Raw genomic sequence first — 288358 nt, 5'->3', positions numbered from 1 at the left:
CTGAACTCTAGGTCCGACATCGTACTAATGTCCATATTGAGTAGGTCCCTGGAAGATTGTACTACCTCTTGTTCTTTTTGCTGAGGTGATTTTTTTCATCTTGTCATTTTGTCCAGAGAGAAGAGATGAATGAGAGTACAAAATGCTAACAGGTTAACAATGTCCTCAGCAAATATACTCCATACAAATCAGAAAAGACCTGAAACCAGGGGAAAAGAAAGGGAAAGAAAGAAAAAAGAAAGAGAAAAAAAAAAAGAAAATGACAAAAACAAACAAAAACAGAACAAAACAAAAAAAACAGAATATGATCATATATGATCTGGCTAGTGCATAGATCAATGCCACACACTGGATTTTGGGCCTATTTTGGTCTGTTAGAAAAAAGTGCCTCCTAAAATTTTAAAGGAAGAAAGACTTATATATGTACAAAATAAGGGTTGATACAATGAAGGGATGGAAGATGACCATAAAGATGAAAATTATAAAAGATTTTATAAAAGGAATTGATAAGTTGTTTGAAAAAAGAAAGAAAAAGATTTAAAAAAAAAGAAAAGAAAAGAAAAAAGAAAAAGGGAGAGAATGTGATCAGGCAGGAGACTAGAACAAAGCCATACACTAGTGATTTAGGGTATATTTTGATCTGTTAGAAGAAACTGTATCTCAACATTTTAAAAAGAGAACAACTTACATATATATGCCAAAACTAAGGGTAACTACTATGAAGGGATAAAATATGACTCTAAAAATGAAAAATAAAAAATGCTTTTTAAAAAAAGGGATTGATAAGATGTTGGTTGAAAACGGGAAAAAGAAAAATTAAAAAAAAAACAGTTAAAAAATTAACTTTGAAAAACTAATGAATCATGGTAAAAAAGCCATGAATTCTATGTGCAGTTTTCCCCTAGCGCTGGAGTTCTCCCGTTCTCCTTGATCGGTAAACTTGGTCTTGGCTTGCTGGCTGTTCGTGCTGATCTTCTGGGGGGAGGGGCCTGTTGCCATGGTTCCCAAATGTCTTTTCCGGAGGCGGAATTGCCCTGCTCTTGTAGGTCCGGGCTAAGCAAGATGCTCGGGTTTGCTCTCAGGAGCTTTTGTTCCCTGCAAGCTCTCAGTACAGCTTTGGAGGAGCAGGGTGAAAATGGTGGCCTCCCAATCTCCACCCAGAGGACCTGAGAACACGGGGCCCCGCTCCTCAGTGCACCCCCAGAGAAAAGCAGTCACTCTAGTGTACTCAGTCTCCGGCCGCACTCCGTGCTCACCCGGCCTGTGACGGAGCATCTCTATCTCTGGCACCGACCCCGTGTGGAGTCTCTAAACCCAGCAGATCCCCGCGGTGCGCTTCCGCGTCGCTCCTCCCCGGGGAGGAAGGGGAGTCTCCCCGGCTCTGCCGCTTGTTGGGTCCCTGCTGGAGGAGCAGTGGCCCAACTGGGCCGCAGATCACAGTTTATGGCAACCCCGAGCTGAGAGCCCACGCCTCGGCTCCATTTCTGCACCCGGCTTCCCCGCTCCGATACCTGGGAGCTCTCCTGCACTCAGGCACCCCCGGTCTTTCTCTGACCCCGAGGGTTCTGAGACCACACTGTCCCGCGAGGGTTCCACCCCCAGCTTAGCCACTGGATCAACGGCCCTCAGCGGAGCCGACTTCTAAAAGTTCCAATTTTGTGCTCCGCGGCTCTATCACTTGCCAGAAGCGGCCGACGGAGGCCCCCTCCCCCACAGTCTACCTTCCCGTATATCGCTTGTGATTCACTTCTCCAAACATCCTACCTTCCAGTAAGTGGTCGCTTCTCTGTTCAGAGAGTTGTTGCTACTCTCCTCTTTGATCTCCTGTTGAGTTCGTAGGTGTTCAGAATGGTTTGATCCCTATTCAGCTGAATTCCTGGGACCAGACGAAATCCAGGTCTCCTACTCCTCCGCCATCTTGCTCCACCTCCTGTTTGTTTGTTTTCTTCCAGTAATTGACTCCTCCTCCTCCTCCTCCTCCTCCTCCTCTTCCTCCTCTTCTTCTTCTTCTTCTTCTTCTTTTCATTCTCTTGGGATGATGGCCACTCCCAGCTTCATGGAATGATCTCCCTTCCTGCTTTCTTCCTCACTCCTGAGTCCATGTCTGCAGTTCCAGAATGGGCATTACCATCTCGGGCTCTAGCCCTTAGGTCCTGTCTCTGTTCTGATAACCTTACAGCCACCATTGTATCACTTTAAGAACATATTGCAAACTTATTGGAAGTTTATTGCTTTAATTTTAAGTTTCCTTTTCATCTTTGGCTTCTTGGGACCTATGAGATTTTGTGTTTGTTAAAAATGCAAACTTTCTAGGTGTTTACTCTGGGGCCCAACAGTTTATATTAGCTCAATCCATTATGCTGTTGGCTGCTATGGTACTAAACTCCCCTGAATTTCCTCATTTAAGTCTTCTTCCCATGGGTTCCTTCACATTTTAGTTTTTCTTTATGATTTCAGGGTTTCTCAGAATTTAATATTGAAGAGAAAACTACTTTGTGGGTAAGCTACTAGCTCTTCTATACTTGGAGCAGGAACATCTAGTAAAAATATAAGAATTACTGGTCCAATAATGCAGTGTGATATTAAGAAAGTATTTTTTTTTCCTTTTGACATTTCCTTTCCCTGCTCCTCTCTCTCTGACAAATGTAATTGCTAGACCATTTAGCACTCTTTTACCTAAAGAGAAGAGTGATACCAACAAGGAGAAAAGGAGGACTCTCTCTCTAACTCTAGAGTTCCAAAAGGTCCTTTAGGGAAAACAGAGTGCTCACAACCTGGAAAAACATTTGAAAGAAAGCATCATAAATTAGACCAAGGCTTCCGTGCCCCACCATTCAACACAGGACAGGGGTTAGGTGTCCTAAGCTAGGGATGGTAGAGGATGAAGGCTAGTTGGAAGAGAAATTTTTATGATGTGGATAAGAAATTTTGATGATGTGGGTCTCAAGAAGGGAAAGCCCCTACACCTGAGTGCTCAGATGAAGCTTTTGAGAAAGAGCAAAATGCACAGATAGGTTGGTAGGTACTGAGAGTAGAGGAAGATAATGAATCATTCTCAGATAGAGGTGTTTCCACAAAGCCAAGAAAATAGTAGATACAACTGGGCGGACCTAGAAGCCATGCAACTGGAAAAAGGGACATTTCTACAGCATGGATCAAGGACTGAGATCCAGAATGTTCTATAGCTATCTTAGCAGATACCAAAGAGGACAAACGGCACCGACAATGACCACTACTAATTGCCTTATTATTTCATGAGCCTCCCAACTATTATGTCTCTTAAGAAAGAGTTGATCCCGAATTGACTGATATTCATTTCCAGCACCACAAAGGAATGGAGGATAGGAAAAGAAATTAAGTTGAGCTATGCAAATTACAAACAGGTTGTGTTCCTCACATGAACTGAATTTAAACCTGCATGAGAAACAATGCCTTCCTCAATCCAAATGTCCCTTTCAAGTTTGTTTATTTATTTAATTTGAAACATTTCACCCTAAAACACTCAATGTTTTTCCTTTAGTAGCAAAACATGTAATACTCGGTATGTATGTTTTCCAAAGCACTGATTTCAAACTAATATCCTAGGCCAGATTCAAATACCTACATTCTTTTGTTCATCTCACAGTGGGATGTTGGAAACTGCTCAGGCTAGCTCCTAAGAACCAACTGTACACATTTCTTTCCCAACTCCACGTTTACTGATGTCTTCAGGTAGCTCAAAAGTGGCCAGAGTGGGGGTATGTACACCACAGGAAACAGCAAATGCTGTACCTTAGGGCTTCTCCCGAAGGCTGTTGTTAAAATGTTTACCAATACACCACTGATTCTGTGTTTTTAGCACTGGAGCACCATTTTTAAACTTCTCATGTTTCTGCTACAAATGACTTTTTTTTTTTTTTTTTTTTTTGGTTTTTGAGCAGAGAATACCCAGTCACATATGACACCTTTTTTAATGCATTCGAGGACTTCCAGTTTTCTAATTTGGATAAAAGTGATATTTTATGTTTTAAAAACTTAAATTACCAGATTTACAGAATGACTTCAGTGGGGCCGGGATCCAGTTGCCTGGGCGGCCCCCACCCCGCCCCACAGAGAGAACTCAGTCTTGCGTCTTTTGTACGCAGGCAGCTACAACAGAGCCTCGCGAGCAACGGCGGCTCCACCAGCAGCGAATCAATGAGCCAGAGGGGAGATTTTATATTAGCTCCTTCATGGAAAACAGAGTAGAAAGAAATCATGTCATGTAGATGTTCTTTGGGGAGAAAGACTGTTTTAACATTGTTTTTATTCTTTTTTTTAGAGTACTGACCAATGTCAAACATTTAAAGAAATTAGTGATGAGGAAATTAAAGGAAGGAAATGGAATGTTCCGCAAGGGTTGTGTATCACTTATCTAGCCTTCGCAAATTCAGAGATAGCAGATGAAAGACTTGTTCCAGAAGCAAAGGGTGGGAGTTTCTTTTATCAAGTGAAATGAGTATAAGTGAATTAAAAGATCACTCAGAAGCGACTTTGTTTATTATCCAGATCTCCTGTGTTTTATCTTTTACAGAAAATAACAGTTTTGAGAATGCTCTGCCTAATGCCCGGTATGACAAGGAGCACGGCAGTGGCAGAGAGTGAGGCTACAAACAGGAAAACAAAGTTAGGAAAAAAAAAAATAGCCTGAGGGTTGCTAAGGAGGGGAGAAAAAGGGAGGAGGGATAAGGTTTACAGAAAACTGGGCAATTTCCAGACCCCACACAGACTGCCTTCAGCTGTAGGGAAAAAGCCTCAGGATTTCACAGTCCCAGAGATTTAGATGCCATGATATAGAATAATGACTGCTGGCTCAGACACCAACCCAGTTGTCTCCACTCCTAAAGTTTATAACAGTTACTACTACCTTAGCCATGGCTGCCAAAAAATTATAAAAACTGGATATTTCTCTAAGTCACAATCTATTTTCCTTTGCAAAGGGTCCATCTTATAATATTTTCCACTCAGAATGATACTTTCATTCAGTGCTTAAAGCTATTTCATCCTCCAACATTTTTTATCAATCCAATCATACAAAAACCATACCAAAATAGATGTGAATATTTAAATTGAAGTTTTACCACTTTTATGTATTTTATACCTTATTAACTAAGTAATCTACATGATTTTAGAAACTGCCTTTGCCAGACTGAAACAAATATATACTAATTGATATGTGTTGGCTGGAAATATTTTAGTGGAAATACATTAACTTTTTTTTTTTTAGAAAAATACAAAGTGCAGTATTGTAGAAATATGTACATGAGTAAATTGTAGCACAATAGTAAATTGCAGTGCATGGAAAGTTGAGATTTGAGCCACTTTCCTTTAAGAACATATCAAATAATTCAAATGGAACTTTATTAAGTAAGGATTCCTATTACTAGTGATTAAAGAACAAATGCTATTGAGCTGAAGATGAGGGATTCTAAGGCAACGAAGAAGGAGAAAAAAAAAAGTCTCAGGTGGTCAGGTCTCTACCTTGCACTCAATTAAATGCAATAATTATTTCAATTTAAGGATTTTATTCACTCATTCAACAGTTATTCATAGGAACCTAATATGTGTCAGTTACTCTTTTAGGCACTGGAGATACAAGAGGGAAAAATAGACCAAATAATAATAATAATAATAATAAAATAAAAGGATAATACTGGATCATTTCCCTTAGTGTCTGACCAAGTAAGGAGACACTAAGGCCTAAAAGAAAGTAGTAATCCCTGATTGCATTCAGCACAGTGGTATTTTAATATGTGGGGAATACGAAGAAACTAGCTTGACCCTCCTTATCCTTGCTGATTTTCTGGTGGAGACTGTGGCTACCACCAGCTAAGAAAGGTCAGTTTCTGTTTTTTTCTCGATGTACAGAGCAAACCTTTTTTTTTTAAAAGCCCTAAGTGAGGTTTGATGTAGGCATGTCTCTCCTCTTTCCCCAAACCTATGATACTAGTTTGATATGGGCCTAAAAAGAAGTTTTATCAAAACTCTAATACGAAGAGGTTGAGAAATTTTTTCTGCTCTTTAATAGTTCCATTTGAAGACTTCTACTTCTATCATCACCTTGAACTTAGCTTCAACTTTGCCCATAGGTAAAGAATAAGGCATTAATCTTTGAATGCTTTACCCATTTGTATTTTAGACCTGGAATATCGTCAGCTCTTGAATTATCCTTATAGCCTAGGAATTTATCTAATATTTTAAAGTTCATTTTTTTGAAAAATTTTATCCAATTTTTTAAAATTTTATTGTTATGTTAATCACCATACATCACATCATTAGTTTTTGATGTAGTGTTCCATGATTCATTGTTTGCGTATAACATCCAGTGCTCCATTCAATACGTGCCCTCCTTAATACCCATCAGCAGGCTAACCCATCCCCCACCCCCCTCCCGTCTAGAACCCTCAGTTTGTTTCTCAGAGTCCATAGTCTCTCATGGTTCGTCTCCCCCTCCGATTCCCCCCCTTTTATTTTTCCCTTCCTACTATCTTCTTCTTCTTCTTTTTTTTATTTAACATCTAATGTATTATTTGTTTCAGAGGTACAGGTCTGTGATTCAACAGTCTTACACAATACACAGTGCTCACCATAGCACATACCCTCCCCAATTTTAACAAGATAAGACTGATGTCCTGACTGAATTTTATGCCTTGACTATTTTAATGATCAAATTTGTTGCATTTGGAACTTTATAATAAAATTTACTTTCAGAGCTTTAGCCATCCTGGTCTCCTTTTTTGTCCCTCAATTAGGCTATTCTCAGTCCTGGTACAAAGCTGTTCCTTGTGCGGAGAGAATTTCTCCTAAAACCCAGCATGCTTTTTCACCTAGTTAATTCCAATTCATCCATCTCATCAGCTTTCCTTAAGCATCACCATCCCCTTCAGTTTAGATTTGACTCATTTTTTCATATATTCAGAGATAACTTGTATCTTTCCAACACAGCATTTAACAACATATAATTTTTAACTTTTTAATATAGGAACTTGTAGAGAGAATAGTCAATGAATTCCCATGTACCCATCACCTTCAGCTTTAATCATAACAATCCATGGATGCTTTTTTTTTAACCATGTAAATCACTTTTAATATATGTATAGTAATATTTAGCAATTTTAAATTTAAAATCTGATTAATTTTGTCTAATATATTCAGTTCTGTTACTATCACCACAACTGTGATAGGGAACATTCCCATCACCCTAAAATGTTCCTCTATCCCTTTTGACGTCAATCTTCTACCACTGGAGTACTATGGAAGTGATGCTATGTGACTTTTTTTCCTTTCTTTTAAAAATTTGATTTTATTGTGGCTAGAACACCTAACATGAGATCTGTTTTCTTGAAGTTTTACTGTAAAATACAGTATTGTTATCTCTAGCTACATTATTGTACAGCAGATCTCTAGAACTTATTCCTCCTGCTTAACTGAATCTTTATGCATATTAATTAACAGCAACCCATTTCCCTTTTCCCCTAACCCCTGGCAACCACCATTCCATTCTTTGAGTCTGTGAATTTGACTATTTTAGATACTTGGCACAAGTAGAATTTGCCCTTCTATGTCTGGCTTATTTCTTTTCTTTTTAAGATTTTATTTATTTATTTGAGAGAGAGAGAAAGTGCACAAGTGGGGGGAGGCGCAAAGGGACAGGGAGAAGCAGACTACCTGCTGAGCAGGGAGCCTGATGAGGGGCTCGATCCCAGTAAGGATTCTCACGACCTGAACCAAAGGCAGACACTTTTAAATGGCTGAGCCATTCAGGTGCCCCTATGTCTGGCTTATTTCATTTGGCATAATGTCCATAAGGTTCATCCATATTGTTATATATTGCACAATTTCCTTCCTTTTTAAGGCTAACTAATATGCCATTGCATGTATATACCACATTTTTTTTTAATCCATTCGTCTGTCAATGGACATTCAGGTTGTTTCCATATCTTGGCTGTTGTGAGTAGTTTTACAATGAATATGGGAGCACTAATATTTCTCCAAGATCCTTATTTCAATTTTGGATAAATAAAGAAGCTTCTGCTGGCACTCTTTCTCTCTCAGAATGCTCACCTGTGGAACTCAGCTACTTTGTTATAAGAAATACCGGGTGACATGGAGAGACGATGTGTATGTTTTACTGCTAACAGCCCCAACTAAGGTCTCAGCTGATAGCCAACATTGACCACAAGATGTGTGAATAAAAAGTCCTCAGAAAAATCATAGCCCCTGGACTTCAAGTCTCACAAGTGAAACTCCATTTATCATGAGACTGAGATGCCCTCTCCAAATTGATGACTTACAAAACAGTGAGAAATAACGAATAATTTTCTTATTTTAATCCGCTAAAGTGTGAGATGATTGGTTACAAAGCAACGGATACCTGCAATAATTTCCGTGACATTTTCTGGCCATGATGCTGGCCCGAGAAAGGGCTTGGAAGTTGCTTCATCTTGATTTTCCTCCTCTCGGCATGGTCCTCCAAGCCTAGTTCTTCCATTTCGTAGCACAGACTTATCCATGGTTTCTTCTATTACCTCCTTTCAGCCAAAGGGCACAGTGTAGTAATGTGGCTTTCCATCTAGTCTCATCATAATTTTTTACTAAATAGCCAACACCAAATAAATGCAATTTGTTACTAAATAATACTAACACACACATACACACACACACACACACACACACACACACACACGTGATACTACTGTTTCCAAGGCTTCATTTCAATTCTCAAAATATTATTTTGGTACTCAGCAACAAACCTTGATTCTTTCTTTCTTATCCCTTTTCTGCTGTACAAATTTTACTTCTCCTTGATTCAGTGTGGAAGACTAATGGGGATGTGGAGAGAAAGAAAAGCACAACGGTGAATATTTTAAGACATAATCTCACTAAATGTGTGTGTGACATACAAGTATATTTTAGTTTTATAAATGGAGACTAGGGATCCCTTGTAGTAAGTATGTATTTAAAATGTCTATTAACCTCTTCACATCCACTTTCCTGGAGAGCTTCAGCATTAATCCTATGCCAGCTGTGCAAGACCAAAACTAGCGAGTACTCAGTTATGTGCACATGTTATGGAATTCTCCCAAATCAATCAATGTCATTTAACAATGTCCAGTAATGAGGCAGATTAGAGCAAGGAAACATGTTTCCTAGCACCCTTCTTATTTACTGGATTTCTATTTCTCCCAACCTATATTCTTAGTCTTTTTCCAATTTTCTCATTGAACTAATGTAAACCTTCATCCAAAGTATAATAACAAAAACAATGAAAAAGAAATGCAAATTTCCTTGTTCCTGTTATAAGAAGCTGTTGTTCATCCACTAGTCCCAATTCTTACCCCATCCCTAGTACCATTCCTCTTATCAAAAAGCACAAGGACCTTCAACACCTTTTCCTTGTTTATTATATTTTTATTGCAAGACTCATGGATAGAAGTATTGGCAGGACAGGGTAAGTAGAAAGAGAAGCAAATTACTTTTAGTAAAATTTAAGACACACACCTTAAAATTTAAATAATAAAATTATAACTTAAAAAACTCAATAATGCTTGCTCTTCAATTGTTAAAAAGTCATCACTACATCTTGATTTTTCCCTGAAAGTGAAACTTAAGAATATAAATTTTAGAATATAGTTGGTGTAGCCAAATTAATTCTAATTTTATTCAGGTATATCTTTTGTCAAAAAACTGTCAGTCATTCAGATGTTTATAAACTTTATTGCTAGCGAGTGATCACACAATGTTAAAAAGCTATCAAGGTAAACCCTCCAATCTGAGGTACTAAATGCACTTTACAAGAATGGTTGTCTTATCAGGAATTAGATTTTCTTCAAACCAAATTTTGATGTATTAACACACACATATGAGTTTGGTGTCTCACAAATTTTCTCATTTCTCTGGATATCTCTGTGATTGCTCACCTTTTATCTGCTAAAGTTATATGCCATGTGGCTGGATTAAAAAAAAAATGGGCTGAAAGCCTTGGACTTGAGGTAATTTGTTTTCTATAAACTAGGATTCTTATATATAGAACCCAGGAGAAGGGTTAGCTAAAAAAGCCCTTTTAAATCTCTTTCTGCCACATGCCAGAGGAGGACTTTTTTAGGCATCATGAATATGTTTCACAATATACTTAAGGGTTGAAGAAAGTGCAGTCATTCTACTTACAGGAACTTGAAGTTATATGATTTCAAGGTTGCCTGTTCTCTACTACCTCAGGACTGGATAATTCGCCTGGGCTGAATAGTTTAGTTTAAACATTTCTAGTCATTTCTTAGTTTATGGAGGAACATGAAGCTAGGTAAAGTAAACATAACACAACAAGGCAGAAATAAAACCAAAGGTATGAACAATGTATCACTACATCTTTTTTATGTTCTCTTATGTTCTCTTCCCAGGAGTTTTGCAGGGAAATCGGGAATAATTATTGACTGAGATTAAAAAGGAGGGAGCGAGGCTTTAGGTCTTCCACCTTCTTGGACTTTCAATAGATGCCTGAGAGTCTTGGTCAGTCCTCACACTTTGCTCCTTTTGGGAGGACGGTGGGGCCAGGAGGGCTTTCTTTCTAATTATTTATCAATATATTTTAATTCTCCTTTATAGGAAACGATAAATGATTCCCGAGAAAATATTTACAATATCCAAAAGAGGAAAGAAAAAAGATATCCGTAGACCAACTACTCACAGTATTTTGGGACATTATTTTCCTGTGTTCTTTTATAGTTGTGTTTATAGAATATGATCAAAATTACATACTGATTTAAAATTTCATACAAACATAATATACTTATATCTCTATTAAGTGCTGATTTTAAAAATAAATGCATTTCATATAGTTTCATATTTAACTTTTATAAGTATAGTTTGTATCTATGTTTATCTATATATTTGTATTTTATCTGTATATTTTTCTGATTAGAGAAATCATACGAGATCTTTAACAGCTCAGAAATTCAAATATTTCTTCAGAAATAGCAAAATTTTAAAGATTTTTTTTTTTTAATTTGAGACAGAGCATGAGAAAGAGCATGAGCAGGGAGAGAGGCAGATGGAGAGAGGGAGGCAGACTCCCCACTGAGCAGGGAACCCTTTGCAGGGTTTGATCTGAGAACTCTGGGATCATGACCTGAGCCAAAGGCAGATGTTTAACCAACTGAGCCACCCAGGCACCTCAAGCAAAACTTTTAGAAAGTAATTTTTAAAGATACGTACATGATATTTTTCCTAGTTTCTCATTACTAAGGATACATGTATTTGAATTCATATATACATTAAATAATTGATATGAAAGTTTCAGTTCACACACTTTTTTCCCACAACATTATCTAGTTGCTTGTATATTGCATTCTGTTATTTAAAGTTGCACAGGATGCATATGATACATGCTTATTCCTTTATAGTAAAACTCTTTTCTGTTAATATGCCTGAATAATATTCTTATTCCTTCTCAGTAAAAATATTTTGCCAGCATTTATGTTGTTTAGGGCCTTTACACCTTAGTGTTCCTTGAAATATGGTATATCTCTTTGCATAATACATTATTTTTTTGTCAGTGAAGAAAAGATTTTCAGTTGTTTTAAGTTTCCTTTCTTCCCTGTTTTCTGTTCTTCAAGAACATCATTTCCATTCTTTTTTCTTCCAATCTATCAAATCCTGTTTAATTGCTTAATCTACTTAACATTTGCTCTGTATTTTAGATTTCTCAATTAATCTTGCTTTTACACCCAACAGTATTATGTTTTTATTCTATTTCCTTTGTTTTAGATTTAAAAATACCTTTTACTTATTTATTTTCCTTTTCATCTCATCCTATTAACTTCTTCTCTCAGATATTCTCCCCTTACAATTTTTCAAATTCCATAATTGCTAACTTATTAAAGATGTTTTATATAAAACCCTCGTTCTTTTGAACACTCAAAGACTGCTTTTAGCCAATTGATTATATTTTATAGAGTTCTTGGGGTCCATTGGAAATATTAAACCTTTTCCAGAAATTTACTTTGGGCACTAAAATAAATTCGGTGGCAGTGTACTGTAATGGTTTGACAAGAAGACCGGGGTCAGAGAACCATTAGAATCTGAATCATTAGAATCAAATGTTGCTTCCATTACTTACAGCAGTGGAACTTTGGCCAAGTTACCCAATACTCTATGCTCAGCTTCCTCATTGACAGGATGGAGATGATATTCACATAAAGTATATGCCACTACATATATTGTTTACTAAATGTTAGCTAATAATAGTTAGTTACTCTGGCTTTCTAAAAATGTCAGACGTCAATCAAAATGAGTATCAAAATGGATGCCAAATTTTCTGGTTAAGAATGACCTTCCTCTAAGACAGTTTTTTCTGAAACTTAAGACAATATGTTCTCAGTAACTTTATCTGCTTTATAGTTAATGGAGAACTCTCCCAGATTCTGGCATTACTAATATTGTTGTTGTTGTTTTTGACTTTTCCATTTTATTCATAGGTACTTTGAGGGAAAGTTAGTAGAAGCTGCTGTTTCAAACCATAAAACAAACCAAGTCCGTGGATTATTTATTATGATTTCTTCATTCAGGTATGGAATCTTGCAACAATTATCCTGGGCTGTCCAGAGGCTGGGTCTGTCATTCTCCTGGGAGGAAATTATAGCTTTTATTTTTACCAGGTTACCAGAGCAGTGATTCAGTATGAGGCTTTCAATTCTCTCTTGTGGACTGGAAAGGGACTAGCTGGGATCAGCAAGCAACTTGCGTGTACTGAAGGGCCTCTGAACTTTATTATCTAGGTAAATTTGATCAGACCTAAAGAAAGAAATACATTTTACCCAGTACTCACACATACACAAACTAAAACAAAATTTTCCTAAAACTTGATTTACTTTTACCACTTGTGATGCAATTTTTTTTACTATTTAATTCTATTTTATATAAAAATATATCATCACAAGCCATTAAATTGAGTTTATTACTTCTAAAGATTTGTGGCATTCAATTAAAAAATATATATATATTGGATTAGAGCTTAAGGATCTTAGGACTTTCCCCCACTCCATACTGATCCTTTTAAAATCTCCACTGAAAATGACCAAAGATGAAATGTGTATAAATGATGAAGGAGATTAAATCAGGTGTCAATATATGAACAGAAAACAGATGAACTGCAAAACATCTTTTTTCTTCTACTACACCCATTTAAATCTCCCAGAAAAAAAAGACATATATTGTTAATTAAGAATAAAACAATGGTTTGACATATTCCTTACCATGAGAAACAAGCCAAAAACATGATTAAATATAAAAAGTGAAAAATGCCTAACCAAAATATTCAGAAATTTTACTAGTATTTATTGTTCGCAGATTTATTTTCTGCAATTAGATAATAATGTTCTCATAGGCTACAGATCAGAAAAGAAGAAAGATCAACTAAAACAGGTTGGTTTGTTTTATTTAGAGGATGGAGATGTTATTCTCTAACAAAACTTATAGAGGCCTCTGAATTTGTAGACTCGTGTCAATGAAGTTTTTCCAAGCATCTGTTATTTCCCCTTTAATGTAAGAATAAATAATCATCTGGCTTTAAATTATTGGTATCAGATAAAAGTAAAGGAAGAGAATAATCAGATGTGATACCAAACATACCTGTTATCCTGGCTTTTATCTTCTTTTATAGGCAAGCAAATTATTACAGCTGAAAACTGGCATTTACTCTGTGCCATAACATGTCAGACTGATTTGAGATACATATAAAGTTCTAAATTCAACTTTTGATGCGTGAAGGACAACGAAGGCTTATCTTTTATAAGCCAAAAACCCAGACATCTGAATTATTCTAGCTGCTCAGTATTGCACACCAGGATTTACTGTACCTGCCTAATTAGACAGCTAAAAGTACCATAAAGGAATCTTAGAGTGTTTCTAAGTAGTTTATTTAGCAAGCCTTTTCTGGTTGTTTAGCTTTGGGAAGTCTACTGATATAAAAGCAAAGTATCATTTTTCAGGTTTAACGTTGGCTCATAGTCAAAAAGAGAAAGAAAGAGAGAAGTAGAGAAAAGAAATTATTTCTTTGTCAAATTAAGTCATTTTTCAAGGATCCCAGGGGGGAATACACTTACTCGCTTCATATAACAGAGTTTGGTAAGGAGGTTAGGTCAAAAATATTGTTCTGAAACTGAAGTGAGAACTAACAGCTGAGAAATGTATATTTAAATTAGAGGTTCACATGAAGTATCAAAAGTTCAAAGTCTGTCTTTGTTTCCATTTCTATGTGTTTCATACCTATTTAACCGAAAGACAGAAGTAGTTGAATATTTTGAGTATTTGTACACTCAGTGTCAGGACAGGGGATAGTGATTAGAAAAGAATCTCTCACTAGACACTGCCATAAAGTTGGCAGTTACTTGTAATTTGATAGCTCTCTTTTCCTCCTTTCGGTCTATCTGCTTCCAGCACAAGCACAGTCAATCAAATGAGTTTTACAGTTTGTCCTAAAAGCTGTATACTATAGGCAAAGCCTATAGGGTTTTTTTTTTTAATTTTAAAGTTTATATACACTAATGTTCATCCTAGTCAAGGGAATTTTCTTTTGTACTATAAAATCTGACAAGACCATGAGCAATTTTCTATTTAGGTTTTTCCCCCACCCCACACTGAATTCAACTGAATTCCAGAATAAGAAAAATACTTCGTTGTACTTCAATCCTATCAAAATATGTTGAAAAATAAATTGAACCTTTAACATGCATGAATATTTTTAAGGAAATAGGATTAAATTATTTTGAATTTTGTCTCTCACCTGAAAGGAGAAAAAATGTGTATTATAGAAAAAAAATAAGTTGTCTCCCATTTCTTTTTCTCCAATTTGTGGGTCGACTAAACAATATTCAACATTTATGTACACTCAACAATACTCAGAATTTTATTTTTTTAATTTTTAATTTTTATTGTGTTTTTATTTTATTTATTAAATAAAATACTCCAAGATTAAATTTTAAAAGAAGAGGAGGAAGCTTTGTAAACTATTGCCACACACTTCAGGTGCTCTATTTTCTTAAATTAACTAAGGCATTTCTGCAACCTCACTCTTTTTTTTTTTCTTTTTTAGGTAACTTTTTTAGTCCATATAAAAAACTTTTAGTGGTTCCTCAGTGTTTGTTCATCCCTACTCCCATAGTAATAGAGTTTTAGTTGGACACGGTCACCAAACTAAAGGCTACATTTCCCAAGCGTCCTTTGCCACTAGTGTATGGTCGTTCAAATGTAGCGTGCTTCACGTTCTCAAATGTAAACTCTTTAAAGGCTTAAAACAATACCTGCTACATGATAAGCACTATTTACATTTTAGGAAGGGAAAGAATATGAATTTTAAAAAAATACACCATTCCCAGGTCTTGCTCTGAAACAAACAGGCATCACTCCTCAGGTTTCTTACCTTTTTTTCACTAACTTGAAGATGCCAGAACCAGAGCGGTCATGTTGGGCCCCACGTTAGCCTTGGAAATAGATAGACAGAGGCACTTACCAGCCATGGATGCTTCCTTACCCTAAATTGTCAAATGAGAGAAAAATAAATTTCCATCTTGCATAACCTACTGAAATTTGGAATATCTTTGTTATTGGGACTTATCCTATAATCAACTAATATGGATTACTAATAATTTTTAAAGAATTTTTTTCTTAGAAAAAATAAGCTAGTTATTAGTTTTAAAATAGAACGTAGAGATTTGTTTGACATAATCATAGAAAATAGGAAGTATTTATATTATATTTTAGCACACTTAAAAGGTACTTGACATATATTAGTCAAATTTGAGTAGTTATACTAACACATAAGTAGAAAGGTTCTTACTTTCAAATTCATTACTCCACAGAGAAATTTAATAGAGTGGGGTTTATCTTATCTTTTCGGCCTCTGGTAAATATGCATTATGCAGCTGTTATTATATACAGCAGTATAACAAGGCCCCCCCAAAAAGATCCAGTATTACATATAAATTATGTGTGTGTATTCAGAATAGACTTCCAACCAAGTCTCACTCCAATACTTCCCTTTCCTATTCATGTCTAACAAAATCACCAGACTATTTTAACTTTTACCATTATTTTTCAAGATAATTTACTATAATACAAAACTCTAAGACTTCCCTGCATGATTAACTTCACATTTTTTGGCACATTATTCAGAAATTTTCAAAATCAAGTGTCAATCCACTTTTTGTCCTCTTAGTTTATCCTTTCCTCTAAGTAACTCACACTTCACCAAGCAGGTAGAATTAGTCATGATTTTCCTTTTGTTTCCATAGTACAATTGGTTTGCATATATTAGCTCAATAATCATGTTGTTTACTTGCTTATCTGCCTCCTTCAAACTCATTCTATGAGTTTGTCAAAGACAGGTATTTCATACAATTCTCATTTTATACACTCCAGCATTTATTCCAGCATTCTAGTATTGCATTTAATTTCAAAGTTATTTTTTCTATCACCTGACCCCTTTAGAGGTAGGAATGTAGTCCTTTAAAATTCTAAATCAAAAAAGAAGTTTCTTATGTGATTCCTTATGTACATGTATGTGTTTGCATATGTGTGTGTGTGTATGTGCCTTTACATCAGCCATTCAGCCAAAAGATACTTTAAAAAACATCTTACACATATAATATTTTTATGACAAACATCATTATACACAAAAGTACATAGAGTAATACAAAGAATTCCCAAATAACTATCAATCAGCTTTAATATTTTCAGTTTACTTCCAATCTTATTTCATTTCTAAACATAAAATTCTCTCTTCCTGGATTATTTTGAAGTGAATCCCAGGAGTTGCATCTTTTTTATCTGTGGATATTATGCTCTAAAATATAAGACCTCTTCTTAAAAATGTATCCACCATGCCATCACCACAAATAAAAACAATAATTTCTTTATGTCATCAACCATTCAATAGTGTTCAAATTTCCAGTTTAATAATGAATGAAGTAAATATTTTCAAATTGTAATGTATAGATGTCCTGCCCATATCTGTTTTATATTAGTTTCAAGTGTACAATATAGTGATTCAACAATTCCGTACATTACTCAGTACTCATCAAAGAGTACTACAGTACTCTTAATCCCCTTCACCTATTTTACCCATCCCCCCACTTACCTTCCCTCTTATAACCATTAGTTTATTCTCTGTAGTTCAGAGTCTGTTTTTTGGGTTGTCTCTTTTTTTGTTGTTGTTCATTTGTTCTGATTCTTAAATTCCACATATGAGTGAAAGCATATGGTATTTGTCTTTCTCTGGACTGACTTATTTCACTTAAAATTACACCCTGTAGGTCCATCCATGTTGTTGCAAATGGCAAGATTTCATTATTTTTATGGCTGATTAATATTCCATCGTGTGTGTGTGTGTGTGTGTGTGTGTGTGTGTGTACCACATCTTCTTTATCCACTCATCTATCAATGGACACCTGGGCTGCTTCCATAATTTGGCTATTGTAAATAATGCTGCAATAAACATAAGGGTGCATGCATTCTTTTAAATTAGTGTTTCTGTATTGTTTGTGTAAATACCCAGTAGTGTGATTTCTGGATCATAGGGTATTTCTATTTTCAATTTTTTGAGGACCTTCCGTACTGTTTTCCACAATGGCTGCAATAATTTGCATTCCCACCAACAGTGCAAGAGGGTTCCTTTTACTCCACATCCTTGTCAACACTTGTTGTTTCTTGTGGTTTTAATTTTAGCCATTCTGACAGAGGTAGGTTATATCTCATTGTGGTTTTGATTTGCATTTCCCTGATGAGGAGTGATGCTGAGCATCTTTTCATGTGTCTGTTGGCCATCTGTATGTCTTCCTTGGAGAAATGTCTGTTCATGTTTTTTGCCCATTTTTATTTGGATTCTTTGTGTATTTTGGGGGGGTTGGTGTTGAGCTGTTTAAGTTCTTTATATATTTTAGATACTAACCCTTTATCAGATATGTCATTTGCAAATATCTTTTCACATTCAGTAGATTGTCTTTTAGGTTTGTTGATTGTTTCCTTTGCTATGCAAAAGCTTTTTATTTTGATGTAGTCCCAATAGTTTATTTTTGTTTTTGTTTCCCTTGCCTCAGGAGACATATCTAGGAAACTGTTGCTATGGCTGATGTCAGAGAAATTACTGCCTGTGCTCTCTTCTGGGATTTTATGGTTTTAGGTCTTACATTTAGGTCTCTTACCCATATCTTTTTATCTTGCTATATATTTATTTGTCTTTTAGAGTTCCTCACTATCTGGGTTTTGCTATAACAATATAGTGTTCTTCTCTCTATAGTACCTCTGTTATTGGTATTTGGGTCTACTGGTTTGATTAGAATTAGATTTACTTTTTTTCTCATTAGACTATTTCAGGGTGATGTCATTCTTTTATCTAGAGGCACATCATAGCATTGAATGTGCCAGTACAGCATAGGAATATTTTCTTAAAAACAATATTTAGCTATTTGGGTTCTGTTCTTACCTGTAGAACCCTTCTACTATGATTTGAAAGTGCAACATTCAAGGTTCAACAAGTCCAAGGACCCCACTCATCTTCAGGTTTGTTTTTTTAGGCAAGCATATCAATTTTGCCAGGAAAGAGACACAGACTTGAGCTTGGAGAAAAACACCAAATACTCTAACTCACATATATTTAATTATAATACAGTCTTGTAAAAGGAGATTGAACCACAAGTAAATGATTAAAAGAATGTCATAAAGAGAAATATTGTAAGGTTCATAGTAGGTTGTTCAGTCAAGACCCTAAAGCAATGTTGGACATGGTTGGGAAAATTTTTATGTCGAGAAAAAGATGGAGGACAGAGGCAAAGAATTAGTTGACTGTTAAGCTTGATATGAAACAGTAGAACATGGCTCTGTAAAGCTCAAAGAAGTAATACTCTCCCTGACATATTATGTTCCATTCTGGGTAACATATAAAAATATGTTTAGTTAAACATTGAGGATTTTGAGAACATTTAAAAGCAATTAAACATGATGATGAACAGTTTGGAAGACTGTGCCATGCTTAGTTTGAAGAGGTAGCACGTGTGTGTGTGTGTGTGTGTGTGTGTGTGTGTGTCTAGGGGTGTGTGTGGGGTGTTAGATCAAGCGTTAAGGTATCTTACAGCATATATGAGAAGAAAAATGTTTAAAATATTTGAAAAGATATTATTTGGGACTTGTTCTCACTAATTTCAGAAGAAAACCCTAGAACTATTGGAGAGAAACTGTAAATACATGGATTTGGTCTCAATAAAAAAAATTTCATCTGTGGTAAATTAAAATGAGTTAAATTTTGGCAGACTCTTGATAACCTCTTTAGGATTGTTATATATGTGATCTCTGCTTTACATCAAAAAACCACATGATCCTTTAAGGATGCTCTAGAGTGAAATCTAAAGCAATAAATTGTAACTGAAATAAAATAGAAGCCACCCTGGTTGAAACCTTCAGAAACTAAGCTTATTCCCATAGTATATTACTTAGCTAACACATTTTCTACACCTTGTTCTGCCAAATCCTGTCACTAAGGATGTAAAACAAGGAGTGAGATGTCATACGAATAATTCCAGCTTTAAGTAGTCTTTTAATACTAAGATTTTTGTTTATTCTTTTCTTATCATCATCACCATCATCATCATCATCATCATCATCAATAACATTTGCTATCATCCTAAATCTTGAAAATCAGAACTCAACTACAGCAGAGAGTATCAGGTTTCTTGAGAAATAGGAGTTTAGGACAGTTGAAGAGGAATGGAAGCTGCCAGGTCTGCCTGATTTCCCAGTCCATTTGGGATTGTAGAGGCTTTCTGAAGCTGGCTAGGAAAAGTAGGTAAGAAATGTGTAAGAGGAAGACTATCTGGGACACCCTGGCAAAATCCCCTTACTATTATTAGTAGCCTGGACTTGATATTTGGCCCAGCCCAAATTTGGCTTGCGTTTTCAATAAGGATATCCAACTTCTTTTTTTTTTTTTAAGATTTTATTTATTTATTTGACAGAGACAGAGATAGCGAGAGCAGGAACACAAGCAGGGGGAGTGGGAGAGGGAGAGCAGGCTTCCTGCCGAGGAGGGAGCCCGATGTGGGACTCGATCCCAGGACCCTGGGATCATGACCTGAGCTGAAGGCAGACGCTTAATGACTGAGCCACCCAGGCACGCAAGGATATTCAACTTCTTAAGTACCTGGTCTTTTATCCCCTTTTCTTTGGTTGTTTCTGGGCCCCTATATACTAGTTGTTTGATTGCAGGATACCATCTGCCCATCTTGAGCACAATGAACACATGATCTATACAGCACAGCCTCCTCCCTTCAAGGAGCCAACATCTACAGAACATTTTACCTCCTCTCCCACTCCCACTTCCATCCTTTTTCTGGTTTTTCTCAGTTCACCCTGAATTTCCAGAATGCACCAAGGTCTACTTGTTCCAAACCCAGTGGATATAAAGACAAGATTGTTTATTCAAAAGTTATTGTCCATATATCTCTTCCAGGATACACACACACACACACACACACACACACACACACACACACACACACACACTCACACACAGGGGAAAGTGAAAGAGATGAAGTGAGGTGAATGATGCAGCATTACTTTTGACCTTCTGAGTATATGTCAGAATGAAGGGTCATCTGCTTCAGGGTGCTGGTTGCCCATGGGTAACTGAAACTCGGGAAAGCAAAACTGCAAGTAAGTGGGGACTGCTTTATAAGCAAAAGGTGCTTTGGGAAAAATAAAACTTTGGTATCAATTACCTGCAGTTTCCAGGCTTTTCAAAATGCACAAACAAAACCATTTGTACGTAAGTGAACTGACTGTTTTTCTAAAAATGCTTATTCACAAAATTATTCATACTGTGACAGTTATTTCATTATTAATCTACGTATTTGAATAAAACTAAAATAATATAGGTTTGTTTTAAGATGATGATAATAATTGAAACAATGAAAAAGTAATTTTATATCTCAGTTTTCATTAATTTTACTCAAAGAATGTGTGTGTATATGTATATGTGTATATTACAGATTTCTAAGAATATACAATTTTTTAAATAGATTATTTATTTATTTATGATAAATTATCTTAAAAATTGTATATTCTTAGAAATCTGTAATATTGTAAATACACTGGAGTAACAGAGGAATTATACTTTTATTTAATGGAAAGCTCCAGAAAATAAACAACTGAAAATGTGGGGAAATAAAAATATATTTGTACATACATATACATATATACACATAAACATGCACACACATATACATATACATAATTGTACACAGACACAGAGGCAAACAGAGAGAAAGAGAGGAGAGTATGAAAATCTATCAAGACAGAATCTAATCACTAGGACTAAATATGAAAGGTAATTTTTTACATTTGAAAATAATTGGGTGACTTCTCAAGATTGAATTTCTTACAAGCTCAGCTTTAGACAATTAATTTTGAGTTATTTATTAAATAAAGTAACATTTTTTAGTATATTTTATATCGTGAAGATTGTCTAAGACTGTCATTAGTCTTTTATTTAAAAAGAGTTTTAAAAATGTTATAATCTCTGTTTCTTTTTTCATGTCCTCTGTTCTTTCACTTAATCTGTCTAAATAATGTAAATTTCAGTGGTAGATGAAGAGATTCTATTGATTGGAAGTGGCGTGGAAAATATAAATGCTGATCCATAGGTAGATAGAGGATCAACTAGAAATAGAAACAGACACATTTACATGTAATGGGTCATGAACTTAAAAACTATCATTCTCTTTCTTTGTACATCTTTTTCTGCTGATATTTAATATATTATTTATATTTTATAAATGGAAGGAACAAAAGTAGTTTTCTTTTCCTAAGTAGTTTAAGTTAAAATTTGGAATAATACTGATTTCTTCTGCACAAATATACAAAATATTCTGCATTCAGTAACCAGGAAGGTGTTCTTTTAACATCTAGTGATTGCAGGGAGAAAACAAATGAAGGAACAATATACCAATCCTTTTTCCTCCATGGAATCTCAAAGGTCAACCCAGATCAACACTCCTCCTTACACTGCTCTAAATCACCAACCAGGTAATTGTGTGATTCCGGACATGAATTTCTTGCCTCTATCTGTCTGTCCTTTTCAAATAAGCTTTTACTCACCCACTAATTCACTCAGTGTTGTCACCAAACTATGCAACCATCACAACCTAACATGTGGAATAGAATAGGAGGTACATCACTCATTAGGCCATCCTTGCTGCTGGTAGTGCTTTGATTTGGGGACACCAATCATCCACTCTGTTTCCTTTTCTGAGGCTCAAGTTCATACTATTTACATTTAGTGATGGGATTCCTGCCTTTGAAATCTACTTTCTTCTTGAATGACTATGACTTTGGCAGCCTTAAATCTTTACTATTCATTTTTCACTTTAATAATAAGATCTTGAATTCCGGTTGAAAGAACAGAGAATCTTGCTCCTCTAACATTGTCCCTATGTTCCTTTGCCTAGATTTATATAATTGGTGCTCCCCTATTTAGAGGGCTCTAAATCAACTTTCTTAAGTCTTCCCTGACTGTAGAGGGGCAGGTCCTCTACCTGGATATTCTTTTTTTTTTTTTTTTTAAGATTTTATTTATCTATTTGAGAGAGAGAGAATGAGAGATAGAGAGCACGAGAGGGAAGAGGGTCAGAGGGAGAAGCAGACTCCCTGCTGAGCAGGGAGCCCGATGTGGGACTCGATCCCGGGACTCCAGGATCATGACCTGAGCCGAAGGCAGTTGCTTAACCAACTGAGCCACCCAGGTGCCCCTCTACCTGGATATTCTTAATGCTACCTGGACAGTGATCATGACACTGTGAGGAAGAAAAGAATAACCTTTCCCCGCTGTTCACTGTCTTAAATTCATATCAACTGAATTCAAGGAGCTGTCTTAAAAGACTAATAAAAGAAACATAGTACATTTTGCAAAGGTTTACATAAATAGGAACAAAAATGCTACACCTAAATTCAAAGACAAGGGGGATACTGGAGATAATAAAAAGCAAGGAAAGTAATGAATATGAGAACTAGATAGTGGTAGTGAACTCTAAGAGGACAAGAAAAAGAAACCATAATGGAAAAAGTGTCTAACTGAAGTCAAATGACTTGTGAACATTACATATACTCGTCTATTGCTTACACATATATATGACAAATACTCTTTGTCTATATACTTTTTGAGAGAATTGCCTAAAAATCATAGTTATACTCCACTTGAGCATATATTTCAGAGGAGAGAACCTGCCCACTGTTAGCAACCAGCAGCTTTTTCCTTGCAAGCAGCAGGTTTGTCACTGTGCCATATGTTCCCTGCAAATATTACTTTCATTTTCTAGGTAGGCCATGAAGAGAAAAAGAAAAAGATCAGGAAGCTCTAGGGAGAATCCCTCACTGATGGTGATAGCATATGTTACATCGCAAAGGTCTTCTTTAGTTCACTTCATTGTAAATATTACAACAACGTGGCTTTGTCCAATATGGATTCTCTTTTTAGTAACTGAATTGTTTGGAAATGATGAATTAAAATGATACTCTGTAGTAAGTTATATGTAACATCCTTGTACCCTTCAAAGCCCAGGGCTATATATCATATTACCATCTATAAATCTCAGATTTTCATTATGATAAAATAGAAGAGCATAACTTTCTAACTTATAAGGATGTTTCTAAGTTCTATAACTCAGTACTAAGATTTCTTCTGATTAAAGCTCACAGTTTTAATGTTTCTAAGAGTAAGGGCATTTTTCAAGAATTTCAGTTGCCAATGGAACATGTTAAGCATGATTTAATTAATGTAGCATAGACAGTCTCCAAAGCAACCAAACCAGCCATGTCATAATCAATGTGTCTCTCTCATTTTTCATAAGGATGGCAAATTAGTCTCACAAAGATATGCAGTAAGTTAATGCAGAAGTTGCATATTAAAATCATCTGGTTCTCTTAGATAAAATTGAGAACTTGTTAAAGATGTGAGGTCTTTGATAAGTCACTTGAAATTACTTTTACTGTCAGTTTTAAAAAAGAACATGCACTACACTTGTCTGATTTAGGGGGGGAAAAAAAAACAAGTGCTGTGAACTGATCCACCAATACTATAAATATGTTTGGCACCCGTACCAAGTGTAATCCAATAAAGTGTAGTAAAACCAGAAGTTAACATGTAATGAAGAAAATAGAAATGCTCTATTGATTTATAGGGAAAAGTTTGTTCCTTTGAAATGAAATAAAAGCACCTGTTACCAGAAGAGAAGATAGATGCCAAAGGGAATAGTTCTGTTCATAAAGTTTTCTGCTTAGAACTGCAGAATTCAGCTTAGTAAATCAATACTGTATACAATAAAAGAAGAGCCAAGAACTAGTTTTATTGTGAAAATGGTGTTTTAAAGCCTCACTAGACCATCAATTCTGTCACAAGGTTGAAAAAATAAACTGTAGTTTACTATCCAATTGGCCCTTTCTTCCAGAACATATTTTAAATTGGATTCAAACATCATCTCTATGTAATACCCTACTGATGTTGACATTTGGTGTATAAGCCTTTGGTTGCTACTTAAATGTTCACTGTATGCCTCTTTTTTTTTTTTTTTCTTATGTCTCCATTTTTTTCCTTTCTTTCTACTAACCATTTATTGAGCACCAACTATGTTTGACACTCTGATATGTTTTGGGGAAAAATAAACATGGGCTAGGACAACAGCAAAGGAGACCACAGTATTCTTGGTGCACCATGCCCAAGGTAGAGTCTCCATTTCATGAGTAGGATCCGGATAAAAGAAGGGTGCTACCTTTTCTCAACCACTTGGCCAGGACTTAGCCTCAGCAACAGGTAGCTGGGAAAGGATGAGAAATGTTAAAGTCATGCTCCTCCCAGGAAGAAAGCGCTTTGACTGGGAGCTTAAAGGAGAGAGAGCTTGGTGTTCTTGGCCGCAGTCATCTGGAGTAGAGTCTGTGCCTTGCAGAGCTGGGAGTGGGAGGCAGAGAGTGTTCTTGGGTCACATATCACGGTCTCTTGTCTTTCTTATTGAATTTTCTTAGATTTTCTTGAATAGATCTTTCCTCATTTGCTGTTTAAGCCCCATTTCCACAGGCTGCAAGTGGTTTTTAAAATAATTTTCCCCAGTTTCACTGGTATGTCAGTGGACACCCCATGCTGTCTTACTAGAAGTCATTCTCCTATATCATTATTTTAAAATGAAAATTTTTAGTCAATGGGTGAAATAGACAACTTTCAATTTCAAGCAAATAAGACCCTGCTCTCCAGTGTTGCTATCCTATATATCTCAAAGAACTCTGGCTGTAAATGTGACTTCAAAAAACCTTTCCTTCATCTTGTAGGCATTTAGTTTCCTTCAGAAAATTAAATAAATAGAAAGAAAGAGGGAAGGAAGGAAGGAAGGTAGAATGAAGGAAGGAAGGAAAGAAAAAAGAAATCTAAAACTTGCTGAACCACAAATTAGATTTGTACAAGTATTTTGCTAAAGACACCAAGCCGTCTTGGGTAAGTTAATATATAATATGCATATTATGTGTATAATTTTATTATGTATAAAAATAACTTATATAAATAATATTTTTTTAATATTCTGAGCTCTCCGCTTCCCGAAATTTGCTGTGACCTAAGATCCTGACCTCCTACAAGATATTTACGTTAACATTGTCTCTAGGTACCTGGCACCCAGTACAAACTCAATGCATATTTTAATGCATATTTTTAAAAATATTTTAAAAAATAAATGAATCACTCCATTGTGGCTACCACCTTTGAGTAAAATTTAATGGTTTAGTACCATTACACTAGAGAAAAAAATATCTAAAGGCAAAATCAAAGAAGAACTTAATTTTGAGAAGTGAACTTTTTAGAAAAGTTCCTAATCTCAGAAGCACTTAGTTAATGCTAAATAAGAGCCATCAATCTAATTTAACTCTTTTCTACAATATTGCTATTATTGGCCTCCATCTGGACTAATTAATAAAAGCTCTCCTTCCACCAGTTCTGATCACAAGCCAAATTTCATTTTCCCCAATCTGGTTTGATTAAGAAATTTTGTTACTCCATCTGTACAGGCTTATTTTCTAATAAGCCAGCAACAAAATGATTGCTGATTATGCCACTAAAGCTATGTTCTACCTTATCTATTGAGTCTCCATCTTCCCATTCAGAAGGTGTGAAAATGGTTAGAACTGAAGATGTCTCTTCCAGGAAAAAGATCTCTACATAATATATTACAATTTTAGAGGTTTAGAACTAGAAGTGTTCTGTTTGGAAGTAGGTGATAATTCTGAAAAATATCTAGTCAATTAAACATAGAAATTATGAATAATCAATAGCCACAATACTATCAAGTAAATCAATTATGACTTTAAGGTTTTATAAACAAAAACATCATTTTCTGAGGGCATATAACTCTTACTTTACATATGTATTCACAACAATTTATATTTTATAAGGAATTTTCAACAACACAATTTTTTCAGAATGAGGAAGATTTACACTATAGTAACTTATCACAGGAACACAGCATGTGCATGCCATTCTGCTTACAGATCTTTTTCTATAATCTATTCAGACTAAATACTTCTATACTTTTACACTCTTATAACTAGATTGGCCGTACTGTGAATTGCATGACCATCCTGATTATTCCGTTGTCCCAGTGTGATATTAGTGCCTTGTTTGAATATCAACAGAATCAAAGTTGTGACAACAAACTGTCTAACTTTACTTGCAGAAATTACTATCATTGTATTTCCCAAACATGGCCAGAACAACTAAAAGGTAATTAACAAAATCTAGTTTTTATGAATTCAATCATTTGTAGTGTTTTAAACTAAATTAATGGGTAACAATCCAAAATTATTTTGAAAAAAAAACACTATTAATTGATAACATCTCATTGTTTGGAATTCAAACAATTGACCTTTGTCTTATTTGCAAACAAGAAAATCTTTCTCTCAATGATGAAAGAAAGAAATACGTTTAAGAAAAATCACTAATAAAAAGCTTTTATTCCAGTTATGACCATTAAGGGCTTTTATTTTGCTTTTTTTAGCACCAATTTAGGTTGACAACAAAATTGAGAAGAAGGTACACAGATTTCCCATATACCCCCTGTCTCACTTGTGCATAGCCTCCCTCACTGTCAGCAGTCACTCACCAGAATGGTACATAAACCTCCACTGATACATCAGAATCATTCAAAATCCACAGGTTACCTCAGGATTCACTCCTGGGGTTCTACATTGTATAGGTTTGGACAAATGTATAATGACATGTATCCATCAGTGTGATGTTGAAAATGAGTGGTGAGAGTATGCATTCTCACATTGTAGCTGATCTCCGTGAGAAAGAGCTTCAAGTTCCTGACCACTAAGTATGATGTTATCTGTAGGATTTTTTGTAGATGATCTTTTATCAAATTGAGAAAGAAAAGGAAGAAAAAAAAAGGAAAAATATTTTCTCCTTGTGATAAGAACTCTTAGGATTTACTCTCTTAATAACTTTCCTATATATCCTACGGGAGTATTATCTATAGTTATCAATTGAACATTACCTCCCTAGGACTTCTTTATCTTATAACTGGAAGTTTGTACCTTTGGACCACTTTCCTCCAGTTCTCCCTACCGCACCCTCTAGCTCTGGCAACAACAAATCTGATCTCTTTTCTATGAGTTTTGTTTGTTTTGTTTGTTTGTTTAGTTCCACATGTAAGTGCGATTATACAGTATTTGACTTATTTCACCTAATATAATGCTTTCAAGTTCCATCCATGTTGTGGCTCATTTATTTTGTGACTGTATACCACAACTTCTTTATCCGTTTACCTATCAATAGACACAAGTTGTTTCCATGCCTTAGCTATTATAAATAATGCTGAAGCTATCTTTTAGAATTAGTACTTTTGTTTCCTTTGGATATATTCCCAGAAATAGAATTGCTGGATCATATGACAGGATCATATACTGCTTTTCGTAGTGCCTGTACCAATTTACAATCCCACCAACAATGCACAAGGGTTTTCTTTTCTCTACATCCATGCCAGCACTTGTTATCTATTGTCTTTTTGATGAGGGCTATTTTAATAGGCGTGAGCTGATCTCTCATTGCATTTTTACTGGTATTTTCCTAACGAGTAGTGATGCTAAGCATCTCCAGGATAAGTCTCACCTGATCATGGTGAATGATCCTTTTCATGTGCTGCTGAATTTGGTTTCCTAGTATTCTAATTCTGATTCAGTCTTGGTAAATTGTACGTTTACAATTTTTTCCCCCATTTCTTCTAGATTGTCCAGTTTGCTGGCATATAATTGGTCATAGTAACCTCTTACAGTCCTTTGTATTCCTGTGGTATGAGTTGTAATGTCTCTTTTTTCATTTTTAATTTTGTTAATTTGGGTCCTTTCTCTTTTGTCTTTGGCTAGTCTAGCTAAGAGTTTGTCAATTTTGTTTATCTTTTCAAAGAACCAAATACTAGTTTGATTAATCTTTTCTATTTGTCCTTTATTTCATTTATTTCTGCTGTAATCTCTATGATTCCCTCTCTTCTACTAACCATGGTCTTAGTTTGTTCTTCTTTTTCTAGTTCCTCAAGGCATAGGGTTAGGTTGTTCCTTTGGAATCTTTCTCACTTCTTCACGTGTGTATTGCTATGAATTTCCTTAGAGCTGCTCTTGCTGCACTCCATAAGCTCCTGTACGTTGTTTTTCCATTTTTGTTCCTTTCAAGAAACTTTATGTCTCTTAATTTCTTCTTTGATCTATTGGTCATCCAGGAGCATGTTGTTTAATTTCCATGTGTTAGTGAAGTTTTCTGTTTTCTTCTTGTTGATTTCTGGTTTCATGTCATTGTGGTCAGAGAAGATACTTGATTATTTCAAACTTCCTGAATTTGCTAAGACTTGTTTTGTGGCCTAACACACAGTCTATCCTAGAAAATGTTCCATGCACTTGAGAAGAATTTGTATTCTGCTACTGTTGGATGAAATATTCTGTATATGTCTTTGGGACCAGATGGGGTTCAAAGATACTCACTACGATGGATGGGTCTGTGACTTCACCTCTTGTGTGGGCATGGGCAAACTGGGCTATATGGCTGGCAAAACTCCTCATTTGAAGATTTTTTTTTTAAAGATTTTATTTATTTATTCATGAGAGACAGAGAGAGAGAGAGAAGCAGAGGGAGAAGCAAGCTCCCCACTGAGCAGGGAGCCCGATGCGGGACTCGATTCCAGGACCCTGGGATCATGACCTGAGCCGAAGGCAGACACTTAACCATCTGAGCCACCCAGGCGCCCTCATTTGAAGATTTGAATCAGGCAGATCTGCACTCTCCAAGATCCCTACTCAGAGTGTGCTCCCAACTTGATTCGTCAGATGAGCAAAACTTCTGGTTGAGATTACTACTTGGGCACTTGAACTCAGTTTGCCAAGATCTGTGTGTTAGTTGTTGCTAGCTCCTACTCCCTTCTCTGTCGCAGTCAAAGTCCCAGTGGTTAAGCCCTATAGAATCCCCTGTAATCCCTATGGTGTGAGTTCAGACTAGGGGCTCCTGCAAAGTGACCCCAATGCTGGGGCCCTGGTTGCTCCACCTCCCAGTCCTCTTTTTCCACTGGAGGAACAGAGAGGCTCAGGGAAGGCCTGTGTGGTGCCGCACAGGCCTGGGGGAGGAGCAAAGCAGTGAGGTGTAACTGCTTCTCTTCAGCTTCCAATGCTGTCTGTCTTGGTCTCTGTGGTGCAGGGGTGCTTTAGCCTCATCCCCATGTTCTAGGGTTCTCTCAGTGATGTTTTATTCTTGAATAGTTGTTAATTGTTCTTGTGAAGAGGAACAAACTCAGGAATGACCTATTTTGCCATCTTGGTGATGTCCTTCTCTTCCTGAGATTTTATGTAATTCTCTTCAGCTTCTGTTTTGCTGTTTCAGATATTTTCTATAGAATCATTTCTCTTCAGAGGCACTAAGCTCCCTGGTAAACTCACCAGCCCAACACTGTCAGCTATTACCCAGCTGGTACCAAGTACCGAGACGCGTGGACTTTTGACTTTTTCATGCCACTCAAAAGTTTGTTTATGTAAATGTGGGGGGTTAGTGGGTGAAAGTTAGGAAATAATCATAATCATATGCTTTCTGCTTCCACAAGCAGGTCAACTATTGCTTTTATTCATATTTTCTTATACCAGTTAATAAGTGAGAAATCCTACAAGGTAGACTCCTGCTAGAAGCCCCATTGGGAAACTCTGGTTTTGGATTCCCGCTTGACATTTTCATAATGGCACTGAGGAGGCACATAGGAGTCCATTTGCATGGTTCACGTACTTATCCTCATACTGCCCCAGCTTCCTTCCCTTGTCTGCCCCCTTTTCCTTCCCATAATTCCCTTGAACTGGAAGTTTGCATTTTTCATGTTGTTGAAGATCAAAACTGAGTATCAGATACTGAGTTCTCTCTCAGATAGTAGGATTCTATCCCAGCTTTTGATATGTTGAATAAAAGGCAAGCAATATTGAAAAACAATTATCTTCTCAGTGAAACCCGGAAAGCATTTTCATTTTATGGACTCTAGAAAGTTACATTGAGATTCCAAGCTGATCATTGACTTTTTTGCCCCAAGTGAGACCACCGTCTATTTCTCTGAGCAAATAAAATGCTTCTATCAGCCTTGATACTAAGAGATCACAAAGGGATACAAATCAAGGAAGAAAATTAGATATATTTTAATTCCTAAAATATTAACCCCATTATGTCTATTTAAATATAATGTAAAAATTCTAACTACCACTCCCTTTTCTTGCTTATTTTATGAAGTTTATGCATCTAACATCCATAAGAGTTAATGATCTGAGGATCAGGCCCAGACGATAACTACAAAAACATAAATAGTCCAGGGCTGCCTGGGTGGCTCAGTCAAGCGTCTGCCTTCAGCTCAGGTCATGATCCCCGGGTCCTGGGATCGAAGCCCGCATCGGGCTCCCTGCTCCGCGGGAAGCCTGCTTCTCCCTCTCCCGCTCCCCCTGCTTGTGTTCCCTCTCCCGCTGTGTTTCTCTCTGTCAAATAAATAAACAAAATCTTTATTAAAAAAAGCATAAACAGTCCAGATTTCAATCCTTTGCAGACTGGGAAATAAACTAATATTTATTTAGTGTATCTTTCATTTCAGTAAATTTTAGGCATGGTGTAATATGCCTAATGAAATGTTCTCACTAGCATGCAAGAATAGGATCCTTTGAACTTTGTTTTAATTCTTCTTGCTGTATCACTGAGTAACTTCTTATTAATCCAACCATCTTTGTTCCTCCTCTCTCTTAACAACTGGCATGCTCATACTCCCTTCACCTTAAGCAGCTGAAGAAGCCTTTACACAATTCTCCTAACATTTCCCCCTACCTTCTTTTTCTCTCTTTACTGTCTCTTTCCTGACATTGTACACCCATCTTTGACTGGACTGTTTTGTCACGGCATCATTCCCATCATTTTCCACCTGACTTCACTACTTTTTCATGATGTATTCAGTCTCTCTCTGAACTTTCACTGACTTTCATGTCAGAAGAGCTGTGTACGTTGCTGACAGCTCCAACATCTGATCGCTTTTTAGACTCCTGCTGCTGTTTCTGCTAGCTCTTTACCAGGCTCAGGCACTTTGATGAACTGGCTCTTCAACACTGGGTAACAAAGTTACTCGGAGACCTAATAAAGAATACCACGGCACAAGCTCCTTCAAGAGGATAGGGCCAGGGCCTCTGTATTTGTGTGAGTTCTGCAGCTGGCTCTCTCTCTCTCTTTTTTCTTGGAGGTGGGGGTGTGGATTTTTTTTTTTTTTTTATGTTCGGTCAGCCCGCAGCCGGTTCTAAGACACATCAGAATTTGAGAACCATTGCTCTAGTGATTTTTAAAATCACAACTTCTTAGTCTCCAAAAGTATGTGCTTTTTTGACCATTCCACCCTCTCAGAACTGTTTTCCCTTCTTCACTTCTATAGAGGGCTCTCCCAAATCTGACTCTACTTGGGCAGTCTTACCCCCCACACCCCACCCCGTGGGCTCTCAGGAAATATTTGTTGAAATAAACTGTGTAAACAAAACCTTTATGAAAAATCTGGTCTTTAGTCTGCTTTGTGCTAAGTCAGATTTCATTTCCTTTAGAAATTAGCCTGAGGTTATTACTTTTTCAGAATAACGACACAGATTTTGCTTCTCAGTTCTATAAGCAAATCATTTAAAATAAAAATCCAAATACTAGCACAATTCTTTCCCCTTCTAGGCCATGTTCATATTGGAATTTAGAAACAGGAACTTAAATGATGACAAATTTGCCTGAGGAAAGATTGATTTAATATAATTCTATAATGCTTTATTGCTACTTTGCTGGTAACTGGATGGAGAATGCAGCATGCGGCTCTGATTCACAAATTACGTTTCTAATTCAAGGTCATATTCAATCAATGAAATACAGTTTTTAGTTTAAATTTTAGAACATATTGAAATATTTGATAGAAAATTGAGTTTTGGGGGCCTATGGCTCTCTTCCCCTCAGAGGATCCTAACTGAAGCCAAATTCTAATGAAGCTAATAAAAATTTAGTAGATTGACAGTTGATTGCAAGAATACATTTGTTGCCAACTTACTAAAATTAATCTATTCCATATGTAAAAACAGCATATGAGGCTATTCTTCTCTTTGACTCATGTTATTTTAGCTTTAATACCTACCTTAGGATCCAAGTTCTTTTATAAAACTACCTTCCCTGCAATTGCAATTGCTGGTGATAATCCACACATGGATTTTCATGGCTGTGCATGTGTATTTTAGGCCTCCTATATATGTGAGCACACACATATGTATCCATACACACATACTCCCATTAACAGATCACATGCATGTAAGTCTAAATGTAACAAAATTCTATCAGTATTAAGCTGAGACGTTGAAGCCTACATAAATCAAGAGATTCAAAAGTTGGGTTCTCACAGCAATTCAAAACTAACACTGATGTTATGTACTGTGACAGGGTTTTTCCATTACACAATCAGATAGCCCTGTATAATGTGACATAAATATTTGGCAGATCTTCACTCTGCAAACATACATATACTGCGTCATGCTGTATAAACGGCTCTTATAATGTGGATGATACTGAAAATGAAAGTTCTTGGTTCTATATATCATATGTAAATATTTTGCTTATGAGACATGCATTAATTTTGGAGGCATAACAATATAAAGGATTTCCCTTTAAAAGACAGTATTTTGTTTAGCAATGCATGTCTAATGTTAACAAAAAGAACAAACATTGAAAGTTTGATTAATAATCACAAAGGAGAAATGAAGCATACATTTGGTAAATAAAAGGTAAAAAATTTTGCCTTAGGTTATAATCTTATAAAAAGTTAGATACTTAGAAGTACAATGAGCCTAAGGAAAAGATTTTAAATGTGGGGAATGCAAAATGAATATAAAGTTTTAGACAAAAGCTTATTCAGATTCTTCTCCTTTATATATCCTAATGCATATTTGAAATAAATGGCATAAATAATATTTTATTGTTGTTTTATATATATTTTATAATGAAAATACAAATATTCACCAAAAATATAAAATACTCATTGAATGTAACTATTTAAATGTCTTCTAGGTTTTCATCAAATTGCATCAGAAAAAATTGCAGTGAAATACAGTTATTGGCATTTTTGGTTCTTTATGGTCTTAATAGGTCTAAATCAAAGCATAGAAAACTATTCTTAAATTATTAACCCCAACTAAATTTTATTAAATATAATACAAATTGAATATCAAACGATAGATAATACTGGTTTGGATTCTCAGCAAGTAAGAGGCAACTCCTTACTAAGTCATTCTATCTTGTCATACTCTAACCAGTTTGGTCTTTAAACCACTAACTGACTCGATGAATGGCCATTAGGAATTCTCTGTGCCTGGCACTTTGGTAGGCCAGGAGATTCTGGGATGAGTTAAATAGACATGGGCACTTCTCTCTCAGTACTTTTTGTCCAGCAAGGAAGACAGACATTCAAAATGTCACTGCACCTGTTTGAAGACACATTTTTTTTTATCATTCATATTAGAATATATAATAACAGTTAATATTGATTGAAAGTTTATATCCCAAGAATCATATTGAGCATTTTACATGTATTAATTTGTTTATTCCCCACAATGATAATGGGTAGGTAATATTATTCATATGTTATAGAGGAGAAAACTGAGGAACAAAGATTTACTATAAAATGTGTAAGGTCATAAAAATTACCTGGTGTTAATTTACATGAAATACGTAGAAATGAGAATTAATTTGCAGATATCAAAACCATAAAGTTTCAAAAAGAATAATCACTCTAATATTGTTTAACTATTGGAGGCTTTTTGACTACAAAAATTCACACACACACAAAAATTTTTTTAACAAGGGGTTAAATGTTTTCCCTTAGAATGGTCACTAAACTATATAAAATCTAATTGTTTAATGAAAAACAAATTATGCTTTCTACGTTTAAATGTTCAAATTTGTATTTTATAAGAACTAAAAAATACCTTTTACATATTTTTATTTTTTTATACTATGGCCAATAGTATATGATAACCAACCTTCAGACTTATGCTGGTAGATTTAAATTCAAAAATAATAAATTCTGAGGAAATTTTGGCATTTCCTGTTATGGGGCATTAACTGTTAGAAAATATTACACAAGAAAATCATTTTTAAAATGTGACTCAGTTTTCCCCACCTGTCCTTCATGTAGTTCCGATATATAATTACTCCTTGTTATTCAACTCTATTTTTCATTGTAAAAATAATATGATATAGAATGGTAATTTTTTTTCTGGTAGCTGCATTCCATGTAAAGAAAAGTGTAAACTATAAATCAGCATTTCTATTCTTGAAAGCTCTTGGCAACCACCCAAAGGAAATATTGAGAATATTTTGCAGACCTAGTATATAACCAAGTTACCATGAAGCTATGAATAAGATCTTTTTCATGGACAGAAAATTATCTAATATGTATGAAAGAAAAAAATAAAAATAAACAAGACCTTGTCTTAATATATTTCCCTCAGGGGCCTGGTTTCATTTAAGATTGTTGTAAGTAATCTGGAAGAAAGAGCCCTCCATAAAATCTTCGCATCTGTAGAAGGTGCATTCCCAGATAGTTAAATGCACACCAATGCAAAGAAATTATAGAGTTTGATCAAATGAGTAATTTTTGCAGTTATGCTTTGCCTTTTTACATGTCAGTGGGTATTTCTAGCTAGCAAAATTGCTATAAAATGGGATGAAATACGACAAATGATACATATTTTAATATTATGAAATATTACTAAGTAATATTTATTAACCCCTTATGATGTGCAACATGCTATTCTCCGTTATGTTAAGATAAGACAATAGAAAAAATTAAGAGATGTTCTTTAACCTGAAGGAGTATATGTCATAAATAGCAAATACCACTAGTAAAGGGAGGGCCATAACATTGTAATGAGGAATTTTAAAACTGTGATTCGGACCTTTAAGACTTTAAAGAAGATGCCGGGGTTGTTGGGAGAAGTTGGAACATGTAAAGGAAAGGAGAGGATACTATCAGGAACTTAACGAAACTGAATAATCAATTAAATGAAAACTGATTGATTGAAGGTTGGCTCAAAAGTGATAGGTAGAGGGGCGCCTGGGTGGCTCAGTGGTTAAGCATCTGCCTTCGGCTCAAGTCACGATCCGTGTCCTGGGATCGAGCCTCGTATGGAGCTCCCTGCTCAGCGGGAAGCCTGCTTCTCCCTCTCCCGCTCCCCCTGCTTGTGTTCCCTCTCTTGCTGTGTCTCTCTCTGTCAAATAAATAAATAAAATCTTAAAAATTTTTTAAAAAGAAGTGATAGGGGCACCTGGGTGGCTCAGTCGGTTGCGGATCTGCCTTTGGCTTGGGTTATGATCCCAGGGTCCTGGGGTAGAGCCCCGCATCGGGTTCCCTGCTCAGCGGGGGGTCTGCTTCTCCCTCACCCTCTCCCTCTGTGTGCTCTCTCTCTCTCTCTCAAATAAATAAATAATTTTTTTAAAGTGATAGGTATATTTGAAATACTATAGTTGGGTTGTTCGAACGGAACACACAAATAAAGGCGAATGTAGTGAGTGTACTGCTTCTAGTACTAGCGCTGTTATGATTACCGTTACTACAAGTGTAAGTAAATGCTTGCGTAGTCTTCACAGGAACATATTTAGGAAAGAAAGTAACAGGAAAATAATTAGGAGCTTCTTGAATGTCAGGGCTAGTGGGTTTGTGCTTAAATCAATAAAATTGGCCCCAGCTGTTATGGCATGGTGATCAGACAACCGTGAGGTTCACTTTAAAAAAAAGACTGATCTATAAGATTTGAGTAACATAAATTAAAATTGGGGGAAAGTAAGAGAGGAACAAGTTTGGCATTTCTTGCAATAAATAATCAGATATCTCAAAGAAATTGTTGACAGGCACAATACAACAGATTGAAAATGTGTGAGAAGCACTGGAATTAACATCTGCAATATCTGACAGTAAATTAGATGTGGGGCTGAAAAAGCAGAAACAGAATTATTTATTACTCTGAGTTTTCTTGCCCGAGAGGTAGAAAAGACGAGTCAGAGTAGGGCAGATTTTGGAGGAACGGAATTCTTTTAGATTCACTCTTGTAAACTGAAACTTCAATAATGCTCAAAGTCATAGCAGCAGATGGTTCTGTGAGGAGAAGTTAGATCTGGAAAAATGAATGAGGATAAAAATTTTACCAATGCCCAGCTTCAGGGTCTAAGAGAGAAACAGAAGCCAAGTGCTACAGAGAGCAGATGAGTGTTTACAACTGAGCTAAGATAGCTTTTGATTTTTGAAAGAGCAAATTCATTCACCAGAGGAAAAAGTCAATACCAGACAGTAGAAATGATTTACTTTTCCCAAACATTTAGGAGAACCTATGTGCTATAGGCACTTTAAATTTTCAAAAACTCTTTATCGATGAGCTGTCTGTGAAAGACCTTTCCTCAACAACTTGTCATGTCTTTAGAAAACTCATTAAAAAGACCCAAAAAACTGTCGCTAGTTCATCACTTTTTCCCTTTTAATTACTTTCTAATTATACAATAAATAAATGAATAGATGTGGTGTCATATCATTTTAATCAGGAAATATATCAATAAGTATCTTTAATAGATATATTTCTAAGATTAACTTACCCACCAAAATCAAAATAGTCCCTCAATATCATCTTACAGCTATTCTGTTTTTATTTTTCCACAATTATGTAAAAAATACCTTTATATGGTGATATTTTTGAATCAGTATCTCAATAAGGTCTATTTTGCAATTGCTTGGTAGATCTCTAAAATCTATTTTTATAGTAATTTTATTTTATTTTTATTTGTAATCTGCATCATTTGTTCTGGAAATTTTCAACATTCTGCATTTGGCTAAATGTGTCCCCCTGGTATTATTTAATGTTTTTCCATCCCCTGTATTTCCTGCACTTGGGTAGTTAGCTCTACAGTCTTGACCATCTTTAAATCTATTTTCTTTTCTTTTCCTTTTCTTTCCCTTCTCTGCCCCCCTTCCCCTCCCCTCTCTTTCCCTTTTCTCTCTACTGGCAAGGCAATTCCAAAGGCAGTGTTGTATATTTCCCATAGTATTCCCATCAGGAAGAATAGAATGTCTGCCTGATCCACTTCAACTCACTTTTCAAGGCCCAGCCTTCATATTGGTCCTCCAGGGCATTTTCCTGAAGTCTCTCCCACTGGTCTAAACATGCATCAAGAGCTCTTTCTACCAATTAAAACAATTTTGTGTGTGCACATTCTGCTGTCCTTGATTATCAAGTCTTCCATCTTAGTGACCAGTGACCATGCATTCACCACCTTTGTATCTTCAATGTATAATACTAGAAATTACACATCACAGGGCCTGATTGTTTGGGATGACAAAAATGGGTTATAATCCATATGGTGTTCAACACTATCATGCAGTCTGCCAAGCTCATACCCATCACATTAACTAGGCTTATGTGATTTGTTTGCTCTTCACCATCTACCTTGCCAATATCATTTTAGGCTATACTTCCTCTCCCAGGAAGCTCCAGTCACAGTGGCCTCCTATTGGAGGCTCAGGAAACTGAGCGGCCATCAGGGCTGTGATCCTCAACTGAGGCTAATGCTGCTTCTTCCAGCTCACTGATGTTTGGCAGAATTCATTTCCTAGTGCTCGTGGACCAGGTCTCTGTTTTCTTGCTTGCTCTAGACTGTAGGCCACTCTCAGCATCTAGAGGTCTCCCTCTTCACCAGTAGTTCTGAATTTCCCTTTGTGCTTTCTTGCTCAAAGCCAGCAAGAGCTCATCCCTCTTACTTCTGCCACCAGCCAGAGAAAACTCTGCTTTTCAAGCTCAATTGCGTCAAGCCCACCCAAGGCTATTTCTCTATCAGAAGTAAAGAATTTGGAACTTCCATTATGTCTGAAAAATCTCTTCCCAGCAGTGCCCAGATTAGTGCCCAATTGGATAAATAGGAGATGAGAACTTCACAAATATCATCTTAGAATTCTGCCTACCGTGAGCTTGTCAAACAAAACCTTCTCTTGGGGATCTTGTGTCTGTCAAGATCTGGGAGCTCACCTGAGCTCTTTTCATCTTTGGCTCTCCTTCAAGTCCCAGTACTTCTTCAGAGGGGTCCTCCTTGTTTACCTAATCTAAGCAGCTACCCCACTTCAATCTTCCTATCACAACATTCTTTGTTTCCTTCATAACAATAATTGCAATTTCTATTAATTTAATTGACATATTTAGTTGTTTATTGTTTCTCAACCCCATGAGAATATAGGATCCATGGGGCCAAGAAACTTATATACCCTATTATAACTCCCAAGCCCAGCTGAGTGCATGCACCTAACGGGTCCTTATGAATTGTCCTATTATAGCTTATGAAATTTATTGAATGGGGCGCCTGGGTGGCTCAGTCAGTTAAGCGTCTGCCTTCGGCTCAAGTCATGATCCCGGGGTCCTGGGATCGAGTCCCACATCGGGCTCCCTGCTCAGCGGAGAACCTGCTTCTCCCTCTCCCTCTGCCTGCCTGCCGCTCCCCCCGCTTGTGCTCTCTCTCTCTCTATCTCCCTCTCTGTGTGTCAAATAAATAAAATGTTAAAAAAAAAAAGAAATTTATTGAATGAAGGAAGACTATCAGTCTTTGGATGTGTAAAGAAAATTTATGTTCTGAAAAGTAATTGACTGCTACTCACAATGTAAATCCCTTATATCAATGAAATGTAAATTCCTTAAAACTGATTTTCCACTTCTTTTGTTCCAAAAGTACTAAACTTAGCATTAATTTTTATTATTTATATATTTATATATATATTATATATTTTGTTATTTATTAATTAATAAAAGTGAAATAACCATCTCATTGAGGAAGAATAAGAAGGTAAAAAAGAGAAAAGCACTAAGTGGTATTTGTCCTTTTGATAAGCCACCACACATATTAATCTCTTCTGATCACACACATACATACTTTTGAGGCTTTCCTTTGCTTGGAAAAGATGATGCATTAAAACACTGCACTGGAAGTAGATGGGAAATTAGGGAAGAAAGTCATATTTTTCAAAGCTGGTGATATTAACCTATTTCTATTTTCAATCAGAGGCTGGGATTTTCACACAATCTTGTCCTTTAAAAATGCTTGTAGCATATTGCATTTAGCAGAGTAGAGTGTTGGAACTAAGCTCCCCTCTGTGCTTTTTTCGTCTTCTAACCAAAGAAGTGGACAAATTAAGGATTTAGCTTTATTGGTTTACTATGCACTGTTCCATTTGTCTCCTCCCTTTAGAAGACTTAAGTCTAAGTAATTTGCTACCCCTCACAGTGAACTCTAAGATTTATTTTGCTTTATTCATTTTCACATTTATTTAACAAATCATAATTTAATATAACTTAAAGACTGAGGAATAAAGGGCATGTATTTCTGGACCTTTTACTCCTTACTCTTCATCACCAGGTCCCTGGAGCTCACAAGCCCTTTATTTAGTCCTTCCTCTTTTCGGTATGTTTGAAAAGACAGTGATGTTAGCTAAAGCAACTCCTTTGTTTTAGTGCCCAACCCACCCACACTGCTCCAGCTTCATGTATGGCTCTGGCAGCCACTTTCCTTCATAGACAACTTCTCCAGTAGCTTAGAGGACTGGGCTGTGCTTTCCCTCAACCACCTCCATTAATAAGCTATTAATAAACTGCGCTGTTTATAATGAACAGTCTTTATGGATTATTTTGCCCTCTTTGTTTTATTCATGTGTTTGTACCTATGTTAATAACTAAGATTTTAAACCTAACTCTTTCTCTTCTTTCTTCCTTATTTTTAATATTAGTTTTCCCCACTCCCTGGCCTCTTCCTGAAATGAGAAGTTTACATTTACTGTTTGATGTAGATCATTTTTTCTGAGTTTTTCCTAGTTTACATTTCCTTCCTCCAGTGGAATGGAGTAACAAGGGGCTCTAAAAGAGTGAGCAGGGAAATATGAAAAGTGAAGGTTGAAATTTTGCAGAGGTAGTGTTTTTCATAAATCCATAGCTCTCTTTCAATATCTGAAGTTTTATTGTTTTCATTAAGAAGTAATATATACATATCAGATAAAACATACATATTTTAATTATGTGATAATAGTTGTGATAAAATTATCACAGTATATCCATTTATTGATTTCATTTCAAATAAAATATCTTTATGGATTGGTGTTTTAAAAAATAAAAGAAATGCCACATACTTTTTAAAGATTTCCTGGTCATTCAATCATAATGAATGTGACTAAAGATAAAATGAGAACAATTTTTCTCAGTGATGAGAGTAATTTTATATTTAATACTACAGGTTTCAGAAGAATTAACCACAAATTCCTAACTCTCACATAGGTTCCTTACCTCTCAGCTCACCAAAGCTGTAAAAGCAACTTAAATTTTGATGAAGACCATTTTGCAGTGTACAAAATGGTCAAATAATGAATTAATATTTCACATTGACTTTATCGATTGCTTTACTTGGCTCACATAAATAGTAAGACTTCTTCTATTCCCAGGCTTGCACTATATCTATAAAGTGGCTTATGAGACAGAACAAAACAAAATTAACATATAGATGATGGATTATTTGAATTAAAATGGAAAATTCTGGAATGAAGAAAGAGAACCTTTGTAAAAACTAAGCAACCTTCATATCTTATTTAAACTGCAGTAATTTACCAAGTGCAGATTGGGTTCTTACAAAGCTCCAGGCAATTTATAAATGGATTACAATTATACATTGCCTTTTATCAACAAAACAATTCCACTAAAGAGATTCTATAATTATCACCATTTCTCAAAGAATAAAACTGAGGCACAGAGAAGTTAAATAACTTGCCCAAGGTCACCAATCCAGAAAGTAGTAACCCCAGAAATTGAACACAGAAAATTTGACTCAGAAGCCCAAAATCAACCATGATGTTCTGCACACTGCTTCCAGACTATATGTGCCCTCCCCCAAACACACACACACACACACACACACACACACACACACACACACACTCTCTCTCTCTCTCTCTTATTTTTAATAATATGTTTGCCATTATGCTTGTTGCTATATATACATTGTATTTTTTTATCTTGCCAGTAACACTGTAAAATAGGTATTATTTTCATTCCCATTTTATAATTGAGAAAACTAAGATTTAGAGAGGTTAATTTGTTTAGAATCAACAAGTGAATAAATGGCAAAGGCAGGATTTGAACCCAGCATTTTCTGACTCCAGAGCCTAGCTTTTTACTGAGTGCTATTGTCTCATTCCTAACCAAACTCTTAAGGTTGTCCCCAGATATTTTTAAATGAAATTCTGTGCAGGACTCTATCTAGTGATTTCATAAACTGAAATGGCAAAGTATAATTGTATAATTCTAATACATTCTGAATCAGTTTCTTGTGGCTGATATAACAAATTACCATACATGCTCTGTCTTAAAATGACAAACTTTTTATCTTCTCACAATTCTGGAGGCCAGAGGGCCAAAATCAAGGTGTTGGCCTAGCTCTACTCCCTCCAGAAGCTCTGGGAAAACATCACTTCCTTGCCTCTTCTGCTTCTGGTGGCTTCCAGAATTCCTTGATCTATGGCGTCATCAGTCTCCAAGGCCACCATCTTCAAATACCTCTCTGTTCTGTCTTCACATTGCCTACTTCTCTGTGTAGAGTCTCCCTCTTATAAAGATGCATGTGAGTGCATTTAGGGCCCATCTGGATAATCCAGGGTAGTCTCTTCATCTCAAAATTCTAATTTAATCTCATCTGCCAAGATTCTTTTTTTCCATATATAGTAACATTCATAGCATTGCCACCTTACTTTGGACTCCAGGAAAAGAGCAAGCTAACTTCTTTACAAAACTAACCTCAGCACCCTGTACTCCTCATTCCATTTCCTGTGGTTTCATCATAGGACCTTATCCCATCATTATCCCCTTTATGTGTCAATCTCTCATCCCATATTGGCTACTTCCCTAAAGCCTAAAATCATGTGTGAATCTCCTCTGCCATTAAAAACAAAACCAAAAACAAAACCTTCCAAACTTCATTCAAATTTACCTTTCCATCAAGACTCTGCCCATTTCTCTTTTCTTCCATTAACAAATTTCTATTTTTTAAAGCTTTAATTAATTAGAGAGAGAGAGAGAGCAGTGGGGAGGGGCAGAGGCAGAGGGAGAGAAAGTTGTAAGCAGACTCTATACTGAGTGCAGAACCCTACTGGGGGCTCCATCTCATGACCCTGAGATAGCGACCTGAGCCGAAACCAAGAGTTGGATGCTTAATGGACTGTGCCACACAGGCACCCCTTCATCAACAAATTTATTAATTATATCATCATTTAGAATTCTCTGACAATAGCTATCTCTGATACTTCCCCTTTGCTCTTACGATTAAAATTCAAGCTCTTTTTCATGACATTCAAAATTGCTTTAATTCTGATTTCCACACTTGTTCTAGTCTCATCTGCTACTCATTATATACTCCTAAATACAATATGCATATGATTGATTAAATAGGGGTGCTAACTCCTTTACAAATCCCCCCCACCAAGACACCCACCTTTAATATGGATAAGCTCTGTGACTACTTTCACCAGTGCAAAATGATGAAGTAATCTGGTGCCAGTGTTCGGGCTTGTACCTTAATAGACTGGCAGCTTCCATGTCTACCTCTGAGAATTTACTCTCCAGGAGTCTTCTTCATCCACTATCCTGACAACCATGCTTGGAAGCCATGCATATTATGGCTAACAGTCCAAACTGAGCCTATCTTTCCTACCATCTTTGATAAGGCATCGGAAATATGAATGAAGTGACTCTGGTCCTTCTAGACTAGCCCACCTACCAGCTGGATACTATTGAGTGGCTTCAATCAATACCACATGGAGCAGAAGATTTAGCCAGATGATCTATGCTGAAATTTTTGACACACAACATCATGAGATTAAATCAAATTGTTATTGTTTTTAGCCTCTAATTTTTCAGGTAATTTGTTATGCAACAAATTTTTGAAATCTAAAAATATCACTGATTATTTTTTCATCATGGTAAGTGTATTCTTTTATCCCCATCTCCGATTTCTCACCCACCACTTTCTCTGTAGTAACAATCAGTTTGTTCTTTATAGTTGAGAGTCTATTTCTTGGTTTGTCTCTCTCTTTTTTTCCTTTGCACATTTGTTTTGTTTCTTAAATTCCACATATGAGTGAGATCAAATGGTATTTTTATTTCTCTGACTGACTTATTTCATTCAACATTATACTCTCTATTTCCATCCATCTTGTTGCAAATGGCAAGATTTCATTATTTTTCATGGCTGAATAATATTCCGCTATATCTAGATAGATGATAGATAGATAGATAGATGATCGATAGATAGATAGATAGATAGATAGATGATAGATAGATAGATGATAGATAGATAGATGATAGATAGATACATATAGATATATCTCACATCTTCTTTATTCATTCCTCTATTGATGGACACAGTCTGAGTCCATAATTTGATTATTGTAAATAATGCTGCAATAATTATAGGGGTACATGTATCCCTCTGAGTGAATGTTTTGTATTTTGGGGGTGAATCACCCAGTAGTGTGATTCCTGGATTGTAGGGTAGTTTTATTTCTGGTTTTTTGAGAAACTTCCATACTGTTTTCCACAATCACTGCACCAATTTGCATTTCCACCAACAGTGCAAGAGGGTTACTTTTTCTCCACATCCTCACCAACAGTTGTTGTTTCTTGTATTTTTTATTTGAGCCATTTTGATAGACGTGATGTGATATCTCATTGTGGTTTTGATTTGTATTTCCCTGATGATGAGTGATGTTGAGCATCTTTTCATGTGTCTGTTGGCCATTTGTACGTCTTCTTTGGAGAAATGTCTGTTCATGTCTTCTGCCCATTTTTAATTAGATTATTTGTTCTGGGGGTATTGAGTTGTATCAGTTCTTTGTATATTTTGGATACTAGCCCCTCATCAGATATGTCATTTGTAAATATCTTCTCCCATTCTGTAGGTTGCCTTTTAGTTTTGTTGATTGTTTCCTTCACCGTGCAGAAGCTTTTTATTTTGATGTAGTCTCAATAGTTTGTCTCAGGGGACATAGCTAGAAAAATGTTCTACTACTGATATCAGAGAGATTACCGCCCATGCTTTCTTCAAGGATTTTTATAGTTTCAGGTCTCACAATTAAGTCTTCAATCTGTTTTGAGTTTATTTTTGTATATGGTGAAAGAAAATTTCATTCTTTTGCATGTTGCTGTCCAGTTTTCTCAACACCATTTGTTGAAGAGACTGTCTTTTTCCCACTGAATAGTCATTCCTTGTCAAAGATTAATTGACCATATAATTGTGGGTTTATTTTTAGGTTTTCTGTTCTATTCTATTGATCTATGTGTCTATTTTTATGCCACTATGATACTGTTTTAATTACTACACTTTGTAAATAACTTGAAATCTAGAATTGTGATATCTCCAGTTTCATTTTTCTTTTTCAAGATTGCTTCTGCTATTTGAGGTCCTTTATGGTTCTATACAAATTTTAGGATTATTTGTTCTAGTTCTGTGAAAAATGCTACTGGTATTTTGCTAGGGATTGCATTAAATGTGTAGATTGATTTGGGTAATATAGATTTTTAACAGTATTTGTTCTTTCAATCCATGAACATAGAATGTCTTTCCATTTCTTTGCATCACCTTGAATTTCTTTCATCAGTGTTTTATAGTTTTCAGAGTACAGGTCTCTTACCTCTTTGGTTAAGTTTATTCCTAGATATTTTATTGTTTTTGGTGCAATTGTAAATTGTATTGTTTTCTTAATTTCTCTTTCTGCTGCTTCATTATTAGTGTATACAAACACAGTAGATTTTTGTACATTGATTTTGTATCCTACAGCTTAATTGAATTCATTTATAATTTCTAGTAGTTTTTTGGTGGAATTTTCTATATATACTATTATATCATGTTATCTGCAAATAGTGAGAGTTTTACTTCTTCCTTACCAATTCAGATGCCTTTTATTTATTTATGTTGTCTGCTGTGGCTAGGACTTCCAGTACTATGTTGAATGAAAGTGGTGAGAGTGGACATCCTTGTCTTGTTCTTGATCTTGGGGGAAGAGCTGTCATTTTCTCCCCATTGAGTATGATATTGGCTGTAGGTTTTTTATCTAAGGTCTTTATTATGTTGAGATATGTTCCCTGTACACCTACTTTGTAGAGGGTTTTCAATCATGAATGGATGTTGTACTTTGTCAAATGCTTTTTCTACATCTATTAAAATGATCATATGGTTCGTATCCTTTATCTTGTTGAGATGATGTACCATATTGATTGTTTCGCAAATATTAAAGCACTCTTGCATCCCAAGAATAAATCTCACTTGATTGTGGTGTGTGATTTTTTTTAATGTATTGTTGGATTCAGTTTGTTAATATTTTGTTGAGGATTTTTGCATCTATATTCATGAGAGATATTGGCTTGTAGTTCTTTTTTCTTGTTGTGTCTTTATCTGGTTTTGTGGTTTTGAGGTCAGAGTGATACTGACCTCATAGAATGAATTTGGAAGTTTTCCTTCCTCTTGTATTTTTTGGAATAGGTTAAGAATAGGTATTAACTCTTCTTTAAGTGTTTGGTAGAATTCACCTGTGAGCCATCTGGTCCTGGACTTTTGTTTTTCGGAAATATCACTGACTTTTGGACTGTGTGGCAAGGAAAGCTGAATGGGCCTAGAGGAGATTCTTAATAAAATCTGGAAAGGTCTCAGTGAGATTACTGATGAGTACTGGGAGAACAGAGAGGAATTTGTAGTGATGATTAGAGAAAATTATATACTTATTATTTAGTGGCAGAAAAATTGGCAATAATGGGGAAAATAGAAAGGATACCTACTTAACTTTTGGATCTGGCTCTGGAGATTTTCCAAGCAGAAGGTAGAAGATGACAACTTATTTCTCTTAGATGGCTATGAGAAAATATGTAAGACAGACATAAACTAAAAAATAAACTTCTCAGGTGCCTGGGTGGCTCAGTTGGTTAAGCGACTGCTTTTGGCTCAGGTCATGATCCTGAAGTCTCAGGATCGAGTCCCGCATCAGTCTCCCTGCTCAGCAGGGAGTTTGCTTCTCCCTCTGACCCTTCCCCCTCTCATGTGCTCTCTCTCTCTCATTCTCTCTCTCTCAAATAAATAAATAAATAAAAATTTAAAAAATGAACTTCTCAGCTTTAGAACATAATATACAGTAAATATACTCAGCAAGTAAAAACTTGCTGAGTTGGAAAATCAGTCTGTTTCTCACCTACATTCTCTTCCAGGAAAAACAAAATCTCAAAGTAAGAAATGACTTCAGGATAAATATCAAATCCAGCATGAACATGAAAGATGCTTTGCTAAGAAAAATTTGTGGTGGTGTAACACATACCATTTCAGCTAGTCAAAAGCTAAAAGGATTACTTTATTGATCTTCTATTCTAAGACAGAGTGTTTTTGGATCTTAAAATCATCATCTCATAGAACCCTCACACAGGGTCTTTCACAAGATAGAGAAGGGTCTATGTAATCAAGTGGCCTAATGATATTCATTGAAAACCTGTAACATTTTAAAGAGGATTATATCATCAGGACCAATAATAGCTTGAACTGGTGAGGACAGAGATAGTACAAAATGAGAACAGACCTTATGGCCTCCTAGTCTTCCAAGCAGAGAGGGCTATGTGGTCGTGAACATGAACCAAGAAGCATAATTCAGAGGACAGAACTAAGAGCTCATGGGATAGAGCTAAGAGCCAGAAAAAAATTTTCCCAGAAAGCTGGACTCAGCCTTAATCAAGGAACTGGTGACACCTTCCAGGCTGATTCAGAGTTTCTATGAAATAGAGACTGCTATCTGCCTAAGAATGCCCTCCTTTTTGAATAGGAATGTCTATTATGGTTATCCTGTCTCTGTCTTACTATTATGTAGTGGTTTTTTTTGAAAGGAGAGGAGAAGGGGTGTGGAAACTTATCAATTTAGTTCACATGATTTTAGAGTGAGAGGACTCATATTCAAGAGATACCTAAGGAACATCATAACACCTGGATCTACCTTAGGTGATAAGATCCAAAACTTTGAACCAATGTTGTACTGGGATGAAATTTAATGGTCTTGGAGTAGAGAGAATGTATTTTTAGGGGAAGGGGGCCAGAGTATAAATAATATATGACTAAAGGGAGAACTATGGTGGATTAGAGATGGCCAAGCATTCTTTGAAACTTCTCCCACCAATAAGTGGGCATGCTTCTCTTTCCTTTAACTATGGGTGGTCTTGATCACTGCTTTGACCAACAGAATAAGGCAGAAGGGAGGACTGTGTTAATTTTTGTCTCAGTCCTTAAGACACTGAGAGTGTATATTTCCTATCCTTTGAAAGACTTGCTTTTAGATTCTAGTTGTCATGCTGTGAGAAGCCAAAGCCACATGGCAATGCCACATGCAGGCACCACAGCAGCTAGGCTTGAGTTCCCAAATAACAGTCAGAATTAACTGCCAGTTCTGAGTGATATATCTTGGATATTCAGCCCAGTTCAGCCTTCAGATAATTTCATCCCCTGTCACTAATTGACTATAACTGTGACAGACCCCAAGTAAGAACCTACCATCTGTTCCTAGTCAAAACTCAGTGCCATGAGAAATTATTATAAATTCTAGCTTAAGCCACTATGTTTTGGGGAGGTATGTTACACAGCAATAGACAAATGGACAAATGAATTATTTTATTTTGTTTCTATCCAACAATTTCCATAATCTCTTCAGAACTGTGTGTCATTTTGCTAGACCCTTTCTCCCACACATGCAAATTCTCATCACCTTTTCTGCCACCTTGGAATTGGTACATTATTTTTTTCTTGCCTTATGATAAGTAGGTGAATAAACCTCTTCATTATCATTGTTCTAGTCCACTTTAGCTGCTGTAACAAAATACCGCAGACTGGATGACTTATAAACAACAGAAATTTATTTCACACAGTTCTGGAAGCTGGAAATCCATGATCAGGATCTTAGTGTTGTCAGGTAAGGGCCCCAATCTATATCCTCACATTGCAAAAGAAGCTAGGGAACTGTGTGGGGTCTTTTTCATAAGAGCACTGATCCCATTCATGAGGGTAGAGCCACCCCAAGTCCCCACCTCCTAATACCATTGCCTTTGGGGGTTAGGATTTCAACATGAATTTTGGGGGAACACAAATATTCAGACCATAGCAAATATTCTAACATCTTGACATCAAGGAACTAAATTTCTAGCACTCAGCCCAATGCCAGATGCATAGAAAATATTTTAAACTTGTTGAAGAGAAGATGAATATATTAATTAGCTATAGTCTTTATTTAAATCCCTTAGAATCTAGTACATTAAATTTTAAAAGCAAATTTTTGATATTATATTTTATCTTTTTTCTCCAAAATAAGTAAAAACCTTTTAAAGGAGTATGTTGATGTTTTCTACTATGAAATGAGTTCTGAAATAAATTTGTACATTATTGTTTCTGGTAGAAACAAGTGAAAGAGATGAAGAAAACTATTGAGAAATTTACTTGAAAATAAATTCATTTCAATTGTCTCCGTCTATAAAAAATTTCCCCAAAGTTGACAAGCATTGAAAATTGTACCAAACATGTTAATAAATTATTATATTTAAAGTCATATTGTTATTTCAGTTGTACTGCTGTCAGTTTAGGATTTTTAAAAAAATTAAGATTTTAACACTAACTGCTAGCAAAGACTATTTCCATCTTATAATCACAACTTCTGGCTGAATAAACTTCACTTATTCAGAGCTAGTTAGATCGTCTCTTTTATATACTTGGAGAATGTTAGTATAATTTTAGATTAAAAAAAAACTGAGAAAGAAAACCTCAAGTTTGGAGTAAATTATTTATTTTTTATTTATTATAGAGTAATATTCATCCATTCAGTCTGTAATGACATGTGTACTTACAGTTTTCATAAAAGAAAACACACACTAATTCAAAATGTTTCTTTCAGAGCACCTGGGTGGCTCAGCAGGTTAAGCATCTGGCTCTTGGTTTCAGCTCAGGTCATGATCTCATGGGTGGTGAAGTTGAGCCCCTGCCACCCCAGCATCAGGCTCTGCCCTCAGTGGGAAGTCTTAAAGAGTCTCTCCGTCTGCCCCTCCCCCTACTTGCTCTCTCTCTCAAATAAATAAATAAACATTTTTTTTAAAGTGTCATTTCTTTCTTAAAGCCATGCATAAATAGCCATGCATAAATGTGTGGAGAAAACTCAAGTGTTGTTAGGATAACTTCAAACGAGAGACAAAAGTTGTTTTGTTTCTTGGGTATCTTATGATACTTTTCTATTTCACTATTCCTTCAAATGTGGACACAGATTATCTTTATTTTGCAGGGTAACCAACTGCTAGAGTCTCATACCTTTCCATTTGAATGGTAACTCTGTACCATTTCAAGTCAACATTGGGACCAGCGGGAGGAAGGATCTTGTCAGCACTGTGAACTTGAAGTTGGATGAGGGAAAAAGTCTCAAAAGACTCTTTTAAATTTTCTCTTTCCAAAGTTTCGAAAGTTTCTTTACATTTTAACATACTTATATTTAAGGAAAACAATGTTACATGCTGACCTGTAAAGGATAAAATATTCTTCTTTTGACCACCAACAAAGCAATATTAATTTTTGTCTGTTCATTTGTTTGTTTTTTTAACAGATACTAACAAAAAAAAAAGTATGTGGCATTCTCAAAGATGAAGTGTATTTGAACATATACCTAATTATTTTCTCACTGTGACATGTAAAATGCTTAGGCACGTGAAGTGATTTAATAATAATGTGCTGAGAGGTAGTGTTTACAATTTTATACTTCTGACACTTTTGGTAGATATAACTAATTATACTTTGAAATTGTACTCTTCTTATGAAAGTCTAGATTGGCACTTTATTTGTGTACAGAGAATCTAAACTCACTTCCCTAAACTCACTTCCCATGGAGCATATTTCCCTTTTTTCTTTTTCCTCATAAAGTCTTAATATGTTCTCAACATATAATTTTACTTTTCATATTTTTACACATCTTATATACACATATACATTCATTTCTTTGGGGGTAAAGAAATATTATATGTAATATATCTATATATATTACAACCCATAGGAGAAACACTCCCCATTATAATATATAATAATATAATTATATATAATATATATGTAGTATCTCCAAATGGAATAGATGCAATCAAATACTTTCCCAAGCGGTTCTACCAATTTACAACCCACCAGTAATGATGACAAAATTTGGTTACAGCAGTCTTCCTAATTTTAGCAATTCTTCTAGGTATGTAATAGTATCTCATTTTGGTTCTAAGTGGCATTTCTCTAATTATTAATGAAGTCAAACATCTTTTTTCTATATTAATTGCTTAGGTGGATAAATTTGGTGAAAGTCTATTCAAATCTCATCTCTATTTTGCAGTGGATTTTTTTCACCTTTTTTCATTGCTTTGTAGATTATATGAGATTTTTGTTGTTATATGTGTTGCGATTTTCTTAATGCTTTTGAGGTACAGAAATTTTTATCTTTAATGTAATCCATTTTATCAATCTTTTCTTTAATATTAGTGCATTTTGTATTCAGTTTAAGAAATCTTTCCTTACTCAGAGCTCATAAAAATATTCTCCTTTATTAATTTTTAGGGGCTAATTATTGTGCCATCTGCATTTATTTCTATAACCCATTGCAAATGATTTTGAGTACAGTATGAAGGATGTGACCAAAATTTATTTTTCTTGTCTATATCCATTATTCTGGGAATTAATGAAAAGAATTCTTCCCATGGATTTTCAGTACCATTTCTGCCAAAAATCAAGTATCTAAATATGAGTGGCTCAATTTCTAGACTCTATTCTGATCCACTGGTCTATTAATCTCTCATTATACCAAAGGTGCACTATCATAATTCATATAGCTTTATAAGAAGTTATGATACTTCATAATGTTTTACATTTTGCAGGTCCTAAAAGTAGTCTTCTCTAATTTTAACTCTTTGAATTTTTATGCAATTTAGAATTAATTTGTGAGCTCATATATGAACTTGTAGAGATTTTAAGGGGATTGTATAAATTCAGCACAAAATTTTCTGAAATGCTGAGTCTTCCCGTCCCATGAATGTGGTATGTTTTTCCCTTAATTTTTTTTTGTTTTAAATTTCTCTCAGTTATATTGAATTAGTTTTTGTGTAGATATGTTGCACACATTTCATTATATTTATTCCTAGTTATTACGTTCTATATAGAGTACCATCTTTAAAATTTTATTTTCAACTACTGTTTGTTGGGATATGAAAATATATTTTTTTGTATATTGGCCTTTTATCCAAAAATAATATTAACCACATTTATTTATATTATCCTATTTGTAGGCTGTTTAGATTCTAATGTCCCTAGTCATATCTATAAATAATGGCAATTTTATTTCTTTTTTAACCACTCCCTAAACCTTCACTTCTTAGTTTTATATTTTAGAGCTGGCTAGGAATTCCTGCATACTGTTGAATAAGAGAGATGTAGAGTGCATTCTCACTTCATTCCCATTCCTCATTAAGAAAAATTTCATTATTTTACCATTGAGTAAGATTTTTGATGTAATTTTCCTTCATAATATTAGGGAAGTTCGCTTTTATTTCTAGTTTATCAAAAGCTTTATTTCTCTATATAATAATGAAGGAATGTTGAACTGGATAAAATGCTTTCCTAGCATCTACTAGGAAAGTCCCATGATTTTCCTTCTTTATTTTATCAATGCAATGTTTTACCCAGACATCTGTATGTTAAGACGGTTCTACATTCCTAGAATATACTGACCTTTGGATGATATGGTAGATTTTCTAGTCATATTTGGTGGAAAACTTAGTATGAATAGTCCATAAGTGCCAAAAGTAGAATTTCTACATTATACAAATGCAAAGACTTTCTACATTATTGGGTTTTTTTATGTCTGTATTTGAAAATGCCCCTTCAAGAAATTTACTAGGGATGAAAAACTGATTTAGTGTTATCCCCTAACAAATGAAAGAATGAATTAATGGTTGAAAATAATCATAAAACAGGATTAAATGTCCCATAATTTTAAGATAAAATTACAAGTTGTTGGGGCACCTAGGTAGCTCAGTTGCTTAAGCAACTGCCTTTGGCTCAGGTCATGATCCTGGAGTCCCGGGATCGAGTCCCGCATCGGGCTCCCTGCTCAGCGGGGATTCTGCTTCTCCCTCTCCTGCTCCCCCCTTCTCGTGCGCTCTCTCTCTCTCTCATTCTCTCTCTCAAATAAATAAAATCTTTTTAAAAAAATTACAAGTTGTTGATCCGTTGGTGTCTTGCTTATTTTTAGAATTAGTAGTCAACGAATTTTCTTTTGATAATGGATTGAGTCATTCCCAGATCCAAGGTCTTTGAGTTCAACATTCTGTTGATTATTCTGTCAATTCCCATTTCCTCTTTTTATGTTTCAAGGTTTTTTTTAGATCCCACAGTACAATATCTTAATGTAATCTTCATGTAATATTAAAAGAAAGTGCTGTTGTTTCACTCCCTCCCCTTCAGGGTTACAAATTTCCACACAAGTATTTAAATTCATGTTTTTGAGTAATAATTTCACAAATATGCACACTCCCTTTGCTGATATGCTCTGATAAGATGACTATATGCTTAATATGTTCTATTTATGGATCTTATGGCAAGAGAAAAATGAAGGAAATATGGTACACACCAGTTATGCAGTAGCTTCAATATAATCTATGATGGGAAAGGGGCATTTCCTCCTATAATTTTGACTAATGCTAAGAATATTTCCATGCTATTGCAGATAGATAAGAAGAAACAATCCTCAGAGAATGCAAACCTAAGCCAGATCTAATAATACCAAATTTCAGATGGAAATCCTTCAATGAGTCCTGAATTTGATTATCATTGTCATTTCATGCTCCATTCATCTATCTATATTAGCAATAATGAAAAAAATATTTTAAATTATGCCTTTGTAAGGGCAAGATATAATGAGAGTGACAAAATACTCTTTCTGGAATGACAAATCTATTTTCTACAAATATTTAAATACAATTGCTGTACATAAACTCTAAAGGAACTGGTTAATTCCCAAATATTTATGGGTATAAACATTTTTTTCCTGTCCACATTTATTCCTAATTCTCTTCTTTTCTTGGTCATATTCTGATTAGAAATAGTTATTTCTTGTGTTAATATTTTAATACTAATTGCATTCCATTACACTTCTGTACTCAAAATACACCAAGCATATTTTGGTTACTATCTAGAAATATTATTCCTGATTGTTCTTGGTGGTGCCATCTCTTCTGTCTTTCTCTATTTTCTGAGCCTATGAGAGTGCTAGAAATAGGTTTAATATAATGCTTAGTATAATATCACTTCTTATTGGAAGGGCAGTGTCCTGATTGAACTAGATCCTAAAAGGAAGGATCATTGCTCCTTCAGTGATATTTGTAAATTTATTTTCTGCTAATGAAGATAATGAAGCCTGTGGACAATGACTTGAATGACAGTTTAGGAGGCAAGAGGACCATGCAATGAACTCAAGGTTGGAATTATACATCATGTACTGGGTTCCAATTGATACAAAAGAAAAGGATATTGCCATGACATTCTATAATTGTTTTTTTAAAATGTGGTTTGAGTAGAAAAATTGTACATTCATATGTAGATCATTTCCATCATCTGGTTTCAAAGAAAAAGGATAATATGCATACAGTTGTTTCTTTGGAAACATCTCAATTTTAACATCTTGCTAGAACTGTGTAGAACTGTGGAACAATGCCCAGAACCTCAAGCAAACAAAACAAAACAAAACAAAAACAAAAACAAAAACAAAACACAAAATATAATAATAAAAAAAGCCAAGCAACAAAAAACCCTAATTTCATTTTGACGATAATTGTTAGATACTAATATTAGTTCAGGGTTCAACAGTAGTTGGATAAATTATCTAGAATGCTTTTTCCTGGAAAAAAAATTCAAGGTGCATAAAATTTTAAAATATATAATGAACACAGGGTGTGTATTTGTCTCCTAAGCAAATTGTTAGGGTTTAGTATTTTTCATCATAAGTTGATACAGCTTTACCTAGTTGTAAGCTTCAGTTGAAAAAAATTGTCAGGTTTTATTCAACTTTAAAATACAAGTGTTCTTTATTATATGCTGAGAGATAATAGTTTGAAACAGTTATTCCCCACAGTATAATATTTAATCAGCAGGCCTTGATTACTTACTCAATAGGATGCCTTTGAATTGGTTAAATCAAATAACTGTCATGTTGGACAATTCATGGAGGACTAATGAAGTGGATAGAAATTGGAAAAAAGCCAAAATAGACTTTTGAAAAGGAAAAATGATGACCATGAAAATTATATATCATTCAGTTTAGGTGTAAACATCCATCTGTCCCCATTATGTTATAATAATTTATTATTCAAATGCATACTTTAAAGGAAGACTCTCAACGGATAAGCAATTGCTTCAGATTCTGATAAATACCGAAGAAAAAAAGATAAACATTTTAGTCTTGTACAAACCATCTGTGTTTGATTAAACTGAAAAATTGGAGTGAAGAGACTTATAAGAATAAGCTTCTGTTAAATTTTTCCATTTGTAATAAGTAATCAACAGTATCCCAAACAAAAGTGCATTTTATATTTAATTACTTGATACTGGCAATAAACATCAATTAAATGTAAAATTTTAAAATATTTTAACAATATAAAAATTTTTACACACACATAAGACTAAGGGATGCAAATTTATAGGAAATATTTATGCTATTCAAAAAGGAGAATAATTTCTTTATGACAGGAAAAGCCATTTCTGGATTAAATTAGTGAACTCAATAATTCAATTTAGTTTCTCAAAATCAAATTAATGGCTTTAATTTAGCTGACTATTCCATATAACACTATTTTATTTTTATGATTTTATTTTACTTTTTATTTTTAAAGTTTACATTAAAATTAGTGAAATTTTCAGAATGGTCTACAGGGTTTTTGTTTTCTTGTAAACATTTAGAATCTAGATTCTAACACGAGACAGACAATAAATGCCACGAATAAGCAAAATGCATACTGCATTAAGTAATGATAGTGATAAATGCTAAAAAGAAAAGCAGTGTGTGTGTGTGTGTGTGTGTGTGTGTGTGTGTGTAGGTGTAGGGCGTTGGAATTTCGGATTGGGTTGCCAGGGAAGACTTCAGGGAGATTACTCTGAGTAAGGACCTGCAGGATGTGAGAGATCCAGACATGTTGATTTCTTTTTTTCTTTTCTATTTTCTTTTTTTTATATAAAGGCTTATTTAATTTATTATTTTAGAGAAAGAGAGATCGGGGGAGAGGCAGGGGTAAAGAGGAAAGAGAGAATCTCCAGCAGACTCCCCACTAAGCACAGAGCCTGATGCAGAGCTCCATCCCCAGACCCTGACATCATGACATGAGCCGAAATCAAGAGTCGGCCAGTCAACATGACTGAGCCACCCTGGTGCTCCAGTCATGTGGATTTCTTTGGACAGAATATTTCTTTTTTTTTAAGATTTTATTTTATTTTTTTTAATTTATTTGCCAGAGAGAGAGAGAGACAAAGAGACGGAAGCAGGCTCCAAGCTGAGCAAGGAGCCCAATGCAGGACTCAATCCCAGGACCCTGGGATCATGACCTGAGCCGAAGGCAGACACTTAACCATCTGAGCCACCCAGGCACCCAGGACAGAATATTTCAAGCAGAGGAAAAAAGATACTAAAGACTAAGGTGGTGTGTATCTAGAACATGCAAGAAACAGAAAGGGCCCTGTGTATTGAAAATGAGAGAAAGGGCAGAACCAGTGCAGGAAATGAGCTGCTCATGTGGGAATTGGAGTCCATCAGCAGGACTTTGGCTTCCCTTTCCAGTGAGGTGGGAAGCTGATGTTGGGTTTTGAGGAAAGGACTAATAAAATCTGATGTATCTACACAGTTTCTCTCTCTATTTGCCCATTCTATTGAGAAAATATTTAAAGGGGAAGAACGGTAGAAGGGAGACTAATTAAGATGTTATTTTATAATAACAATGTAGGCAATAACATGATGGCAGATTAGATTCAGAAGGCAGTGGAAGAATTAGATGGAAAGGAGTGTTTTCAAGGTAGATGATATGAGTCACTGAGAAGTGTGTCACAAGGTGTTAGAGAAAGAGAGCAGTCAAGAATGATTTCAAGATATTTGAACTAAACAATTGGAAGAACGAAGTTGTCATTTCCTCAGATGGGAAAGACCAATAAAGGTGTATTTAGGAGGGAGGGGACAGTGGGAGCCATATGAAGAGTTAGGTTTGGGCATTTAAATTTAAAGCAGAAAATCTACTGGAAAACAATCACTTCCCATTTCCTCCTCTAGTAATATGTTAGTTCAGGCCAGCATCACCTCTCCATGGATTATTGCAATAATTCCTGATTAATGTTTTTCTTCCATTCTTGCCTCTTACAATGAATTCTTCCAGCTCTCAGTGGTAATTAGTGTGAAAATTATATGCAGTGAGTAGGATCATGTCACTCCTGCTGCCCCAAAACCCTCCCATGTCCTCTAAACTCACTCATCATGAAAGCAGATTTGACCATGGCCTCTTTCCCTTGGCCAAGAACAAACTGATATCCCACCACCCTCTCCCTTCACCCCATGCCCCAGACATTCTAAACCCTGCCTATTGTTCTTCCAACCATTCAACCACATGTCCAAGTCCTTTGTGTTTGCTATTTCCATTGCTTGGAATGTTGTTCACCAAGTACTTCAAGGCTCACTTTCTGAATTTTTTGTCAGGTCTTTGCTCCCATGGAAACTTAACAGAGACACCTTCCCCTGTTGTTGTTGTTGTTGTTGTTGTTGTTTTTTCTTAAAATACCAAGTTCCTCTATCTTTAATTACCCTAATATCTAATTTCTTTAATCTTGCTTATTTTAAAGCATTTAGTAACAAATTTAAAAAATCTTTATTTAACATACTTTTATAGTGTTATTTGGCACCAGGCAGAGTTCTAAGATTTTTACAAATATTTATTCATTTAATTTTCGTAACACCTCAGTGAGTAGCTACTGTTATCTCCCTTCTTACAGGGGAAGTAACAGAGGTACAAAGAGTTTATATAATTTCCCCAAGATGACACATCTAGAAAGTGGTGGAGCCAGGGCTGTCTTTATCTCTATTTATTTACCATATTTCTACCATGATATTATATCTGATTACTTATTTATCCTCTCTCCTCCCTTACTGAAATGCAAGCTCCTTGAGAGGAGGAATTTTGTTTTCTTCATGATTGTGTCTCCAGGGCCAAGAAAAGAGTCCCATACCTAGAAATATTTACAAAATGAGTAGAAATAAAGACACTTTATCACAAGATAATGCATGAGTAATAATCATGCTACTTAGAAGCATGAAAGTTGTTCAGAGACATTCACTGCTTCCATTGAGGTTTCCAAGCCTCCACGACTCTGGGTTAGGAACCACTGAACTGTACAAACACAAACTATTTTATTGCTATGAATATCGTTACTATAATATTCAACAGATTGGACTTCGAAGCATTTAGAATGTCTGCCTTCAATCTAACCCCAGCTCTGATACCTACTAGCTCTGTGACCTTGGGCAAGTTACCTAATTTCCCTTTACTTTCTAAAACTCCATAATTGAAGATAATAATAATAACATCTTAACTTATGAGCCATTGAGAGGAACAGTGGGTTTATGCACATAAAGAATGTGGCAAATAAGAAGCACTCAGTAAATGTTGCTAAGATTATTTTTATTGTTTGGTTGTTTTATTTTAATCTTTTTCAATATTTTATTTATTTATTTGAGAGAGAGAGTGAGCACAAGCAGGGGGGAGGGGCAAAGGAAGAGGGAGAAGTAGACTCCCCACTGAGCAGGGAGCCAGATACAGAGCTCCTCGATCCCAGAACCCCAGGATCATGACCCCCGCTGAAGGCAGATGCTTAACCAACTGAGCCACCCAGGTTCCTCTGTTTGGTTGTTGTTTAAAGAATATAATTTCATTTGCTCAGCTGATGTTTATCTTACTGAAAAAATAATGGCAGTATCCCCCCTCCCTAAATTTGCAGATCATAGTTAACATTCTTTGAACTATTTCTCACTGCCCACCTCACACTGGCTATTCGCCATTACATAATGTAAGTGGGTGTGCACAAATATTTTCTTTTTCATATATTTGGTTATCTACATATCTAAAAATATCCATTGAAATTGAGCTTTAGTTCTCTGTGTTCTCTTGAAAAGTTTCTCTTAGGTGTGAGGAAAGACCAAGATCAAATTTTTAGGATTGGTGTAAAACACCTTAACTTTCTCTGTAGTTATATGCTTACATTCATAGCTATAAATATGTGTGTGTTAAATATGCCAGAAAGAGAGGTGCCTGGGTGGCTCAGTCAGTTAGGTGTCTGACTGTTGATTTTGGCTCAGATCATGGTTTCAAGGCTGTGAGATCAAGCCCCACAATGGGCTCCAGGTTGGGCGTGGAGCCTACTTAAGATTCTCTCTCCCTCTGCCTCTCCCCTCCCTCCCTCTCTCCCCCTCTATAAATAAATAAACAAATAAATAAATAAGCCAGAAGGAACAGTGGTGTAATCTTACTGTATTTATTCAATTTGGTATCTGTCCTTAAATATCCTTTATAGATATCCATATTGGTATAAATTTATGCAGTTCTAATTTCTATTGACTTTTTATGATGTAGAAAACTTCAGCCTATTACTGATCACAAGCAGCATAAAACACATATGAATTCATGTATATGCATGTTATTGATACAGAATTAGGAGACAAGAATGTATATATATATATATATATATATGCATGTATATATCCAACTTGAACATATAATTGGAATTTGGAATCAGATGGGATGATAAACTGAGATATATGCATTGACGGGGGGAAAGACGGAAAATAAGATCAGAGATCTATGACAGGGTTAGTTCCTAAAGGTACGTTTCTACTCTAATATAAATTGACTTCATTCTGAAAGTTAGTATAGGTAACTTTGATTTCATAAACTGGGAAACTTGATCACAGTTTAGTCAATTATTACATATAAATAAAATAAATGTTGCCATTAAGGGAAGAAGATGGTTGGGTTGAATAAAATACAAAATCCAACTACATCAAATGTTTTTATATCACATACACAAAATAACATATATATATATATATGCTGAAAATTAAAGAATGGAAAAAAACCTACAGTGAAAACACTAAAAAAGGCAACAAGGATTGATATATTAATATAAGTCATGCAATAGACTTATAGGTAAAACTCATTGCAAGAGGGCACCTGGGTGACTCAGTCGTTAAGCATCTGCCTCTGGCTCAGTTCATAGTCCTAGGGTCCCGGGATTGAGCCCTGCATCGGGCTCCCTGCTTAGCCAGAAGCCTACTTCTCCCTCTCCCACTCCCCCTGCTTGTGTTTCCTCTCTCGCTGTCTCTCTCTCTCTCTCAAATAAATAAATAAAACCTTTAAAAAAATTCATTGCAAGAAATAAGAGAGATGCTTCATATTGAAAAATGATTCAATAGAAACATAAAAAATCTAAATTTGTATAAACCTAAAAGCATGACTTTAAACCATGCAGAGTAAAATCTGACAAAACTAAAAGAAAAACAGAAATTTGCACAGTAGCAGGAAATTTTGAGATATTTCCAACACTAATAGGTGGAACAAGTAGAAAAATGTAAGTATGGAGAGTACACTATATTTGAACAACATGATTGCAAACTTGAACTAATGGATATATAAAGAACCTCAATCTCCTAAATTGCAATGTGCACATTACTTTCAAGAACACATAAAACATAAACAAAACTATGACCATATGCCAGGTGTAAAGCTTTCAATAAATTTCAAAGTTGAAATCATACAGAAGATTTAATCTGCCAACAATAAAATAAAGCAAGAAATCATTAGCAAAAGGTAACTATAAAATACCATATTTTCTTAAATAAAACAATAAATTTCTAAAGAACTTAGAAGTCAGAGAAGAAATTGTAATTAAGAGTGGAAATTATTCATGAATAATAATAGCACACAAAATGCTACATATCAACACTCTTGTATGTTAAAAGAGAATTATTGCCTTAAATGCATATATTAGGAAAGACAAAAACCCAAAATCAGTTATAAGTTAGAAACAAACAACGTATATCCAAAAAAATAAAAGAAAAGAGATAAAGAAAATAAGAACAGAAGCTAGTAAAGAGAAAACAACATATAATAAATAATCAACAAAGGCAAAATTGTTTTTATGAAAACATTCTACAAATGTTAAACTCCCAAGAAGCTGCTAAAAGAATAAAAGAGAAAGGCACAAATAATGCTATCAGTAATGAATGGGAGGGAACACTACAAATCACCCAGACAATAAAATAATATTTTATCATAGTAATTATTATATTATGTATATATGCATGATATAGTGCATAACAATATTGTGGCTAATCTTATGCAAGTTAATTTGCAAATTTAGATGAAACTGAATACTTCTAAAAACAAAAGTAACCAATATTGACAAAGTGTAAAATGAAAATATGAGCACTTCCACTGAAATAAAAGTATTTGTAGGCATTATTAAAAACTTTTTTTCAAATGACATCTTTTTTATTTTATTTAAATTCAAATAATTAACAAAAAGCTTTTTTTTAAAAAAACTTTTTACAAAGGACACCCAGCGTTTAGATTACTTCCCCAACAATTCCTACTAAAATCTTAAAAAATAAATGCCATTTTTTCACAAATTCTTCCAGAAAATAGAAAAGGAGAGAACACTCACCATTTTTATGAAGCCAGACTTTGATACCAAAATCTGAAATAGATTATTTTTTCAAGTAACATTTACACAGCAACCTATTCATTAATTAGATGCAAACATTTTAGACTAATATATTAAATCAAATCTAGTAAATAATTCTAAAGAATACTATTGTTTTACTCTTCTGAGTTGATTTTCTTTTCTTTTTATTTATTTTTTAAAATATATTATTTATTTATATGAAAGAGAAAGAGAGCATGAACAGGATGTAGGGCAGAGGGAGAGGGACAAGCGGACTCCCCATTGAGCAGGGAGCCTGACGTGGGGCTCCATCCCAGGGCCCTGAGATAATGACCTGAGCCAAAGGCAGACGCTTAACCGACCGAGCTACCCAGGCTCCCCTATTCTGGGTTTATTTTAGAAATGAAAGTTTACTTTAATATTTGAAAAAAACAATTGGGAAATTCATGACATTTACATAACAGAAAACAAAATCATGCGATCACCGAAGATACAGTAAAAGCATTTGATAAATTCAGCAACTGCTCATGATAAAAAAAATTATAAAACAAATTATGCACAGGAACTTCCTTATTATGATAAAGGATGTCACAGGATTTTCCTAGCATCATATTTGGTAAGTTGATTTAAAATGGTATATAGCAAAACATTAAGAATAATGCAGAAAAGAATTTTTAGAAAATTGGAAGGACCCACTCTAATTGATTTTAAAATATATAATAAAGTTATGGTAACTATGACATTGTACTATAAGAATAGACAAATAATTCAACAATATATAAAAAGAGAGCCCAGCCACGGATGTACAGGTACAAGAACAGAATGTGAAATAAATTTGACATGCACAACAGCTGGGAAAAGATGGTCTTTTCGATAAATGGCGCTGGGACTATTGGAAATCTGTGCAGAAGAATCGTGACCGTTACCTCACACCATATACAAAATTAATTTGAGGTAATTAAAGATCTAATCATGATCTTAAAAAATAGTATAGTTCCCAAATGTACTATACAGAAAATGTCTTCATGTTACTAGGGTAGGTTATTTATTATTTTATTTTATATGTTTATTTAAAATGTTTTAAATGTAAGGATATTTAGGTCCCAGTGAGAAAAGATTTATTGAGGAGCGCTTTCAAAAATGAGGAGGGAACCAGCAATTGAGAGCAAATTGCAACAATGCCCCAGAGAAGGAATGAGATGGAAGTTGACAGACACAGGAAAGAAACCATTGTAGAGAATTTAGGAGGTAGTTTGAAACAAGCCTTGAGAACTGATTGAAGATAAGGAGGTGAGGCAGAGGAAGAGATGCATTAAGAATGGTTCCTAGGTCTTGAATGTACATCTGAACAGTAATTTTTAATTGCTGGAAATATTAATAAATAGAATATAGTTATGTCTTGGTATGAATACAGGGAGAGAGCTAGACATACAAATTCAGTAATCCTACATGTTATTTGAAAACTGTTGAAACTGAACTTCAGGTTGAAGTCATGAGAATAGAATTCCTAAACCAGAAATGCCATATAGACTGGACTCGAGGAAACTAAAGAAATGGTACCACTATTGTAGAAAGACATTCCAATTCAGCTTGCAACGTGGGTCTTATCAATAATCAAGTTTCTTTACAGTACAAATAAAAAGAGAACACAAAAAGAGTAAAAATGATTCTTCTTGGAAGCAATCGTGTTTAATTAGCTCTTTATAAGTGGTGTAATAATTGGCCGCATTCAAATTGCTGACAGCTTCACTTTCTCACTTCTTTCTTTTACTCCCTTCTTTTTTCTCTTGCTTCTTTTAAAGGAAGATCAAAGCCTTTATAGCCTTTATAGCTGAGTGAATGCTAATGGTGCATACATTTATTTGAAAAGCTTTAAGCCCTGGAAAATCTGCACATAACATTTTTTATTCCCAAATGTCTGTCCGAAAGTGTATTGGATACTATTAGAGGAATTATCTCTACTTCCCCCCCTCCCCGTCCTTTTAAAAAGAAAACAAGTCTACTTTAACATCTTGGAAATGTTGATTAAAATGAGAGTTACATAACCTTTTCTGACCCTCCACAAAATAGATACTTTGAACCACAGACTTGCCATAGAGTTAATGAGTCTCTTCCTCATGCATATGTACTTCCTTCCACATTGTACACGGGATGGGGAGGGGCCCGAGTCCACCACACAAGCTTGGGAAAATGACTAAACCCTCTTGTTGGTGTATATATAACTCTGACAGGTGGGAGGTGTGGCCGCTGCAGTTTGTGAAGAAAGAATGGAATATTTTCAGTTGAACAGAAATATTTCCCGGATTCTTACAAGAACATAATGCCTTTCCAGTTTCCGTGAAACAGTAAGAATTATTCATGGCAACTTGGCAAGGCTGGCCCAGAGTTCCTTCAGAAAAAGGGGAGCTGATAAATACTAGTGTTGAGACGATGGTTTTAGAGGAATCAGTTTGCTGAAATCCAGGCTGAAATTTATAATGCTTGATTTGGAAATTCATTATGTTGGGATACTTAGCGTTGTTGACTCTTATGCTTAGCCAGATTTCAAGGGAAACTATGTGTACTTGAAACTGCCTGAGACACAGAAAGTCTTAAGTTACTAGTTGCTGTTTCCTGTTACTTCTGTTAATGAAGGGGAAAGGGGGGGGAGAAAGTGGAAGATTTAAAATACCTACAGCACTCAGTGACTTGGGGCAAGCTGTATGAACGTTCCTGGTAATATCTCACATTGTTGGTAACATCCCAGAGTGAAAAATGGCTCCATTGTATTAAATGACACTTTATTAATTAGAAAACACACAAACAAAAGTTATTACGGCTATCCTAAATACTCCAGGAGTTCAAAACCTACAAAAAACTGCCTGAAAATACCTGGCCCCTATCCTATCTAAGAATATGCCGCACAACTTAGCACCTTATACAGTGGAGTATTAAAAACAGAAAAGTAGTTCAACTAAGTCCCCACAGCATTAAACACCAACTACTCCCAAAATCTAATATAATAGGAGGTTCGAGAACACCTGTGCAGGACATGCAAAGGAAGGGAGGAAACTCCTTTAAGGCTCTTGGCTCTTAACACCTTTGCTTTTTAAGACTATAACAGGGGATAAAATAGAGAGGGCAGGAGCAATGAGAATTTGGATGATTTCTTTAGAGTAAGATTATTATACATCTTGAGGGCATCTGGGTGACTCAGTCAGTTAAGCGTCTGCCTTTTGGCTCAGGTAATGATCCTCGGGTCCTAGGATGGAGCCTGTGTTGGGGTCCTGGGATGGAGCCCTGTGTTGGTCTCCCTGCTCAGAGTGGAGCCTGATTCTCCCTCTTCCTCTGCCCCCCCGTTTGTGCTCTCTCTCTCTCTCTCAAATAAATGAATAAAAGTCTTTAAAAAAATTATTGTGCATCTTAGACACCCCCTCCCTCAAACATACACACCACAAACACGTACCCAAAGCTAGTAGACCCCAGGAGATTTCCCTTTGAAAGGAGTGCAGAATTTTGACAATTGTATAGTGCTGAACATGTTATAATAAAAAGAAGTATACTATGCCTTTAGACTGGTAGGGATATTAAAGTCACCAAAGGTATTTTATTATCAGAGAATATCAAGAAAATTCTCTCAGTTGTATTCAAAAAGGCAGGCAAGAGTTAACCCCAAAGAGAATGGCTATGCAGGGGCAATCATTAGAGGAGAAAATAGAACTTCTAATTACACCTGGGGAGACTTACTTATTCGATGTACAGACTATACTATATTTCAAGGGCCAAAATTTGCTTTATAATAAAACTTGAAGAATCTTCCGTATGTTCAAATCTTTTGCATGCCCATTTTCTGGCAAAACTGAATCTAATTCAGAAATTTAAGCAGGAGTGTCTCATCTTCAGTTCTATTCTTGTTGAGCAATGTTTGTTATTTAATATATGAATATCTCTATGGGTCTCTATGGTAACAAAGAAATGTTTTGGCAGTGATTGAAGTGGTTCAGATGATTGAAGGGGTGATAAGAATTATTATTTTTAAAAATTCCAGGCCCCCTGCCAGTATTTTAAAAACCTGTCCCTCTTCAAGCTTAGGATTTTATTTAACTGCAAATTTTTAAAAAGGAAGAACTCCATCAGTGGAGAAGATACTTTGTTATGAGGACAATAGTGAAGCATTTTGCAATATGTTGTCAAAGAATTAAAGTGTTTATTCTTTGTTAAGCTTAAATTGATAACTGATTAATAAAAAGTATAGCTAATTCTTGTTAAGTATTTAAAATGTGTCAAGCTCTGAGCCCTGCTCTCTATATGGATTGTCTCGTTAAACTCACAGCAACAACGCACAGGGGGTCCCTTTACCATCATCATCCTCTTTGCTTAATTGAGGAAACTAGAGAGTAAGAAGTTAGGTGAATTCCTTGAGGTCATACAGAATTAAAAATTTATTTAATCTAACTGTAGTCCCTATGTTTTTTATTATTTTGCTGTTATTCTCTCTCATTTTTCTATGTTCCAAACATAGCTTGGTTGGAGCATCCAGGAATTCTAATAAAATAAATGTGTGCTTGTTCTGTGAGTTTGTGCACATGTGGTGTGTGTTTGTGTGGAGTGTGTGTGTGTGTGTTTCCATAAATCCTACAGTTTTCTACCTATCTAAATTAATCCTTCCTGTCAAGACTCTGTAGGATCACTTTTCTTCCTTATGAGTTTATCCAAAGCAAAAGTAGCCATCTCAAACACCTATCTCTTAAACATGAAGGTTATTACTCATATAGAAAGGCAAAATTATCACAGAGTACCTATATAGTAAGCTCAAGTCCCAGCTAGTGCTGTCTTAGAAAACTTGTGGGTTTTTTTGAGCTCCTTTCTTTCCTTGCCATTGTTGTACAGTTCTTGTCCATCCTCCTGGCCTCTGGAGTCCACTTGAGTACGGCTGCTGAATGGGTCTAATGTCTACATCTGGGTGGCCAAGGCCAGGCTGGATCTGCTATCTGCTTCAAGGCTCCACCTTTTCCTCTGAGATCACAGCCTATAGTGTGGTGCAGGGCACCTTCTATTGGCGAACCCAATAATCTAATCAAAAACATGACTCTTCCATTCCTTCCAGGTCTACCAGCATCCTGTGAAGCACTTTGTACGAATTAGGTAAATGTCATCCTTCCCCTGGCAAGCAAAGCCCTGCATCCTGGCATACCAGAAGTGGGGAAGACAGGTTAGATTCCACTACCAGGGGTCTGTCCTTGTGCAGGAAACAGCTTGCACGAACATATGCAACAGCTACACACGCAGACTAAAGCAGCCACAAAAATGAGAACCTCAAGTCTCAGATGCTTTATATTTCTGGTTAACAACAATATTCAACAGCAATACCTCACAGTTAGAAGAGCCATAAGTGGAAAATATGAAACCGGGCTGGTTGATGGAAATATTTGGGGAAAAAAATGATAGAATTTGCTTCCTCTCATTCCTCCTGCCCATTTCCAGCAAGGGCATTCCATTTTTAGATCTTTTATTCCTCCTCTAGCTTAAGGGTTCCCAACTTTGGCTGGATATCAGAATCACCTGGAGACCTTGGAAAACTATGATTGTCAGGCGCAACTCCAGAGCAGTTAGATCAGAAACTCGAAGGGTAGGACCAGGCATGTAGAGTGTTTTAAGTGTTTCACGTGATTCCAACGAGCAAAGTTAAGAATCTCTGCTGATATGAATAAATGAGCTGTGAGGTAGTGTAAGGATAATCTGCTCCCTTCCTTCAAACCATACCTCACTGTAATGAGTTTGTATGACTTCCATTATTTAAAACGTAAAAGGTTCACTTTATTATTTCAAAAAAAGTTAACTATAGGGTTCAACTGAAGTCCGTTAATTATCTTTCTTCAACAAGAGTATCAAAATGGTTAAATCTAGGATATTGCTAATCAATTAAACAATGTATTTTAGCTATATCATTTTTTTTCTAGAAAGTTCTAGCAGAGGAGGAGCAGATGAATATTACCTGGGTAAAAAGTACAGCTTTTCACAACATGAACATTCCTGAAGAAATTATTAGGCTTAAAACAGGCTTTAAAAACAAAAACAAAAACAAAAACAAAAACCCCTCTAACAATAATAATTACTAAAAAGGAAAAAGAAAGTTTAGCACCAAATCAATAAATAGTTCCCTTTGAGAAATAACTTTTTACTAATTCATAAGTGATAAATCTGCAGAAGATATAATGGTACAAATAACATTGCCATCAGTAGGCCTCAATGCTATCATGGTATATCAGCAAACCACAGTTAACAGAATAAATATTTTTGGCTATAGAGAGGTAGGCTCTCCAAACACAAATTAATCTCCTTAATGGATTTTCCTTACCTTCATGAAAAATGCATTATGGGCTCTTAAGTCACACTCAACACATTGTTAGGGTTTTATATGATGTGGGGTTGGCACAAAGATGATTTTTCTTTCACACTGTGGGTAAAAAAAACAATGAGCTGGGTGGTTTGGAGCCAGACTATTTAATCACTAGGCAAAGGCTGGTTACTAAGAGAAGCTGTATTATTCTTAAGCTCCCTCTTTCTGCAAGAGCCCCTTAAAGTTTGTTGAGAGGTAAAAAGAAATTGTATTAATGAGCTTAACATTTGTGAAATTTTACAAGTATCAAAAAACTTGTCCCAGCTGACCTCTTTATTAATTGTCCTGATTTTTTTAAAAAGCTGAATATCATAGCAAAATTATCCCAACACAACTGCAATTGCTTCTGTTCATGCCCAGCCTTTCGTTTACAATTTTAATTATTTCTAGGTGGCATTTTCAACGCATGCAGTTACTGACATAGATGTAATATGAGGATGCACATTTATTCGGGACAGAATGGCCACATTAACCAGGCCACACGCATTAAGTAACTAAGTTTATACTGCCTCGGACACATCAAGATGGGCAAAGACACTTCATTGCCACGCTCCTTAGAGCGTTAACCGGACACACATCCCCGAGTTGGGTCAGAATCTCGAGAGGGCGGACGGGTGGCACTGGAGACGCGTCAGGCCACGGTTGAGTTTTATGGCGCAATCTGCCTTGTCTTTTTGTTAGTGTTCTCAGCTTCAGTGCATAAAACTCTTTCCAAACTCCTGAGTTTTATTTTCTCTTAAGAAGAGGTCAACAATCAGCCTTCACGTGGTTCAGATTAGCCAACACAGAACAGAGCTGAACCGATGCCCTGGAAGTGAACATAACTTTTCCTGGGAGAAATCACCTGGTGGCAGAACCACAGGTGAGAGCATTGTTACAGCCGTGCAGAACATTCCGCTTTGAAACGGCAGGAGCCACACGAACCCTGCAACTCCAGATAGTTCAATCACCGCAGCTATGGCCTGGCAGTGCTGTGTCTAAGGACCTGGATTTAAAAATCCTTGATAGCCACGTCAAGGATTTATAGGATCCATGAATTTTGAACAATGTGTTGTCCAAACGTATCACACAAACATATCGCATTACCTCGGAATTTGGGGGTGTCAGCCTATGACAGGACGTTATTTCACCACAAAACTGAATGAGGAGGAGGGAAGAGGGCATTTCAACATTTTATGAGCATCAACTGAGTAAGGGAATCAGAACAATCATGTTCCAATTAAAAAGGTAATTTCAATTACTGTTCACCGCTGCGACTAGGGCACTGAGAGTCATCGTTTTAGTGTCATAAAGCCAGAACTCACTTTTTCAATTAACTGTGTGCAGCAACTCACGCATTTTCTGAGAGTTTACCATTGAATTCTTGACTCAAGCAAAATCTAATGTGCGGTAGGGCCTTAATTTCCCAAATTTCACAGTTAATAACTTTTCCAATTCAGAGGCTAAAAGTCTATGCTCCTTTTTATGGTGAACTAAGTTAGTAAAATAAAGCATTTTATCTCACAAACACCAGCCTAATTGTTACTGATTTTGTTTTCCGAATGAATATATGATAATACAGAAACCAAGTAAGCCTTTATTCTTACTCTTGCTCCACTCCAGTCCCTTGTTCTCAGAAGAAGTGACACAAACTAGGCTGTGCAAATTTCTTGTTTGCAAAAAAGGAAAACAATTGTGGCGTCTGGGTGGCTTAGTCAGTTAAGCCTCGGACTCTTGGTTTCCTCGCAGGTCATGATCTCATGGATTGTGAGATGAAGTCCCACCTCGGGTTCCCAGCTCAGCCCAAGTCAGCTTGAAGATTCTCTCTCCCTTTCCCTCTTCCAATCCCCCCTCCCCGCCTTTTCTCAATCTCTGTCTTTTTCTCTCTCTCAAAAAAATGTGTTAATCTTTAAAAAAAAGAAAAGATTAGTTGACCATAGAGTTGAGGGTCCATTTCTGGGCTCTCTATTCTGTTCCATTGATCTATGTGTCTGTTTTTGTGCCAGTACCATACTGTCTTGATGATGACAGCTTTGTAATAGCGCTTGAAGTCTGGAATTGTGATGCCGCCAGCTTTGCTTTTCTTTTTCAACATTCTTCTGGCTATTTGGGGTCTTTTCTGGTTCCATACACATTTTAGGATTATTTGTTCCATTTCTTTGAAAAAAGTTGATGGTATTTTGATAGGGATTGCATTAAATATGTAGACTGCTTTGGGTAGTATAGACATTTTAACAATATTTATTCTTCTAATTCATGAGCACGGAACGTTTTTCCATTTCTTTGTGTCTTCCTCAATTTCTTTCATAAGTGTTCTGTGGTTTTTAGAGTACAGATCCTTTACTTCTTTGGTTAGGTTTATTCCTAGGTATCTTATGGGTTTTGGTGCAATTGTAAATGGGATCAATTCCTTGATTTCTCTCTCTTGTGCTTCATTGTTAGTGTATAGAAATACAACGACTTCTGTACTTGATTTTATATCCTGCCACTTTGCTGAATTCCTGTATGAGTTCTAACAGTTTTGGGGTGGAGTCTTTTGGGTTTTCAACATAGAGTGTCATATCATCTGCAAAGAGTGAGAGTTTGACTTCTTCTTTGCTGATTTGGATGCCTTTTATTTCTTGTTGTTGTCTGATTGCTGAGGCTAGGACTTCCAGTACTATGTTGAATATCAGTGGTGAGAGTGGACATCCCTGTTGTGTTCCTGACTTTGGGGGAAAAGCTCTCAGTGTTTCCCCATTGAGGATGATATTCACTGTGGGTTTTTGTATATGGCTTTTATGATATTGAGGTATGGTCCCTCTATCCCTACACTGCAGAGACTTTTTATCAAGAAAGAAAGAATGAGGGGTGCCTGGGTGGCTCAGTTGTTATGCATCTGCCTTCAGCTTAGGTCATGATCCTGGGGTCCTAGGATCGAGCCCCACACGTCGGGCTCCCTGCTCAGTGGGAAGCCTGCTTCTCCCTCTCCCACTCCCCCTGCTTGTTTTCCCTCTCTCACTGTGTCTCTCTTTGTCAAATAAATAAAATCTTAAAAAAAAAAGAATGAAATCTTGCCATTTGCAATGACGTGGAGGGAACTAGAGGGTATTATGCTAAACAAAATAAGTTAGAGAAAGACAAATGTCATATGATTTCACTCATATGTGGAATTTAAGAAACAAAACACATGAACATAGGGGAAGGGAAGGAAAAATTAAATAAGATGAAACCAGAGAGGGAGACAAACCATAAGAGACTCTTAACTGTAGGAAACAAACTGAGGGTTGATGGAGGGGAGGTGGGTAGGGGGAAGGGGTAACTGGGTGATGGGTGTTAAGGAGGGCACGTGATGTCGTGAGCACTGGGTGTTATATGCAACTGATGAGTCACTAAACTCTATCTCTGAAACTATAAAAAGAAGAAAAGAAAAATTCAACAATTCCTCATGGTGTTAATCCAGACTTTATACAGAAGCCTAAACAACTGAGAAGAGCTGATCTCTGCCTCACTGTCAACCTCTGCTTATGCCACCGCTCATTCTTCAATCTCAGATCCTCAGCTCAATTATGGTCCCAGGAACTTGGGAGTCTATCAGTGGACATATAAAAGGAACTTTGAAAATGTGATAAAATTAAGGTTCTTGAGATGGACTGTTACACTGGATTATCCTGCTGGGCCCGATATAATCACATATACTTCTGGAAGAGGGAGGCACGAGGATCAGAGTTGGAGAGAGATGTAAGGACAGAGGCAGATTTCAGCAAGCAGAGAAGATGGTGTGATGCTGGCTTTGAAGGCGGAGGAAGGGGCCACAAGCCAAGGATAACAAGAGGCCTCCAAATGTGAGGAAAGGCAAGGAAACGAGTTCTCCCTTAGACAGTTTAGGAGGAATTCAGGCCAGCTGACACCTTGATTTTTAGCACAGTGAAACTGATTTTGGACTTCTGAGTTCCAGAAATGTATGCTAATAAGCTGATGCTGTATTGAGCCCCTTACCTGCGTGGTAATTTGTTACAGCAGTAATAGGAAATGAACATAGGCTTGTAGACTTCTTTCATTTTCTAACGAACACAAAACTTCCCTGACTCAGAGATTTGCAATTTCTCTAGATTCTAAGCTGTATCAAGCAGAGTTTCCATCTCTTCTTCATCTTTGTCTCCTGCATAAATAAGGCACGAATAAATATTTGTTAAATAAATGAATGATTGGATGAGAATGTCAGAAGATAGCTTGGAACTGGTTCAGCAGTGTGGTTTTTCTTGTTCCACACAGGACTGATTAATAGAAAAGTGTAAGCAAGGAACTACTATGTACCCAGGATATAGGATTCACTGGACGCTTTCTCGGCTTTTATTCTCCTCACTTTGTTTCCATATGGAATGTTCTTTACTGAATGCATATAGAAAGGGAAATGAAAGCAATGGGAGATGAATCATCTTTCTACAAGATCCTGATGACTATAAACATGAGCCACCCACCCATACTACTAACAATGATATCACCAATGCTGAGCTCTCAAAGGACTGGAGTGGTCATTATTCCATCAGATATAGCTTTGACAAGGAAAATTTTACACAGAGGAATTACTTCATGTTTTTCAGAAATGCTGCAAACTGATCTCAGTTGGTTTTATGACCAACTAACCAACTTGTGTCATGGGTCTTCTCTTACACCTACGCCTATAATCTTATAATGTCTGATAAGTAACTTCCTGTTGCTCAATTAGTTCCATCATACAACATATTGGCCTTCTTTATTAATTTTTCATGCAACATTCTCTGTAGAAAATTTGCTAGCATATGCTATCAGTACCAGAAAGTGATGAATTTGAGCTTGCCTCAGTTTGCAAACCATATTTTAACATATTCAAATATGAATGCCTCTATGAAAATGCATATGCTATTCCTTCCTATTTAATATATTAGGATGAGCCAAGCTTTTGGATCTTGAATATTTCTTATTAAATATCTTGACATATAACTTTCATTTGCCATTAGTTTTTGAACAGTGATGTTAAAGATTCACTTGATTATTTTTAAAAGGTGAATTACACTTTGTGTAAAGAAACAATTTTAGGGTGCCTGGGTGGCTCAGTTGGTTAAGCGACTGCCTTCGGCTCAGGTCATGATCCTGGAGTCCCGGGATCGAGTCTCGCATCGGGCTCCCTGCTCAGCGGGGAGTCTGCCTCTCCCTCTGACCGCCTTCCCTCTCGTGCTCTCTCTCTACCATTCTCTCTCTCTCTCTCTCAATAAATAAATAAAAATCTTTAAAAAAAGAAACAATTTTAATATTTAAATACATTTTTGAATAATGTATGACTGGTGAAGCCATATCATTTTATTTTATGAGTAGTACTTATGCCAGATTTAAAAGCATAGAAGTCTTTTCTTTCACAATTACATATTTCTTCTTTTGGAAGATAATGCCTTTATATCAACTTAAATTTTTATGAAAAAATACTGTTTGTTTTTATCTAGTTTACTAAAGTTATACTATACTATTTCTAATTAACAAACTAAAAGTTAGAACTCATTTTCTTCATGATTATTTATGGACACTGTCATAACATTATTATAAAACTGCAGAACCTCTCTTTACTTGGTTTAGTTTTACAAAAATAAAATTTTTACAGAAATTCCCCATTTAAAAGTAAGATATTGTAATATTTTTAGATATATTCTATTAAAGAGATCATGAATATTTCATATTGATTTTTTTGATAAAGGCAAATGACTATAAAACCACACCACGAAAATAAACAACAAACAACTCAAATCTAGACTTTTCTACCTAAGGAGGGTAATGATAAAGGATAGTGAACTAGTGTTTTCTTTGAGTAGCTTAATGAGAGTCACAGGAGCACAGAGAGCTATTTAACTATTAAAGAAAAAAATCCCCCAAAAGTTATAATGGAAAAACTTTTGCTGAGCTTTCAAAATTAGCAATGGTTATCCCTGGAATACAAAACATTTAATGGATTTTCAGTTCTGTTCTAAACATTTTTCAATGCTCCATCCGTTTTGTGCAAAATGTTAGCTTTCCTTCACCTTTATTTTCTTTTTCCTTAGAAACCCTTGGAACTCTCTGAATTGTTCAGAAGAAGAAAATATTACATCTTCTACAAGAAGTCTAGTTTAGTTGATGCTGCAAAGATTGTAGTAAATGCACAACCATTCATTTAAAAGTTATCTAGTTAAGCTATACAATGGTGGCTGACTCGAATTATATCCATGCCTTGGAAATAAAATGGCAGATTCATTTGCCACTAAATGAAGGGGAAAGAAAGATCAACTGGCATCAGCATTAAAATTGTACCTTTTCCCCCAAGTTTTTAGATATATTTATCTGAGTGGTGGGGGGAGGACATAAGCGGTAGGGGCAGAGGGAGAGGGAGAGAGAATCTGAAGCAGACTCTGTGCTGAGCACAGAGCCTGACTCGGGGCTCGATCTCATGACCCTGAGATCATGACCTGAGCCAAAACCAAGAGTCAGAGGCTTAACCAATTGTGCCACCCAGGTGCCCCAGCCCCCCCAGTTTTTAAAAAGTAGGCAGAGACTGGTTAATCGAAATATTCTGAAGTCACACTTTTGGAGAAGTTTAGTTCCGAGCCTTTTTGAATACCTTGACGTCCCTGATCTTTTATTTTATTTTATTTGGTGCAAAAAAAAAAGGGGGTTTTAATAAAGCATGGGGACAGCCCCCTGGGCAGAAAGAGCTGCCATCCCTGACAGTTTAAATAACAAAATTAACTTGCAAATTTAAATTCCATTTTATGAAACCACAATATCTGCTATCAGATTTTCTGGACCATTGCTGACTGTGCCTGCCCTTCAGTGAGAGTCACAGGAGAAATTTATATCTCAGAGAAAGAAAATTCTGTAATATTGATTCTGTTATTGATTAGAAAATTGAGCAATATGAGAATTAGGAGAAAGCAGAAATGTCTACAGGGAACCTTAAGTCACTTGGTTTGTCTGAGTTAACTGTTAAACTCAGACAAGCCGTTTCTTTTGTTTCAGCTTGAGCTTACTTACTAAATTTAGGAGTTTCAAGCATTATTACTGCATATACAACATAGACAGCTAATTACCCTCTGTTGAATATTTTAATATGTATCTGTAATACAATTTTTAATGATAAAGAATAAATTAAACTTGTATTACAGGAAGAAAGAGAATCTACAAACTGGTGCTTCTTAATTGTTACCAAAGGAAAAGTAACAACAACGCATGAATTCAGAGGGAGTATTAATAATTCAATCAACAGATGGCTAAGTGTACCTCTGAAAAACACAGACCAATTAATTCTCACTTGCTCTCATCTACTGGGAGATAGAAGCAGAATTATGACTTTCTATCTTAAAATATTTACATTACTATGTGCCAAAATATTTTAGTGAAATAATCCGATACAAATAATAAGAGAGTTTAAAGGATTTGCTGCAATTTCTACAACAAATAATATCTTCATTGCAATTTCCTTCCACGAACATTTCACACTATTAAACTTGAAGTTCACAGTTATGCAAGTCTTTGTTTCATGAGCTCCTCTGTATCAGTCAGCTTTCAATAGGCTATGCTACAGTAAGAAATCACCCAATATTTCAGTGGCTCAGAACAAGAAAGGTTTATTTCTCACTCATATCAATGTTCACTGCAGCTCTTCTCCATATGCTCACCATGCCAATATCCAGGTGGAAGGGAGAGCCTCTACTTCACATAAGCTGCTTGTAGATTTGCTCAGAAGTGTCGTATATTACACATTCACCTTTCATTGGCAAACAGAATTTACATGGCCAAGCTTGATGTCAGTAAGATGAGAAATAAAATTTTCCTACAGAGGTAGTCTCTGCAAGAAGATGCAGCAAAAACTTTGTTGATAATCTAATCAATCACATAATTATTTTTCTAAAATCAGTTTGTAAGACTGATTTATAAATGTATGAAACAGTCCTGAAACCAAGTTCTGAGGATTTGCAGAAAGACTTTGAGAACACATGATAGAAAAATGAGGAACTATTACAACTGATTATAAAATATGCTGCCACATATGTACATATTTCTTAATCTGGCTCAAAGTCAAAACAGGCTGATATTATCACTTAAATATCATTCATAAAAGGATGGGTATTTTTATTAGATTGTTCTGCTTTTAGGTCTGATGGAAGACTTACATGGCTACCTCAAAAAGACTGTAGAGAGAATTAGTTCACATTCTATTCTGAATGTTTCATCAGTAACATGGAGAAATGCATCTATAAATATATAAATAAATTTATGTATCATGTATCAATGGGATGAAAAGTTTTGGAAATAAGGTCAATAATATGGCTGCCCATTATTGCACAAAAAGAGATACTGATAAGGAATCTTTATATTGAACCCATATTTTCATCCTAGGAGTGGGCTCCTTTAGAATCATTGGCAATATTTTAAGAACAGCTCACAGTTTACTAAATACCAAAGCTATGTTAGAGCAGAAAGATAGTGCTCCAACTATGAAGTCATCCATAGAGCTTACCTATTCATCACCCCAAGCAATCAAGACTAGCTCCAAGCCAAAGAAGTGGAGTTGGCAACTGGTTGTTGCTTAAGTCAGAACATGACCCCAGAAGCTAACTCCCAGTGCCTGAGAGATGTTTTCTGACTCTTTAAACTCACAAGAAGAGTAAAATTTATTAATGTTTTAACTGATATCCTATCATATACAACAAAATCATCTTACGACCCCGGTAGATCTTGTTCTCCATATTATATCCTATCTCCATCTGCTTTATTTCTTGTCTGAGGATACTAGACCTTAATTATATTCTCTAGTCAAAAACAGCAGGAAAAAAAATACAGTAACTCCACCTCAGAATATCTTCTCCTGGCATTTCAGGACCACATATTATATAACTTGAAAGGTAGAATTCACTAAGAATTATATTGTTCATTTTCGTATTAGCTTCTCTATTCTCAACACCAAAAAATGAAAACAAAAAAGTATTATTCATTATTTTAAAGCAAATTCTAATTAGATTTCTTGAATTATTCTCTTTTCCATTAAGAAGTGATTTATCTAGTCTTCAGAAAGATTTAGAAGAAAGAATGTACACATGCACGGATGGAGTGCTGAAAAGAACGTACCTGTATGGCAATCCTGAACATGTTTGCATTTTGCTTTACAGTCTACATGTGTAGTTTCCCACATTCTGTTTAATAAAATCTCTTTATCTTCGGAAGACAGTCATTCAGAAAACCTGATCAATTTGATATGGTGTCAATATAATTTTAAAAGATCTGAGATGAGACCAAAGTTCGACTTGAGGGTTTGCCCCCAAACCCCAACCCCTAAGAGGTTGTGTTGGGTGCGACAGGGGTTCAGTGGACAGAGTGCAGGGAACACACCTCACACACCTCCAGCCTCCCCAGTCCTCCTATACCATTACTCACACCCGAGACAGAAGCTCCAGCAGGAGAAGCCCTGGCATTTTCTGTTGATGCGTTTTGTATATTGTGCTTCAAATATCATTTGAACCAAGTGTTTTCCTTCTTTCTTCTCCATTGGTGGGCTTTTTAGGTGTGGCTGTAACTACTGAGAAACATCAGTGGACTAAACTGTACCCAGGAGGAAATGAGAACAAAATAAATCAACAAGAGTATGCATGTAATCAAATAGGGGAGAGAGAGAGATGAGCATTCCATTTCAACACTGTAGTAGCATTCTAAAAGTCATAGAAGATAAATGCTGCTTTGTATTTAGAAACCCAGCTTCCACTGATGTTAGTACATGGTGACATTTTAAATTTGTAGACATTGGTCATGAGGACACCCAGGATTTTATGACAACACAGTTCCCTCAATGAGTATGCTCTATAATAAATAAAGTTTTGTTTGTTTCTTTGTTTCTAGGCCACAGTATTTTCACAGGAATATCCTTTCTTCCTTAAAAGGAAGGAGACTATACAATGTAATTCATAGAACTCACAGAAGCAGGAAAAAAAAATTTATAAACAGAAGTCAGCTAATGCTATTTTAGTATTTGATCCCAGTAACCCTGGATAGTGTGGCTTCTGAAGAGGAGTTACTAATGTGGGCTTCACAGCATCATCTAGCATTACTTAAGTGGGAACAAAATCAAAATAAGCACTTTTAAGTATGAAAAATGTGTAACTCTTATTAATTTTTTTCTTTTTGTGACTTGCCTGAAAAACGTTCCTTGTCTTTCTTCCACACATTTCTATTCTTTAGAACCTATTTGTAAAATCTGGAATATTATAAGAGGAAAACCATTTTAGAAAATTAAAATGAACTTTTCTAAGGCATTGTTATTTACCTAATTACTGTAAAGAACTTCAGGAAGACTTTTCAGTCTTCAGAGTGCCACTACCTTGTTTTTATAATGTATTCTTATAGCAATGCTCATTAAAAATCAGCGTTCCTGAGTTTTAAAGATTAAGTTAAAAGCTAAATTTTTAAGTGATGACCATGTTTACATAAAATACCTGAAGGAAAAGACGAAGCATTATAAATGTATGAGTAATTCATTATTTTATATTTTTTTACTCTTTAGGAAAGGTCTTATAAACCATTTTAGACTTTATATTTCAGAGAAGATTCATCTGTAGGGTTTTGTTTTGTTTTGTTTTTAAGATTTACTTATTTATTTGAGAGAGAGAGAGTACATGCAAGTTGGTGGGAGAAGCAGAGGGAGAGGGAGAATCTCAAGCAGACTCCTCACTGAGTGTGGAGCCTGACGTAGGGCTCAATCCCAGGACCCACAAGAGCATGACCTGAGCCAAAATCATGAGTCAGATGCCTAACCAGCTGAGCCACCTGAGCACCCTAGTTTTTGTTTAAGTAGGAATTATGGTATTTCTTTTTGTCCCAATTTTATTCAGATATAATAGACATATAACATTGTCTTAGTTTAAGTTGACAACGTAATAACTTGATACATGTATATATTGTGAAATGACCACCACAGTAAGTTTAATTAATATCCATCACTTCACATATTTACACATTTTTTTCTTGTGTCCAGAACTTTTAAGATCTCCTCTCTTAGCAACTTTCAAATATACACAGTATCTATAACTATAGTCCCATGCTGTACCTTACATCCCCCAGACGCATTTACCTTATAACTGGAAGTTTGTAAGCTTTGACCCCCTTCCCTCATTTCTCCTACCCCCTAGCCCTTGCCTCTGGCAAACACCACTATTCTCTGTTTCCATGCATTCATTTTTTTTTTCAGTTCCACATATAAATGAGATCATGCAGTATTTGTCTTTCTCTGTCTGACTTATTTCACTTGAAGCTTTTGAAGTATTCTATTATTTCGCAATAATAATTGATGAACAATAATCTTATATGCGCAGTTCTTCTTCAGAAGAGCAATGATTCACCCAGAGACCATATGATGATTTATAACTCTCATACTTGAGAAAGATATGAAATTGGCTGCCCTAGAAATCATTATGTTAACTGAACTGGCTTCTCATTTATGCCTCGACTGCAACTTTTCTGGCTGCAAACTACAAGGAAAAACCAACTCAGTTCAATATAAGAGAGACCTTAGATTTACAAAGGTAAAACAATGCATCCACAATGGCTTTCTGAAGAGACTATACTTTTGAAAAGAAATATTTAAAAATTTGAACTCATTACTTCAAGTCTAATCAAGAGTACTAACCATGATATATCACTGTTTCCCATTTGGTATTCTAGATTACAAACCCTTAAGATTGTCCACTTAGACCCTTGTCTTTGGAGGCTCATAATGATATCAGAAAGGTCTTTCAAATTTGTTCGCTTCTTCCGTGGAGTAAAAAGCTTCTACTTTTATACCAAGAATATTAAAAGATTAGTTTGGTATCTTTTCTACTCATTTGAGTAGAGAGGTCGGATCAGATTCTACCAGTCTGACAATAGAAACACCAGCCTCAGGATTAAAATCCTTATGGATGCTCACTAAAATTTCAGAGAAAAATGATCTGCTTCATCCTCATTATAGTCAGAGTTCTGATTATGTGAGAGCACTTTATGTTGTAAGCACTTTACATAAATTAATCCACTTACTCTTCACGCTAGTTTGTGAGTAGGTATAACTATCATCCTTATACACATAGAGGAACAGAAAAGAAGAAGTAATGGCAGAAGCACATTCGTTCAGGATCAGCATCTCAAGCAAAAAGAAATAAGGGAAAAGAGCCAGATATATAAGCCATGTTGTGGGAAAACATGACAAAGGCACACCATGTTAAGAACGTGGGCAAAAGTGAAAGTGTACTAACCAGGAGGAAACCTCGACTAACATGAAAGTGATTGGAATATTTAGTAGTAAAGTTGCCTCTTAACTCAGAGAAACCTGGGTTGAAATTTCAGTTTTACTCTTCATCAGTTACATGACTTTGAACAAAGCCCTAACCCTCCATTTACTCATATGCAAATCAGAGAATAAAATTATGGTAGTTGTGAGATAAATGAAATCAAATAATTAAATTAAATAATGTACATAAGTTGCTTAGCAAGGTTTTTTTTTAAGATTTATTTATTTAAGAGAGAGAGTGTGAACAGGGGAGGGGGAGGGGCAGAGGGAGAGTGTGAGAGAGAATCTCCTGCAGGCTCCCCGCCAAGCACAGAGCCCAAGGCCAGACTGGATTCCATGACCCTTAGATCATGACCTGAGCAGAAACCAAGATCAGATGCTCAACCGACTGAGCCACCCAGACATGACAAATTTTTTTATGATGGACTTCTCTATATATTGCTCTTTATTTTTAGCTTTTTGATGTCATATTTTCTTTACAACTTCTTTCATATGGGTTCCTGATTTCCAGTAATATTCACTATTGGTCAGATTCAAATTCCAACATCATTAGTTTTAGCATGACAATTCCTGGCTCAACGTTTCTAAAATGACTAAAGTTTAATGCCAAAGATGACACTTTGTCATTTCACCCTTTCCACATTTTATCATAATAAACTGGAAGAAAACACTCCAAATGGGTTAATAAGTCTATTTAGAGAGAAGCATTAACTCCACCAGCTATTAACTGTGACTTTGAGCAAGTCTCTTTATCTCCATTATCCTCTTGGTAAAATGTGACAATCATTCTTGATCAACACCACAGGTGTGATATAATGTTCAAATTAGAAAACTCATTGGAAGATTCTTTGAAATCTGAAAAGGCGTATACAAATATGAGATAGTAGGAGAAAGAGAGTGAACTTTGAAATCCAGTTCAAACCCAGCTCAAGTCCTAGCTCTGGCCCTTACCAGCCTGTGGCAATTAGGAATCATTTAACCCTTTGATCCTCAGTATTTAGGACTAAATTTGGGAAGAATAATAGCTAATTTCAAAGGACTAAATCTTACTACCAATTTTTTTTTTATTTTATTTTGACAGAAGTATATCCTCCCTATAAATCAAGTTGTCCCTAGGACTTGAATGTTGTTTGTGGCATTCTCATAGGCTCCATTATGACCAGCACAAACCAACATATAGTAAATGAAGAACAAAATAGAAACAAACAAAACAAAATAAAACCAGGTAGAATAGTGATCACTATTCTGCAATTTTTTTGTCACTATCTACCCTGATTCTAATAGATTCCTGATGCTAAAGGAAGGAAATTCACTGGAGTCTTAAAATCAAAATGAAGGGACGATACTTTGCTAGTCCATGACGATTTAATTATGTAGCACAGTTATGAAAAATGAAAATCTGTTTACCATGACACGATCTCACCGCATTACAATTGTGTAGAGAATGGATGACAGCAAGGCCTAAGCAGCTGTCATAGGCAGGGATGAAACGGGTGGGCTGCCAGCCACGAGGGCAAGCATCAAACCCTGGCTTGGCCGTGAACTTCAGGGAAATAAAAAGAGCTGACAAGCCAGCCTGGTTTGAAGCAGGAAGACATTAGTTCACTGCTTTAAACCAAAGGATCCAAAATGATGCTGAATGTAAAAGACAGGGTCACAAATGATGATGATAATGACAGTAATATGACAGACTGAAGAGTAATGGCTTACAATTGCAGAGCAGAGAAACATCATAGGGTAAACTGTGGGACAATGTTACTTATATAACTATAATCACATTGGTGCATTTATTGCAATTACTGGGAAGAGATGTATCTCAACTATTGAACAAACTAAATTACAAAGCAAATTAACCATTAAATATAATTTCATAGGTATACTTTAATTTCATGCATCTTAGAAATTTTTCAATAGGAATCAAGTGTCAGATTATACATCTTTATTAAGACTGTAAGGTATTACTACTGTAAGGTTTGCTGGTGTTGTGAATATGTAGTGAGTGTGGAAGAGAGATGCTTGCAGTGAGGGTTCCTAGTGCTCATTCTTCAGAAAAGATATACATAAATAACTGATTCATGAATCCTCTGCTTGTCATGTTTTTTGTAAGCCTAATGCCATAAATCTGTCATCAGAATCTTCTATGTATCTTCTAAGATTAAAAAAAAATGTTACTTTGAGCAACTAAAGTTACAGATGAGATTAAATGGTCTTGTCAACATTGAGTATTACTTCTCTTTCCTCCTTTTGAGCCCCTCTCTGTTCCCTCACCACAGTGCACACACCCTGGCCGTTTTCAGCTCCGACACAGGACTCTGCCCGTAGTGAGGACTTTGCTCTTTTGCCTCCCTCTGTGTGAGACTCTGTCCCCCAGGTGTTCACCATCTCAGTTGCTGATGCAAATGGTCAACCATCCCATCAGGGACTTCATAGTCACATCACATTCTCTCAGAATTAAGAGAACGCTCAGCATACTGACTGCAAAGTCATTCCCTTTAAATCCTTACTTCGAGAAGAGTAGAATATTTTCTCAAGTCTCAACAGTATCGAATTGTCAAAAATACTCAAGAAGTCTCAATTTTGAAAAAGGTCACAATTCGCTTTGTTTAGGTATGTATAAATATGTGTCTGTATGTGATATCAAAGAGTGCTACTCATAAGATATCAGATCTAAATTGTTAGAGTTACTGCTTTTACTTCCTTTTAAAACTAATCTTCATGTACTGACTTTTTTAATGATTTTAATATTTAATATTCAGTCCCATTTACCACAAACTCAGCAAAACATGCTGATTCTGGATAACCTTACATACTTTTTTACTGGGGACGACACCAAATTTTGTGAAAAAATATAACCCTGAAAACAAATGAACTAGTTTCAAAACGGGTAGCATATGATAGAACAAAGTTGATAATAGTTCAGGGCAATTGCTTTCAAAACCAGGGATATTAACTAAGTCTAACCTAAATAGACAATGTAGGAACTACTAAAAAATATTAGTAACTTGCCTAAAATTTTCTTTAGAAGTCACTAAACCTATTAGTTTTTACTCTTGAAAATGCAGTTTCTTTTCAAGTTTCAGGAAGTTATTGAGTATAGTGAATGTGCAAGAGACTACTGCACGAGGAATGCACATGAGTACAAACAGAAATTTTAGGATGTCTGGGTGGCTCAGTCAGTTAAGCGGCTGCCTTCGGCTTAGGTCATGATCTCGGGGTCCTGGGATCAAACCCCACATCGGGTTCCCTCCTCAGCGGGATGTCTGCTTCTCCCTCTCTCAGCTCATACTCTCTTAAATAAATAAATACAATCTTTTTTTTCTAAAAAAAAGAAATGTCTGTGGAAATACTGACACTATTCTCTGAAAACAGAGCTATGCAAATTTGTGTTTTGGAAAAGGGAGCGTTTAGTCACCAACGTTCACAAGTTTCCTGAAGACAAAAATCATCTTACTTGCTTAGTTCTTCCCAGTGCTTGACACACAGTGCTGAGCAAATTAAAAACTGTATACATTACCAAGACGTACTTACAAGCTAATTTATAGGGAATAGTTATGCTTTTAATCTGTAAATATCTATTTATAAGTGCATTAAATGCAGAGTGGCCAGGGATTGTGCCTTAGTTTGGACAAAAAAGCTGCCTCCTAATTATAGATAATTGACTTTGCCACTTAAAAATCTGTTGAGCATTTCTTGGACTCACTCTGTTCTTGATCTGAAGTTGTATAAATTAAGATTTCAAATGCAAATGTACTTATTTTCTATGTTTTAATACTGACAGTCCAAACTATCCTCTATCAGAGAACACTACTATATACACACTGTCTAAAAACTTAAAAGAAAAAAAAAATCTGATTTTGATTCACTCCCCAGATCCATGTATCACTGTATGCAGCATCTGCTATCATAAGCTTTTTGCATGGATTAGAAGAAATACTTTTGAGACATTAATGGTTTTCTGTTGTATAGCAGATGATCGACAACTAAAGTGTCTTTTTTTTTTAAGACTGATTTATTTATCTTAGGGAGGGAGAGAGAGAGAGAGCACGTGCATGGAGGGAAGGGGACAGAGAGGAGAGAGAGAATCTCTTAGTGCCCAGCACAGAACCTGAAGCGGGGCTCCATCTCACAACCTTGAAATTATGACCTGAGACGAAACAAGAGTTGGACGTCCAACCAACTGACTGAGCCCCCCAGGCGTCCCGACTCAAGTTTCTTGATTGACAGTTCTGCCAAAGCAAAGGAGAGCAGGCTCTTTTTTTTTCCATGTTCTTTTCTATCCAAAGCCATTTTCCAAATTTATCAGTTTCCCATGAAGAGTCCATCTCATCATCTGACTTTCCAACGAGAATTACCCCAGATTTAATACAGGATAACTTTCTTTCCTTCAGAATCATAGCTCCAAAAGAATTGACCCATTTCTGGGGTAGGTTATGCTGCCCTCATTGTCTTATTCATATTGCTTTTCTAAAGAGATATTTCCCTAGATGTATTACTTTAGACTTCAAAGTCAAGTATCAGTAACTCTGCTTTGGGCAGCATTCTGTCTTAAGACTGTGTGAATAGCGTAAGAAAAGGATGACCTGAGTGAGCAGACTGCTCTAGCAAAATGGAATCTTATTTTGATCAATGTCTGTACCATACACAATATGGTTTCAATTTGAAATAGGGAACTCAGTAACATTGCCAAAGAACTTAGTACATCATTGGTTATTTTATTTGGGCTAAAATGGTACACAGATTAAGATCCTAACTTTCTGCCAGAATACCATGGTGACTATACTCTATAGTTTGCAACCTGATTTGGGAGTTTGGTAAATTGATTCATAAGCTAATAAAATTGGAAGCATCCAAATGGGTCACCTGGAAATTATCTGCCTTTGTGCAGTGCATTTTTAAGCAGTCTGTGGGTCTTTTTATTTTAATTATATATCTTCAGATATGGAGACTCTCTCACAAATGTTTTCAGTGTATCTACCTTGAATATATCACACATTACGTGAGGATTTGAAGAGTCTGTCATTCACTCAGCATATTCCATTAATAAGTGCAAGGAGTCCTTAGGTTACCTATATGATGTCACATTTGTCAGAATTGCCTACAGGAATCCTAACATAATTATGAATTTGACATATGCACACTGTAGAGTACATAAAAAGACTTCCTCCAAGAGTTTTTATGGTAAATGCCAAAAGTATGTTTTCTAATCTTAATCCTACTTCACCACACTTCACTTGGATTTAAAAAAGGTTTATTAGCATTGCAAAGATAGAGGTTAACTTCACTTATTACAGACTCAGTAAGAGACATTTGGACAAGCCGTAGTTACCTTGAATTCAAACATAGATTTATCATTGTGTCTTAGAGATATTTTGTTCACCATCACTCATTCCACCAATATAAATCTCATTCTGTTTGAAAAATTTTTTCTTGCAAATGATCCACTTCATAAAAATAGAAGTTGATTTTTAAAATAGAAATTTCTGCAACTTTCTAATCAGTAGGTATCTGATACTTTGAACATGTTAATATCCCAGCAATAAGGAAACAGACTGCCTTATTTTCATACATCTTAACAGGCTTCCTGTGAATGTGTCTACATATTTGGATTGGTCATCCAGGATAGCATGAATCAATCACTGTTAGGATAGACATTTATCTCCATTATACACATCTCACCTTTTGTCTTCTGGATCTTAGATACCAGGGCAAAGTGAGTGCATAGCAGCATTCTCAGGATTTCCCTTGCATTTAGAGATGCTCTTATTTCACCAGGTAATATATATACATGAAGATTTGCTTCCACAATAATTCTTTCTGGGCCTGTTATGAATTATTATTCTTACTTTTTACCATTCATCCCTACGATTCTTGTGGTGCAGTCTTTGCTGATGTGTAGACAAAGATTTGGCCTTTCACTCTCTGGTTGTTCCTCCAACATAGAATGTTCTCCTCCTCTGTCTGGGCTTCCTCATCCACTGCCCTGCCCACAGCAGCATTATCCATGAGAGTCCATGGCTTGCTCTTCTGCCTCATTCAGCATTCTGCTCAAATGTCATCTTTCCAGAAAGGTCTTCCTTGACCAACCCGTCTAAAATAGCATACACATACAGAAGGGAGGGGGGCAGGGGGAATGGGCTAACCAGGTGATGGGTATTAAGGAGGGCACGTGTTGGGTGTTATACACAACTAATGAATCGTTGAGCACTACATCAAAAACTAATGATGTAGTATATGCTGGCTAGCTGAACATAATAAAAAAAAAATCAACGGGGACATCTGGGTGGCTCAGTCGGTTACGTGTCTGCCTTCAGCTCAGGTCATGATCCCGGGGTCCTGGGATCAAGTCCCACATCAGGCTCCCTGCTCAGCGGGGAGTCTGCTTCTCCCTCTGCCTGCCACTCCCCCTGCTTGTGCTCTCTCTCTCTCTCTGACAAATAAGTAAATAAATATCTTTAAAAAAATCAACTGAGTAAATTTTAAAAATAATAATAAAATAAAATAGGATACACATTCCCAAAACAATATCTAGCCCTTCCCCTGCTTTAGTTGGCTCACTAGCACTTATTTCCACTAGATATCACACTGCATAAATATTACTGCATTTCTGTATTGACTGTCTCTTTCCTTTACTACTATGTCCGTTCCATCGAAGGAGGTGTTTTGTCTGTTTTCTTCACTATTTTATCCCATGATTTGGTCTGGCATGTAAAGGTCACTAATTATAGTTTGCGATTAAACAGATTTACCCAGGACACCGACCTTTATAGCTCAGTGTATTTCTCTGTTGAAGGAGAATATTGTACTTCGCGGTCTTTAGTCCAGAATATATTTATTTGCGATGATTGTCAGAGATACATAGATGATGTTAGGATTGGATTATCAGTATTTATTTGTTCACACCAACATTTATTAGAACCTAATGTCTTTTCCCTCATTAACAATAAATGAAAATGTTGAATTCATTATAACATTGGCTTATAACTTTTGGATTGATAAACTGTTAAAAACTACTGGCTTGGCTCAGTAGTAGTAATGGTATACATTATTAATGTTGTGACATTTCACTCAAAGTGTCTTTAAGGAATATTTACTACATTAATTATAGACTTCAATATTTTCTTTCACGCTGAAAGCTCTAATACATGTACGCTAAAATATATTTCATCTCTAGTCTTATTTTTCCTAGGGAAGGGCAAATTTAGTCCTCTTGAAATGCTAGTCCTTTTTAAAATTAAATATAAGACATAAAATAAATTAAGAAAAAAGTGCATTGCTGAGATATGGATTCAAAATTTTATTTATTTTATTTTTTTATATTTTATTTTATTTTTTGACAGAGAGAGACACAGTGAGAGAGGGAACACAAGCAACGGGAGTGGGAGAAGGAGAAGCAGGGTTCCCACAGAGCAGGAAGCCCGATGCGGGGCTTGATACCAGAATCCTGGGATCATGACCTGAGCCGAAGGCAGACGCTTAACGACTGAGCCACCCAGGAGCCCCCTGATTCAAAATTTTAAAGCCATTTTCACCTTTTACAGATTAATTTTACCATGATGTTGAATCCAAATAAATAAAAATGCATTTTCATTAAAATAGTGCTTTGTTCTTAGATGGAATGTTTGGAAGTAATAAAGCCGCATGGTGATGTATTTTATCTTCCACTGTAAATAAAATACTTATAAGGGGCATCACTCCCAATAGTTTAGGTCAGTTATATTTCTCATCGACCTCAGCATTGGTAAACATTGTGATAGCATCAAAGAGAGAAGTTGTCTCCATTTTTCATTTTGATCTTCGTTTCCTTACAATGATTTTAATTTATCTAAATAAGCTATTGACCATAGCAGCCAATTTAGGAATTTCCAGAAACAACCTTGAAGACAACAGCAAACAGCAAGAACTAAGAACTGGGCCACATTGCTACTCTAAACCTAGGCATCCCACGTGGGCATGCTCACATGCTGCTCCTGACAACGTGCTCACTGAGGCATCTTCAGTTTGCAACTGAAAGAAAGCCCCAGAGTGACTGGATTCCAGGCAATCCAATGAACCCTAACAGGGGCTGAATTAAAATTCGGAGGTCATGATTCTAAATGTGAGCATGCAGGTCACTACTCACCGTTAATTTTAAAGAGTGTTACCTCGCCAATTTGCCTTTAATCCCTCTCCCACTTCCACCATCATTCATGCTTTGTCACTCCTTTATTTCAGTACATTAAATGTTAATCTCCATTTGAAGTGAGACTTGCATTCCATACATTTCCGATTTGTTTTGCTACAAGTATAGTTCTTCCTTCAATGGAAAAGATTTCTAAGAAGAACCAAAGACTAGAAATTGTCCTATAAAACTCCGATCTTATTCCTAAACTGGGATTGATTAATCAAGGGGATAATAATTCTCTATCTCACAAAGAATTCTTAGAGAACTAGAATACAGAGTCTTGGCATCAGGTTCGGCCCTCTTAACCCTTAGCTATAATCATGGTTATCATTTTTACTTTTAGCTCTGTTCTCAATTACAGAATTTATATCCTTGAAGACATTTTGAGCTGCTTCAGAGATTTTAAGAAACAAAAGTATTCTGTTTTGAGTTATGCAAAGCAATCAGTGTGTTCCCATATTTGGCACATAAATTCATAATACTAAAATTCATAGGGAAATACTAAAACATGTTGGCTCATCACAGGTGACAAAAAAAAAGAAAATTAGATTGGTGTCTTACATTCAGTCTCTAAACTGCACTGTAGGAATGTTACAATTTAGATTAAACCCACTTTTTATTTCCTTTTCTGAAACAAAAATATCTCAACATTATTAAATGACAAAATAATTCTGGCATGTATCTCAATCTGTTCGTATTAATTTAAAGATACTGTATTTACTAAAAACATTTACATATTTTATGTACCCAAAACTTCTACATATTGTTAAAATCCCTATTCAGTATGGCACAGCCAATGTGAGAGGATAATATTCTGAACAAATATTAGTTACGGGGCAGATGTTTAATTACAAAAAGTTTTGAGATTGTGAGGTGATTTACAGAAATCCTATTTCAGATGTAACTTTTTATACACAAACGAATCTTGTTCTGGACTAGTCTCTTCTGAATTGTTTCACTCTTGAGTGACTACTTGAAAATAGAGGTCTGTCTTGGCTAGGAGAGCATGCAAAATGTGTTTAGAATTTATGCAGCAGAGTGATCAATAAATTAAAGACAGTTCTCTGTAGCAGAGACTTCGCTGTCTTTCTTCCTATCCACCATCCGACTTAGAACATTTTGGGCCCGGTCCTTGGAGAAAATAAGACCCAGACATTTTTCCATAATTAGGTTTAATTCATTGCTGTTCCTATAACTATAAACCTGGTCTAAAGCTGGCCTTCAGTGAACATACTCTGCTGGGAACTTCCAAACATTTATTGCCTGAAGGCTTAAACCAGGTTCATAACAAAGTTAATCCCCAAAGACAAAATCTCGTCTAGACTCATTATGCCCTAGGGAATTTCAAGAACTCTGACAGGTAGGAATGTACTAAAGTGACCTTAAAATATCTGTTCTGGCAATTATCCACACTGAGGTTTTTTAGAAGAAAATGATGTCGCCCATTCATAGTTCACCTTGCCTATTGACAAGTAGAGATTATTCAAATTGGGCATAAAAGAGTATAGAAAGATGAAAATTTAACATCACTCGATGAATGCAAAGTATTTTAAATAAATATTTTAATTCTATTGTTGGCATTTACAAGTAGAAAGCATACAGTATGTTACAAATATCAAAATGTGAAAAATATGAACGTTACATAAGTAACAAATGTAAAAAAAGTATTTTCTTACCTTCCCTGAAAGTAAGAAAACTTTTCAGCATAGGAAAATATCAGTATCAAAAACACAGCTTAGGTGTAAAAAAAAGTTTTTACACGGTATTAAAAAACGATCTACAAAGTGGTGGAAAGAAAGAAGAGTTGAAAACTGACTTTATATAAATTATAAAAACTGGGTACTTGGGACAGATGTTAAATGGTTGAAAAATAAGTCCAATCATAGGCTTTCTTTAGGTCGATTCTTTAAAATTTTAAAAGCATAGAACATTTTTCAATAAATAACTTCCAAAAGTGTCTCTGAGAAGTGCCACTGAGAATATCATTCCACAGTAGGAAGAGAGCAGTGTTCCAAGGATAATACGCAGTCATTTTGTTCCTAGTGGAAGCCTGATGAAGGTCAGGAGACCGGAACGGTTTACAAAACAAAAAAGATTCAGAAGTTTTAACACAATTTTGTAGGAAAGTTCTAAAGTGCTGAACAAAATGACTTTAGTACCCACTGTCATGTAAAACTTAACTCAAATATCAGACATTTCTGAGCAACATCGAATATGGAATCTATAATTCTGAAAAGTGTTAATACTTAGTCTTTCATTCAAGGATAGGAGGGCTCTTTCTACACTTTACAAGGATTGCTTAAACCTCAAGGATCTTGCGATGCAAAACATAACAATGATAATACAATGGAAACGATACACATACCCCACTGAGAAAGCACAAATTCATTTCTGCAATGGCAACAGTATTGATTTTTTTAAAAATCACAAATCAAACATTGGTAAATAAGAAAAAACTTTCCAAAGGCTGCATGCCACATAACTAGTTACAAAATACGATGCATGCAGGAAAATAAATTCAACCAAGCATATTTAAATTAAAGACTTGCGTTGAGTCTGTTTCAGCAGCATTGTAGTTATTATTTTTTAAAGTTTCCCTCCAAACACCAGTCCATACTGGCCTATTTTGCAAACGGGACCCATCTTAGTCGGCAACCTTACAAAGGTTTGAGTGTCCCTTGTTTTTCGATTTTTATAATGCCAGTACATAAAGTTCACACATACTGCTCTGCTTCCCCATCTTTGGGGACCGGCTTCGTTGTCCCATTCTTGCCTTCTTCGTTTGCTGCTGCTTTTTCTGGGAGAGATGCCAAATCTTTAAAAACATCTACATAATGGCCAAAGCCAGGGCCCCAGTTCAAAAGGTTGTCCCAGTTGAAATTCCCTGCTTGCTGCCCAAGCCTCAAGGGCAGTGTGTTGTCAGCAACCCCCGGTGCTGCCGCCTGTGTGCCCCCAGGCCCTCCCTCAGCCCTGCGGCCATGGTATCTTCTAGGCTTCAGTCTGGCTCCATAATTATCTTCGTCATCTGCATCAGATTCATTGACTTGAGATAATTTAGGCATCCTGGAAGTATACACCATTGGCTTTTCCCTGTCGTATTCCATCTCTGAGCAAGTGAAAGATTCATGTGAGTCACTGTCAGAAGAAGATTCTGGAGCTGGGATGCCATCCGCTGGGTTCCTTGTTCTGGACAACGGCCTTCTGCAGTCCTCTTCTGAAGAAGACCTTCCATGATCTGCACTGCAGATACTTGGGTTTCTAGGGCGAGGGGTGTTTAGCCTCTCTACCTCTTCAATTGACAGTCCTACCGGAGGAGAAGATTCAAGAGGAATCTGCCCAATTGGCTGCTTTAAGCGACTCCCCGGCCTAGAGCCATGCGAGGCCATGGCCTGAGGACTCTTACTTCTCCTTCCCAGCCTCGTGGGGTAGTTGAAAATGCCAGGTTGGCAGGCATCACCGTGCATTTCCAAAGTATTTCCGTCCCTTATTGGCAGATGCAATTCTCTGGCCGGGCTGTTCCTGTAGAAAGTAGAAGACTTTGAGAACGGGGCTGGGCTGTGGCGAGACAGGGGGTTGGGAGTTGGGCAAGCAGAGTGGCTCAGGGAGCTGGTTCTCAAGCCCTGACTGTAGGAAGGCTGGTAAGTCAAACTGCTCGCTCCTAGGGGCATGGGGGACTGCCTCGCAAAACCTAGGGGACTGTGCCTCTGGATAGAAAATTTAGGCGTGTGGCTGCGGAACTGCTTGTAGTGTTGGATGATGTCCGCATCCGAAGGGGCGATGCTGCTGGCATTGTCGATATCGTAATGCTCTATCTCTTGCTCTGGAGAAGCCAAGGGGGCGCTGGGGATGGTTTCTGAGCTGTGGGGAAGATCAGTCTCATCGTAGATGAGGTAAGGGTTCTCCCGTTCAATGATGTCTGGCTTCGGGTTCCCCTCAGGCTGCTTCCTCACAGTCATATCGTCCCCGTAGGGGGGGATATTGTCTGGGTCATCAAAAGCAACGTTCTCACTTCCCTTCTTCTTCTTCTCCTTCGGTGTCTTCTCCTCTTTGGGGCTTTTGGTCTTCTTCCCCCTGCACTGGTTACACAGAATCAGGCTGAGGACCAGGAGGGCCAGGACGGTGGCGCAGCTGCCCACGATGGCAGGCACAGCCCACAAAGGCAGGGAGATCTCTTCAGGACCCTGGCTCAGAACACAGACATGGCCTCCAGGACTTCCAGCTTTGCACACTCTCCCCTGAGGACAGAGGACACCGAGGCAGGCCACCACCATCTCACAGGTCCTCCCGGTGTGTGACTCTGGGCAGCTACAGGTAAAGCCAGAGTGTAGGCCTGGCTCGCAGCTGCCCCCATTCTGGCACGGGTGAGAGGCGCAGTCTCCAGGAGGAACGCACTTGTAGGCGTACCACTGATTAATGCACAGCAAGTCGCCCCAACAAGGGTTGCTGGCACAAATGTTCGGGCCACGGCAGCCAATCTTCACAGAGGGATCTGTCTTAGAGATGGAGGCCAAGCTATGCTTCCCACTGAAAGGAAGACTTTCACCACCATACAGCATAGAGGCAATGCAGCCGTCAAAACCTGCGGGGCGAAGAAGGAGCTGTGAGGCATTGCAGAGAAAACCAAGACTTAAAACGCTGCCCTCAGGGACTCTGGTAAAAAGAAGCTGCACAATCACGTCATGAGAGCTTAGAAACCACAGTGTCAGGGCCATCGCCCAGTCGGAAGATGGTAACTCTGTGCGTCTTACAACATAGTTTAAGGTATGTAAGATTTCTGTGACAAAAGTATGGAGATAATTGCTCAGATGTTGCTCTTTCTGAAGATTTATGAATGACTTGGACTGGATTTTCTTTTTCTCCCTCTTTTTATTTATTTATCTATTTGTTTTATTTTTATAGTTTACAGACCAAGAATTGCATACATAGAAATACATAGAAATAAAAGGTATTAAGAAATACTTTTAAAGAATGACAACAACAAAAAGAACAACAACAAAAAAAGTAGCTTTAATCATATCATGCATTCTCCATAGAAGCGATATTGCTCCCAAGGAGCTGAACATCGGCTCCTCCTGGAGAGCAAAAGAAAAAGCTATTACAATGCTTTATGGTCCTCTAGAGGGCGGATATCGAGAGTAACTATGGCATGATCACTTCACGAGGTGGGAACGGCAGAAGTTAGAAAAAAACATCTAAAATGGCTCCCTAGAGGCAAATAATTATTATTTTTTTTTAAAGTTGAGAAACTCTTTGTTGGACTTGGATGTGCTAATATTGTTCATGCTCCTGTACGAGAGCCCAGGAATCTATTTTGACACTAACAAAAGAATACGATTCACACTGGTTTATTTCTTACAACATCCAAATGAATTATCGTCCATATTCTAAAATAAGCTAAGTATATAAGAACAAGTTATGACCTGGACTTTTACTTTTGCGCCTTAAGTCTATTACTCCCCCTTGCATTTTTCAGTTTTCCTGGTATCCTTCTCCTGTAGTGATATTTCCATCCCTGATACACTCTTTTTCCATGAGCTTCTGTAACATCTGCTTTTGTTCCTGCTTTCCAGATTTTCTTTCAATGACTTAGTCTCTTTTATGTTTCATTTTCCTCTAAACAACCACTGACTCCCAGAGTTGCTTAAGCTAAGGCACTATGCTTTCTTTCCACTCCATACCCTCGTGTTAGGTTATCACATCCATGCTCCGTACTTCATTTACCTGCTTGACTCGGCTAACTCCTAGTATGTATTTCCAGCTGGTGTCTACTCCTGATTATAGTCCACCTATCCAAAAGTCTTTTGCAAAGGTGTTCCAAACCCCAAAGGTCCCAAACCACCATCTTGATATTTCCATTAGACATGCTTCTTTCGGCACTGCTCTGCAGTTTCCTCTTTCAGTGGCACTGCCCTTCTTTGAGTTCACAAGTCAGAAACCTTCCTGAATTTCACCAAAACCATCAACAGTTTGGTTTATTTTAATTCCTAAAGTATTTCTTCCCTATCCACTTCTTACTACCTCCTCTGCCACCACACTAGTTAAAAACTCACACAATACCTTGCCTAGATCACAGCAATATCATCCCAGCTAATTTATGGAAGTGCACTTCTGTCCGCCTCCAATGCATTCTCCATGTTGTAACCTGAAAGATATTTAATATCACTGCATATCTAATCTTGACACTCCTAAGAGAACTTTTTTAGTGACTTCCCATTGTCCTGAGAGTCAGACCAAAAACAGATATGGTCTGGAAGGCCTTGCTTCATTCTCCAACTTCATCCTTTACCTGTGACATCAGTCTCCAATATGCCAATCGGCCAAGTTCTGTGATCTTGACTTAATCTAATTTTTGTTAAGGTTTCTATCAATATCAATTAAGCTTTCATACTCTCCCATCTTTATTTTTATAGTTCAGATTGAAGTGCCAATGTCAATTTCCCAAGGAAGTTTCCCTTTCTCCTTTTTTGGAAATCTCTTAGAATTCTATATTCCTTCTTCACATCATTTATTATATTCTCAAATAATATATTTACTTGTATAATGACTTCATTGATGTTTGTCTTCCTTACTTGGCCATGTGTCATGTGAGGAGAGTAGCTATTTATTTAGTCCACCATTGTACTCCCAGTGCCAAGTACGGGCTCAGTAAAATATCTGTCATGTGAGTGAACAAATGAATGAGTAAGTGAATTAATGAATAAATGTTTGGTGGGCAAGGGAAGCACCGTGGGCTGAATTATGAACTTGGTAAAGCAAGTGCAAATGGCTAAAGCAAGTGATGGCCAATCATATAGGCTTTCTAAGGATAGTTATGATAGTCTTAGAATCTGCATAATGGATATTTTCAGAAGTCCAACTACTTTGATGGGAACAATACTACCTTTCCTTTGCTCAACACAAGCATTTACCTGTTTGAGAATCTCGATGAGCTTGATTAGGTGGAATTCCTCCAAGAGATATAGTGAGCACATCGAGGCCACCAAAATCCTGGGTAGGGTGGATGATATCTCTGTTATATATTCTGTCAATGGACAGTACTGTGGCTGTTCCATTTTTTCCAATTAGAAAAGTATGCCAGTGACCATCGGCAACATAAACTTCAGGAATATTTCTCTCCACTTTCCCAGCAATTCCTGCATCTGATGTAAAATGGACTTTGCCATTTTTAATCTGTAAAATGTATTAAAAAGAATATACAATTAAACTATGATATGCTTGAATAAAAATAGAATCAAAATAAAATGAAACCTTAAAATACTGATTGATTTAAAGCCAGTAGACTAACTGAAAAGTCTGGCTATATGAGAGTACACTCAACCCATACTGCTACAAATTTTAGGTAATATACCTTCACATTCAATTGTTTCAGTAGTTTTCAGGGTGTTATTATATTCATACCTAACTTTTCAAGATGCATAAAATTATTTCCCAGAACCCGACTGAGATAATGATGGAACGAAAACCCATTTTAAGTAAAGTACACCTTTTTTTGATTACTTCTAATTTAATCACAATGGCAAGCGTAAAAAAAAAAAATCTGTCAGTTTAGTAAATGGTCCGGAGTGATCAAAAAAGGTTAAAACTACTTGCAAAAAGAAACATCAATGCTGAGGTAAAAATGAAGCATAGTTGGGAAAATCGACAAAAAGAAATTCTTTCATCTGTCATCTCTAACGCACTGTAATTTTAGAAGAAAGCATGCCTATTGTTTATATCATTTATTGAGATGAAAACTATGATGAATAATGAGTGAGTTCTTAATAATGAGGTGTCTGGGCAAATCTTCATTTTGGCTGCCTTTTATAATTTATCTAAGGGGTATTTGGTTTCTTTGACTTTGCCCAGGAGAACACTGGGTAACAGGATGCTCCTACTCCAGTTTCCAGCTACCGAGTTTCCAGTATTCTGAGTACTTTAGAAAATGAAATAATTTATGAGGCAAGATGAACATTTGGTTCAGAGAGCATAATCCCATCATGCTGCCAGACAGAGCTGGTGCCTGGGCTGGGGGATGAAGTGGCACTGTGTATCAAGTGACAGGGATGAAAGGAGGGATCGGTTATTTTGTCACTCGGATCAAATGCTATTTCTACAAGCAACAAACACAGCTGGTAGAACTAAAAATCAGTTCATTTTTGCTTTGTGGAAAATATGCCTAACATATTTACATACGTTATTCCTATTGCACTATTTTATTAAAGCGGCCTCTCTAGATAATAATATATTTCAGTACCAAACTCAGATGGGAAAAGAAAAGAAAGTTGTGGTTAAATGACAAAAACACTTCATTAAATGGGCAATGTCTCATGAAACACACAGTAAAAACAGCAACCCCTCTTTGGGTAGAGCCAGAGTCCTTTTGGAAAGAATTCTTGGGAAGAGCCTTCTCCCAGCTCTGCGTTTCCCTCCTACCTGATCAAACCGTGGCGTCCCTTTTATTCATCAGCTCTGATAAGAGAGTCTTTAGAATACACCACGGAGTCTGGTGAATGAGAACACAAGTTCCCATTGTAACATTTCTAATGTTTTGCTTCTCCCCAGTAATACTCTCCCAGGCTCCTATATCCTTCCTAACTTTGAAAACATCATGCTCATTTTTATGCTAATTTTTTGCTTGGTTTGATTTACCCACAGATTTATTTTATTTACTTTTTAATCTAGAGCTCTGAGTCCCTCATCCCAACCCTGTACACTACACTGGGCCTCACTCAAAAACAAAAACAAAAAAAACTATACGCCAAAACAATAGAATTGATTTGGAACAAACATAAAGTCCATCATCTGACATTATCACAGAACTCCAAATATGGAGATACACAATTGCAGTAAAAGAAGGGAGATTTGTGAAATACTTTAAATATACCATCAACACAATTATACACAAGTATGCTTCCTTCTGTTTTTCTATCTCAAATTCTCTCTACCTAACTTCTTTTTTATCTGAACAGATTCTATCTATTCTACATATTCTCCTCTCTCCTCACATTGTTATTGCTACCCACTCCTGATACTCTCCTCTCAAACCATTTGAAATCCCATTTACCCAATTCTTTTTTTTTTTTCAAAAATATCATCTAGTTGCCTTTGTGTGTGAGAGAGAGGGAGAAGGGAGAGGTGGATTGATAAAGGAAGGAAGGAAGGAAGGAAGGAGGGAAGGAAGGAAGGAAGGAAGGAAGGAAGGAAGGAAGGAAGGAAGGAAGGAAGGAAGGAAGGAGAAAGAAAGAATGAGAAAGGGAGAGAAAGAAAAAAAGGGAGAAAAGAGAGAAAGAAAAAGAGAAAAAAGAGAGAAAGAAAGAAACTGTCAGAAAGTGAGCCAAAAGAGAGACAGAAGAAAACCAGGGGCCTTAGTCACAGATAAGCTAAATGAAAAGTAACAGTCCCTCCTGACTAGCTTCCTATCCTGTGTAAGTAGATCGTATTCCTGTCATCCAAGTAACTTGCCTGCTTACTCACAACAGCCATTCTCTTCCTATTTTGTTCTCCTTGTTCACTGTTTTTTTAATCTACTTATTTTACCTACCAAGCCCCTTAATCTCTAAAAAGCTGCTTTTCAAAATATTCATACCAAAAAAAATGTGCATTTTGGTCTGCATTAGTCATTATTTTTATTCATTAGCATTTACTTTTCCTTCAGAAGAAAAAAATCTCTTTCTAAGTGCTTGCTACCAATGTAAGAAAATCTGGAGAAGTTGCCTGCTGCTGTCCTGTTGGAAATGCAAGATTTTATGGTGACAAAAATGGATCCTGACATTCAACTTCTTCCTTAAGGAAAAAAAAAATTCTGTCTCTGATTTCTTCAACCACATTGTATTTTGTATCTCTTGGCTTAAAGAGATAATGTAAAGAAATATTTCATATGTCATTTAAATGGCACGAGGACTTGGAAAGCAGCTTAACAGATAATGCACAGACCTCAATGTCAAAGCCTCTCAATGCATACAAAAAAAGTGTTTCTCATAGACTGTGAAGGTTTACTTCTTTCTGGACTTCATTACTTTCTTAGGTTCTGATACACTTTCCAGTGCAAATTATAAACACCAAATAATAATAGAATACAATGGGCTTTGTTTTGCACTAGCTTTATTAATTCTGAACTGGGCTCTTTGTTTCAATAATGGAGGTAAAGTTATAACCTGAAGATGTTCTTTTGTAATGAATTAGAGCAGAGTTCCTCGACCTCATTACTCTTGACATTTTGGACTACATATTTCTTTGTTGTGGGGTGCTGTGTTGTGCAATGTAGGATGTTTAGTGACATGCCTGACCTCTACCTACTAGATGCTGGTAGCACCCTTCCCCACTGTGACAATAAAAATTACCTCCAGATTGAAAAAGGAGGAAAAAAAAGTTTTTAGCATTTTAATAAAACATTTCATCAAGAAAAAATTGCCTCAGAACATTGTCACATGTCCCCTGGGTAGGGGAGGGATAAACATCAACTTTAGTCAAGAATGACTGAACTATGAGGACTGTGAGAATTTTAGAAAGATTTTTTTTGTACTACTTATTAAAGATATGTACATGCACCATAACAACCAGAGTTGACTTGGATGGAGAGAAATTTTAAGAATAAAGAGGTTGAAGTTTAGAGGTGAACATCTGTTTTTATTTTTAGTATTTTATGTGAATTAAACCTAGTAATTTGCTATGTATATTGCCTTTTGTCTTCATGAACTAAGCTCCTAGTAATTTTCAAAACACTGATTTATAGGTGAAAATAATATAGGAAATCTGGGTTTATGTTCTTCAGAATTTATGAAAATTCATATAAAAATTACGAGTAGTATTATAATATCAAAGTGATATCAATAAAAATCAGTCAAGATAACTAAACTAAAGAAACTGATGATTTAAAAGATGAAGTCTTATTTGTGGGAAAGAAAGCAGGTTGATAGAAATTAAGAAAGCTAAGAGCTGAAGGAAAATGCATATCTAAGGAAGTTATTCACCAGTTTAGCATTTCATTTATAGTGAAAATATTATGTAAAAGCCTAATGATAAGTCAATACATTGTTCTCATGAAATAGAATGTTTAAAAATAATTTATTTAGAAATTATTTGGAGAACTCAGCTGTGATTTAACTTACAATAATTCAGATAGTGAATTGGCTATATGCTCCAGAATAAAGCCAGATAATTTAAAAATGTTTTTCCTCATTCTAGTCCCACCAATTAATATAAGCATATTAGTATTTGGAATAATTTTTGGAGACTTTTTTTTTTTAAATCTCAAAGACACATTATCTTTTTGTTTTACTTTGTTTAAAAGTAGAGAAATAAAAGCAATATAAATTTTTATTTGACAAAACAGATTGCAACAAATTCTTTCTACACTGGCCTACCTAGCAGTGGTCTTTACTCACAACCAAGACAAAAGTGTTTAGAAACCAAACCATTCAGATCTTTGTTACTCTGGCCAATGCCTGGGGAATAGTTAAGATAGATGATATTGGAATAGTGCCCAGCATTAGTCGGAACTCTAATGGGTTGTAAAGAAAAGGACAGAAATTATGGGCGAAGTGATTTAAACCATGACACAGCAGGCGGTCTAATCAAATGAAGTCACCATTAGCTTTTATCTTACCTTCACAGTAGTGTAATTGCTGCTTTCTTGGATATGGATTAAAATGCCATTCTCGCTTCTTGTTCTGAATTTTATTTCCAGACTGTTCACACCAAAAGGCTCCAACATGGCACCTCGTATGCTCTGTCTTAACAAATATTCCCGCTTCTCATTCTGACTCATGTGGTAATCCAAGCGCCCTTTGCCTTCTAATGATAAGGCAGTGTCAGGAGTAATAGCTGAAAGCCAATGAAGAAAGGGAAAAATGAATGTGTCCGTTTGGCTTCTTAAATAATTTTTAGAGGTGACAAAAATTATAAAAAATTTTGGAATCAATGTTCCCCAATCTTCCCCTTGAAAAAAATTATTTCCACTTGTGAATTATTGTGTAAGTTAATTTCAAACACTTCAATTCAGAAGCATTAATCATTTGGGAAATATTCATTAACATATTTGATGTATGATATAAGTCATGAATACCTATAGAGATACAACCTGTTAAAATATGGAATTGAAAAATGTGTTTCTAATAAGTTTTCCTGTGCTTCCAAAATTCATAAATGAATATATGTTTTCATAGTTAAATAATTTATAATCTTAAGCCTCTAGCACATTACAAATTTGGACAAAGAAGTACACAATCAAATATTTATATTTGTAGCAACTTTATTAGTAGTAATAATCATATGATCACATAGAATTTAGTTTATCATTACATATAATTGTCATGTAAAATTATAATTTATCGTAATGTGATAAAATGTCCACACTACTGAACTTTAGAAGACAGTGAATATAGCTATGGAAAGGACATTAAGCAAATGAACTCAAAAGGGTTTCAGCATTGAATAGTATACTTTATAAAGGTAAATTTTATAGTATGTGAGTTCTATCTCAATTTAAAAAAGGACCTCAGGCATTTCTCAAGCCAATGACTCATTTCATATTCCAGACATAATTGGGTTCCTACTTACTAAATACTCAGTATGATAAAAAAATATTATGTGACAGCATACTTTTTTATGTTTTGATTTTATCCAAAAAATTAAACATAATTATGCCTTCTTCTAGTAAGATCTTTTCAACGACATTATATCCTTAACATGATCATGAATTTCTATTCATTCTCATACTTTAATAGAATCAAGACTACTTAAGAAGTGGTCAAATAACTGCAATGATTTAAGTAGTAATCACATATTTGAAAATAAAGCATAGTAACCACATATTTGAAAATAAAGCAAATTTTATAAAAGAAACCCCATTAGGATTAGTGGGATACACAGCTTAAAATTAGAGAATGCCATGTTTGAAAGATGGCTTGAACACCACTAATGTCTTATTAAAATAGTAACAGCATTTAAAAGCAAATAACTAATAAAAAGATTTTAAAAGACTCAAAACCAATTCTAATAATTGTAAACTAAAATGCAAGTATTGGAGCGTCTGGGTAGTTCAATCAGTTAAGTGTCCCATTCTTTTTTTTTTTTTTTTAATTTTTATTTATTTATTTGAGAGAGAGAGAGAAAGCACGAGGGGGAGGAAGGTCAGAGGGAGAAGCAGACTCCCTACTGAGCACAGAGCCCGATGCTGGACTCGATCCAGGAACTCAATCCTGGGACTTTATCCTGGGACTCCAGGATCATAACCTGAGCCGAAGGCAGACTCTTAACCAACTGAGCCACCCAGGCGCCCAAGTATCTGGCTCTTGATTTGGGGTCAAGTCATGACCTCAGGGTCATGAAAGAAGAGTCCTGCGATGGGCTCTGTGCTGAGCGGGGAGTCTGCTTGAGATTCTCTCTCTCTCTCTGCCTCTGCCCCTCCTCTCTCTCTGTCTCTCTCAAAATAAATGAATAAAATCTTAAAAAAATAAAATAATAAAATAAAATGCAAGTATCACCCTTAATTATAATAGATTGACAATATATGATGTTTGAACTCAGTATTCAGTCATTTAGTACTTATACTTTTCTACCACATAAAAAATATTTACTGGAGAAATATCCCCTACAGGCAGATAATACTAAGCCAAAACCAGGTTAGCCCTCGACCTTATAAACTGTCTAACATTCCCATCAATTAGGTGCACTATGGTAATAAATTCATAAAATGGAAATTAAAAATTTAGGTAAATAATTCTAAAAGAATATCACTCTTCTTCAAGTTAAAAAATAAGTAGAAAATGTCACTATATTTTTACCAATTATTCCCATTTAATATTTTCAGCATTTAGAATGAAAACAATTCTTTGAATACAATTACATATTTAAGAGCATATATTTATACTTTTCATGATTATTATAATTTCCTGTAAAAGATAAAACAGCTTGCATACATTTTTCACAGTATTTCCCAGTTAGTCCTTCTTTGCAATGACACTGCTGCCATGACCAGTAGTCCGTACACGTGCCACCATGTTGGCAGGGACTGTGAGTGCAAGCACCTTCCAGTCTAGGACATCTAAAAGGAAATCGTAATAAAGACTCGTAAGGCACAAAATAAAGTGTGTGAGGGGATTCATTAAAATCAGATATAAACTTTTATTAACTTGCTGAGTTTCATGCACTCACTTCTTTGAAACTCAAGTTACAACTACATTTGGAGCATCTCCTCAAACTAGGAGCTGTCCTGTAGCACATGTTCTGCCTCATTCACAAAAGAGAAAATTAAACAAAATGACATCTTACACAATACATAAAAAGAGGTGATAATTTCTTCTTTGAATGAATTCTTGTTGGAGTAGGATATCTTTTGTTAATGTTACTAAGGGCCACATATTTATTTGCTTACACATCTCCCCCCCAAACAACTCATTCAACTGATGCTAATTGAATGTTTACTGTATGCCAATTATAAGCATACTATTCTAAGCATGGGGGTAAAGTGATGAAAAAAATCCATATGTTCACGGAGTATTTATTTTTCCTTGTGGAGGATACAGTCAAAAACAAAATAAAACAAAAATTAGATAAACGTGGGGTATGTTAGAATGAAGAAAGTTCTATGGGAAAATTAAGATAGAGTATTGGGAGTGTTTTGGAGGCGGGGGCAGTGTTGCTGGATCCTCTAGATTCATCAGTGAAGGAAGGACCCATCTACAAGCATACGTGCATACATATATTTTTTCTTAGACTCCAGAAAACAAGAGTTAACTCTCTAACTAAATATCACATTTTATGACAAACAAAATTTTGCAACTATAAATAAATATTTAAAATTCAAAACAATGTAAAACATTTGATGCTTTTAGGGCTTTGTGCACAATAATCTCATCTTTGGATGCTCAATTATGAAAATTTTGTGCATTTTTTCTTTAAAATAGTAAGAAATAAAATTGCCATACTGATCTAGGATGCCTTGTGCTGCCAAAGCTTGGCTGGGTTCCAGAGGCCTTCCATTGACTGCAAATTCCATTATACACCCGACAAAATCATGGCTTTCCACATGTCCTCTTCTCTGAAGGATCGGTTCTAGCGATCTGATACCTCCAACTGTGACTCGATTTGGCTGAACATCAAGAGTCCTACATAAGAAAGCAAAGATAAGTATATTAGTTCCAACATGACAGATTTCAGTAGAATGTTTAGTTTTTAAAAAGAGCGAAGATTACTTTTTCTGGCATGTGTTATAGCGTGGTAAATTTGAATGGAAAATATTACCTATTGGTGCATATCCTCTAACAGATTTCTACAGGATTATTAGGTTTTTCAATGTATGAAAAATAATAAAACTTATGGAAATGACATTTTCAGTTAGTCAAATGGGATGTATAAAACAACGTTGAATTAGCAAGAGGAAGCATATTATCAGAAAGATACAGTGCAGCAGAAATAGTGACAACTCTATTATTAATGTTAGTTTATATTTTTTCTTCACTACAAGATGATAATGATGCCAATAAGTTAATTAATGCCATGGATGATGTGTCCATATTTATTTTTCTCTGTTGCTATTTCTTTTAAAATCACTTATGTTTTAGATGGCATAATGCTGTGTTTCAGCTTGAGGTGCCACTGAAAAATATCTGTGGATAATTGTCACATACAACTTTCAGAGAAGGTATTTAAAATGAGTGGGGTCCTTAGCCTAACCTTGCAGGACCCAAGTCACATGCAACGATTTCATGAATCATCTCAAAGAGTATAGGCCACGTTAGTCTTTCCTTCCTCCAGCTTTATACTCATCTCTACCACTTCATTTCACACCATTTTTACATATTCTGTACACAAGTTATTAACTTTTTATTTTACAGCATGAAAATTCCTTTGGAGAGGATAAAGTATTGTAAACTTTTAAAACACTTAGCATAATACAATTATCTTTAAATGTATAATTTCCTCTTTTTTTTTTTTTTTTTTAAGTAGGCTCCACGTCCAGTGTGGAGCCTAATGCATGGTTCGAACTCATGACCCTGAAATCAAGACCGGAGCTGAGATTGAGTCAGACGCTCAACTGACTGAGCCACCCATGCATCCCGGTATAATTTCCTTTTTAATGTCAATTAATAATAAAGATCAAACTAATAATTTTACTCACCAGTCATCTGAAACTGCCACATTACTGACAGTGCAGTACCCTGGTTCTTGGTTCTCAGTACAAGAATCCACAGTTAAGGAAGCTGCCTATAAAGCAGAAGGAAACATTCATCCTGGGTTCTGCCATCCCCATTGTCCTTTTCAGCCAACACTACCCAGCACTTGTTTTTACATGGACATGATTTTGAAATTGTGATAACAATTAGTATATTATGACATAATATAATTACAATATCAAATTTTGGACACATATTTCTTTCACACGTCTAAAACTGTGAAAGCATTACATGTAAGAGGTAGGAGGGTACTTTGAAAAATCTTCTCCAGTCCCTTTGTTTTATAAATGAAAAACTATAAATGCCATTAATGTCTCTTACAATATCATACAGGAAGCTTATGGGACATATGGGACAGCTTCCTGGGGTTACAATCTTAAGAAACCTGTTTAAGGTATTATCCAGCTATTCTAACAAATGAAAAGACATTAGAGTTCTGATTTTCAGAAGTCTTATTCCAATAATATTTTAGTCATATTTACAAAAATATTTTCAAAGCACAGTGTAAATACTATTACAGCAATCTTTGAAAATTATTATACTTGTATTAAAAATAAAGTTTGAGAGTAAACAAATCAGTTAGATGCCCCTTCCACTTATGATAAGAATCTTTATTTATAAATAGTATATTACAGCACATTTATGCATTATTAGAGTGTATTATCTATTGTGATACAGTAGAAATTCCCCAATAATATTTAAAATACAACTAACAGTAACTATTTTTGCATTCCAAGAAATGCATACCCCCTGAGAAAAACTCTTCTATTTACTAGAACATATGAATGCTGAATACTCGATGTGATCAATAAATGGAGTTATCAAATCACGGTCACAAGATTCAGGAATATGACAGAAGTCAGGTTTCTCTATATTGAGCAATGGCCACTAGAGATGGCTGTGGTCCGGTTTAAGACCAAGGTTGCTGCATATTCATGTTATCCCGTGCTCTGCAATGCTATTGTAATGCACCTCCTTCGTTCCCCAGACTGCAGTAAAATTCTACAAGTGACAAAACTTTGCAAATTTTAAGGATGAAATTATAAGGATGATATTCACAATGTGGTATTTCAGAACATGGCCAGTAAATCACAGGAGAATGCCTAACCCCAAATCCAGAAGTACAGGAAGACTAAGGGTTTCTCCCAAGGCAGACAGTAAAGGGTTCTACTTAAATTTACTTGAATGCCACAGAACAGGGCTAATCCAATTATATAATAAAAATATAAATACTATGCAAGTATTAATTTTTAAGAATGGTTTTCATTTGAGGTTAATTGTAATAAAAGCAAAGCAAATGTCAGAAACAGACAGGGAGGTTGAGCAAGTTGACTAATATTACATCTGACTTATATGCAAAAGTATCAGGTTCTCTGCCTTCCTGAATTATTACATATGGAAATGATTCATTTCCTTAACATCCAATGTTTATCATAGTGGATATTATTTTTTAGAGATTGTCCATAAAAATTTATATTTGGATGGGACATTTGTAAAAGTGTATCTTAAATATCTAGCATTTCAAAAATAAAGAACGGGGTCAATTTATAGTTTTTGTGCATCAAATATTACTGGCTAAAATATTCAAAGATATTTCTATCAGTTAATTATTAGAATTGATTATAAACTCCATACAATAAATTCTCATGAGCCATGTTATAAATCTTTTTCTGGCCACCTTCTCAAGGCAATTATAATAAATACTAATATTTTTAGGAAACAATTACACTTCCAATTCTGTGTCAAGAATTTCATGCCCCATTTAGTTAACTCTTTCAATAGCTAATTTTTTTCCAGTGTTCTATAATAATTGAGTGACATTCAGGCTCGAAAGCAATATTAGGTTTTTGCGATACAATTTGTGTCGTTCATGTTGACTATTTGACTTAAGCACAATTCCCTTTAATGTATTTCTAAAACAAAATGTTTACACATCCCTCTTTGTATATACTATGCAAAATGTCCCTCCATTCTAGAGATCCCTAAAGCTATCACAAACTACAGAATATCACATAGATATTTATGAATGTCTCAAATAGGAAAAAAAAAGAACCCACCTTACATAATGGCATCGTATTTCGGTCAATCTTAATATAGTTTTCTTATTTCCTAAAAGCTTCATGATACAGCATAAAGAAAGAACGCCGGAGGGGAAGTTTTATTTGAATAGCAGCTTGTGCAATTTAATCTTCAAAGTTAAATGTGCTTTCTCTTACCGTTGAATTTTTCTACCAGTACTGCTGTAAATTGAGATGTTTCTATCCTGTCTATTCAATGATTCAAAGCTGAGAAGTTAATGATTTTGCCAGTTTCTAACAAAATCCTTTTGAACTGCAGAAAATGACAGATTCAAAATCCAGTAGGGGCCTTATTTTGGATGTTCTTTAAAATAGGATGACATTTTTTTCCTCTGACTGAAGAACTAATGACAAAGGTATTTTTTTCCACATTTGGTATTCTTTAAAACTTGATGACTATGGCCACATATTACAAATGAACTGAAAGCATTTTTTTTCTATCCCTTTTGGCATACACACAGTACCTCTTTCTTTGCTCTCCCTCTTGCTCCCAAATACTAGTTCAATAGAATTAAATCTTCATGAAATTTAAAGGGACCTGGGAGGTCATCAGATAAAAATCATCTATTCTACATAAATGTCTGTTGACCACATCTTAGCAATTTGGTATCTCACATATGCTTGGAGAATTGGGGTGAGGTGTTACCTGCTATGCCCCATTAGGGTCCTGTCATTATTAGGAAATCATTACGGCTCATGGAAGCCCCGATATATAATATAGATAGCAGACTCCACATGTTTGTTCTAATTCTGTCAGGTTTGATTATGCTGGGGTAAACTGATAGTAAGGAATGCTGGAATTCTCTAAATCTGTATTCTCCCAGATGTCCTTCTCTGAGCATACTAGTTTGGTATTAGGCTGGTTTGAAAAATCTCAGGCAGAAATGAGCATACTGACTTATTACTAACCGAAAAAATTATTATTTCCAAGTTTTGTTTGTTATACCCCTATTAGGATTCACTGAAGTCAGTGTGACTTTTTAGGCATGATTCATAATTAAAACTTTATTGAGATTAAGTGAAAGATTTTTTTTTTTTAACCTCAAAAGGCTATATGGGGCAGTGTTGTTGGAAACTCAGAATGACTAACATTTATCAAGCACCTATTTAATATCAAATATATAAAAATTTAGATATGATTTATATTAATCTTTGCATTAATATCAAAATGCGGAGATTTATAAACCATTTATAAACCAAATTTTTATTTTCAGTTCAACCCTTTTTCAATAAACAAAGCTACCTTGAATTACTATCAAATCAAGGCTCCAAATGAGTACTTTTCAAGTAGATTTTTTAAATAAATTACTTTTTCAAACATCGATGCTCTCAATTGCAATTATTGTTACTAAATTTTATTCTTGTTTTGATCTCATTTTCAGAATTTTAGGGGTAATTTTGTTAAGCAAAAATTTTATAAATTAAATATATTAGAAAAAAGTTATAGTTACAGAATATTAACACCAGCATAAGAAAATGGAAGACAACATATAATGAAAATGATTCACAAATTTTCACTAATACTTCTATTGTTTCCTCACATATATTTCAATAGATCACATCTAATAACCTGGTAGAACCCTGAATGCAACACAGTGGGTATGGGGATATCTGTGGATGAATATCAGGACATCTAACCTTGATGGTGATGATACGATTATCTGGTCATCTTTAGACCCATCACTATTCTTTTTTTTTTTCCTTGTATGAAAATATTTCTGTATTTAAAAAGTTGTTTAAATCTTCTTTCTTATTTAATATTAGAGTTAAGGGGAGAAAAACCATTATATCTGATGTCATTAAAAAAGCCCCAAAACACATGGATTTAAAGTACTCTGAAAAACAAATGGAGAATTTTGTCTTTTGATAAAGACTGCTTGTTATCTATATTTGTCAGAAAAAAATTAACATAATAAGATTGCCTCTGTCTTATGCCTTTATGAAATTTATAATTATAAAGGGCACAAAAATTTTTCTTTTAAACTATGGATCACAGAAAAAAATAGCAAAAACATGGTAAAAAACATTTTCTAGGGTGCCTGGGTGGCTTAGTTGGTTAAGCGACTGTCTTTGGCTTAGGTCATGATCCTGGAGTCCCGGGATCGAGTCCCACATCGGGCTCCCTGCTCAGCAGGGAGTCTGCTTCTCCCTCTGACCCTCTCCCCTCTCATGCTCTCTCTCTATCTCATTCTCTCTCTCAAATAAATAAATAAAAAATCTTTAAAAACAAACAAACAAAAAAAATTTTTAGGTTCTTTCTGCAAGTTGCTTATATGTAGTCCAACAATATAAAGTGTTCCCAAAATTTAGTATTAAAGATATTTGTATCATCAGACAAATATACGATTCATTTGATCAGTTTCAGAACCATATAACTCATTATAATATTTTTTATATTTTTCAGATTGCCACCGAACTAAGAGATAGAACTATAATCATTTAGATCCCAAGTTTCTTCATTTAAAAATTATTTCAGGGGTGCCTGGGTGGCTCAGTTGGTTAAGCGACTGCCTTCGGCTCAGGTCATGATCTCAGGGTCCTGGGATCAAGCCCCGCATCGGGCTCCCTGCTCAGCAGGAAGCCTGCTTCTCCCTCTGCCACTCCCCCTGCTTGTGTTCCCTCTCTTGCTGTCTCTCTCTCTGTCAAATAAATAAAATCTTTAAAAAATAAATAAATAAAAATTATTTCAGAGCATGTATTTTGGGGTTTTTTTGGCTAATTTTTATTTTAACATATGACTTTATGCCTTTTCATTCTATTTCTTTTGAAGGGTGAAATGTAAATTTTAAAGAGTAGTTATAATTTTAAAAGGTTGATGTAAAATCCAAAAATATTTTAAAATAGTTTTTGTTAGCATTTACTTTTTCAAAAACCCTTGATTGTTGTTGAAAATGGGGGGATCCATGAAGAGATAGTTGGGAAGGTAAATAAATGAATACATAAATAAATAAGTCTTTCCATTCTATTGCTCTATCTCAAATGTTTTGAAACACTAATAGGGAAAATACATCATGCATTTTCCTTTATAAAGAAAAATACTTGGGGCGCCTGGGTGGCTCAGTTGGTTAAGCAACTGCCTTCGGCTCAGGTCATGATCCTGGAGTCCTGGGATCGAGTCCCGCATCAGTTTCCCTGCTCAGTGGGGAGTCTGCTTCTCCCTCTGACCCTCTTCCCTCTCGTGCTATCTCTCATTCTCTCTCTCTCAAATAAATAAATAAAATCTTTAAAAAAAATAAAATAAAGAAAAATAGTTGTTTAATGAACATAAATACTAAGTAAATACGCACCATGTTATTATAAGAGCCATATAATTAAATGGAATATAATATCGAAATCTTTAATATTATTGAGTTTATAATCCTGAGAATACCTTAGATAGTCAACAAACAAAAACTTCATTTTCATACCATGTCATAGACCTCACAGATGACAGCACATTGAGGTTCTGGTAAGAATTACTCACTACTGTATTGGAATATGTATTAGTATCATCTTTTGTCAATAATTTATTTGTAGGAAAGTTTTTTTCATTTGTTTTTAAATTGTTTCTTCAGTTAGGGCTGGGATACTTAGAAAAGTAGCCACTTTAAGTACAGTTCTGATGTAGCCTTAAACATATATAGGAAATGTATAAAATGAAATGTTTATGCACTAGGATGTTTTCTTTATTTTGCTACAATTTGGTTTTTTTTGAGACAAGTTGTTTTTTGTGACAAATAGTTGTCATGAGCAAAAGAAAGACATTACCTCTTTGCTGCTGTAGTTCATAACAAAACTGGCCAAATTTGCACCTCAACTCATGCTTTAACTTGAACGCTTGATTGATCAGATGTACAACAAGTGAACAAGCTTTAACATAGAATGAAATGTCTTACCATTCCTGCTCTCCGGGCGATCACGGTGTGAAAATGTCCATCTGACACCTTCTTCATGGTGGTGAGTTTATATGTACCACTGCCTAGATTATAAGAGAATCTTAGTCTTTCTTCAGCAATTTCAAGGGCCAAAAACTCAGCCCGGTCCCCTGTCTGGTTGTCATAGTTGTAAAGCAGTAAAGCATGACTTTTAATAGTTGAAAATTTGACATAAATATAGTTGTTATTGGGATCCAAGCTGGGAAATTCCATGTATGATAACTCCTCAAATCCGTAGCTATTCAACTCACAGTGTTTTCCAAAGACACCTATAGATGGGAGAATTGACAGATTGATACATGAAATTCCAGGGATGTGTTAGTAAATGACTTTGATTAAGATATTCTTAAATTACAAAAATGAATCATGCTTTTAACAACCGTTTTTGTATTAATCTCCAAAGAAAACTGTCTAAACTAAGTTGAAATAAAACAAATTAATGATCTTTAAAGCACACAAGAGGTGAAAACTGCTGCATTTGTTTTTCTTTGGCCAACTAGGAAACATCTAAGTAGATCTCATTTGTAAAAATTAGAATTAGTGGAATGGAGTATGTCTGAAGAGATTTCCCTCCTGGAAACCTTTCAAAATTAGTTTGTCAACCTTTTAAAAGTTTTAATATGCTGCAATTTTCAACCGAGATAACTTCCTTTATAATATATAATTCTCAAAAACAATTTCAATTCAATTGAGGATGGCAAATTTTCTTTTGACCTTAAAAAATATTAGTCCCTGTCCTCATGGTATTTGCAGGAGCCACAAGATCAGGGAAGGGAATCACTGCTGTTCGGGAAGGAAATAACTGTCTTAACTTTTTATCTCTTTCTTGTTTTATACCTTCTTTGCGTATGATTTACAACAGGCTACTTTAAAATAGCTTTCTGCTTTTTTTCCGAAACCCAGAATTCCCACTTGTTTGTGCTGGTTCTTTCTCAACTTGAAAAATGAGTTTTATTGATGTTACGATGCTACGCCAAAATTCTTTTCCCACAAATATTAGTCGACTGTAGCAAATGATTGGAAAATTAACCCATGCCCAATACATCATGATTCTTATTAACTTGCAAAGGTTCCATTCCTTAATTTTGGCTGTACATATCTCATAAACGCGTTAAATTTAGAGTCAGGGAATTGTTCAGCTAGAAGAAACTAATGCCATCATTTCACAGAACATTTAAAACTTGCCTGAGGTCACAGAACCATGGGAGCCAGAGCCAAAATTTGAGGCCAGATCTACTGATTGTCTAGTTGTTTTGACTGCACCACATCTTATATCCAAATGTTCTTTAAATTAAAATGGCCTAAAAGCTGCTGTAAAAGCTTGTGCTGTTTATCTTTTCCTGCTCCGTCAAGGCTGAGATAATATTCATTATAAATGTGCTGGAAATATGCATATTATTTATTTTTAAACATTAAATGAAGTTAAAAAGTAATGAAATTATAGAAATTATATATATTATGTATAACATATGTCATACATTTATGTATACATATCATAAATATATGATATATATCATATAGTATTATATTTATAATTTATATTATATATATAGCATATATACAACAAATTTTAAAAGTTTATTTATATTAAATATACATTTACTATATTATATATACCTTATTTATATATACAGAAAGAGTAACCAAAGTTAAAGAAACAGCAAAGATAAACTATACAAATAAAATAGATTGTTGAAGAAAAAAATTGTACTATGTGTTCTCTCAGGACTCTCAAAATTAAATTTTAGTAAAACTATGAACATGGGCCTAAAAATTAAATATAGGGGTGTCTGGGTGGCCCAGTAGGTTAAGCATCTGACTCTTGTTTCCAGCTCAGGTGGTGATCTCAGGGTTGTGAGATAGAGCCCCGTATCGGGCTCTGTGCTGAGTGCAGAGTCTGCTAAAGTTTCTCTCTCCTTCTCCCTCTACCCCTCCCTGCCTCATTCTCTCTTTCTTTCTCTCTCTCTTTCTCTTGTAAATAAATAAATCCTTAAAAAAATTGAATATAGGGCCCCTGGGTGGCTCTGTCAGTTAAGCGTCTGCCTTCAGCTCAGGTCATGATCTCAGGGTGCTGGGATGGAGCCCCGCATCAGACTCCCTGCTCAGAGGGGAATCTGCTTCCCCCTCTGCCCCTTCCCCTGCTTCATGCTCTCTAACAAATAAATAAATAAAATCTTTAAAAACATTTGAATATAAATATATGTAGAAAGAATATAGATACTGGAAAGATGTCCTATATTTTTATTCAAATTGATACTTGATACAAATTGATTCAGATATTTTCAGGCATGAAAATGTTTATGGAATATTTTCTTCTTGAAGAGTTTTGTTATTGTTTCTAGAAAAAGGTAGATTTTTGTTTTTGAAATAAAATAAAATTTAAGGAAGATTTTAAAACAGCCCTTCAAATGAAATGCTATGAAATAAAACTACATAAAGATCAAGAGAAATTATTAAAATTACTCTAATAAGAAATATTCTGTGAGTGTGTAGTTACACATATATACACATACATATGAAGTTATCATTATACAGGCTCCCTTTATAAAATCTTAATCACTTTATGTTTTTCTAAATTACAATCTAAAAAAATAAAAATCTAAAAAAAATTTTAAAAATCCAAACAACAAATCATTCACTGATGAGAAAGTAAACAGTGAAAATTTTTTTCCAACTTCCAAATTATAGTTAAGATGTTGTTTTATAGGATGCATGTGTAACTACCTCCAGCTATTTGTTTGAAGCATTCCATCTGTCATTTGTATTTGCATGTTTCACCCACATTCAATTTGAAAAGGAAAATACTTTGTCCTTTTAATTCTATCTCTCTGGTCTCAAGTCATGTATTACCGTTTCAAGGTTTTCTGGGGTTTTTTCTTTTATAAATCTTCTGTTCCCAACTGACAACGTCAAAGTTTAAATCATTGGGGTTTTTTTGTTTTTTGGTTTTTGCCACTGGGAGAAATGGAGGGAGGAATTTGCCCTGTGATCTGTGATCTGTCTCTAATTTATTGTTGAGCTAGTCCCCTGGGGATCTCTGGTAGGGTGAGGACAACGTCCATTTGGACCCCAAGACACTTTTGCCCAATAGGCAACGATTGTTGTATCAGCTACACTGCAGTAACGATTTGTTTCTATTTGATATCAATTATCTTAAGTCCTCATATTTGCAACTGCAACGTAAAGGAATCTAACAATGTAAAAACCTTTCTTCAGTCACTTTGAAAATTATTTTTCCCACTTTTCATTCCAATCCCCTTATCTTTCATTCCAAACACAAGTTAAGCCATGAAACCTGCTTGTGGTTATCTGTCAAAAGCAGCACCCTCTAGGATTATAAGAGATTATTGAAAGATGTTTTGGGAGATCTGAAGTTGTGTTTATTTTGACCTTAATCTGCTTTTCACTGCTTCAGAGGCATTGTTGGTGAGAATCTCAGAGAAATTTTAAAATGCAAAGACACTGAAAATGTCATACTGGACTGAAAATAAAATTGTATTCTAGTCACTGTAGCATCTTGGGGTAGTTTTGTTTTGTTTTTATTTTTTTAACTTTAGACAAAGCCCTCTATTTCTGGGCCTCAGAACCATTGCTAAAATGCATGGCTCACAATTAGATACTTAAATTCTGTTTTTCTTTATCATTCTATTGATGTTGTGCTTTATGAAAATAAAACTAGATAGAGTCGTGGAGTTATCTGAAAATGAATTAATACTACATTTTACTATTACTAGAAACCTCAGACTCTTTTTAAGTTCTATTCGCAACTACACATTGAGAGTCCCTTTTCAGAGTCCATGTAGCTCAGTGATTGCTCAAGGAAAGAGGAGAAAAATATCTTTCTCCGTCTCTTGTTTATGGAGAGAGATAGGGTCTCTAATTACTATAGGACATCTGGAGATGAATAATATATTGTGGGGTAAAGTATCCTTCAAAGTGTAGTGTAGTAATCACAAATCGATGAAACAATCCAAGTTAAAATAAAAGCTCTCTCCAAAGCTGTTCTCCTAGTCCGTGGCTGTCCCAGTGCTGAGTAACATTTGAGTGAGATCTGAAAGGAATCTTTTAGTCCACTCCATTATGGTGAATAAATACAAATGTGTACAGAAAAATTCTAACGACTCTCTTCCTCAAAAGAACACATTAGTCTGAATTGTGATTAGTTATTTGGCAGTATCTACAAAAAGCTTATCATGAAAACTTCAAGTCTAGTTACTAAATCCTTCTATTAGAAGTGGTTGAATTAATGTAAAAAAGAAAAGCAGCAAAACAAAACAAAAAAAAAAAAAAACACTTTGGCTAATTATCCTTAAAGATTTTAAATAGAGAGTGATGTGAGATAGTACTTAAAAGATTTTTTTTTCTTTGATAGGTTCCAGGCTAAAAAGAAGTCATCCATAAATATTTGAGGGGAAATGTCCTGAGGAGACAACATCAAATTCAATTATCTTGAGTTGATTACTTTTCTAGTAATAACTGAAGCAATATATTCAATGGCATTTCCATAGTTAACTTTTTAAAAAATATTAGACCTTTGTAATTTTATTTTGCTAAAACCTCCTTTGTAAAACAACTAAGATTTTATTAATCAATCATGACCACGATACAATAAAATTGCTAAACTGTGTGCCGAAACGGATTGATATTTTTATATAAACAACTAAGCTATACTCACCAAATGGACAATGACAATAGTATGACTCCACACCACTTTGGCAGGAACCACCATTAAAGCAGGGGTTACATTCACAGTAATTGACTGAAGATTCACACATTTTACCTGAAAAGTATCAAACTTGTTAAAAAAATCTTATGCATAAACATATTAATAACATTACTTTATAACCATATGTAAAAATCTATTCTGAGAGATCATATTTGGAGAAAAGAAATATAAGAATATTTTACTTGACATGAGAAAATTGGAATACCTCTCAGTTCAAAATCTTATTTAGTTAACCTATTGTAAAGATGTGCTTAAAATAGGAAATAATTTACATAATCATCTTGGAAGGAACTACTGTTTTCGGGAAAATCACAAATGGTGAACATACTTAAATGTTTTCACTGAATTTATTTTCTCTTGTCAATGTTGCTTCCTTTTTCAATTTTATAATGAGATTTGAAAATTTTACAGTAAAATTCTCACTGTAGAGATTTCCTTGACTCAGATTTTTTAAAGGTAAGAAACAGTCTTATTTAGCTTATCAAACTAAAATACTTTCACTCTCAAGAAATATCCGTTCACTGACACATATCTACTGTAAAACGGAATAAGAAATCAGGAAACACATCATATATTTCAAATACTTAATATGTATTCTTGAGTACAGGTTATGTATACCTTGTCTTTTTTCTTTTTTTAAGATTTTATTTATTTATTTGAGAAAGAGAGACAGAAGCAGGGGGAGAGGCAGAGGAAGAGGGAGAAGCAGACTCCCCGCAGAGCTGGGAGCCCAACATGGGGCTTGATCCCAGGACCTGGAGATCATGACCTGAGCTGAAGGCAGATGCTTAACCACCTGAGCCACCCAGGCACCCCTACCTTGTCTTTTTTCTAAAACATTAATACCTAACCTGCATATTTTTCAGTTTATAAGGACTTCTCATAGATCATCTTAAGTTGAATCAACTAATATTGACTGAGTGCCTATTACTGGCCAGGAAGGCTAGAAGATAGGGACACAGCAGTCAAAAAAAAAGAAGGAAAAAAAAAAAACAGATAAGTGTCAGAACATGGCATTTCCATTTCAGTGGGGGAGATTAATCCAAGCAACAGGAAACATTTACATTTCATAGATGAAGGAGAAGTCTCTTGAAGGCTAATATTTTGCCTAAGAAATTATAAAACTATGGCACAAACCAGTGTAGGTCTGCTCCCATAACCAGGTTTTGTAAAGCCGTGAGCGAATACTTAATGTCTAGGTAGGCCAATGTAGAGTATATGGACAGTCCCATTTCTTTTTGTTGTGGTGGTGGTGGTAATTTTTTTATGTAAATATAAATGTGTTCTAATGCCACTTTTCTATAATTTTATATTATTTCAATAATTTATTTGTTAGAATAGTTTCTAGTTTCCCAATTCCCAGAAACAATGAGACATTATGGTGTTCTTTGTTTATTTCCATTCATTGATACGGGGGTTTAATTATTTAATTAAACAGACATTGTTTCTGTAAAGCTATTTTCTACTTCTTAGCATGATTGCACTAATGCCTTTATTAAATATCTTACGGAAACATGTAAGTTTTATATGCACCACTAGACTTAATTTTGAGCATAGATAATCCATTTCATCATGATTACTATGCCTAAAACATAGTCAAAGTTTTGTTTAATTCAGTTCTGTTTTTTGTGGCTTGATTATGTAGCCACAATTGTTCTAGTTTAAAATTATAAGCGTGAGTCAGACCTCATGACACTGCTAACTAAACACGTTTCTCTACATCACAGGGTCATAAACAACATTTTTTTCTTTATAAATAAAATTGGGAACCTCCTTAAAAGGCAAAACGGTAACATTTTTAGAATACCTTTCCATTCTAGGGGGAAGTAATGAAAATAAACAAGTTACTAATCTAGAGGCACAGAAATTAGGTTTTAAGTATTGCAGCAATGAGTTACATGTGAGAAACAGGCAGAACAACTTTATTATAAGCCTGTATAATATCACACCAGAGAGATGCTCTGTCATAGAACTCTCTCCTATGGTGTTTTCCAATTGGATTTCTGACAGATCACTCTAGAGAAGTGGATTTTTTTTCCTTTATATTAGTATTGCCCAATAGAGAATAAATAAGACCTATTGGCTGTACTTTTAATTACTTATTTGCTATCAGGAAAGTCACTCCTTGCATTTTTTTTTCCACTATAAGAACATTCAGATGAGCTATTGGACTAAGTTTCATTTTTCTTTTTTTTGGAAATTTCTTTTACAATTATGTTAAAAGTAGCATGTATTGAGTACAGTTATCCTTGAACAACACTGGGTTTGTAAAGAAGCCAGCCCCTGTAGTTGAAAATCCACATACAATTTTTGACTCCCCCAAGAGTTAATTACTAATAGCCTGCTTTGACCAGAAGTCTTACCAATAACATAGTTGATTAACACATATTTTGTATGTTATATGTATTAAGTACTGTCTTCTTTCAATAAAGTAAGCTAGAGAAAATAAAGTGCTATTAAGAAAATGATAAGGAAGAGAAAATACATCTGTAGTACTGTATTTATAAAAAAATATATACATATAACTGAACGTGCACAGTTCAAACCTGTTTTGGTCAAAGGTCAACTGTACACGGATTAATATACTTTATAAGTGTGGTTAGTCTAATATTATAAAACAAGTTAGCGAGTTACAAAATTACAACTTTACTTCTGGAAGACTGGAAACGGGGAGCAGAGAGTAACCAATTTATGGAACATTGTCATGAACAATTATGCAACTATTTGGACATATGTGCTCTCTAAGAAAAAATATATGTGTATAAAACACAAGTCTTTGATACCGTAAATCTCAATTATATCTTCTTTTGAATCCTGTTGGAAAAGACTGCCTTTTAAAATTTTGGTTTCAACAATAACAACAAAAGAAAATTAGGTGGGGTGTTTTTTTTTGTAATTTATATAAATTGGTTATCTAACCCTTGCAAAATTAGAATTTAACATAGACATCTGATTTTAATGGAAATATAAACTATAGGTTATTTCAGTTAATCCAAAATTAAGGATGGGAAGAAACCCCAAATTAAGTAAGACCTACTTATGTATTAAAAGATACTACTACGGAAATGACAGAAGAAGCTACAAACTAAGAAAATATTAGTGTGAGAATGAATTTCTTTTGACAGTTAAAATAAATTCTCAATGGAATCTGATTCTTTGAGTATACAACAATATAAATAGATATTAGTAAGAGAAAAAAATTCAACCTTTCATTTTGCATTTTAATTTAAACCAGAGCTTTATTTTCTTACTTTTCTCTAGTCGATAGATATAAAAAAATGTAAAAAAAATGACTCTGCTAGGAGTTAAATAAATCAATTTACTGTTGAGTTTGAGAAAAATAGTCATATTTGCACGTTGGTGTTAAGAGTATATAATTTTATATAGAATTAAATTTTAAATTTAATTTTGAATGAAAGCCTTGAAATGCAAATTTCTCAGGTTTGGAAAGTTCATGCTCTATTATCCAGTTAGAAGTCAGCAGCAAATTCTGTATTGTTCCCCACACATCGATCTACTTAAATTCTCGTGTTAATGGCATAATGCTTATCAGAGAATGCAGCAGTTTGAATTACTCTAACATACTTCTAGTACAAAAAAAAAAATCTGATGTGTTGGAGCACCGTGAAGCCAAATCTTGGATCATTAACTTAATTAATACTGCAAGTCAACTAACAATATTTGTCAGAGCCTTGAGGCTTGCAAGTATACTGATAGGGCTTGCACAAAGAAATGCAACCATATCTCTGGAACATAAAAAGCCTTGTCTATCAAGTTATGTTGTGATAGCAGCTGTTTCAAGAATAAACTGGTTTCATTGCTTTGACATTCATCAATTAATTGTGTTGATATAAATTATTTATCATAGATAGAAGGAGGTGTGCTTTGAGAAGTATAAGCTCTTAGAACTTGGAGAATGGGAGTTACTGAAGAAGAAAACAAATGCATCACGGGAGGCCAGTGTATCCACAGACTTTCCAAGATTATAGTTTAAACTTACAAAAGAAATTTAGCATATTATCTTCATGTTTGGGGCAGAAGGTGTGCTGAATTCATAAACTGTATCTGTTGTGATCACCTGTGGTCTTTTCAACAAGACTGTATAATCAAATTTCATTCATTCCAATAGAACATTTTAATGTTGATTATGTGGAGCAGAGCTAAATTTATTCTCACCTGTTAAATTTGAACACCTATGAGAATATGATGATTTCTTAGATTATGTGTAATATAATCACAACAATTACTATTTTTGCATCTATTGTATTTATACATAGATAGAAGGGAGATTATGTGAAACTATCAGAGTCCAACTTATATCTATATTGATTATATTATTAATAAATATGATTTCCTAATATATGTGTTCCTTATTCTGAATATTTATGCTTATAAGCTTTTTTATTTTAGCAGAAAGTAGCTTTTTCCACACTATGTTAATATTTCCTATTACTGTACAAAGAATTATGAAGATAGCTCATCTAAAGATCCTGATCGAATAGTATGCTTTTTTACATCAAAAGAAAGCAAAAATATCATGTTTAAGAGCTGCTAGTAAGAAAAACAAAAGGAAAAAAAAACTGTTTTCCTTTTGTATTTTAAAACATGTACAAATACAATTTCAATGATACTACAGATGATGATGTATAATGACATTCATAATATTCATGATAAGCTTACAAATATATGTTTGTTTTCTGCAGAAATAGGAAGCACTTAAGCTCCTGGAAGCCTCTTATTAATACTTTCATAAGTTGCAAATCATATTTTAAGGTAATCAAAACAAGAAATGAGTCACTCTTTTGTATCTCACAGAAAATTTCATTTCTGATCTATTCACTACATTTTGTTTATATTCTATGGTGTTCTGATCACATGATCTCATTGACAACGTTCGCATACAACTTGTGATTTTAAAAGAATGACTCAGTTACAACTCCCTTCTTCACGAAAACAAATGTTTGCCAAGTTTCTGCGTAAAATTACTATGCACAACCTGTGTATAACTTTATATGTCTGGAAAAAATTCCTATTTATACTGTCAAATGTCATCAAAGTGATGAATGGACAAATCTCATCCTCCCCTGAAATATCAGGACTTACTTGAGACCATAGGAAAACTTCTCCATATGGTAATAAACCCTGGCATTACTCCAAATACCACACCTAAAATGCATCCAGATGTGTGAAAGTGGATGGGAAAGGTTAAAGGGGCTATGAACTAATTCTGTTAGAGAGACCGAGATTTGAAAATAAGCACTATCTACATGCTGCATTTTACAACACCACTCATTCCTCTGAAAGGCTTAATGTAGGATTGTGCTACAAACAGTGGACACCTGGAGCAGGAAGACAAATGGTAAGTGGTTACTGACTATAATTGTGCTTTCTAATTAGTGTTCTCTTAAGTGCAAGAAATGTCATTTGTATAGGAAAAGAAATACTGGATTTGTAGTTATTAAGCTGCTAATTTCCTCCAGGATCCCCTGAACTTCTGAGGCATGAATAATACAAAAGATATTTTTTTTGATTTACTGAGGTATATTGACAATGATGTATTTCTGGTATTATTAAACCTTGTGAAAATCTAGAAAGTAATTTTTCACATGCCTTATACTATATTAAATCGATTAATTCTTTCTAATGTGCTATGTAATAGTGAATCAAAACTCCACTTAGTGATATAAAAATTAAATTATGGAACAGGTTTTGTTTTGTTTTGTTTTTTAAAGATTTTATTTATTTATTTGACAGAGAGAGACACAGCGAGAGAGGGAACACAAGCAGGGGGAGTGGGAGAGGGAGAAGCAGGCTTCCCGCGGAGCAGGGAGCCCGATGCAGGGCTCGATCCCAGGACTCTGGGATCATGACTTGAGCCGAAGGCAGACTCTTAATGACTGAGCCACCCAGGCACCCCTATAGAACAGTTTCTTAACAATGAAACATAAAGTGATTGTTACTCAATGTGAAGCCTCACTATTTTTTTTTCAATTTCCTTTTGGTTATTTTTCCAGTAATTAAGAAGAAGAGATCAGAAACACAAGTTATACAAACAAATTCATTCTTTCTAAATCACTCATTCACTTTTAAAAAATTTTAAAAAACTTTTAAAAAATCCCTAATTCATATGTATTATGTGATCCTATGGTTACCAACTTTAAAATAAAATTAAAAAAATATATATGATAAATTCATATATCAGAAATACACAGTTGGCAATATGGTAATAACTATATCTCTTCATATCATTTTATTTAGTTGTTCCATAATATTCATTTTTGTACTTATACCCTTAGAGGATGTTCACACCAAAATCTCTGTTTAGCTAACAATCACTCCCTGTAGGATTCTTAGGATAAAGTCTCTTGGTTTTCATCAGTGCATAAGCCACTCACTCTTCCAATCTTGAGAGCAATTTCTAACTTTATGTGAAATATACAGTGGTGATGGTTGTGGTGGTGGTATGTGTGTGTAATGGGGTAATATCTGAGGATTACTTTGAACATAAAGTTAAGAAAATCTCACAGTTCCAATTTGTAATGCCATAGACTTTAAAAATCATTGAAAAAATGCAGGTAAAAGTTCAAAAATTAAATAGGGTGCGGGTGATTGGAAATAGTTCTGATGTCCAAAAAACATTTGAATATACACAGGCTTTGGGTAAAGCTTTACCAAAGCATTAGTACTTAATTAGCATTAATACAAGTAAAGCTAACTAGACTGAATAGTCTTAAAAATTCATTCTACGAGGTATACATATGCTTAAGTATATGGCGCTGCCGAAGCGAGCACTACACATATGCTTAAGTAAGAATTTTGTTTTATGGCTTATTAGCTCTGATTAGCTCCTTTAATGTTTTGATGCATTTACTCCATCTTCCTGAGACAGGTTAGCTGGTAAAGACTACCTGGAAGGGCTAACTCAAAATGATTCTTCAGGGATTAGCTTTACAAAGAACATTGAACAGATACAGACATTTGAATAATACATTCCGTATGGATTAAGAATTTGTCACTATGCTTTTTGTTATACTGTTTCCTGTAAAACAAAACAAAGAAATAAAACTATCAGACTTGAATTATCTGCTAGTTGTACTGGATGGACTATGCACAAAGAATTTAAAACTATGAATTACATGAATTCAAAAGTAGAAGATTCGTATTAATCATTCAACTTTATGTTTGTTTACATCATTCTTGATCAGCTGGATTATCTCTAACTATGCAAATGAAGAATAAAATGAGCTCTGAAGAGGGGCAGTGTGTAAAATTACCATAGTAATTTCAAATTACTCTTGTAACTTCAAATAACTTTCTTAACAGAAAGACATTACGATCTAGTCTTTGGCAGGTCTGGCTCCAGAGTTACCAGAATGTAGGCTGAATTTTCTACATTCTTTCTATGCCAGATATTATGTCTTGACACTCAGCATCATTCCTCTCTTTCTGTATTGCAGGGGCTGCAAGTCCTTTTCTAGACCCCTTTCCAACAGGGCTCAGGCTTAGATTCTGCCAGTGGGTGAAAGTTGAATTGTTTCTAATTAGTGTTCTATTAAGTGCAAGAAATGTCATTTGTATAGGAAAAGAAATGCTGGATTTGTAGTTATTAAGCTGCTAATTTCCTCCAGGATCCCATGAATTTCTGAGGCATGAGTAATCCAAAAGATATTTTCTTTCTAAAGGAGTCTTTTCTAGACTCCTTTCCAACAGGGCTCAGGCTTAGATTCTGCCAGTGGGTGAGAGTTGAATGATATTTGGAGAGTGAAAGCAAAGCAGGGACTGTTCTGGGACTCACTCATTGCAGCCCTGCTGGTAGATAAGATGATTGGCAGTGGTTTCTTGCAATACCTACAATGTTCTTATTGCTGAGGTTATTGGTGAATTTTCCTGACCTTCATTCTTAGTCAGTTTAAAGATTTTGCAAGCTATTTCTTAGTATTAAGTATGTTCCTACCTGGAAGTAATTTCAGTTCTTGACCAATCTCATACCAATACATTAGCTCATATGCTTTTTGTGCAGATCCAGTAGAATAGTGGACAAAAGTTCTTAAAAGATATCATGGACTTGCCGTAATAATCCATAGCAAATGCAGACCAATGTGTGATGAAGAATCACATACATATAAAAAGAGGCTCTAGAGTCAAGCTTACAGTGAAAACCCATTTAGACCACCCTCTGTGCCATGCTGGAGGCAAGTTATTTAATCTCTTTTAACCCATCTGAGACCCAATAATTTGTGCCTTTAAAATAATAATAATAATAATAATACAGCTTCATTGAATTTTGAGAAGAACTAAATGAATTACTAAATGAATAATAATGTCTATGATGTAAAGAACTTTAAGCAGGGCTTTAAATAGCAACTTGGTAAATGTTATGCATATTTCATAACGAAAAGGGGGGAATTCCCCAAAGTTTCAATTAATACATTTAGAAAAGTATGCAATGTACATTTAAATGTAATGAATCAAAGAAAGAAACAAACTAGAGGGAAATTATGTTAAAGAATTAGTTCTATGTCCAATCATGAAGCAACATTTATGCTGAAATCAGCATATGGGGCCTTCACTCATACCCATGGTACTTTCCACTGTTTCCTATTTACTACAAACGCCTTCACACATTTTTCATTCTAGGACTAAGTATAAACTCATTTTAAATCTAAGTGCAAATGAGTGTATTATACTAGAATGGACAAAGAAATAATCCATATAGTTGAATTCTCAGCAGAGGAAGTAATTTTTTGGGTTGGAGTGGGAAGACTACGGAAAATTTTCTAGAAATTCTGAACTGATAACACGGATATAGCCCTATTATTCATGATGCTAAGAATACAAGTGGGGTAAGATTCACACCTTGTGCTGTGGAGGCTTCTTGTCTTTGTAGAAATTCTGTGCTATACCTCTATTATTACCACTACATAACACTACTACTAATACTACTAATTTGCATGGCTACTTATAGAATGCTGGACACTCTGATAGGTGTTTTACAAGCATTATCTTTATTTCCTACAACAAACCTAAAAGATAAGTATGATTATTTTCATTTTGCCAACGGGGAAATTGAAGGTCAGCAAGGTTAAATGACTTCCCAAAAGCTATAGTTAAATCAAATACTATAAAATCCTTTGATTCTTTTCATTACACATTATTGTTGCCCCTTTTCTTCACTTATATTTTAAGAATATTATTTTATTAGTACGCAAAGCTTGTATGTTCTGCTTTGACTTATGCAAACTTGCTTTATGTCACCATCTAGCAATTCGATTCTTCAAGTATGAAACCGTAAGTATACACATGATGGGTACCTTTTTAAAAATAAAATAGCTAGGGGCGCCTGGGTGGCTCAGTCGGTTAAGTGTCCAACTCCTGATTTCAGCTCAGGTCATGATCTCACGGGTCATCTGACCGAGCCCTGGTGGAGCTCCGTGCTCAGTGGGGCGTCTGCTTGAAGATTTTCTCCTTGTACCCCTCCTCCCACCATGCACACACGCTCTCTCTCTCTCTCTCTCTCAAATACATAAATAAATCTTTTAAAAAATATAATAGCTAAATATATTTTCTTTATTTTTTAAGATTTCATTTATTTATTTGTCAGAGAGAGAGAGAGAGAGAGAGCACAAGCAGGGGGAGCGGCAGGCAGAGGGAGGAGCAAGCTCCCTGCTGAGCAGGGAGCCTGACGTGGGGCTCCATCCCAGGACCCTGGGATCATGACCTGAGCTGAAGGCAGGCGTTTAACCTACTGAGCCACCCAGGTGTCCTGCTAAATGTATTTTCTTATAAAAGCTTCTTTTGAAGTATTATTCTGTGAAATATTTGCCAAATTAAAAAAAAAAATATGTCCTGGTTTTACCTATCCCACTGGTACTTTGAATTGTGTTTGTAAACACTGCAGAGCAGTCCGATGTAATATATATGGCTTAACACGGTATAGTGTGCAAATTACAGCAGAGACTTTCTCCTCAAACTTATTAATAGCATAATATTTATACACATTTCAAGGTGTACCAACAACTGATCAGCTAATAGATAGAGGATAGATCGATGGATAGATGATAGATAGAGAGATGATACAGAAACTGATAGAGATATATGTAATTTGTACATCATATCTTATTAAGATTCCAAAGACTAGTGAAACATACTTGCTGCTCCATATTTTATTATGCCTCTAAAATGTCAAGGTAAATTATGCTTCAGTTTTATTGTGGCTTACCAGAGAAGTCAGCTATTATGCTTTCTACCTGATAGTAGAAATAACAAAGCATTTTAATTTCAATCTTAAAACACTGCTTTTGCTCTGTTGTGACAATGTGGATCAAATTTCAATAATACTGATGACGATGATTTTAAAAGATCATAAAAAATGGTGATGATAGAAGAATCAAACAGCAATAATTGTTAACAGTTATTTGGGACATAAAATGGTCTGGGTCTTATGCTTTAAATATCTTACGTCCTTTAAACTTCAGAATACTCTCATTTGAAGATATTATACTCGTTTTGCTCTTGTACAAGACACTTAGCAGATTGACTAAGAGCTCAAACTCGAAATAACTGTGTAGGCTTACCACCTGACTCTGACAAATCTGGGTCACCTTAGAAAACTGACCTTCCCTCTATTTCAGCTTCCTTTCTGTACAAACTGGAAAATAATTATCCCTACAACAGCATCAGCCAATAGTAAGTGTTTAAAACATTTGCTATGATTATGCCCATTGTCATGGAAAATAATTTATTTTTTCAAATATTTTATTTACTTATTCACGAGACACACACACAGAGAGAGAGAGAGAGAGAGAGAGGCAGAGGGAGAAGCAGGCTCCGAAGGAGCAGAGAGCCCGATGCGGGACTCGATCCCAGGACCCCGGGATCATGACCTGAGCCGAAGGCAGACGCTTAACCATCTGAGCCACCCAGGTTCCCTGGAAAATCATTTAAAAATGACAAAATCCACCTTTTTCCATTATACTTGACATGGTTAAAGTTTTAGGGAACGAGCCCGACATCATCCTACCTGTGTATCCAGTTTTGCAAACACAGTTGAAGCTTCCTGGAACATTTTGGCAGACAGCACCATTCTTGCACGGACCTGGCAGGCACTCATTGATATCTCGCTCACAGGCCCTGCCAGTGAAGCCATCTGGGCAGCTGCAGGAAAATCCTCCTACTAAATTGTGACAGGTCCCACCATTGTGGCAAGGTGATGGAAGGCATTCATCTATATCTATTTCACACCAGCTACCAGCATAACCTGGCAGACACTTGCATAAGAAAGGCTGCAGAGGTTCATTTGCCACAATGATGACTGGAAGACTCTCATGGCTCTTTAATACAGAGCTCACAGCCAGTCTTCTTACACAGCTCCCTCCGTTCTGACATGGGCCATGAACACATGAGTCATGATCCACGGATTCTACCTTCACTCCACTCTGCCGGAGAAGGATCTCTTTGATGCTTTCAAAGAAGGTGGCTACACCACTGGGATTCACATACTGATTATTGTTCCGCTTCACAGCTGCTAAAAGAAACGTTTTATTGTTCTCTGCATATGCACCATAAAGTTGCACAGCAGTCCCTAGGCCTGTCAGTTGGGAGCTGGCAATGCGTAGAAAATGAAGGTAGTGGTTAGTCAAAAAGTCCTTTACTGTTGGAACACTGAGATGCAGTAGGATGCTGTTATCCACTGTAGCATTAGAAAATCCAGCAAAGAAAACTCGGATATTGCTCGTGACTGTGCCGTGAACTCCATCATTGCTAAGGACAGTGAGATCAAATGTGCCATCTGTTGACCTCGGCTGTGAATTTAGATCACAAGTACCCCTTGGAATACTGAACAGGCTTGCAACTCCTGAAGTAAGGGAGCAGTGGAAGGTGTCTAACACATCCGGATCCTGTGGCTTCACAGAACCTAAAATCCCACCAGGAAACAAATTGCCATAATAATTAACAAATATCTCCACAGTCCGAGACTGGGAAGGATTATCATTTTGGTCTATAACAGTGATATGCACGGTTCCTGTGGAGGACATTTGGGGAACACCAGAATCCCTAGTAATCACGGACAGATAGAAGTCTGCAATCTGTTCTCTGTCAATCTCTCTGGTTGTGCTCAGAACTCCAGCAGTGTTCAGACTAAAATAATTGGTGGCGGGACCTGTGCTCAGCAAGTAATAGGTGAAGGGGCCTTGATTTGGAGGGAGATCGGGATCAGTGGACTGAAGTGTCATCACTAGAGTTCCTGGGCGTTTGTTTTCCATAACTTCACCTTCACTGATGGTCAGCATAGGTCCATTATCATTTATATCTTCGAGGGTAACTAACAGGGAGGCACTTCCTGTAGCTGAGGGGGTCCCTGAATCAACCGCCAAAACCGTGAGATTATAGATAGGTAGGGTTTCTCTATCTAATTCTGCAGTGACAGTGATCTGTCCTGTCTGTGGATTAATGGAAAAGGCACCATTTTCGTTCCCTGATCCAATGAAGTAAGAGAACCTGCTCCAGCTGGGGACAGAGTCTGAGTCAAAGGCACTGACAAATGTCACATGAGTCCCAGTTGGGACCCCTTCACTGATCTGAACACTGTAGATATTTAAACTAAAAATGGGTGGGTCATTGGCATCAAGCACCGTGACATTTACAGTGACCTCATCGATATCTGCACCCCTGATGCTGCCAAAATTCTTGGCCAACACCTTCAAAGATACCCTTTCTTCTTTTTCCCTATCAAGAAGTCCAGAAACATAAATTTGTCCAGTCTTCTTATTGATCTGGAAACCCTTCTTTCGGCTGTTACCAAAAATCAAATAGTGTACTTCCCCATCAGTGCCCAAATCACGGTCACTGGCAAACACTTCTCCAACAATAGTACCTTTAGGAGCTGCTTCTGAGATTTCAAAATAGTAAAGTTTGGAGACAAAGCGAGGCACGTATTCATTCGTCCCTTTTAATTGTATATTAACAGTGGCAAAACTGCACCTTTCTTCGTCAGGGACATTGAAGGCTTTCACAGTAAGATGGTAGCTCTGCTTGGTCTCAAAATCCAAGAAGCCTTGAGTGGTGATGACTCCTGTGTTAGGGTCAATGACAAAGAGGTCACTGTCAGATGACTGTAACGTGTATGCAATCACAGCATTGGTTCCAGAGTCCGCATCTGTTGCATTTAGGTGGATGACCGTTGTTCCACTTGGGGCATTTTCCAAAACAGTAGGGAAATATTCATCTGGGAAGAACACTGGAGAATTGTCGTTCACATCAATCACATTTACAGTCACACTGCAGTAACCAGTTCTTGCAACCCATCCTCCATCTGTCGCACTAATAGTCATTTCATGCTTCTGGCATAACTCATAATCAAGAGCTTTGGCTAGTGTTAATATACCTGTGGAGGAATTGATTGCAAAAATGCCTTCTTCGTTTCCTGAGGAAATACTGTACCTGATCAAGCCATTTGTAGCTGCGTCTCTGTCTCTTGCAGAAACAGTCCTGACGATGGCCCCGATACTATGGCTTTCGGGGATGGTTGCACTCATGTGACTTTGAGAGAATTCAGGTGTGTGGTAGTTTTCCTCGGTGACAATTATTTGAACGGTGGCTTGGGATGAAAGTGGAGGGTTTCCTTTATCTCTTGCAGTGACAGTGATCAGAAAGTTCTGATTCAGGTCAGATATCAGCGAAGATGCCACTGAAATCCACCCTGTACTATTGTCCAACTTAAATTTTCCGAAATGATTTTCGTTAGAAATCAAATATTCCACTTCAGAATTCAGACCAAAATCCCTATCATCTACTGCAGTAACTTTGATTAACTTAGTACCAACTTTAACATTTTTGGTGACAGGAGTAAAATACTTTGGTTTAAGAAATTGTGGTGCATTGTCATTACTGTCCACTGTGTTGATGGTAACTGTTGTCTCACTAAGTAATGAAGGATTCCCTCGATCTGAAGATGTCACTACAAAACTATGCCTGTTGATGTTCACGTTACTGAAGCCACTGACATTCTGGTATTTCAAGACCTGTTTATTGAAAATCTCTCCTGTGGTGGCATTAATCCTGAAATACTCTGACTGAGATTTTATAAAATAAAACACTTGTCCATTTGATCCCTCATCAGGATCTGTTGCGGATACCTGAGTCACTTTGGAGCCAATTTCAGGAAGCTCAGGGCAATCCAGGTAATAGGATGGTCTGCTAAATCTTGGAGCATTGTCATTGATGTCTGTCACAAATATTGTGACATCTGTACTTACGGTCCACCCAGAATCATGTGCAGAAACTCGAATTCTGTAACGGTCCGTATCTTCTCTATTTAAAGGTCTACTAATTACAATATCTCCTGTGCTGGGATTAATGGTAAATGGAAGACTTGTGTCTGTTATAGAGTATCTACTAATTGCATTTATACCAATGTCTTCATCAGAAGTTGTGACACGTGTAACTGTGTATCCTAAAGGGGAATTTTCAGGAACATAGGCACTGAATATCTGAGAAAACCTAGGGGCGTTATCATTTTCATCTAAGATGTTAATGATGACTTTTACTGAGGTACTCTGAGAAGGGGAGCCTTTGTCTGAAGACTTTATGGTAAGCACATACTGTGATATTTTTTCCCTGTCTAACGGCCGAATGCTTCTAATTTCACCAGTGGCATGATTAATAGCAAAACTATGTTCTTTATTGCCATTAACAATTTCATAATCTAACTGTCCATTGGGTCCACTGTCCTTATCCGTTGCCGAAACAGTAAGTATTTTGCGAGGAGAAAGATTTTCCAATATTTCAGATACAAATGGATCTTCCTTAAAAACAGGGGAATTATCATTGACATCTAGAACTGTCAAGTCAAGTTTCTCATAAGAGGATAAGGGAGGGAAGCCTCCATCCCTGGCCTCTATCCATATGACATATTTTTGTATCTTTTCAAAATCCAGAGGTTGACTAATGGACACCTGCCCTGTTATTTGATCGATTTGGAATGTACTGCCAAGGTTCCCACTTGCAATATAATAGGACAAAGGTTCTCCTCTCAAGGAGGACCCCGTAATGGTGGTGACAAGAGTGCCAACTGGCTGGTTTTCAGGAAACATGAAAGTCTGTTCTTTGGCTCTGACTTTAGGGAAGTCTGCCTTGTTCACAAATCTGACAGTCACTGTTGTAGAATCTGTCTTTGGAAATGAGCCCCCGTCTTTTACATATACAGAAAATGTCACTTCCGAAGCCCCATTTAGTGGTCCAGCTGCCATAATAGCTCCTCTCAGTGGATCAATGTGAAATTTTTCAGAGTTTCTACCCGAGAGAGAATAATGCAGTTCAGAATTGGGTCCAATATCAGCATCTGTGACTGTAACTGCGAAGACGAAGGAACCTATGAAAGATGGAGAGTGCAATTACAATCACACAAAACCCAAATAAAACATTTGCTAGTAGAGTCATGTATACAAAATATTATATCGCTCCCTAATATCACTTTACTTTCTCATAATTACTGGGGGAGAACAGTAACTCCTGTATTATCTCTGAAGTTCCCAAGTCAAATCTACTTAATGGTAGTCTTCAGGGACTGACCGGCCATTTTCTAACTAAAACCCATATGGTCTACTGGATTTAATATTTTTCAGTATGCCTTTGAGAGAAGCACAGGGAAGAGCAATGGCTAATTATTCAGAATTATAGTTCTTAGGAGGAAAATCTGTACATAACACAACTTCCAACAAACATGATACTACTATGGGAGCTCTGCTAAGAGCTCTGTTTCTACCCAATGAAAAAAGATAATTGCTTTGTATGTCTTAAAAAACCTTTGATTTGCCCTACAGGTAATCATGTCAACAAAATTTTTAAAAGATTATTTTGATTCTTTATATACACTGTTTCTTAGCAGCATTCTTTTATCTGTGAGCTATTATCACATGGAGATAAAATACATACATACATACATATATATATATATATATAACCATAAATCAATTAGAACAATTATAAAGTAGTATGAAATAAGAACTGACTTTTGGATTCCAAAAGTTAGTGCTTGGGTTGAATGCCAATGGAACAGATTGTAGCAGGAATATGCAGAAAAACTGCCATAAGGACATGTTTTTGATATACTCATTTGGAAACCTTTTCCTAACCTGCACTCATTCCCCTACAGTAAAGTTTGTGACAAAAGTGAAAAGTCTTTTATTAAGGCCAGTGATTTTTATTAATTATAATAAGTCTAATAAGGAAAAGATGCTTCAGCATTACATACTCACTTTTTATAGGGGATGCTATATTGCATCACCACACATTGGATGTAATTAAAATCATGCCTGCCAGCATCATTTCAGCTAGAGGCCTTCATCAGGGATTCATGACTTTGATATTGACATTTCCTTTTGATAAAAAATTGCCACAAAAGTTTATGCATTTCATACTTTGAATTGGTATCAATTTGACATTCTCAAGTGAATATAAGATCAAAGATCACTGAGGGGAGAAATCCTGGATCCATTTGCTTTTTCTTCTAATTAAAAATATTTTAAAGCAAGACAAATCAAATTAATTTTGGCCTATATTTGTACATTTTCCTGTTTGGAAATGCATCTCAAAGATTACAAATGGCAGATTATTTGTGCAGTTTTTAAGAGAGATTGCCATTCTTTACAAACAAGCAAATAAAACCAAACTAATTTAAATGAAGAAAGAGAAATGCATATTGTCATAAGAAAGTGGTCATTAACGTCTTCATAAACTTACTAACAGAAAATCTTCATCCAACAAAATTGGAATAAAATATTAATAAGAATAATTCATTAGAAGTATTCATTCATTAAGTATTTTTGAAAACCTATCTATGAAGGATTGAGGTAAAATATTTATTTTCCACCAACAAATATAGTTGACTTCTTACTACCTCCCAGATGTTTCAGATGTTAGCATATGGCAAAAAAACAAACAAAAAAAACAAACAAACAATGTCCCTCCTTTCAGGGAATTGACAAATTATATCTCATGGCAGAACTCTTCTTGACTATGGGTGACTATTTTAATCATGTGAAAATATTCAAGTAATATTAAGAAATAGTACCAGGAAAGATGTAGCAATTATAAAATCTTAAGCACAATTGGTCTAGGATAAAAGAATTAGTTTATGAGATTCAACGTTCCTTCAATTTCATTAGTCAAAACAAGTTGAATTTTAGAGGATTTGCAAACCTAAGCTAAATCAGAAATATCCATGTAAAAGAAACAGAAATATATTTATAGAAAATGTCCAATGTATAGTTTGCATTTATCCAGGAAACCTCAGAGTTGGCTTCATTACCTGGAGGAGTAGGAGATGGGATGTGTGTGACATATGGGTGATGTTGAAATCTTGGTGGATTGTCATTGACATCAGTCACAGTGACGAGCACACTGGTAGAACTGGAAAGAGGCTCTGGGGATCCAGCATCACTGGAGACCACAACTAAAGTGTAATTCTCTTTTGTTTCCCTGTCTAGCAATGCACTTGTGATGATTTGTCCCGTGGATGGGTTGATGGTGAACTGAGAGTTTCCACCAATGATCCTATAACTAGAGAGAGCAGAGATGGACATATTATTTCTGGTTATCACGTTGTAGCATCTATTCACTAAAATTTAAAAACTGAGACAGAAATGCAAAAAAAAAATCACTTTAAGTACGATCACACAACAATTAAAGAATATGGCTAGAAGATAAATACTTCAAATTTTATGTGAGCCTCTAATTGACAATCTTTACTGTGAAATGTCCAGTGAGCTCAAGCAGGTCCTCACAAGTTCTGTGGATTTCTTGGATCACTCAAGGCCCCAAAATATATTCAGAAGACAACTGCATTATAAATAAGTGAACCTGAAAGCGTAAATCAGGGCCTTGCTCTGATATTGTGGTTAGTGGCCAGGATCACAAATGAACATCTGTTAAATGAATCTAAAAATTATTTTTCTGCAGTGCACCATAATAATCCAGAGATCAGATGAAGATCTTATTTTTAAAGACAAAACACTGTATTTGACATCCATTGACTACCCAGAACAACTAAAGAACAGATTATTTATACAAAGACATTCCTACTTACTAATTCTCTCCTTTGTCATTCCTCATATGGCTATGCTTTTCTTTCTTGTTGTCAGGAGAGGTATGACATTTTCATGGATATTCTGATGCTAACCAGATTGGTTAATGGGCAGGAGTTTCCACTGAGAATAGCTTCTCTCTTCTTTATGAAGAGGAAAGTTATCTCTGTATTCCTCAGAGATCAGCTAGAAAAGAAGTAGCTAAGCTTGAAGGTTCAGAAACGGGCTGTGGTCCATTGTTTTTACGGTTGGAGAGTGGCAAGGAAATGGATGCCTTTAAAAGTTTTCTCCTTTATGCCAACAAAAAAATGCCCGTGTTGGAATTAACTGCATGTTTCTATAGTTTGGTTTGTGCCCATGAAAACATAGCAACAGCAAGTATCTAATAGAGACAGTTTAAAAAAAGGTCTGCATTGCAGCAAGTAGAGTGTACATTCCTCCCATTAAGCTCAGGGTTTAAAACAAACATTTCAGCATTTTCATCCTTTTTTAGAGAAATAATGAACTGTTGGGGAGCTGATATTTTTAAGAGATAGAAGTCCTATAAAATGATAACAAAATAGAAAAACAAAGTAAAAGAGGGAGTTTTGGCTGAGAAATGACTTCAGTATTTATAAAGTACTTGATATCACTCAGAATTTTAACACTTTTTGGCACACCCACATGCCAGGATCAGGAGTAAATGAGAATACCATTTCCTGGACCAGAAGTTGACTCTTTATACAGCATAATTAATGCCCTTACACACTAGATAGCTAATCCCTTTGTCAAAATAAAAATATCCGAGGCTTATAATTGAATTCTTAAAGTTAGAAATTCAGGACTCATGAGGTAATCAAATTGTTTTACCTCTTCAATAAATTCTGTAAGAACCTGAATTATGAGAATTATGTGATTTTATTCTGAGAAACCTTGTTTCCCTACATCAGTGTATGTAGAAATTACCAAATAACAGGGAAAAAAAGAGTAATTCGCAGCAACATAGACTTTTATACAGCTTTTTGACAGCAAAGATCAAGGGTCAATTAAATATTCCCTCAATTATTCACAAATAAAAATAAAATTAAAGTAATGAAAAATGCACGCAAATTTAGATATGGATTTTTGTATATGACAAGACGACCGTGGTGTATGAAGAAAGAGCAATGTGCTGAAAGGCAAATGATGTGAGTTCTGGTCCACATTTAATGAAATAATCCATAATGAAATCTTGTACTGTAAATTCTTATTCTTTATTTTATGCTATTATACACACTATGGAGCATATGATTGTTTAAAACTAATTAACATCTTTACTATTTTTGAACATTAAAGAATAAATTGTCATGTTAATATATGATTTTTTTCTAGACTTTATCTGATTCTGAAGTATATTAAAAGTCAATTTTAAATATGAAGTGTTCTGTAATGTCTCATAATATCTATAATACCAGCACCATGCAATTTATACCTGTAAATTAAAGCACACACACACACATGCACACACATGCGCACACGCACACAGATAGAAGGGACACAATGGATAGACGGCCAAAATAATATGCCCAGGTTTGCCTTCCCCCTATCACTTCAGTCTTGGTTTCATTTGCATCCCTTCATGGAGATCTTTCCTGCTTCTCTGGTCTACATTAATTTCTTCTAAGGGTATAAACTCTGTTAGATTGGGTTTTGTGCTATCTTTTTAACATCTAAATATCTATGCTGGTCTTTAAAGATTTGCAGCATCTTACTGTGTTCTTAATGTGTACTGAGCACACTACAAGGCATTTTATATATGCTCTCATTTAACCTCAAAACAATCCTGACACTTTGGTTTTGTTTTGGATTTTTATAGATGAGGAATCTGAATCTAAGAGAGATTCATATAGTTGCACAACAAAGCATACCATCTAAAAATGGTAAATCTAGAGTTGGAACTTCTATCTTTATGACTTCAAGACACACTCGCTCCATTAGACCACAGTATAAAGAAGGTAAAAAGCAGCCTGAGTGGATCTAGTGGAGACAAGAAACGCTGTACCACTTGCTAAGGCCAAAGGGGACCCTTTTTATTTAAGGGATGTCAGTGTAGCATTGTTTACAGTGATTTGGCTCAATGCAAATCAACAAATGTGTTATTTATTTGCTGATTCAAGAATAAGAAATGACTGCTTCAAATTATTGGTGTAAACTGACATCATTGTTATCTAAAATCTGAATCATTCGTTTTTGCACTTGTAAAGCTAAAATACCCCAATTTGATTTTTTAACCTTTTTTTGTCTCTTCCTGAGATCTGCTAGGATCATAAAACACTGTGCTATATGTTACTAGAATACAATAATTTAGTAATAGTTAAAAGACTGCACTTTGAAACACAATTCACTTGGGCATGAATATTTACCTCACTCAAAACACTTCAATTCATTAAATTCCTTAACCTTTCTAAGCCTTTTCTTTCCACCTGTAAAATGTGGATCACATATGCATTCCTTTCACTTGGTGGTCTTGAGTATTAAATGTAATTTCATATGAAATGCATTTGGAATTGGAATTGGTACATGCTGAGAATTAAAAGTCTAGGATTACACACGTAACAGAGCATATATACCTATGTAGTTACAATTTAATAATCTATCATATGTAATCTATTATAACATACTTAGTTAAATGGATAGGTGGACCAAAAGATACATGGATTAGAAGGTAAAAATCCTGCCCTCAAACTTACATCCTAAATGGAAGAAAGAGTGAAAGAAAACAAAGTACAAAGCCAGGCAGTACATTTGAGTGTTACAAAACTGTCCAGAAGCACTGCTCTAGGTATCCAAAAGCCAAAGAGACCGCTTTTGAGTGGAATGATTAAAAGAAAGCCTTCCTTGAGGAAGGCTAAATTGAAGCTGGGTTTTAAAGGGTCTACCCATCTTACAATAGTAGTGAAAAGGGAGAAAGGTGTTTCAGGTCAGGAATTAGCAGATTTTTTTTTTTTTTTTTTTTCTGTAAAAGGCCAGTGTTAGTAAGTATGGCTTTGGAGGCTGGAAAAGCTCCGCTACAATACTCAACTTGCCATTGCAGCACAAAATCAGCCATGGACAAAAGTACACGAATGGGCATGGCTCTATTCCAATAAGACTTTATCTACAAATGCAGGCACTGGGCCGAATCTAGCCTGCAGACTGCAGTTTGCAGAACCTTGATCTAGTATACAGAAGAACTTGAACAAGGCCATAAGGCTTGGGAAAGCACAGATCCTTTTCCCAGGAGCAGAAAGTGATCCAGTGAGCCTGCCAGTTAGGCTGTATGTTGAGGGTTTGGGCAGAATAAGCCGGGGCTGTTTACGGAGTGCCTGGAATATGGAGACTGGGCATTATGCCATAGGCCAGCTGGAAGTTGAAAGATTTTGAGGAAGGGAGTATCATTGTTAAAGCTGAGCCACTGAATGCCCAAGCTGGTTCATATTACTGCCATTGCTCTTTCATTCACTGACCCAGGCTCGGCTTCATCCAGATCACTTCCTACAACACTGAGAGATAAATTATCATAAAATGTAATCTAGTTGTGTTATTGCCCAGTTTAAACACTTCAGTTGTTTCTCCCATTAGATACAGACAGGAGTGTGAATTTTTCATGCAGTATACGAGGCCCATTCCTCAGCCATACCAACCATATGGAACAGCTTTGCTTCCCTGACCCTGTGCTTCTGCAGAGCTCCTTGCCCTTATGCCTGTTACTGTCTTTGCCTAGAAGGTCTTTCATCCTGTATTTGTTGATAAGCTACTTCTCGGTCTTTCCAAAAATCATTAATTACTCGAAGCTTCTACGGATTTCTTCAGATAGCACTGAGTATGCTGTTCTTCTCTTTCCACCCCATCTGTGCTTAAACTATATACTTGTCACAGAGTACTATAATTACAAGATTACAAAATTATCTCCTATACTGAATTGTTCTCCTTGTGGTAGCTAGAGGATCCAAGTCCTCAGGACTTAAAGTGCCTGGGACATAGTGAGGGCTCCAAAATTATACAGTATGGGATGGTATATAGATTGGAGGGATCAGAAACTAGAGTCAGGGAAGAAAGTTAATTTTTATTATAATAGTCCAGGCATGATGTAATTGCGGGCTGAACTAGAATCTTGGCAGGAAGATTGCACAGAAAAGAATGGGTGCCAGAGGCATTAGTGAAGAAGAAACATGAGAACTTGTCCATTGACTGAGTATAGAGGGAGAGGATGACCCTTGGCTAGCAAACAGGGATGAAGAAAGCAAGGCAACACCATTAAAAGAGAGCAGAATGCCAAGAGGAGAAACGGGAAAAGTTAGGAGTTTCTGATATGTTGTGCTTCTGATGCCAACAGAACCTCCAGGTAGGGGTGTCCACTACAGATTTACAAATATAGGCAGGGATCTCAGGGATGGAGTCAGAATGGATAGCACAGATTTAGGGTTTTCTGCATAGTTTTCTGGATGGTTGCAGCTGTGAAAATGAATTATTCTCTCTCTCTCTCTCTCTTTCACTTTCTCGCTCTCTTTCTTTCTCGCTTTCTCACTCTCTTGCTCTCTCACACACACAAAGAAAGGGAAAAAAACGACTGAGAAAAAATATTGTGGGGGACTACCCAAATTATTTTGTACAGAGAGGAGATCAGAAGGTAAATTAGAAAGCGTGGTCAGAGATGCAGAGTGAGAAATGAGAGATAATATTTCCGTAGACATTGAGGAGGGAAAAGAATGCCAAGAGAAAAGATGACCTGTAGTGCAGATATTGCAAAAGGTAAAGGAAAATACTCAGAAAAATCACTGGACTTGATAAATTTCAGCAGAAACTTCAGATAGATTTTTTTTTTAATAAAGCAATGGAGGAGAAAATCAGATTGAAAGATTTTCAGGAATAAATGGTTGGAGAAAACTGTGAGGAAGTGAACCACTCTCTCAAAAATGTGGTGTAAAAAAAAGTGAGTAAAAACAACAGTTCCAAGAATTGGAATCATTCATTCAGTACATTCATTTGTTAGTCACTGCTATGCTGCAAACATTGTGTAAGCAAGAATATATTAGGGGTAAAATAGATATAAGAAGGATAAAAAGAAAAAAAAAAAAACTAACATGAAATCAGTGACTTTTGTGTCCTGATAATTGTATTAGAGACGTTTACGCATCTTAACTGATTACATACATACTACATGGCATTTGATCAATATATATTTAACTCCTACAAATTGTAAAGTAACAATTCGTATCTCCACTTTTACTGATGGATATATGGAATTTTAGAGACACAGACATGACTTTTCTAAGTTACGGTAGGTAAATAAAGGAATCATCCATCAGTAGCAGATATTCTGAGCATTTCCACAGGGATCAATACATGATCCAGGAAACAGGGATGATTTGAAGATCCAAGAGGGAAATGCAAAAACTGTTGAATTAAAGATTCGGAGGAAATTAAGTGGGATGGGATTAAGAACACAGAGTGAGGGATCTGCCTTCGAATGTTGACCCTATCGATATAGTTTTGTGAGTTTCTCCAGTGCTGTGACTTGAAAGTTAGAAGTGAGGTTTAAATGGAGATTTGGTCCAGTTGAGAGAAAAAGGGATATGTATCCTTAAAAGCTAACTTCTGGAATGGGTGTCTGTCTAGGAAGCAAATATTTAAAGTAGATAAAGACTAGGTATTAATGCAGACTAGTTTACTAGAGGGGAAAATACTAAGGGTGAAATAAAATATATAACTTAAAGTAAGTGTCACCATCCATAAAAATGGATAGCTTGATCAAATAAGTAGAAAGAAAAATATAAATAAATATTTGTTGGGTGACTGCTGTGTACAAGATTATGGTAGACCATAAGGGAAAATTAACAAATTGTATGACACATAACAGGTTGTGCTATTAAAGAGCCCATCAGTAGATGGGTAAATGACTTACATACATAATACTTAAATAAGCAATGTAATATTAATATAAAATTACTCTGTTAACTAGGAGAATGGGTTTCTCTCAATTCCATGATAAGCAAGGCATGATTAACACCTAATATAAAAGTGTGTAATATTCCATTAAAAAGATAATCAGGCCACATTGGGCTCCGTGCTCAGCAGGGAGCCTGCTTCTCTCTCTCCCTCTGCCTGCCTGTCTGCCTACTTGCGATCTCTCTCTCTCTCTCTCTGTCAAATAAATAAATAAAATCTTTGAAAAAAAAAGATATCAGGCCAGAGTAAATACGGTTTAGGCTGGCATCACTATTTACTTTATCTATGAAAGTATTTTAAATCTAAGCTGTAATAATTTTCTGTCTTAAGTGAATTTAATTATTTTTACAAGATAAAAACAACTTCAATTTCTATATTATCTCACTATATGACAGTCAGTGTAGTCATTTAAAGATTTTTGCAGACATATTTTACAGATCTCAGTGAATGTAAAAGTATAAAGTTAATTCTCTGACTTTAAAGGAAGAAGAAAATTCAACCAGTCAACCAAACAACCAAAATACATACCATCAAATCAAAATCATTTCATTGCTACCAGTACATCATTCTGGAAATACAGACAGGATTTTCTAGACCCACTTTACATTGATCACCATTGCTCATGAATGTAGGGTCACATTTAGCAGTGCAAATTTGACATACTCTAGAAGACAGTATATCCTCATAGCATTTTCTTCTAGTACTTGTATTGATTTTGTAAGCGTGTGGCGTCACCATTGTTTCAGCAACTGAAACATCTCAGACAAGGATCCTGTTCTGCCCCTGATTGGTGATAGTCTGCATACTATCTTTAGAGAAAGACTCTTTGGCATGGCAGATAAAGATTTACTGGACTACAACACTACAATGGATGGGATATCTCTTCCAAAATTGTCAGAGACTTGCTAAGCACTAACAGATGACAGGCAAAGGGAAAAGTGCTTTGCAAAGATTAGGACAGTATGGGTTGATGGATATTGAGTATTTTTTGTTCTGGGCACTATTCTAAGCAGTCCACTTAATTGTTTTATTTGTCTTCACAATAATTCTATCAAGTCCGTTTTATTATTTCGTATACTTATTTTAATGATAAGAAAACTGACCCCCAGAAATGTTAAATAAGCTGCCCCACAATTAATAGTAGAGTCAGCTTCATTCCCAAGGCTGTGCTCTTAACACTAAGCTAAGACTTAATTCTTAAGGTATGGATTCCATGATTTCTATGCTTTGGTGTAGGACAAGCAAAGGAGGTGGTCTTTACTGGCATTTTGAGGCTCATACCAGGAAGAAGGTAAGTTGAACTTGCCTCTCTCCAGGTGGTGCTAAGTGCAGGGACCCAAGAGGCATATAGTTATGACCTTGGGCAGAAATTTTCTCCATCCTTAATGATTTGACTGTATAAGCCTCTTGGAATTCAGCTCTGGAAGAAGGTCCCAGGAGTCTGAAAGAAGTTCGTGCATAGCCTTCCCCCCTACAGTGCATGTCAGTGTCCATCTTCTTCTGTATTTCCTCCTGTAACTCTGGCCAGAACTGCTAGGCTACCTAGGTGACTCTTCCTTCTACACCTGCCTTTCAAGCATTGGGAGAATTCCAAGTAGTCAGTCCTTGCCCTTCTTTTGTTGCTCTATACTCTCTCCTAAAGTGTTCTTATTAATTTTCTTGGTTTTAAATGTGCTCTAAGCATTGATGACTCCCAAATCTGTATCTCCAGCCCTGACCCAAACCTAAGTTTCAGACTTGTATCTTCAATGTCCCAACTGATACCTCCATGTGAATGACTAGTAGTTGTCTTAAGTTGTGTTCAAATAAGAACTAGTTTCTCTCACACCTCTTTCTCCTCCAGTGCTACCTACAATGGTACCATCTGCCCAGATGTTCAAGCCAAAAACTTAGTAGATGACTCTGATTTCTCTTTCTCTATTCCCACTTACAATCTCAAATATTTTTCTAAATCTATTCACTCAATTGTCATTTCTCCACCTTAGTACGTGGACACTCCAACTTTTGTTTGAATCACTATATTAATTAGCACCTAAATGGTCTCACTGGTTTTTCTCCCAGTGGCTTCTTTCTACAGTCCCGCCTCCTCCAGTCCAACCCAAACAGATCAGTTTATGTTGGTCCCTGTTTGAAATACTCCAATAGTTTCTCACATAAAAATAAATAAATAAAAATTTCAATTTCTTACCATGACCTAGGAGCCTTTGGATGGCCTACATGATCTGACCTCTGCCTACCTCTCTGGCCCCTTTCTCACTTCGGTCCATGCTCCCAAACCCTCCTAAAGACACCATGCTTACTCTCATCTCACAGTCCAGTTCTTCCAGCCTAAATGTCACCTCCTTAGAGAGGCCCCCCATAATAACCATACCTAAAAGTCCCTTGTCACTCTCTGTTATATAAGCCTGTTTTCTTTTCAAGGCTGCATTCACCATATGAAGTAATCGTATTTATGTTGTATTAAATTGTTTATCTACCTCAAAAAGAACGCAGTCTTGAAGAAAGTGGAAATGCTGCCTTGTTACTCATACTAACAACTCAATGCATGTTTATTAAGTGAAAAATACTTTGAGGCCTTCTACATAACTCAGTCATCGCTACCAGTAGGAAGAGACTAATGCCAGTTTCCCAAAGTGATTTTGCAAATAGGAAATTAGTAACAAACAAAATAAATCCCTAACCAAATCATCACAATAGCAACATGCACAGCCCTTGACTGATAAGTCCTCTGAACTCTCAAATTCTCTCTTCTGACCATTACTGCCATAGCCATCTGACCCACTCTCATTTACCTAATGTCAGTCTAGAGAAGGTGGGGGTGATGTGTGGGTAAGAAATATTTAGGTCTTCGAGACTTTTCTCTGGAAAATTTGGAAATGTTCATTTCTTAAAGTTTAGAATGGGCCTGGAAGAATGTGACTCAGCTAGATCCACCAAATGTAACAACCCAACTGCTATCACATGCTCCCTGAACAAGGTACCGTAATGTTTTTCTCCATTTTGAGTAGATGTAAGTAGAGTAAAATAAGCTTTTGAAACTTTGAAAATATAAATATTCTTATTGGGGCTAGTGGTTGGGTTAAAAATGGCCAAAATTCTTTGATGCTCGTCCCATCAAGAGGTGATGTGCATTTCTCCTCCCAGTGAATCTGGGCAGGTCATGGCTGCTTCAACAAATAAAATATTATGGAAGTGATGCTGTGCCACTTCCAGGCCTTCTCTCTAAGAGCACTGGCAGCTTTCACCCGAAGTTCTTGGAGCCCAAAGCTACCATGTAGCCCATTTTAGCTACCTTCTAAAGAACCACATTGAGAAGCCCTGAGACCACAAGATCAGAGGCAGGGGTCCAGCTAAGCCATCCCTCCCAAGGCACCAGGCATTGAGTGAAGACATCTTAAACCCTCCAGACCACCCAGTGGCCAGGTAAATACCACTAAGTGATACCAGTCAATCACATGAAGCAGAAGAATCTCCCTGTTAACCCTGCCCTACAGATGAATTACATGAACTACAAAACCATGAGATATGATAAAAATATAAATAAAATTAATTAAAATTTTAGAACACTAAACAAAATTATTATTGTTTGAATTCTCATTTTAGGCATAGTTGGTTATTTAACAGTAGGTAGCCACAATAGGGCTATGTGTTAATATTACAGACTTTCTAGGAAAATTAAGCATTATATTCATTTAGTCCAAAGACTAATGTTTGATGAGAAAAACAATCAAAATTTACAAAGGAAAATGTACTGACCTGATAACTGCATTTGTTGAAGCATCAGCATCTGAGGCATTTACCAATAAAACATCTGTTCCAGTTGGTGCATCTTCAGAAATTGTGGTGAAATACATTTTACTGGCAAAAGTGGGGACATTATCATTGATGTCATCTACTATGACACTGATTGTTCCAGTTCCAGTCAGGGCAGGGGATCCTAGAAGGAAAAGAAAATCAAGTTTTTAATGTTTATAAATAACAAAGATAATAGCAAATTTAAAAAATGGCTGGTTGTAGATAGCACTACTGAAGAGACGTTAGAAAACATCTCAAAGTGAAATTTCTAAACGCTACAAGCAGTGGAGTGATTTTTAATTTTGTTACAAGAGAAGTATCAAAAACTAATGATGCACTATATGTTGGCTAACTGAACATAATAAGAAATGATTAATATGATAAAAAAGAAGGAAAATATTTTCATTTATGACCTAGTATTTCAAATCTTTCCTGGTGATACTGCACAAAAAGAGTATGTCAACCTCTTATTCTATTTCAAAGGTGCTGATTCGGCAATGCAGAACACAACAATATCATTTAAACACCACAAAAGAAGCACTGCTGGTTTCTCTGAAATTCCATTAAAATAGCTCAGTCTAGATTTGGAGAATATCCATGGGCACTGAATAGCAGGCCAACTGACAAAAAGCTAAATTCCTAGTCGTGACTATCAATGTTAATATAAAAAATTTGGGTTTCTAAGTCTTTAGATCCCCTTTTCTGTACTAATATTTGTTTGTAAAGGGAAAAGATAAAGCTTCAAGTGATGTCTCAAAACCGCAATCTTCCACTTGCTGGAAATAACATGTCAATGAGTTGACTTAGAATTACTTTTGTTACATTTATTTACTATTTAATATAAATGTGAAACAATTCTTTTTTATTTCTTGTTCCAGTTCTGTTATCAGCATATAATGAAAAGCCAACATTTAACAAAACCTTGGCGTACATTGCCTGTGCTACGTGAAGTTAACAGACTCTTTGTGGTGACGATCAGATGCCGTATTTGGTTAGATTCTGTAGGTTGTCCCACAACTAAAAGTCAAATCAACTGCCTTTAGATGCATTTTCAAAATCATTTTTCAAATTTTAATATCTCTAAATAGAAACAATAGAGCTCTGTTTAATTGTGTTTATCTAAAATAAAACAAAGCCCTGAATCCTCTCCTTTTCTGTTTAAAATATTAAAACTTTTTCCCATGAAAATTATTTCTTCTTATATGAAGTTTAAGTTCTACTTATTTCTAGCACTCAAAACTTTTATAAAAAAGCCATCCATTCACTGACTCATTCATTTCTCTGTAAAATGTTTATGGTCTGACCTTTTACTCTCACAGAATGGTGTTGCGAATGACAACCTTCTATATTCTTTTTTCTAGTAATCTTGTGATTTGCTGATATTTCCTTTACTACTATTTAAACTTTTTCTATGTTCTTAGATTGTACTTACTGATGGCCTGATACCAAGCAGCTTGTATGCTCAAACATATAGGAACCAAAATCAGCAGACTAGGAAATTATGGACCCCAGTGGGTTTGGTAATCTGTTATTTTTGTGCTCTATACAAGGAAGCTCAGACTATGTTAGATGAAAATGTGCATGACCAGTTGAGCTGGGCACTGTAATGAAGCATGATCAATCCCAGAAACCTATGCAATTAAATTTAGGCTACATGGTGATAATTATGGCCATATATATCTTTCTCGGTAAGATATTTTACATTAAGCATTCTATTTACACTAGCATATTTTTAAATTCATGACTGCCAAAGTCTTATCTTTTACTTCATTTTATTATTATTTATTTATTTTTATTTTTTTATTTATTTATTTTTGAGAGAGAGAGTGAGAGAGAGTGCACATGTGGTGAGGGAGGGGCAGAGGGAAGGGAAGAGAGAGAATCCTAAGCAGGCTCCCTGAAGAGCACAGAGCACAATGCAGGGCTTGATCTCACAACCCCAAGATCATGATCCAAGCCAAAATCAAGAGTCAGAAACTTAACTAATTCAGCCAGGCGTCGTAAGTCTTACCTTTCAGATGTTTGATTTTATACTAAAGGAAAGAAAATTAGTCCTCACTATTGCTTATATGTATAATTAACTACAAACTTACTAAAATAGTATAATTGCCTTTTCACTAGTCACTTAGTGTAAATAATGATAAAATGATTTCACAAATATCTCACACACAAAATAGATTTGGAGGTATTATAAACACTGGAGAAGCACATCAAAATAAGACTTTAAAAATTCCACTCAACACATTAATAATGATTATACAAAGTGCTTATTGAGTCCTTAGGTATGCAAGTACTATTTTAAGAAGTTGACGTAGATTATCTTGTCTAATCCTCACCAGTTAGTACTTCTGCTCTCTCCATCTTATGTTTAAGCTGATGATTAGGTTAAATGACTTTTTCAAAGCCATAGATATAGTGAGGAAGCTGGAATTTAATCCACGTGACTTGGATGTGAAGATGTTTGCCACTGGCAAAAAGCTGGAAGTGTTGTTACTATCTGGACAGGTGCCACTCAGTGAGATGTGCTCGGACTTTGGACAATCTGGGCCCAGAGAACAACACAAAGACACGAGTTGGAGGAAAAGGCCCATCTGTGAGGGACCTTAGTTATTTGCCAGTTGATGTTTGTGGGGCATTTCGAGACAACAATCTTGTCAGAGATTTTGAATTTCTTTTTTTTTATTATGTTATGTTAGTCATCATACAATACATCATTACTTTGTTGTTGTTGTTGTTGTTGTTGTTCTTTATGCCACTGATTTTTTTTATGTTATGTTAATCACCATACATTACATCATTAGTTTTTGATGTACTGTTCCATGATTCATTGTTTGCGTATAACACCCAGTGCTCCATGCAGTACGTGCCCTCTTTAATACCCATCACCAGGCTGACCTATCACCCCACCGACCTCCCCTCTAGAACCTTCAGTTTGTTTCTCAGAGTCCATAGGCTCTTATGGTTCGTCTCCCCCTCCGATTTCCCCCCTTCATTTTATTTTTTTTATTTTAATTATGTTATTATGTTTATCACCATACATTACATCATTAGTTTTTGATGTACTATTCCATGATTCATTTGCGTATAACACCCAGTGTCCCATTCAGTACGTGCCCTCCTTAATACCCATCACCAGGCTAACCCATCCCCCCACCCGCCCCCACTCTAGAAACCTCAGTTTGTTTCTCAGAGTCCGTAGTCTCTCATGGTTCGTAGAGACTTAGAATCTCTCACAAGAGTCATATTAAAGCTAATTAAATATCTTCAGGGTATTATTGATGACCAATGTTTGGCCTAAATCTCTTATGTGTGTTTAATTATATATAATTTGGTGAAATGGAAGTTAAATATCTGCATCATGTTAGTATCTCTTCCACTGGTTGCACTGAAAAAATGTAAGTAGAGGATATCTGTGCTTTAACGTGGGCGAAAGAGGCTGCCATGGGAAGATGAGTGTGTATTCTATGATGAATTGAGAGAGGGAATAACTAAATCAATGTCCTAGAAGCAAAGGATAGGAGATGGAAGGCTCTTTCATATCTTCTACTGACATTGAACTCTACTCACTAAGTTTCAGTCTGTTTTTCTGTAAAATGGGAATAATAAGCATAGAACCTACCCCAAAGAAGTATTGAGGGAAATGTAACATGCTTAGCATAGTGACTGGCACATGGTTAAAATGCATTCTTTATTACTCCTTTTTCTTGTACTTGCTTTAGAAACAAGAAAAATTAAAAACTGACATATACAAGGTTAATTTTTAAATCTTATAGATTTCAATATCATAATTCCCAGGATTTTTGTTCCCCAACAAAACTTCTGAGTCAGTTATATAATAATATTATTTAGGAAAATATTTGAGCCATCCTTTCCTCTTAACGATTCTTTTGTAGTGTAACAATATGAGACACTTAGCTTTCAAAACTTTCATAGTTTTGTGGAGGACATGTTGCTTGAAAATTTAAAAATAAAAAATTTGATAATTTACAGTGAGAGTTTAAGGAAGACCCACATATTTCTGGTATGCACATTGCTCTCTAATCAACAATATATACTTAAACTTGTTAAGAAATAACCCAGTAACTGCCAATCAAAGGTTTTGTCTTTGGTATTCTAAAGTGTCTGATGACACACATATGGAAAACCACATAAAATGATGACTAACTCATTTGGTCAGGAACATGTGATTTCTTCCTTTGTCTATAAACTACATAAATATTGTTGCTGATGTGTTTTCTGAATTAGTAAGCAAAAAGAGAAAAAAAACATTGTTTATGCAAGAAAATGTTCAGCAAGTTCAATCTCACTGTCTTCTTACGTGAGAAGTTCTAATTTTCCAAAAGATTTTAAAAGCACACCAGTGACAACAGATGGTCCTGGCTTGAGAAGCAGCCACATAGATGGTTAAATTTGGTTAGATTCTGTGGGTTGTCCCACAACTAAAAGTCAAATCAACTGCCCTTAGATGCATTTTCAAAATCATTTTTCAAATTTTAATTTCTCTAAATAGAAACAATAGAGATCATATCAACATGGGGACTCTTCTCAAGCAAAGAATGATCCCCAAATTCCCCTACTCTCCCCTTAGTAGCTGCCACAACTCACTTTATAAGTACTTAGGGTTCTCTTCCTATTTTCTTCATGAATTGATAGAGTGAACCACAATTTCTCCAGTGGTCTCCCTTTCTTGTTGCCCCAAAGGATGTGCAAGCAGGTCTTACCTACTTTTTTCAATTTTACGAGGAAACCTTACAAACACATTGTTCTAACTTTCTAAGTCTTTTACTGAGATTTAACTAACCCTAAATTTGAATGCTGCCTCCAATATATTTTACTTTTGTTTTTGGGAATGGGGCCTACCACCATACACCCAGATCCTGCCTCATTCTTTTCTACTGATAGTGTGAGCTCTGGAAGCCACTGCCTCTCAACCTTAAGCAGGAAGACGAAATCAAGAGAGAAATATGGAATCCCCTCTGATTTCAAATAAGTTTCATTTCTACATCACTCATCTCAGATGAAAGACACAGGTTCCCTAGTCATTGGCCCACACAAATCTTAGCATGTCCTCTTACCTGCTAATTGAATAATGAAGTCATGTTTTCATTGTTGCTTTTCTATGTTTGCTTGTTTTTATACTCTACCTCTTAACTGTGTGAAGAAGTGGTCTAGAGTCTTTATGTTCCTGTTTCCTAACATCTTTTTGTTATACTCCTTGTGAAGTGTTACACAATGTTTACTATTACTTTATCTTTAGTCCAGAAATTTCTGTTGACTCCAGGCTGGTACATGCAATTGACTACCTGTTGTCACCTCTTGCAAGTTGCCAAAAAAGCCTCAACATTCCTATGTCAAAAAATGAAATATCAATTATTCTGTGTAAACTTAGCCTATATTTTTATCTATAAATGGAAATATAAATGTATATATACATGTATTTGTATATACATATTTGTATATACATATGTATATTCAAGTAAGTTGAACACTTACTTGAAATCAGATATATATAGTGTGTGTATATATATATATATATATATATATGGATCTTTTATATGTATTACTCTAATATACAGATTCCATGACGTAGGTATTGTTTAATTTTTTTGATGAAAAATTAGACTCAAAGAATTTAAGCAATTTATTAACATTCAGCCGTAATGAAAAGAGAAAGCCAATTTTGAACTCTTAAAAAAATCTTTTTTTAGTTCATTGGGCTCAGATAAAACTATGCCATTCTTATTACAGATGTTTCAGTTTGTATTATTATTATTACTATCAATGTACTTCTGCTATACCCTCTATTAAGTTATAAGCTAATTGAGAGCAGGATAATTTTATTTAATTCATCTTTATATAAACCCATAATGCATACCATTAGGCCGTGTCCTCATTCTGTAGTCTTTTCCTTTGATTCTTTATATGAAAATCTGGTCTAGTGACTGGCTGAAAGTTCAAAGAGCTGAATACTTCGAGAAATATACATCTGGGAATATAGGCCTTAGCCTAAGGCTGGGGTCAGAGAACAAGACTGCAGACAAAGGTCAAAGTTTTGGAGATAGTCTACTACTTATAAACAGAGGGTCCCAATTAATCCTGAGTCCCAGGAGAAGAATCAGGATACTAGGGGCCAATGTTTAGTTTGAATACATCTGATAATGATGAATTATATAGGCAGTGGCGTAATAGTGCAAGATTTTTCAATTTCATCTGGGATTGATTTATGAAAAACAGATGCAATCAGAAAGAAGAGGCAGGATGTAATGACACAGACTCCTGGTGGCTGATGAAGGGCCAATGAAAAGGCTTGAAGATACAAATGAAATAAAAAGTTAAGGTCTCAGGAATTTATAACTGTGAAGGCTAGGAGGTGCGGTGGACATTTCAAATATAATTATAAGTCAGAAGATAACTTCAAATTTCATTTTGTAAAATTTTATGTATTGTATATATACACATTCATGTGCATACATATGTATATATGCATATACATATACATATAAATGTAAAATAAACATGAATAAATTGATAGAAACCTGGAATTTTTAAAGCAAATAGCAAACAATGCCCATGATTCTGAAAAACATTCTTAAAAGTGTGTGAAAATAAATTACATACACGGAGAAAGAATATTCACAGCTTAATCTTCTGAAAATCCATGCTACTGTGGGTAGTTCCATGCTTTGTCTGAGTCATACTCTATATTTTTGAATTTGGGAAATTATTAAGTAAGTTAAGTAAGTATTAAGCCTTTTAACACTGGTGGCTTAATAAGCTCAAATATATCAAGATAAAGTTCAAGGGAATTTACAATAAGATGTTAAAAAGAAAAAAGTTTCAGACGACTGTTCTATCAGAAAATACATCTTTAGTAAGTGTAATAAATGAATCTAAATGAGTAATTAAAGTTCAAACTTCAGGCAGATTACATTTTTTACGTTAGCCCTTATAAATTAAATGTAATTTCATGAAACATGAAAAACTTCCGCAGAAATAAAAATTTTTGCCTAACTGAAATCTGTTGCTTTGCTACAAAGCCGATTTCATTCTTGACATCAAACATTTGGTGAATGGGTCCTCTGACTGGGTGTGTGTTTGTTGTAGTAAAGTATTAGCTTCTTTTTTTCTTTCCCAGGAAGTAAACACGGTTTTCTCACCATTCATAAGCCATCCACTGAAAATGTACTGAATTTCAGCCATTCTGTATCAACATTGGAACTTTTGTGGTTAGATTTAAATTTGAATTCAGCAAATGTATAAAGCAAATAAGTATGGAACATTTAAATATGACCGGAAGTTTAATATTTTAGAAATTACATTTTATAATGAAATTTATTACTGCTAATTAGTTCTACAAATATATTTATATCAGTTAGGTATATATATGCTTAGATAACACCTGATTTTTAAATTATCTCTGCAGGAATCTTTATCAAAAACACTATATTTTGGGGCGCCTGTGTGGCTCAGTCAGTTAAGTGTCTGCCTTCAGGTCTGGTTATGATCCCAGGGTCCTGGGATCAAGCCCCGCATCAGGTTCCCTGCTCCACAGGGAGCCTGCTTCTCCCTCTGCCTACCATTCTGCCCACTTGTGCTCTCTCGCTCTGTCAAATAAATCAATAAAATCTTTAAAAACAAGACAAAACAAACAAACAAAACACTATAGTTCCTTGATAAATTCTTATACTAAATAGAGGTGATAAGTAAAATTAAGGCAACTATTTACTAATGTTATGAAAATGACATGGAAAAGTTGTACAACCATGTGAATGTACTTAATGCTGTCAAACTGTACACTTAAAAATAATTAAAATGGTAATTATGTTATATATATATATTTCGCCACAATTTAAAAATTTTATAAAGTCATACATAATGTTAATAAAATATTTTATCCTGCACAAAAAGTAGGTTAGAGGAATTACTTTTTAGAGGATATTAAAAAAAATCCTCAATGCCTGTTAAAACTCTGAAACACCAAAGGCTGCCTTCAAAGGCTAAACCCAACTTTCCTCCTGCCTACTTAGTGAAAATATTGAATTACATATTTATGAAATAATTATAAAAATAGGCTACAAAATGATTATGTTTTAACAGGATAAAATTAAAGGACTTTTGAAAAGAAAAACAACCCAACAATGAGATCAACTTAGTTTTTATGATACTTAATGTTTATCTTTTAAGTAACATACACATTTTCCTTTCCATTGCAAATAGTTTATTTCCATTTCAACGTTGGGTCCTTTGTCTACTTATATTTATGGCTTATATGAGTAAATAAAGTGTAGACTGAAATTATTTTATTAAATTTTAATTCTATGCAACATAATGACAATTCCAGCTCTTATTTAACAGAATTTTGGAGGTTAAATCATCTGTTTTTGTATTTGTATCTTATGACTATATAAATGAAATTCTACATAGGAAAAATTTTTCCTACTAAAGAGTAGTTGATTTAAAGAAAAGTATATAAATAAATAATTTATAATAATACTTATGTCACTAACAGATATGGTACAAAGTCTTACTAGAAATAAGTGGAAGTAAAATAATCATCAGTTATCAACCTTGGAAATAAAATTCTCATCTAGGACAAATATTTTGTTAAAGTAACCTTATTTGGCCCAAGATGGAGTCGTTCATGCTAAGCCTCCCATCAGCAAACCAGAACTTAACTAAGTTTCTGTGTTTGGGGGTTCTCCCAGAAACAGAGGCCTAGGTCAACCAACCAGCCCTTGCCTCTTCAGCACAAATTACCTCAACTGACTCCAAATCTTCCTCATGTGGCATATAGGGAAAGTAACCTCGCTTTAATCAGTCAGCAAATGCCCAGTATAATGTCCTTGTTCCTGCTCACCTCATCTATATGAATATCTTGCCTTGTACAGCTCTGCGAAGGTTCCTTCTATTAGATTGGATACTGCTTGATTTCATGAGTTGCTGAATAAAAGCTTACTAGATCAGTAAATTGTTTGTGGAAAGATTTTCCTTCAACGACTCAGATGGAAAAAACCCAAAATTGCCTTAGACTCAATAATAGAAGTAAGTTCAATGCAATTAATTTTTAGTAATTGAAGATAATCCTGGTTCCATCTGATTTATGGAATCACTGGTGCCTTATGGAAAGTTTTCAAGCAATTTTCATTATTAAAAATGTTCATCATAACAGGCAAGGCAAGCTCTTCTCCAACATTTTCCCACAAATAATGCTGACAAAATGCCATCTTTCTAGAACATTTAAAAAAACAACTATCTTCAGATGTAATATGTCATATTCCATATTTCTGAGCTCTCTTTTGATTATAGAGTCATTTGTAATGTAATGACTGTCTCAACTAAACAACGTGACAGATAGCATTAATTCAAATGTCATCATATCTTCACCAAGAAAATAAAGCATGGTGATTAGCCCTTTCAGCTTTCAGAATCAACTTTTGCAAAAGCATCATGTTTCCCCTCCATTAAAAAGTAATTTTCTACCCCTGCATAAGAATGAAGTTTAGTCCTTCTTTCAGTCAGATGATAAATGCCCTTAATTAGAAATGCTAATAACTGAACTTTTCCCCTCAGACCTATTAGTTATGCTGACACATAGACGCTTCATAACTAAACTTTTTGGCCAAATCTATATCCAGAATATCTCTATATCCCTTTTATATATTAGACTAAGAACAGATAAAGAATAATGTATTTAATTTGTGCACTGATTAATTTCCCACCCCCAAATTAAATGCAAACATGAGCACACAGCCCAACTGAATCATTGTATGTACATGTATGTGTGTATCATACATATTGTATATTCTTAGTAAAATATATAACATTTGTTTTGCACTTTATAAAAGCTTTAGATACACATTTCCCGATTTGAAGACAATACCAATCCTTTGATTTCAAATTTATGAATATTCTTATCTTGCAAGCTGTTTTAATGGCTGAAAACCACAAGTTGTTTTTTTTAATAAATCAATGTTTTTTTAATATAAAAATAACATTTAATCCAGAGAGAAGAAATTCTTATGAACATGATCTATACAAAACATATCACAAGTAGATAAGTTAATATGTGGGAAGCAGTGAGAAATGGTCAAGAAATGTTCTCCTTACCCAGGTTTACCAGTTTTGAATCCTGTTTTCAATGAAAAACAGCTGCATGCTTAAGCCAAGTTGCTTACCTTCTCTGATACTCAGGGGTTTTGTTTTTCTTTTAATACATAAAATTGGAATAAAAGTATCTAATTTACAGGGCTGTGATGAGATTAAATGAGACGATATAGTACAAATTCTGGCACATACAAGCACTCAGTATGTACAGAATGGAGAGCATCTAAAGTTTATGACTTCATGTTGTCTCTACCCCAGTGTCTTCCATGAGAACTAAACTTCTATATCTATCTACCTGACATCTCCACTGTTTATCTCATATCTAAAATATTCTATATCCAAAAAATAATTCTTGATAATTTATCCTAAAATTCTTTCTCCCCATCTCCAAATTTCCAAGGCAAATATTCTAGGACTCCTGTTTGACTCATCTCTTTTCCTAACTTCCCACACCTCCAATCTGATTATCAAGTCCCACTGGCTCAATCTTTAAAATGGATAAGAAATTTTGTTCCTTCACCCCACCTCCACACTGTCACCTAATTTCAAACTCTATCTCAGGGATTGCCGTCATGGTCTTTTAAACACCATCTCTACTTCTGCTCTTGTTCTTCATCACTACCACAAAGCCAGATCTCTTCTCCACAAAACCGGATCTTTCCAAAGCCCCCTGTCACTCCCTGTCCAAAACCCTAACAAGGCTTCACCTTTCTCTTTGAACAAAATTAAAGTTCTTTACCCCACCCTAAAATGTTTATGTGATCTAGCTTCTACCTACCTCATCCTCCATGACAGAATTTCTCTTTTTCACTGGAGTCCAGCCCTTCAGGACCTTCTGCTGTTCTTTGGGTGTAGTTAACTTGATCCCTGCCTCAGGGCTGTTTTCATCTGCAAGCAACATTATTTACCTAGATCCTCACATTTCTCTTTCCGGACTATATGATCAAAAACCATACCTCCAGTTCCTCACTCTCTTGCCACTTAACCTGCTCTATTTAACTTCATAGCATCTCATATCACTCCTGGTCTATGTATTATATTTTGTTTTTTGTCTGTCTTTGAGAACAGAAATTTTCACTTTTCACCATTCACCAGTATGTAGAAGAGCTGAAAGAGACTGCTGCACAAATATTTTCTGACAAAACAGTATCAAGATATTTGTCACACATTAATGTAGCCCATAAAAGCGTAAGTGTCTCATTGTACTCAGAATTCACTTCTAAGGTCTATTAAATCAGCTTCATGGTTTGGTTTTAATAAATGCAAAATAACAACTGGCAGGAGTAATTGGTAATATTATCATCTTCTACCTGGAAAGCCTAATTAATTTTTTTATATCTTCTCCTACTTAGCAATTTAATTTGAACAATGGCTAAATTTAAGCCTATTTTCAAAAGATCAATATTGAAATTACTGATTCTAATTACTTTGACTTCACTTAAACATATTTTGAAACATTAATTTATTTGGGAAAAAATAACAGTTAAACGTTTTATGCATCAGGAGGATACAATGAACAGCATATAAGAAGAGAAGCTTTCTTAAAATTGTGTTTCTGGAAATCTATGTTATGCAGAGAGTCAGCAGATCCTGCTTCATAAATACAGTAGACGTGAGAAAGAACTCAGTTGAAAGGCAGAAATCCTTGATATTGTTCTTGACTTTGTCACTCTTGGTCTTCAAGCTCTGGCAAACTGCCTATTTTTCCAGGCCTCACTTTTCTTATCTCAAATATAAAGAAAATGGACTGGCTCATCTCCAAGAAGGCTTCTGGCTATAAAACTATCATTTTAAGTCAGGTTTCTCTAATTTGGAAGTTTTTCATAGATAGTTCTCTTTCAAAATCCTTCCAATTTATACACTGATTGTAACTAATATTCCCCTATTGTCATATCACCTTGTTTTACTGCTTTCTCACATACTAATGCAGTTCCCTGAAAGAGTAGTGCAGATATTAGTGATTCACAGATTCTAAATTTACTGGTGAGGGCAGAAGATCATCTTGAATTTAAAAAAAATATGTACAAAGAGATCTGGAAAAATTACTTGTATAGATGTTTATCTATTGGGATGGTATATCTAAACACCAAAATTTCTATAACGAAACTCAAAACAAGTGAATCTTTTCATATTACATGTATGTGAAGAGTCATAGGCCCTTATTATTAAGCCATATGAAGCTAAATACCATATGTATGATATAGTTTTTATAGCTAAAAAGGTGGTTTGGGTATTTGAGAGATATGGAAGGCTCACACTTTTTTGCTTTGGGAAGCCCACATACAAAAGAATTGCCAAATGGTAACACTTCAAAAGCACATGATTTCTTCTTTGCAGATTTTGAATTAGTGAATCAAATTAAGACAAGGTAGGTGGCATAGCACAGAGTAGGACAAGTCCTACCTAGAAGCATCTAACAGATAACAGAATTGAATAAGATCCAGAGGGTTCAAGGGAAACTCATAAGAACATAACTCAAACACTATTTTAAGCATTTGAAACTGAATTAAAGCCATAAAATGCTTCAGTGGGTCCTTACATATGACTGCAATTTATCACATCACACTAAACACTCCAGAGCCTTAAACACTTGTGCTGTTTTTCAAAGAAGAGGTCAATTTGAATGACCACAACCAACATAGCAAAAACTTCTGGAATTTCAGCCATGAGTTTAAAAAGACTGGCACTTTTCCTTTTTGGTAGGTCCTTTGAAAAAATCTGCAAGTGATAAATATACAATAAACTAAAAGTATGGTAAATAAATATGAAATAACAGTTGTATATTAAAATAACAGGGGGGTGATTAATTGGTTACTAATTATCATCATTTTTCACCCATTAAATCAGTTTTTCATTCAAAAGATTTTATTAAGCACCTGTTATGTCACAGGTTCTGTTCTGGGTGGTTCTGGCAATTCATTTTTTAACAAGACTTAGGAAATTTCCATTCTACTGGAAGAAGGATAGCTATTGATGGGGTAAACAAAATGTACATACTCATGTATCATTTATAAGCATATAGTTTCAGATAAAAATTAATGTTAAGACAAAATCACAACAAGGTAGGGCGCCTGGGTGGCTCATATGGTTAAGCGTCTGCCTTCGGCTCAGGTCATGATCCCGGGGTCCTGGGATCGAGTCCCACATCGGGCTCCCTGCTCAGGGGAGAGCCTGCTTCTCCCTCTCCTTCTGCCTGCCTCTCTGCCTACTTGTGCTCTCTCTCTCTCTCTCTGTCAAATAAATAAATAAAATCTTTAAAAAAAATCACAACAAGGTAAAATGATAGTGACACTGGAGAGAGGGGATTACATTAGATTGGTGGTCAGATAAATTGTTTCTGAGAAGTTGACATCTCACCTAGATATAACAACAAAATGACCAAGACATGATGTGTCTGACCATTAAAAAAAAAAAAAAAAAAAAAAAAGCCAGCTATAGAGTAGAACACTCCAGATAAAGAGAAGCACATAGGCACAGGGGAAAGGGCAGGACAAGGTTGGCATTTTTAAATTAAAAGAGGCCAGATTAACTGGCATTAGCAATTTGCAATAAAAGTTTGACAAGTACTCTCCAGAAGCAAGCCACCGGACCGGTAGCATTTGTGAATTTTGGTGTGGCAAATACTTCCACACTGGCCGATTTCAATCCATCAACCTGATGACACTGAATGCAGAGCTGAGAGGTGACCATGGCTGAGCCTGCCCAGTGCTCGAGGGAAGGAGCCTGATGAAGGTGGCAGTGGGTGGAGAGAGAGGAGATCAGATAGGTGGACAGAGGCTGGGTCATTTAATGCCATGTGTCAATGGTGAGAAATTCAGGCTTTATTCTTAGAAACCACTGAAGGGTTTTTAAGCAAGCGATGGGGCATGATGATCTAACTTATAGTTTCAAAGTTCATGAGCTGCTTGTTGGAGAATGTACTCTGGGGAGAAAAGTTAGGCAGTTAAGGAGCTATTATATTAGCCCTGGCTTAGACCAAAGTGGTGGTAGTAGAAATGAAGAAAAGTGGATAAATTTAGGACATTTTGGATATTTCTTTTAAGGCAGAGTCTACTTGTCAAGGGACTTGTTCAATGTGGGGTACAGAGAAAGAGGAACAAAGGATAATAACAACAATTGGGAAATTGTGGACACAGAGCAATTTATGGAGGATAGGGAGTGGTTGGAGTCAAAAAGTTTTATTTGGCCTTTACTGAGCTTGAGATGTTCAGCAAACATGCTGACTAATATTAAAAGCTAAAGTAAGTCATTCTCTTATTTATTTGTGCCAATAAGCTTTTCGTGTAGAAATTAGTATATTCATTTTAACAATATGAACATGAAGGTAAACTTATGCAAGATTATGTAGCTAGGAAATGGCAGAGGTGAGATTTGAGCCTCAGTTTAACTACAAAGCTATGTATTTACCTCAGGATATACTTCCATGTTGCAAATTAATTCTCTGATCTAATGTTTTAAGTGTATTGCTCTAGGTTCCCTGATAATCCTATGCAACTTACTATATTAAAATCATATTATTTTATTTATTGCACATATAAGACAATGATAAGGAAAACTCTCCTAAGGAAGGCTACTTGAGAATAGAATGCCAAACCATGTGAAGGGCACTAACTGCTTTGAAGTCAGCTGCCCTCTTAGAAGGAGCCACATAGTGATGAGTTCTCTGAAGGACCTTCATTACTGTGCCAAGTTGAAACTTTAGCTTCAAAAACTTTGTACTTGAGAGATGCCTGGGTGGCTCAGTCAGTTAAGTGTCTGCCTTCAGGTCAGGTCATGATCCCAGGGTCCTGGGATCGAGTCCTGCATCAGGCTCTCTGCTCAGGAAGGAGTCAGCTTCTCCCTCTGCCTCAGCCTCTCCCCTCTGCTCCTACTCTCTCTCTCTCTCTCAAACAAATAAAATCTTTAAAATTAAAAAAAAATTGTACTTGATACAGTACATATTTCTGGAAAAAAAGTAACAGGGAATACAGAATGAAGGGGGATGTTTAATTTTTAATTATAGTTAAATAAACTATATTTTTAAATGAGTTATAGTTTCAACTCATTAAACTACCATTTAAAATTTAATCCTATAGGAAAAAAACAAGGGAGAATTCTTATACTGTGTTCTGGTTTTGTTATTTAGCAATGTAACCTTCAGCCCACATACATGTGATAGTGTGGTTGTAGCTCATTTTAAGCAGTAGACAGGAGTAGAGAGTTTCCAGATGTGCTACTTGATAGCTGTGCTGTCAGTAAATAAAAATATAATGAGGGTGGAATGCTAATATTTTCTCCAAAAAAAATATTCAAAGATTTAAAGTTTTGCTAATAAAAATAAATACATAAAAATGAATAAATAAACCCTGCTGATTCAATTATTGCCATATTGCCAAAGTTGACCCATCTTTGGGTTGCCATCAGGTAAGAATTTTTAAAAAGCAAAGGAAAAGTGATTTGTGGCCTAGAATAAAACTGTCAAATTTTTTTTCTTACTTAGATTACGTTGCTATTTTCCTGATTCTTAGAATGCTGCAAATTTGAGAGTTCCATGGCATGTGGGATCTAAAAGCTGCCATATTTTTCTGAATTTTCTCATGTCACCTACCAATTTGACTTTTAAATCAAAGCATTTAATCTGTATTTTAAATCCTGTGTCAGAAACTTCATTGTTGGAATACAGAATTAAATGGTAGATTCTGAAACCTGGTATCTCAAACTCATATTCTCCCATAAAAGTGGTTTATTTGTGATACCCAAAGTATGAGAATGAATTGAACATAAAATCATAGTCACATATGAGTTTTAATGACTTTAAAATAATTTAGTCCTTTCCTATACAATTTCTGATTGTTTTCTATGTGATCTATAGTAAGTGCTCTTCAGACACCTAACTGAATACTTCTCCATTAGCCTCAGACACATCAGTCCATTTCAGGGCAACTCAAAAAAATTTAAAAAAAAAAAGTGCTCTCATAAAAATCTGTGCTTTGGGACAAAGTTCAATCAATTCTTTAATTTTCAGGGCCACCAAAATGCCTCCCATCATGTTCCCAGACACCATACCTAAGGCTCTAATGACAAACTTCCAAATTCCTTAATTTTACTGATAATATGAATTTACATAACTCGTAACTCTGTTATCTCAATATTGGGCAGAATCAACACACACCTAGTCTTCGCATTTCTCATTTAATGGCAATAATCCTTCATAGAAATTAGAGTTATAATTCTATTGTTTGTCCTTAGATTAAGAATCCTAGGTCCCTAATTTTCCTCAGGCTCAAGGCTCGTGGCACCAGGAACTCACACAGTCTGGCTTCCTGGAACCAGCTTGGTTCCTGCACAGTCTGCACATTTAGAGCAATGTTCTATTGAATCTCCTCCTCATGGAAGTTCCTGCTAACAGGCTCATTCACTTATGTCTATTAGAAGAAAACACTTTTAGCTCTATCAATACAAGTTTTCTTTTTCTTTTTTTTTCTTTTTCCTGATGAAATGTCTCTTTCATATTGTCATTTTGATGGAGAAACAGTACCACAAGTAGTGGTTAAGTTTGTTGGTCAGTCCACAAAATCTCCCTTGACTATGATTTGGCTGAACTACAGTTTTAAAAATCTGTGGTCTTCTTGAATGGTGAAATACTTACTATATAACATATTCTTTGGAAGTTTGAAAAGAAATCTCTGCTACAAATAAAAAACTTTCTAAAGTAGTAAAGCATAAAATGAAACAATGTGAACTGCAATTTCTAAAAAATGTTTTTTAAACCAATGCATCTATACATCTTCTAATAAGAATACTTATGTAGTAAGGGACAGGACAAATATTTCTAAGAACTTTAAAGTAATCAAAGTGCATGAATTACCATTCTTATTAAAATCATCATTTACACACTGTGATAGGCATATTTAGTAATTTAACATATGTTGTATCAATCAAACCTTATAATAAACTACACTATAGCTAATTATCCCTATATTACTGAAGAAGACACTAAGATTGAGAGAGATGATATACCTTGCCTGAATCACAAAGAAAATTATGACAGAACCAGAATTCAAATAGATTTAAATTCAAATTAAAAGTTTTTCATCATTATATCATTAGATTATTATTGGGTTTGCTTTGCAAATCAAATAATTTTGGAAATCAATATTACTTTTTCAAATTTTACTTTACCTACACACTAAGAATACTGTATACTCTGAACTTGAAAGTCAGCTATGCTGACTGATGCCTGAATCATACTCCACCACATAGCTGTGTAATCCTGAGCAAATTATTTTTTTTTAAGATTTTATTTATTTATTTGTCAGAGAGAAAAGGCAGATGGAGAGGCAGGCTCCTGCTGAGCAAGGAGCCCGATGTGGGACTCAATCCCAGGACCCTGGGATCATGACCTGAGGTGAAGGCAGCCACTTAACCGACTGAGCCATGCAGGCATCCCCTGAACAAACTAGTTAACCACTCTGAGTTTGAGTTTACTCTAAGTCAAGTCAAAAGAACAGGTTAAGTCTTCGAGATGATGAAGAAAAGTGATGTGTAGAAACGGGTTAATGTCTGTAAAACCTGGTATACTGCATGACACAGATGGCCATATATCAAAAACAAAAAAACAAAAACAAAAAACAACATTCCTTCCTTCTTCACAATATCTTCCACCTCTTGACTGCACAGACACACAAAAATAATTTAAATTCCCAGAATTATGTGGTTGAAAACAGGCACTCTTGTCTACATGGTTACGTTCCTTCTCTGCCATGCCTTTTGACTTAGAATGTTCCAAAGTACAAATCCTCTGATGGAGAACTTGTGGGCTGTGCCTGCCCATCCCAAGCACCCTGCACTGCACCCCTAATTCTCACAATCACATCCTGCTTCTCGCCTGGTGATGACCTTCACATGACACACCTTCTGTGCAGCAAGTTTGATAGTGACTGATGCCTTAGCCAACTAGATTTCTGGTCCTGGTTTCTCCTCCCCCACTTCACCTCCACAAAAGCTATGTTTTCATGCACGCCTAGAATTGACCACACATTTTCAGTAGTAACTGGAGAGGGAAGCTAAAACTGGGATGTTTTTGTAATAAAACCTTGATTCTAAATATCTGACTACTAGTTTCTACTCAGTTTTATCCTCTCTTCTTTCTAGGCGACTCTTGAAATACTGGATTAATATGAGCAATGTTGTAGTGGCTGCATTTCTTTTACACGGGGATGCTTACCCTTTGTGCCTACCAACCATGAAGCAAAATACTGACTACACACATAATAAAACATGCTTCAGATCAACTTGGTTTAAGCTTTATGTGGTTACCACACCATATTCTGTTCATCATTCCTCAGAATTTTATAGTTTACATAAAATGTAACATGGTCATTCACACATATTAAAAAAAATACAGAGAATAGTGTTTTCTCTGTACGTCTCAGATAATTACATTCTCAAAAGCAAATAACAAATAATATATAAAAACCTCCTCAATTAATAATCAGCAACACTATCATTTGAATATTGAACATAAATCTATCATTACTTGTAATCACAAAATCTCCTGCTCTTTCATAAGTGGTGACATGAAACAATATATTGTATACTCCAGAATTGGTCATATATAACAAAAATATTAATAAATTAATAATAAATGTTCAAAAACACTTCAACAACAGTAAAAACAGCTCATTCATAAACTCACAATTGTTCTTCTGTATCAGTATCCACACATCTACTTATCTATATAATATATATCATATCCATGAATATAAATATATATAAACACACATACACAATTGTATATAATTTTAGGCATTTAAGGTTCCAACAAAGTGTCTTGGCTTAAAACAATTTCAACACATTTTTATTTATTTTTTTAAAGATTTTATTTATTTATTTGACAGAGAGAGAGAGACAGCAAGAGAGGGAACACAAGCAGGGGGAGTGGGAGAGGGAGAAGCAGGCTTCCTGCTGAGCAGGGAGCCCGATGTGGGACTCGATCTCAGGACCCTGGGATCATGACCTGAGCCTAAGGCAGATGCTTAATGACTGAGCCACCCAGGTGCCCCCAACGCATTTATAAAAACTATGTCACCATTATCAAATTCTTTAATACTTAAATAATAAGTTGTGACTAGGTTTTTTTAAAGATTTATGTATTTATTTGAGGGGGAGGGCAGAAAGAGAGGGAGAGAGAAACCCAAGCAGACTCCATGCTGAGCGTGGAGCCCGACGTCAGTCTTGATCTCATGACCCTGAAGCCAAGAGTTGGACATTTAACCGACTGTGCCATTCAAGTACCCCAAGTTGTGATTATTATTATAAATGAATGTTACATAGGACAATGTTTCATAATTCATTACTATTCCTGGAAATCAATGATTAATTCATTCATTCAATCATTTACTCAACAAATAATTAAGCAATACACACTTTCTTCAAGATCTAAAGTTTCTTTGACAAATTTTTAAGTATTTCAATTTTGAATTAGAAGTTTCAGTATTTATAGAATCAATATATGCAAAACAAAATAATGGTAAATCTTTTTTTAATATATTATATTTTGTACTACCTGCTATACAACTTTACGTAATTACTACTTCCAGACACTAAAAGCTAACTAATGTATATTATTTTTCATTATTTTTATCATAGTCTGTTACACTGCTGACTCAATGAGAATGCTGGCTCTCACTGATACTCTTTTTTTGGAGCTCTGTGGGGCTTCATCAAATACCTGTTACAGTTACTTACAAAACCTAGAATACTAATGAAGTAAAACTCTGGACCCACTCTATTATCTCCATGACCAGTTAGAACCATCTGGATTTTTTTTTTTTTTTGAGATTTTATTTATTTATTTGACAGAGAGAGAGAGACAGAGACAGAGAAAGAGGGAACACAAGCAGGAGGAGTAGGAGAGGGAGAAGTAGGTTTCCCACTGAGCAGGGAGCCCGACACGGGGCTCGGTCCCACCCAGGACCCTGGGATCATGACCTGAGCCAAAGGCAGACGCTTAACGACTGAACCACCCAGGCGCCCCCATCTGGATGTTTTCAAAGCTTAAAATGCTTGAAATGCCTCACGGCTCAAGTGGTAGAGTATCAGGTCATCCTCAAAGGTACTCAGATGGCTTTCTGGGCAGGGATGCATTTTGTCTTACAGTAATAGAGCTCTGTACTCAAGCCCTTACCACTTACATATTTATACACAAACTTCACAAAGTGATATGTGTGCTCTAAATCATATAGATATAATCAGAGTTCCAAGGATTAGCACATTTCAACAAATATTTAATTTCATGGTAGACAAATATACTTTCATTTATTTATATTGTGAAGAGATTCTTCACAACCAGACAAGATTTACCTGAATCCGTAGCTGTGATCATCAGGACAAAATGTTCCTTTGTTTCACGGTCCAAACTCTGTATTACTCGAAGTTCTCCACTAGCTGAGAGAGTAAAAGCATTGTCTTCATTACCACCAAGTAGAACATATGAGAGTTTGCTATTAGAACCTTGATCATCATCTCTTGCCACCACCTATAGGAGAGAACAAGGCATGCCAGGAACATGAGTAAAACTAATACAAAGTCTACCACAAAGTAAAATGTACCATTAAAAATAATGTCCTATGTACCAATATTAAAAGGTTCCAAAGGCACACTTTTAAGTTTCAAGTAAGAAATAAAAATGGTACAGAGTAAGGACGTATTAGTTGTGTAAAAATACGAATAAAATCAAAGCATAGTATTTTTGGAAGGTTTCACAAAAATTTTTGACAGCAATTTTATCTAGGTAGTTGGATTTGTAAAAAGGGAAATGAGAACAATGTAATGTTTTCATTACAATGAAAACAACGTTTTCAAACTTTTATATCATTTTATTTTCTTACTATGTTTAGATATTACTGTTATACTGAAGCAAAATTCAAAATACACAAATATGTAAATGTGTGCAACATGAGTACACACAGAAGAACATAACTGAAATACAACATTTTAATCTACGAGGAAATCAATAGGTTCTTAGGTATAATTTTCATTAACCTTTCCTTTTCAAGATTTGTTTATCTGCAGTTAAGCATTTATGAAGAGAATGAAGAAGAGGTGGGTATAAGAGAGGGTGGACTTTTTTTAAAGATTTTATTTATTCATTTGAGAGAGAGAGAGCACAAGCAGGGGGAGAAGCAGAGGGAGAGGGAGAAGCAGGCTCCCTGCTGAGCTAGGAGCCATATGCGGGGCTTGATCCCAAGACCCCAAGACCATGACCCGAGCCAAAAGCAGACACTTAACTGACTGAGCCACCCAGGGACCCCAGAGAGGGTGGACTTTTTAAATTAGATGTCTTATAGTGAACACAATATTTGCTTAATTTCAATATACTGACCTGAAGAATTGTTCTGGGTAGTGTCCCTAAATTCTCGGGGACATTTACAGAATATGGAGACAGCTCAAACATGGGAACAAAATCATTAATATCCAGTAGAACAATGCTGACAGTGGTGGTGTCAGTTCTGGGGGTACTGCCCCGATCTGCTGCCTGAACAGTTAAAGAGTAAGTGGGAGTTTTTTCTCTATCCAATGGCTTAGCCACAGTGATGGCCCCTGTGACAGAGTCGATCCGAAATTCCTGATTGGCATTACCATCAACAATGCCATAGCGAACCTGTGCATTTGTACCTTCATCTCCATCTGCTGCGTATACTTGTATTATATCTGTTCCAGTAAGTGTGTTCTCATTAATCTCCACTTTGTACAAGGCCTGCACAAAAACAGGGTTGTTATCATTGATGTCAAGTACCATAACTACAACCTCAGTAGACGAAGAGAGAGCTGGTTGACCTTTGTCTGTAGCCACCACTGTCAGAGTGTAATTAGAAACCTCTTCTCTATCCAGTTCTCCAGTGAGCCTCACTTCACCATCAATGGTCCCAATACTGAACTTGTTTCCCAAAGGGTTTAGCAGGGTGTATTCAATATAGCTGTTTGGGCCGCTGTCTGGGTCCGTTGCTTGAGCTTTGAAAACAATAGTATCAATAGGTGTGTTTTCTGGAATGTATGTCAATTTAGGGGAAAGAAATGTTGGTGGGTTATCATTTACATCCAACAAAATAATGGAGACGTGGGCAGTGCTTGTGAATCTGGAGGCTGGAAGCTGTGGCAGGTCATGCACCTGAACAACCAGGTTGTAGAAGGACTGAATTTCCCGATCCAGACTTTTAAGGACTTTCAGTACACCATTCTTGTCAACTGTAAACTGACCAAGGCTATCACCTGAAGCAATGCTATAGGCCAGTTGGGAGTTGATGCCTGAAATGGAAGGGAAAAAAATTAAATTTTCCCAAATGTATGCTGATTACAGAGTAAGTTGCACCAAAAATTCTGACATAAAACTTGCATATTTGATATATGATGCCCCAAACACACCTTATGGATGATGTAGCTGCAGTTAATTTTTTTGTAAGTCATACATACACATAATTCCTTGCCTGTTAACTTTTCATGTGAAAAAAATGTTTAAAATCGGCAAATGAATGATCTATATACTGCTTGCTATTTACTACGACGTTGAAATGTTAAATTACAAAAATAAAGAGGAGAAAAATATTCCAGGGAGCAAATATTTTTTCTATACATTTCCTTATTTCTGTAACATAGCTCCTGAGGGTTCAGCATTAACAGAGCCACACTCTATACTGTTAGCCAAACATTTAGAACTTCAATAATTTATTGAGGCTGACACCAATTTTCAGGGAAGGGTAATAAAATTTTCTGATGTATGGCATTAGTCATGGATGTTTTAAGTCTACTTTTACATTTCTTGTCAGAACCAATAAATACTTTTTAATTCTTATTAAGCATCTGGCTAATGGCCTTTGTGAAAATAATTCTCTCTCAAATTTTATTATGTACATTTAATGTGTTTTAAAAGTATTCTTTGAAGGAAATGTTAGCAGTAAAATTATACATAAGAGCCTGCAAATATAAATGCTCACACTTTTATTGGGCTATATTTAGATACTATTTTATCTATTTTTCCTAGGAACGTGTGTCACTTTTTAATTGTAAATATATATATATAATTTCTCATTTCAAAAAATGATTACAGAGAATATTCTTAAAAAATGAGTGGAGAGTGGATTGGCCAATCATTTTTAGTAAATAATTTAAAAGTCAGTAACAGATAAGCAGTGAAAACAGAAATAAAACTGATTTCTTGCCCCAGAATACTGTTTTCTTCATTTGTGCATAATGCCATGTACATTTTTATATCTTATCCTAAAGATGTTGGGATACTGTAGGATATCATAAGTGTTGCTAAGAAATATAGTGTGCCTCTAGATAATTTATTTTTTTTTAAAGATTTTATTTATTTATTTGAGAGAGAGAATGAGAGAAAGAGAGTACGAGAGGGAAGAGGGTCAGAGGGAGAAGCAGACTCCCTGCTGAGCAGGGAGCCCGATGCGGGACTCGATCCCGGGACTCCAGGATCATGACCTGAGCTGAAGGCAGTCGCTTAACCAACTGAGCCATCCAGGCGCCCCCTAGATAATTTATTCTTAATAAAGATTTTATACTCTGAGATTTTATGCTAGGGAAAATCTGTTGAGTTACATTAATTGCTTACAAATAGCTCCTCTACTTCTGAAGTTAATTTAAACTATTCAAGCATCAGGGACACCTGGCTGGCTCAGTCAGCAGAGCATGCAATTTGATCTCGGGATTGTGAGTTCGAGCCCAGCGATGGGTGTAAAGGTTACTTAAAAATAAAATCTTTAAAAAAAAAATTTTTTTTAAGTAAACTATTAAGGTGTCAGAAATGATGTCCACTCTGTGCCAAGAGTCTCCTAGAACAATTTAATCACTCTTTTTCTCTTTTTTTCTTGCAAAATACTCTTTCTCGGGATTCTATGACTACTTGAGTTAGCTTTTACCTTTTCTTGAAACTTGTCAGGTTCTTTACAAAGGCAAGTTTGAGTAGAGTAATGGGATTTTCTCTTCTACTAGGTAAGGCTTGTCTGCTCTTTCAAAAAAACATGCTAGAATTACTCTTTTCCTGTGATTTTATTGTCTCTATCTAATATCCTTTATCTGTATGTTGATACAGAGAAGAAATATGTATGAAAATAACTTTTAGACGCTGCTTTATTCATAAAAATTTCTAAGATAAACAAGGCTTGAGTAGATCTTTGAAAAGTTTGGATTTCCCCCCCTTATTATGAGTTGTGGCTTTTAATCTTTATAGTTTACTTAAAACTATTCACGAGTGAACAAAGCAGTGTAAAGTTCAGAATAATTAGGACTCTGAAGATCAGGAAAAATATGAATAAATAAAGCGAACGGAGGCCACAGGTCAGTTTACCAGCAGGAGATAAAGAGGATTTTAAGATCTGGATTGAATGAGGTCAACAGCCTTCCTCAACCCTTGACTTAAAATTTCACAGGAATGAGGGAAGAAAAAGTTCCATCAACTGGTGCAAAGAACAGTTCCATCAATTGGTGCAATTAATGGAAATTTGATGTAGATGTCATATAGGGATATATAGACACATACATATTCCTAGAAAGAAATTCAATTTAAATTTATATTTTTTATATATTCTAAGTCAAATTACTAAGGAAATTTTCTGCATTTCTTATGGTTAAATCTATCAGTAAATATTGAATTCCTATTCTTTGAGGCACAAATTCAGATCCAATTATTACTGAGAAAAAGTTATGAAAACATCTGGATAAAATAATACCAGCAAGCAGAGATATAAAATTTAGTTCTGTGAAAGCATAAAAATTTTTTATGCCCAAGATCAAAAGAAATCAGAAAAACTGACAAAAGTACACATGGTTACGAAGTGATAACCTAGCATTTCTACATAAATCAATTGGAATGCAAGCAATTAAAGCAAGGATCTGAACACCCTCAGTCCACAGTGTTTGCTATTTCCTGAGTAAACAACTAAATTTCAGAGGCAAAAAGAGAACATGATACCAAGACTTTATAGCCTCCTTGTAAACAGCAGAGCAGCCTCTTTTTTAAGGGAAAAGGTTTGGTGGGGTAGGTGGGTGGGATAAGTAATAAGTATTAAACTTTAACAAGAATTATGAAAAAAGAAAAATTTGATTTTATATTCAAATTCAAAATGACAGATACAGATATTAAATACCATTACAATGAACTCACGACAACAATCATCTTTGAGAAAATAAACATAAAAGTATAACAACTCCTGTACAAAATACTGCCACACCATCGAAGAAATAGCTCTCATCTCAGGAACTTCATGAATCCTTACTATTACAATTACAGGCCACAAAAGCCGCCTATATTTACTTCACTGTAAAGAAAAGAACTTTTCATTTCTGACAAATCTAAGTGACTTTGGGCATGTGCTCTACGGCTAGAAAAGAAATGTGGATAGATAGAAACATTTGTAGTATCCAAAAAAATAGAGAAGCCAGACAATTTGTCTTTCTCTGTTCTTTGAATCAAATATTCAAATCATGAAACAGTACATACATTATTTAAAATTCTGTAATCTACCCATAAGTATCAGGATTTGACTTTAGTGGTGTTTTATAGCTCACCAGGTCTTTAAACTTAAAACTGTTCATACTTCTAATCATTTGTGTTCAATGTTCTGGAAGTGGTTTAGTCACATGATTCCTTCTGAAAGTTTTATTGTGTGTGTGTGGTTGTGTTGGGTTTTTTGGTTTTTGTTTTTTTTTTTCTTTCAGTCTCAGGAATAATTTAGTTCCAGGAAATATAGCACATAACTATAGGAATATAGTTCTGTTATGAAATGTGTGTATTTATTTAACAGTTCGCAAACATTGTCTAATTATGCTAGGATAAGCTAACATTTGTCTACGTATCACACAGCTGTAACCCATGGAACTGCTTCAGACAGCATTCATCTTTATGAAGCAGTTCCAACAAGGTCACCAAGTCACTGGAATATGAAACTCCTTTCATTTGAATGATTTGCAATTGTACCAAGCATGGACAGGTGAACTTATTCAGCATTACCATTGCTTTATTCTCAGAACACTCTATGACTCCCAATATTTTGAAGAGCATATGCATTTATTTCTAGGATAATAACATAATAATTATCAAAGCCAGTATATTCCCATGAAGTTAAGTTTATAAAAGTTTGCCTCAATATAATACTTTTTACACTGTATATAGGGAAGCCTTGAGATTAATACATACACTATTTGTCTTGTGAATATAGTTAAGATATTTGACCTATTCTTATTAAAAGATTCTGTAATCTCAAATTTGATGTTGAACTCTGAATCTGGTTATAGGGAACAGAAAATAGTAATTTTATTTTTATATAAGATTTCTTCAGATGATAATATTTCCTCATCAGGAAAGTTTTGATCAGAGATTAAGATGAATTTGGTTTTTGGGGGGGTTTTGTTTTTTTTTTTAAGATTTTATTTATTTATTTGACAGAGAGAGTGAGTACAAGCAGGGGGAGCAGCAGAGGAAGAGGGAGAAGCAGGCTCCCCACTGAGCAGGGAGCCCGATGCGGGGCTTGATTCCAGGACCTTTCAGACCTGAGCCGAAGGCAGATGCTTAACCAACTGAGCCATCCAGGTGCCCCAAGATGAATTTGTTATTTTAAAAAAATGTCTAAATAATACTGTTTGAGAAATACTTTGAGAACTATTCAGTGTGACCAAGTTGGCAATTTTAAACAAACAAGGTTACCCTTGTACAGTCTTATCATTATCCTTGAAATTCAGAAAGAATAGGAACCATGTCCTATATTTTAGGTCAAGGTACAGGAAATTACACTGATAAAAGTATTCAAAACTGAAACAATGGAAAAATGTAGCTTGACACTTTTTACCCAACACAAACACAATTAAAGGGAAAAAAATGCATGAAAATTAAGTAGAAGTCAATGGTTAATGTATGTCTGTGCATATGTGTGTGTGGAATATTCCTGCAGATTTTCACAAAGAAAGTTTCTTATTTGCTATTTTTCAGGTCCCGATAATTGAAGGTATGAGGATAAATAAAATTTAGTCCAGAAGAGCACACAATCCTATGAAACAATGGTCTCTCTCTAATGCATAATAATGAATCACAAAGAAACATGGCAGAAAATTCTTCACTACAGAAAAGTCAGGACCAGTCACAAGGACAAATAAGATATTCATATCCAGGGAGCAGATAAACTAAGGTTATAATAGAGAAATGAACTCCCAAAATAGAGATTAAGCTCAATGGTATACAAAGTCTAATTGAGCTGAGCTGGGCTGATATACGTGAACCGGGGTGAGCAATGTTCTTAGGCCTAGACTGGTTACTTACTAAATATGCCATAAATTTCAGTTATTCTTATTAATATTATTAGCAACAGTAGTAGTACTAGTATTACAGATACTTCTATTTTTGATATATTCCTGTGACCAGTATTAACTACTTAAACATAAGGGGGAAAACTTCAAAATGCCCTTAAAGAATTCTGAAGAAAGTATTTCCAATTTTATGAATTGAAACATATATAAAATACTGTGCTTTTTGCCCCTCATATCTTTCTCAGGGACACTTGTAGACAATCCTGAAAGGAAACTAAGTATAGAGGAGAATGTTGAGATAGGATGGTATTCTGAAATTACTTTAATCATTCATCCAAGTCAGTAAGAATCAGGAAATTCTAAATTAAGATTGATATGCCTATGTCACTAAGCTTGTCCTCAGGCTAGAAACCTATTTCCTCTTTAAAGTTCTGCCCCTTGTTTTCTCAAGCGATAGGACATTGAACTCATCCAGTAAAAGGGGAAACAAGGTATTAACTTTCCAAACAGTTCAGTTAAAGACTGATAATCTGCACAATGTTATCTCTAGTCCTGTATTATCCGATATGTGTATTGACAAACACATCTTAGAAGAAAGACCAGGAGAGTTATATTTTATTTTATTTTTTGAGAGTTATATTTTAAAAGAAAGTTTGTCAAATGCTTTTGCAATAAATAAAATCATATACATGTGAAGTCTAGATTGAAAGCAAAATCTCAACTTGATTATATAGCATAAATTAAAGAGATCTGAGACTGTCCTTTGAATCAAGCATGAAAGCTTGCTAGAATATTATTAGAACTTTTCAGTCAGAAATGTAAAATTAATTATGCATTAAGTATTTTTTAAAATGTTCATTTTCCTTTTGCTTCCAAATTTTATCCTTTTTATGTTAAAATAATATACACAAACAAATATTTTTATTAATCTGACAAAAAACTAGTAAAAATCTCTTCTATGACTTCTACATTATTAAGCTGTGATACTGTAAAAAGTGAAGTAAAATATTATAGAATGATAACAGTGCATGCTGTGTAATTGTTATAAATAATAATTTAACTGATAAAGCACTTAATTTTTTTTTCCATTTGAGAGTAGTCATCTATTAACTGACCATATTATAAAAATAATCATGGTAGATACCTTAGTTCATCCTTCTAATAAGCCTAAAGCACTTAATTTTAATCCTCTATAGTTAAATCATAAATCTGTCCCCCTTTGTGACAACTGAACACAGTAAATAAATATAATATAAATCTGAGGACATTTTTAATAAATTTTTTAAGTGTATAAAATAAAGTACATACCATCATCTGCATCGGTAACATTAAACACAAGAACAGTAGATCCTAGAGGTAGATTCTCCGTTAAAGATGTGCTATATGAATTTAAGCTGAAAATAGGTGGGTTATCATTTACATCTAGTACATTAAAATAAACTCTAATGGTAGTAAATTGTCCCCCACCATCTTCAGCTCGAACAGTGAGGATATAATATTGCTGTGCTTCATAATCTAATACTCGAGTCAAATTAAAGACTCCAGTAACTGGATTCAGGAAGAATATGCCATCTTCATCATCTTCATTCACAATGTATGTAATTTCTCCATTCACACCAGAGTCATCATCTGTAGCTAAAATAGCTGCTACCAAAGAACCTATCAAAAAAATAAATTAATAGTCTAAAATTAATGGGATAAGGATATTACCAAGAGAATATATACAGACACCAACAAATTTTATTTGTACAGTAAAATATTTTAACTAGAGAATCACTATGAAAATATAGTGAACACAACAGTCTGCAGATTTCTATATTAACACTGATACCAGCCTTCCCAAATATTAACAAAACACATAGCATATTAAATACTCAGCAAATTTTATGTTACAGTGTAAATGTTCTGGAGAAATAATACTTCTGACACTATTTTTCTGCCTGGCACTACCAATTCGTGAACATATTGTGATTGCAGTGAACATATATGGGGGCCCATTGCTAGTATCAGGAACTAGGGGTCCCCAGAAATAATGCAGACTTAAACTCAGTGGATATCACTTGATAGCTCGTGTGGTCATTGCTATAATTAAGGCAGAAATAAATGTGATGATAATTTCATGAAGGACTTGCACAACTCATGTTGGGGAGTGAAGGGAAAACTGCAGTGAGAAGTAGTCTATAAATATTTAATTTCTTTGTCAAATGAGTTTCCACAACATATGCCTTATTACGCAAAATCATTCCAAATGTAATTCGGAATAAAATTTCAATTTTAGATAAGAATTTCCAATAATGGAAATGAAGCAAACACACACCAGAAATATGGATCTTTAGTACTCAAACTTAACAATCACAACATAATATGTTCAAAGAGGCAAGTTGACAATTCAGGATCGAGATTCTACTAACACTTACTGAGTACACGCTAATTCCTAAGCCCCATGTTAGCTACGGTATATATGATGTGTTCTCTAAATTACGATATAATCTCTGAATTAACCTTTACCCTAATTCTAACAGGAATTATTGTTTCCATTTTGCAGAAGGTAAAATTGAAGCTAAGAGTAATGAGTGAAGTTGCCCCGGGCCACAGAGGCTCTAAGTGTTAGAGCTAGTATTCACAGATTTTCATGTGCTTTTCTTTCTGCTTTGTCTACATAGCACTATAATCATATTAGAATTTTTATAATATCCATTTATTTTAATTTTTATAACAAATTAAAATATGTTAAAAATAAAGATGTAGTCCTGTCTTACAAATGACTTTCTGAAGTACATTGACTCAGAATGGATGCAGAGGTAGCAAAGTACAACATGTTAAATGATCATTTTTTAAAAGTCAGCATTTAGAAATGATATTAACACATAAATGTTTAAATGGGCTGTAAAATATCACAGAGCATAAAGTGGGAAAACAGTATCAAAACTGTTGTTGCCAGAAAATTAACAACTCATCACAAATACTTTCAGAAACAGAAGTATTTGTAATTGGTAATCAGATGAATTGCTAACCTCATTTGCTCTCAAAAGTCTAGCGATTCTTTTGGGAACTGTATCGAAGGTGGTTAATTAACAGACTAAAATACCTAGCACATATATTTTTATACCTAGTAGCATATGGTAAAAACTAGTCACTAATTAAGAGCAGGCAAAACATGGTCCATAATTGTAGTCAAAAGAGATCTTTGCAAAACATACTTAAAGGTATGCCACGTACCTGGGGTTGTGTCTTCTGGGATGTCAAAAGAGTACACAGGTCTGGAGAACTTGGGCGTGTGATCATTCACATCACTGACAGTGATATTAATTCTCATATCTGAGGATTGAAGACCATCATCTGCCCGAACCAACAAAGAATATTTGGAACGGCGTTCCCTGTCCAACCGCTTGGTGGCTATCAGATCTCCAGATTCAGGGTCAATGCGGAAACTGTCATCAGCTCCACTAATGATAGTGTATGTGACCAGAGCATTTGCACCCTGAGGAAAAGATCCGCATCTGAATTGTTAGAAGTAGAACAGTTAAGGGCACCATTTCTTATGTTGAGTATGTATTCGACAAAGTGAGGCTTTTGGTTTTACTTGATAAGATATTAAAAGATTTCAAAAGATAAGAAACCAAAGTAGTATACTGCATCATCTTTCACCACTCATCCATTAAATAACACAGAAAATCTCAGCCATCAGTATTAGTTATATATATTTTTTAACTCATAAAATGTATACATAGAAAGGAGACAAGCTGTCGCTACAGAAAATGCAAATGACACTACTATTATTAACCTCATAACCAGAAGATTTGCTGAAGGGTGGCTCTGTGCCAGGCACTGTGACAGCACTATGTATGCATCCTCTCACTTCAATTCACAACTTCATGAGGTGCCATTTCACAAATGAAGACACTGGGTTCCGAGATGCTGGCTAACTTACACATAGTCACACTGCAAGTGTTAGTGTGGATTTTAAACCCAAGTCTGCCTGACTCTGAGCTCATGTTCCTTCTGATTCAGCATGAGAAGGTAATTAAATGAGACAAGTGCTAAGTGGAGGAGGCTTGCAATAGACACTGTAAGAACCAAGAAGAGAGATGGATTGTTTTGAGTTGATTTCTTTAGGGAAGACAATAAAGGAGAGTATATATGGAGCTGAATTGGGGCTTGTAGAATTTTTTTTTTTTTAAGCAAAGACTAAGGAAACATTTCAGTTTAAACAAAAATGCAGAGGGAAGGAGAATGATATGTCTGGAGTACTCACTGTTAAACAGTTTGTTAGAGTGGAGAGTTTAAATGAAGAGTAGAAGAAGAAGGTCAAACTAAAATGTTAGATTATAGGTATATTTTTGAGAATCTCACCCTCAACACAAACTGCCTTGAATTTTATGGCCAAGAAAATACTAATCTTGTTTTAATTGGAAGCAATCTCTCAAGGTTCTTAATAATGTAGGAAGAACTAGAGTGGGGAGAGCCTGGAGAAGGGAAAGAGTGAGTAGAGTTTGGCCCCAAGAGGCTGGGGCTTCAGTTCCTCAAGGTGAAACTATAGTCTGTATTCTTTGTAGGTTCCAAGTCCATGTTCTGTAAAATGAAAGCAGGGGTGATTTCTTACGTACTCTTAGATCTTTGAGCGGTGGCCCTCAAAACTTTCAAGTCTAAACTAGAAAGTTGGCAGAGGACACAGAAAAGTTGAGAAAAACAGAACATTCTTCATGTGTTTACTAAGTGCCCAATGCTGTTTAAGCACATCACTTCATAGGCACTAATTGAGGTTAAAGGAAGGTTTCAAGAGAGAGTAGATCTTAGCAAAGTCAAAAAAAAAAAAAAAAAGAAAGAAAAAAAATTTAGAAGAATTTAAAGTAAAGGGGCGCCTGGGTGGTTCAGTCGTTAAGCGTCTGCTTTTGGCTCAGGTCATGGTCCCAGGGTCCTGGGATCGAGCTCCGCATCAGGCTCCCTGCTCGGCAGGAAGCCTGCTTCTCCCTCTCCCACTCTCCCTGCTTGTGTTCCCTCTCTCGCTGTGTCTCTCTCTGTCAAATAAATAAATAAAAAATCTTAAAAAAAAAAAGAATTTAAAGTAAAGAACCCATCTGGATTTGATGATGGGGAATGCTAACCTCATAGTATTTTAAAATACATTATATATATTTTATTTTAAAATATATTATATATTAAATATATTATAAACTTGACAGTCCAATGTTGAAATTACAAGCAGTTTGATTTAGATATTTCTTAATTATGTATATTATAATTAAAATATTGAGTTAAATATTATACACTGCACTGGTTGAGATCTGAGGCTTTGGGGGTTGAATCTCTGCTCCGCCACTTGTTAATTGTGTGTCCTTGAGCCTTATACTTAGCCTCTATGAGCTGATGTTTCTTTATCAGGGCAATCAGGACAATACCATTACCTGCCACATTGGGCTGTTGCGAAGATTGAATGAGTTCATACATGTAAAAAACCTAGAATGCTCCTTCAGAAAGTATATGACAATGTTAGCTGTTATTTTTATTTCTGTTTTTATGTAATGGGTTAAGTGCATTTGATGATAGATTCCTGTAAATGAATACTTTAAATAAAAATACAACTGAGTTGCTATATATCCCAGGAAAAGTATGTTTTCTGATTTCCTATTGTATGTAATTGTTGCATTTTGACACTGAGGTATAATTAGTGTGGCAATCATTGACTTCCAAAAATTCCTTTTTGATTTAAATATACTTACATAAAATAAGCATGCTCTTTACGATTATTAACCTCTAGAAATTTACTTATCAAAATATCCAGGCTAAGAACTCTCAAGAAAGATATTGGGAAGAACATAAATTTAGGATGTGTAGGACTATAAGGCTGGTATGCCAGGAGAATATGGTACCCACGGCTTCCATTCTTTCCTTCACAGATTAGATATGTTTTCTCCTTCATGGCCAAACGTATAAGAGTATGATTTCTAACAGTCAAAGGCAAAAATACTCTTTCAAAATACATGTTTAGTGGCGTTTGCTCCATTTTTGTACTGCATTCTCCAAGCCAATCTTAAAATTTAGTAAAGTGAATGCCTCAAAGCACCTTTTAATTTAGTAATGGAATAGCTGAGTTTAACACAATACCACATGTATCTTGTATATTCAGGTGTACGTGGGGTAGCTTACATATTTATTGTAATGGTATGGTTTAACAAAAACATTCACTAAGAATTTTAGACTTCTAATCTGACTACTTTCTGTACTATTTATTCTGTTTCACTAAGTTCCATTATTCTGGTAAAGCAGTCCAGGTATGAAACAGCTACATTCAATTTTGACCTATTAAAAATGGCAAGTATTTGGAAATTAGGGGAAGGCAAAGAAACAAAAACACATATTTAAAGCTATTACACAAATGGTTTGAAAGTTAGAGATGTCTTGTCCACAAAATAACGTCATAATTAATGCTCTTAAGTCATGATAATTCTTCTGAACAGAAGCAAAGGCATCAAATTATGTTGATAAAACAATTTTTTATATTCAAAATCAGCTGATGCAGTGAATTAATAGTTCTGGTGAATGTCTGAAAATGTCTGGCCAAGAGTAATGATTTAATTAGGTCTTTTGAAAAGTCTATTTATTTAATATCCAAAATATGCAGTATCAGCAATACCATGAGAAACAAATATCGTATTTCAGCGGCAGTGCAGTGGAAATAATGCTGGTTAAAAATATTCTACTCTCCTGAGGAACCACAGAGACAAAAGCACATGGAAGGAATTCTAAAAGTAAATAGCTATAAATTGCAAATGCATTTTATAACCTTAAGTAGTATTTTCAAAAACAAGTATGGTACCATGAAACAAAGCTTGAGTATCCTGGCCCATTACAAGCATAAAAATTCTGTTTATAAAAGGAAACAAGAGACTGACAAAGTCATATGCATCTGAAAGACGCGTATCTTGATCCAACATATGTTTCAAATGATATTTAAATGAAGTTCAACATGTACATGTTGCTTCCTAAAACCAACTCCTTTATCCAGGCATTATTCTCCAGTGACTTACTAGAATTTCTCTAACACACGAATATTTTTATGTTTGATTTAGCAATTAAGGAAAAGTGTATAAATAATAAAAAATGTATTGATGTATAGTTTGCTTATGACCTACATATTTATTAGTATTTTAAATAATTCTATTAATCTTTTAAAACCAGTCCACTGGATAGTTGTGGGAAAATTTAATGTTGACTAGAAATTAAAAGAAAACCTTTGCATTCAATATTGAGTTTTATTCAAACTAGATGAAGAAAGAAAACAGTCATGACTTAGTAAGGGAGAAAACATTTCAGATATATATATTTCACGTTCAAATAAGAGGGGCACTTGTGTGGCTCAGTCTGTTAAGCATCCGCCTCTTGATTTTGGCTCAGGTCACGATCTCAGGGTGGTGAGATCAAGCCCTACATTGGCTCTGGGCTGGGCATGGAGTCAGCTTGAGATTCTCTCCCCCTCCTTTTGCCCCTCCCCCACTTTTCTCTCTTAAAAAAAAAAATCAACGAAGAGGTAAAAAGTTGAGGATAGAGTAGAAAATAGGATGAAGGTTTATCTAAAAGCATTAATATTAATTCATTGCAAGCTACTCAAAAAAGGAAACAGCTAATGATTCTGAATGCCACAGAAAGCTGAGGTATCCATTCTATTGGGCGTAAGGCCAAAGAAATGTTGATTCCTCACACCACAAGTTAAAATAGTGATCATTTGAAAGCTACTAAAATTTTTAAGAGAAAATGTATTCAAGAAGGACAGCAACCTCATGAGCTTAATCTTTAAAAAATCATAGTTCAAAATCCTTTCTTTTAAAATTGTAGGTAAACCTACTCCCTCCCTCCCATCCTCTCCTGCCTTCCCCTCCCCCCACCAACAGATCTGATCACAAAGTACTAGGTGATTTTTATGCCTTCAAGCAGTCACACTTTGCACAAACTGTCAGCATCCCTACCTCTCCCTGAATTTCAAACAACCCTTCCTGCATTTCTCTGGTCTATTTCTTCTGCACGACATTACACTTTCCTGCCCCTTAACTCCACACCTTGTCTCACCCCAAATTCACTTCTTGCATATCCTAGATAACATCATTTTACATTTCAGGAGTTTTTTTTTTTTTAAGAATTTTGTTTATTATTTATTCGAGACAGAGAGATACAGAGCGAGAGAGAGAGAGAGAGAGAGAGAGAGCAGGAGCAACGGGAAAGGCAGAGGAAGAGGGAGAAACAGACTCCCTGCTGAGCAGGAAGCCCGATGCAGGGCTCGATGCCAGGACCTGGAGATCATGACCCGAGCTGAAGGCAGACACTTAACCATCTGAGTCACCCAGGCGCCCCTCAGTAGTTTTTTATACTAGGATGTCTAAGTGGTAATATCCGCATGGTTACTTACACTTATTTTAAAACAAAAAATGAAGCTCAATAGAAATAAAACAAAGTACACTAAAACAATGGTGATATAAATACCTAGACACATAAGTATCTTCCCAGCCTTCCTCAGATCTCATTGTAAATATAAATATATCTCAAAAGATATACTTGAAGGCAATGCAATTATGTGCACACATACACACAAACACACGCAAAAAAGTTAGATGGAGAAACATAAACATGCAGGCAGCACTGTATTGGTAGAAACCCTTATTTGTCATAACTTGAAAAAAATAGAGAAGGATACAAAATTATAACAGTATCAACATCACAGCATCTCTTTCAAATAATCAGTTCTTAAAACAATAGCATATATTCCCTTAGAATATATATTTATTATAATTAACATGATTATTTCTTCAGTCTTCGAATAAACCACTTAAAGAGGAGGTTTATTTGTCCTAGTCCTACAGAAAGTTAGCCAATGAGAGTCACTACAGTTACATGTCTTTAATGTGAATTGTCTTATATCAATTGCATGGGTGCCTTTTTTTTTTAACTGTTTCCCTTTTTTTTTTTCCTCTTCACATATTTTTTTGTTTTTCCTTTTTTGGTTTTTATTTAAATTCCAGTTAGTTAACACACAGTGTAATCTTAGTATCAGGTGTACAATTTAGTAATTCAACACTTCTGTGCAACACCCAGTGCTCATCACAAGTGCCCTCCTTAATCCCCATCACCTATTTCACCCATCCCACTCACCCCCACCCCTCTGGTAACCATCAGCTTGTTCTCTATAGTTAAGAGTTGTTTCTTGGTTTTCCTTTCTCTTTCTTTCCCCTATGATCATTTGTTTTGTTTCTTAAATTCCACATAAGCATGAAATCATATATTATTTGTCTTTCTCTGACTTATTTTGCTTAGCATAATACTCTCTAACTCTATCCATGTCATTACAAATGTCAAGACTTCATTTTTTTATGGTTGAGTAATATAGTATTATATATATAAATATATATATATTCCTATATATAATATACCACAACTTCTTTATCCATTCATCAGTCGATGGATATTTGGGCTCTTTCCATAGTTTTGCTATGTTGATAACACTGCTATAAATATTGGGATGCATGTGTCCCTTCAAATTAGTATTTTTGTATTCTTTTGGTAAATACCTAGTAGTGCAATTGCTGGATCATAGGTTTACTAGTTTTCTAAATGACAGTTAATCAAAGTTTGTGAATTGAGCTATCCAAATATATATTATCAATGATGAGCTTTAAGAAAATGAAGTATTTCCTAAATAATAGCTGATGACATCTCTTATGAATGATAATATAAGTAGTCACATAACTTTTAATAGTAGCTAGAATTTGGAAAAATTTTTTCTCAATTGTTAAAAAAGAGGTAGTAGGTCCAAAATAGAGTCCCTTGTACTAAGCCCCATGTCAACAAACCAAGACTTAATACCGAATTTAATTGCAGTTTGAACTCTAGGAATGTAACTTTTAACCAGTCAACATGGAATTACTTTGTCAGTACTAGCCTTTCTGTTCACCTTAGGAAGGTGATCTTGCCTAAAAAAATACATTTTGCTAATAATTTCATTTTTCCACCCCCTTTTAGCCTTTAAAAACCTTTTCTTTTCTACAGATTGGCAGAGCTCCTTTCTATTGCTAAATGGCATGCTGCCTGATTCATGAGTTGTTGAATAAAGTCAATTTATAAATTTACTCAGTTGAATTTGTGTTGTTTAACAGATCTGGTGGCAGTGGCAAGACTAAAAAAGACTTTCAATAGCTTCAGGGACAAGAAACACAGGTTCAGGACCCTAGGAATTCCTTTGAGTTCACTGTCTTTCTAGCTATTTCTGAGGACGTTGGGTAAGTTACTCTTGGTTTTGAGCACTGCTCTCTTTGTGTTGAGCTCCCAACCTAACTGGCTTTCCACTCCAAGACTTAGTGAGTCAGCTTGAGCTAGGCAGATGCTTCTATCCAAAACCTTAGTCCCCAGCTCTTGGTTTAGTCTGCAATTCTCCAGTAGGCTGGAATCCCTTCCCCACTTACAATCTGCAGTGCCCACTTCCTGGAGTTTTCTGGTTTAGTCTTTTCCCCAGTTCCAGTCCACAGCCCCATTTGCTGGAATCTGTTGCTTTAATCTACACTGGGAAATGCTGGTGTTGCACACAGCCTTCTTTTGGCCAGTCTGCAATAACATCTTCTGGTTGCTGCTGGCATGTTAAGAGGCACACGTTTGTCTTGTTTTATGTAGATAAAGGCTATTGCTAACAGGGATCTCAGAGGCCAAAAAGCTGCAAAAATTGGTGGGCATTGGTCAAGCACTTAAAAGCTACTGTGATGCTTACCACCTAAATCAAAGACTCTTGTAATAGAATAAGTTGGTCATGGAATGAGTGAAATTCACACTAGGTTTCCTGCCAATCTCAAGCAAATTTCCATGCAATGAGGTACCCTGTGAAACACGGTACAATCACCAACCCAGAGGCACATCCCTTTTAGGTACTAGCTTGGTTCTGAGAGATGCAAAGGCTTATCTGAAAAAAGTAATTATAATAAAAATGGGATGCTTAAAATCTAAAGAATTTCTGCTACCTTCCTACACACCTGGTTATTTTATGTCTAAGGATTATGGTCTGGAAGAAATAAATATTTACAAAAATAGCAAAATCTTCCTAAGCTTGTTTTGTGTCCTGAGAACTTGGTTTGGTATCTCTCAGGTCGGGAGCCCCAAATATAGCTGGGCAGATAAGTGAGTCACACCCAATTAGCAGCTAGATATGGCTGGACAGAAAATGTGGGTTAAACCCCAATTGCGGCTAGGGTCCTACTAAAGTGTTGCCAGCCCTCAAAGTAATTATAACCTAGAATTACAGTGGCCCTTATAAGGAATGTTCCAATTAGGTAAGATCATTTAAGAAGTGCATTTAAAAGCAAGGACTCCCAAATCAAAGAAACAGAATGGAATACCTATTTTAATTGGCATACAAAAACCTCTGAAAGTCTTCAGAATTCCAAAATAGCTTCATTAAAAGATTTGTTTCAAAAGGCTAATGAAAAATTCAAGGTATAAAAGGTACCTAAAAACAAACAAACAAAAAAAAGTAAGGCTAATGTAAGTCTTACTGCTTTCCTCTATCCTTTATTTGAGTACTCATTCTAGTAACCCTCTGTCTGAATTCCTCTTATATGGCCTTAAGCAAAAAGTCTGCCAAGTTAATGACCTTACAGACACCACACGTCTACTCTTGAAGGAGGGCCCATTGCCAATGGGGATCTCCCAAAGTTGATGGGACTCTCCCAAAGTTGATGGGACTCTGAGGGATTTTCTGGTAAACTGTTGCTATTGTCTTAAGCAGCCAAGGGAAAACTAAAGTTAAAAATAATGAAAAACCTAGCCAAATTCTGGTAAATACCAGAGCTACAGATGGGCTCCTGAAAAAACTGGTGGAAGCCAGCTAAGAGTGAGAATTCTTGCCAGAGTCAGCTCTCCCAGATCTCTGTCCGTAGCGCCCAGTAGAAGGAGGAAAACAAAATATCTTAGGCATCCTCTCTGGGGACACCTCTTCAGTCCAAGGGGTTATTCAATACTGCCAAAAATATTTACTATTTGTCCCAGCTAAAACTACAAAGTAGCTCTGTGGTCAGAAATTGGCCAAATTGCAGAGCCTAAAAGAATTTTTTTAGGGTTTCTCCCCTAAGCTAAAATAAAACTATGAATCCAGAAGGAAAGAAAAACCTTCTAAAGCCCTTGTAAAAGGATTTATGGGTGAATCAACCTATGATGTCATTTAAGTTGCAACCCAATTCTTTGAGGAATTGAGAGCAACTGTCCTTATCTTACAAATCTTTGCAAAACCAAAAATCCAGCTCTAGAGGCAGTTGAAAGTTCACTTACTCATTTTTACCAATCCCAAAACATCTCCTATTTGTCTTTGAAAGCTTATAACTTGCATTCTTCACTGTGTCTTTGAGACATAAGTGTTAATGTATGAACTTTGGAGAGGTAATTCTTATCAGAAAAAAAAAAGGAGGTAATTTAGAATTTGAGCTAATGGGAAATATTAAGTATATAGAAGCTATAATGTCTCTCTTCTTTTTAAGATTTTATTATTTATTTATTAAATTAGAAAGAGAGCAAGGGCAAGCAGGTGGAGTAGAGAGGGGGGCAGAGAAGAGCAAGGAGGAAAGAATCTAAAGCTGACCCCCACAGCACGGAGCCTGACACAGGGCTCGATCTCATGACCCTGAGATCATTACCTGAGCTGAAACTAAGAGTCAGTTGCTAAATCAACTGAGCCACCCAGGTGCCCCAATGTCTCTCTTTCTGTATGTTTATGTGAGTATATATACATATATATATATATATATATACACACACACACACACACACATATATATATATAAATTAATTTTAATAATACCATCTGGCGGTAGAGAATTCTATCACCTCTACCTCCAGATGGTATTACTAAAATTAATTTGTGAAAGAGCTATATTTAATTGGCTTAAATAAATATGAGCTTATATAAATTTAATATTCATAAAAATTCTCAAAAATATAATGTAAACTAACCCAAATGCTTTTTGGGTTCATGTAATCTGGGAAAATGTTCAATATTAAAACTAGTTCAAGTTTGTTATTTTAATAAAAATATACCTGTCCTTAGAGTTTTCAACATTGAATATAATGCAGTCATACAACTTTTACTTTACCTAGATTTATTAATCAAATAAGTTTATGTTATCTCTGTTATAAATTTGTCAGCAATAAAAATAACTTGTCATGATGAAATTTTCATAAGTAATCTAAATGTAATTGTTTAACAAGTAAATAAAATAGATATAAGTAGTATAAAAAGTTTTAGGTAAACTTTTTAGTTTTCCCAAATCTTTTTGGTAACCTGAAACATTAAAGTTTTGCTAGGTTAAGTTATGAGTCAAGTTATATCCACTGAATATCCAGATCATTTACAAATAAAATAAAATACTGAAACATGTTATTGAACATAAGCTTATCCACTTTCAGCTTCCTTTTACAGAGAAACTAAAGATAGTTTCATTTGTAAACATGTTTTATGCCATGTTGAGAAATTTTCTTTGAGAAAGTACATGTTTCTAGAAATTATAAAAAAGTTTTTATAAGTCTGACAATCCACAGAATGCTAATATAAAAGACAGTTCATAATTGCTTACTTCTTAGTTTTCATTAGAAATCAAAGGCTTCTAAGAGTGAAAAATTCTAATATATGTAACTAAAACCACTAAAAACAATGAGGGAAAGGAATTTTATGTGTGATCAACTCTGGCTAAGATCAGAATGAATTTAATTAAGCAAATGAGTCCTAATATCAAAAATAAAGCTGGTGTAAAAGCAGAATTTGGTTTTCTGTCTGTTAAAAGGACAAAGTCTTCTTGGTCCATTGGTCTACTCTTCTTGGAGATTATAAAAGGATTTCCTTACCTTTCAAAGTAATATACCTAAAAAACAAGAATTCTGTGTTTCATCAAAATAATTTCCTGTGTTGTTTTTATCAAGTCTGATTACTTAAGCCTAGGACTCTCAATATTAAAATAATTAAGTTTTACTCAGAACCAGGAAGTCTTCTATATTTGCCTATGAAATCTTTAATTGTCCATTTGGTTAAATAGATAACTGAATATTATTTCATAGTGACCTATGGTCTTAAAACCTTTTGATATTTTTTGACAACTTTCCCAAAAATCAAATTCTAAACGAAGTTTTTTTGACCTTGATTTAACTTTGGGATTTTCAAGAGGGTCCCTGAAACATCTCAAAAGATTTGGTCTCGGGGCACCTGGGTGGTTCAGCTGTTAAGCGTCTGCCTTTGGTTCAGGTCGTGATCCCAGGGTCCTGGGATCAAGCCCTGCATCGGGAGCCCTGCTCCACGGGAAGCCTGCTTCTCCCTCTCCCACTCCCCCATGCTTGTGTTCCCTCTCTCGTTGTGTCTCTCTCTGTCAAATAAATAAAATCTTAAAAAAAAAAAAAAAAGATTTGGTTTCTCTCCTCATAAAAAAAAATATTAAGTCATTAAAAGTAATTAAGTTTATTTGATATGTTAAATTATTTGGGAAACATTGTCAAATAAGAAATAATACTAAGGCATTTTTATGCTGTATAGGTATAAGTTATAAGTGTTCCAGAAATAATGTAAAATTCTTGGAAATCTGATATATCTTGGCATAATGTTTTCAGTCATAATTCCAGTTATTATCTTAAAATGATATGTAATATTTTACACACATTTCCTTGTGAATTGTAGTGAACTTGCAACAGATTTTTAATCATGGTCATTTTTAAGTCTTTTGTCATTTATAGACAGTTATTTCATTCTGATACTTTGGCAAAAGTGCTTCATCTCCAAGAAGACCCATGGAAAGTACTCCAAAATACAGGTTTCTGATAACTTTAAAATAAAAACCAAACAAAACTGAATGGGGTAAGAATTTTCAGAGCTAATGAAAAAGCTGCATTCAAGTAGAACAAGTATTAATTATAACAGACTAAAGGAACTAGGGAGGATGATTATAATTCTGCATGACTTTTGTTTAAAACACTGCTGGTTTTTAATGTTTTGTTTTACCAGATGTAAGAAACATTTTTTTTTCTTTTCGTTTCTATTTTTTTTTCTTTTTGCTATGGCCTATAGAAGATTGGTAAAGTATACCTTTGTGAACAAAGATAAAGCATTTGCTTTTTCTCCCTACCTGATCCCTCCAGAATTCAGAAACTATTTTTTTCTGGCAATATAGTTGTTTCATGACAATATAGTTATTTGTTTGCACAAATGAAATGAGAATCTATTTTCCTTTAACAGGACAAAATTGGAAATACTGGTTATATTACCAAGGCTTGACTGGAATGTCATATTTGAGAGAGATGTGTGTATATTCACATATGACCAAACAGTTTTAAGGAACTAAGGTTGACTTTATGGAGCCAAAAAAAAAAAAAAAAAGCCCCTTGGAAAAACTGGCCTGGGACCTTGCTTCTAAGGATACAGCAAAGTTCTTAAAAACTTTCTATGGCCAGTCACTACTTTTGTTGCACTTATGTAAATAATCATAAATAATGCACTTTTGTAAATAATGCAAACAAATTAGTTTTACTACAATTATCTTTTTAAAATGGGACTAACTGTAGAAAGAAAAATTATGTTTGCACCTTTCTAGACATTAGATTCTAAACCTGTTGTCTTTGAGGTTTTGTTGCATACCTATAAATTGGACCAGATCCTGAATTCTATTTTTCTCAAATATCTGGCTACATCTCACCAAAGTAACTTTTCCAATTTTCTCTCACCCTTCTGATTTGGAATTGCTAAGAACAAAGACTTCCCTTCAATCTCCTTGGCAAGGACTATACCAGGTGCTGCTCACTACTCAGAGAGCAGCCAAACTCCAGGGACTTGTGGATAAACATCTCACAGTTAAAGAAAACTCCACTTGACATCTGGTCTTGTACAAGTGCTGGAAATCTCCAAGTCAAATTGACTAGAAAGAGGAGTAGCTGACATCAAGGTAGATAGCTTCTTTCCAAGATGCCAGATCAAGACTTCACATTCTAACTGAACATAAAACCCTGTCTTATCTTTCTTTCCTTTACTCTGGCATTGGCCTGGAAAGATAATGCCATCACCAGTATCTCCCACACCACTGCTAAGGGAGGGAGGCTTTGCCTCTCAGACCACTGGATTTGTCATTAAAATTCCTATCTGTCCATTAACAGTGCCATATATAATCAAGAATGGTTTATACCCCTACAGGGTTTGTTTTTTGTTTTTTGTTTTCCTGTGGTGATTATCATTCTCCTTGGACCTATGAATGCCTAAATAGCTGGTGCATAGCCAGGCAATGCCTCTTAGGTTATCTAACTGTGTCCCTGACTTTCCACAAACAAAGACACCTCACTGGTCGACTCCCCTAGATTTACATTGTTGAGTTAGAAAGGAATTACCAGAAGGAATTAATGATTCAGGATTCACTTCCTTTGGCAGGGCCTTACTTCTCTGGTTGGAAGTAAATGTAAATGAGGCTATGATTAGAAGCCTCTCCTAAACTCCTGAAAAGTACTGCACAATCTGCAAAAACAATAGCCACCCAACAAAAATCCTTAGACTCACTAGACAAAGTTGGTCCCTTGAATAATTTTAGCTGAGTGATGAGGTATCTGTGTTATGGCCAACATCATCTGCTGCACCTGGATTAACGCTTTTGTGGAAATTGAAACTCAGTTTAATGAGATCACTGAGCAAGCCACTTGGCTTAAAAATGTGACTCCTTCAGTAGGGTCTTTCTTTGATTTACTTAATTTTTATTGATTTGGTTTGGAGGACCAGGCTATGAAGTACATTCCAAACATTGGGAATTATCCTGCTTATAATGATCATAGTAATCTCCCTGGAACATTGTATTCTCTGAAAGGCTTTAAAATGCATGTTTGCTGCTGCTAGTCACCAAGCAAATGATCTCTCTAAGACTGGAACATCAGAAAAGAAATGAAGAGAATGACCAGCTTAAAAACTGTAAACCTGAAGTTGTGGTCTATGAATATCCTAGAGATTAAGCAAAAAAAAAAAAAAAAAAAAAAAAAAGTCATTACCTATGAATGCCACACAGAAGATTGGCAAAAGCTGTATGAATGACTGAGTGGTAGCTGTGAGTGGTGCTAATGCCTTAAATATTTATCATATTTCACAGTTAAACTGAGAATCCAATCAAAAGGGGAGAATTGGTAAAAAGGAGACAGCAGTCCCAAAATGGAGTCACTTATGCTAAATCTCATGTCAACTAACCAAGACATAATTCTTATTTAATTGCAATTTCAACCCCCCCCCCCACCGCCCCTCCAGAAATGTAACCTTTAACCAGTCAACATGGAATTACCTGGTCAGCACTAGTGAGATAATCCACCCAATAAACTCCTCTGTTCCCCTTTGGAAGATGACCTTGCCTAAAAGAATGCATTCTTTGCTAATAATTTCCTTTTCCCATCCCCTTTTAGCCTTTAAAAAACTTTTCTCTTATAGAGCGTGGCGGAGCTCCTTTCTATCGCTAGATGAGATGCTGCCTGATTCATGAATCATCGAACAAAGCCAATTTAATATTCAGTTTTACTTAGTTGAGTTTTTGTTGTTTTACACTTACAAAATTGAGTTGAAGATACTAAACTTAAAACACCAAAATTTTTAATAGAAAACTATAAGTATCTAAATATCTCTGCTTTATTTTGTCTACTTTTCCTTAGATTTTGTCAAAATTTAGTAAGTCATTACATTTATGTGTTAGCTGTTAGCTGTTAAAATTCACCTTTTTTTTATTTATTTACCTTTTAAAGTTAAAGAAATAAATTCATGAAGATCTTACTCAAAGACCAAAAGTTTTCAGATACTTCTAAAATTTAATTGAGGGCAAAAAAATTAAATCCTCTGATGTGTGTTGGGCTTAGCTTAAGGTGAAAGGAGATACTGGTGTCAGGGAAAGTTGTCCCTCTTTTCATAACTCCTTAACATTAATTAATTCCTTTACCTAGCAAGTAGGAGAAAACGGGCAATGGGCTTTTTTCACAGGAGAAGTATAAATTACAAATTATATAAGTTGTTAGTCATTTAGAGCACTGTGATTAAACAGCTAAATTTGAAATATAAATAGAGAAATCTAAATTGTGCCCCGAATTTTACATTCACCACTAGACAAGAAATGTCTGTTTCCTTTTTTTAAGATGTATGTATTTATTTGAGGCGGGGGCGGGGGTGAGAAGGAGCAGAGGGCAAGAGAGAGAGAATCTGAAGCAGACTCTGCACTGAGCTTGGACCCCGATGTGGGGCTTGATCTCACAACCGTGAGATCATGACCTGGTCCAAAACCGAGTCAGAAGCCAATGACAAAGGCATAAAAAATATGGTTATATCTGTAGATATTTTTTTATTATTTGAGAAATTAAAATAATTTGACTAAGAAATCTAAAATGCAATCAGCAATTCACTGAATAGTGAATTCACTGAATTCACTGAATAGTGAATTGCTGATCAAAGGAAAATTACCTCTTGATAGTCTCTATCTTAGCCTTCTTATATCACATTTCAACAATTAACATTCTTTGGAAAAGAGCATTCAGTGCTTAACCTTAATTATTGGGTACTAAAAGTGGTCAACGTACAGTAGAAATTTGATAGATCACTGGAATATTAAGTTTCAAAACAAATTCAGGCTCTGAGTTACCTCATCAGCATCCATCGCTGTCAGTTGCATAATCTTAGAACCATCTCCAATGTTCTCCTCCACGGTAAGATCCAGCATGTCTGTTGGAAATACTGGTGGATTGTCATTGATATCCTGAAGTGTTATTTCAACCTACGAGGAGAGAAAGAAACAACACATGAATGTCCCACATGCCTGCAAGGGACCAGTGAAAACGTATACCAGGAGCCCATTGGTTAACTAAGCCTTCAAAAAAGAATCAGAACCTTTATATAACATCCAAGTAACAGGAAATATCCTAAAGAAAGCTGTGAAATCTTTATAAAAATATAAAAATTCAAGTAAAAATCATTTGATTTGTTGACAGTAACTGACGTTACAGGGTCGCCTTGGAGTTTATACAAGAAAAGGAGCACAGATCAACTGTTGACTTAATCCTCAGACTTGTGCACCACTGCAGAACTGCCCAGACTTAGGACCCTGTGCCATTCAACCATGAAATGTCAGCCGACACACAAATGAGGTGGTGTAGAATTTCTTCCTGAAATGTTTACATATTAGGAATGTCTGGGAGAAATAAAGAAGTTCACATTTCGTTTTAAGAAACGCTCAGCATTTTCCCCTTTAACATCAACTCCCAAGCCATGGGGGAAAATGCACGCATCTTCTTTTCTTTCTATTTCCCCTCCTATCAGCACTTCTTATTGTGACTAAAGTAAAACAATCATTCCTTTCAAATATACTGTTTATATAGATTGCAAATATTAACAACTTTGTTTGAAAGATCCTAGTCAGAGTTGTTTGTTTCTCTGCCTAAGAAAAACTGTTTAGAAGGAAGGGTTTGTGAAGTCGAAATAAGAACTTCAAACCATGTGTTTTCTCTTTTGAGCTAGGTGCTAAAAGCTGTATATCTGATAAGAAAAGGGAAGACAGCTGCTAATAAAACTGCAAGTTTCCCCAGTTGGGTCACAAAATTAAGTCATGGAGAAAAGCCCATCCAGCCATCTAGCTAGGATATAACCAAGACATTTTTCTCGTGGGATGAAATGTCATATTTTATAGTTAAACTATAAAAACTCCATCAGATCTAAGAGCAATGCAGATGAATATGAGGAAAAGAGAAGAGAAGAGAGTAAAAGAATTTTGATTTCTTCTTTTCCGGAAGGAGGTGGAGATGGGGTAGAGGGGGAAGCAAGAGATAGGACTGTCATTATTCTCTGACAGGGAATGAATGAGAATGATAGCGAGCTAGACTAATAAATAGATGAGCGAATGATAAAAAGAAAAACTCAAAAACCAATATATAAAATTAAGTACTAAAGAATTATGATACCTCTAATTCCACCTTTTAATAGGAGAGGTTTAATCACAGCAATGCCTCAAATTAGTCCGGACAGGCAGTGTCAAGCAGTTGGTAATGTGCCACCTCTAGTTTGGGCTCACATCATTCTCTATGCCACTTCCTTTAAGAAAAGATCCAAGCAGCCAATGTCCAACTGCCTTGTCTGGTTGTAAATAAAGTAGGTTATTTCAAATTAGAAAAACTGAAATTCAGGTTCTGGCTCCCCAACTTATTAGCCGGGTAAACTTGAGTTTACTATGTGAAACTATGTGTCTTAGAGCATTTTCTGAAGACTAGACTTTGATGATGTCAGCAAAATGCTTAGCCTAGAGGGAAGTGTTTGATGAAAAGTTAATCTTGGTTTTGAATTTGTGAGCACGGACCTAGGAGTTCCTTAGAGCTAGAGAGAGACTTTGAGAAAATGATTTAATAAATCAGAATTCCAGGTCCTATAGTCCAAAGTCAAAATTATAATTTATTGTTCATCTCTGGAACATATTGAATATATATGAAGTTTTCAGGTAGGAATAGTTTTGACACACATAAATACACATGTATGTATTTCAAACACCTGAAAAATATGGATTTAAGAATCAATGAACTGATGATGGTCATCCAAAAATATAATCATTAATGTTCTTTAGAAATTAATAATTATCTTCATATTATATATGTCTGAATTTTCATACATGTGTGCACAGTCCTTAAAATACAGTAGAAAAATAAATGAAGAATAAGAGATAACTGATAGAAATACCTCATCACTCAACTCTGACATTTTAGCTTAATAGACTTTTTTTCCGATTCTAAATTATCTTTCATCTCTAATTTTATGACCTGGTCCAATTGGAAACTAACATGCCAACTTTGTGTGTGTGTGTGTGTGTGTGTGTGTGTGTGAGAGAGAGAGAGAGAGAGAGAGAGAGAGAGAAAGATATTTTCGAAGGGTATTTGTGAATGTGAATATATGAGTGTGTGTATTTGTCTAAGTGTATATGAGTGTGTATGCATGTGTGTGTGTCTAAGGAAGAACACTAAATTGAGAATAAGGATAATCCATATTGGCACCAATTAAATATGACATCAAAGATGCATCAGGAAAGAGTACCATGCACTAGAAACATGCTGGGTATTCCAGAAAGCTACCTCATTATAAATGGTAAGTGCATGAATTGAACAAATCCCTTCTATATTTTAATAGTTATAGCAAAATAACTAATATACATGCTAGACATAGTTTTAGGTTATATGTGTGTGTGTACATACATATATATACATACACACATTTTAAAAAGTCCCCGAAAGAACCCTGAGGAAAAACTATTATTTTCCCATTAGAGAAACTAGTTATCAAAGGTAAAGAGGTTAAGTAATTGGCCAATGACACAGAGCTAGAAAATAAGTTTTCTCTACTGCCATGCAAACCTGTCTCTCCCATATGTAGGTGTGTATGTTCAATAAACACAATGAATCATATTTGAAAAGTACGTCACAACTATATGTACATATTATTTCTGTCTGGAAACTGAATCACTTACATATGAACTAACTAGCCATATAATCTTGGGTCAGTCAATAAATCTCTCTCTGTCAGAACTTAAGAAAAAAAAAAAAAATTGGGACGCCGGGGTGGCTCGGTCAGTTAAGCGCCTGCCTTCGGCTCTGGTCACGATCCCGCGGTCCTGTGATCGAGTCCCACATCGGGCTCCTTGCTCCGCGGGGAGCCTGCTTCCCCTTCTGCCTGCCGCTCCCCCTGTTTGTGCTCTCTCTCTCTCTCTGATAAATAAATAAATAAATAAATAAATAAATAAATAAATAAATAAAATAAAATCTTTTAAAAAAAGAATTTAAGAAAAAATAAAGACTGTTCTATTGATCTCTAGATACAGCTCTAGAAGTCTTTGATGATGTATGCTCTATGATATTTTGGCCAACTTCATCATTTCAGGTATAGAAAAAGCTTTCTTATTTTATTTTATTTTAAGATTTTATTTATTTGAGACAGAGAGTGAGAGAGAGCATGAGCTGGGGGAAAGGCCAGTGGAGAGGGAGTGGCAGACTCCCTGCTGAGCAGGGAGCCCGATGCGGGGTTCGATCCCAGGACCCTGGGATTGTAACCTGAGCTGATGGCAGATGCTTAACCAACTGAGACACCCAGGTGCCCCTGAGCTTTCCTATTTTATTAGAAAGAATAAATTTAGTTTAAATATTGAGTCCAAAACTAAACATTTATGAATGTATCTATAGTCAACCAATTATAAAAACAGATCTAGAGCATTTCATCATTGCATCTGATATATGCAAAGGTTATTTTTTTGGATACCACATACCATTCATTTAATAAGTCAGGCTATCCTTTTTCCTAAAATCAGTGTCAGCTTACCAATTAAAAAGTTAAGAACTTCCTATTCCTTTCTTGGGGGGCAGAAATCTGGATATTTCTCTTAATTGCCCAGTATATCTTTTCTATTCCACAATTCCTCAGATACCCCTAAAAAGTTTTTAGCATGTTTTTTCTCAGTTCTCCCAATAGCCTGGGGTAATGAATTATATAGAAAAGGAGATACGAACTCCTTAGCACAGGTAGGTGTCATCCTGCAATCCCTTCACTTCTCCTGATGCCCTGTGTCATGTTTCTACCTACCAAGAATTTCAGGACTACAGATCCTGTTTGTGATGAGGTTGTCACTGATTTCAGTATTTATTCATTCAATATTTTAGAATCTATCACACAACAGGCATATGTTAGTCACTAAAAATACAGAAGAAAATAAGACAGGTCACACCCCCTTGTAGGAAAGAAATGGAGTTTGATAATAGAAATATTGACATCTCAATCCCTAAATGTTTATCTCCCACACCATGGGGAGTTCTCTGGACTGCCTTATCTCTTGCCCTTGCCAGTTACCATCCTCCTGATGACTCCAGACCCTAACCTGTGCTTGGCTCACTCTTGGATCTGCCACTAACCTAAAAGACTTATTCCATTACGATGCCTTCTTTGGACTAAGATTTGATATGAATTTTTTTGAAGTGTTATATAAAAGACAGGAATCAAACATTAAAAGTTTAGAAAAGATATCTGGAAACAAGAATTAAGAGTTTATAATTTTTAAAGACTTCTTTTTATACAAATGAGATCACTTTCATAATACAGACAACGGCTATTAGTAGTTTATTTTAAAATTCCAAGATTTTAAAATAGTCTACGATATTGTTCCTAAGCTAAAAAAAGTATGTGTAGAAAAATACACTCCATTCTCTAAAAATACAAACCAAAAACTACTGCACAGCTAAGCTTTTAGTGCTAACATTGTTACTTCAGGGTTTTATGTTTATCTTCACAGTTGTTTAGACCTGAAATAAAATAATTCCTTTTAACTATTCATTTTGCAAAATAAATAAAATAAAATAAAATAATCATTTTACAAAATTAAAATAAATAAAATCACATTTTGAACTCGGAAACTTCCCTTCACAAGTGGCTGTACTTAAAACAAAACAGAAACTTCCAACAGCTTCCATAATTTAAGTCCAGGGGCATTTTCCAGGTATCTATTCTGAAAGTTTGTGAGAATTTACCCTTAAAGATTAAAGGAACATTACACCATGAAGATAAGGCACTTGCATATTTTACGCCTGCCTATCAAATGTTGACCTTTGTGCTTAGATAGTTGGCGCTTCAGAAACATATGTGGTTTCACCTGCTACAATTACAAGGGCAGTTGGTAACTTTGTGGCTGACTTATTCATAACAAAATATCAGCTGCAGCTAATGGTTGAGCCATAGGTATTGTCCACTGCCACCACCTCTGTCACCATTTAAAGACCTTTAGAATAATGACTTTCTTTGCTGAGACACCTGATCCTAGTCAGTGAAACCCTGGTAAATGAATGATTATATTTAGAAACGAAAACATGACTGAGATTAAGGGGGCTAATGACCAATTAATTTAAAAACAGGCTGTCTTTTGGTAGTTTGATAAAGGTAAAAGTTAAAAAAATATACGGCTTTAAGTATTGTCACCAAACTTTTTTATGCTGAAGGAAGAGTCCTTGATATTCAGCCTGCTGAGTGTAATTAAATAGATATTTAAAAACAAAAAAAAACTTTACTATTTACAAACTGGGTAAATAGTTGTTATGAAATGAGTACAAAGGTTCCCTCTTAATTTTTTTCTGTAATATGCAGTTTATCATTTTATTCTGCAATGCATAAGAAGGATATTATATCTTGGGGATTTATTTTTAGTTTTTAAGTGAATAAATCAGCATACAACTGCATAATCAATAAGTAATCATTAATTAGCAATATCAATTATCATATCATTCACACATGTAGCTATAACTATAAAACATGGCATTTCACTGATTTAAATTGATATTACGAAGATAATATGTTACAGTCAAGGTTAAGGAATTGACTAAAATATCAAGGTCCATTATGAACTGATACCCCAGTTAATAAATCAGTAATTTCATTGTGGTCACTAGATCAACCACAATTAAAAACATATTCTTAAATTCATAACCTCTCTGCAGGCTAAATAAAGTGGTTCTTAGTGAATAAGGATGAACACGTATCTAAAACATATTTTTTAATTCAAAACCTTCCTACAAACTACATAAAATGGTTCTTAACAAATAAGAATGAAACACAATCTATTTTTTTTCCTTTGGGGAAACAGTAGAGTTTATAGTACACTAAAAGTTCAGAAATCCATTTATTTGCAAGTAGACATATTAAAATTTTAGGAGGAATTCTAAATATGAAGTCTATCTCCTTTATTTTACAGAGAATCAAAATTAAGGCATTGAAATGTCAAGTGATTTATCTAAGAAAAACAGTGGTCAGCCTCCTAACTCAAGCACAGTGATTTTTCCAGAGACCTATGTGTAGAAAAAGTCAGAGCCAGAGTGCAAGCTGAATATCTTAGACCAAAGTCTCTAATCTGTGCATAAAGACAATGAGTTTTCAAACAAAATATGCATTTGATATCGACTTTGAAGAAATTAAGATTTGATTGTCTTACAAATACTATTTTATCTACATTTTTTTCATTTTTAGGTTTCTTCATATTTACAATAGGGGAAAATAATCTGTGAAGGTTTGTTTTATCAATGCCAACGAAAACTCAGTCATTGAGCAGGAAGGTGGTGGGTATATATTACAAGTAAGGAAACTAGATAAATTCTCTGTAAATATCAATAAAAGTTACTGCTTTTAAAATGTCTACAAAGAATGTTTCTTTTTCTTAAAAGATGCAATCATAAATACTGATTTTCAGAAATGACTAAAATCTAAATGATTGGTGAGATAGACATAATCTACACAAAACTCTAAAATAGTAAAAGTTGCATCAAGACACATAGTACTTGATTAGTTGCTTTTTTAGTGGCAAAAATACATTATTGTGTTTTTATTTTTGTGGAACTGACACCCCAAATTAAGTTCCTTGAGTAACTCAAGAACCAATCCAAATCCTATTGATTTCCTAGCTTTGTTTGCTTCTCATGCCATCATGTGTAAATTTTATGATATGAAACCCTATTGGATGATAATTCAATAACTTCATACTCAGAATGATAACCTAAAAGAGCTTCAGACAAACATACATGTTGTGTTCAGAAAATCTCCCACTTGGAAGACTGGAATATAAGATTTAATCAATGCCCATCACTACTTCAGAAACAGCTACACTAAATACCAAACAAATCATGAGTAAACCTGAAGGAATAACTAAGCTCATTCAAATGTGCATTACCCTTCATAGGTCACTATGATGTCACTCAAATAGCACTCTACTAAATGATGCCCTGATTTACACTGTGTAGGTGCTACTGAAATTCACTAGGTGGGGGGGGGGAGTCTAATCTTACACTCAAAACAACTTTTATTCATCAGAGTGAAACAAGATGCTGAGACTCCCACTTCATTTTCTGTACTCAGGCTCAAGTGAGGACTTGAAGTTGAAAGCAAATTAACCAGGCTGAAATCCCCGCTATGATCAGTACAACCATCACGCCGGGCCTGTCACTTCCTTTGACCTTGAAAAGGAAAACTCCACCTTTCCTGCCTGAGAGGAGACTGTGTGCAGAGTAGCAGCTTGCCCTCAGTGCAGTGACGGGCTTGGTGCTGGGGGACAGCTTGCTATCACCGCATCAGGGTAGTGTATAAAAAGGAACATTCTGGGACTGGATATGAAATTTGAGACTCCAGCACAATATTCATTAAAGAAAAACATCAGGATAAAAATATCAAAACCATGGCTCAAGTAAATAATCAAATTTATATTTTAAATGTTTGGCGATAGTTTCACATGTTCACTCTTCAATTGAAGCCAACTACTACAGGATTCATTTAATTCAGTGACATTGACACATTTTGCATGCTGTACAGGCTTCCAATAACAAAGTTTTATTTAGTAAATTTATGTCAAAGCCTATATATACTAAGATTACATAGCAGTTCTAATTAAATTTCAGCAGAAATTTTGACATTCTATGTTCGTTTTCTTATCGAACTAACCATGTAATTTCACTTGATAGAACACACACACACACACACACACACACACACACACACATACACACATATACTCTTTTTCAACATTTCAAGTTGAGAGCTAAATTCAGTCATTAGGAAAGAGAAAATTCAACATGTATTTGTACTAGCATTTAGCACAATGTACTAAATGTACTAGCATTTATGGGTTTAAACTCTTAAGTACTTTCATTTCTTAGCAAATAAATAAAAAGCTGTATTGCCATGAAAGGATGGTGCCAGGGTTTGCATAGTTCTTTAATTTTGTTCTTCATTTCTTTCCCTATTTTGGGTGACCACTGGGAATTGAGCTGCCATGAGTCTGGGCGAAATGTTTCACTACATCCAGAACACTTCATCATGTTGCAAAGCCAAACTCTATTATGGTTTGCGACTGACTCATATTTTAGTTATGAGAAGGCCCTAGCAAAGAACAGTTTACATTTAAAAGTCCTAAATGTCAAGAATGTAATGTTTGGACTATGTAGGTATACAAGGTCTAATCACATTCTGTGAACAATGTTTTTAGGTGGTTACTTATTTATAATAGATAGCCTACCTAATTCAAAAAAGTATGTGGTAGCTGTATTAATAGTACACTCTCTCACCCTGATGGAATTTCTGAACTTTTGAAACTGAAATCTTCAAAGAAAAGGGAGAATTCAGACTTTGGAGAAAAGACCTATGATCCCATGCTATGAAAGACAGACAGGGGCTACGTGGGACCTATTAAGGAAAACCAACAGAGCCACCACCACTGTATGTGTAAGTGAACCAGAAACTCTTGTGGACACAGGTCTGTTGCAGGTTCAAACTCTGCTGAAAGTTTCAGAGATCACCAGAAAATAAATCTATGTATTTAGGTATAGTTTTTCTTTAGAATGACAAAAAACAAAAAAAACAAAAACCTGAACGATTATTGCATTCTACTAGAAGATGAGCACTAACATGTTATCTAATATATACTATTTTACTCTATTGTTTTACAGAAGACACTTTAGTAAAACAAACATGATATAATGATAACATCTGAGGAAATGACACTTAATTTGGGAATTATAATACTCCTCTTTTTGGAATTTTAGGGTAGCAAATATTTTGTCAGTTTAAACTTTATACCTCAACTTTAAGTTATGTGTATATTTAGATACCTGTGCATTTATTTCACACAAATTTGTAGTTTCTATTCCAAATGTTCTGGAACATGAGGAAAGAAGGAAGCATGCACATTTCAGATTCTTTTTAGTTTAATTTTAAAAGCAAAGTAAAAATAAACATAGTGAATTTTAAAACAAAACATATTTCTCATATAAGCTACATGTATGTAACTGTGACCAATTATATTTCTCAAACAAAAGCAATTACATTAATCTCTCATCACTAAAACTCTTCTAGCAGTGAGAGGCATATGTTCCCGGGATTTCAAGGCATTTCGAACTAGGAAAGAAATCTGTATGAGTAACAGGCAGGCCTGGAGAGTAGCCAGAAATGACAAGAATGGCTAGAAGTGCGGACAAGACATAGTTAACTCCATTCTTGAAACAAAATGCTTTCCATAACACGCTAAATGTGTGGTGACATAATAGAAAGCTAGTTTTGTTGTGCTTTCAATATTGTTCAAATTAGAACCAAATAAGGATTTCTTTTAAGGCAGAGGCAATCATGTGTAACCACTTCAACTTTTCCTGAAATCAATACTGCATAATTTCAGAATTTCAACAGATTTTTAAGGACACCCAAAAGTAAATGCAGAATAAAAGATCAGGTTAAAGTATGTGTGGTTGAATATGAAACTTATGGAAATTTTTATACTATTTTTCAAAACAAACACCCTGCAAAAGCACCCTGTAGTACACTTTTCAATAGATGTTAATCTGAATGTGGTAGACATATATCAAAAGGAAAATGTAGTATAAAACAAATAAAAATATTCCATCCTTTTATTTCTTCACTTTTCATTTTTGTTTTTGTCCAGTAGATATGGGATTTTATAAAATATATAATACTTCTATTCAGGCTGCTGAAAAAATAGAAAAGTAGTTTGATTTATATTAAAGTTACAAGTTGTGGCAGACTGAATCACTGACCCTGATTCTTCAGTCCTCTCTATAAGCAACTTCATAAAGTTCACCCCTGATTCTTCATTCCTCTCTATAAGCAACTTCACAGTTCCTCCCACTAAAAGTGGGCTTTCTCTCTCTACCTCTTGACGTTGCACTTATCCATGATGACCAACTGTTTTGGTCAATGGGATATTTACAAATATGACGCAAGTGGGGACTTGAAATATGCTTGCTCTCTTGTACCTCTGTCATGGTCACTAGAACAATATGTCCCTGCTAGTCCACTAGTATCAGAAGGAAAACAACAAATATTGAGTTGAGAAGCCTCAGCTGAGAGACTTATAGAGTCTGAAGCAGAGCCTCCCAGTTGAGCCCAGCCTAGATCAGCCCGACTGTAGCCTACCTGCAGGTGCACAAGAAAGATGTGTATTCCTGTAGGCCTTTGAGATTTCATGGCTTGTTATTTTGCGACATTATTGCGTCAACAGTTAACAAATACAAGACAATGGCTTCAATAATTGACTATTTTACTTAATTTTCATTTGTAAATAACAGATTACTATTTTATTTAGAAGGCAAAAAAATATAAAAGATTATACATACTAATATCTGTGATACACCTTATCATGTGTGATAAGTTTTATTGCCATGAATCTATTAATAAATTTTCCTAACCTGTAGAACTTCCCATTCTCACTTCACATGCCATACCCCTATCTTTTAGAAGGGCAACTCTAAACAAGATGTGACCTTCAAGTCTCCCCCCACCCAAACCAAAGATTGGGGGAGGAAGGCAGGACTACTTGACCCAAAAGGAGCAAGTTATGACTGGGTTGAGTCAGTTAGACTGCCTTTCTTAAGAGTAGGAAATTATGAAAAAAATGGGAACCCTATAAGAGAACAATAATGACAGAACTACAATAAGAGAATGCAGCCCCCATAAATATATACACTCCATCTTTAGTGGCTTTCTAGTACCCACATTAGACTTGGCTACACTCTTTTTTTAATTGGCATTAAAGAGGGCACGTGATGTGAAGAACATTGGGTGTTAAACACTAAATGAGGGTTCTAGAGGGGAGGGGGGTAGGGGGATGGGTTAGCCTGGTGATGGGTATTGAGGAGGGCACGTTCTGCATGGAGCACTGGGTGTTATGAACAAACAATGAATCATGGAACACTGCATCAAAAACTAATGATGTAATATATGGTGATTAACATAACAATAAAAAAATTTAAAAAAAAACTAATGAGGTACTATATGTTAGCTAATTGAATTTAAATAAAAAACAATACACTCCTTTTTTTTTAAATGGAATTACTGCAGTGTCAAAATAATCCCTCTTCTCAAGTTCACCTTTGCACATTAGTCTTCACTGTGGAAGAAATTTCTATTACTTGACATAAATGACATAAAGTTTTGACTTACAGCCAATCTATTTTATTTTAGTTGCTTATTAGTATATTCACTATACTTCCTTAAAGATTTTAAACAACTATCTCAAACTATAAGATTAAAACCCCATTCTAGAGGGGCACCTGGGTGGCTCAGATGGTTGGGCATCTGTCTTTGGCTCAGGTCATGATCTTCAGGTTCTGGGATCTTCAGGTCCTGGGATCGAGCCCTGCATCTCTCCTTTCCCTTCTCCCTCTGCCTCTCCCCCTGCTCATACTCACTCTGTCTCTCTCTCTCTCTCTCAAATGAATAAATAAAATCTAAAAAAAAAAACAGTTTAGAGTTGTGTGGGGTTATTTTTTTACTTCAAAACTATAACAATTTTAATTTATTTGAAACAGCATTAGCTCATCAATAAATAGGAATGAATATAGTTTTTGTTTGATGGGAAATATAACATATATCTTCTGAAAATCTTGAACTCACTGCCAAAACAATAATTTTTTACAGTGCACTATGCTTTAATTATATTTAGAAATCCTATTTCAATGAACTCAGACGGACTGCTTCTCTTCTTAGCTCGGATGGCAATGTTTAGTTTCCACCATAATGTCTGTCATACAAGAGGCACTTAATATATGTTTATTCAATGACTTAAAAGCCAATGTGCTCATTACCCTGATACAAAAACGAGATAAAGACTCTACTAAATAAGACAACTTCAGGCCAATATCACTAAGAATGTAGATACACAAATCTTCAACCGAATACAACAATACATTAAAAAGAATCACTCACCATGATCAAATGGGATTTACTCCTGGGTTGCAATGGTGATTCAATATTCATAAATTGGTCAATGTTATAGATCACATCAATAAGAGAAAAGATAAGAACCATATGATCATTTCAATAGATGCAGAAAAACCCTCAACAGAGTAGGTTTAGAGAGAACATAGTTCAACACAATACAGGCTATATATGAAAAACCCACAGCTAACATCATCCTTAATGGGGAAAAACTGAGAACTTTTCCCATAACATCAGAAATAAGACAACGTTGTGCACTCTCCACTTTTATTCAACATAGTACTGGAAGTCCTAGCCACAGCTATCAGACAACAAAAAGAAATAAAAAGGATCCAAATCAGTAAGAAAGAAGTAAAGCTTTCACTATTTGCAGATGATATGATACTATATATAGAAAACTTGAAAGACTCCACTGCTAGAACTGATAAACAAATTCATTCAAGTCACAGGAACAAAATCAAGATACAGAAATCTGTTGCATTTCTATACACCAATAATGAAGCAGCAGAAAGAGAAATGTATCACATGACCTCACTGATATGAGGAATTCTTAATCTCAGGAAAGAAACTGAGTGTTACTGGAGTGGTTGGGGGTGGGAGGGATGGGGTGGCTGGGTGATAGACATTGGGGAGGGTATGTGCTACGGTGAGCGCTGTGAATTGTGCAAGACTGTTGAATCACAGATCTGTACTTCTGAAACAAATAACGCAACATATTTTAAGAAAAAAGAAAAAGAAGAAGATAACAGGAGAGGAAGAAAAGGGGAGTATGTCAGAGGGGGAGACAAACCAGGAGAGATGATGGACTCTGAAAAACAAACTGAGGGTTCTGGAGGGGAGGGGGGTGGGGGGATGGGTTAGCCTGGTGATGGGTATTGAGGAGGGCACGTTCTGCATGGAGCACTGGGTGTTATGAACAAACAATGAATCATGGAACACTGCACCAAAAACTAATGATGTAATATATGGTGATTAACATAACAATAAAAAAATTAAAAAAAAAAGAAAAGGAAAAGCAAAAAAAAAAAAAGAAAAGAAAACAATACAATTTACAACTGCACCCAAAATAATAAGATACCTAGGAATAAACATAATCAAAGAGGTGAAAGACCTGCACTCTGAAAACTATAAAACACTGATGAAAGAAATTCAAGATGACACAAAGAAATGGAAAGGCATTCCATGCTCATGGACTGCAAGAACAAATATTGTTAAAATGTCTGTACTACTCAAAGCAATCTACACATTTAATGCCATCCGTATCAAAATACCAACAGCATTTTTAACAGAACTAGAACAAAAATCCTAAAATTTGTATGAATCACAAAAGACCTCAAACAGCCTAGCAATCTTGAAAAAGAAAAGCAAAGCTGGAGGCATCACAATTCTGAACTTCAAGTTATATTAGAGAGCTATAGTAATCAAAACAGTATGGTACTGGCACAAAAATAGATACATAGATCAATAGAACAGAATAGAAACCTAAGAAATAAATATACAACTACATAGTCAATTAATTTTCGACAAAGCTATTAAGAATATCCAATGGGAAAAAGACAGTCTCTACAACAAATAGTGTTAGAAAAACTGGACAGCAACATGCAAAAGAAAGAAACTGGACCACTTTCTTAACACATTCATAACACCAAAAATAAATTCAAAATGGATGAAAGACTCCTGAAACCATAAAAATCTTAGAAGAGAACACAGGCAGTAACTTCTTTGACATCAACACTAGCAACTTTTTTCTCGATAGGTCCCCTGAGGCAAGGGAAACAAAAGCAAAAATAAGGTATTGGCACAACATCAAAATAAAAAGCTTCTGCACAATGAAGGAAACAATCAACAAAACTAAAAAGCAACCTATTGAATGGGAGAAGGTATTTACAAATAACATATCCAATAAAGAGTTAGTATCTAAAATGTATAAAGAACTTATATATTCAACACCTAAAAAACAGCCCAATTAAAAAATGGAAAGAAGACATGAACAGATATTTCTCCAAAGACATACATATGGCCAACAGACATTTGAAAAGAATTTCATCATTACTTACCATTAGGGAAATGCAAATCAAAACTACAGTGAGATATCACCCCACATCTATCAGAATGGCTAAAATCAGCAACACAAGAAACAACAAGTGTTGGCAAGGATGTGGAGAAAAAGGAACTCTTGTGCACTGTTGATGGGACTGCGAACTGGTGTAGGCACTGTGGAAAACAGTATGGAGGTTCCTCAAACAGTTAAAAATAGAACTATGCTATGATCTGGCAATTGCAGTACTGGGTATTTACCCAAAGAATACAAAAACACCAATTCAAAGGGATACAAGCACCTCTGTGTTTATAGCAGCATTATTTACAATAGCCAAAATATGGAAGCAGCCCAAGTGCTCATTGGTTGATGAATGGATAGAGAAGATGTGAGATATATTGAGAGATATATATATATATATATGTAGATATATATATATATATATATCTCACATCTCTATCTATATATCTAGATATAGATCAGATCTTTTTTATCTATCTATATCTTGTCTATCTATATATATCTTCTCTCTCTCTCTCTCTCTCTCTCTCTAGACACACACACACACACACACACACACACACACACACACACACATTCAATGGAATATTATTCAGCCATAAAAAGAATGAAATCTTGCCATTTGCAATGACATGGATAGAACTAGAGAGTATAATGTTAAGCAAAATAAGTCAGTCAGAGCAAGACAAATACCACATGATTTCACTCATATGTGGAATTTAAGAAACAAAACAAAAAATCATAGGGGAGAGAGAGAGAGAAATCAAGAAAAAGACTCTTAATTATAGAGAACAACTGGTGGTTACCAGAGGAGGGGCTGGGAGGATGGATTAAATAGGTGATGGGGATTAAGGAGTGCACTTGTCATGATGAGCCCTGGGTGTTGTATGGAAGTGTTGAATCACTATATTGTACGCTTGAAACTTATAAAACACTGTATGTTAACTAACTGGAATTTAAATAAAAACTTTAAAAAATATGAAATGTAAAAAAATAAGCCAACATGCTCATTGCAGAAGCATATTTTGTTCTTACGTACACACAAATGAAGAGAATGGTGTTTTATTGTTTTTAAGATATTATTTATCTTTTTGACAGAGAGAGAGAGCACAAGCAGGGAGAGTGGCAGGCAGAGGGAGAAGCAGGCTCCCCACTGAGCAGGGAGCCCAATGTGGGGCTCAATCCCAGGACCCCGGGATCATGACCTGAGCTGAAGGCAGATGGTTAACCCACTGAGCCACCCAGGTGCCCCAAATATGGTGTTTTATATGTAAAATTAAGGGCAGAGATGAACCATCAACTATCACAATAATATCAAATAATGAAAATCTAAGAATGATCTCCTGATAACTATGAAAATAACTAACAGAAGGAAAATTTATTAAATTTCAAGAATAAAGAAATAAATGACAAAAAGATGTTTCAGTACAGAAGGCTATTTGTCTTCTATTTTTCATTGTCAAAGCCAAGTGACCAAAAGAGCAAAATAGTGATATTAAAAGAAACTCAGTAAACTTTAAAAAATATTTCATTTCCAAGAAATCTTTACATTGCTACAGAAATGCATTCTCCCAATAGAAAGCAAAATCATGCAAAATACAAGGAAATAAGATATAAGATATAAGACTCAAGAGTCATGAAAAAGACATGCCAGTTATGAAGATGTACTGACTACAACTAACCATCTCCATGAAATATGGATTGATAATTTTGTCACTACACTCTCACTCCTTAATTCATGACAATGCAACACTTAGTATGGTATCAATAGATGTTTTGATTTTATTTTTCAAACCAAAGTATATTCTCTTCACTAGAATATATATATATATATAATCCTATTAGTAATAATCTCCTACTAGTAATTAGTTTTCTCTGCACTCTTATTTAAGAAACTAATCACTTTGTCGAAGATTAGTTAAACATAGAGTTGTGAGTCCATTTCTGGGTTTTCTATTCTGTTCCATTGATCTATGTGTCTGTTTTTTATCAGTACCATACTATCTTGATAACTATAGCTTTGAATTTAAGTAAAAACTTGAAACATTAAAAAAAAAAGAAAGAAAAAAGAGGGGCGCCAGGGTGGCACAGTTGGTAGCCCGTCAGACTCTTGATTTCCTTTTGTGTCAGGGTCCTGGAATGGAGCCCTACATCAGGCCCTGTGCTCAGCATGGAGTCTTCTTGAGATTCTCTCTCCCTCTCTCTCTGCCCTTCCCCCTATTGCAATCTCTCTCTTCCCCTCTCTCTCTAAAATAAATAAATAATTAATTTTTAAAAAAGAAACTAATCATATTTTTTAAACACCTGGTAAGTATGCAAAAATTAAACTATATCTGAGTAGGGGATTCATGGAAATCTGGTAGTACAGAATTGCAAGCACTTCAGATCTGTCAAAATAAGGAAGGCCAAAGAAATATTGCAGTTCCCTTGTGTAGACTAATAGAATTCTCACTGTCTGCATATGTTAATAAAAGTTACAGGAAATCTATCCCTTTCTTCTAGTGACTATATTTATATATTAGATCCTGTGATTATTTGTTCAGTTAATCAGAGAATACTTTCTAATACGAGAATAAGCCCCAGTTAATAGTCATTATTAACTTTTTACTAATATTAAAGAGTGATTAAGCATTGTCAACACTTTTTTATTGACAATATAAATATTGTCAATAAAATTTGCATTAGGCAAATTTTCACATAAAATTTCCCTTAAATTACCACCAACATTTGTACATTACACTGTATAGGTCTTTCTTTTCAAAAATATTTTCTGAAAGAAACCTCAATATAGACTATTACAACAAAAATGTCCTGGCTTTTGCAGGTTAACATTGTCTTAATAGTGTTCAAAACAGCCAAAGCCAAAGTTTATCTCTTTATTTTGTGTCTTTTTTATAATTATCTTCACCTACTTAATTTCCCTAAGAATTAAATTCCATAAAAACTGGAAAGTACAAGTTAGAAATTTAGTTCTTTAAAATATACGAAATAAGTTCAAATTTTGAAGAGAAAGATTAAATACATATAACTTATTTACTAGAAAATATGGACAATCCTTTAGGAGTTCTACAATCTATTACTTTCACTTTTCAAAAATTAGTTTAGCATGTCAATATTTTTCATTCTCTCTAGCATGTGTTTAATCATGTAAATAAAAGAAAATTTGTTTTCAATTTTCAAAAAGTGTATTCTTTGTCAGAACTAAGACACAAGCTTTATGCTTCTAAATAACTCAAACTCAAAGAAATTGGAATGAGCCTACAGCCATTTTTATATTTCACTTAATCAAGATTTTTGTTGACCATTATGTAGATGCATTTCTTTTCACAAGAAGATGCTTTTGTTTTTTTGTACAGAATGAAGTCTTAATACAACCAATGAAGTTGCAAATCAAGCAGTTTTCATAAGCATTTTACAATAGAGGATATAATTCTCACTCCATAGCCAACGAAACTATCCTTTAGAAAATCTTTTCAGTTCAGTTCACTTCCTACATTTAAAATTTTCATAATAGTAATGAGAAAGTAATTTAAGTTACATTACAGTGGTGAATACTGAGCATGGAATTTTTCTCTTAATTTACTGGGTAGTATTTTGAATATTGTTAAATTTAGAGGATCATATCGATTTGAGGAATTCCATTGTGCATTTTAGTGAGCAGGAATGACAATAAGTATTTATTTAGGGTCTACTATGTACTGTTCTAAGTGGTAGATACATAATAATAAACAAAACCAATCACATTTTTTGACCTCATACACCTTACTTTCTAATGACATTCTTAAAGTTATCCTTTATATTGGGCTCTTACAATTATATTTTACTACAAACAGTTTAGGTTTTAAAAAACTATATTCCTAAATTCATTCCTCTATATGTTCAATTCAATACAATATATGCAACCAGTAGTGGCCTATTAGTGTGGGATAGAGCTGGCATAGCTTTTATCTGACAACAGCTATGCTCATGTGTATGAATTTTTTTAAATTGTGTTTGGGCACCTGGGTGGCTCAGTCAGTTAAGCACCCAACTCTCGATTTTGGCTGAGGTCATGATTTCAGAGTCATGGGATGGTGCCCTGCTTTGGACTCCACACTCCAGGGTGGAGTCTGCTTGAGGATTCTCTTTCCCTCTCCCTCTGCTCCTCTCCCTGATTGCACATTCCTACTCTCCCTTTCTCTTTCTCAAATAAAGAAATGAATGAAAGAAAGAAAGAAAAGAAAGAAGAAAGAAAGAAAGAAAGAAAGAAAGAAAGAAAGAAAGAGAGAAAGAGAGAGAGAGGGAGGGAGGGAGGGAGGGAGGGAGGGAGGGAGGGAGGGAGGGAGGAAGAAGGAAAGAAGGAAGGAAGGAAGGAAGGAAGGAAGGAAGGAAGGAAGGAAGGAAGGAAGGAAGGAAGGAAAACCGTGTTGGATACAGGAGTGTCATGTTCTGCAGGTATCAATAAGCTGTTCCAACCCAGTATATGCCTGCAATGTGTTTTAGGTTTTCTTCTTGAGTAAACTGTTTATTAAAAGAATCAACAACATATAATTTACACTCCCTTACCTACTAGAGAGAATAATTGTGTAAATAAATGAACAGAGTTCTCTCTACTTTTAATAAGTATTTTTAAAACATTTAGCTTATTTTTTTGTTAAGGTAATATTAAAATCAAATAAAATATCCTAAGTTTGCTTTGGTTTGTGAGGACTCGCCAACATTTTTTATTCTATTTATACGTGATTTGAGTAATTTTTAATTCTTTCATGTCCAGTGCTCCGGAAAAGCAAGTTACCTATAAAAATCCAAAATTTAAAAGTTTAAGTAGGATACTAACTTGTCTTTTAAAATGTGCATGATTACTCAAAATACATGTAACAAAAGAATAAATAACCACTCAAGTATGTATTCATTACTACTCATAAATAATATATTTAAGAATTTCTAGAGACTTCTATTTAAACAAATCTTAGCAAAACCAAAATTAATTTTTTTGGTGTCTAGCTTCAGAAATAATATTAGTTGTAAGTCAAGAAAACATAAGGGTAAGGAAGAGCAGAGTAATCTGGAGTGGAAACAATACATATTTAAATATGTAAAAATATAAACAGTAAAAATTTCATAAATGAATAGTTCCTATACAAATCAGAATCCAATAAAATTTGCAAATTAAATGCATACCCAATAGAATTCAAATTAATAGCAATAAGTGGATATGAAAGACACTGTTTTGCTGAAAATAAGTTCTCCACAGCCGTGTGAGATTAGGCATAGGTCTCTGTACATTACCTGGGTTCTGTCCAGTCTTGGTGCTACTTATCCAAACACTTGTCACCTTTTCTAAGCCTCAATTTGTTCATATATATAATGGGGTTCCCAGATGCAAAATGAATAAAGTTTTGCATGATGTCAGGCAAATATAACCTAATCATAAAAATAGGTTTTATATAATTGTAGTGCAGGTGACTATAAATCTAAGTGATTACTTATTCAAATGAAAAGCTTAGACAATTACCACATATTAAAACTTTTTTATATAATTTTTTAATCAGTTAAAAGTAGTAATTATATAGTTCCTTAAAATGCTTTTATGGACGGCATCAAAGTCAAGAAAATCTTTTGAGCCAAGTTACAAAAGATAGCTACTGGATAATAAAAACTACTGAACCCAGAGCAGAGATCTAAAAGAGCTTACTTCCTTTGAGGGCAGTGGTTTTTAACTACATATTTCCAGACCCAAACATCAGGGAACCAACTCATTAGGGCAGACAAGTAGGTTGCCAAGGCCTGAGCAGGTACATAAAGAATGGTCATTCAGTGACCTGAACATGCAGGCAATGTCCACTGCAACTACAGGTGAAACATGAAAGTAAATAAAATCTTCAAGTTTTTTATCTTCTCTGTAGTAATGAATACCTCAACCAAGAATATACATGAGCAATAATTTAGCTGCTTTGCAAATGTGTTACGCCACTGAATCTTAAGACAAAAGAGGTTGCCACGGAAAACATTTTTGCTGTGCCTTCAATTTAGAATCACCAAGAAGGAACATAAAATAATGATCAAACTTTCTTTTCATTGGTTTTATGAGTTGCTAAATCACTAAGGCCCATAGGAACATTCCAAACGTTGCCACTGAATGTCATGATACTGCCTTTCTCAAGGGATAATCTATTAAAACAACAAGAACAACTCCAAAGTGTTAATTCATTTTGCTCTGAAGATGCCAAGATGTATCTGAATTTAAGTCCTACATAAAATTACTCGCGATATATAAGGGACAAGTGTCAGACTGGACAACTTATCTCATGCTAACAAGCCTACATTGTTTTTCTAGGTGTTAATATTACAAATAAACACGTTCTTTTAATCATTTATTTGCATGCTTCTGGGACTCTATATCTGAATACATAATCAATCCTTATGTTTCTACAAGTGATTTCATCTGGGTTTAGCTAGGATTATCTGCCTCTTTCTGCTATATATACCCTTATAGTCATTAAGTGGTTCATTCAGCAAATGTTGATAGAATGCCAGCACTGCACACTTTCTTGGGATAGATGCTCTGGACAAGCAAAGACAAAATAAAGATCAATCTGGACAGTTCTGTAAATATACTAAAAACCGCTGAATTGTACCCTTTAAAAGGGTGAACTTTATGGTATATGAATTATATCTTGCTAGAGCTCTTAAAAATAGGTAAGAGGCTTTTTGAAATCAGTAAATCTATAGAATAATAAAGCGATGTTTATCTCATATAACTTATTTGTACTGAAGCCAAGATAGCTCCTTATAAATAGTACCTCCTTTTGTGAGTTTTTCCAAAGACTATTTTCAGTAATCTGTTATGGAATATTGTCAAGCCACAGATTTACACTGATGTTTCATCGCTTTAAAAACAGGAGCTTGTCACCAAACTTCTGGAATGCTGCAAGAACTTCAATGAGAACCAAATGCGACTGACGATTTACATTTTTTCATTACACTCAAATTCACTTTTACAAGTAAGGATGCAAGAGAAATGTGGGGGAAACTGAAACTGTCACTACTCTATATGGCTTACAAACCATCAAGTGATAACATGGAAGGTGACAACAGAATTTTAGAGTTGGCAAGGAATTTAGAGATCATCTCGTCTGGTTCCTGTGAATAAAGAATCTGAGGCCAAAGAGTTAAAGTGGTGTCCCCACTTCAGGGTTTGAAGAGGTCTATGACTAGAACTGAGGTTTTTCCTAACATTTCACCCTTTCACGAACATGCCATTTATCCTAATTTATTTAAAGTGGAAATAATTTAAAACTGAATGGATACAGTCCCCATTATTTTCCAATAGATTTATTATCTTCATCTAGATGCTGTTTCAAGTTAGATATTAAACAAGGGTTGTTTCTTGCCCTCAATTAATTTCTAAAGGAAGGCATGGGTACTATAGTCCTATTGGTGGGTTTAAATCCCGGCTTTGCCATTTTTCACCTGTATGACATTAGGAAATTATTTAACCTACATATGTCCCTGTTTCTTCATTAGTAACCTTGACACAATAAAAGTACCTTGCTCATATAGTTGTTGTGATGATTAGGGTGAGATAAAGAGTGTAAGGCATATGGAATTCTGGATGGCACACAGTGCTCATTAAGAGAGAGCTGAGGGGCGCCTGGGTGGCTCAGTTGGTTAAGCGTCTGCCTTCTGCTCAGGTCATGATCCCAGGGTCCTGGGATCGAGCCCTGCATCGGGATCCCTGCTCAGCAGGAAGCCTGCTTCTCCCTCTCCCACTCCCCCTGCTTGTGTTCCCTCTCTTGCTGTCTCTCTCTCTGTCAAATAAATAAATAAAATCTTTAAAAAAATTTAAAAATTAAAAAAATAAAAGAAAGCTGATATTACTAGCATTATTGAATTGTGTGCTGTTGAAGTGTCTTTTGTAAGCAACAGAACAAATATATTCAACACATACACATACAGATTCTAGTTACAGAAATAAAGCTTCATTTATTAGAAGGAACATTTTTTAGGCACACAGTGATAAATGTCAAACTTTTTTTTACCTGTAACACTTGTTCTCATCTCTACACCTCTTTTTGGAAAAAAAAAATTTTTGTCTTTGTTAGAGCAATTAAGATAAAATCAAGATAAAAAGGAAAGTATAGAGAAATATTCTTATGTTGATTTGCTTCATATATGTAAAACTACATCCATGGCAATTCTGAGTCACATGATTCATTAATTATTATTATTTCATTAAAATAAATTTATTTTTTAAGATTTTTGTTTATCTGAGAGAGAGAGAGAATGCAAGAGAGAGAGAAAGAGAGAGAACATGAGCAGAAGGGTGGGCAAGGCAGAGGGAAAGGGAGAAGCAGACTCCCCACTGAGCAGGGAGCCTGACATCAGGCTGATCCCAGGAACTTGAGCCTAAGGCAGAGACTTAACCTATTGAGCCACCCAGGTGCCCCTCACTAAAATAAATTTAAATAATAGATTTAAATCCAATCATCCTCAAGCTTCTAAACAAATTGAATAATACATTTCAAATATAGTTTTTTTAGGAAGAAAGAAGTTCAATTATTCATACCAGGTTATTATGGTGATCATTCTTGTTTTGTTCTTTTGTGTATTTTCTAAATTTGTTCCAATAAAAAGCCAACATTTTGTAAAAAAGAAAAAGCAATATATATTATTTTTAAAAAGAAAGATGTTAGGTTTATAATTTTTAAGAAATATTCTGGCTAGATAAAGAAATCCATAAGAATATAGATTCCTAGATTAAAAGCATGGGTTTTCCACTTGCTATATATAACATTGATCAAGACAACTTGTCTCAACTTCTCTTTCTATGTCTATAGACATGAATGTGATAATGTTGTCTTTCTCATTGGACCACTGTAAGGATACAAGCATATATCAAAACACTTTGAACTATTATTATGTAAATGAATGTGATCTGCATTCTTGTAAAAATTCCAAACTCAACCTCAATAACACGATTAATGATGAATCATTGTGTCATATATTTAAGATAAGGGTTATTTGAGAAGCTCTCTCCCCCTTTTTAAAAAGCCAGCCCTCCATTCACTAGTTTGCATAATCTACATATCTCAACTCATCAAAGGTCACCTGTCACATAATACCTGTCACACTGTCTCTGGTAGTTCTAAAGATGAAATAAGGGGCACGTAGGTGGCTCAGCCTGTTGAGCGTCCGACTCTTGGTTTTGGCTTAGTTCGTGATCTCAGGGTCCCGAGATGGAGACCCAGGTGGGGCTCCCTGCTCAGCGGGGAGTCTGCTTCCTCTCTCTCACTCTCCCTCTGTCCCGCCCCCCAACTCATGCACACACTCTCTCTCTCCCTAAATTAAATAAATAAATATCTGTAAAAATAAAATTCAAGATGAAATAAAATGATACCTATTAAATACATTTAAAAGCGACTTACACTTATAAAACATCATTATACTATATTTTGATATCAGTGTCATTACTATTGATATCATTTTTGTTAAGCTGTCATTCTTTTTTTTCTTAATAATTTATTCATCTTCCCTCTGTCAAATCCTGACCAATCACTCTCCCTGGGCTGCCTAGAGCGGTGTAGAAAAGGACCATACATGGCAGATGAGATATGGGAGAAAGAACTATGGGAGGTGGAAGCAGCTCCTTTACATGGTGAAGACCTATTTACTGTCATTCCCCTTCACTCTTCTTACATTCAATAAATAGTGAATGCTGTCAAGTGCCAGGCTCTGGGCTAGGCACTGCAGATATACTAGCCAATGAGGAAAACATGGTCCTCACCCTGATGGAGTGGACTAGTTGAACAATCATCATTTAAGATGCCTCATTCTCAGAAAGGTGTTCCCTAAATGACCTTATGCAAAGGGTATTCTCCATATACCTCCATCATTCTCCATTACATCACTATGTTTAGTTTTATTCATAAAATCTTTCACTCTGCAAAATTATCCAATTTATATATTTGTCCAACTATCTTCCATCTTTCCCTACAGTTGATCCTCCCAAAAGAGATACATTGTTCACCTTCTTGACTCCTTCCTTCCCAGCCCCCCTTTTTTAAGGATCATATGATATAAAGCAATGCACACAGTAGTATAAGAGGGAAGCAGCTCAAGCACCCATTGGACAAACGAATAGATCAATAAAATTTGTATATACATACAATGAAGTATTATTCAGCCTTAAAAAGAAAGGAAATTCTACATCAAAAACTAATGATGTAATGTATGATGATTAACATAACATAATAAAAAAAAGAAAGGAAATTCTGACACACGCTACAATACACATGAACCTTAAAGACATTAAATTAAGTGAGATAATCTAGTCACTAAAGACAAATATTTTATGATTTTATTTACATAAAGCTTCTGGAGTAATCAAATTCACAGAGAGAGAATCAGAATGGTACTTGTCAGGATCTAGGGGTTAGGGGAAAGGAGTGTTTGTGTTTTACGGATACAGAGTTTCAGTTTGGGAAGATGAATAAGTTCTGGAAATGAATGGTGGCAAAGGACCTGCACACTTAAAAGTGGTTAAAACGGCAAATTTTATGTTATGTATAATTTACCAGAATTTGAAAAAACTCAATGCTATGGGCACATCTGTACCATCTATATTAAATAACAGAATGAATTAATTAATTAATACAAGTGATAGTAATCTCCCAAATTGTTGCAGAAAATGTAGGCATTTTTCTACTTGGCCATTTCTGATTGTAGACAGGTGTTCCCTGCCCCTTGAAAGCTATGTTGATAAGATTTAAAACTTTTAAGTTCAGATGAGAGCTCTGCTGATTTTACATTATTTGCCTGAAATCATATCTCACTTCTGCTCTCCAACCATTTCATATGTATATCAGGTATCTGATGTCTATTTATTTTAATGAGAAAGCAAAAGGCTGATATAGATTTGTCTAACATAAGGGGACATACATATCATACATAAAAAATATAATTCAGGGGCGCCTGGGTGGCTCAGTCGTTAAGCGTCTGCCTTCGGCCCAGGTCATGGTCCCAGGGTCCTGGGATCAAGGCCCGCATCAGGCTCCGCGGGAGACCTGCTTCTCCCTCTCTCAACTCCCCCTGCTTGTGTTCCCTCTCTCGCTGTGTCTGTCTCTGTCAAATTAATAAATAAAACCTTTATATATATATATATAATTCAAACTACTAAACATAACTTTTCCTTGCCATATTTATTCTTAAAGTTTCTTAGATTGTGTAGTGCAAACACAATATATTTTTTTGGTCACCTCGCCAAAGTGAAACTTGACCACTGAAGTCTAAAGGATGTACAACAACAAGGCACAAATTGATGAGACTTTATATTCACTCAAGTAACATTTGGGGCTATGCAAGCATGGAGAACATGATTACCCTAAAAAGTACAGTTTCCAGAAATTCTCATAAGAATTCCTCAGCAGGCATTGGCTAGAATCCCACTTTCTCTTTTTCTCAAAAAAAAAAAAAAAAGGTTTTGGATATTTTCCTATCTTGACATTTTAGAGAGGGCTAAGGCATTGCCAAATGTCATGGATACATTGGCATTTTTTTAATCATACTCTTAAAAAACCTTAATTTGCATTCAGTTTTGAGTTTCAGAATCAGGAAAGTCTCAAATTCAATGGAAAGAGTTAAAATTTTTTATCCAATACCACATATATATATCCAAACTAGAGAAATATCACAGACTTCCTGGCTTCCCTCCAAAGACTCTACCAGTCAGGCTTATTGGCTCAATTCCCATTCTACTCTAAAACATCTTTTTAGTTTGCTTTTCTTTGTCTTTTACATATTTTAACTGCATAAACTGTTTACTACTAAATGCTATGGAGCTTCCCTCCAAGCAATTCATATAAAACACACAGCTATTTAATAATCACTAAGTCATCCTGGAAAAACCGGCTTTCTCAATCATACACTTTATTTTCACAAACCCACACTTATTCTCTACAAATCTGGATTTGCACTTGAATCTGTACAAGCTCTTCTGCCACGGCAAAAGGCCATTTCAAGATTCTCTATATTCTTTGCCAAAGTTTCTGTCTATAAATACTTAACACTTCATACTGGCTTCAGAAAAATAATTTCCAAACTGGTAACAAATACTAAATTGACTATTTAGAAAGTCCTATAAAACCTAAAACAGAAGAGAAAAAAAAACTGGACTGGCAGATTTAGAGAGTTCCACACCATCAGGTAGGAAATTGCCTTTTTCCCTTTTGTTCATAGTATCTACCTACCTGAGACAGGATGGAATTTACACACACACACACACACACACACACACACACACACACATTCTGTTCTCTGATATAAAACCATGGTAGATTTGTTGGCAAATCACCAAACCCAATTTTTGTACATCCTAGTTTGCAGTAATTTCCTTACGTGCTACTTAAGGAAAGCTGAATGTTTATAGATGTCTGAATATAAATGATAAGGGTAAACCCTGAATTTCCCCTACAGAAAATCTTTTTCATTTCAAACATCTCTCATTGAACTCAACTCACTTTGAACAATGAAATAACTTAACTTCCTACTATATGTGGTTTTAAAACTAGAGTGTGTTCTTTTATCCCCCAGCCTGATAATTAAGCTATAAGTAGGTATTGATTTACGTATGTACGTATGTATATTTCAGCTTTATTGAGGTATAATTAACATAAAATTGTAAGATATGTTTAAAGTGTACATCGTGGTGATTTGATATATGTATACATTGTGAAAGGAGTCACCCCATCTAGTTAATTAATACATCCATCACTGCACATATTTATTTTTCTTTCTTTTTTTTTTTTGGTGAGAACATTTAAGTTCTACTCTTAGCAAATTTCAGCTATACAATATAGTGCTATCAACTACAGTCACCATGTTTTACATTAGATCCTCAGACCTTCTTCATCTTACAACTGAGAGTTTGTACTTTTTTATGACCCCTTCCTATTTCCCCCATTACCAGTGGTTCCCCTGGCAACCACTTTTCTGCTCTCTGTTCCAATGAGTTTTTAAATATTATATTATTTAATGGATATTTAATAGATATTTTAAATATCTATGTGCATTTAAATATTAAGTCATGCATTTCTCATAAGCCCCATAGTTCTTCACACATTACTAAGTGCTTAAAACATAAGAAACCCTCTATTTTCAGAGATAACAGTACATTCACTGGAAATAGAACATCTAGACTCAAATCTATTTTCGCAAAATTGTATGATCTAAGGATAGATACAGCATAACTTTTCTGTTCCTCAATTTCCTTATTTGTCAGATGTGATAAGTGTTTCATAAAATTTTTATAAATATTAAATGGTTTAATATATATATAATAAAATGGTTTCATAAATGGTATTTAGAAAAATTATCTGGCAAATACTTAGTCTTAGCTCTACTAAGATTCACATTGAATCAGTTTTACCTGAAAGACTCGTTATTGCTAGATAAGGTTTTGTAGAGCAGTATGATAAAATACACTGATATCACTTGATGTATATTTGTTATGTTAAAAATGAAGGGGAAAAACATTCTAGTATACACATATGCTGAGGTATTTCTAATGTCCCGTTACTACTAGTTTTAGTCAAATACTCATTTTCCATTCCTTCTTTCCATATCCTATATTTATTAAATCCATCCATTTTCCTCTTTCCCCACAGCTAATACCCTTGTTCAAATGATAGTCACAACTCTTCTAGTTTGCTGTAATTGTTACTCTCCTGGCAACCAGTCTTGCTACCCTCAAATATGTAATAGTTCCAGTAAGAAATAACAAGAACCTAATTAGACCATTGGAAATAGAAATGGCAGTATGAATGAGAAAGAAATTGGGACCCAAACTGATAAGACTCAACAATTGCCTTACACATAGGGAGCAAGAAAGAGGCACAAAGAGTCAAAAGCATAAACTTGAAGTTTTGAGCTTGTAGTGATGATGTTTAATATCAAAAGAGAGCCCAGTCTCCTTTGGATAACACATCTGCTCTCATGTTACTTTCATGAATACTAAACTCCAGATATAAATTTTAACCTAGACAGCTCCTGTGGTGCTCCAGATGCAAATATCTACCTGATATTTCCACTGGGTGTCACAGAATAACCTCATTTAACAAACTACATGCATCACCTCCTCCAGTGCTCCCTAACTTAACCGATCACTTAGCTGTTCAAGACAGAAACCTACCATCTTGCCACTTCCATCATCCTCCACATGTACATCCAATTCATCACCAAGAACCACTCACTACCACTTCATTGACATATTCAAATTCATGCCTGTACCTCCCACCCCACAGCCACCTCCTAATCTAGGGCTCCATGTTCTCTATGCTGAACTACTATGATGTAATGTCCACAACCTCTAACTAGTTTGGTTCCATTCAGCTAGAAGACTTTTTGTAAAACACAAATATGATAAAATCAATACTTCAGTGAAAACTCTTCAGTGGCTTCCCCTTTCGGCATGAGGAATACTAAACTGTTAACCTGGCTTCTGGAGCTCTTCACCCTCCTACCCAGCCTGACTCTTCCTGCTCAACTCTCACTTCTTTCCTTTCAGCACTCAATCTGCCAGCTCAGTAGACTTCTCATTTTTCAGTTTCTCAGAGTTGTACCCTTTCCCACCTCAGGGCATTTAGGCATGCTATTCCTTCTGCTTGGAACACTGCCTCCTGACCATTGAACTTTACCTAATTAATTTCAAGTGATCCTTCAAGCTGCAGTTTAAATATCACTTCTCTAGTGACTCCTTGAGTGATCCACAGTCTAGTTTCAGGTCCCTTCCAATACATTCTTAAAGTGCCCACGTTTTTGACTGAAATCAGAGAGAGAGACAAACCATAAGAGACTCTTAACTAGGAAACAAATTGAGGGTTGCTGGAGGGGAGGTGCTTAGGGGGATGGGGTAACTGGGTGATGGACATTAAGGAGGGCATGTGACATAATGAGCACCGGTGTTATATATAACTGATGAATCGCTGAACTCTGCCACTGAAACTAATAATACTGTATGTAATAACACTGTATGTTAATTAATTGAATTTAAATAAAATAAAATAATTGTTTTTAAAAGTTTGCAAATATCACCACTTTAAAATAAATTGTTTAGTTGCCTGTCCTCCCTATTAGGGCAAATTTATGTCTTTCTTTGTCATCGAACACAGTCCCTATTCAAGGTAGCAAGTTTTAAACGAATATTTGTTAACTTACATCTCAACATTACTGCCTGCACACCAACCTAGATCTAAAACAAACAGAATAACTGTATTTCCCAAACCTTTCATGGGCATGTGGATCTCTACTCCATCACTATCGAAAATGCATCATCTTTTGTTTATTCTGTCAAATGCCATCTTCCTCATGATTCCTTTCAGATTGCTGCAATCTGATGGATCACATTCCCTTTATTCCCACTGCCCCTTGTTATATTTTTTCCTTGTACATGTTATACTGAACTGTTTCATATGTGTAACTGCTTTATATGATTAGCCAATAATTGACCAAAAACCCCAAAGAACAGACATGTTTTTATTCTATTTGAATTCCTTTTAACACATATCACAGTTCCTCTGAGAGAATTAAGATGTAATACATATTCATTGCAGCTAATTAAATTGAACTTTGCCCTATAGGGAAAAAAATGCATAGTTAGACATAAAGTAGCAATTTACACTGAATTTAATGAAAAGTACTTGAAACAATACACATTAGTGTACTCATATCTATAAATATTTATCGCAGTATTAAGCAAAACCATATTTTACATGCTTATAATTTTTACTTTAGTAAATTAAAATTTTAATGAATAAAGATGGTTATGCATCCCATATTCTGTCTGTAATCCTTCCTCCTCCCTAAAAGTATGTTAAGTTTTATAAGAATATTCGGGTGGACAGCCACACCTAAGTGCATATATACTGCTGGTCATGCAAATAGTATTAAGCACATTACAACTAACCCTCATCTGGTCAAGCCTCCCCTACCTGACTGTGAGCTCCTTGAGGACAGTATCTATTTACTCAGGTCCTTGGACATAACAGGCTTGATTAAATGGTTCCTGAATTAGTTAATTATGTAAGAAATAATGACTTAACAGTGGGGTTGTACTATAGGAATAACAATAATAATAGCTAATATGCAATCTGCTAAGAACTTTGTATTCATTACATAATTTTATCCTCCCTACAAGTCTAAGGGGGGAATGATGTTATCCATGAAGAAGAAATGGAAGCTTAATAAAGTTAAACTGACTTGCTGAGGTCAAAAAGCCAGTAAACAGTGAATTCAGGATGTGAACCCAGACATTATGACTCCAGACCCTTACCCGTTTGGGAAAGAGGAAGGAGGGAATAATTCCCAGGGTGACAGTAGTGTTAGTGCTGCTAATGTGTGAGGGAGGAGCATTGTGGAGGAACACGAGCGCTTCAGAATGTCGGAGAAGAGTAAAAGATGAGCTGAGTTGAAGTGGAGAAACTGAAGGAAAGGCAATGACTAGAGGGAGGAAAGAGAGGAGTTTAGGACACTTGAACTTAGGTTACTGTGTCCCAAGGACCACCCATCTAGGGAATGTGGGTGAGTGGACACCAGCAGAAAGTCAGTAAGTAGTGTTTTTAGAGTAAGGTTAAGGAATATAAACTTTGGAATTATTTCTAACCAGAGATTCAGGCTAGAGCCTATAAGTAAAAGAAAGAGAAACAGGCAAAAAAATAACTAAATAAATAAAAATAAAATAAAAAAAAGCAAAACACACACACATACACACACACACAAAACAAGCAAAACATAAGGGCATTCATACTCTAAATGCCAGTATTGCACTATTGCTTCAATATTAATTTATATGCAAGTATGATTTTCCTCTGATGGTTATTCTCCACTATTTCAGTTTTCTCTTTGAAGCTTCTATTTTCTTTTGGATTACTATACTCATACCAAAAAGAAGGTACATGTTTTTGGTTTAAAAGGAAAATTAGACAATAATAGAATTATAATGATCTTACAAATAATATTTTCAAAACTGATAATTCTTATACTACTAATCATTAGTCAATTTATTGAGTAGCAGTTTGCAAGCCACCTTTAAATAAATGAATTGCATTTGAATATATAAGCAATATACTGTCTAAAAATATCCCATTTAGCAAAGATGTGTGAGCACAGTGTATTTGAGGGACATATTGTCATGGTCAGCATGCACTGCCAGTTTAGCATTCTAATACAGTTAACTCACTTATTAGGAAGACAATAATATTCCCCAAATCAAGGATATTTCACAAATAACCTAATTTGCTACAGTAAGAAGATTTTTTCATTTGCCCATAATGACCCTGGGTGAATTATCTCTACCTGTCAGTGACACTTTTCTCATTGGGATAATGAAGAGAGTAGCTGTACCTACCTCAGAGGACTTTTGGGAGCATTAAATATGCAACTATGTGTCAACATGCTAGAGGAAAATCTGGTAAATGCTACATAGATGTTTGTGCTGCTGCTTCTATTATTTGTTGAACATTTAGCTACTAAGTCCAATCAGAAATTTAATATAGGCCAATCAACAATGGTGATTATGACTCACACACAATTAACTACTTTCTAAATAAACCCTCGTAAAACACTCAGCCATGCTTCCTCCAGCAAACAAGTTTGTAATTTATAATACCTAGAATGTAGGTTCTACAGAAAGTACAATGTAAAGGACTGTACCTTCCACTTCCAGTTGCATTCTTTTTTCTAACAGATATAATTTTTGGCTTCAAAATCCATTACCACACACCAAATCCTCGCAAAAGACAGAAAATCTGGACATAAATGGTAATAGAAAATCATTTAACCTCACAACATAACAGGAAATTTGTTCATAATAAGTCCCAATTATTTCAAAAATAGAGGCTTAAAATTAAACATAATTCTTCTAAAGAAAAAAGAGGCTAGTATCAGTCAACTGAAATTCCATTTACATTTTTTCTAACTACACTCTCATAATAATAGTGTTTTTCCCCCCTCCCTTGCTGGCTTACTTAAAAGAACTCCAGTTGGATTTATGTATTTAAAGATTAAATAACTACAAAAGAAACTAATACCAAAGGGCAAAAGGATATAATCTTCCAGGTCTATGAATTAGTTAGCTATTCCTTTCATAAGTGAAGGGGAAGGGATATATGGCCCAGTTCATTAATCTATAGGATTTGACAATGTTGAGAGGTTCTCAGAGGCTATTCCTTCACAGTGAAAAAGAGTGTCTATGGCAAATGACAGCCCCCTGGGAGGAAAGTCTGAGCCCTTTATAAAAGCCCTTGATCCAAACATATCCATAGAGTACATGCCAACAGTATTCAACATTTATGCTTTAGTTGTTAACACTTTAAATCTGAGCCGCAATGAGGAGAGAAAATATTTTGTTTCTCTTTGGTGAAAGCAGTAAAAACCACAAGACTGAGCAGTAAAATGAAATTTCCTGTGTCTTTGTGTGAAAAGCTAATATTAGTGAATAAAGCTGGGATACTAAATATATTTTGTTTAGTTAATACTAGTGGGCATATTTACCAATATCATTTCTACTATTTGATTCATTTCTTTTGAAAAGTCTGAAATTGTCTAGATTAAAATATAAATATATACTTGCTCTTGTTTTTATAGGTCTTTTTTGCTCTATAAGAATCTGTATTAATTTAAGTGAGCTAGTAGCAATGTTTATTATTGATCAAGAGATTGTATACCAGCCTAAATTCATCATAAAAACTGAAATCAAGTGGTGCCTGGGTGGCTCAGTCGTTAAGTGTCTGCCTTTGGCTCAGGTCATGGTCCCAGGGTCCTGGGATCAAGACCTGCATCGGGCTCCCTGCTCAGCGGGAAGCCTGCTTCTCCCTCTCCCACTCCCCCTGTTAGTGTTCCCTCTCTCGCTGTGTCTCTCTTCCTCTGTCAAATAAATAAAATCTTTAAAAAAAAACTGGAATCAAGAGTCTCTTATTCAGACATTTATCCACTAGAAACAAATTAAGCATTTTAGTCTATGATCACTTATGACACCTGAGAAGTGTTAAATGCTTCTTTTTATTTACAGATGCTCAGAAACACAGACTTTTACATTTGAGCACAATGATGATCAATTATTGTGTCTATTTGAATATTTCTTTATACTGCATTTTATATAGCACATCATATGGTGTGTTCACTTTTTATTTTATTCACTCATCATTACTGCCATGTGCTTTGTATGATAGCAGGCAATGGGAGATGTTGAGCAGGGTGCATGGTGAGATTATAAAATAGAAGAAATTTAAAAACACAGTGACACCCTCAGGGAATTTAATTTCCATTGTTTTTGGTTCATGAATGTTCAACATAGAACTACTGGAGGTTTCATGCAATGCCCCACCATCCATTGGTGAATTTGTATGTACATTGTATAAAACTTTCTCCAACTCAACTATATCTTACTTATGTAATCTGGTCTTTTCACTTGTATTATATAGTCACTTTTGAAAATAATTATTTCATAGAACATTTCCAAATATGTGAACATGGCTCATGATTTATAAAATAGCAAAAAGTTGGATCTACAATTTTAGGGCAAGATATTATTACTATAATAATCTTCTGCATATATAGAAAACTTCTTTTCATATTCCATCAATCAAATAAAAAAAAACCCTCCAGACTGTGTATATAAACCAATCTGTTACATATTAGTTCAAGTATCTGTATAAAATAAATATTGATTCAGACATGCAATAAATCCATAAACAGCACATCTCCACATTTACTTTGAAGACAAATTACCCAGGGAGGTAAAGATGTCATTCCCTTTATCACAGATCCAATTTTAAGACATGTCAAGGAATAAAAATGTATGACTCTTAGGCGACTTTGCCCTGCTCAAGCTGAGGAATGCAAGCCAGGGTGTACTATTATTGTTAGACTACAAAGATAAGACCACCCTGAGTGGCTCGTGTGAACACTGTCACAGCTGCTTCTTTTCTCTTTGAAATCATTCAAAGTGATGCATGAAGACGAGGCTGCTTTTATCGGCCTCCCACTCGGGGTCTGTTTAGCCCACTGAGGAAAATACTTGTGATACACTGCTGACAGAAAACAAAACATGATCCAAACAGCAGGGCTGCTACTCACAGGATATTATTATGTCAATCAAGGGATGCAGCTGTGATAGAGAAAATCTTCTAACACAAATATATTAGGAGGAGTGGGAAGGACTATTTGTGCTTCTATATATCAGTGTTGGGCACATTGGCAATGGCCCTGTAGCAAGAGGACCTGTTAAAAGAGAAAAGGGAAGGAAAGGGAAGGGAAGGGAAGGGAAGGGAAGGGAAGGGAAGGAGAGGAGAGGAGAGGAGAGGAGAGGAGAGGAGAGGAGAGGAGAGGAGAGGAAAGGAAAAGAAAGGAAAGGAAAGGAAAAAGAAAAGAAAGAAAAGAAAAGAAAAGAAAAAAGAAAGAAAGAAAAGAAGAAACAGAAAAGAAAAGAAAAAAGAAAAGGATCCTGGAAGTCACTTTCTCATCATTACCATTATTATCACAAATTCTTTTTTCTCCCATAAAGCACCACCCATCCCAGTTCAGTTGAGTCTATGAATCAATGGAGAACAAAGCAAAAAGACTGAACCACCATCTCCACATCACCACAAATGAGATAAAGATGTAAAATATTTTACCTGTAATAACATAAAAGGCATTGTTATATGTGCAATACATAAATTACATTCTTTAATTTTTACAAAACCCTAAATATAGGTGTTTTTCCCATTTCACAGATAAGAAAATTGAACTTCACAAAAGTTAAGTAACTTGACCAAGAGCATAAAGCTATAAAAAATGCTGAGACTCAAACCACATCTCTGATATTTTTTCCATCATTATCACTGTAGGGTCATTTTTCCTTTCCATTTATCTAAATGCATTTACACCAGATCTAGAATGAATTCTGTAATGAGATGGATAAAAGAATTTATTTTGTTATATCTTGTTATATTAATACATATAGAGGCTATTGATTTACTAAGAGTGCCCTTTAAATATTCTGTTACAGCTAGCTAATTCTAATAGATATCTTAGAGGCTATTTAATTTTACTGTAGAGAAGTACGTTTTAGGATTAAAGAAAATTAATAAATGTATCAATCACTTGCTTGAAAATAAAGATTTTTCTAAAAAGGTCTTTAACTTTCTTATCAGTATCAATAGAACATATGAAAGTCCTCTAAAACTAAATGGGCTAAGAATAGAAATAATTGATGACATGCCAGACATTTTTGAGAAAAGTGAAGAATCAAAATTATTAATAAGTAGAAACTATACTGAAGTTCTTTATATGCATATCTGAATGAAAAACATGTGGATCATGGGAAACGCTGCCATGATATAAATGTACAGTTGAAGCTAAGCTATTATGATTTTCTCCAACATTTCTAAATCCCCCAAAAAATTCAGAAAGTCTCAGAAACAATTCTGAGAATACTGCTTTGAACAGTTCTTTTAGGATACCATGTTTGATCCAAGACTCTGATCAACTTAAAAACTAAACTTTAGATATATTTTCCCTCCTACCCAAATGTTCCAGTAAGTTCCTTTCATTAAACTCTGCATGGCTAGTTCACTACTCGCCCGTCTACCAATCTGCCCTTCATTCTTTTATTTCTATTTTTCTGTTAGAATTGAGGCTTGATATTCATTTCCTAGCTATAGCTTACCACCCTCTCCACTGTGGTTTAATTTCTCTTCCTGAATTGGCTTCTTGGGACTAAGAATGGTAAACTTCAGCCCTGTTTAAATTAGCCAGAGACTCTCTTTTCTTACTTAGCAGACACTATTACTATAGCATGGATAAGAAAAGGGAGAAATAATTTGTTCACCATTCCACCAGCAAAGACATAATCAAAAATTCACTTATAGCCAACCATAATAAAAAGAGTCTAAGTGTAGAATTTTGAAAGTTGACTCTATCTACATGTAACCCCAAAGTATCTTAGTTATTGCTTCTGCATTTGGATCAGAAACTATATCCAAAGCAAATAAAATATATGTTGGTTACAAATAGACATGTTTATAAGTAAAAATCTCTTATAAATAAAAAAATCCATTAATTTTAGCAACAACTGATTTGAGAAAATGTTAATTTATTTTTTCCATAAGTAATCCATGAAAAAAATGGGGCAAAATCTTTCAAAACCACTTTAGTGGTTTATAAGCTTTTTCTAAAATATTGTAAAATGCAATGTGATTTTTTATCTTTGTTTTGAAACATAGACATAACTTTCTATTTTTTAATGTAGCATATTTCCACTCTTTACTTTTTACCTTATGAATTACACGCACTTTGGAAATATTTGTTTAGTAACAGCATAGATATCTATCTTCCTTTGATGATTAAAATCTAGTCTGCAGAAAGGATGACTGATTATAGAACATTTCTGAGATCCTCGGGTGAATTCTATAATGATGACTTTGCAAATTCTTAAATGCCACAGCATTCAACCAAAGCATATTCTCTACTTATTGTTCATTTGGAATTTTTCAGCCATTAAATAATTTACTTTTTAAAGAGTAAAATGTACCAAATGTTCATTTAAAAGTAAAGTTGTCTGTATGTAATCCATATGACAAAAACAGCAGACCTGTTTTATGACACAAACCCATCACTGGGACTTTTTGCCTAGACCCATAATTCTTCCAAATCTCTGTGACCATAAGCTTTGTTACAGCACTATTTTATTCTAAAGATAAATAGTCATTTATGTTTTTAAAGATAATGTCAAGTCTTAGAACAACTAATAGATTGACAAAGAATAGTAAACATATCATGAAAAATGTTTACTTTAAAACATATTTATCTCATTTTTAGGCCAATTCCAAGGGGGCAAAATACCATTTTAAAGTAAAAAGAAAACAATGAAAATTTTAATTTACCTCATATTCTTAAACAATATAAAATCGACAAGTCAATAGTGGACAGATGTTGAGATGATTCCTAACAGGCAATGAGTAGTTTCTTTGTTTGTGATGAAGTAATGTTTTGGTGAAACTTGTGTAGACTATCATCACTAAATGCTGGCTGGTTTTCATTTTCAAATTATTGTAAAACTGCCTGAATAAAGAAGTCATTCTAACTGAATGCCAAACTTCCTATGGAGCTGAACATATCTTGAAAAATAAGATCTGGTTTGGGTCATTTAAAATCTTTATTAGTTGTTAAGAATGCACCTTTTGTATTTTTCGAGAATTTCAGAAGGATTTGAAGACATCTTCAAGTTAGAGTGGAATCAAATTTTAACATTGCCATACAGAAGAGGGATAATTATGAATTAGAAACACATTCATCGAGAACCTATTATGGGCAAAGTACTCTACGGGGGACAGAGCAATATGGAAATGCTTCATTTTTCTTTTTTTTTTCTTTCTTTTTTTTTAAGATTTTATTAATTTATTTGACAGAGAGAGACAGAGAGAGAGGGAACACAAGCAGGGGGAGTGGGGGAGGGAGAAACAATCTTCCCGCCGAGCAGGGAGCCCGACGCGGGGCTCGATCCCAGGACCCCGAGATCACGACCCGAGCCGAAGGCAGACGCTTAACGACTGAGCCACCCAGGCGCCCCGAAATGCTTCATTTTTCTAATACCACTGAATCCAATATAGTGTTATGACCCTATACAGTTGATGCTAGCTTTTTTTCCCTCTAATGCCAAGATTGCCATGTGTTAGAGAAGCACAGGAAAGCCCCCATTTCATTTCACTGAAGGACAACTTATATGTGTTGAAATTGCAAAGGACAAGACTGACAGCACTCACAGAGGGAAGTGTCCCTACCACCAGTTACCCAGATGGGGAAGTGGCCTGAAGAACCAATCTTTGATATCAGGGACCCCAAGTCCCACTTTAAAAAGTATCCTTACTCTAATATGTACAGTACATTTGGAAATACTGACAAATAGGCTTAAAAAGTAACAACTGAAAAATAACTCTTTATCTAAGAGGAACAGTCGAGCATAAGAGATGCATTTCCCAAATCTGTTGGCAACCCACATGCTCGTAAATTTTCAAAGAAAACACTAGTAATTACCTATCCTGTTCAAATATTTTAAGTCTTGAAAAATTGTTATATTAAAAGTAAATATTAGGTGGAAGAAAACATTTAAAATAGTTAATCTTGGAACTGCTCTGCTTGAAATACTGAAAAGGGAGAGAAATACTGGTAAAAGTTTCTCCTGGCCCTTAGGCCTCTCCAATTCTAGTTTGAAAATCACTGCATTAGGTGATCAAAACGCTTCCAGAATATTTTAATTGCCCTGCATATAATCACTTAGAATTATATTATATTTATTTATTTTTTATTTTATTTGTTTATTGCACTTCAATATGTGAATCTTCACAATATCTATTTTATGTTATACAAATCATAAAAATTAAAATAGCAATGTTTTGCAACCTAAATTCCTTTATAAAAAAAGTGTTTGTTAGAGAACATAAGAGTTACATTATAATAAAGCTAAAAGCTTAGTCTATCTACTGCCTATTGAAATTCCAGTATAAAATGCTTCAATAGGGAGTATCCATCTTTCTGAAGTGATTTGAATAGCTGCACCAAGTCCTGTGCCTCCAGTGGGGGATCCCTCAAAAACAAGTTCATCCTGAGTTAGGAAGAGTTTAGAATTCTGTAGAAAGTGGGGGAATTCTGAATAAATTCTGAAGAATTCACCTTTCTCAAAAAGAAGAGTATCTCATGGTAGGAAGAATTGTGAATCCAAAAACTTAGTCAAAGGTCATCATCAGGAGGAGACTTGTACAAATGTTTTTTTTTAATTGCTGTGTTTGTACAAATTTTGAAAAATTGTAACAAAATTCTGCCCCTTAACTCATGATGCTTTTACTTCCTAATTTTGTACATAGTTCAGTTCTATACATTAGGACAAGAAGACAAAAAGCTGTGGTATAAACAAGAACTCTTGCATATACAGTAACATTGAAGTTACTCTGATTTAAGAACAGAGAAAGAGAAATGTAAAGATTTACAGTATTGCAGACAAGCTGATACAAATAATATGACCATACAAAATTAGTTTCTTAACAAAACAGCAGAGGAAAACAAAAGAAAATGTATCATGTTATTCACAGTTTCTCAAAAATGTGAAATTCTCTTTTGCTCATTTATTTATGACTAGTACCGCTGGAACTAAAATTATAAAACTAAATGTAAAAAAAAAAAGTGCATTGACCAAGATCAACATGAAAATGAAATTTGTGAAACACTTTGAAGGAGTCACTGTATCGGGAATGGTTCTTGTGTTTTGTCTTTACATTTTAATTCCAAATTGGTGGCACCAAGCTATGTTCATAAATACTTTAAACCTAAAATTAGAAACTCATATGACTCATTGCCTTTGAATGTAAGCTCATTAAATAAAGATGAAGTAAAACAACTAAAAAAAACAAAACAAAAAACAAGCCTTATTGACCAGTCAAGCACACCATATGACCATATGCAAGTCCACTAAATGTCGGCTCTGATTGGCTGCCTTGTGATGCCTGAAGACAGTAATCTTCTACTGAGAAACCTGTCACCATCCCTGCGTCTCTAATCTGATAGTAAAAATAATAATTTAAGAGTCTTTTCATGACAAATTGCCAGAACGGGGAATATGATGAACCACCCTGCCTTAAAGTATCAGCATTCTTCTTCAAATGTAATGGACTGCTTGACTGGAAAAGATGAATAGATACCTCAGAAATCTTTCTGCCTAGTGTCTGTCCCTAGTAACATTAAATGGCTCACTGCAGTGTAGGAGGGGCGAGAACTTTCAAGGAAATCAGCAGGAGCTCTGTAAACTTGCTCTGTTTTCCTATGGATGACAGCCAGTACCCATTTCTCCAAACTTGCAAGGATCCAAGCCTTCCTGGAGGCCAGCCCTGGGGACAAAGGTGCTTCTCCAAAGCTGTTATAGATAGGGACATTTGGGCTGAATGAGAAACACAGTAAACAAAGGCAAAAACTACTAACTGGAAACACTGGCTATACAACACATACTTCCTTCCTAGTCTTTCACTCCTTACAAAGACCAAACTGGATGCTTTCTGTTGCATAGAAGAAACTAAGTCATTGAAACTGATTAAAAAAATAATCAGCATTAAGGAACAGGACTTTGGAAGATCATCTAAATAAAGTAGGATGAGGTTTGACTTTTGTAATTGGAAAAAATAATGATAAAATTACAGCAAAAATAGGGCCAGTTTTCTCAATTTCTTTGAATTTGCATGGTCCAAGTAGAGAAAAAGCTTCAAGTCTCTCTCCTCTTGCTGGGGAGAAGAAAGAAAACAGTGACTGTGACCAAAGATAAACACAACCAAGTGACTTCCATGTTCAACCGGCTCTAAAGGGATGAATTACTGGAATCAAAATTTACTGTTCCTTTGTGTTCCTTTAAGAAGTCATCCCACCCAAGAGAAATCATAATATAAATTATTCACGCATTATGTGAAATGTGTATATTTATGAAGTACCAAATAACCCAGCTTCACTGGATAGAAATTTACTGAATCCAAATTTAATTGGAAGTAATGGATTCACACATGAAAACCTGATGATAGTTACAAAATAAATTAAATATAGTCAGTAGCTGTCGATTCAATATGCATGTCTGAAATTTTTCACTGAGGTTGGGGGCCTATGAAAGCTCTCTGAATTGTATTAAGCCAGATTTTAATCAGTTTTTATTGTCTTTCACCCTTATAAGTTAATCACAGTTATTTGTTTATTTCAGATGAGGCTTTGCGCATCTTTATATAATTTGAAACTAGTTCGTGACATACAAATGTCAAGCAAAATGATGATATTATAAGTGAATTCACTATTATATTCCCAAAATGCATTACTGGTATATTTAAAAGTTTAAAAGTAGGCATTACATTAAACCATGCCATGGCATATATTACACATATAAATCTATGTGTGTTATTTGCCTGTTTAAGTCCCTGTAAATCTCTCTAGGTGTGACCTTTAACCTGGAATGAAAAGACTTCAGTGCATTAGATCCAGTATTCCATCTCAGGCTATGGAAGCAGAGGGCCATTTGTGGAAGGGTGTGAAAACTATTCACAAACTAATTTAAAACCTCTTTTAAACTTTTAACCCATTTCATCTCTTGTGATATTGGTGTAATTCAATCCATAACATATGTATTAATATAGTATATATAACAGAATACTGGATATTATATTACTTTTCTAAATACATCTCTTTCATGCTACAAATGTTAGCCATCATCTTTAATATACTGGTAAATTCTGAACAAATGCCAGTTTCAGCAATACTTTATATCATTTTATAAATTTCAACAAAAAATGCCTTTTTTTTTTTCTTCCCTAGACTTGGGAACACTAGTTTTTCTATTTTCATTACATTCTTCTAAACCTTTCCGGATAATTTATGTCCTCTTTTCAGTATCACTCTCAATTGTTGCACAAAACTACATACAATATTCCCAGCACATAGATTATTTCCTGTATGGTAATTTATTTGAGTTTTTAATCTTCTTCCTGAATTTGGTTGGAGTTTTGGAAAACAACTATAATTTTCCAAGAATTATCTCTATAGAATTCCCAGATTCTTCCATATTCTTTAGCATCATAAAATGTCTGCAGTTTTCTTTCAGATGTGATCATTTTTTTAAAGATTTTATTTATTTATTTGAGAGCGAGAGAAAGCATGAGAAGGGGGAGGGTCAGAGGGAGAAGCAGACTCCCTGCTGAGCAGGGAGCCCAATGCGGGACTCGATCCCAGGACTCCAGGATCATGACCTGAGCCAAAGGCAGTCCCTTAACCAACTGAGCCACCCAGGTGCCCAGATGTGATCATTTTAATATAAGCCATCCTCAGTTTTGTAATAAACTTAGCACACTATACTAGGGAAAGAAATGCCTTGTTTCAATCACAAGTAAAATATAGCATTATCAACTCATTTTTGGGGAGATTATCCATATAGCCAACACTATATGGTTCCAAGTTTTAATATTTGCTGGATTATTTATATATGTTCTTCAGGATTATTACTTTATGTATTCATACAGTAAAACAACAACAATAACAACAAAACAGCCCCTCCAGTGTGTAATCTAGGTTAAGAATATAGTTTTCACATTAATTAATTTTCTCCCACTCTAGTCCTGTGGTATTTATTCACTTTCTCAATAAATGATTATTGATGACACTTTAGCTATCAGGCATTTAACTCAGTGCAGTGGATACAATGATGAGCATGACAAATGAGGACAGAAAGAATCCCTCACCTTTCCAAAGTGTACACCCAGATATAGAGCTCCATTCTATTACAGGTGTGGGCACTTTGATATTTTGTTGTGATGTTCTCTGACCTTTGAAGTTTTTTTTTTATTGTACCGCTTTATAACATCAAAGGATATGTTCCAATTTATGTGATAAACAATTATTTCCTTAAGCATATTGCTTACAATATAGAAACTACTATATTAGATGTGCTGTTGTATTCACTAATTAGGATGCACAGTAACTAAATAAGGTAGGTATTAACATAATTATTTTAGGATCAAAAAACCGAGGGTCAGAAATTTTTAATAACTTTCTCAATGTCATAGAGCTAGTTCAGGGGCTAAGTGAGCCTTATGAAATGAAATGTGAACCCTGAGCCCCCAACTCCAAAATTTATTATCTTTCTAGTTCTTTTAATATTGTTGTGTTTAACTCTTCTCAACTCTAAAACTCCCAAGTAGTAGATGCAAAGGTTATTATGCATCACTATGATTATTATGATAAAATTGCTAACTCTTAGCAACTGGTATACACAATTTAAAATGGTTAAGTGAGGGCGCCTGGGTGGCTCAGTTGGTTAAGCGTCTGCCTTCTGCTCAGGTCATGATCCTGGAGTCCTGGGATCGAGTCCCGCATTGGGCTCCCTGCTCAGCGGGGAGTCTGCTTCTCCCTCTGACCTTCCCCCCCCATGCTCTCTTGCTCTCTCTCATTCTCTCTCACATAAATAAAGAAAATCTTTCAAATTTTTTTAAATTAAAAAAAATAAAATGGCTAAGTGAATTGGTTATATATCCAAATGCAAAAGTCAATTCATTTTCTGTCATGTATCCCTCAGGTCCAATGAATATAAATAAAGTCTTGGCTCTTTTTAAAACATTAGGAAATATGGCATTAAAATAATCTGAACATTTTAACTAAGATATATTAATTTTTAAAAATAAATTTGATTATTATTTTAATCTGGTGAACAATGGATCAAACCACAATGACAATATAACAAAGTGAGAATTCTTACAAACTTTAATTTATTAGTAGTTATTTATGATCTAATAATGTTTTAGATTTTATACATAATGTTCAAATTATATATCAAATATATCCAACCATACACATTGACTTTTCTTTTCCGAAATGAATGTTTTTTGTTAAATGTTAGCAGTCATATCTTTAAATCAACAAACTGAAGAGTTACTGGTAAAAGAGAGGTAGTTATAGAAAACCGACTATTTTTCCACTGGAAGTATAACTGACATTTACTTGTACTTCTAAAAATATTCGTAAATGTTATTGTACTGTATTTGCTTATCTTTCTTCTTTTATTTTTATTTTATAATTTTTAATTAGTACCATTAATGGGCTAGTCTTTCCACCTATGTGTCTTTACCTCTACATATAAAATAAGTCAAATGATTGAAATATATATCCAGAGAGATAATATATATTATATGTATTATGTATGTATATGATATAAACTATGTATTGCATGTATAATTGGTAATATATATTTACGATTGATGTTTGTTAACTAAAGCTATAGGAACCAAAATTAACCATTTTTTAATCAGTTATTATCCCAAGATATTAATTCAAAGAAAGCCTTTGTTCTTTTATCAGTTTCCAGAAGACTGCTTCATTACAAATAAATACTCATTTTCAACATTGTACAATATACTTTATAACTCATTAAAAATTCAAAAAAGCTCCATATTCACTGTTAGCCACTAGTTTCTCCTTTACCTTGTCATAATTTATTGATGTCCTCACTGGTTAAACACAAGCATTTATTAATCCTTAGTGAATAAATGGATATTGTTAGTATTAGAATCTGTCCACATAATAACATTTCTGTTGTTTCCATAAAATTAATTCATAGAAAATATCTATGGATTAATTACTATGATAGAAAAGAAAAAATTCACTAAGACAATAATTACATGCTAAGCTATATTTCCTATATAATTGAATATATAACACAAATATCCAAATTTATTAATATCAAGATTTAGAAATATAAAAAAATAGGCAAGGCTACTAACTCATTTGCTTTGGAAAAATGAATCTCTTAGTATATTTATATATTTTTTGACTAGCACTGAGCCTACATCTCAGGCTCATGCTTTTTATGGCATTTGCGATTAATTTCTCTGACCTTATTTCCTTCAAAAGTGTATGTATGTGCTTCCACTCTTGAAAGTCACTGAATTATAACTTAAACATTCCTCTTAGCACGGTATAGACCTTATTTAGTGAAAGGGTAACATTTTCATGAAGCACTACAGAGAAAAGTCAGTCAGCTTCAAGACACAAGGACTACTGTTTCCATTCACAGCTTTGTTTTAAATCTTCCCTTGTTTTTTCTCAACAAACCATGGCACAATGCTCCTGCATGTTCCCCTCCCAAACTGGGGCTGTCAATACCAGGTTCTTCGGCCCCTGAATATGCGAGCAGGCTAGAGTCAGTCTTCCCATGAAAATCAAGTCAATGACCTGCCTCCTTGGCTTCTTGTGAACTAAAAGACACCATAATTTTTCATCCTTTCCATTCTCACATGTTGTAAATGTTCACTCAAGTCCACAATCCAATACAAAATGCATTAATTCCTCCAAAGTGAGTTCACCGTGCATGATTTAATTATAGCCAACTGGACATACTTTTCCTTTACTTTTCTGAAAAAAAATAACTCAAGGATCCATCTCTAAGAAAATTTTGATTCAATAGCTTTGCATTGCCCTTATCTGATCATGTGGAAGAAAATGAGATTTTGTGCTATTGATTTATTAAAAAAAAAAGTATAGCCATAAAAGTTTTACCCACACTTTTTTTCTCCTCAAAGACTCAATTTAGCCAAGTGACAACTTTTCTCCCACCACTTACTGTACCCAAACTTAAAAAACGAAAAAGAAGGAACACTGCTACTGCTTTTATTCTAACCCCTCACATTTTGCAGTCAGCGTTGAAGTCAGATACACAAAATTACACAGTTTTCCAAGATTTGCATTTAAAAGATTGTACACAAGCTTCAATACAGGTTGCTTTTCCGTGACCATAGAAACATCAGAAAAGTTGGAAAATTCAGTCCACTGAACTTCAAATGACTTTATTAAAGTGTCACTAATCAGAGTTAAAAGACACAGAGTTTTAGTGTTTGGGCTAACAAAGTGAGTAACTCTCAAAGTCTAATGACCTACTAAGAGCATTACTTAAAATTTAAAAAAAAAGTCTAGTTGAAAGCAAATTAAATAAGAAAACTTTCATTGCTTTCTCCAAAAGATTGATCTCATACAGATAAGACAGCTCAGCTTAACTGTGATACTGAATATTGTGCTCTCTGGCTGGGCAGCTGGAAAAATCTTCCTGTTAACATTTAAAGGACTATATGCATAGGTATATGTATAAACTACAAATTATAAAATAAAAACATAAGATATATGTGCCTTGGAAACCCTGAGTGTACTCTAATTTAATTATAAGCCAACAAGAAATTCCAATATGCAAATGCAAATCATTCATTAATAATACATGCCAGACAATATTTAGGAGAAGGAAAAATCATTAAGTGCTACTAAAAAATCTACACACTAGCTAGAGGCTTGAGAGACAAGATTTTTTTAAACCTTCTTCTTTCTTCTACTAATAAAAAAGAGAAGGAAAAACAACATGTAATTTATGTATCTTTTTTTATGGTATCAAAGGCAACTTCTAAGATTATCTATCTTTAAATGGTTATAATAACAACATGAACAAAAATCCCAGAAAAAAAATTAAAGGAAAATAACATATATTATTATTGTCCTTTTTCCCCTGTTGTTCTTAAGAGGTCCTTAGACATTTCTCTTTGGCCTTAAGCACAAGGTTAATAGTAGAAGAAACCCGATACTGATATCGGGTGATACTGATATCACTTCAAACTTAGAATCTCCAAGACCAAAACACAGAAAAGGCAAAGTTAGCACCCTCGCTGCCCAATATTTTTCTTTTACAGAGTTTTCTTTTCCCACTGCTTACTCCAGTGTAAAAATACATTGTGTAAGCAGGACAATGACCTGCTCCATTCACTATTCCCTCCAGGAGACACCTGGACATTCACTTGGTTCACCAAGTTCACAAATATTTTGATCACCTATAATACATAGAAGAAAGTGTCAGCAATTCTAGGACTTTGATTAGAAGATGATCTTTGTTTCTATTAGTGATTTAAATATGACCAAATTACAAATGTGCCTCCTAAAGGTAAAAGAGAAAATAATCTGAAGGCAATAGCTACAATAGCACCAAGAAAGCTAACCCCAGTTATTCATAAAATTCACTTCAATGAATTCATTTCTTCAACTTTTATTGAACATTGTCCTGTGCCAGTTACCGCTATAGACACTAAGGATGTTTTATTCAAAATCCACACTCGATGACTCTTGGATATGCTCTGGTAAAATTTACAGCACTGCTCAACATTCATCGGGAACTTTTTTTTTTCTGGATTATAATTGACATACAATGTTACATTAGTCTCAGGTGTCAACATATTGATTCAACAATTTTATACATTTACTCAGTGCTCACCACAATAAGCACAGTCACCATTTGTCACCACACATTATTATAATATTATTGCTTATATTCCTAACGCTGTATTTTTCATCTTTGTGACTATTTTATAACTGTAAGTTCATATCTCTTAATCCCCTTCACCTCTATCACCCATATCCCCACTTCAGCAACCACCAGTTTATTTTCTATATTTAAGAGTCTATTTTTGTTTGTTTTGTTTTTTTAGATTCCACATATAAGTGAATTCAAATGAAAAAATATACTCATGTATTTGAAGACTTAATATTGTTAAAATGTCCATATTATGCAAAGCAATCTACAGATTTAATGCAATCCCTATCAAAATACCAATAATATTTTTCACAGAACTCGAGTAAATAATCCTAAAATTTGTATGGAACTACAAAAGATCTTGAATAGCCAAAGCAATCTTGAAAAAGAAAAACAAAGCTGGAGGCATCACAATCCCAGATTTCAAAATATACTACAAAGCTATACTAATCAAAATAGTATGGTACTGGCATAAAAATAAACACAGATCCATGGAACAAGAATGAGAACCTGGAAATAAACTCACTCATATATGGTCACTTAATCTGTGACAGAAGAAGCAAGAATATGTAATGGAGAAAAGACAGTCTTTTCAATAAACGGTGTTAGGAAAACTAGACAGCTACATGCAAAAGAATAATTACTTTTTTACACCATACACAAAAATAAGTTCAAAAAGAATTAAACACCCAAGTGTGAGACATAAGGACCTTTTTTTCATTGCAGTAATTGAGTTGTGAGAGGTCCCTGGCAACTTTAAAAGTGCAAATTGCTTTACATGTCAAGAAAATCTCTGTCCTAATGTACTTCTGCTCACTCCTGCAATTCCCATCAAAACCCAAATCTATCAGTTCATCTCTTACAACAAACAGGGTCCTGTGACCAGCTCAATAACTTTTCTTGATTCCCATTTTACACAGTCCTGAGCTGAGTTTGCCTTTGGAAAATGCCCAGTGTTTCCTCCCCCACTACTTGGGTTTAGCAATTCATGTAAGCCCAAGATCAAACTTTTCTTCTGGAAGCCCTTTCAAATTAACATACCTAATAATGTGGTCAACTAATTTACTCTGCTCTCACTAAGTTGTTACTACATTCCTTTTTCTTTTTTTTCCTATACGATGGCTTCTCAAACTTTTTTATCAGAGAAGGGCCAATATTTATTTTTTTATTTAATTTTCTGAGCAGTGAAGTTCTTCACATACTAGGTAGTCGGTATGCAAACTCAGATTTTTAAAAATATGCTCAAAAGTCTGAGATAAATAAAATCACTAAGAACTGCTACTACTAATACCATATTGAGAAACAAAATTAAAGTTTCATCATTTTCTAACCAAATGGAATTCTAAATTAGATAAAAGTTCTTGATTGATTCAGGGGGTCCATTAGAACAGTCAGCAGATGGTTACACAGTGGAAAAATGAGAGGAGTCTGGACGTGAGGCTGTAGATTCCAGGTGGGGAAGCTGAAAAGCAACAGGCCCCGTGAATTGAAGCTGCTTCATTCATCATTTTTAAACCTGTGAAGATACAGTGCAACATACCTAGAATAAAATACTGATTTGCGGGCGCCTGGGTGGCTCAGTTGGTTAAGCGACTGCCTTCATCTCAGGTCATGATCCTGGAGTACCCGCATCGAGTCCGGGATCGAGTCCCGCATCGAGTCCCGCATCGGGCTCCCTGCTCGGCAGGAAGTCTGCTTCTCCCTCTGACCCTCCCCTCTCTCATGTGCTCTCTCTCTCTCATTCTTTCTCTCAAATAAATAAATAAAATCTTAAAAAAAAACTGATTTGTTTCTGAAAATGCACTGACTGAAGGAGAGTAAGCTATCAGTATACGGAAGAGTAGATGCAGATTTTAAAAGACATACCTTAGCTTTTACGGAAAAATACAGAGCCCTTAATATAAGAACCACAGGTGTTTTTCAAAGTACTCACTGGACAAAACTTAAAACTGCAAAATGATTGATTTCTTAAAAAGCTTATGTAGCTTCTACATGAAATTATGTAAAAATGAAGCAGAACATTTACTATCTAGTAACTAAAGCACCCATACAATTAATGGCAGTATAGTTCATTATAACCCAATGTACAGTTTCAAAATTATATGGCATTGATTCATTTGCTTTAGGTATTTACTCAAAAGAATTGTACATAGGTGAAACATTCCCCATTTAAAAAACTCTGATTTAATATAATAACCAAGAAATAAAAAGAGCAGTGAAATGAGTGAACAAAGTTTTACAGTAGCATTTTAGATTTCATTTTAGTGTTCTTAGCTATGGAGTAATATAACATTTTGTTTCTCTCTTCACCTAATTGCTTTTACTATAAAGAATAAAATTATACACGTATGATGAGATCTACAAAATATTTAAGTGCTAGCCATGATCATGTTAAATTGTGACAAATACACTGTTTTAGGAATTTTTTAATATTTAAGGGTATAGCCATAGTAAATAAGAAAAAAATCTTTCTAATTCAGAAGCCTAAATTAAAATAAAATACAATGGCAAACACATGGTTATTTGTTCAGAATATGAACTAGGCACAAAGAACTCACCAATATTTTTCAGATTAATGGATGTATATGTATACATATCTATGTTATGAAACATAACAATATAGTTATTAAATTTATATATGAAACAATTATGAAAAAGTTTGACTAACAAGTCTTGGCCACTGACCTTGCTCTCTGTAGTAACAGCCTAAATAAATTTCTTAAGAAAAGAAATATTTTGCAAGTGTAATGAGATGCTTTTAAGACAGATTGAAATGTATTGCCCAATATAGAAAGTAAAAATCCAAAGAAGATAATATGGCCATCATTCAGTAATAATAATGTAATGGATACAGACTTAGCAGTCTGAAATATAAAGGAGCCCTAAAAATTAAGAACACAAAAATCTGAATTTTTTAATATGGAAAAAAAAAGTAGGAGAAACCTTTTGCACATTAAAGAAAAAGTCATATGCTAACCAAAATACTCTTTTTTAAATGTATATAACATACCTCATGCTCTCAATATTAAAAATGCTATTTTTAGTTTGTTTTTTAATTTAGATATATTTACATTAGAATCCAAAACACACTATAAAACTAAATAAAATATATCATGTAATAATTTAATAAATTGCCTGAATATTATTTTGATTAGAAGTTTGCCCTTAGAATGCATTTACTTTAGGTAAGAACCCGTAAAATATAAAAGTAATTTTAGTTATTTACTTTAAAAATAATTTAGTTATTAATTTTTCTACTAAGTCAATGTGTTCCTCATGCAAACATATAGTGAAAGAGATAACTCAGCAATTTTCACATAGCTTTCTTTTAAAATGATTAATCAAGTAACTATAAAATCTCAAATCACTACAGTTATAATTATTGGTAAACTTAGTGAATCCCTTTCATAGGATAAACTACTTGTTAACACTTTCAGACACCATAAGACATGCTTTATGCACACATAATTAGGCATTTCTTTTTATATGTGTTTTTTTTATTCAGAATATATAAATGTCAGTCAGTGAAACAGAGTTCTGATCAGTCAATAAAGAGTTAATTGATTAAATTTATTCATGTTCAAGTGAGTTTTCAGGGTTTCTTTGGGGGTCCTAAAATTTATTTTCCTATTTTTGTTGATATAACCCTTTTGCTCAATCTTATATATGTAATTATATAAAATCTTTTAATTTACTTGACTATGAAGATTTGTGTGTGTCCTGGACAAGAAATAACAAAAATCTACCTCTCCGGTAACCATTCCACATGAACATTTTATATTAAAACAGACCGCTGAAGAAGGGACTCAGACACTTATTTTAACATAAATAATAAATGTATAACTTCAGTTATAGAATCTCAATAAAAATTAAAAAATAATATAAAATTTTGAATACAAAAAGCTATATAACAACAATTTCATATTTGATAACATAAAAGCTATTCTTCTAATACTTGAATTATGAGATTTAAAATTATTTGAGCTTAAAAAAACTTTACTCTCAAAAACATCTTTATATAAATTAAATTACTTGACACTGGTAAGATCTGCTTGATGCTTTAAGTTTATCAACATCAGTCACCATGCTGAAAATTAAGAAGTTTATAGATCACAGGGTAGAATGATTTTATAGTACTCTTTAATGTGCTTCATATAAATCACTCATGTAATATTAAGATATTCATCTATTTCATTCATTCATTCATTCATTCATTCATTCAACCATCATTCAATAATGCCAAGATCATTTTTTATTTTGGGAAAAACTATATTTTGTTATCATGTGATGAATTTTTCAAACAAAATACTTTGGAACATTTCTTGTCATCTTTATTCATAGAACCTCAAAGATGTCATTTTGCTTAACTGTACATATTCATTTTATAAAATGAAAGAATGAAAGGGCATTTAGGAAATCATTAATCTTTTATATATGAGGGAAAGCCACACATAGTCTCAATAAATCAATGTCTTTGGAAGACACAAAAGATTTCTGGTTTAATTCAAAATCCTTTCTTTAAAATGCCAAATGTCTCTATATTATGCAGAAGTGTTCCAGATGGCTGGGCACATGTTTCAATTAAGTGAAATTACAATTTTTTTCAAGTGTTCTCTTACTCTGTTACATATAGAATGTTGCATGTATAGCTACTGATTGTATCTTGATTGCTGTACGTAAAAATACTCTTATTTGTAAATATAAATGCTTTTAGATAAGGGAGCATATACATAAAATTAAAACGCTTACAATTATACAAGTCGGAACTTGTATACAAAAAATTTTTTTTGTATACAAAATACAAATTTTGTATACAAAATTTGTGTTTGTTAGCAGTCTGAAATATAAAGGAGCCCTAAAAATTAAGAACACAAAAATCAATACAATAACAATACAATAACAATACAAAATACAAATTTCCAAATTTGCAAAAGTGTGATTAATTGCTTGTATAAAACCTAACCTAGTAAAGAATAATGGTGTCTTACAATGAGGTCTGTGTTCATTTGCATCAGAATCACTGTGGGACTAAAAAAAAAAAAAAGGCAGGTTCCAAGGATCTTTCTTTAATCTTCTGAAAAATAATCTACATTTCAAATAATTATCCATATAAGGGATTCTGATGTGCATTAAGTTTTGAGAACTAATCAAACTAAAAGACATCACCATATGAAATTTAATATTTTTAAAAGATTAAATTTTGCTTCAGTTCAATATTTCCAAATAGAAACAATAAAAGTTCTTGAAATCTATGTTGAAGGAAATAATGTTTTTATATATTCCCGTATTTTGTATGAGTCAGTGATACCAGTGATATTTTTAAAAATATTTTCCAGAATTATTTACTAAATCCTGTATCTACATTTTTTAATTTATGACTCATTCCAAAAAGACTTAAAGTGATATCTTAAAAAGCATCCATGTTATTATATATATATATACACATATATATATAATTTGCAAATAATATGCCATGTACAGTGAAAATATTGATGACTTTTTTTTTTAAGTTCCCAAACTGATATCTTTGTCAGCAACTTCAGTTGAATTCTGCTATTGGCAGGGATGAGTTTTGGAGTTAATGCCTGGGTTCCAATCCCTGCTCCCTGTCTTTCTAATTGTATGGCCCAAAGTGAGCAAATTTGTCCTTCCTAAGCCTGAGTTTTCTCATCTGTAAAATGACAATAACAGCATCTATTTCACAGAATTATTTTGAGATTTGAATTAAAAGGCATGAATAGCCATCTTTTCTTAATAAATAATTCACATTGTTTTAGGGGTAGTTGCTATTGTTGTTCAATAATTATTAGTTAATAACCATGCTGTTATTTGCTTAATAACCACTACCAGAGAAGGAAATAATGTTGAAGACAGATGATTAAACATAATTCCTGAGCAAATATGTCATCAAATGTAAACATGTGCGGAGGCATCTTAGGGCACAGGTAGCTCTTAAGGGAAGAGATGGTAGCAGCACAGAATGGACCTGTGTCCAAACTGTGAGGAAGGGGACACACATTAGGACTGAGAAGCAGCCTGAGACCAGGTACACTACAGTATTTCTGGGATGAGCCCAATGGTGGGCATACTTTAACTCAAACTCCATTTAGTTACATAGTGATATATCAAATATTTTTTAAAAATGGGAAAATAATAAAGGTAGGTATTGTTTCACAGATGTTTTCTCAGAATATGGAGCATGAAAATAATTTTACTTCAAATAGCTTAAAATATGCAGACAACCCCTTATGAAGTACAAAAACTAAATGGTTAAGTAGGATAAATAATCTCAATTGCATGGAACCAATTACTACAATTAACTGTAAGATATTTTTCATCATAGCAGTTTTCTACATTTTCTGATAATGGTTTATATGATGTTTGTCTACCTATTATACTGTTGTCTCTTGAAAGCATGCATCTGGAAAAGGCAAATTTGAATCTCTAGTACTGAATAGGATGTCTGGCATATTGAACACTGGGATGAAAGTTAAGAATGGGAAGGCAATACAAAGGCAAATAAATTGTTTACAATAAAAAATAAGAACAAGGTCCTAACCAAGAAACAGACTCTTAAATACAGAGAACACACTGATGGTTATCACAGGGGAGGTGGGCAGGGGGATGGGTGAAATAGGGAATGGAGATTAAGGAGTGCACTTGCTGTGATGAGCACCATGTGATATACAGAAGTGTTGAATCACTATATTGTACACCTGAAGCTAATATTATACTGTATGTTAACTAGCTGGAATTTAAATAAAAACTTTTAAAAACGTAAGAACAAAGTCCTGATTTAGAAGTCCTTGGTTAGTGCCTAAGTGACAATGTGCAGAAAAAGATTTAGCAAGGCAGACATATACATCTGGACAAATGGCCAGGAAAAAAAATAATATCTCTTCTGTTTCTATGTCCACCTTCCATCTTAGAAGAAAACTGGAAATCCTAACTAGGTTGAATTCTCTACTGGGAAAAAACAAGAAAGCTCTCAAACTTGTTCTCATTTAAAGGCAGGAATGAAAAGATGAGGTGTCATTTATGCAGTTCTCGATGTTATATCCTTGATATCTTGGCTACTAAAAGACAAAATTACCAGCTATGTAAATGAAAAAGGTGACCTAATACTTATTTGGGGGGAATATCCTGTACATTTATTTATATTACTTTTCAAAGCAGCTCTGTGAAATAGGTATCAAAGCATCAGTGTCCTCTTTTGTGCAATCTATTTCACAGAGTTGCTTTAAGAAGTTCCAAATATTGAGAAAATGACTTTACTATTTGATACTTTTATCAGAACATGGTGTATGAATTGGATAATGCTTATCTGGCTTTGTATTATATTTAAATTTTTAAAAGAATCCTGCAATTTACTTAAATCATGAGCAAACTCGATATTTTGAAAACTATATCTCTCCCATCTTAGTTAATAATCTTTCTTTCCTTAGTTATGTCTTTCAGCTCAGTAGTCACTGTCACTTAAAAATTACTTTTCAACCTGATATATTATCATGAAGAAAATTACCACAGAGGTCATTTTTAATGTTTCTTTAATAATTTTCCTAAAACTTGGAAATAGAACTTACAAGTTTGGTTTTGTTTCCTTTCTGTGTGGTATCATTAGAAATCCATCCCAATTCCTGCATAAACAGTAGCTATTTACATATCAGTAGTTGTTTACCTTTTTTTTTTTTTTTTAATCATTGCCTTCTGGACCACACAAGGAGTAACTGAATGTAGCATCAATAAAAGTAAACCAAACAGTCTTTTAAGAAAATCTACACTGCTATGTGTACTGGACATTTTTGTCACAACACGTAATAAGATAAGTGGTTAGACTATAGACTCTGAGAAACAAACTGAGGGTTCTAGAGGGGAGGGGGTGGGGGGATGGGTTAGCCTGGTGATGGGTATTAAAGAGGGCACGTACTGAACGGAGCACTGGGTATTATACACAAACAATGAATCATGGAACACTACATCAAAAACTAATGATGTAATGTATGGTGATTAACATAACATAATAAAAAAATACTATTAAAAAAATAAAAAAAGGATAAGTGGTTAGAATTCCCTGCCTTTAACAGATGAAGGTAATGTGGCTCAGAGAAGTTTAGCCTCTGCTTCAAGGTCACACAGCACAAAAGGGTAAAGCCAAGATTTGAACAAAATTATTCTGACTCCCAAATTTGTTTATTTTAGTGTTTAACCATGCATGCACAACTGCACTCAAATATTAAGAATAACATAAAATTCCTTCAGAAAGTGAAGTGCACATTAAATCCCTTAATGAAAGTTTGAAAAGAAAAATAGAAAAAAATTAAAGTTATGAAAGTGAAATTTAATAAATTATAGTTTTACTTCTTCAAATGTTTACCCTGTGCATTATAACATACTATTGACTAAAACAATGCATTTACTTAGGCCATTGTTTTCAAATAATATTTGAGGTAGAAGGTAGAGACAAGCTAAGAAGTAAAATGTACAATGTGATTTATTTAATTTTAGACGTGTGTAACAAACACTTCCCTCCTGGAGAATCTCCTGGAAATACTGCCCCATCCTCCACTATCTAATATCTACCACAACCTTTTTTTTTTTTTTAACAAAAATGGATTCTCTGGATGTATTTTCTCGTGGTTGCTGAGCAACAAAATATTCATCTCAGTATAAACACACTGACACAAAGAAAAGTGCTGAGAAGAAAATACAATAATAGACACCTCTATCAGTTATAGCCATCTGTGTTCAGTTTGACCCAAATTTTTGGCAAGCTGTGTTGTCCCTCCCATCCTGAACCATCTTGTCCTATAAAGAAAATTTTTACTCCCACTTCCTTAATTTTCCAGAAAGTCAGAGGTCAAGTGGTGGTCTAAATCTGCCAGGCTCTGGACTTCAAATACTAAGGATTCATTATTTACTTGTAACCAATTACAACCTCAATGGATAAACAAATAACTTTTCCTATTTTATTATGCAAAGTAATAAAATATTCAGTTGGCATTGCAATATGAGCAGTTCTGTCCCACTTAGTCATACACGTGAATTAGTATTTTAATCTTCTTAGTGGAGAATTTAATGTACCATCTTAAAAGATAGAGGATGAATTAAATTTTTGTAGCAATTAAGGGACATGTGGCTATTGCTAAGGAAAAATGCTACAATAAAGCAATACAATCAATTCAGTAACATTTAGTAACTCTGAGTCTGTTTCTAAAACAGACACAATCTAAGAAACAGATTGCTAGATTTGTGCCAAGTGTTTTAAACGATTGCCTTAAATTAACCAATTTTGCCTTTAAAAATACCAATCTCCTCATAAATTAAGCTAAAATTGTACTGAAAACCCTTATAAGTCAGGTTTTCCCTGTGATGTGCTGCAGATGTGTTAATGTGAAAACCCCAATAGGAATGTTCTTTGTGTGGCTATAAAATATTAACTCATCACATGAAATAAAGCCAAACATAAGCACTTTACCAATAGGGAATCTCTTCTGATCCATAAGTAAATAATTTGTCAGAATCACACTTTTACAATTTGCCATAAACCCATAGTAAAAGATAGCACAATAAAGAGATGTCGAAAATCTGTCATTGTACTAGTGAGGGTACCATTTTAAAAAAATCATCTCTTAAAAAAAAAGATCACTTTTTGAGCATCTGTGAGACAAATCCTCTTAGGTCCCTAGTTTTAGAAAAATGTATATATTTTTTGTTAACACTCTTACACATGTATGTGTTTGTTTAGTCCTAGAACACTATGACTTATATACCTGATCTCATTTCTCTGTTTGATTTGGCCTGTAGAAAGCTAAACATAAACTCAGCTGACTATCTAAGTTATACATTTCTGTACACATATCTTATATATTCCAGAATTATTTTTTAGCAATCACTTATTTTTACTTCCCAGAGATTCATTAAATTATTTTTTCTTTTATTGTAACCTATTTCAAATCCATTGTAGAATGAAGTGGATATATACATAAATACAAACTGTAGTTATTTTGACCAAAGAACAAACAGTTATATACTATAGAACACTACACCAAGCAGGAGGGAAGCCCATTGTCTCTGGGTATATGCTTATTTTCAAATTCTCTAAGTAGCAAAACATTTTTCTTTTCAGGGAAATGTTTAAACTATGAATTAGAAAACTCTCACTTAAGAAGTTACCAGAATTTATATGTCTCATAAAAATCAAAGTAGTTTTGAAGAAAAAATAGTTTAACCTTCATTTGATGAAGACAATTTGACTTCAGTTAAGAGAACTACATTAGGTAGTTGATAAAAAAAAATTTCCAAAATAAGTTCACAAATAAACACACAATTTCATGGTAGTGGTATTTCACTACCATCACTGAAAAATGGAGAGATGAACATTCCCCAACTGAATCAAAGATAAGGCTTCAGAATGAAATAGACAATGAACAATCTAATATTTTAATGTGTCATAAGCAACTAAGCTTCTCAACAAGCTTTCTGGATTAATAAATTACTTCACTTAAGGCACTACAACTATTATTGAATTATGTCAACAACAATAAAATGGTGGATGGGTAAATAGCATTAATTTAACCACAGACTGGACCATGTAGCTTAATGTCAAACATGTTGACCCACGTCAGAAAAACCCAGATGTAGTCTAGATCTGTGACCACACACAAATCATGAAATTCTCTGTGCCTTTTCCTTAAAATGAAGAGAACACCTGACTTACCTCCTTACAGACTTGTTAGGGAAACCAAGAAAAAGGAAGGATAGTGCTCCAAAACACTTTAGAAACAGAGTATTTTTTTAATGTTAATAGTTCTGTGCATGTCTGTACCTTGGAGAAAAGAGGAGGAAATTTAAAAACTTCACTGAGTACCTTTTTTCCCCCCTTGCAATAAGGGAAATGAGAGTGAAATGAGTATTGTCATTCAAATTTTACAGATGAGGAAAATGAGAGTAGCTGTGACGACATTTGAATTGAGATTCTTCCAAATCAAAACCATACATTCTGCCAACTAAACCTCAGTCAGGATGAGTTATTAAGCAATATTTTCTCTGGTGTATTTTATTAATCAAAATTTACTAATATTGCTGATGTCAGATGTTGATCAAGGATGGTAAATTTGAAAAAAAAAGAATAACAGTACCTAAATTTATTAATATTGAAAGTACTAATTTTTTAAAAAGTGTCTATGTATTCCTTTTTTTGCTTAAGAGCATCGTTTTGATAAGTTAAGAGTTGCCCTCTAAAGCAAAATTAGATAAGTTCCAAGAAAATGAGAAGACATGGTAATAGTGTAGCTACATTGTGATATATATTCAAAAATGTTCTACTTCACAAAAATATCAATAAAATAAGCATTAGTTGATCTCACTGAACTTCAGACACTAACAATTTCTGAATATTGGGTTACAAGGCTCTTAGCCAGTCAAGTCATACAGCCACTGTCATTTTATCCAGGAAAATCAGTCCTTGCCAGTTAGCTAGCTTCACTAATTTCAGAAGAAGCTCCATAGCTTGGCTTGAAATATGAAAAATGACTCCTTTACTTCAGCATGCATCACTGACTGAGTTCCTAGCATTTAAGCAGTTTATTTGCAATGTGTTCAACAGTAATTCCTTAGTTTATCAAAGATTTACTGAATGTCTGAATTGAGCCAGCCCTATTGTAGGTACTGGGAATACAGCAGTAATAAACAGATGAAAACCTTTCCCTCATGGAACATATATTTTAGAGAGAAGACATATCGTAAACAAAATAAAGAAGTAACATATGTGTTATGTTGGGTGATGATAGAGTCTAAGGAGAAACAAAAAGAAGGAAAGAGAGAAAAAGCAGCTAGCACAAAGACTCAGAGGCAGGAGAACCTAAGGCTGGGGCCTGGAGCCCTCACTGTGGTTGCTGAGCAAGCTCAGTAAGGAGAGCCAGGAAGGAAAAAAGTCAGAAAAGTAACTGACAAGAGCTGGTCACATAGGGTGATCTAGTGGGAGAAAGGTAAACCATAATCAAAATTATAGATCAGTAAATTATATCAGACACATACTTATACATGTATAGTAGATGATATAGATAGATGATAGATAGATGATAGATAGATAGATAGATAGACAGATAGATAGATAGATAGATACTCAAAATTCATGAGCTTGATTGAGCTCCTCAACAGAATAGTGTAGATTAGAAAGGGAGGAATTTCAAGAACTGATTCCAGGGGTATCCCAACATTTAGCATTTGGGAGATAAGAAGAGGCTGGTTCAGGAGACTGGTAAATCCTATGGAAGAGGAATATGAAAAACTACAGCAGGGAAATAGCGATCAGGCAGGATGAGAAGGTGGCTACAGTGATGTTAGTGAAGGAAGATTATTTTTCCATTAGAATGTTAGATATGAGCAAATACTTGAAGGAAGGGACTTATCCAAATGGGAGAAAATTATCCAAATAGGTATATACAGGAAAGAGTGTTCTATGCAGAAGGAAGGGCCAGGAGGAAAGGCTCCAAGGCAGGTGTGTTCCTAGCATGACACCAGTATGGGTAAAGCAGACAAGCAAGGGAAGAGAATAGTAGGAAAAGATGTTGGAAATCAGTAAGAAAATGTCTTCAATAATCTAAAGAAAGGATGGCAGTGTCTTAGATCAAGAAAGTAATGGTAGAAGTGATGAGAAATGATCCAGTTTCTGGATATAGTTTTAAGATATCCAAGATTAGCTAAATAGATTGTATGTAGGGTAGTAAGGAGTCAAAGATGATTCCAAGATTTTTTACCTTTTTGAACAATTAAAGATTGGAATTGCCATCAATTGAGGAGATGGCTAGGGGTGAAATAGATTTTTATTGGAGAGGATAACAGAAGCTCAGATTTGGAAATGTTAATTTAAAATATTAAGAAACTAATTAAACATAATGAGTAAGTGATTGGTTATATAAATATGGGATTTAAGGAGAAATACATAGTGTAGAAACAAAATTTTGGAGTCATCAATGTATATATGTTTTTTAAAATCATAAGGTTGATTGAGATCCTCAAGAAAATAAGTGTGCAATGAAAAGAGAAGAGTTTTCAAAAATTGATTCCATGGACATTACAACATTTAAGAATTTAAGGACATGGAGAGAAACTGGTAAAGGAGGCTGAGATGGAATTGGTCCGAAAAATAGGATTAAAAATCCACGGTATGATGACTTAGAAGTATGTATACAATGAGCACTGAGAACCAACCGTTGGACGTAGAAATGTGGCTATCATGGTGGTCTTGGTAAGAGCAATTTTCATTGGAGTGGCAGAAGTTAAGCCCGATGAGATGAGTTTAAAAGATAATGAAAGAAAGCATGTATAAGCAACTTTTTCAAGGAATTTTGCCAAAAAGGGAAGAAAATAAGTGAGGCAGTAACTGGAAGAATGGAAATGTATTCCCACCTCAAGTTTAACAAATCAAAATGTGGAACTTACAAATTGTAGGTCCATTCATTCAAGCCCAACCTAAATAAAGATTAATAGGTAGCTAATGACCTACTACTAGGTCATTACCTAAATTTAAATTTACCCTGTATTTCTTCAGTCACCAGCATGAAGAAATATCAAACTATGAAAACAAATTTTACACAGTAAAAATTGTATGCCTATGAGACTACAGAAAGTATCCACCATTCTTACAGTACATAGAGTTAGTCAGTGCTGTGTGAGGATTAAAAGTACATACTGTGGAGTCAGCCTGCTGGGTTCAAATCCTGCTTTCACTGTAAACCAGCTCCGTAAACTTAACCTCCACTAGCCTCAGTATTGTCATTTGTTGAATAATGAGATGTTGTTATACCTCCAAGAGTATTGTGAAAGCAAGACAATGCCCAGTGCTTACCACTGTCTGACATAATGTAAGCACTTTACATATATCTGTAAATGACAAAATATTTCAGAAAAATATCAAATAATCTGAAATAAATAATCAGTAACAACCCCATGGTTCCCAGCTGTCAGTTGTCCAGCAGGGTTTGTCAATGTCCATCAACATTTCCTCAATGTTTCTTAATGTTCCTTAAAATTTGGTTTTTACTCACTGATTGTTTCTTAAATATGGATATATGTCTGGAAACTGAAAAAGACTATGGACCTATAGTCAATTCTTGATTACCACATATAAATTATCTGCCAATTAGATTATGTTTCTTCTCCATGATTTTACTGTCCCATTTTATCTCAGATCTTAACACCAGGGAAAATCAGTCTTTGTATAATAGTTGCATATATGCTAATATATGATATTATATATGTTAATATATAATATATTGCATATGTGTATTTTATTAAAAAAATACTTGTCTAATAGAATTGTTTTTACTTGTCTCCATTCCTTATACACTCTCCTCCTTATTTAGTCTACTAAAATTGGCCACTGTTGTCACAGACTGCTTAAAGCCTGAAAACATTAAAAAGTATTTACCACATTTTGTATCTAAGGTACTTTAAAGTACTTCTAAATTCATCTTGGCCCAAATTATTTGCCAGTTATTCTTTTCCTATTTTTACTCACATGCTCCTAATTCTGAATACTACCTACTTTCATGGGTATTATATAGAGCTGAACTTCAGATTTATTAAATCTTGGAATAGAGGACCCACCTTCAGGCCTGTGGAATCCTTTATAGTCACTGATTCAACAGTCCCTCAAAACTAATGAGGTTACTAGGCAGTTTTTCACTGCAATGATGACAAAGTGCAAGCTGTAAACAATACAATGAAGAACTGATTCCACAAAATGCTAAGTACATATATACTTTTCCAAAATAATCCTATAGTAGTTGCCTCAAAATCTATTGGAACAATAAGGAATTAAAATGATCAGTGTTTTAATAAAGGCAAGGGAAAAAAAGAAAGAATAAATTAATCAGAAGATAAATTATGTCCATGGAAATCTGTTACCAAAACAGAGAGACCAAATCAAGCATACTCAAGCCATATATAAATATGGAGCATGAGCTTAACTGGCCATCAATATTGCTGTTTGTAATACACATTTGTATATGTCTTGAAAATTTAATCACAACATTTTGTTGAATAAATTTAGACATATATCAATAAGAAAAAAATAAAATCAGAAAATAATCACAGGTTGCTTTTTAAAAAGAACACTCGAGATCAAAAGAAGAAAAATCAACAAAATATTTCCCCTCTTTTAATATAATCTTCATACGCCATCTACTCCAATTTCATCATATTCTTTAGGAGAGTAAGATTTATCATCTGTTAATCTAAAAATGGATTCTCCACCTTCATAAATTATAGCAACTACTTCCAAATTGTACAGTTCTATGGATTAGAAGAGGCATTACCAAACCTGTGCTCTTCATTTGTCTCCAGCTCCCCTCTCTTGTATTCTGACCCTTCCTCCAGGCTCCAGAAACACTTCCACATGTCGCAATTTGGGACTGCTACCACCACTAACTGACCCATAAAAATGTACAGCATCTGCTGATGGCCAGGATTGAGTCAAGCAAAAACCATATTTCCCTTAGTTCAGACAATATATAATGCTACTTTTCAAAGATTTCTTAACAATAAATAAGGGCCTGAAAACAAGATTATTAAAAGCATACATATATACGCATATCCACAGAGTAAAGGGCCCTTCTCTTAACTGAAACCACAGATTGCCCTGGCTTTCTAGAATAGTAGGTATGAATATGAATAATGGACGTATGCAAGTCTGGATGTGATTTTCCTTTCTATCTACCTGAATTTAAGCAAATCATTTAACTTTTCTGAGACTATTTCCATAGCTATGAAGTGGGAATGATATTAACAGTGTTATGAGCATCAAATGGTAAAATCTCAAAGCACTTAGCACTTAACTCAATGACTGAACATAGCAATAATTGATATATGTTGTCATTATTATTATTATTATTGTTATTTACCCAGTTCTGTTGTTTATTTTTTGCCTGTGAGGGATGAGACACAAGATATACAGACATTTAATTAAGGTTCACTAACTCTGATTCTAAACCGTCTAGAAGACAATCATTTCTAAACTTGGTATTTAGCACTAATCTTACAAATGTCCCATTATTTCTCTTAGAAATCTTGATGCCATTCACTGTGAAAATATATTAATTTATTACCCAATTGCTAAAACTCATTCCTGTTAATGTCATAGTCTGTGCACCTAATATTCTATACACACTTCTAATAGACTATTTCTAGTGGCTTTTCTTAAACTGAAATGCAAAAATCTCATTACCTAGACCAGTGGTTCTCCTCAGTGCAACATGGGGCTCAAGGCATACCAGGGACCCATTAAAGATGCCTTAGAAGTCAAAACTATCTTCATAATAATGCACACCATTGCTTGCCTTTTCTTCTGTATTGACATGTACACTAGAAGTGCAAAAGCAATGACGGGTAAACTGCTGATGCCTTAGCACAAATTAAAGTGGTACTTTTCCAAAATAGCTCCCAGGTATACTAGCAGTAGCTCTCAAGTATCCTAGCAGTAATTGTATTCTTCACTGCTAGGCACTCACAGTAAAAATAAAATGCCAGTTTCACTTAAAAACTGAAGAAAATCTTTTGAAGAAATAGCAAAATTATTAAATTTATAAAATCTAGGCCCTTAAATCTCAATGTTTTTTTCAATATTTTGTGTGGCAAACAGTACAATGGACATAAACCACTAATCTGTACCTAAGGACTATAGTTGTCCCAAAGAAAAGCATGCACGTGATTGAACTGCAAGCTAAATTAGCTGCTACTTATGGAATACGGTTTTTATTTGAAAAAACAACTGGCAGGGAAACTATATTTTTTAGACTTGAGTATGTGGCAGACACTTGTTTGTTAGCAAATGAACAAAAGGGACCTGACACTTGAAGGAAAACAATAATACATGTTACTGATAATAAAATTTGAGATTTTGAGTAAAAAACTCAAATTTTGAAAAACTCCTAACCATTGCCATAAAGTTGAGAGTCAATATATATTTAAAGAGCTTTTTGATAAGATTCTTAGCACTTATAACAATATTTTCCAAATGATCAGTTCCTGATATTTCTAAGTCATGAATAGGTAATAAAAGATCCATCCAAAATGCAAGATAGATCAGTCTATTTTTATGTCACAAAGTTCACTGATAGGATTTGAAATTCCACATTGCAAGTAAATTTTAAGAAAGTGCCACTTGTGGAGTTCTGGTGTAGTATCAAAAGAAAATTGACAATTATCTTAAAAGAATACCAAAGTATGTCTCCCTGATCCAACTTCATTGATCTGAGTGAGGATGGATTCTGTTCATATACTTTAACTGAAATAATTTATTGCAATGGAACGCATGAGAAGATTTGAGAATCCAGCTGTGTTCTCTTAAGCCAAATATTAAAGGGATTTATGAAAATATAAAATAATGTCTCTCTTTCCATTATTTTTTTAAGTTTGGGAAAATAAAGTTTTTTATTAAATTAAAATATGTGTTTAATATGATTTTTAAAATGCCATATCATTTTAATATGATTTTAATGATTCTTTTGATCTCCAGAGTGTTAATATGATTTCAGTTTTCTAACTAATTAAATCTCTCTATCTAATAAATAATCCCAGAGAATGAAGGTAGAAATAGGAGGTCAGTTAATGTGAGGCATAACCTGAAATCAATATAAAATTATATGTAAACAAAGAATAAATATTTAAATTTTTTCTCAGTTTTAATGTTCAAAATGATAAATTTCGATAGATAAGACACACCTAACCAAAACTCTTTGAAGTCCTTAACAATTTCTAAGAGCATACAGGGGTACTAAGACCAACAAATTTGAGAACTGTCAACTGGACACATATACAGTATGTCCTTCCATTTAAACCCTAAGTTCCATGTAAGACCACCCACCTCAGGTTCTCTTTCCTCTTTTAGTTTCCTCTTTTAGTTTTCTGACAATTCTCAATTCACTTGTACAACAGAGATAATTGGCATGTCTTTATGTCCTTAGTTCAATTCATGATCAAGATCAGGTTTACTAATTTCCTTCATCCCCCCAGCTTCTCTCTGTTGAGTTATTCCTGAGGCAAATAAAACATACTCTGGTCTTCACTCTTCTATCATCTCATTTAACAAACATGTACTAAGCACTACTATACCTCAGGTATATACTAGACTCTGAGATAATAAAGATCAATGAAACGAAACTTCTGGCTTTGTTGAGGTACAACCAAGTCCCTAAATTGCATGTTTCTATACAACACATATTAAAAAAGAAATGTCTATTGAAGTACTACATCCCTATTTTTTCTTGAACCTAGAAAAATGGTACAAACTTTATATGAGCTGTTCTAACATAATCAAGATTCATCCAAGAATACTAAGACACAAAACTATAATAAACCTTGTGTCTGCAACTCAGAAGCCATCCTTGAAAAATTCCTATTCGTGCCAAAGGTTTACATATGATAAGTAGGGTCAGTTAAGGTGTACAACTGGACAGATCTCTGGAATGAGCAATATCAGAGCCACAGTCCTCAGGCCTTTCCACAAGTGTCAGAGCTTGAAAAAGACTGCAGATTAAATCATTTCTCTTTTGCCCACTGACCCTATGCTTGCCCATGGAATGTGATAAGCTATGACTCTAGCCAGAAACCTGAGTAAGCACCCCAGAGCTCTATCAGTGCACACGAATAATTAAAAAAAAAAAATGTATTGGAGCAATGTTTGCACTTGAAAACAAACAACTGAGAAATCACCTCTGACAATCAGAGGTAACATAACTTATTTTTGCACTATCAGTAAATTAATTGTTTGAGCAGAAGGAAAAAAGAACTTTATTGTATATACTTGAAAAATACAACCAATAATAATATGAAATTCTAGCTCCCAACTACTGCTTTCAATATTCTTTGGAGAAACACATTTGCTTTTAATTATAGGAGTGGTTGGAGCTTGGAAACTCAAACTTGGTTTACAATTTCAGCACTTTAGTTCACAGAAAATACCCTCACAGTTTTTTTTTTCTTACAAAAAAATCATCATAATGAATTATCCCCAGATTTTTAGATAAATAGGGTGCAGTAAATATGAACAACTTTTTATATTGGTGTTATTTGATGTTTAAAAAGTAACAGACATACTATCCCTTATTGCCAAAAAAATGACTTATAATTATTACTTTTTAATCCTCATGCCTATTGCAGAGATAGCACTATTTAATAAATTTAAGCCAAGCCTATCTTTGCATATTTAATGAGTAAACAGCAAGACAAAATAAATCTAATGATACCAATGGGCATTTATTCTCATTCTCCATGTTGTTCTAATAAAATGTAATACATTGAACCAAACAACAACAACCAATAACATAATTTGTTTTACTGTTTAACAAATTCATCTAAAGTCTAGAAAGACTTAATTGCCTATCTTCAATAAATATTTCAGTTTTCTAACTAATTAAATCTCTCTATCTAATAAATAATCCCAGAGAATGAAGGTAGAAATAGGGGGTCGGTTAATGTGAGGCATAACCTGAAATCAATATAAAATTATATGTAAATCATGGCCTAAGTTAAACCAAATAGCTTAACATATAAGACCCATGTTAAGATCTCTAAAAAGCTAATTAGATAAAAGAGGACATTTGGGTTAGAAGCCCCTTCAGGGCTATGTATATAAGATAAAATTCCAGTTAGAATTATATCTCTAAGAATTATATCTCTATAAAGAATATATCTCTAATTATATCTCTAATACCCTCTAGGCCATGAATATACTGCTCTATCTGAAGAATAGATACAGCAAGCTATTATAAAAAAATCACAAAGGATTCAAAAAGATAATAATAATAAATGAACATTTTAAATGAAGAAAACCCCTCACCCTTCACTTACACCCCCCCCCCCCGCAAACAAAGAAAGCAAGAAAACAAATACATAAGCCTCAATTTCACTAGTATATTGTGTCTGGGTTACCGCCAAGTATCACAAACCACATTTGATATTTTGTGTTTTTGGCTGAGTGACACTAGAATGTCTTTGAGGGGTGGGGGAGGGAGAGAAGGAACTTAGAAAACAGAGAACAAGAGCTTTCCAGAGTATAGCTATGTGATTTCTAGTTGATTATCATAACAATACTGGAAGTTGTTTAATGAAAATACAAATCAATAATACACAGAGGTAGGAGCCTAAAATACACCCCAGGGAAGGCCAAGTTTGGAATTCTTTAGGCATATGCTAGAAACCCTAATTTCTTACCCATCAGCAGACAGAACGACATGTGCCTATACCATAGCCCTGAACAGAGATTTGTATCGAGCAGCACCCTCTAATCTCTGATAATTCACAGCACATTACATGCTTTCATTCAAGAGGGAAGAGAAAGGATTACCCTAAGTCAGAAGATAGTGCCTCAAATGTGAAAGCAGATGAAATCAGGAATCTCCCCAAACTTGGCTCAGCACATTAAAATTAGTCACTGTCTATAAAGAAACTGCCAAGACTGCTGAGGATGTGAAAGTTAATACTGTCCTGATGTAAACTGCCAGGCTGCGCTGTCTTGCCACTCCCCCAGAAAGCTATGCTCCAATGCTGATTTCTACCAAAGCTCTTCGTTTGGGAACAGAAACTTAAGTCTGAAATTGCTCATTCTCTAGCAGACTTCTTTACTGAGGAGTGTCCAGTTAGTGTGCTGATTCAGCTTAGATAAATGGATTTTTTTTTCCACTTCTGAAATGGCTAGATTTCTCCCTGGCCTTATACATACGATTGCTATGAGGTGAAGCATATAAGCTGTTCGCCATTTGGTTTTGACCAGGATGAAAGCTCAGTTTTATATGATTCTTGTTCTTTTATGTGACAAAACATTTTATATGCGCCTGTCAGTAATATTAACAATAAACAATGAAGGTAAATAACCATAGAAAGTAAATACAAGAAAACAATCTTTCTAAAAAGCACATCAACAAATAATTCATAAATGACTACAAAATCATTACCTCTGCTCTCTGCGTTCTGGGAAAAGCGGTTGATTTCTCTATGGCATACACATCCACCAAGTAAAGACATGCTCCTTGTTCCCGGTCCAGAATGGCTGCAGTCTGAATTACTCCAGTTTGTCGTCCAATAGTAAAGAGGCGTCCAACTGTTTTTTCTTCACAACGAACTGAAACAATATAATACTCCACGGGGGCTTCAGATCCTCTAGGGCTAGCTGCTTCTATGGATATTACATTGGTACCGATGGGTTCACCTTCCTTCAAAATAGTTATATATTTGGGTTGAGTAAAAACAGGTCCATCAAGGCCCTGAAGAATGATGGTCAGTTCAGTGGTTGATTTCCTCCTTTCAGGGCCAAGGTCTGTTGCTGAAACTATGAGGTTATAGATCAGCTGTGAAGGCACCAGAGCTGAAGCCACTCTCAAGTCTCCACTATAACGATCCACAATGAAGGTGTCTGTGTCCCCATTGATGATCTCATACTCCACTTCTCCGTTAGCCCCTTCATCTGGGTCTGCAGCCATTATCGTTGTCAGAACAGAACCAATCACAGCCGAAGGGTCTGCAGCAAGGGCATTTTGTGATATAAACATTGGAACGTTGTCATTGAGGTCTGTGACCAAAATGGTCACGTTTTTCAAAGCATAGCGTCTCGTTTCTATAGGCACAGCTTGATCATTGGCTTTTACAGTTAACTCAAAGAGATTGGCAAATTCCCGATCTATTTCAGCATTAGTATATATAGTGCCTTTGACTTCATCTATGCCAAAGTGGTTGCCCCTGGGCATCTGTTGAATGATTGTATAGGATAGTTGCCCGTTAATGTCTGCATCAGGGTCATGTGCAGTCACTGAAATGACAGACGTTCCAATGGGAATGTTCTCAACAATAGACTTGAAAATATCCCCAGGAGGAAAGCTAGGAGGGTTGTCATTAAAGTCCCTCACATGTATAACCACTGACATTGTAGATGAACGAGGAGGCCTTCCTTGGTCTTTTGCTGTTATATTTAATTTGTACAAAGACTGTGTCTCAAAGTCCAATTTTTTGGCAAGAAAAATACTCCCAGTGTTTGGGCTAATGCTAAAAGTTCCATGGTTGTTAGTTCCAGTAATACTATAATGTAAATCAGCATTGTCACCTGAATCTGAATCGGTTGCAGTAACAGAGGACACGAGTTCACCAATTCTCATGTTTTCCAAAACATCAACAAATAGTGTTGATTTAGGGAAAGAAGGGGTATTGTCATTTTCATCTAAAATATCAATATTCAAGGTACAGGTTGAGTTGAGGGAGACTGCACCTGAATCCACTGCTTGAATTACAAGGGAATAGGCAGGTGTTGCTTCATAGTCTAATTTGCCAATTAGTGTCACCTGGCCGGAGGTACTGTCTATAGCAAACTGTCTTTCTTCATTTCCTTTCATTACAGAATAATGAATAAGTCCATTATTACCTTCATCAACATCTGAGGCAGATACTCTTAAAACTTGTGTCAGGTTGGCTGCTGACTCTGATATGGTGGCTTGGTAAAAGTCTTTTAAAAATTTGGGAGCATTATCATTTATATCCTTCATGTAAACATGCACTGTGGCCTGATCCTTGAGAGGCTGAGGGAGCCCCTGATCTGTTGCAATGACTGTAAAGCTAAACACTGCAGTCCCCCTCTGCCTCATAAGAGACTCCCTGTCAAACTGACGAGTATTTCTAATTTCCCCACTAATAGCATGCAACTCAAAATCTGGCTGCACCATTTCAAAAGAATACCTTACTTCTCCATTTGGCCCAAAGTCTTTATCTATAGCATTTACTTTGCCCACAAATGACCCAGCTCTCTGCTCCTCTTCAAAATAAAATGTGTAATTGGTACTGTTAAAAAGAGGTCTGTTATCATTTACATCTTCTAAAATGACAGTAACATTCACAGTAGCACTAAGGGGCTCCACTGCTCTGTCAGAAGCAACAACCAGTAAAACATATCTATCTTGAAGTTCACGGTCCAGTTCACTTTTTATATACAATTGACCATCTGGGAATATGCCAAAAGCATCCCCTGTATTTCCTTCAGCAATGCTGTATGCAATTTCACCATTTGCTCCTGAATCCTTATCAAAAGCTTGCACTTTAAAGAATCGAGAATTCACAGGTTCTGACTCAGAAAGGGTGACCTCATAAGAAAGTTGATCAAACACTGGTGGGTTGTCATTTACATCATGAACATAAACTGTTAAGATGAAACTAGAGGAGAGCTGTGGAACACCCATATCAGATGCCAAGATCTCTATTTGGTAGGAACCAGCATGAACATCCAGGGGCCCTAGCAGACTAATATTACCATTCTTTTCATTGATAGTAAACAGGTTCTTGGAGTTTTGCTTCAGGCTATAGAGTACCATGCCATTGACACCTTCATCAGGGTCCACAGCTTTGGCTTGGAAAATGCTGTGACCTGCCTGCCAATTCTCCACCACGTTTACGCTCTCTACTGCCTGAAGGAAATGGGGAGAGTTGTCATTCAAATCCTTAACCGTTATGTTAACCATAGTGTCTCCAGTCACTGTGCCCCCACTGGCCACTACTTTCAGCTGATAAAAGGATTGCTCTTCTCTGTCAATCACACTTGCTGTGGTAAGGTGCCCAGTGACCTGGTTGATAGCAAACATACCTTTCTGATCCCCAGTGGTAATGAGATAACTGATGTTGGAATTGAGATCCATGGTGGATGCAGACACACTACCCACATGATATCCCAGAGCCACATTCTCAAATACCACGAAGCTGTAGGCAGCCTGGCTGAATACAGGTGGGTTGTCTTGAGTGTCCAATACAGTGATGGTTACTATTGCCTGGTTGGGAGACTGTAAATTGCCACCATCAGTAGCCACTATTTGCAACTGGTAAGCTGTTTTTTCTTCTCTGTCTAGGGCCATTCTGGTAGAAATAACCCCACTTTGAGCATTGACTTGAAACCGAGACCTGTCCCCAGCTGATATACTATATTTGATAGTTCCATTGAGACCCAAGTCTGGGTCAGTGGCAGATACCGTAGTGATGTAACTTCCTCCAGGCTCATTTTCCTGAATATGAGCAAAGTATTGGATTGGGTAAAATACAGGACTGTTGTCATTCACATCCAGGAGACTCACATTTATGCGAACCATTGATGACTGGGGAGGGGAGCCCAGATCTGTGGCCAGAACCAATAGGGAGTAGAAAGCTTGCTCCTCTCTGTCCAAGGAGGCAATAATACTCAACCTCCCAGACACAGGATCTAGCCGGAAGGATCTCTGGTCAGTCTCAGCTTCTTGCAGGGAGAAGCGCACTGTCCCATTGTCACCCAGGTCTCTATCAGTTGCCCTGAGCACCAGTAGTTCTGTCCCTGTTGGGGCATTCTCAACCACGGACACATCATACCCTTCTGGCTGGCTAAATACTGGCTTTTCATCATTCACATCCAGGAGAGTTACTACAAGCTGGGCATAGGAAAACTTGGGGTGAACCCCCTGGTCCCGAGCACTGATATTCAGTACAATCTGGGAAGCCAGTTCACGGTCCAAGCCCCCGGCAACCCCAGTGGTCACCAGGCCGCTGTGTTCGCTGATATGGAACCAACCTAGTCGGTTGCCAGAGACGATGCTGTAACGCAGATTAGCATTGAGACCAGAGTCTCCATCAGTGGCAGACACTCCACTCACATAGCTTCCCGGGGGCGCCTCCTCGCTCAGGTTCACTCTGTACACTTGCTGTGCAAAGACAGGAGGGTGGTCATTGATGTCATTTACGAAAATCACCAGGCTTGCCACAGAAGAACGCGCCTGGACCGCTGCGCCAGGGGGCGCCCCGTGGTTATCAGAGACCGAAACTGTGAGGTTGTAAGAAGGGATGCGCTCGCGGTCTAGGGCGCTGGCCACTTTGATGAGGCTCAGGTTCGGCACTTTGCTGCTCTGCACCTCAAAGTGGCGCTGCTCATTGCCCCCTAGAATCTGCACAGAAATATTCCCGTTGGCCGCGGGCGAGTCTGCGTCGGTCACGGTGAGCAGAGCCACCACAGTGCCCACTTGAGCATTCTCATCTACAGAGGCGTAGCGCGAGGTGGCCGGGAAGTAGCGGAATTTCACCACGGGGTCATTGTCGTTGACATCTAGCAGCTGAATGAGAGCCTCGGCACGCCCAGTGAGGGAAGGCACGCCTCGGTCCATAGCCTGCACGGTAAGCGAGTATTGGCGCCTGGCCTCGAAGTCCAGGGGCTCGCGCACCGTGATAAGCCCCGTTTCGGGGTCCATTTGGAAGGGAGTTCCCTCGTCCTGCAGCCGATAGCGGATGTCCGCATTTGTGCCCTCGTCCGCGTCCGCCGCCGCCACCTGGAGGACGCTGGAGCCCACCGCCGCGTCCTCAGGCACCCCCGCCTGGTAGTGGGAACTGCCAAAAACCGGGGGGTTGTCATTTATGTCTTGCACAGTCACGTTTACCTGAAGGTAGCCCCGCCGCTTTGGCTCACCCTTGTCCTCCACTTCCACCAATAGCTGGTACTGTGGTGTGACCTCGCGGTCCAGCCCGCCCTTGGACACCAGATGCAGAAACGCACCCTCGCCGCTCGGGTTCAGGGTGATGTCCAAGCGGAAGCGACCCGCCTCGTTGCCCTGGATGATGCGGTAAGAGCGATGGTCCACACCATTGGAGCCGATATCCGAGTCGGTGGCCGTATCCAAGATGACTTGGCGCCCACTGCTACTGTCCTCCTTGAAAGTGACCACGATGGAGGGATCGGGGAAGACCGGGGCGTTGTCATTGAGATCCCGCACCAGCACTCGCACTTCCGTGGGGTAGGTGGGAGAGCTGGAAAGGACCACCAGGTTGATCACGTCGCTGGGCAAGCTCTCGCGGTCGATGGTGGCGGTGGTGTAGAGGGCCCCGGTGCTGCTGTTTATGGCAAACAGGGCGTGGCTTTCGCTGAGCCGGTAGGTGAAGCCGGGGCGCGTCTGGATGGTGCCCACCAGCGTGCCAGGAGGTTGCTCCTCCAGCACTTGGAACACCTGGCGCTGCTCGGCCCCGCTGACCGGGGCCGGCCCGGGCAGCTGTGATAGCAGCCAAAAGACTCGGAGGAGCTGAAATACTGATAGAGTGGGCAGCTGGAGCCTTGGGCGCCCAGGCGCCCTGTCTGCTGCCAAGTCCATGGTCCTGGCTCCCTGGAACGGTGTGAGAAAGAGAAGGAAGAGTGAAGCAAAAAGAGTACAGCAGGGATGAAGTAGCCCCAGCAAATGTGCAGCCGATGGCTCTGAGAGCTCTGCTATTTCAAAGAAACTCCAGCCCAGCAGAAGCAAATCGCGTCAGAGAAAGGCTCCAGGTAGCCATTTGGACTTGTAGTACAAGAGAGATGCCCTGACGAAAAGCGGCAAGGCATTCCGCGGGACACTCCTGTGCGTTGATGAATTCCCAGAAAAGTTTCTCAAACCTCCTACATTTCCCCCCTTCACTTTGTTTTTTGAATCCAGAGAGTCTGAGCGTTTTCGCCCGGGTGGATGTGGATTGGGAGAGGCGTTGCCTGCGTTTAAGGTATATGAGGAATCATTGCAAACAATTGTCTTCAGAAACTTTAGAACTTACCCACGGCGAAGAAAGTGAAGAGGGAAGAAAGACGTCGGTAGAGATGTGTGGCGAGAACAATTGCGCACGGGGGAGGAGGCGGTGGGGAACCGGGAGATTATCGAATTCCTTTCCCAAAAGCTGGAGACGAGGGATTTCCTCGAGTCCTCACTCCTCAATAACAAGGCTGCAAGGCCCCTCCAACAGGGCTGCAGAAGTGGCCGCCGAGGCCCGGGCGCCGGCGCCGGCGTCTGCGCGCTGGCAGCTAGCGATTGCGTTCCAAGCGCTCGCTTTGGAGCTAGGGCTCCGGTACCTAGGAGCGCTCAGCTCCGTCCCTTCTCCTCCAGCCGCCGCCGCCGCCGCCCCTGCTGCGGCTTCGAGCCGGTGGTCGCGCGCAGGGAACATCCAGTGCTCCTTAGCATTTTTGTTTTTTGTATTTTACCTCTGCCGAGGTGCCTGCCGACTCATTATTTGTACATCCAAATCGAGTGCAGGTCCGTCCCCCTTTCTTCTCGGCCTCGCAGGGGTCGGGCAGGAACAGCGCGCGGTCCCGGAGTACCCTCCCCTCACCATGCCAGGGGGATCGTTCTCCAGCGGCCCCAGTCAGAAGCCCACTCCAGTGCGCCTCGCCCCTGCCCCCGTTATCTTTGCTTTTATTGTCCCGTGTCAGTTTCACTTTGTAATCCACAAGCCTTTTTGTTTGGGGCTGGGGGTGGTTGGTCCCTCTTTCTCCTTCACCGTTGGCGGTGGAGGCGGGGAAGTCGGCGCTGGGCTGTGGCGGCGCCCGCGGCAGCTCCGGACGGCGCCTGTCAGCGCTCTCCTTCTCGCCTGCCCAGGATGAAGGTTGTACCGCTGTGGAGCTGGAGCTCAGCGAGCAGCTCTCAACCTCCGGCTGGTCCCTCACACTCCCCGCCTCTTCCCCGCTGCGCGCACGCACACACACACACACGCACACGCACACACAGCGACCGTCACTGAAACACAGAGGGGGAGGGAAGACCGCGAGCTGGAGCAGGACTCAGAAACTTTGCTCGCCGCTCATTGATCCCCGCACTTTAGTTCGCCCGGACTCCCCCTAGCTCCCGGTCCTGTCACCTACTGCCCCTCCCTCGCCCCAGCCCCATTGGGCCGGAGCTGAGGCAGCCCCGCCTGGCACTCCTACCGCGAGCGCTCTCCGGCTCTTTGGGCCTCCGACTGGCTTCTCAGGATGCTAATCACTCCAGCCTCCCGGAGGACTGTAGGCGGTCGGGTGTGGGAGCCCGGCGAGTCGGAGGCGCTGAAGGGGGATGATTTTTTTTCCTTTTTTTTTCTTTCTTTTTGGTCAGATCTTGGCCAGCGTCAGAGCAATAACAGCAAAAAGCTGCCGCAGGATAGATGGGGGTGGGGTCAGGTTTGCAGATAAATAACTTTAGTGGCGGGGTCTGAGGGAAGACCGTTAGGTTGTTATGCTAGTAATAACTCAGGGTAAGGGGGTCGAGAGAAATAAAAGAAAGGCGGGGGGTGAGGGTCTGTTAGAGCGGGGAGGAAGGATTAAGCAAAGCCTGTCTGGGAATGCACAGTGCAGATTTGCTTTAACCATTTCCTGCCTCCTCTCTTTCGATGGGAGGGGAGAGAGCTGCTGTACAATGCGACCCGACAGAAGCCACGCAAAATCGTCCTCGTTCCTCCTCTGTCTACAGAATGAGCTCCCTGAGGTCCAGAGCGGGCCAAACTCTAAACCTGCACTTGCCCCCTCCCCTCCCTTCCAGGTGACTAGGGGCACCAAGGCCTCAGTACCAATCTACCAATCGCACTTTGGACTTCCTATAGGAAAAGCCAAGGGAACTCAGTGTTTGTTTTGTTTCCCTTCCCAAATGGATCCCAGGTGCCAGTAGCTAAATCTTACAGTTTCAGCAATAACAATGATAGCCCTTTGGAAAGATGGAGATCTTTTCCTGTTGCAAAGTTTGGAATTTTGATCTCTGTTGGAGTATTTCCCCCTTGATGTTTTGTAGCCAAAGGAATCCTGATGAAGTTGTGTTTCGGTTTTGTTGTTGTTGTTGTTTGGTTTGGTTTGGTTTGGTTTTTCACCTCGGGAAAGGATAGATACGAGAAAAATAGAAATAAATAAAATGAAATCAAATTTTTTTTTAAAATGCCCACGTGCCACGTACTGCACTCGGGTTAATTCTTCTGCTATTTACTGTAGCTAATTTTTGCGGTGGCATGCATTGTTTCACTAAAGAAAAAAAAGTTACTGGGAATCAGGTGAGTATTCTTTCCCCTTTAAGGGAAACCATTTCGAAAATACGAATTTAAGCCAAAGAATGCAAATATAGGGCATATGTCATACATTTCTGCCACAGTGACCCCACCAAATTTTTTTCTGAGCCCTGACATGATTCAGCTTTGAGTAAATACTGCCCTCTGCTGTTCTATGTCAGCCTTACACCTTTAGTTGTCTGCTTTCTTGCCTAAAATTAAATGCAGAGACTAAAAAGATCTGGTTACAAGGCTAATTCCTCCTTCTTGCCTAGGGATAGTGACAAAGAAAAAAGATCTTTGGGAATCTCCTAGTGCCTTTCCTTATTTGAGGTAAAAAAAAAAAGTTTAAGAGCAATAGAGCAGAGAGCAAATTCAAGTCCTCTGATGTAGACAGCCTGTAACCTGAGACTAATACATGGAAATCTGAATACTATAAATGCTTTCACCAATTCCTTTGTTTAGGTTAGAACATTCACTTTTGCATATTCCACTACTGTATATAATGACATATATAGCATATATAATGAGTGAATTGGAAACAGACAAGAAAGTTAAATTCCAACATTTCTAACAAGAAAGTTAAATTTCAACAATTCTGTATTTTTAGGACTTGAAAACTTTCTAAAACTTTGGAAGTTTTTCTTTTAAAAGAGACATTTTTAATTCTTTTCCCAAACCCATATCTCTGCCAACAAGTTTCAATCGTAATACCATTTTTCTGGTGTGATTTAGCCAACAAAGATTTGTAGATTAACTGAAGCAGAACTAAACGTTTTTTTATTCATTTTTTAAATTCAACTATAATTAACATTCAGTTATATTCATTTCAGTTGTACAATATAATGGTTCGACAAGTCTGTACATTACTCTGTGCTCATCATGATAAGTGTGATCTTAGTCCCCTGCTCCTTTTTCACCCGGCGCCCCTCTGGTAACCATCAGTTTGTTCTCTACATTTAAGAGTCTATTTTATTGTCTGTCTCTTTCTTTCTTTGTGGGACCAAATCATGGCTATGGTGTATGGTTTTAAAAGAATATTAGGGGTTTTTTTTGTTTGTTTGTTGTTGTTGCTAATGCGCCACAATTCAATCACTCAGGTAAGAAAGAATAGAAAGAAAACATTTAGATACTTGTTGTAAGAGATCAGGTACTTCTGTTTGATTTTGTTTGTTTGTTTGTAGAACCTGTGGAGTAATCTCCATATTTAGTCCCTATAGTTTTAAATTTAGTCATTTATAAGCGGATTTAATTTGGGAGAACAGGTGAAAATCATTCATTTTGTGGAATGGGGTGTTCATTTTGTGTAATATTGTTTTTAATTTAAAAAATGAGATATGGCAAAATTAAGTAATATTTCTATAAATATGTGTATATTCAGTACATAAAATAACTTTGTGAACAATTCTGAAAGAGGATTATCAAAAATGATTTAGACTATGGTATGGTTATTTGAGTAAGTGGAAGCTTTCCATGATAATTACTTTAAAGTAAGACATTCATTTATAGATAACACCTATGCATAAAATTACAGTCTAGGTATACATAGGTACATAATTTAAGATACGGCATAGAAAAAGATTATACTGAAAGACAAGGGATGAAGCCTTTATTATATTTTATTCTCTCGGGTTTCAAAAATTGTGATAATACAGTGCATGATGAAAAGTAAGGATGCCCCGCAAAAAAGTTAAATAAAAGAAAATAGACATATAGAGACTGAATGTTTGAAAAAAAAAAAGTTTTGTTTATCTTTGCTTTTCCACCAAAAGTTCAACTGTTTTAAGAAAAGAACTACTTAGTGAGAGCTTTCAAGAAACATGAAAATAGATGCTTCTAAGAGAGAAGATATTCATCAATTTTAATAGACTGTATGGGAAATTATAAATATATATATATATATTTTGTCCAGGCATGAAAGAAGCTAGAGAATACAGCTCATGTGAGCTCTAGAACATACATAAAAACCAATAGTTTTATGATCATTTGTTGCTCTGATCTGTACACATTTGCCATCATTACTTCATTAATTGTCTGAATTTTTTTTTCGTGTTTTAGACCTCAGGTAAAAAAGCGTCGGTTAGTCATACTCTTTAATTTATAGCACATTAGCAACACTGTCTGGAACAGTACTCTCCTTCCTACTTCCCCCTTTTCCTTCCCTTCTCCCCTCTCTTCCTAGTCCTTCTCTCCCCCTGTCTTTCCCTCTCTTGCTTCTGCTCCTCTCCTTTCCTCTCTTTTCTCTTCCCTTCCAATTCCCACCGCCATTCCTTTTTCTCCCCTAGGTTTTCTATTCTCCTCTCCTCTCCCTTCCCCTCCCTCTTGCCTCTCTCCCTTTTCTCTTCATTATATTTGGCTTACTTTATTTTAGTGTGTTCTACCTTACTCTCCTCTCCTTATCATTCTTCACTCCCATTACAGGACTCCCAGAGGCAAATATTCTAATGAGGGGAAAGTGTGTCTTTTTGTTTCCATATTTTTGCAAAATATGTATTATAGAGTTGTCCTGTATTTTTTTTTTAGGGACTAACACACCCTTTTAATATGTTTTTAAATATTTTTAAGGTTTAAAAAGTGTTTAAAGTTTGTGATTCCTCGTAGGAAAACATTATCTGAATGAATACCCTAATGGCAAACCACTATAGAATGTTTCAGTTGCATGTGGGGCAGAGGGGTAGGGATTCTCTTCACAGCACCCCAGCTTTCTTCATGAGAAGGTCAGAGGTACACTGGTTTGTATTATTGCGACATCCATTAGGTGATCATAGCTTTTCCTTCAGCAAGGGCTTTATTTGTCAGAAGGGCATTATGCTTGACCTCCAAATTTGGCTGACAATTTACTGATGAGATTCATAACCTTTAGATTGCTCTGGTATTTTGACATATTCGCTGGGTTCTGGGCCACATCCTGGAAGGCCACCATAACTTCTGGATCCTGCATGGCTGTGAGAACCTCTGGATCACTAAGAATTTCATTGAGCCCAAGCATTCCTGCCATTCCAGGCATCCCCCCTGCCATTCCAGACATTCCTCCAGGAAAATTACCAGGCATTCCCCCAGGAAAGCCACCTGGGAAAGAGCCATACTGAGCTCCTGATTGTCGTCTGGCTTCTTCCTCCCTCTGGGCTCTCTCATGTTCTTCCCAAGCCTTCTTAACCCTTTCTATTCTTTCTTTGATCTCTCGCTCTTCACGTTTTCGCTCATACTTTCTCCGATGTTCAGCAATTTTCTGGGCCCTCAGTTGAACTTCTTTCAGCATTGCACTAGCATCTTCATCATAATCCAGTTTACAAGCAAGGGCAAGATCATGTGCTGCTTCTTCCCAATGGCCCAGAAGTCTGTGTGCTTTCCCTCCCCACTTATAAGGCTGAGCTGAATCAGAATTTATTTCAATAGCTCTGTCACAGTCTCGAATGGCAGCATTTGGCTTCTGTAATTTGATAAAGACACTGGCTCTCTTGGCATAGAGAATGGCCAAGCGAGGATTCAGTTTGATGGCATCTGTGAACAAGTCAATGGCTTTCTGTAGTTCGCCATCATTTAGGGCATCAATGGCAGCCACATTTTTATCATTTGCCTGATCCATCATGTCCTCTGTTATCTCTACATTTTCATCTCCCATTTCTTGAGGGGCATCAGTATCTGGTTCAATCACACCTTCACTGTCAATTTCTACATCACTTTCCTCACTTGATGATTCGTCTGTCTTTATGTTTTCCTCCGCCTTCTTACTATCTGTTTTTTCTTCCTCGATATTGTCTTCTGATTTAGTTTTATGAGTGGCAGGTGGTAGCAGGAGGGGAAGCTTGCTCTCCACCCACTCCCACAGGAAGCGAATTTCCTCGGTGTGCAGAACACTTGGATCCTGCTTACACATTTTCACGAAGGCCCGAAGTTCGCTCACTTTGCGGGGGTCCATGGTCCAGGGGCGGTGGCAGGCGGCAGGCGGCAGGCGGCAGGCGGCAGGTGGCAGGCGCGGCTGAGGTTGCGGCCCGATTCCAGGCCCGTGTACTAGCTCAGCGTGATCGTGTAGAAGGGGAGTTGTCCTGTATTTTTGACTGAGATAAATGATTTGGATTATATTGTGTATGTGTCTCATCCTGTTTCTTATCTTTTTTACCAAACACTGTTTTAAAGATTTATATGTGTTGCTATTATATGTGGACATCTAAATTATTGTTTCTGACTTTTACCTTTTACTATTAGGGAGGTATCCATTACCCTTAACCTACATCTACTTACACAGTTGTAGACTCCCAGTTTGCTTCCAGTTCCCTGACATCACAAATTAGTCTGCAATGAATACCCTTGTAATTGTCCCCATATGGAAATGAATATCTGTGGGATACATAATGTCAAAGGAAGAAGCCTCCACTCCATATCTGAAATAAAGAGCTGATTACTTGCTAAACAAGTGAGAGCTGCATTTGTAGGACACAGTATTTCTGAGCAAAGAAGAGAACTGATCTGAGATTTGGGGAAGTCTGGCCATCAGAGATGGCAAACTTTCAGAAATGGGAGGAGTTCAAGATTCGTTAACTTTTAGCTGTGGAATTGAAGTTACTATAGTTTTTGCAGGTAGGCTGAATTTCAGATGTACGGTTACTATTGTGAATTTAACATTGATTTGGGGTGGGTTTAATACTGTCTTATAAAACAGTTCTTGATAACATTGATACAGGTGGGTAGGATTTTTGTCCTTACCTATATTATTTCTTACTCTTATTTCTTTGTTCAGTTCTGTTGCTTTCCAACTTTTTGTGCTAAGTGTTTAATTCAGTATTTTAGATGTTTTAATTCCTGATAAATATATTTAAAACTATGAAGTTCCCTCAAAGTACTAGATTACCCTTACTCCACAAAAAAAGTTTAATTATAAAATATTATGTATTGTGATTTCATTATCATTCACTTTTAAATATTTAGTAATTTATTTTATGGTTTCCTCTGTAGCACAAGGATATTTATTAATATATAATTACATTTCAAAATATGTGAAAACTAATTAAGAGCCCTCTCCTTCAGCAAACACTGCTGCTTTCAGCACCTTCCCTGGTACATAGAATATATATCCCTTTGTCACTATTTATTCAATGTGTTATATTCAAAAAGAATAGAAGAAAGAAAGAAATTTTTAATTTCTCTCCTCTCACATTTCCCTAACCTACTCCAAAGCAATCTATGGAATTTTTGGGGGGCAGCGGGGCTGATTCTTTGCCTTTACTATATATTTGCCTTTACCAGTAAGATTTTTTCTTTCATATTATTTTCCTATATTTAGTTTTGGCCCTTTTTTTCTGCTTAAAAAGGACCCTTTAACATTTTTTTTAATTTTTTATTGTTATGTTAATCACCATACATTACATCATTAGTTCTTGATGTAGTGTTCCATGATTCATTGTTTGTGCAAAACACCCAGTGCTCCAAGCCGAACGTGCCCTCCTTAATACCCATCACCAGGCTAACCCATCCCTCCACCCTCCTCCCCTCTACAACCCTCAGTTTGTTTTTCAGAGTCCATCGTCTCTCATGGTTCGTCTTCCCCTCCTGCTATCTTATTCTTTTTTTTTTCTTAACATATCTTGCATTATTTGTTTCAGAAGTACAGATCTGTGATTCAACAGTCTTGCACAATTCACAGTGCTCACCATAGCACATACCCTCCCCAATGTCTATCACCCAGCCACCCCATCCCTTCTACCCCCCACCACTCAGCAACACTCAGTTTGTTTCCTGAGATTAACAATTCTTCATATCAGTGAGGTCATATGATACATGTCTTTCTCTGATTGACTTATTTCACTCAGCATAACACCCTCCAGTTCCATCCACGTAGTTGCAAATGGCAAGATCTCATTCCTTTTGATGGCTGCATAATATTCCATTGTGTATATATACCACTTCTTCTTTATCCATTCATCTGTCCATGGACATCTTGGCTCTTTCCACAGTTTGGCTATTGTGGACATTGCTGCTATAAACATTGGGGTACTCGTACCCCTTGGGATCCCTACATTTGTATGTTTGTGGTAAATACCCAGTAGTGCAATTGCTGGATCATATGGTAGCTCTATTTTCAACTGTTTGAGGAACCTCCATACTGTTTTCCAGAGTGGCTGCACAAGCTTGCATTCCCACCAACAGTGTAGGAGGGTTCCCCTTTCTCCACATCCCCGCCAACATCTGTCGTTTCCTGACTTGTTAATTTTAGCCATTCTGACTGGTGTGAGGTGGTATCTCATTGAGGTTTTGATTTGGATTTCCCTGATGCCGAGCGATGTTGAGCACTGTTTCATGTGTCTGTTGGCCATTGGGATGTCTTCTTTGGAAAAATGTCTGTTCATGTCCTCTGCCCATTTCTTGATTGGATTATTTGTTCTTTGGGTGTGGAGTTTGATAAGTTCTTTATAGATTTTGGATACTAGCCCTTTATCTGATACGTCATTTGCAAATATTTTCTCCCATTCTGTCGGTTGTCTTATGGTTTTGTGGACTGTTTCTTTTGCTGTGCAAAAGCTTTTTATCTTGATGAGGTCCCAATATTTCATGTTTGCCCTTGCTTCCCTTGCCTTTGGCGATGTTTCTAGGAAGAAGTTGCTGCAGCTGAGGTCGAAGAGGTTGCTGCCTCTGTTCTCCTTTAGGATTTTGATGGACTCCTGTCTCACGTTTAGGTCTTTCAACCATTTGGAGTCTATTTTTGTGTGTGGTGTAAGGAAATGGTCCAGTTTCATTCTTCTGCATGTGGCGGTCCAATTTTCCTAACACCACTTATTGAAGAGACTGTCTTTTTGCCATTGGACATTCTTGCCTACTTTGTCAAAGATGAGTTGAACATAGAGTTGAGGGTCCATTTCTGGGCTCTCGATTCTGTTCCATTGATCTATGTGTCTGTTTTTGTGCCAGTACCACACTGTCTTGATGATGACAGCTTTGTAATAGAGCTGGAAGTCTGGAATTGTGATGCCGCCAGCTTTGCTTTTCTTTTTCAGTATTCCTCTGGCTATTTGGGCTCTCTTCTGGTTCCATACAAATTTTAGGATTATTTGTTCCATTTCTTTGAAAAAAGTGGATGGTATTTTGATGGGGATTGCATTGAATGTGTAGATTGCTCTAGGTAGCATGTACATCTTCACAATGTTGGTTCTTCCAATCCATGAGCATGGAACGTTTTTCCATTTCTTTGTGTCTTCTTCAATTTCTTTCCTGAGTATTTTATAGTTTTCTGAGTACAGATCCTTTGCCTCTTTGGTTAAATTTATTCCTAGGTATCTTATGGTTTTGGGTGCAATTGTAAATGGGATAGACTCCTTGATTTGTCTCTCTTCTGTCTTGTTGTTGGTGTATAGGAATGCCACTGATTTCTGTGCCTTGATTTTATATCCTGCTACTTTACTGAATTCCTGTATGAATTCTAGCAGTTTTGGGTGGAATCTTTTGGGTTCTCCACATACAGTATCATATCATGTGCAAAGAGTGAGAGTTTGACTTCCTCTTTGCCGATTTGGATGCCTTTGATTTCTTTTTGTTTTCTGATTGCTGTGGCTAGGACTTCTAATACTATGTTGAATAGTAGTGGTGATAGTGGACATCCCTGCCGTGTTCCTGACCTTAAGGGAAAAGCTCTCAGCATTTCCCCATTGAGAATGATATTCGCTGTAGGTTTTTCATAGATGGCTTTTATGATATTGAGGTATGTACCTTCTATCCCTATACTCTGAAGAGTTTTGATCAAGAAAGGATGCTGTACTTTGTCAAATGCTTTTTCTGCATCTATTGAGAGGATCATATGATTCTTGTTCTTTCTTTAGTTAATGTATTGTATCACGTTGATTGATTTACAGATGTTGAACCAGCCTTGCAGCCAAGGGATAAATCCCACTTGGTCGTGGTGAATAATCCTTTTAATGTACTGTTGGACCCTATTGGCTAGTATTTTGGTGAGAATTTTTGCATCCATGTTCATCAAGGATATTGGTCTGTAATTCTCCTTTTTGATGGGGTCTTTGTCTGGTTTTGGGATCAAGGTAATAGTGGCCTCCTAAAATGAGTTTGGAAGTTTTCCTTCCATTTCTATATTTTGGAACAGTTTCAGGAGAATAGGTATTAATTCTTCTTTAAATGTCTGATAGAATTCCCCTGGGAAGCCATCTAGCCCTGGGCTTTTGTTTGTTGGGAGATTTTGGATGACTGCTTCAATTTCCTTAGTGGTTATAGGTCTGTTCAGGTTTTCTATTTCTTCCTGGTTCAACTTTGGTAGTTGATACATCTCTACGAATGCACCCATTTCTTCCAGGTTATCTAATTTGCTGGCATAGAGTTGCTCATAATATATTCTTATAATTGTTTGTATTTCTTTGGTGTTGGTTGTGATCTCTCCTCTTTCATTCATGATTTTGTGGATTTGGGTCATTTCTCTTTGCTTTTGATAAGTCTGGCCAGGGGTTAATCAATCTTGTGAATTCTTTCAAAGAACCAGCTCCTAGTTTCGTTGATCTATTCTACTGTTCTTTTGGTTTCTAGTTCATTGATTTCTGCTCTGATCTTTATTATTTCTCTTATCCTGCTGGGTTTAGGCTTTCTTTGCTGTTCTTTCTCCAGCTACTTTAGGTGTAGGGTTAGGTTGTGTATTTGAGACCTTTCTTGTTTCTTGGGAAAGGCTTGTATTGCTCTATACTTTCCTCTCAGGACTGCCTTTGCTGTATCCCAAAGATTTTGAACAGTTGTGTTTTCATCTTCATTGGTTTCCATGAATTTTTTAATTCTTCTTTAATTTCCTGGTTGTCCCATTCATTCTTTAGTAGGAGCCTCCATGTATTTGAGTTCTTTATGACTTTCCTCTTGTGATTGAGTTCTAGTTTCAAAGCATTGTGGTCTGAAAATATGCAGGGAATAATCCCAATCTTTTGGTACCGGTTGAGACCTGATTTGTGACCTAGGATGTGATCAATTCTGGAGAATGTTCCATGGGCACTAGAGAAGAATGTGTATTCCGTTGCTTTGGGATGGAATGTTCTGAATATGTCTGTGAAGTCCATTTGGTCCAGTGTGTCATTTAAAGTCTTTATTTCCTTGTTGATCTTTTGCTTAGATGATCTGTCCAGTTCAGTCAGGGGGGTGTTAAAGTCCCCCACTATTATTGTATTGCTGTCAATGTGTTTCTTCGCTTTTGTTATTAATTGCCTTATATAATTGGCTGCTCCCATGTTAGGGGCATAGATATTTACAATTGTTAGATCTTCTTGTTGGATAGACCCTTTAAGTAGGATATAGTGTCCTTCCTCATCTCTTATTACAGTCTTTGTTTTAAAATCTAATTTGTCTGATATAAGGATTGCCACCCCAGCTTTCTTTTGGTGTCCGTTAGCATGGTAAATGGTTTTCCACCCCCTCACTTTCAATCTGGGGGTGTCTTTGGGTCTAAAATGAGTCTCTTGCAGACAGCATATGGATGGGTCTTGTTTTTTAATCCAATCTGATAGCCTGTGTCTTTTGATTGGGGCATTTAGCCCATCTACATTCAGGGTAACTATTGAAAGGTATGAATTTAGTGCCATTTTATTGCCTGTAAGGTGACTGTTACTGTATATTGTCTCTGTTTCTTTCTGTTCTGTGCTGCTTTTAGTCTCTCTCTTTGCTTAGAGGACCCCTTTCAATATTTCTTGGAGGGCTGGTTTCGTGTTTGCAAATTCCTTTAATTTTTATTTGTCCCAGAAGCTTTTTATCTCTCCTTCTATTTTCAATGATAGCCTAGCTGGATATAGTATTCTTGGCTGCATATTTTTCTCGTTTAGGGCTCTGAAGATATCATGCCAATCTTTTCTGGCCTGCCAGGTCTCTGTGGATAAGTCTCTTGCCAATCTAATGTTTCTACCATTGTAGGTTACATATCTCTTCTCCCGAGCTGCTTTCAGGATTTTCTCTTTGTCTCTGAGACTAGTAAGTTTTACTATTAGATGTCGGGGTGTTGACCTATTTTTATTGATTTTGAGAGGGGTTCTCTGTGCCTCCTGGATTTTGATGCCTGTTTCCTTCCTCACGTTAGGGAAGTTCTCTGCTATTATTTGCTCCAATATACCTTCTGCCCCTCTCTCTCTTTCTTCTTCTTCTGGGATCCCAATTATTCTAATGTTGTTTCTTCTTATCGTATCGTTTATCTCTCGAAATCTGCCCTCATGATCCTGTAGTTGGTTCTCTCTTTTTTCTCAGCCTCTTTATTTTCCATCATTTGGTCTTCTATATTGCTGATTCTCTCTTCTGCCTCATTTATCCTAGCAGTTAGTGCCCCCATTTTTTTTTAAGATTTTATTTATTTGAGAGAGAGAGACTACATGAGAGGGGGAGGGTCAGAGGGTGAAGCAGACTCCCTGTTGAGCAGGGAGCCCGAGGCGGGACTCAATCCAGGGACTCCAGGATCATGACCTGAGCCGAAGGCAGTCGCTTAACCAACTGAGCCACCCAGGCGCCCAGTGCCCCCATTTTTGATTCCACCTCATTAATAGCCTTTTTGATTTCGACTTGGTTAGATTTTAGTTCTTTTATTTCTCCAGAAAGGGTTTCTCTCATAATTTCTATGCTTTTTTCAAGCCCAGCTAATATCTTTAAAGTCATGATTCTGAACTCTAGGTCTGACATTGTACTAATGTCTGTATTGAGTAGGTCCCTGGCTAACGGTACTACCTCTTGTTCTTTTTGCTGAGGTGATTTTTTTCGTCTTGTCATTTTGTCCAGAGGAGAATAGATGAATGAGAGAACAAAATGCTAGTAGGTTAACAACGTCCCCAGCAAATATACTCTATACAAATCAGAAAAGACCTGAAACCAGGGGAAAAGAAAGGGAAAGAAAGAAAAAAGAAAGAGGAAAAAAAACAAAAAGAAAAAGATAAAAACAAAAACAGAACAATACAAAAAAACCCGAATATGATCAAATATGATCAGGCTAGTGCATAGATCAGTGCCACACACTAGATTTTGGGCATATTTTGGTCTGTTAGAAAAAAGTGCCTCTTAAAATTTTAAAGGGAGAAAGACTTATATATGTACAAAATAAGGGTTGATACAATGAAGGGATGGAAGATGACTGCAAACATGAAAATTATAAAAGATTTTATAAAAGGAATTGATACGATAAGAAGTTGTTTGAAAAAAGAAAGAAGATTTTAAAAAAAAAAAGGGAGAGAATGTGATCAGGTAGGAGACTAGAACAAAGCCATACACTAGTGATTTAGGGTATATTTTGATCTGTTAGAAGAAACTGTATCTCAAAATTTTAAAGAGAGAACAACTTATATATATATATATGCCAAAAATAAGGGTAACTACCATGAAGGGATGAAATATGACTCTAAAAATGAAAAATGAAAAAATGTTTTTTTAAAAAAAGGGATTGATAAGATGTTGGTTGAAAAAGGGAAAAAGAGAAATTAAAAAAACGTTAAAAAATTAACTTTGAAAAACTAATGAACCATGGTAAAAAAGCCATGAATTCTATGTGCAGTATTCCCCTAGCGCTGGAGTTCTCCCGTTCTCTTTGATCGGTAAACTTGGTCTTGGCTTGCTGGCTGTTCGCGCTGATCTTCTGGGGGAGGGGCCTGTTGCCGTGGTTCCCAAACGTCTTTGCCGGAGGTGAAATTGCCCCGCCCTTGTCAGTCCGGGCTAAGCAAGCTGCTCGGGTTTGCTCTCAGGGGCTTTTGTTCCCTGCAAGCTTTCCCTACGGCTTTGGAGGATGACAGTGAAAATGGCAGCCTCCCAATCTCTGCCCCGGAGGAGCCGAGAACTTGGGGCCCTGCTCCTCAGTGCGCCCCCAGAGAAAAGTAGCCCGTCACTCCTGTCTCCCCTGTCTCCGGCCGCACTCCGTGCTCACCGGGCCTGTGACCGAGCATTTCTATCTCTGGCGCCCAACCCCGTGTGGAGTCTCCAAACCCAGCAGATCCCTGCGGTGCGCTCCCGCGCCGCTCCTCCCCGGAGAGGAAGGGGAGTCTCCCCACCTCTGCCGCTTGTTGGGTCCCTCCTGGAGGAGCAGTGGCCCGAGTGGGCCACGGATCACAGTTTATGGCAACCCCGAGCTGAGAGCCTGCACCTCGGCTCCGTCTCTGCAGCCGGCTTCCCCGCTCCAATACCTGGGAGCTCTGCTGCCCTCAGGCATCCCTGGTCTTTCTGTGACCCCAAGGGTCCTGAGACCACACTGTCCTGCGAGGGTTCCACCCCCCGCTTAGCCACTGCAGCGACGTCCCTCAGCGGAGCCGACTTCTAAAAGTTCCTATTTTGTGCTCCACGGCTCTATCACTTGCCAGAAGCGGCCGACGGAGGTCCCCTCCCCCGCCATCTATCCTCCCGAATATCGCCTCGGATTCACTTCTCCGCACGTCCTACCTTCCAGTAAGTGGTCGCTTCTCTGTTCAGAGAGTTGTTGCTACTCTCCTCTTCAATCTCCTGTTGAGTTCGTAGGTGTTCAGAATGGTTTGATGCCTATCCAGCTGAATTCCTGAGACCAGATGAAATCCAGGTCTCCTACTCCTCTGCCATCTTGCTCCGCCCCCCCCCCCTTAACATTTCTTATAAGGCTGGTTCAGTGGTGATAAACTCCCTTAGGTTTTGGTTTTCTGGGAAACTCTTTATCTCTCCTTCAATTCTGAACAATAATCTTGCCAGGTAAATTATTCTTAGTTGTAAGTTTTTTTTCTTTTTCAGCACTTTGAATATATCCTGCCACTCCCTGTTTTTTGTTTTGTTTAAGTAGGCTCCATACCCAACATGGGGCTTGAACTCACAACCTTGAGATCACAGGACTCTGAAATCAAGACCTGAGCTGAGACCAAGAATCAGACACTTAACCAACTGAGCCACTCAGGCACTCCCTGCTACTTTCTTCTTGCCTGCAAAGTTTCTGGGAAAGGATCAGCTGACAGTCATAGAGTTTCTGTCATATGTGACTAATTGTTTTTCTCTTGATACCTTTAAGTTTCTTTTTTTATCTTTAACTTTTGCCATTTTTTTTAAAGATTTTATTTATTTATTTGAGAGAGAGAGAACACGAGTGGGAAGGTGGGGCAGAGAGAGAAGCAGAAGCAGACTCCCCGCTGAGCAGGGAGCCTGATGCAGGGCTCAATCCCAGGACTCTGGGATCATGACCTTAGCTGAAGACAGACACTTAACTGACTGAGCCACCCAGGCTCCCTACTGATTTTTTTCCTATCAGGGTGGCAGTTGATGGGCACTTCTTTCTCCTTGATTAACTACTCATTTGCTTTTCAGGATACCATCCTGCCTCATGGACCATTATTTTTCAGTCTCAGATGTTTTACTATTTAGCACCCCAGAGTTGAACAAATTGTTCCCTTCTCTTTTCTAAGCTCTCTGCGTTGGTGATCTCATCCTGTCTCAAGACGTCAAATGAACTGATAACACTCCAAAAAGAATGTGAATTCTGTAGTTCTTGGGTGCAGGGTTCTATCCACAACCATTAAGTTATTTATTAATTATGCTACTCAAATCTTATATATCATTTCTGATTTTCTGCTGGCTTCGTGTGTTGATACTAAAAGAGGCATGTTAAATCTGCATTTTTTTAAAGATTTTATTTATTTATTTGACAGAGAGAGACACAGCAAGAGAGGGAACACAAGCAGGGGGAGTGGGAAAGGGAGAAGCAGGCTCCCATGGAGCAGGGAGCCCAATGCAGGGCTTGATCACAGGACCCTGGGATCATGACCCGAGCCAAAGGCAGACACTTAACAACTGAGCCACCCAAGCCCCCCTAAACCTGCATTTTTGATTGAAGATTTAAATCTCCTTATGGTTATATAGCTATTCTTGTTCTGTATTTTAAGACATTATATATGTATATATTATATAAAATATTTATATATTTTTCATGACTTAAACATTTTCTGATTAAGATGTGATTCTTTATTCCAAATAATGTACTTTCCTTTAAAGTCTATTTTTGTCTAATATGTGGACAGGTAACCAGTGTTCTTTAATATTATCATGGCAAATTTTTTTCTATCCTTTTACCAACTATTCTCTATACCCTAATGTTTTAAACGTGTCTTTTGACATAGTATTATTTTTGAAAATATGTTCATTTTATGAAAATCAACATCCTAATTATTTTCTCTTAACTGGAGCTTTTTATCTATTTACATTTAATGTAAATTAATGTAAATGTAAGCAATTTACAATTGCTCTTATATTTCTATCTTCTATCCAATTTTGTTATTTTTTCTCTAGTTGTATGTTTTTGCTTATTTCTGTGTTTCTTACTTGCTTTTAATTAATTAGATATTTCTTTCATCTTCCTCTACTACATTGGATGATATGTGCTCTGTTTTGGCTATTTTAGTTTTACCTCTATAAATTAAAAAATACATTCTTCTCGAGGTTTATAATAATTCAATACCTTAAGCAAAAAAGAGGCTTCTTCTTGAACAACACATTTTATATACATTCATTTACTTTTCAACTTACATCTTAATTTGGTATTTCTTTTCAATTCTTCATTTTATTTTAACCTTACACAGCAATTTTGTTTTTAAAAAGACAATAATGTACTTCACGCTTTTTTTTTTTTTCTTTTCAGTCTGCATTCTAACACAAGCATTCTATCCTGGACCATTTGCATTCTGCTTGAAATATATCTTTTTGAATTTCTTTTAAAATAGCAGCTGCTGGTAGAAATATTTTATAGTGCCCCCTGTTCCTGAAAGATTTTTTTCTTTAAGAATAAAATTCATGGGGTGGAGCAAGATGGCGGAGGAGTAGGAGACCTGGATTTCGTCTGGTCTCAGGAATTCAGCTGAAGGGGGGAATGAATGAAGGGGGGAAATTGGAGGAGGAGATGAACCATGGACTCTGAAAAACAAACAGGTTTCTAGAGGGGAGGAAAGTAGGGGGATGGGTTAGCCTGGTGATGGGTATTAAGGAGGGCACATTCTGCGTGGAGCACTGGGTGTTATGCACAAACAATGAATCATGGAACACTACATCAAGAAATAATGTTGTAATGTTTGATGATTAACATAACAATGAAAAATTTAAAAAGTGGAACAATCAAAAAAAAACGCTGGAGATATAAAAATATAGAATAAAATTCAAAATTCAAAATTATTTTAAAGTCATTTAAACAAAGATTTTTTGTCATATGCCATTCTAGTGCAAATATGAAAAAAGAAAATAAATCAATAAGAGTATTTCTAATACTATACATTGATAGTTCAATTCACATGAATCTTTTTTCTCAAAAATCATTATTCATATTTATAAACAGTTAATTACACAGAAGTTTTACTTTCACTTTGCTGTCAATTTTGTTCTAATTTCTTTTTATCTCTTGCTCAAGAGATATTTTTCACTTACTCTTGTTAAAATGCCCTTTATTTTTGGTATTTTGCAGTTTTATTTTGGCATATGAGTAGATATAAAGTGGTTTTGTAATCCTGCTTGGAAATTGAAGTCTTCATGATACAGATCATTCTTTCATTATTTCTGCAAAATGTTCAGCCATTATATTTGCAGGTATTACTCTGGGTTTCTTTCTCCTTGTTTTTCCTTCTGTAACTCTACTTAGACATATATTAGTACTTCTCATGATACCTTCTATGTCTTATAATATCACTTTAATATTTTTCTCTTTCATTTCCTCTATGCTTAATTCTGAATAATTTTTCTTACTTGTATTCCAATTCACTAATTCTCTTTTCAGCTGTGTCTAACCTACTTCTAAACTCATCCATTTATTTTTCAGTTTAATTACTGAATTCTTATACCTTAATATCCTGTTGTGTTTTGTAGTTAACTATACCCCACAGATATTTTCAAGCTTGTTTTCTATTTCTTTGAATATGTTAAACATAGTTTTGATACTGTTTTAAATATGTGTCTGACAATGCCAATATCAGAAATATGTAATCATCTGTTTCTGCTTTCCATTGTTATTGCTAGTTTCTGCTCATAGTAAATAATTTCTTTGTTTAACTAGTAAAGTTTGAATCTCAATTGTTCATTTTAATTGGCAAATTATTTGTGATGTTCCTTGAGGCTTAAGAGAGATGTGCTTCTGTAAAGGCTTCTCTTAGGTATATGTGGATTACTACTAGTCAGCAACTGCTACTGTTTTCACTGAAGCTAAAGTAAAAAAATAAAATAAAGCAACAAAAGGAATAGAAAAGCAATAGCATTTTATAAATCACTAAGTAATGCTGACAAGTAAACCACAAAAAAAAAAAAAATGTTTTTCCATAACTGGATTTTTATTTAAAGACTTTTTAAAACTAATTTTGATTGTTGTTATGTGTCATTCTTTTATATGTATAAAAAGGAAGCTATAAGCAAGATAAATTGGACAAAGTACACTTAAGATCTTTTTCACATTGAAAATTAGCTCAAAGTGAGTATTTATTGAAAAAGTACTCCATTATTTTGTCTTTGATTTTTTTTTCCTAACATACTGACACTGCATATTTGATGTTCTTGTACAGTCAATAATTAAGTCACAATTGCTGCTGGGTCTTTAGCAAAGATAATATACATTCTGACTACTAAATGTTAAAATAGGATGTCCCCCCACCCCTTGGCAAAAAGTGAATCTTGGAACAAGCAAATACAGTTAATTCATAACTTGAGTTTTGTTGGTTTTTTTGTTTGTTTGGTTGGTTATATTTTGTTTGTTTTGTTTTGTTTTGTTTTTTTCCTATGCTACCTTGTGATTTTGAGAGCAGCCTTGTGACTGCAACTCTTAGACATGTTTCTCCATTGCCTATTCTAATCAGTTCCAAGGCAACTTTATTCTCAGTGTTTTGGAGAAGGCAGGGTGACTAGGTATATATATCTAGTTATCTCAACTGGACTTACAATTTGGGACCTACAGCTTTAATAGAAGATTACCTATTAGGCTCCACACTCTCAGAGATGTCTGAGCTTTTTCTTAGTTTTCATATCCTACCACAACTTAAAAATTAAATGTTTTATTTAAAATTTTGGCAAATGTCTTCAGGGCAAGAGCTACTTTAATGTTGAAGTTAGCTCTGTAGGTTCTCATCTTTTCCTAAACTTTATATGGTAATTCCTATCATATAATGTCAGCTTTTTGATCTTTTAAGAAAATATTTTAAAATTTGATAATTTTTAAATTATTTTAATAATTTTTTAGTAGTAAATAATAGCCTGGCATATTAAAGAATAAAAAACAAAACAAAAACAAAAACCTCCTTTTTTATCTTGTTTTTTTGTTTTTTGTTTTTTAGTAGGCTTCACAACCAGCATGGAGCCCAATGCATGGCTTAAGAGCTGAGCTCAAAACCTGAGCTGAGATCAAGAGTGAGATGCTTAGCCGACTGAGCCATCCAGATGTCCCCAAACTACTTTATTTCTTGGAATATTTTTCTCTTTCCATTTTTTAATTCCTTTGGAAAAATCTTATTTCTTGGTACTCGTCCATAAGCCAGTTCATAGCGTTTCTTGCTGCCTTCTGCGAAAAATCCTCAATCTGATGTTCCAACTCACAATTTCACTGTTCAAATATAGGCATTTAACCTACCACTGATTAACATTTAGTTCTCTTTATATCAACTCATATTTTTTCATACTTAATATTGTCTACTTCATTTTATTTATTTATTTATTTATTTATTTATTTATTTATTTATTTATTTTTATTAAGTAGGCTCCATGCCCAGTGTGGATCCCAATGGGGGGCTTAAACTCACAACCCTGAGATGAAGACCTAAGCTGAGTTCAAAAGTTGCTCACTTAACCAGCTGAGCCACCCAGGTGCCCCTGTCTATTTCATTTTGAATGAATTTTAATTCTTGTTTTGTATTGACAGTGGCCATCAATTACCTTTCTATCTTTAATACTAATTTTAGAGTCTTGTTCCATCTATCAAAATTCTCTCCTCATTATGGCCTAGTTTGTCCAGTTTGACTTTCTCTAAGGTACTGCTTTTCTCATGTGTTTAGTTATTTTGGCTTGTGAGCTCTTGCTCTGGTAGGTGTTGGCTGTGCTGGTAACATGTAATGTGTGCTGAGAGGGAATCAAAAGCCAGGCTTCAGTCTGTGAGTTTAGAGCAGGAATTGGCAAAAGTTTTCTATAAAAGGCAAGATAGTAAATATTTTAGGTTTTGAGGATCAGACAGTTTCTGCCATACTACTTATTAACCTTGCCCTTGTAATGTGACATCTGCTATAAATAATATAGAAAGTACTGGGTATGGCTATGTTCCAATAAAACTTCATTTACAAAAACAAGAAGAAGGCCCAATTTGGACTGAAGGCTGACATTTGCTGGCCACTGTTTTAGAGCATGGGAGATAAGATTTGTACTGAAAACTCTACCAGATGACCATTGTTGACTGCTCCCATTTATAATCTTTTTTTTTAACATATGTATGTGTGTATATGTATAAAGTCAATATTTTGAATATGATTCAAAATCTCAATATCTGTTTTGCATCAACTGCACTTTTTTCTTTTTACCTTCTGACCTTTTGTAGTCTTGAATTTTAAACTGTGAGGTGTATTATGACTGGGAACTCATGATCTCCCTAAATTGTAATCCACAGCACTAGGGATTTTTGGATAGTAGTGTGGGATATTCAGTGCCTGAAGACAACTGGTAGTCTGTACTTATTTCATGAGGACACTGATGTCTAGGCTGTTGCTGTCCATTTCTGTAGAGAAGCAGGCAGTAATTTCCTCAAGGCAACACAGGATAGAGACAAAAGTTATTTTTTTCTAAACATTTATCCTATCTAGTCTTTTATAAAATTTTTTTGGCCTGTATTATTTGGTACTTAGCTTTCTTTTTCCATTATCTATATCTCTTTGCTTTACACACACACACACACACACACACACACACACACACACACACACTTATGTAATATATATGTTTGCTTATTTTTTTTAAATTCTGGCCAGTGTTCAATTTCAAAGATTATGTGGAACAACCAGTGTATGTAAATAAATCTGAAACTACATGATGGAAACTAAAATCATATTTTTTAACATCACACTTATGGGAGAAACAAAATGAAGGGTTAGCTTTAAAATCCTTCATAATATAGCACATGTGAGTATGTGAGCAAACCCGCTGGAATGGAAATTGCTTATACTAAATGTGAGACTAGGCTTCTCAATACTGTGGCATTTGCCACAAACTAGTAATTACATACCATAATTTGGAGAAACTGTTCAGTCCAACAACTGCTTGTGACAATCTATTCTTTTGTTGAAATACATAATATGTCAAGTGTCGGTCATATTTTATCTTTACAAGTATAACTACCAATTTATCTCAAACTAAACGTATGTTAATATGGGTAATAGTCAAAAACTGCCTTACTATTAAAATGAATCTGACATTGAATTTCATGTTAGAATATATTGAGAATAAAGACAATGGATGTCTTTGACTTATAGGTAATTTATATATTTGTTATGTCAAAGAAGTGTTAAAATGAAAAATTTTGAAAATACTGAACAATTTGAACTGTAACTTCCATCATCAATAGGCGAGTGAAAAAAAAAAATAGGCGAGTGAAGTATTGGAAGAGTCCCTCCAGAAGAGCTGATTCTAAGAACACAAGTAACTTTGACCCAAAGCTAAAATGTTATCATATCTTCAATTTAAATTTATTTGAGATAATGAAGCATAGACTATGATAAGACTACTTTATTTTGTATTATTGCTTAAAGAGCATTCCTTTGTCATTATAATAATTTTATATGTGTATTATTTTATTGGCTGAATAACATTTTGTCATATGAATAGGCCAAAAATTAAATCTTCCTCTAATGCTGACAATCAGGATTTTTTTAGGTTATTTTGCTATTGAAATTTATGCTTTGATAAATCTTCATTCATTCATCCAGCAAAATTTATTAAAAATTATCTTCATGTCAGGTACTTTAAAAGCTGCACAAGATACAGAGATGAGAAAACAGATACAACTTCTACCATTTTTAGTCACATTATAAAAAATTTAAAAGAATCTAAACTTTTTTTAAAAGATTGATTGATTGATCTATTTATTTATTTTAGAGAGAAAGAGACAGAGAGAGCGAGCACACAGAGGGGAGGGGCAGAGGGAGAAGGAGAGAGAGAATCCCAAGCAAATTCCCTGCTGAGGGCAGAGCCTAATGCTGGGCTGGATCTCAAGATCCTGCAATCACAACCTGAGATGAAACCAAGCGTCCTATGCTTTACCAACAAGCCACCCAGGTGCCCGAAGAATCTAAACTTTTAATGACTCTTATTACTCATTGCCGGGTTGCTTTCCAAAAATTATATACCAATTTATATTCAAAACTGAAGTATGTCAGAATTCTCCTCCCAGCAAAACCAAGGAACAAATATATTTGAATAGAACATCTTAAATCCTGACCCATTTAAGTGGTAAAAAGGTGTGTTTTCCTTTAACATGTATTTCTACTCTATTTTTATATATTAGCTATTTGTTTTCCCTTTTTAATGAAATAATTCATGTTTGTTGCCTTAATCAATGGGGGTCTCAAATTTTTTTTGGTTGTTGTTGCTATTGTTGTTAAATCTATTTGTTTTCCTTTATAAACACCTACCTTTTTAAAATTTGTAATTCTTTCCTTTATGTAGAGACTGAATAAATGCTCTTAAATCTTTAATTCTACTTTCTTCTTTCTGTTCTTCCTTCTACTTCTTTGTCTTAATTGTATTGTATCAAGTGGCATACTACCAAAAGAGCAAGGAAAATAAATAATTTTGTTTTCTCTGAACCTAGGATGATGCCTGGAATTCATATAGTTTCTAACAAATGCCTGTAAAATTTCAGCCCACGAAGGATGCCTAAAATTTAAAATAAAATAAAATTTTAAAAAGCAATAATAAATTGTTTTATGCCACAGTCTAAAACATTGTTTTCTAAAATATGGTAAAGGGTGGTCCTCACAGATAAATCCAAGGGACTCAGAAGAAGATATTGAACAGTATGACAAATGAGAAAAAACAAAAAATTCAGAACACTAGAGTGGGTATTATAGCTTGACATTCACCCTCTATTCAAACCTTCCAGTCTACCTTTAGTATGTATTTCTAGCGGTCTTTTTTTCAGACACTCTCTCATCCATGGTTCTTCACACCATGTTCCTCTATTTAAAGGCATGCACATGGAATTTGTTAGGTAAACATATACAGATGCCATCTTCATTTTGCTTTAGCTCTTTCTCTGCCAGCCAGCACAGCCATGGATGCATGTCCACACTGTTGTGCCAGTGTCAAATTTGTGTATATTGAGAAGCAACAATTATATCATTTGTAGCTGCAGCTAATTCCTAAGCTCTGGATCACATTTACTTTAGTGTTTTGTTGAAGTTAATTATTTCATGTACCAGCTGTTTTCCCACCTTGCTGATTCATGTGGCAGAAGTCATAGTGTCCATGGTGGGACATTTCTGTTTCTAGCACCATCACAATAATTCTGAAAGAAACTCATTCCCTAAATGTCTTTACTGAAACAGCTAGAATGCCTAAGAGTTCCTGCAACTGGATCTTGACTGATACAATCCCAGGTGATAAAAGCTATTCCACTTTCATTTCTCTTTCAATAAAAGAGAAATGCTATGGGATCAGAATATTTAACTCCTATTAAACATCACATATCTTCCTTTTGAATAGAGTGGTCTAAGTGAATCGTCCTACAGGACAAGCATAACTAATTCAAGATTTGATTAACATGATATTGTTTGAACACAATATAGATTCTCTTTAATAAAGAAGATTCAAATCTCATGAGTCAGAAGTAGTGAACACAATACACATTGGAATAAAGAAAAAACTCAGAACTTGGCATACACTAGAAGACAAAGGAAAAATAATTCAGGATTTTAATATTTTATTTTGATATTTTATGGTACTCAATGCTCTTATTAAAAAAAAGAGTGCATTATTTGTACTATTTAGTTGGAATATTACAGATGTCTCTAGTCTTCATAAACATATTACAACATCTTAATTCTTTGTTTATTTGAATTGCTCCTTAGTCATGTCTCTTTTTCATTCCATTCTTAATCACTGAGTCTGTAATTAAAAATGGCAAACATGTGTTTTGAAACGAAACTAAGCTATGATTTTGGTGTGGGTAGTAATTTTGGAGTGGCAGAACATATTAACCCCTTCTTTTCCACTCTATTCATGAACTCATAACAAGATGCAAGGAAACAATAAACACAAAATAAACAAGGCATGGAAAATAAATTACTTCTCAGTTGTAATACTTATGTGTGGTTATACCAAAGAAATGTTTCTGGAGAAACAAACAAATAAAAAGTGACAGTTTAATATTTATAAAACAATGTTAAGTCAAAATAATATAGACAATCACAAATAAGATACTATTGTAGTCAAGACTCTTAACTTTTGCACTTAAATAAAGATGAACTTTAAGAATCTCAAAATCACTGGATCTAATCCTGACTTTGCTTCCTACTCTCTACTAGGTCAAGTGTAAGTCATTTGAACATCCCACGACGGACTTCTTCATTTGTAAAACTAGAGAAATCAGCTCATGTGGTCACTGTAAGTTATCATCTGCCAGAGTATGAGATATATCTCAATGTATTTGGAAAAAGTTCTAGATGAAAGTTAAATACTGTTAATCTTACCTATATTATGGAAAAGTTGAAAATATATTCCAATTTTATGGAAAGGAAACAGTTTTGCTCATTTAAAAACAGCACCACATACTTACATACATAGAATTTCAAAATTTATAGTAAATTTCTATAAAACTTGGAACAAAATGAGAAAAATGATATAAAATAAATACACTGAAATATTTACAGGTAAATAAATTCAAATATGATAATATGGTTGTGTGAAAGGAAATATTAATAATGTATTTATTTTAAAATGAATTTGAATAAATCTGAATGAAGTGGATTCAGACAGGACAACATATTAATAAAATTTAGTTAAAAGAAAACAATAACCATATAAAGTTGAACAGAAGCCTATATACGACAAATATTTCAGAAAAAAACTAAAAGTTTTATTGTCTCCAAATAAAAAAATACATTTGAAGAAATTGCATATATTAATACTTTCAGTAAAAGCGAATATGTCACTGAATACTACTATATTGCATATAACCAAAATACGACTCTACGGTTTTATTACCAGGTTCCTTTTATAATCTATATATTAAATTTGAACAATATTTTATGAAACTGTTTTATTGCTTTCAGCCAGAAGATTGGTAGTAATAAGTTTGTATCAAACATGTTAAGGGGATGGCCCAAACTCTTTCTGATCCCCGGTAGGTCTGTGACATGTTATTTGTTTCTTTTTTAAAGGATTTTCTTAAAAGAGCGCCGTGATTTGAAATAAATATCTTTGCTTGATAACTTGTGTTTCATCTTTTCCTCTTGGTGGGTGCATTATTGCCTTATTGTAGACTAATGCTTGCAAATGGTAAATCTGTCTCTGTTTTTCATCCCTTTTTGATGATTACACTTATCATATAATTTTATA

At 35.5% G+C, this 288358-nt stretch overlaps 2 protein-coding genes across 2 annotated transcripts; both read right to left on the bottom strand.

Annotated features, from left to right (window-relative positions):
- Positions 1-89842: 89842 nt before the first annotated feature.
- FAT4 (FAT atypical cadherin 4) lies at positions 89843-263528 on the bottom strand. Its single transcript, XM_027599231.2, has 17 exons — positions 257035-263528; positions 189025-189156; positions 173603-173864; positions 171692-172042; positions 164457-165379; positions 163436-163610; positions 142949-143129; positions 132472-132722; positions 126184-130533; positions 115113-115217; positions 110399-110706; positions 104391-104476; positions 103198-103377; positions 102190-102314; positions 99876-100093; positions 95200-95461; positions 89843-92870 (listed from the first exon to the last, which is right to left on the bottom strand). Exons 1-17 carry the CDS (start codon positions 262207-262209, stop codon positions 91006-91008), a joined length of 14949 nt encoding a protein of 4982 aa, XP_027455032.1. The 5' UTR covers positions 262210-263528; the 3' UTR covers positions 89843-91005.
- Positions 263529-267665: 4137 nt separating this feature from the next.
- LOC113925639 (hsc70-interacting protein-like) lies at positions 267666-268778 on the bottom strand. The gene has a single exon (XM_035726364.1). The coding sequence runs from the start codon at positions 268776-268778 to the stop codon at positions 267666-267668; it is 1113 nt and encodes a 370-aa protein (XP_035582257.1).
- Between the last annotated feature and the right edge of the window lie 19580 nt (positions 268779-288358).

Source organism: Zalophus californianus, chromosome 2 (assembly GCF_009762305.2).
Source record: "Zalophus californianus isolate mZalCal1 chromosome 2, mZalCal1.pri.v2, whole genome shotgun sequence".
Taxonomy (NCBI): Eukaryota; Metazoa; Chordata; class Mammalia; order Carnivora; family Otariidae; genus Zalophus; species Zalophus californianus.
This window is presented reverse-complemented; position numbering and strand designations above follow the sequence as displayed.

Bases quoted from the DNA above. Each gene is read 5' to 3' on its own strand.
- LOC113925639 (XM_035726364.1), bottom strand. From the start codon at position 268,778: ATGGACCCCCGCAAAGTGAGCGAACTTCGGGCCTTCGTGAAAATGTGT.
- FAT4 (XM_027599231.2), bottom strand. From the start codon at position 262,209: ATGGACTTGGCAGCAGACAGGGCGCCTGGGCGCCCAAGGCTCCAGCTG. The intron at 103,378-104,390 runs GTGAGTAAAATT...TTTCTTATGTAG, and splicing joins GTGGCAGTTTCAGATGACTG to GACTCTTGATGTTCAGCCAA. The intron at 100,094-102,189 runs GTATGCAAGCTG...ATTGGCTTTCAG, and splicing joins TGGGAAATACTGTGAAAAAT to CTATTACTCCTGACACTGCC.